The 214418-nt window shown below is 38.7% G+C and overlaps 1 protein-coding gene across 1 annotated transcript; it reads left to right on the plus strand.

Annotated features, from left to right (window-relative positions):
• Positions 1-36707: 36707 nt before the first annotated feature.
• Positions 36708-187150, plus strand: VAV3 (vav guanine nucleotide exchange factor 3; the record flags this gene model as incomplete). Its single annotated transcript, XM_082286879.1, has 27 exons — positions 36708-36911; positions 65153-65269; positions 91234-91292; positions 91990-92055; positions 95744-95852; positions 98493-98585; positions 98681-98749; positions 102020-102123; positions 104087-104186; positions 105510-105605; positions 107251-107319; positions 109763-109849; positions 110296-110381; positions 110752-110884; positions 111181-111290; positions 126325-126426; positions 127619-127719; positions 136093-136115; positions 139039-139084; positions 160998-161134; positions 164825-164890; positions 168540-168574; positions 170271-170387; positions 171058-171145; positions 174541-174670; positions 185238-185389; positions 187109-187150. 27 exons carry the CDS (start codon positions 36708-36710, stop codon positions 187148-187150), a joined length of 2541 nt encoding a protein of 846 aa, XP_082143005.1.
• Positions 187151-214418: the final 27268 nt, after the last annotated feature.

The raw sequence follows: 214418 nt of genomic DNA on the forward strand, positions 1-214418 counted from the left end.
CTGCACGCTGTTTGGTTTTGTGTCAAAATCCATGTAATTGCTGGGAATCAGGAGTAAAAAGATGTGTACCAACATAGCTGCTCCTTCCTTTGTGCCATGTGAGTTGTGTCACTCAGGTGGACACCTATTACACTGCACTGTGCTGGTGGGGTCTGGAAATACATCTAATTATAATTAAATGAGGCAGACATTGAAAACTTTCAGTAACTGTTTGATGTGGAATATTGATCTGATAGCAGTTGCCTGGGGAGGGATTTACAAGAAATACATATAAACAGCATTGCTGTCTTTATTCTTGAAAATTACTGTAACTATGAAGATGAATGGGAGTGAGTTTAAGATGTGCTTTCTTTGGTTGTACTTGCCACATTCCTCCCTCAGGTGCAGAAAGGTAGGTATATTTAAATAGTTACCTCTCTGGGTCTTGACACTGTAGAGACAATATTCAGAGATAAAGACACTATACATCTGATGGAAATTTTACTCAGGGAGAACTGAAATGCCACTAAATAATAGCACCATGAAAATAACACTATTTTTAAATCTTACACTGCTTCCTGTTATGCCAAGCCATTAAATTTTCCGAAGGTATTTCCATTAAAGATCAAAATTGAACTGTTGTGTTGTATAGCAGACAGACATTTTGGTGGGTGGAGAAGTTTGATAACTCTCCCAAAGTCACAAGAGAAGTTGGTGACCACCAGGAATAGAAGTCACACATGCTGACAGACAAGTCTCTGTGAGCCACAAGACCATCCTTCCTCCTGCACACAGAGAAGCACTGGCATGAAAGGGAAGTAATTTCTGTGGGTTTGGAGAGGCCTTTCCGGTGATTCTGGCAGCATCAGCAGAAGGACACACGCTTTTGATGTGAAGGGCTGTCTGCATGGCTCAAATTATTTTGTAATGTTGGCTGCTTTCAAACTGGACTCATTTTATGAGGGTTGTCTAAATATTCCCCATGCAGGTAGAAGGCCAAAGATGAAGCTACCATTTTTGTTGAAGGAGTTAAAGAGTGGGGGGCAAAAAAAAAGGCATATAATACCCATCTGTCCTGAGATGTGAAGCCCTTTGCTCTGTGCTGTAGCAGGCATGTGTGCAAAGGAAGAGCTTGTAAAACTGGTAAGGAGAATTGTTCTTTATTGCCAGCTTTTAAATCTAGCTCTGGCATAAGTAATGGAAAATATGGATAAATTATATTCAGCTACCTGTTTTATTAGCAGTTCTCATATACTCTCATATTTTCAGTGATTAACACCACTCCCCAGTTTTCAGTAGTCAACTGTCAAGCCATTTTGCCTCCCCCGCCTCTTTCTTTTCAGGCTGTAATTCCAGCAGGAACCGACAGTGTGAGTACTAACACTATGTAAAGCAAGACCAGAGAGATAGCAATTAACACTCAGGAGCAGTAGTTGGAGAGTCAGCTGCTCACCAGCCTGGGTCACGCCGTGTGGATGCGGCTGAACTGTTTGTGATGGGAGGGAGCAGGCAAGGAACACAGCCCTTCCTGCCCACACCATGGGATGGGTGCTGCCTTGGGGAGTGGTTATTTGTGGAGAAATATCTTTTCCTTCCTCTGACATTTTGACCCAGAAGAATGGGTTAGAGTGTAGAAGCATCAGGATGGCTTTCGCAGAGCCTGGCCCTGCCTGTATGCTAGGTTTTATCAGTATTAAAAATCGTCTAGTCCATATTTCTGTAATTATTGGAAAGACAACAGTAAAACAGTTTTCTCCAGAAGCCTTTGTTTATCCTCATAAATGTTTTGGGAGATGAAGGAGGTTATTTGCCATCTTGTAGTATATTAAATAAACAGTGTGATTCTGCAGTTACTGTATACTGTCATCTTGAAATGGGGTGGGGATGATAAAAAGAAGTGATGTTTAGTCATCTGACATTTGACAAGTAATATGAATACATTTTTCCATATGCAACAGAAAGCAAAAGGATTTTTAAATCATTATGTAATGTTGATGCAGCAGGAGTGGCCAAAGACCTTAGATAGATTGGAGGTCCCATAGCTTTAGGTGTTGAGCAAACAGTAAATAAGTATTTCTGCCTTAAAAAAGCTTACAAATGCTGATAGCCTTTTTTTAGACAAGACTTTCTGTGAGTGCAGAGGGGGTTCTTGTTCAGTCATGACTTAGAGCAGTCATCTTGAAATTGTGAAGGAAGCACAAGGTAGAGTAAGTGCAAATGAAAATGAAAATTGTAGAAATTGAAAGAGAAAATGCATTTGTGGGATAAGAAGCTGCTGAGCGTGAAAAAGTGCTGAGCCCAACTTGTTTCAGTGGAAATTTATCTTATGTAGCAGCTGGTAAGATCCAGAGATATTTAGGTTCCCAAATGTGTGTCATGCTCTGGTTGGCTGCAACTTCTCATGTGGGAGTCCACCAAGTTTTCCTTGAAATAGGCTGAGCACTAAGGTACATAACTCCCCCCTGAACTCCACTGTGGCTTTATTGCAATGAGAGAAAAGAGACTCTCCTAAGTACTTAAGCCCATATTTTTTTTTGTGTTAAATCCCTGAGTCTTAATTCTGCAGCCTTCTAATAGAGAGTTTTCAACATCTTAAAGAAAAAAATGTAGTCAGTGCCTTACTGCATCCAATTGGGTTGATATTTACATACGTTCCCTTCTGGCAGCTTTCCTTCTGTTAATGTCGCTCTGATTAGCTGTAAAAGATTGAGGAGATATTCTTGAAATAGGTTGTTCCTAAGGGCCACTCTGATGTTTATCCTCTTATAGTGTGGCACAGCTGGGAATGGCAATTTGCTCTTGTAACAGGTTGACCAAGGATCAGCTGCCGTATTAAAAGATTAGTACCCGATAATTTCCAGCGAGCTGTTCTGTAATAAACTCAGCATGTTGATGTGGACTTTCAATGTTTGAATGTCTGTCTTCTTTATGTAACATTTTATTTCAAGTCAAGCAAAAAACCCCCAAAACTCAAAAAAAACCAGCCAGCCAAACAAAACTCCCAAAAAACCAACACTGTCACCACCCGATGCCCCGTATTCTATGAATTTACACTCTGATGTTAAGAAACACTTTGATTTTAAACTTGTAATTTATGTAATGATACATGTGTTTAGACATCTGGACAACAGCTCTGACAAAGCAAGCAAGCCACTCTTAACTTAAATAGGTTGCTATGCTGCCGGCCAGAACAAATGAGAAATATGTGGATTCAGTAAGAAGAAAATCAACCGGTTAATTTGTTTTCAAGGATTATTATCGTTGTTGAATCTTACTTATTAATGACCTCTGTATAAACAAAATTGAATACAGCTGTTGTAACAGTGTTTGTATTTATCTAATGACCTGCTGTAAGCAGCTATCGCTGTAGCATTACATATCCACTTACATCTCATTTTCCAAAGTGCTTAGCTGCTACATGATGAAACAACAAAATAGTATTAAAATTATTAGTATTTAGTTCATTAAGTATAGCAGCACTCTCATTCCTTGTTGCCCTCTTAATTCTTCAGAGTTAGAGATGAGGACTTGTGTGGGTCTTATGCACCATACAACAAACTTTCTGTATAGTAATTGGTAGGCAGGAGCTTTGGCAGTCTTGTGTCTTGAATGCTGATGGATCTTTTTCCACTGCCCTGGATACAAGAGTGCTTTGATGTTAGTTTGGATTTTAGCCATGGTAGATGCTACGACTCTCTATTTCTCCAGATAGAATACGGTGTTCTCTGACCAGTTTTAGTCAGATGTTTAATGTTAATTTTTATATGTAAAATCATCGATGCAAGAAAATGGAAAAATGCCCTTGCCCTCAGAGTGACACTATGTTTCTTTAGCCTGTGAGCAACACAAGTAGGAGTTACAGTGTTTGGCTGTTGGCCTTGGGAGCTGTCATAATGTCAACAAGAGTTATGAGATGCTTGCGTTGACTTCATACTGTGTCCACAGTATCTCTGTGCCCAGGACACTGGAGTGAGTGATTGCAGATCTTCTATGGATGCTGTGGCAGCTTCTTTTGAACTGCAAAACAGCTGTGCCAGATCTGCTCAAAATAATTTAAAGTGTGCTGGATCTGCTCACTTGAGCTGTGTGTGATGAAGCTGAGTGCATACCTTTGTTGCAAAATGTAGACGATGCGTTAGTAATTTAGCAGATTTTGAAGCATGGGATGTTGTGCTCACGAGAGCCAATTTTTTTCATCCTTAAACAGCAGCATCTCTGGTTTACATATGATAAGAGGAGATGCTATTTGTAACAATGTGCATTTGCTCATTTTGGTATGGGTTGTTTGAAAAAATCTGCTCCTGAAGGGTTGTTTTCCTTGTTTACATGGCTGGCTTGTGAGGGCTTTAGTTGCTTGGTTCAGGTTTGCTGCTGCCCCACTTAGCATCTAAAACGTCTTGGCAAGGAGCATGAAGTGTTTTTCCTCTTCTTCCCGGAGGCTCTGCAAAAGCTTCTGCACTGGCTGAGCCTGCCCCTTTGCTGTATGGTTCAAAAAGAAAAAGCAATTTCCCCTGTTGTCAGGCAGCCTGCTAGTAATGTGCCTGCTTGCCTCAAGAAGGATCCCAGCCCCTCTGATGCTCCTTATGTAAGGAAGAGGGGCTCATAATACTGCAAAATAAAATCCAGGAGGGTGCCTTCAGCCTGTGATTGCTTTGGAGGTTGAAAAAGCAGGGAATTTAATGGAAGAAGCTCTGAAGTCAATAAAAGACTGTGTTTTGCCCTTGCTAGTCTTGGCTTGAGATAAAAGTAACCGTGGATGATGTATTTGATTGGTAGGAAGCATATGCAGTGGAAAACACATTAGCATTTCAGATTTATAATATTTTGAGTCCAACACTATATGTCAAACAATAACCAGCAATTTCAGCAGCAAAAGTAAAACCCACGTGAAAATTGATTAAGCAGCAATACGTCCAGAGGGCAAGATATTTTGAGTAAGTAGTTGGCCTTTGTTCTTGCTTAAATGTTTTCAACCTTTCCAGTATTATAAGTGGATTGTAGATATGTTCATAATGTGTATTGGTGTTTGCAGTCAAACAGAAATCTTGAGCTAATGTTAAAACTTAGTAAATAAGATGCAGGAAGAGATATGTCACAGTGGATATATTTTTAACATGCAAAATAGACTTTGTTCACTGTATTTTAGAAGGGAAAAATCCCCACATATTGCTAAGATAAATAGATCAAATTCGGGGTTGAGTTACATAAAACTTAACTTCAAATCAATACTGTTTAGTCACGTTGTAAATAGCTGAAAACAGAGCTTGATCATCAAAAGACTGCTAAAAGGCCGAGCATCCTTGACAGTCACCACTACTTTGAGCCTTACACTGAAATGTGAAATTCAACCTCTCTATTTCCTGCACTGAGATGCAGTTACTGAAGATATTTACTGTATTTAAGTTTTACAATAACTTCATTTACCTAATTGTTAGGTACATTTTGTCACCCTGCTGTACAAGACCTAGTAACTGAATGTCAGGCTTCAAGAACTTTCACTTGGCTCAGCAGAAACTCTTCTCCCAACCTATTTTAGTTGCAGCAGCTGCTTCTCTTCTCACAGAAGTGTTGTTGAGGGGATGGCTTCACAAAGGCATTTCTCCTACCCTCCCCAGGAGGAGAGTACCTGGGAAACTGAGCACAAGGTCGGGATTCCTAAAGGACTTAGCACATTGTAATGCAGAAAGAAATGAGACTTCTCATGCTGGTGTCAAACCTGTAACTGAGAATCACATCATGCCTCTGAGCTTTGTACTCTGGAAGTGAGAGTAGAGAATCACCTCCTTCCTTTCAACTGGGTCGAACAAGTGCAGCAGAGCCTGGCTGTGTTGCTTCCTTAATCATCCATGTGAGAGCTGCTATCTTCAGTCTAAAGGAGTCTGTGGGTATCTTAGGTCATCTTTGCCTCACAATGAATCTTGTGTCTGCCAACAGACATTCACAGTGCCAGGGCTTAAGGTGTTTCTGTAACACTCAAAAATAGTTGTGCAAATTTTTGGAGATAACTGGAATCCTTCTCTCTTCTCAGCTTTTTCAACTTCTGTGTCACCCTGTCTCATAATCTTTCTTTTGCACAATGATGTTGTGAGATAATAGAAGTTTAAAATTTTGTCCAGGACCAGAACATATGTATGAAGACTTACTAAAAAAGAGGTCTGTGGAGTGTTATCTTCTCTCCCTGCTAAAATCATTCTGTGTTTACCCGTCTCTGCTACCACTGAAGTAATCAAAAAAAGAAAGAACCAAAACTATGTTCTCCAGCTCAGGCGGAGAAGTGAAAAAAGAGAAAATGCTGCCTTTTGCACCTGGAACTACAGTATTGAGAATCATACAAGATAATAAGACAGAAATAAATATTGTTATATACTTGAATTGTAAATTGTTTGCAAATATCAGCCAAATGCTTGATTGTAATTGAAATTGAGGAATTCCTGGTCATTTTGTATAAGCAGCAAGTGATTTAGGTCCACAGGTGGAAGCTACTGATGACTCCTAGGAGCTGCACCTGGCTTCCTCAGTGGAGCTATGTGGACAGCTGCTCTTGAGGAAGCATCTTCTGAAGTTATTTTAGTTGCTGTCTCAACTTTCCAGGCTGTGTCTTTACCATCTTTCTTTGCTAGAATTATAATAGTGGCATAAGGCAGAGGTGCACACTGTTCCCAAGCAGCCAGGCCTCACAAAACCTAGGCTGTCCCTTCCTTTGGATCAGGAGATCTGTCTGAATGCAAAACCAGCCTTCTCACTCAGTTGTATCAGAACTGTCTGGATTTCTCACAGAAGTTTGATAGAAATTAATGCCAAGCAAATTAGCTGTGAAATTTTAGTATATAAGGTCTGCATGTTGCACTTGATTCTTGCCTGCCTTAAGCTGTGTGCCACTATTTTCACAGGTGCAGAGCAAGATGTAGGAGTGGAAATTGCCACCAACTCAAACCCATAACACTTTGCATATTGGAAATGACTAATTGAGGTGCAAAGCAACAGCTTTCAGAATGTGGTCTAGAGTTATTAATAGAGGCGGGGTTTTGCTAGGTGAGGAAAGGCAGAGCCGTTTGTTTGTGGTTTTATCTTTATTTTTTCTTTTTTTTTCTTTTTTTTTGTTGTTGTTTTTGGGGTTTTTTTGGGGGGGAGGGGTGGTTTTTGTTGTTTTTTTTTTTTTTTGTGGACCAGTAGAAATAAATTCGCTATATTTTTTTAATCTTTCTCATAACCTTGTTAGTTTTCCACTAGCTAGCATGCATCTCAGTGCTGAATCTTGAGCTCTGCTTTGATACAGCTAATGAAAAAATTGTCACTCCTAGCTGCATCATTAGCCTAATGTTAGTTAATAATACTTAGTATTTTGCACAATCACTTGTATCTTCAAAGCACTTAACAGTTATTAACTAATTAATCCTCACAACATGCCTGTGAGTTGGAAGGTAAATAAATATTAACATTCCTCTTTTAGCAAAGGGGTAACCAAATAGGAAGATTAAGTGATTTGCATGGACTTAGTGGCAGAGCTGGCAAGACAACTCCTGTGCCTTAATGCTTGTGCTTATCCTTCCAGCCACACTGGCTCAGTGTGAATTAAAGCCTTTGCCATTATCCTGTGTAGCCTTTCTGAATATTTTAGTACCGTTTCAGATCTAAAGTTTATGTCTTTGGTTATAACCTATCATACTGAAGGATGGCTGCTGCCCAGGGGTGCAGACCTTCCCATGCCCCATTACACAAGGTGTGGCAATATTAGAAGGGAGGCTACAACTCCCTTGTGCTTCCCCCCAAAAAGCCATGCCAGGCCTGTATTTAGAGTGTTCAGAAGAAAAATACTAAGCTTCTCATCAGGCCTGATTAAAATATATGTAATATCTGGCCATTGCTTTTACAGAACAATATTAATTATTTATATTGCTGTTTCACTCAGTGCTGAATCAAAGCTAGAGCACCTGAAAATGGTAAGTCTTTCTGTGGAGACCATGTTGGCAATCACAGTCTTCAAGAAGCATTTGTGAAACTATGGGAATTCTGTCTGATATGCTTAAATATAGTGAATATTTTAAAATTATGTAAATTATTTTAAGCAGCATAAATTATTTTTAAGCAAGGCCCCACGCTTTCCTCAAACCTTCTGTGTTCTGTGAGATCATATCCTAAGTGTCTCCAGAAGGCTCTGGGTAAGTTTTTGCTTTGACAAAGCCTACAAACAAAAATGTGGTCTAAATACCAGAAAAATGTTTATGTAAGTGAACATAGAGAATGTAATTTTTAATAGATACGTGGGTCAAAGCTCAGCTTCCACCTTGTCAGCCTCCTCTGCTGGAAAAATCACTTCCATGCTTCTACTAGAATGTGGCCACAGTAAGGGGAAATACCTTGGCAATAGCTTTGGCACCAAAGGTGGAGCATGAGCTTGTGCCCTGGGATCCTCTCCAGCAGCTGCAATGGCCTCACATGGCTCAGTTGTAGCCCTTCCTACCCTGAGAATCCTACTCTGCATTCCCTGCACTACAGTTTGGCAGTGGGGAAAGCTCAGCTATGGCAGCTCCCTGGCACACAGGGACACCCTGCTGGGGTAAAGCTGGGCATGGATGCCCTTTGCTGGCAGTCAGCTAACATGTGTACAGTGAATGAGGAAATGTGGCCCTGCCAACCTCCATACCTTTCACTGTGACAGTGTTTGAGCTTTTTTGTCTACTCTTAGACATATCTTGGGGGCTCTTTCACAGCTGAGAGATTTAATACCTTAATGCTGCTGATCTTCTAAACCTGAAGGCTGAGATATTTGTGTCCTCTCTCCCCGCAGCCTCCCTGTTCGTGCTGGTCTGTAGTGGTATGCTGAAATGTTAACAGTTGCCATGATGTAGGAAGACAGCAAGCTGTGGGACAGGGATGTGTCAGGTAGCAGATTCTCATGTCCTCCTGTGTCAGCTTCTCCTGGTCAGCACAACCTGTCTTTATCCAGATTGTTCCTGCTTGGCATTTTGACATCTGTGCAAGGAGTGGGCCAGAACTGAGCTCAGTATTTTGTAGAGCTATCCCCTGTTTCAGGGGAGTTGCTGAATTATCCCTGTTTCATATTTGTTAATTGCCCATTAGATCTGGGTGATCTGCCAGTGAATAGGTTACAGAAACTGGAAGCGTAAGTAACTTTAACTTGAATTTAGCAAGAGCTTTCAGAGACACAAGGTGGAATTAGGATACTTGGAAAATGGTTTAGTGTTTTCTAAATGCTTTGCCCTTGCAGTTGGTGCTAGTGAGGTTGCACCTTGAATCCTGTGTCCAGTTCTGGGCCCTCACTATTTTATTATAAAAACCAACAGAAAAGCTGGGTTTTATGAAATCCCAAACTTAAAACTTATTGAACTTTAACACAAACTTATTTGCTTTAACACAAAATAGCAACTTGGCTATTTTTTCCTGTTTTTCTGATAGCAAGAATACTTCACATTGAATGAGAAAGTTTGTGATCTTTTTTTTGATCCCAGATTTTTTGGTAGTTCAGTCACTAGTCCAAAAACTATGGTTTGTACATGCTAGTGTGAGTCAGGTGCTAGGTTTATTATCATGTGCATCTGGGTGAGATTATTCCTATTTTTTTTTCTCCTAGTGGTTGTGTTGCTGATGGGTTTCTTTTACTCAGAGCAGTAAAATATCTCTTGCCTGTGCCAGTTTGCTTCTATATGGTGGCTGGCATCTCCTTTCCCTGCTTGTTTGTAGGAGCTTGGAGATACCTGCCAAGAGCTGCCTGAGCAGGAGAAGTATGTGGTTCCCTCCTGCTGTTCATGGAAGGACTGGGACATACAGCGTGCCTGTAACAGGGTGTACCCACTATCTTCTCCATGGGGTTTCACTCATGCTCAGAGCTGGTTGTAGTCTGACACTGCTCACAGAACCACTTGGGAAGCTAACAAATCCTAGAAAGGTCATGGGGAAATGGTACCTGTGTTCCTCTGTACAACAGAGAGCTATTTAAGAGGATATTCACCTCTCACTGTTTAGACCATAGTGTGCATTGTAAAACTGTCCTTCAGTTCCCATGACTCCCGCTGGAATCCTGCTAGCCAGTGAAATGGGCTGTGCTGCCAGAGGCAGAAGGACAGGGTGTGGAGAAAACACAACGGCTTTTTTATAAAATGCTCTCCTGATTTCCCATCCACTTAACATCAGAAAAGGCTCTTCTGATTCAAGTACATATTTAATATTCTATACTTAAAAATTCTCCCTGCTCTGTTAAGCCAGTGTCAAATCTCAGTGGAAGCAGCTTTGTGCTGCTTTTTAAGAGTCCACACAGCTGCACTTAAAAATGACTAATTTTTCATGAGAGTAGGTGCTGCCAGCAGGATCCTCAGAAATTGTGGGCTGAACAGTTGCTTTATTTTCAACTCTTGCTGTAACTAATAAATTGGGTTTTGTGGATTTTCAGAGAGCAAAGTGATCCCAGTTACCTTTCTTAGCAAAAAATAAGCCACAATACCTTCCTTTGCCTTATTGAAGTAGGACAAGTATTTGGCAGGGGCAGTTACAGAGCTGTCAGCAGGCTCCAGGTCAGAGCTGGAGCTGTGGACTATAACAACATTGCTTGAGGCAAGTTGAAAAATTTGATTGAAAGGAATTTTCAAATACAGGCTTTTGTTCTGCAGATTTCTAGGTATAAGGAGGGTGGGAAGGAAGTGAGCCTTGTGACAGATGGGATGGCTGTGGTGTTCAGGTACCCCCTCACTTTCTGGGATGAAGACTTTTGTGTTTCTTGTGTGTTTTCAATTTCACATAAAGGTGAAGTCCTCTGTTGGCAGCCTCATCGCCAGTCATGGGTAATACATAATGCTAGCAAATTTAGCAAGTGTGCCATTTTTATTCAGCATGACACAGTGAGTCTTGCAACCTGTTTGCTATAGGCGTTGCAAAACTGTATTTAAAATGGCAGCTGGAAAATGCGGGGTTTCCACATTCTTTTTTACCCTTTTTCTGCTTTGATCTCTGGCTAGCTCGGGAAGGGAGAATGGAAGATGCCCTCAACATGTTGTGTCTTTGTTTCCCAGGTGTTGCACCTGAGCACAGCTAATGCTGCCTTACTGTTTTCCTCACTTGAGCAATGGCTGGGACCATGGTAGTCTTTCCTTCCCTCTGTCCAAACCCAGCTGTTCTCCTTGTGCAGGCACACGCCGCTTAGCCAGTTCTCTTCAGCCACTCATCCAGCTTTCCCCAGTTACTGGTATGTTTTGAACAAACACAGATGAGGGGAAGTATGAGACACCATGTTAAAATGCTTCCTGCACAGTCCCCCAAAGAAAGGTCCTTCTACAAATGCTTGACATACAGATCATATTCGACCTTTGATCATCTGTCATTTTATTGTAAGAAAGCATGCCATCATTTGCCACCGTTTAAAATAGACCCAAAGGAAGTCAGGGCTTAATCTTAACCTCAAACACATTGAGCCCTGTATTTCCTATCCAGCCATACACTGTGCTATCTGGTTTCCTACACCTCAGGCCTGCTAAGTTTAGTTCCTCTCAGCCAGCTGCTAAGAAGGAAGGGAAACTGTGTTCACTGTGGATAAAGCATTTGCTGTTCACAGCTCTTCCAGCCTTATGTACTAAGTGTTAGACAGCAATATAGTTTTGAGATTTCTCAGTGTTTTAAAAAATGTATTTTGAATTCTTTTCTCTCTTAATTTGCTCTGTGGGTTCATACCTTTAAATTTTCGATGCCATGCTTTCTTGGGCTTCTCTAGGAAGAACTTGCATGCTTAGGAATAATCATTTAGCATTTATGACTATCGTGTGGTTAGACCATTGCTAAATTAAACATTGGAGTGTTATGCATTAATTAATATTCTATCAAACCCAGTGCAGTCACTCAGGTCTTTCATCTTAGAAAGTAGATGAATGAGTGGAATATATAATGTCCTATACAGAAATTGAGATTGCCCAACTAGAAATCTTTATTTATCATAGAAAGTAGCTGCATAAGATAGCTGAGGTAAAACTGACCTATTTTTCCTCTAGATCAGTATCATTCCTTGTCTGTTTGCTTCAGGCAAGCAGATTGGAGGAATTGACTAATTTCCTTCTTGGGGGTATTCTCAGGCCCTGCTATGACAGCCACAGACCTGTTTCAGTAGTGTGTCTTCTGAGGACCTTAAATATTTATTAATTTTATCGCTTTCTTTTCCCCCCTAATGTTCAGTAGAATGGTGATAATTTTGACATAACTGTACCTGCTGGGTTATTGGGCCACATCTGGCAGCCACATGCCACAATGCACAGGTAGTTCAGCATCCATGAGCTGGAGCTGGCTTTTTGGGGAGGATTTGGCAAGCCTGTATCCCTGCTGCACAGCGATGTATTTTCCCAGTGGTAGCACACACTTCTGGCAGAATTTTGGGTTTGGATTATTTCCAAAGCAAAACTCTTAGCAACATTGATATCTCTGTGAAACGTTCAGGATTGGGAAAACTCACTCTTTGTCCCTCATGATTCTACTAAACCTTGGTTAAATTCTTTCCTTCTGTCGTGTCACACATCTTCAGCATTTCAAATCATGGAAGGGGAAAATCCTCCTGATGGAAAGGATTTATACACCATTACAAGAGACAGAAGGCACTGAGGGCCTTATTTCAGTGTTTGTATAAAGCTGCTGTTTTGCTTTCCTATGGTTGCACACAGTTTTATCTGAGTTGTTTTAATGTTTCCATAGTCTTATATCCTTCCACCCCTGCTTGGTCATTGCTTTTAAGTGGCAGCACTCATAAATTCAATTCTGAATTTGGTATCAGAATCCACTTCTCTTAACAGCAGGGTGAATAAAAACATCCAGTTGGACCTAAAATACAGTAGACTTAGGTGGAATATTGATATACAACAAAAAAAAAGAAAGGTTAACTTCATCAAATGTAACATAGGGTAGGAAGTGCTACCCTGCATTTTTATTTTAATACATGGATGTATCTTATTTCTGCCCACCACCCATCATGTAATTACATAATTTTAAAATGGCATAATTTGTGAGCTTCAACATTCTCATTTTCAATTAGAGACAGATTGGCCCTGATGTCTGCATAAACTTTTAAAATTAATTATTTAAATGTGTGAAGGAAAAAGCAAACCACAAAGTTAGTACAGAGCATTGTCCTAAAGATAAGGACATAAAATGCACAGAATGGGGATGTAAAGCAAGTGCTTCAGAAAAAATTGTCTGGACTGTGTAATTGAATTTATGTAATCCAGACATGGAGACAGAAGAACCTGTCGGTACTGCTGTATTAGTCTGCTCACAGATGGCTGAAAATATTTTGTGAAAATACTTAGATGCTAATGGCTCCAGAAAACTCCTATAACACATCTTGGACCAGTCAGGACTGGTTAATACCAAATTCAAAGCAGAAGGCCAAAGAAGACTTTTGTGATGAGGAAGCTCCTAATACACTGAAAATAGCCTTGGCAATTTGTTGCCAAACTTACTGTGATACCAAATGAGAGTGGGGATATATTTGTCTATTCTTGCAAGGGTGGGGATTCATAATCTGCCATCTCTCCTTCAGCTGGTGTGTGTATATAGCTCATCTTGCTGGCTTTAACACGAAGTGCAGGAACACTCAGCCTCAGTTAGGATGGCTAAATAGCCCAGATCAAGGAGCTTTAATAAATGCTTGCTCCAGGCCCAGCTCTGTTGGTAGAAGCATCTCTCAGAAGCATCTCAGTGATCCTTCCCAGTTACAGATGATTCAGAGAACTATTTATTATACTTATGTAATTATGAAGGTTTCATGCTGTAGGTTTGAAGTAACAACTTTGGTTTATATTGGTAATCTTAACACTTCACCTGCATTTCCCTTCAGGAACAGACACCTCCATTCTCTGGAAAAAAAGATCAGCAGGAAAACCTAAACTCATCCTTTTGTTTGTCATGTGTTGAACAAATGGTGCTGACACCAGGAAATGTGCAGCACTTGACACGTGCATTCTCTAAGTGCTTGGATGCAGCTAGCAGGCATTGCGTGCCGTCAGCGCTTCGCAGTGCTGACAGCACCCTGGCAGCTCATCGTGGTGGACTGAAAAGAGGATAAACGGCTATATAAAGCATATGATTACATTTTTAAGTGCATAAATATGTACATTAGTGAAGACTCAAAAAAAATTAGCAGCTATCACAGACTAATGTATTATTTAAGCGACTTTTTGGCGTGTAAATATATTTTAAACTATTTTAAGAGTACAGTATTTTTTAAAGATGATAGTTCAGACTTTGAAGGTACCTGTGGTGGGTCAGAGGAGCTGTGCAGGTTGACTGGCAAGTTATTGCCCTTGCAACTGCTATTCCCTTTGTAACAAGAGATGAACATGGTTTGTTCATCTTAACAAACAGAGGGGCAGTTTGGCAAACTGAAGCAGCAAGAGCGTGGAGTTAGGTGATTGCCTGGAGAGGTGGGGTAAGGTGAGAGAGTAAAGGAGAGAAGAGGCTGGTGATTTCACAGCCCTCTAAGGAGACGCACTGATGGCAGACCAAGTCTTGGAGGGAAATACTTGGAATAGTCATGTAAGATTGCAAGCTTAGCCTTATCCAGCTCAAGTGTGGATGCACAGACAGGCTGCACAGACCCTTGGCTGTCAGAACCAGGCTGCATTTGCACAAAATGCTGTGCTGCTCAGGTTCTCCTGTAGTGAAAATACAGGTAGAGGCTGTAAATCCCCAGCACAGTGTCCTGCAGCCACCCGTGAGACAGAGCAACCTGACCAGCTGGTGACCCCAGTGCTCACAAAGCACCAGTCTCAGTCTGAAGGAAGGTGACCATTCAGCAAGCTGGTATAACTACAGCTCTGGCTGGCAGGCTCTGGCTGAGAGGACAGACTTCCAAAATAGAATTTGAGGAAAATCTCTGTGTATAAATCAGTTCCTTCAGGAGCTTTAGGAGAATGCTGAACATGGGGTTTACAGGGACATCAGCTCCGGCCTCTGCTCTTCTGCTTATGGCCCAATTTTCACTCTTCTACCCAGGTCCTTCAGCCATTGCTTAACGGTATGAGGGGAAGAAAATGCCATGTCAAGGTGCCTTAACCATCATCACACTATTTACACCCTCCTTGGAAAATTGCCCTGGTTGTCTAATGCAGATGAAGGCAGGCCACAGCAAGCCAAGGCCTCTGCCCTGTTACCCTCTCTTCCAGTTTTACCTCTTCCTGTGACATTTGTGTTTAGGTTCGGTTGCACCCTGCCTGCAGGTAGGAGTGAGCCAGGGCAGCAGCCAGTTCACTGCCCTGGATGGTGTGAGGATTCACCTCTGAGACTCTGGCATTCAAGGGGGTCCTCACAGAGATCACAAGGAGTGACCCTTAGAGCTGAAAAGAACTTGGTGAAAGATTTTTGAGACCTTCATAGGTAGTGATGCAGAACATATATATGTGTACAGCATCTAGCTATCCATTAGGAGAAAAGCATGAATGGACTTGGAAGCAGGGAAATATTCCTGACATTACACTGCTGAGTTACTGTGCACATTGCATGACATCTGTGTAGAGCCTTGAGTAACGGATGACTAAGTATCATCTGATTCTCTGTTAATAAAAAGGAGGTGAATATGCTTATTTCACTGAGGAAGGAAATGATGAAACTGGGGCAAAATACTTGGAAAGAACTGCATTTCAAAACCCCCTTTTCCTTCCCAGGGCAAAGCAGATGCTGCTAGCAATTTCAGGTGGGGTTGGGAAAAGCCAAAATTATAAGGAAGCAGTCTTGCTTTTAAGTCTTTTTGAATTTGATAGTGAAGGATAGAAATTTCACTGTGTATGTTTCCAGTGTAAAGCTATGGAGTGGGCAGATTTCCTGCCTTTAATAAGAATTGAGTAATTCAGACACATGCCCAGCTGTGCTCTGAATTTGGAAATCAAGCATTGCTTTCAGCAATGACTTTTAAAAAAATTTGATTTTCTTAATATAAATCATCTTCTAAGGTGACCTTGAATGAGGCAAATCAATACAGGACTGCTGAAAGCAGCACTTGCTCTCAGCAGAAATACTGATGCCAGAGTCGAGCAACCCCAGCCAACCCCTGCCCCATGGCAGCCCTGCCACACCTGACCCTGGCCTCTTGTCCAGGCCCTGGGGAGCCCCCAGCCCCCTCACATGCAAGAGTAGGTAATGTGGAGGGTGGCTTGAACTCATGGAGGTCCTTGGGTTGTAGCACAGCAGCAGTCTCTCGGGGAGACACTGCAGATCTTCAGCTTGTTGAGCTGGTCTGTGAGATGGGCTCACTGGGATCCTCTGAGCAGGAATAATGGTCTTCAGTTAGTCTGTAGCATGCCTGGGATCCAAGGTGGTGCAGACTGAGCAGCCTGGCTGTGGCAGTGCAGTGAACATGATGCACAGTCATCACTCACTAAAGGTTTCTATTATTTTAAAGATGTGCAGGGAGAAGTTACTACTCTAATGCTATCACATACATATATGCAGGCTTATCTTCCTTATGCCTTCAAATATTCCTGCACAGGAAATGACAGAAATGCAAAAGAACACAAGAAGCTCTATAGCCTGTGCATCACTGTAGTTTCCATTATTTCCTGGATTTGACTAGCTCAAAAATACTGCAGGAAGTGCTTTTTCTTGTGGTATTTTTGCTTCCTCTCCCAGAAGAGTGGAAGCATTACACAACGACATGTGAAAATGAGAGAGGAATCCATGCTGCCAGTGGGTTGGGTCGTGGGAGCACTGGATTTCTGCTTTCCGTGGCTGTTCCCATCTCAGCAGTGGAGGGCTGAGGTCTGAGGGCTGGTATGGCAGCGCTCGGCTGCTCTGAGCAGCCAGGAATGCCTGGTCCTCTTTGAGGAGGATGGGCTGTGGGCAGGCACAGAGCTGCCATGAGGGCACTGGGATCACTTCTCACTCCTCATTACTCTATGCTTGCAGAGAAGCGGATCAACCTGAGGTGTTTCTTTGCAGCTTTAGGCCAATTTTTATTCTCAGTGAATCTGCCTAACACTCACATACAGCTTAATAAACACCCAGGAGGTTGAGCCAGTTCCTTGTGTGTACTTCATTGTTTTGACACATTTTGAGATCTCGTTTGGAGATGTGAAATGCCTGCAATGTTCCTCCATCCAGGCTGCACCCTGGCCAGTCAGCATTCACTCTGGTGAGCCAGAGCATATGCATTAAATCCTGCATTAAAACTCTGCTGATAACACTGTGCTTATTAAATAATACAAACATTTTTCCTGTTTGCCAACCAGTGGAGATCCCTAGTACACACTGGGGAAGCATGAACTATAAAAGCCTCTATTCTTTTTTAATTAGGCTGTATCTAATTAAAATCATTGCCTGCCATTACTAGCATTTATAAAGTATTTTCCAACCCAGCATTACTCATGGGGCTATATGGAGACAGATTGCACTGCAGTCTATTTGGGATGTGTCTGCCTGTGCTGTGCAATCGTCCTTTATCATCACAGGCAGGCAGTGTTTGTTCAAATTATTATTCGGTGTGTACTGCCAGCCATCCAGGCCTCCACAGTTCTTTTTATAAATTCACTGATTAGCCTATTTTGAATATGAAATACGGATTTGAGATCCAGCTTGGGGCTCTGAACAGACAAATCATTTGAAGGAGGACTGTCCCTAGAAGTTGTTGATGGGGAATTTAACAGCTCAAGATGCCAGGCTAGTTCAGGAGTCAGCTATTGCAAATGATATGGAAACACCAGCAGTCTTTCTATTAACCCTTGTGGGAATGGAAACCATCACATGCGCTCCGAGCAGCCTGCTCAGGCTCGGCCCATGAGGAGTGACTCTTTTGCAGGGAAGCAAAGACCCTGGCAATGGCATGGCATAGGCTGCCACAGGCAATCCCAGTAAAACCAGGGTTAGCCAGCAACACCCACTGGAGTAGAGCCAGGTGTTCCTCTAAAGAGAGAGCAACCGAGAGCCTGCATGGAAGGATGGGAAGAAGCTGCGGCAGGCAGAGGTTTTGCCTACATTTGCCTGAAGAACAAAAGCGTGTCTGAAGAGGGCACGGGGTGTGGTTGAGAATGGATGGGGAGAAATGGACTGGGAGGGAACCGCGCCCAGAGGGAACTGGGCCAGCTGGTTTGTGCAGGGCAGGAGCAGTCTGCAGGCCCAGTGTTGAGGGATGGATGCTGTGTGGGGCAAGGGGACACTTGGGGCTTAGGGAGGTGCAGGGAGCTGCCCACAGAGCTGAGAGTGGCTGCTTCAGGTCAGGCAGTAGTGCTTGAAATGATCATGCTGGTTTGGCAGGATCTTGGATGGACGCATGTGAAGTAATGTGCAACATGTCAAACCCCCAGATTTACAGGCTGAGAGCTGATTCCCAGGTGTGGAGGAGGACTGCGGGTTTGTAGGCTACAGGGTTTAGAGCAGCAGCTCAAAGGTCAGACATCCTCTACTCAGGAGGTGTGTCTGCACTGGAAGGATGCAAGGGGTGAAGCAGAGTAACCCCCTAGAGAACCCACGCTCCTGAGGAGAGGCAGGCAGGAAGCAGTGCTTCTGCTGGGGCATGTGCAGGGCTGCTCCCCTTTCCTGCCCTCCACAGCCCCTGCTTCGTGCCCCCCACCCCACCCTCCAGCTCCCTCAGATTGGGTTCGAATGGTGGTGCAGATGTGAGGGGTGAGAAGCGGGCGAGGAGATGGGAGCAGGGTGCTGAGTGAGAGGACACAATGGCAGTGGCAGCCACTGATGGAGCAAGTGAAAGTAAAAGGTTCAGCTCCACAATCACAGAGTGTATGGGTGAGCTGAAGCTGTTGCTGTGTTAGTGCAAGGTTTACAGTTGTATTTCAGCTCTTTTTCACTTTCTGTGATATGTTTTTCTTCCAAGTGTTATTACAGTGCATGAAACATAGGTGTGATGCTATTATTGTCTTTCCTTTAAGTCAGATCATCCCAAGTAAGACATGACAAGACATGGAATTAGGCTAAAATTAAAATCTTACCATATAAATTTAAGTTTTTAGTGTAGGGTTGCCCATCTGAGATTACACCAGCTTTATTCTGAATGCTATACCTAATACAAAATAAGATGTCATACCTGCTCTGCAAGCTGATAATCTAAAAGGCAGGGCCTTTAAGGAGAAAAGGCAATATTTTTAGCTTTATTTTGTAGGTGAGGAACTGGGACACACAGACTCAAATTACTCCCATGTCATGCAGACTAGGAATTAACACGTGTTTTGAATTTCCAGTTTCATCTTAACCACAAAACCAAATTTTCTCTTTGAGTAGGGATGGTTTGTTCTGCTTTTTAAAACATTTCTTATATGGAGTGCTAAAATAATTTGAAGATCTTGCTGTGCTATGGTTGCTCCCTTGACACTTGGACAACTACTTTTATGTCTGCAGCATTTTCTTCTCCCACTGTGGATCAAAATAGAAATTTTCTTACCTTGTGAAAGAAAATCTTTGCTACGAGTACTTATTTTTTTCACTGTACCTTGAAGAACAGTTGCGTGCATCATCCAGTATGAGCTTTGCACTATTTCTGGTGTTAAAACAACAACAATAAAACCTCCTGGTGCTCTTTCCCACAGATAAACAGTGTGGTAATTAATGAGAATACAGTTATTCCTCAACTGTCACTCAATTGGCTTTTATGGGTCATTCTTTTATTTATCTTTAATTACATGTAGAGAAAGAAGAAGCTGAGGTTGTGCATGGGACAGGGCTGGTTGTTGCCATCTAACAGGGATGAGCTTTGGACTTATGTTTTCCTGCTGTAGAACACAAAAAGAGTCAGTGAGCTAACACCCAGGTTAGGTCCTGGCAAGCTGGTTTTTGCCTCCACACTGCTGGTGGAGCAAGCTGACTGTTTTCTGAGCTGCTGCTGTGCTGAAGCTGCTACTGAGCCATTTAGGTTGGCATGATCATGTTCTGCTGGGAGCCTGATTTACCTTCAAATTTAGGCCTTGCACCTTGAGAATTGAAGGCAGCATCTTGGGTGGATTTTCTTAGGGGCAGCTGTTTTTACCAGCAGAAGGCACTGGGTTAGACTGCCTGGATCCCAGTGCCCTTCAGCAATTTGTTCTTCATGTCTTAATGCAACGGTATTGTTCCAGATGCCTGAACTTCTCACAGGAAAAGCACAGGGAGGAGGATGCTAAAATTAATTTAGGGTGATAACAAGTTTATATTTGTTCTGATCTTTCCCCTGTATGGCTGTAAGAGGCAGGAAATTAAAGGAGACCAACCTTCAGGCTGGGCTGCAGAGGTCACTTGCCTCTTTATATCTCAGAAAACCACACTCCCTCACACCCCAAGCAGCACTAACCCTCCATCGCTCACCTGTTCGGTGTCTGAGTTTGCTTTCCTTCCTGAGCTGAGCATGTGAGTTTGAGAGCTCACACACCAAATCACAGAAGAAGAATGGGAAACCTGCCCGTTTGGTTTCATCTGGTTTCACCGGTTTGCAGCCACACTGAAAAGAATTTTCAGCCTGAAACAGCACTTTATAGCAGAGGAGTTGCTTTTCAGTGCCATTGAACACAAAATGATTGCAGGTCTTTGGAATCACATCTCCTCCAGCTCTGGTCTTCCCTGGCACCACCAGAAAGATGGACCTGCTTTAGATCACCTGGGCTTTGGCCAAAACGATCTGTGTCTGAAAGAAAATACTGCCAGAGCAGTTAAATTTAGCCTTATTAATTATTTCTGGCAGCTCATGCAGCACCAATTAAACAAGGATTTAATTCCCCAATGATTTTAGCAAAATTTTCACTTTCAATCTGTTTTAAGTCCTATATATGCAATCTATTAGAAGATGGTCGCTTCCTGAATAGTTTAAATTCCGGTTATTTCATGAATGAAAAGAAAGGATTTCTTTACTGTCAGAAATCATTAGTATATGTGCTTTTAACTTGTCTTTTTTATTAGCTGTACCATGCTACTTCTTGCTTGGTTGCTTTTGTTTGCCTACTCTCAGACTCTAGAGATGCATTTACCCTAGATTTCTACTTGTCAGACTTAGTGTAAGAAAAAATGTGGGGGGTTTGTGGGGGGTTTTTTGTTTATTTTCTGAAGAGTACAGCCAGACCACAGGCAGGTATTGTTGTGTAACTACTCATTAGAGTGGCACGAGGAGCAGGACAGCAATTTGAATGCCTGTAAGGTAATAGGAGCTTATCCCCAGGCGCAGGGCTGCCCTGGCTGGCCCTGAACCTTTCCAGGAGGTGTGTGGGAAGCAGTGTAGCCATGCAAGCCTGCTCAGCAGCAGATCTGTGTTGTCACCTTGTCCTACTGTGTGCTGCATGGACCCCTGCTGTGTGCCAGCCTCACACCCTGGGTGAGGGCAGGAGCTGCCCCAGCCATATGTCCAGGCACAAGGCTTCTTCTGGGGGTGAAAAATGGGTGAGTGGCATTTCTATGGTGGACTTTTCTATTATAGTCCCTGCTATCCAGGGAGCTGCTGGCTGTGATGCCAGGACATGCAAACATGCTCTGGAGACATCAAACATATGGGGCATTACAGACACCCAACACCTTGGTGATTAAGGAAACTGCTCCTTCCCTGCACTAAGGTTTATATCATAATTGCATTAAGAGTTGTAATATCTTGGTGGGTGTAATTGTAGATAGGATATAAACTTGTGTGTCCTATGAATAGGTAAAGCATGTAGTGTGTGTTGAAAGACAGAAGCAGATGTTTCACATTGCTCAATAAACACTTTCCCAAGCTGTCACATCTTCATCCTCAACATGGGTCCCAAGAGAATCAAAGTATAACGTTTGTAAACACGATCAGGTGCGAGTCAGCAAAAGGAAAGAAGTGCAATATGAAATGATAAATTGCATGTTTATATGCTCATCTATCATAATATAGGGCCTGGGAAGAATTTTAGCTAAAAAATTAATCACAATATCTTAAAAAGGAGCATCATGCCCCCTCTATTTAATGCAGGCTCCTAAGTTACTTCTCTGTGGAAACGATACAAATGTAACACTCATTTCCTTTGTAGTCACACCTGCAGTCCCTTGTTCTTACAGTTTCTGATGGTAACTAACATGAAGTAAGAGCTGGTATCTTCCAGGAAGCTCTTCTTTTAACTTCATCAAGCTTAGTTTAAATATCCAGAAATGCTTGCAATGACAGTAAAAGTAATTATCTCCCTAAATTCCTAGTGTTTGAAGCACTCCTTTATCAAAGCAGCTGATTCTCTGCTGATGTGCATCTTGTGTAGCTGTCTGTGCTTGTGTGGAGGCTGCGTACACCTTTTCTGCTTCGGCAGCATGTCAGGTGTCCAGCAGTACCAGAGGGATGCGCTTTTAGGGTCAGAAAGGGCAGGAATCAAATATCCTGAGAAAATGTAGCCCTTGCTTTGAAACATTAACTAACTTAGGCAAGTTAGAATGGACAAAAAGACCCCACTTGTCTTTTCAAGCAGTTCTTTAAGACTACGTGAGTTCAATATGGAGAAAGAACAGCTTTTAGCTATATGCTCCTTCAGCAATCCCTAGCACTGTAGCCGAAAGTCTCATGTGAAGCTTGTTGATGTTGTCTGCAATATTTGATTGGAAGTTATTACCTGAGTTTGTTATTGTTTTTCCTACTGAATTAATGGGCCTTTAGTGCTGGAGCAAAGTGATCCCCATTTCACACCCAACACTATACTTGGCAGGGCCAAAAATGCCAGAAATGTTCCGAATGAACAAAAGATGAACAAAGGCTGGAAATAGGTTGTCACTCACTCTTCAGGCAGATCATGTGTCAAAGATGCAGCTGGCTGGAGTGCAAAAGGACAAAAGCATCCCTGGCTCCCCTGCAAACTCAGCTGAGGAAAGGTGCTGTCACACACCAGTAAAAGCTGTCTGTGCCCCAACAGATGATGGACAAATCCTTATCTCTGAGCTCATTACCTGGCCTTGAATTTAAATATTTTCAATTTTTCTTTATTTTCTTTTTGTTAGAATAATTATTTTAGTTTTTGACTGTCCAGATGGCATTTTACTTGAATGGCATACACTTGTGTGACACTTCAAAGGCTTCTTCCTCCATTGCCATTTTTGGAGGTTTCTGTGCCTTTTGATTTTTGGGAAGTCCTGGGGTGGTTCTTGCTCTTTAATTTTTAAGTAAGTACCAGGTTGTTGTCATCCATTGTGTTTAGAACTCAAGGTCAATGCTGTTAAAGTGAGATCACTGATCAATGAACACTGATTGCCTTCAAGACAGTGCTCACTTTACTGAGGATCTCATACTAAAAGTGTTCTTAGGCATGAACTATGGTCACTTCAAGGATTCAAATAATCTTTACTTTCTATATTAATTTTGTTTCATAAGTAAAGCTCTTTCCTGTGACAACCCTGTAAAGCCAAAGAAGCCTTGCTGTGAGCTCATGTGATAAAAGCCAGGATTGTTGCAGAATCATACACAAAGTGCAGTGCAGAGGGACCAGGTTAGCTCCCAGTGTAATTCCAGCCTCTGCAGCTTGGTCTGGAGCAAAACTTGGCTTGACCTTGTAACCAGCAGGTTTGTTTATTCCTGGGATGTAGAACCTGGCTGGCCATGCCCATCCCAGGAAGGGTACAAGAGCCTCCAGGCCAGGTATGGCAGACATCCTACCTAGGAAAACCTGATGCTTAGACATGCTGTCTATAAAAGGAGTCTTCTGTGGACTTGCAGCAGCATTATTAGCTGATATTCCTTGTTGGAAAGTTGAAGGCAAATAACCTATAAGAAATAGCTCAGTGTTTCTGCAAGACTGATACAGCTGGTTTACAGCAGCATTCTTCAGAGCCGTCTGTGTCAGATGTCTTTGGTTTGCCTGGCTGTGTCTTGCAAGGGGCTGCAGATTGTCAGCTTTGGGATTTCCCTTGAAAGAATTTGCTGTGATCATAGGGCATCAGGAAACCTCTTTTTTTTCTGTAGAAAGATGAGGGGATTTGGAAAATACTGAATAGCATGATCAAATAATTTACAAGTCTGACTTTGAGTTTGTTTCCTTTCCCTGAGCTATTTATGCAGCACATGTTTGAAGGCAAGCTGTGAGTGTTATACAAAGAAATCTGCTAGCATGCAGTCTCCAAGAGGAGATTTAAGATTTCATTTCAGGCAGGATCTGGATCACAGGAGCTAATAGGAAGAGCTGTTTACACTGCTCTGGTAGCCATAGCAAAAATTTAGTGTGTTTAATGCTTGTATTTCCATACTCCATTTCTGCTGTGGTGAAGGGTATTTGCATGCATGGACTGACTGAATGAAATGCCCACTGATGTGAAACCATGTTTTGTCATTAATTGCAGAAGCTAAGGTGAATGTAAGAGGGAACATGGAAGCTTCATCTCACCCACCAGTGTTTATTGCCATAAACCAGTGATGGGTGTTGTTCTGCTGGTGAGCTCTGGTGAACTGGCTGTTCTCCTGTGGTAGCAATGCCCTCCAGGACTCTGGAGTCTTGCCCCAGAGCTGAGAGGCAGCAGAGAGCAGAGAAAAAGGTCTGATTTCCATCTGCCCACCCTGCATGAACACGAGCGAATTAACTTCTCTTTCTCTAGTTACAAACCTTTAATGTAGCAAGAGCATGAGCTCAGTGCAGTAACCTGGGCTACACATCTGAGTTCAGGTAGTCCAGCCAACTCACCAGAAGTGAACAATTGTGGCTCTTGCCTTCTTTTCTGTTTTTGCACTGTAAATGGTGCTTTCCCTCCAGCTACCACAGCCATCCCTTACTGGTGAGGAAAAGCAGTAATGCCCTGTTTTGAAAAAGCAATAACTTTACAAAACACCCCTTAGTTGTGATCTCAACGTGGTAAAGAAATGCAAGCAGTCTACACCACTCCATCACCATCAACAGTTTCATCTTTTCCCAGAAAATAGGTAGATTCCCTGAGATCCTCAGGGCTGTATGGGGATGCAAGCCCTGGCAGCAGGGGAGAGCCAGAGGTTGAGATTCAAGGTATTACAGAGGCTCTGCTGAACTGGCAGCTCCCTGCTCTGTCTGCAGCATGTGGTTCTGATGGTTTGCCTTCCCTCCCTGCAGACAGAGGTAACTTTTGTGTCTTAAATCTCCAAGTACACATAGAATTTGACAACTGCTTTGAGTTCCTGTTAGTGCTGGGCTTGCACAAACCCTATACTTTGTGACAAATACTGCAGCTAAATGCATTCATTAAGAGAAAGTATGAAGTGGCTGCTTTCCCCTCTGCTCATGGTCTGCTTGGGCTGGGACTGCTGTCAGGCATTGACCTGCTGGCTTCAAATGTCCCTTCATGACCTGCCCTACCACTTTGTCCATATCAGAGTCTTTCAGCTTGTGATGTGCCTTTCTCTCTTGACCACCTCCTTTTCTTCTCATTTTTTATCCCTTTTTTATCTCATCTTCTCTCTTTTTTTTTTTTCCTGTCTTCCTAGGCTCCCAGATCCTCCTTCTGTTATGAAACACATGCAAGAACATAATGGCAATAGCTCATGGTGGTTGGTATGGTAAGAAACTCTAAATACTATGATACTATCCCAGAAATTAGAGCTGGTTGCAGGATCTATTTTTTTAGTTCAGGTATATTTGAGTGAATGGAAATACTTGAAAATAGAATTCTTTCTGAGAAAGTTACCCTTTGTCCTGGTGTAAACCAGCAGAAGGATAAAATTCATTGAAGAGGGAGAACTCAGCATATGGCATGTCTGCATGGCTCAAGTCAATGTCAAGACTTCAACTGCCTTCAGTGGAGTCAGGATTTCTCTAACAAAGGGAGGCTGAACTGCTAGATTAAACTGCCTTGATTACTGTCACTGGAAGCTCTGCTTGATTAGACACAACAGAATTTGTCCTGTGGAAGAGGTTCAGGCGAGTGAGAGAGCACAATGGAAATCAGCCCTGGAAAAAGATCTGATTGTGAGAGGTGACCTGAGCTCATACACTTGAGGCCTTATTAAAGGGAGACTGTTCAGTCACACAGTTACAATGGCTATAGCAGGGAAGGAGTTTTTCATTAATTATTCAACAGAAGGGAGATCTATATTTTGCCTCAAACTGACACTTTTTACCATCTGCTTAAAACATAACTGTCTACTAACAACTATTATCCACATGGGCTTTTTCTCCTTTTTTAGAGTAATCATTATGCTAAACTTCCAGATTGTTTAAGGTATCTGAGGTCCAAGTATGAGCATGCTGTTACAAGTAGCTGATACTTGAAATTGCTATTCCTTTTCATCCGTTTGACTGACAGCTAATTAGTACATTTGTTTTTCTCAGTTGTAATTGTGATCCAGCAGTGGCCTTGATCTTGCAGTTATATCTGAGCTTAACTGCAGTCCTGCAATCCCAACAGGCTCATTTTTAAAGGGCATAGTGACTCAAATTCATGCATACTATAACTATTGAAATTAGCACTTTTCACCAGGAATTAATTTATCTCAGTATCTACAAGTGCCCTGGACACATACAGAGAGTTGTTAGTAGTGGGCCCTGAACACGAAATGAGCAACTAGACTCTAACTGCTTGCTTTGAAGGTGTCATTTAAACGAGATTTTCTGTGTGTCCCCCCCAGGCATCCCACCTCCACTCCTAGGGAAAAAACCCAAACCAAACCCCTCCAAAAAACTACATTTGCTGCTTGGGGTCTTTGAAGGGCACCAGATTTATGCTAAACTCCATGAACGAAGCATCCTGAAAATAGAAATTCAGACGTTTGCTTTCATGGGTACCTGAATTCCAAAACGAATATAAACAAACACTTCTTATATGCCAAGAAATATTTTTAAAGTAGTTAATGGTAAATTAAACAGAAATTTGTGGCTCTTGTATGATGAGTGTTGCAGCAGAGGACTGTAATCTTCTTTGGTCCTGCATTTTTAGAGTGCTGTACAGAAAAGTGCACCCGAAGGGCTAACATGGCTTTGTAGTTGGCTAATCCTTCATGACTCCGAATGCCATGCTACAGTAAGAAACCAAGACAACAAGGCTGTCTTCAGAATAGAATCCTGCACAACTGGAGGCTGACCTCTGCTGAACTCTGTCCCTAGAAGCTTGTGCAGGCTGGCTGGGGACCTGGAACTGGCGGAGCAGGCAGTGAGGAGCCGCGGCCCCGCACGGGCACATGGGCAGGCGGCTGCAGGCTGAGCTGCACAGCTCCCACCCGAGAGTGCTGAAGGACACCTTTTCAAGAAGGGGCGAAAGGCCATGCCAAACATTTCCAGTGTTGCTCTTATCTAGAAGGGGAACTTTCTTAGATCTATACAACTCGATGTTTGCCACACTCTCATTTTGAGAAGAATGGTGGTAGATGGGTCACAGTATTGGAAATAATTAATTAAATTTTAATTGTAAAGCAAAAGGACACTGTAAGCATATCGTTGTGCATATACTTTTGTATCCATTTTGTGTGCTTTAAAAATCCATTTTGTATTCTTTCCTCTTACATAAATGAATTTGTAAATTCTCTCTCATCCTTGCAGATTGGGCTGGAATTCTGAGCTACGGGTTGGGACCTCATTATCAGACATTGCCATGCACGGCAGTGCTTACTTAGCCAGCCAAACAGCAGCTGAATTGCACCTTATCAGCTGTGCTCAAACAGCGCATTTCACCACCCCGGTGGCTGAAACGTGCTTCTTTTCAGATGCCTTTTCAGATTCATGGCAGACTCTGCATATGCACCACCTGCAAACAAGAGCTCCCGAGTGACTGCTGTCCATAGTTCTGCTGTCTCCAGCGGCAGGGAATGAATGTCACAGCTGGTGGAGTTAAAGGCATCCATTATCAGTGTAGTACCAATCATTCTCCATAATTCTGGGTCACTACAAATCCTTGTATTATTGCATTTATAATACATAAAGTGTTTGAGGAAAAAAACCAACCCCCTTTATTTTCATATGAGGATGATGTTGACAAACTAGCAGGGGAGATAAAATTGTAGAAAACATGACAATCACTAAACACTCCAAGACAGCTTTCAGACAAGTTTAACCTATTTTGTATTCACTTAGCCACCCAACAGGAAACTCCATAAACCCACATGAATTCTGTTCGAGGAGGTTTGGTTTAGCATAACTGGGTGGCAGAGCAGTTAAGCTCTCTCTGGCTGAGACACCTGGGAGCCATTAGTTTCCCGGAGACTGAAGACTGGCTTTTGGGAATGGCTGATGATTTGCCTTGCATCACTGCCTCAGGTGTTCTGCATACCTCCGGGGCTTCTTAGTGGCCGGCCCGGTGCTCGGTCCTCCTGCCTGCTCAGCGTTGTTCCTGCTTCAGGGACTACATGCCAGAACAGCTTCTCTGCAGACAGATCTTTGTCTGGCCCTTGCCCACACTTCATCTGACCTTTGGTACCTCTCTGGGAAAAAGAGAAGTGAGTGTGAACAAATCAAACTCTGTAATTCCACCTACGTTCATTTGTACACCCTATTTGTAAACGCAGCGAAGGAGGCAATATAACACAGCTATTTGGGAGCTGAATGGGTAGGAACAACTCTCCCTTGGAGCAAGGGAAAATATCTTTTTTGTGACTGCACCATCAGATTCTGCACCAATTCATGCTGAGAGGGTTTGCTGGGGATGAATTTGTGCTGGTCATACTTGTGTCTTTTTGTTACTGGCATGTTTTTATTCCTTTAAAAAGCGCACTTTGCATCACTTTATCTAATTTGGATCTGAAACCTTTTTGATGTCATATAAGCATTTATTGCCATTAAAATCGTGCCTGGTGTATCGACATTTTCAGGCTGTTTTGTAAAGCGCCTTTTACACAGGGTGGGGGAAATGCTGTAGTGTGGTACACAGGCAGTTTAATTTCACCTCTGATTTCTTTGGTTGAACCTTGTGTACAAGTTGCAATGATTTAAGAAGGTCTGACTACAGGAAACACGGAAGAATAAAAATGAGAGGCAAGTTAAGTGATGTTTGGACACTGAATTTTCTCTGTTTTTCTTTAGCAGACACCTCTGCTATGCCTGTGGGTGGTTAGATCTTTGGCTTACTGGCAAGAAGTCCGTATTACCTTCACAAGCTCTTTAAGGCAAGCTGTGTCTGTTTTCACTGTGCTTTTAATGCAACCTGCATCCTAACAGACAGTATTGCTTCTTTACTGTTGTGTGCCAGAACTAAATTTTTGCTTCTTCAGTGAGCTGTTTTCTGGAAATCCCTCACTTTCTTGAGGGTGATATGGTCCCCACAGAACACAAAACAAGTTCACAGATAGGCCAGAGTTAACTGTAGGACTCTTCACAGGTGGTAATGAACCTCCACTCCTATTTTAGTCCTGGTATAGCTTTTTAAGAAAAATGGAAAGAGGGTGAAATAGTTTAACAGTTTGGGTTTGTGATATGAACCACTGACCTCAGCTAATATAAACCTAAGATGTAAATGCACCTTGCTACTAAAGCAACTTCTGTCTTCTCCACAGCAGTTTTATGATCTTTTAAGGTATAACATACCTGTAAATGAACCCCTGAGAAACATCTCAGTGTGGCTCTTTGTCTTCATTCAGATATTATGAAGTCCACTTTCCACTGCTGCACAAAGAGGGACAGCTAATGAGGGATATACTGCTCATGTGTGCCACTTGGTACTTTCATGGGATGGGTAAATCTGAAGTGCCTTAAATTGGCACACATCTACCACTATTTCCGGTATAGTGAGAGCCATGTAATTAATTTCTAACATTAATCTACCTAGTAGATCTGAATTGAATTTTTTTTTTTCTAAATCATTATTTCACTCCAATTGTTTTATCTCAAGAGCAATATTTCTCAACCAGGACTGGGAAAGTTCTGATATCAGCATAGTGGATGGGAGATGATGTCTTAAGATACAGGATAATTTTTGTCTGTCAGTGTCTTATCTGTTGTTGATTTAGGACACTACTGGTCATATTAACGAGGTCTCTGATTTGGATACACGGCCTTATAACCCAGGTTATTGGTAGCTGTAGATACCACTGACTTCAACTGAAGTGAGGATTCTAGACACTAAAATTCAAGATTTAGTATGAGGTGTGTTTGGGGTTTTTTTCAGAATAAATGTTCTTGGCACCTGGGGGAGCAGGGTCTCACACCATATCTAAAACTGAGCCTGCAGAAATGGAAGTATACAACTTTCAGAGGACATATGAGGATTTTTGTCCCGAGCTTGTGATGGTTTATTTTTCTGAACTGAAGATGAAGGTTCCATGGCCCCTATTACTTTCATTTAGCATGGTTGTCCAAGCTGCTGCAAATTCAATCCCAATGGCCTGAATAAAGAGCCCCCTTATCTCTTAAATCTCTGCTGATTTGCAGTCTAATGTGCTTTTAATGCCCAGCCTCATTAGACAAACAATACCCAGGTACACTCACTTATAAAAGGTTAAAAAAAAGTAGGTAGCAGAATGTTCTGAAATATTTATGTTCTTTATTCTTGAGGTAAGACAAGTACAGGTAACTTCAGAGATGAAGCTTCACTGCCAACTGAATGTTTAGAAATATTTTGCCTGCTGAGTTCTCTAAAAATAAATGTGAATGTTCTGTTGTTAAAAATTATTAATACTTTTGACTCATAAGCATAAAAGGAAACTTTCATTTACAGAACTTAGATTAGTATGTAAATACAGATTTAACATTGTAAATGGAAAACCGGAACAAGTGTCTCAGAGATTCTATGCAACTGCCCTATTTATTTTAGCAGTTAACACAGCATGAGACTAGAGGCTGCTAGTAAATTGTGGCTTTAGGATATGAAAAATTCAATTGCCTACTAGCAGTAATTTTAAAATAAATATTCTATTAGTAATAGAGTTAAAAACATTATTCCAGATGTTGTCTCACTGTTTGAGTAGGTATTTAATGAATGGAGAGAGGGTGAAATAGTTTAACAGTTTGGGTTTGTTTTTCCAAGCTTTAGGTAGAGACTTTCTATTTTAACGTGAAGTTTTTTTCTTGGTTTTCTATATATTCAGACTACATCCAGTGCACAGTGTTTCCCGTAAGTGCCACACTTTCAGCAATTGATCCCTTTTTGCATGCCGGAAAACCTTTCTGGATTCTTGGTACTGTATAGGTTATGAAAAAACATAAAACCCATCTTTTCCTTGCTTTAGGGCTTACTTGTATCAATTTCTAGCTTTTCCTGTCTTGGTTATATGCACTTGAACACCTTGACTTCTGAGAAAAATACCCCTTGTCACCTGAGACCACAAAATTATTTTTGTCAGCATCTCTTTTCCTTCTGTATTGAGGGAAGGGGGAAGTTTTTGCTATCCTGTAATCTGATTTGGGTTTGCCTTGAAATCATCATCAGGCTGTTGAAAACAACCTGTGGCAGATGAGAAATGGAGATAAACTGGGGGAAAGGGATAAAAAAACAGGAGGAAGGTTACTATTTTATTTACTGTTTCAAGTTGCTTGGATTCTTAAGAAGTCAGTCTTTTTGGTATCTTGGTTAAAATACATAAAGTAGTACAAGACAATTTCCTTTCTTTTGCCTGCCCATAAATGTTTTCCTTATCGTAAATGCCATTGCTTCCTGCTGGCAGGAGGTGAGTGGCTGCCTGAGTCTGGCTTCCCTTTTTTGTTCAGCACAAACAGGTGGCACATCAACAGCCTTCTCCTTTTGTATGAATGGTTTCTAGAAAGCTGAAACTTGGCCTTCTGGATATCAAATATCCTATTTTAGGAATTCAACATAGGATTCTGGACAGTAAAATGGGACAAATTTCTGTTAACCTCAATAAAAAGGAGGTTTTTGTCAGGAGAGGTGAGCCCATGCCTTCATCTCTTAAGATGATTATTTGGTAGCTAGTTGTTAGAGATAGGCAGTCTCTTTGACTACTTTAATGTCTTATTTTCACATTGACTAGTCTGGGTGGATTTTCCCTTGCAGCATCGCTGATTTCTCAAATGCTCAGATGCATTTTATGCATTCAGGCAATTTTTTACTGGAAACAGTGTCTTGGTGTTCATTTCATGTGTTAGCATTTAGATTTCCTTTCCATTTATAACTACCTATACATTGATATATCAAGTTATTTCTCTGCATCTTCCAGGTCTTTATTGAAAACTAAACTCAATACTGAGCTCCACACATCCTCCTCCTTTATTTCCTTTGCATAATTTTTGTTTTCAGTGCTTCATTTAGATTTCAGGTCAGTTGTTTATAACTTCTTCCATGCTAATTTGAAACAGTTATTTCAAGTAAAACATAATGCTCTGCTGAAATTCAGGTGGTATTGTAGTAAAAGACAGTAACACAAACAAATTATTAATAAGAATGAAGTAAAAGTAGCGCTGCTTTTTCACTTTCTGCTGCAAAATTCCCAAAGTAATTCTGAAACTGGAGCCTGTAGCTATAGGATACAGCCAGATGCATCTGGGAGATCTTGATCCATGCTGATATTCATGTGCAGCAGCAGCCAGAAATTACTGAAGAATTCTGGTCGGCCATCTTACCCTCATTTATGTGTACTGTGAGATAAGCAGGCTCCTCATGAAATCCTGGACTGTGGCCACCTGTCTGCTAGTCCCATCCAGCCAAGTGGAAAGAGGCTCAAGGGAGGCTTCTGGCCAGGAGTGGTGGCAGTTCAGTGTATATCCAAATGTGAGGAAGATACAAATGGCCAAGACACAAGACTGCATGTTCTTGCTTGCAGACGACGTGTAACTCAGTTTTTTTACTGGTATAATTGAGTGGGTCTAACTGGGACATGAGCCCTGAGCATGAGAGCATGGCTGGCTCAGCCAAGACTTTAGTGGGCCTTTGGTATCCACGAATGGGGGCAGTTCATTGCTTGTGCTTGCACTTCTTTCTGCCTGTAGCATTTAAAACTGCAATCACCAGAAGGCAGAAAAACTTTAAGCACCAGAACTGATGAATCCATTAGTAAAGAAGGGAGGAAGTAGGAAAAAGAAGTGAGGAATGATGCATTTTGGGAAGAGATCTACCGTTTTGTTATCTTTGTTTGGTACCTCGAACAAAGTGGGTTTGTGCCTAGGGCTCATGGCCCTAGGCACTATTTTATCTGCAAGAGTAATTAAAGGAGAGGGCATGTGTGTACATATATTGGTTTATTATTTTTTGTATTTCATTGATTAATTTTCCCCAAGCTGAGCAATGTAAGTGTAGTTCAAATGCAGCAACTGTGGTGACACCAGGAAGTAATTATTTCAGGAAGCTTGTGAATGTGCCCTTATTAAACAAATTCAGGTGGCTTGTTTTTGTTTGTTTTAAGTAAAGCAACAAGAAAAGAATAGGAAAGTTGCCACCTTCATGGGATGCAGTACAGGACACAAGTAAAGAAAAAAATTTATGATTATGTCCCGAGTCAGGAGACAGCTGTCTCCTGCAAGCAGAAAAAAACATGCAAAAGCTGGGTTTTTTGTGTGTCTTTTGGGGAACAATTCTCCTTCAGACTTGCTGTTCTTTTAATAAATATTTCTTTTTTTGTTTTTATTCACTGCTTTGCAGTATTTTGAAAGGGGAATGTATGGCCGAAAGGTTTTCTTTATAGAAAATCCAGAGGAAAAAATGCATCAGCAAATGGCTTATTGATGCATTTAAAAAAAAAAAAAGTATGTATTGTACACTGAACATTGTGAAAATCTCAGCTGGGATCTGTCTGCCAGATCACCCCTGGTGAAGCCCGGGGAGATGGACTGAGGTGACTGTAAGTTGGCCCCTCTTTCAATCCAGATAGATCTATGGAGTACAGGGAGAAGAACAGGATGGAAATAGGACAAACTTCCAGTATATCTTCAGCAATTGGTTCATTTAAAGTACTTCATATTTGAGGTATAGATTTTTTTTCTTTTTTCTCTCTTTTAATTTTTTTCTATTAATAGCACCCCCCCCAAAAAAAAAAAAAAAAAAACAAAAAAAAAACCAACCAAAAAAAACCCAACCAAACAAAAAAACCCATATAGAAGTAGCTTTTGAAGAGAAACGAATTTTAGGATTGGAAGAAAAGTTGAACTCCTTCCAATGAATGACTGAGGACAACGTAGGAGGCTGAAAAAGGTTGTTAAGAGTGCTCTTAAGAGAGGAGGAAAGTGAATGTGCAAATATTTCTGCCTTCTGCTCTAGCAAGACTGTGCTGACCATGAATTTTGGCTTTGAATCCATTTGCCCCTTCCCTTCTCTCAAGCATGTAACTCTTTGCAGAGAACTATTTTTCTGGAATTTGTATGGTTATATGGATTCTTCTCCACTTGGAAGAATGTTGCTCAGTTAATTACATGAAATACAGTAGAGAAACCAGTGTGTTTTCAATGAAATTTGGTTCTAATATTGTACTATAACATCCTATGACTTAGAAGCAACTTAAAACTGCAGTGTAGGTTTTTCAGATATTTAGAATTTCAGCCATCACCTTTAAAGCGCATGTATTGTTTGGATGCAAATTTTAGATTAAGGAATGTTGGACTGCTCGTATTAACCATGTAAAAAAGATTGGATCGGTTTGAGCAACCAGCCTGAAGTGTTTTTCTTGCTATTTATGAATCAGAACAGTGCTCGTTTTTGGTATCTCTGCAAAGGCATCCAAACCGTTTATGTTGCTTTCATAGTGCCGTACCACCAATCCTGGCTGGAGGTAGCTGAAGTGGGGATGAGGATAATGTAGTGAAGATGGTTTTCTGTTTCTTTTATCTATTTTGCTTTTCTACTTTCTGCATTTGCTTCAGTGTTATGGTTGTTGTCAGCCTGAGAGTGGATAGCTTGTGGGCACAACTGAATTATTTTCATACGTGACACAGATAAAAATATATTTCTATGAGAAAGTGTTTATTGTAGTCTTGATCAAACTGCTCTATGTTCTTTATGATGGATGATGATATCCAAATGATCACAGCACAAACTGTTAGTTTCAGTCCCTTTTGATTTAAATTAGGAATTAAATTCTTTCTAATTCTGCCTGGTTGCAGGCAGTCTGATACTGTGATAGCATGTTTGTGTTGCAACCTGCCCTCTCCTCCAGCTGCTCAGGCATAAAACAATCAAATGGTCTGAGGAGGCAGAGGTACCTGTTACCCAGTGTTTGGGCTGAGGTTGTTAAACAGAGAATTCACATTTCCTGAGAAACGGGAGCTGCATGGCTGCGACCACCCAGGTAGGACTGGAACAGGAAGGACCTGCTGGGAAGGAGGCACTACTGAGGCAACTCAACCTAATGTCACACTCTCCCATGTAAAATGATTTTAAAGAGTTAAAGCTCAGCTGCACTGTCACCAGTCCTTTGCAATGAGGATCCCTCTTTTGATTCATGCAAAGCTGCTTGCTTCTAACTGGAGTTTGCATTCAGTTAAAATGTATTTGTGCTCTGACATGTCAGGCCAGGCTATCTGAGCTTCCTCTGCACTGAGCAGACCTGGGAGCCTCTTTGGTTTGCCAGCCCAGATAATGTATGCAACTTTGGGCATCTTTAAGAGTGGAAACAAATGCTGTTCCCAGATGACCTTGAGCAACACTTGTACCTTCTAGTGAGGTAACAAGTCACACCTGTCTCATCCCATCACCTGCTGGGCAGTGGCACAGGTGTTACAGATCACGGAGCTGGATTTTGGGTCATGATTGCCTTTGTCTTTTTGGGCGCATGCAATGCAAAATGGTGAGCTGTCCTGTGGCATGTTCGGCAGCCAGTGGCTGCTCAGGAAAATGCCTGGAATAACAGATATACTGCCTGTTTAAAGAAAGAAAAAAAAAAAAGTGAATCAGCATATTGACCTTACTGAAACATGCAAATCACTTGCTAGGCCACAACTTCTGAAATAAATTCCCATAATGTCTGTATTAATTCTTTTAGAAACTATTAAAAGGATTTGTGCGATTATTCTGAGCTCAGACAGCAGTAAGTGTCAGGCTTTTAACTGAGGAGGTGTGGAAACCAGCAACAGTGGACTATCTTGAATAACTGTGTTAGTGTTTTGTTCTTGGAAGGCTTTTTCACCCTGGACTGTTCGTTTGTTTTTTTTTTTTTCCCCCTCACATAAATGTTAATAGTACTCATAAAGGGTTCACTGGTTAAAAAAACCCCATGTTTTTGTATCCTTTTAAGAGTTGTTTTTTTTTTTTTTTTTTTTTTTTGTAGAAATTAAGTTTCCAGCACTGCTTCAAAAATCAAAAAGAAATAATAGCTTTTGAGTTTTGAAGGATATCGTGGTGTTTGTGTTGTCTGGTTTTGGAGTCTGTCACACTTAGTAACTTAAAATCACTTGTATTTTTTTTTAAGTTGTCTGAATGCTTGCTGGAAGTCATTACAGATTTTTAAACATTATTTAAAATGCAAATAAAATTCAAGTAATTGCAAAGTACTTTAGGAGAAAACAGATGGGAAAACAACACTATGCCATGATGTGTTCTCTATCGTTTCTAGAAGTCGCTCAGAGTATTCTGCTTGAACCTTTTCTGAGCACTCAGCTGTTTGCTTAGTGACAGGACAAAGGACTGACAGTAAGGCAGAAAATGCCATTGCGCTGCTATCTACACCTGCGTCTCAGAGCTGCGCCTTGTGTGCCGCAGGTGCTGTGTTTACGCCATCATCGGGCGAGCAGACGAGACAAGAACCTTCACGGATCGGCCTTGGGAGCTGCCCGGCGAGGGCTGCCAGGGGCTGCCAGCACCCCACGCCCCTGCCTCCAGCGAGGCCGCCGCGGAACGGGCAGGTGCGGGCGCGCCGGGCTGGGCGGGCGCGGGGCGCGGCGAGGGGCGGTGGGAGCCGCCGGACCCGCCTCCCGGGGCGGGCGCGGACGCGGGGCGGGGCGGGACGGGCCGGCCGGGGTACCGGCGGTGGCGGGAGGGCGCAGCAGAGGCCGCCGCGGCCGCAGCATCGCGGCGTGGTGGCGGGGATGGAGCCCTGGAAGCAGTGCGGGCAGTGGCTGATCAGCTGCAAGGTGCTGCCGCCCAACCACCGGGTGACCTGGGACACGGCCCAGGTCTTCGACCTGGCGCAGACGCTGCGCGACGGCGTCCTGCTCTGCCAGCTGCTCAACAACCTCCGCAGCCACTCCATCAACCTCAAGGAGATCAACCTGCGCCCTCAGATGTCCCAGGTGAGGCTGCTCTCCCCAGCCCCTGTCCGCTGCCCGTGTCCGCGCCCTTCGCGCCGCGCGCGGGGTCTCCGCGTGCTTTGCCTTGCGACTTGTGGCGGCGCGGAGCGGCACCCGCGGGGTGCTGCCGCTGCCTCTCTCCAGCCCGGAGCCTCCGCGCCCGCAGGGCGGTGAGCGTGAGTTGGACCTGGGGCAGTCCCTGCCGGCACCTTCCCTGCGCGGTGCGGCCGTCCAGCCCGGGCTCGGCGCGTCCCGTCCTGGGTGCTGGGACAGGGCTCAGCTTCAGCGCCGGGCTGGCGGCTCCGGAAACCTCCGCAACGGGAGGCGGTTCGGGTGAGAGTTCCCCGGGCCCGTCGCGGGGTGGCCGTGGGAAGAAGTTCCCGCAGTGGTCTCAGGGTCAACAATTGAACATCTGTGTGCGTTACTATTTAATGTGAGCAGGCTACAAATCAAACGACCTCTTGCTTCTAGTTTTTCTGGCTACACCTAGGGACGTGGTGGGGAGGGAGGGCGCCGGGCCGATGTGGCCGAGGAGCGGGGAAGGCAGAGCAGGGGCTGTGGGAAGCGGCGGGTGAAGCTCTGGTAGCGCCAGTGAGCTGCTCTTCCCAGTTTTTTGTGACTTACAGAGTTGATTGGAGAAGACTGATTAGTAATGAGAAATCGTATTCTTGGTAGCTGGTTGCTTGTGTAGTACTATTTTAAAAAAATTTTATTCAGACCCTTTTATTTTTGTCTTTTTAAGTTGATATTTGGAATAATTATTTAATACCCAAGTGTAATTCCTAATTCAGCCCTGGTTTAAATGCGGTTTTTAGTTTGGACTAATGCTTTGTTACTGTGACTCATAAAGTTGGTTTCAGATATCGAGATAAGATTATATTAATAATTCAAGAAGAGACTATATATACATGACTTCCTGTCACTGCTTCATGCACACCTATGCCTTGGCAGAGGTGGTGGCAGCCAAGCAGATGTTGTCTGGAAGGAAACTAACTTCTGAGCCTGTCATGTGTTTTAAAACATTGAGAAACAGACGTACTGTAACATTTCAATGTTACGGTTCTCTTTTTGATTTATAATAATATTGCTATTGCTATTCACATTTAGGATGCTGGCAAAAAAGCAGTAGTAGTGAATTACACTACTTTGTCCATGTCTTTGTCGATGTTTGCTTATAAACCCAGTTATTTTATTTCTTATTAATTTTTTCTTTTAGCAGCTGTGTCTTACTACCAAGGCAGCATTTTCTGGAAGCTCAGAGTGCAGAAAGGGAAAATGTAGTTCAGCTAGTCAGACTCAAAGCTCTGAGACTCTTGCACTAGATGTGAATGGCATAAAGGCTATCTCAGTGTACTTGAGAGCTCAAGCGCCTGCTTGAATGGCATATGCAGAGGCAAGACTTCATGTGAGTGATGGAGCTGCACAAAGGGTGGGCTTCTCTGAGTGGAAGAAATCCAGTTCAGTTTTTTCTCTGTACCATTACAACTTGTAAGTTTCAGCTCTTGCTAAACCAGAGCCTTGGTTTATATTTGGTTTTTTTTTTTTTAATGAACTAGAAGGGTGTTGTCATGATATTACACAGTATTTTTGAGATGGCTAACTCATTGCATCATCTTGAATTCTAGATTAATGTTGATTATCTGGACCACTATTACTTGATTTTATTTTTGATGAATTAAAACCGTGGTAGTCTCCCTCTGTCTACTAAAACTAAGTATCAAAATGCTTTGTTGTCTTCTTTGTTAGAGCAGGTTTGGGAATCAAGATTAATACTTATTTAAGTATGTTTGAACTATGGATTATAATTGTAGATCTTGGATTATTTACAACGGTTGTCTCCTTGTTTGCTGTATGCTTGAGGTACCTAAGTCTACAATGCTGCAGACTGCACTCTCCAGTGGTGCATTTCTTTGCCCTACACTGATTTTACTTTTTAAACAAAAGGAACTGTTGCTGGATCAAAATCTATAATGGGTGACTCCACATAGTGTTAAATTTACTGGGAATGTTACCTTTGTGTTCTGTGAGTTCAAGATTCAGTGATCTTAGTGAGGTTCTGTGGGGTTTTTGAGAAGTCTTTGGAGGACACCCTTTCTGCTGGAAATGATCACTCAAGTGAAAATTTCAAAAATTGTTGAAATTGAAATTCTGCCAGTTGCTTGTAGTTTGTGGCTGAGACTGTAAAGAGCTCATAGTAATAACTTACGGAGAGGTCTCAGTGGCGTGAAGATTATTCAGCTGGTGAGATCTGCTTGGAGTTGGGCCCTAAGTTGTGAGTTTTGTCAGAATAGTACTTGTCAGTAAACTAATACTGCATCACAGTAGATTTGCATCATAAAGTTGCTGTGTCATAGGAACTTGGGGTCTTGTAGAAACGCAAGCTAGCTCACCTGTTCCTTGTGGGGTAATGAGTTACAGGCACTGGAGGCAGAGCAGAGTAGGCATTAGGATGAAAATCTTTTTGGCCACTGACTGCAGAGTCTGTCTGAAAATGCTGCTGTGTCTGTACTGACTAGCTGACCTGTTTGAACTTCATATGGCACTTATCCCTCATCTTCTAAAACTGAGCTGCAGCTCCTGTATTCCTTGATCTGATGTTGTTTTCTTCCACTTAGTCTTAGAATGGGTCAGGGGATTCTTACTGCACAAGTTTTGATCAATACAGCGACTGAGAAGGGTGGATAAAAGCTTCATGAATGGGCCTCATTGAAGTCAGACTGATTTTGGCTGTGTCTCTTACTGCAGTTGATGTTTCAGGCCTTTCTCTATGAACCAAGTTTTCATGTCTTGGAGGCTAGTTACAAATGCACCAGCTCCAAAGAACAGGAAAGTGGGAGGCAGTGCCTCTGGCAGACCTGGGAGTAGGTGTCAGTCCTCTGGCGTGTCAAGTCTTTTTCATTTTGTTACATATTTATTTTTTCAGAATAAATGTGACAGATCACACATCAGTGATGCTCATCAGCTCTGCTCAGTAGTCCTTGGTAACCCCTCATAAGCTATATGAAAAGTGCAGAGGGATTGTGACTGATGCTGCAGTGCCAGATGCTGCTTTTTGGTGGAGTCTGATTCAAACAGGAGCACTGTTGATTTGCTGGGGCAGGAGTAGAAACTGAGATTGATGATGCTCAGCATTGCAACACAAGTGTGCTTGACCAAATGGCAATGGGGGTGTGTTCTCTTTTATGGGCTGGCTAGCACAGGGAACCACATGCCTTTGTTCCATCACCAGCCATGCACCTTGTCACATCTGTTTTCAAGGGTGGACTGTTTTATGCATTTGAGATCTGTGGATTCTGCCCCTTTACCTTTTTGGAGATAATGCCTGTGCAAGAGAAATGTCTCAGTGGCTTTAGGCTGCATAACATTGGGGTTCGAACCTTTTTGAATGCTGTCTGTTTTCATCTGCATTACTGTATGCTTATGAACATACGTATATTTGGTTAGTGGAAGTTGTCCTATGAAGAGCAGAAGCTGATTCAGTCAGTTACACTTTACAGACAGTGAACCTCAGATGTTAAAGTATAAACCTTGCATATATAAAGGCTAAGCAGCACTGAGCCTTCCTCTTCCGGATTGCCAGCTCAGTGCTGCCTGGCTCCTGTCTGAGAAGCTGGTGTGTCTTGGTGTGAGGTTCCCTGTGAAAAATTACACATGGGCTTTGTATGAGATTAGAAATTCAGGTTCAGGGACATGCATGTCCAGGGTTTTTTTTTCCCACTCTTAACAGAACAGAAAAATGTCAGCTCTATTAAGAGCTCTTGTGTCAACGCTTAAACTTTGTTGTTTGAACTCCCACGAGCTAACAACTTGAGTTAGTTCAACCTGTGTGCGTGCCATCAGAAAAGGAAATGTAAGAGGTGGATCAAGTAATACCTTTTGGCCTTTAACTGTAGGGGAGCCTGTCTGATTCAGTTAGTGTTTTGAAAGTGGTCTTATTGCAGGCACCAAACACTTAAACACTATAGCTGCTCGGAATGGAGCTAGAAGAGGGAATGCACTAAATGAATAAGGGAGGTGTGACTGGTGTGCTGGTGTGTTGCAGGGTTTCCCCTGAAGTGGAGCATCAGTCTCTGGTGACAGTGGGAGCATGGAGCACTGAAGCTCAGTGTCTGTCTTTAGAGCTGTTCACTGTAATCATTGACTCACCTCACATGCTGCCTCTTGGCTAATGTAGGCTGGTAAAAGTAATAAAAATAGAAGTGATCCATAACAAAAAGTACTAATCTTAATGTTTAATCATAATCAGACAAGAACTTAAGTAATTTCTCACCAGAAATGTAAAACCTAAACCAATGGATTATGATGGATTTGCAGAAGATGTCGTCTGTTTAATGCTTATCTTTTATCTTTAGTACTTAGCAAACTAGTTTTGAAATGGTTTTTGCAAGGCATTTAGTTAACTTGTGAGAGATTGCTAAACAGGAAAACAGCACTTAATGCAATACTGGCATGGGAGTTTACCTAAAGGGGATGTTGACACAGATTAAATATTAAAAATAACTATTTCCTATTATTCTAATAAAAATAAACAAAATACTCCTCACTTAGTATTAAAAGTTCAAGTATTTTCTAATTTTAGGGAGTTTTTTTGGTGTGACCATGTTGTCCAAAGGAAGTTGGTTATCTTTGTCATCCATGTAATATTTTGGTGTGGTGACAGAGCGTTTTATACAGGAGTTTATTTTTCTTGGTTACAGTGGTAGCAGGTAGTCTCAGGATGTGTTTGTGCTGAGTGAGACATACCTCTCTGTTTCCTCTGATCCTGCCTTTGGTGTGAGGCTTCCCCATTCCCCCTAGGTGACAACCCTGATTTCCTGTCCTGAGTGTGCATCCCCCTCTGTAAGCTCCTCACAGCTGGATATGCTGTGTTTTCTTGTTAGGTTAGGTGCTAGGAAGTACCACAAAGATACATTTAGATTAATACAGTTTTTCTGAAACTGTAGAACTTCTTGTGCTTGAACAAGAGTGTAGAAACTGGTTCAGTTTTTGTCAGTGTAGAAACAAGAGATGTCTTTAACTGCCCCCTATTCTTCTTGAATTCTTTGAATCTTACTGCATATTCACATGCATTTAAAAGAATTCAGTTTTCAAATGTTTTCAGTCTCTTTGCTTACTTGCTGGTACTTTGGTCCACTTAGCATCTTTACCACATTTAACTTTATTTCCATGATTCATTTAAATGAAAACTATATTTGCCATAAGATATATTATCCAGAAAAAGCATATTTATCTATATGTATGTTGTGTGTACATATGCATATCTTATATGTGTTGAACTTGATAAAATGTTTTGAACAAATATTTGTTCAAAGCAAAACCTTAATATGACCTCTGTTTTGTGCTAAGAACAGACTGATGAAAAAGTAGTGACCTGGTTTTTCTAGGTAATTCTTCCTACCTTAAGAAGATAAAGAAAATAGCTCTTGAAAACTGATGTAATGATTTTGACTCACATGGATTCTTTTGCATTGCAGGGGGAAGGAAAAACTGCAGTTGTAGTCTAGGGTAAAGCTTGCTTTACACGTTATGTTTATTATACAGTTATTAAATGCAGCATATGTATCTTGCCAAGAGGTGTCTCAAATGTTCCCTTCTGCACAGAATTTTGGTGTGCTGGCAGCTATGTAATGCATTTACAGAAAAAATATTTGTGCTGGTTTCTCACAGAGGCTGTAGCATGTGCCAGAAGTGGATAATATAAATTAATGTCTGTGTATGGCATGCTGCTGTGTCATGTGGGAAAAGCCAAGTTTTTTTTGAGCCTTGTCTGACAAAGGTGGGAGACCTGTGACAGTGGCAAGTTGAAGGACTGCTTATGAAAAGAAACAAATCAAATAGGTTAAAGGAGATATATATATATATATATATATATATATATATAAAAGAAGTAGGAGGAAATAATCAAGGGAAACAAAATTAACTAGAGAGAATGGTCAGAAGAAGTTGGGAAGCTGGTTTTAAAAGGATATCAGTAAGCAGGACACTTAAGAATTTTGGTATTTATTGCAAGATAAGTACAGAAACTCAATTTTGGATATGCTGTGTTATTCTTTAATGATAATGGATAGTGGCTTTATCATTGCTAGCATGCCAGTCTGTTATAATGTGCTGCCTTACGGCTGTGAGTTGCAGGAGGTTATTTGCCAGGCTGCAGCACTGCACATCAGGCTGGGTTAGCAGAAAACATCAGTACAGTTTGTGCGTTGGATAGATAGAGGATCTTGGATTTCTCACATGCATCCCTTTCCGCTCTCCTTTGAAGGTCAAAAGAGTTGATGAAGTCATAGTTGTAAAGAAATAGAGAGTAAGGAGAGAAAGGGCTGCAAGGGGAGAGAGAGGCAAGGCAGCTGCCAGGGGTGAGAGGCAGACCCCGCAGGGAGTGTGGTGGTGCATCCATCTTGGCCACGCCAGGAGGGCCCTGGCATAGCTGAGCCTGGGTTTCACTGGTGTGGGTGTTGGGGAGGAGGGTTAACTGGGAGCAGCAGCTAGCAGGCTGCTGAGAGCCATGGGCAGGAAGGACTTTAGAGAACAGTTTGATATTGGTGAAATAGAGGAGACCCTTCTGCTGAAGTCGTGTTGGCTCCCTGACCAGCAGCTGACCCAGAGGGGAATAGGACAAGTGCCTGTGGCTGCAAAGGAAAGCCGCTGGGGTGTGCTCCCCTCTCTGTGCTGCTACATGCCGGGAGAGAGGGCAGCTTCTGTCCAGACCCGAGTGTGTCACTGCCTGGAGCAGGCAGGGAAGTCCTGGCTTGTGCACTGCATTGTGTGGGCATCTGAGTACAGAGGAATATGTATTGTTTTATTAGATCACTGACAGTTTTATCTTCTTTAAGTTTTACTTGATATAGAGGTGTCAGTTTTTGAACTTGTTCCCCCAATACTAAAATTGTACCTGTAGTTCTTTGCAGACCAAACTGAACAAAATCCTCCATCAAAATCCTTTGATTTTTTCTTCTCCTTTCTGTTGCTGTGAAACAGCATTGCAGTACTTCCATCTTATTCCATAATACTTCATAGGAATGTTTTGTACTACCTTACATTGTATTATTTCAGTATTTCAGAAGTTCTATTTCACTGAGAAATACTAACTGATGTGCAGTTTATTAAATGGCTATTAATTTCTTCCCCCGCACTTTTTAATGTACTTGGCATAATCTGAAGCTACCTTTTCTTTCCTCTTATTTTGCTTTGACAAGTCATGTTTAAGACTTGAGGCATTGTGAAATACCAGTTGTTTGCTAAGACTTACGATGTGTAGAATGCAATCTGAACTGACATCTGTATAGTAAGGCTTTGAATTTTTGTACTTAAGAGAAAGATATTCTGTCAAAGCTCAATGAATGCTATTGGCTTCAGCTCACCACACTGTCAAGTGAGAATGTATCTTTTGGAAAAATATTGGTCGATGACCCTTTCTGTCATCCTATACTAAATGTCAATAGTGAATGCCTTGGTAACATGAAACACTGAAGGACTATTAGTAGGATATTTGTTTCTTTGTTTATTCAGAACATGAAACATTAGACACAAATTGCATACTATAGAGGTATTGCAGCAATTTGTACAAAAGCCACTCATGTACTATTTAAAATCCTTTTGCAGACCTATGGTTGAGTTGTCTTATATTACAATCCAAAATATTTTTGACCTTTACTTTCATTCAGATTTTTATTTTATAATTGGTCAATAAGTATTCAGTTAATCTGTCAGTACTTATTTTTTTGCTCATTCTATCTGTGAAACTTAATTTGAATCATATAGAGACTATAGTATGATTGCCTTGCAGAAGCAAAAAAAAAAAAAAAATTGCTATAATCAAATATTTTCTGAAAAAAAAACCCCAACCAAAAACACCCAACAAACCAAGGCATTTTTAAAAGCATATTTTTAACTGGTAAAGCTTAGCAGAACAAGATGATCTGTATTTCCAAAACCCTTCAATATGCCCTTTAATCCTTGGCACCATCAAATTTACCCAATTGTTTCTGAGTTATATAATGGTGTGTACTGTATAATCTATACTTAGGGTATTCTGTACCATTGCTTGTTCCTTCATTCACACTGTTTCTACATGGAAAGAAGCCTGACAGTCAACTAAAATGGAGTGATTAGAACTTGGCCCTTAAAAATGTTAATTGTCACAGCAGTTGCACTTCACTGTTGTGTAGGAAATTTGATGCATTAAGAAAGGAATGTGTTATTTTGCTTGCACACACTCTAAGATACTGTAAAAATTACAGCATCATCATAGATTGTGTAATTCCTTGTGTTCTGCTTGCATGTTAGCAGTCAAGATTTAAGTTATACTTATGTGTTCCAGTGATTGACTTCAAATTCCCATCAACTACTGCCTCATGTGGCAGTGATGCCTGATATCAGCTGATAAAAGGCCACGATGGCCATGGTATTTTTTCCTCTGAATTGCTCAGGATCTCTGAATAAGTATGTCTGATTCCAGCACAAAGAAGGTTAAAGGTTGATGGAGGACCACGCCTTCTCTGCACTAATATCCCTTCAGATTTTAGGTGTCTCTGGGTGGAAGTATGGTGATGACATAGTGCTACCATGTGAATTGTAACTTGAAGTGAACACTCATTAATCCTACTTATCTCTATAGGATTTAGATCGAGCTTTGAATTTCTTTTATCTGGAAAATAAGTAGAGTGTAGGAAACACCAGTGAGAATGTTCAAACTGTTGCTATTGCCTGAAGCATCTTTCACTCTCAAAACAGAAAGATTGAGACTCCCTTATTAAGTGCCCTTGCAGGCTCCTGCCTTTGGTCTTATGGTCAGTTGATGTGTGGTTGGTTGAAAAGGGATTTCTGCTAAGGTTTTAAAACCTAACTTACATTGAGGCAGCTGTTTTGAAAACCTCTTCGTGCTACCTTGTGGCTCAAGTTTTGCATTTCACAGTAGTACCAATTTTGCTAAATTGTGTGAAGTTGTGTGTGGAAATACTAAGGTTTCACTTTCTCTTAATGGTTTACCCTCCATGTATGTGCACAAAGCAGTGCAGGGTATCGGGTTGTATCACATACTTTTCTGAATTGTCAAGTGCTTATTTTTAAATATTGTTGAAAATTCCTGCTGAACTTTGATTTCCCACTTTCCTTTTCTCTCTTTTTTTCCCCCTTTCTTTTGTGTGTGTATCTCACTTAGCTTTTTGGATGCTTGATGTGAAGTAATAATTTTTCGGCCATACCCCAGAGGGCTTGTTTGGGACGTGTATGTATCCTCTTAGCGATGTTTGGTTTGACTGAATTCTTAGAGAGTTTTTAAAAGTGCAGAATATGTTAAAATCTTAAGTGGCCTTTAACAGGTGTGTAATATCCTGAGGTTTAATGGGAGTCTTAAGAGTTAACTTGAGCCATTTTGTTTTGAGTTCTGCCTGTCCTGATCTTTTTCTCCATCACAAAGAGGGTAGTGCACATTTCCCCACCACTGTGTCTTGATGTTAATCACTACAGGTAGTAATGAGAGTTATTCAGAGTCTGTGTTCATTCAGTTTGCAGTTGTGGTTGGCAGCACTGAATATGGTGATGCGTCTTCTCTGTGGATTGTGCTGAGGCCGCTGGTTTCACTGCAAGTATGCCGAACAGATGGCCCTCTTTTAAAAGCTGAGGTTTAACTCCCCAATTGTTCTCAGTGATGCCTTCAAGCAGTGTTGTTGTTTAGAAGTACTGTGCCTCAGTAAGTGCTGGTAGCTACACTTACATTGTGCTGCTGCAGGTTTTATGAAGCTTTATGGAAGTGACTCCTGTAATCCTGTTGGAATGCCTCTATAGAAGTATCATAGCCCTATAGTTTTCCTTTCTGCTGAAGACCCTGGTAAAATGATTAGCTGAGATGAAAGGCTTTGCTGCCTGGGACATTTGCCTGTTAACGAAGACGGTGATGGGAGAGTGTGGATATAGGAATAGCTGAGCCATGCTGGCTACAGGGTGAGCTGCACTTCATGAGAAGCTCCTGAGCAGCACACTGGAGCATATTTCAAATTTGTGTGTCTCCCCAGCTATAATTGCTCAGATTCGCAGACCTCTGGGGAATCTGCTTAATTTAAACTATCTGCTTTCTCTTTTCTGAGCATGTAGGTTTTTGTTGCTTGGAAGCCCCATTGTGCATCACATTATTTCAAGAGCACAAGCTCTAGCAATATTAATGTAATGTGAATTATTCTCTAGTGTTAAAAATAGCTCCTATGAAGTAAAAGAAATAGATAATTTTAAAAAAAGAAATTACAAGTTATTTGCCATGACCAATAAGAGAAACATAAGAAAAGAGCTAATAAAAAAAGTCCTCAAACAAGAGGGGGAATGTATTATGTAACACTGTCTCTTAGCACACCTCACTAGGAAGAGGCCTGAGGAGTGGATCCTTCCATCAGTAGTATTACAGTGATTGTAATGTGTTCATGTGACCTCTGCTTGGCAGCGAAGAAAGCCTGAGATGTTCTTTTTTGGGGCAAAATTGCTGTCTTGGTGGGGTTTCTCTGTGTAGGTCCTCTAAAGGTAGTTGTCATATTAATTAAGGACTTGTTCTTTCTGGCTCAGAACTTGTGTCCATTTCCATGTGATGGAATGGCTTTTTAAGTCTTAAAAACGTTTGTTCGAATTTGTGGCCCAAAATGCGTTTTACTAAATGTTTAGGTTTGGAAATAACTCCTAAGTGATGGATCTTTTAATTCCAGTGAGGAATGAGTGATTTCATCTAATGTTGTGTCTAATCTAAAATCTGTGGTGAAGCAGTTCAGCAGGAAAATTAGCCCTCAAAAGGTTTTGCAGGAATGCCATTCTTGGAAGATGTTCTTAAAACTATTTGGAAAAGAAATGGGGTAGTATTCAGCTTTTCCTGTTTTGTGCTGAAGAGTATTAGAGTTTGACCTCAAAATCAGTGTTTCAATAAAGTAATGTTAAAGTTTAATGAACTTAAAATACCTTTCATCTTGTTTTGAAAGAGCAGCAGAATTTAAAATGTTAGGGTTTCTGTAGAATATTTTATTTTCCTGACAGGTTTGGTAGTGACAAGCTTTTTTCAATCTTCTCTGTTTCTCACATTTTTCTACCTTGACTCACCTAGGTGAGTCTTGATCTCACCTATCAGAAACCCAGACTGCTCTGTGATTAATAAGAAGTACTGCTGTGACAGGTTTGGTTGGGTTTTTTTTTATTATTATAATTTCACCTCCCTTGTTTATAATTCTCACTCGTTTTGACTCATCTGTTCTGCAGTTTGGTTGTACTTGTGCTCTCTCAAACTGGTCTGTATTAATTTCGCCTTCTACATTTGCCTTCCCCTCCCACTTGTATTTTCTTCTCCTGCCAGTGCATCTGTTTCCTCTTTCCCTTCTTTCCTGATGCTCTTTCTTCCTTTCAACTGTTTCCACTGCCCTGTTGTCTTCACTGTTCCTGTTGGCTTCATCCCTCTGCAGATTGTCTGAAATCTGTTTCCTACATGGATAAGAGCACGTCTCCTCCGGAAGCTGCATGGATGTGTTGGGCATGAAGGCTCTGGTGGAAGTTATGCTTTTAGGACCAGTGAAAATAGGATTCAAAGGACCGGACAGTGCTTGACCAGCAATCTCATGCTGGGCTGTTTTAAACTGCTTTTCAATGACTACTTCTAGTAAATGAGTCATTATTTCAAAAATTTCTGCCACCTCCCTGTTGCAGTCAGAGGTTTGCAACATATGTGAGGGTGTCCCCAAAACTGTTTTGATGCTTTGCTCCAGGTGATAAAGCAGATCACTCTGGTGGAGTGATGAGGATAAAACCTAGTGCTGGCAGCCTGCAGGGTGAATCAGACTGGAAACTTGCTCTTTTCAAAGGCAGCGTTACTTGATTCCTGCCCTTGCCACCAGCCTTTGGATGTTTGTGCCACCATGCCAGTGCTTAAGCAATATTATTCTGTGGTTGTGTCCTGACGGAGCAGGTGGGGATGATGGGAATGGTACTTATTTTTAACTACTTCCCAGATTGATTTTCAATGTTGCTTGCAAGGCAGAAATAGCCAGTCCTGCTAGCCAGTACGTTCATCCTGCTTCTCCTTCATGTTGGACATCAGGCTCAGTGGTTTCTGTATCTTTTTTCCAGTGAATTCCACTCCCTTATCAAAGGCTGATAGACATGATAATTTTATTTCTGCTCCCTAGACTGGAGGTGAGAAGACCATTAACACTCCAAGTGAAACAGCCACTACACTGAGTATCTGTATTGTGAGATACAAGCGTTCTCTACACAGTGATGTCCCTGATGGCTTACCTTGATAGCAAATAGTTTGTTTCTTCAGGTTTCTGCAGTTTTGCTTGCTTGCTCTCTGTGGATGGACATAGTGTTCATAGCCCTGGTATAATTCATAGAAGTTGCAGGCACAGAAGGGGGTGATGCCCAGCTGGTTATTCCATGGAAGTGGATGTGCTGTCAGCAAAAGCTCAGGAAGGTCAAGGCATCAGTGGCCAGTGACTGTTCTGTAAATTTGCACCTTTTGTCTTGGTTTGTTCACATTATTTCTCTGCTTGAGGCTGAAGCCGTTCAATATTACCATTTGTGAGTTATTTTTTTAAAGGTTCTCATGGAACTAAATGAAAATTTTTTCATGCAGTTTCTCAGTTTAATGGAGAACATGCATCTGAAGAATAATTATTGTGAAGCTCATCCCTTTATGCTTGCTGATGTTATGGTTTCATGTTCTTTGAAGTACTAGAGTAGCTTTGCAGTATTTGTTTCATGCTGAGATACTGATGAGAGCTTAATCCAGGTCAGTGATTTTTTTACTTTAGTATTGGATCTTAATCCAGGTCAATGATTTTTTTACTTTAGTATTGGATCTTAATCTGGGTCAGTGATTTTTTTTTTTACTTTGATATTGGATCTTTCATAACTTGTGAATAATTTGCCACAGATACCCTTTCAGAACTGAAATACGCTGCTGTGAGGAAGTGGCTTTTGCTTAGTTTTCTATCATGCTTTCCTCATGAAAGTTCTCATTGTAAAGTCTAGCCTGCTCTTTTATGCTTCCTTTAACTTTATTCACTGTTTATAATTGTGAGAATGATTTTTAACTAGGGAAATTCCTTTTAAAATTTGTTCTACTCTAATTTAGTCATATTCTTTTCCAACCTTTACAATTTCTCAGTATTTACTTACCAATTATTAGTGTCCCAAGTGGAAAATAAACTAGAGATCTTGAGTGGCTACAGATTTCACTGAAAGGACACATGATGGCTGAACAATTTGTGTGTGGTGGGTTTTTTCTCCCCCTCAACTGGCTTTGAAATGGGTATGCTTTTTTTTTTTTTAAAAAAAATAAAAACTTCTAAGTTTTCACAACAGTAGTCATTGACAAAAAGAAGTGATTTCCATATTGTCTGTTAGGAGGTCCTTGGATTTCCTACACATGTTCTTCAGTGTCCTCTATTGCATACAAGAAATGACCACATTTAGCAGAGAGTAACTTGACTTATTTTGACAAATACGAAAATGGGGCAATTTACTTTTTGCTAGTTCTCTGCAACTGTCAAAAAAATTAATCAGAAATACCCTTGAGTGGCAAGGCATACTGATACTGAAAAGGGAATGTCATTTGAACCAATTTATTGCTCCCTCTGCCATCCTTAAATCACTGTGAATTACAGAGAGCAGATTTGTACAAACTTCAGGTTGTGGTGTTTATTGATGGCAGGGTGTACACCTAACAGGCTTTAGCAGACGTCTGGATACCTTGTGTCTCCTCCAGTGCCACTGCTGCCCCTTTCTGCCCTGAGGAGACTCCTGAAGCAGGTGGGAAGACTTGAGCAGAGAGGCTGTGGGAGAGTTTCCGGGAATTTGTATGGAGGTGTTTGTGTCCTGATGCGGTGGCCTCTTGCTGGTAGCAGATTGACAAAAATCGACAGATTTTGGTAGAACCGTGAGTCATGTTCAGAGGATCAGTTCAGTCAGTTGTATGTGGCACAGCTGTTTTCAGCTGCGGAACAATGAGTCACAAACTTGTGAGTTTCCAGTCCTTGCTAAAGAAAATACCCACCATAGCTGCTCTTGTGGTTTCGTTTAGAAATAAATGAGCAGTGCAAGAATTAAATAATTAGACTGACTAGGTCAAGTACTTACTGTATACTGATTTCTGTTTTTTTTTTTTTAAGAACATGTATTGACAAATGGCATGTTATTGTCACAAATAGAAAAATGCTTGTTTCTGAAAAAAGTGAATAGGATCTGAATACAAATACTTCCTGAATCATATAGTCAGAAAATCAGTTAGAAGGGTCTATTCTAATTGTTTTGCCTAATTACTCTCCTGCCCTTGTTTCACATAACCTCACTTATTCTGATCTATTAAAAGGCTGTTGCTGAATATTTTTTCTGTCTAGTTGTTCACACTAAATTATCATCTTTCAACAAATCAAACAAGTTTATCTTCTGCTACTGGACTCCATGCTGCTATTCTGCTTATCTGACTTAAAGGCAAGAATCAGCCTTGCAGTATTGTTGTGTCCATTTTTCTGAAAACCACTATTGTTACTTTTGCAATGCTGAGAACCATCTCCATAGAGAGGCAGAGGAAGATCTGTCATTGTTATAAATTCCCAGTTTCAAATTGCATATATATTGATTTTGTTATTCTGTCTAATCTTGTCTCAATAAGATATTATGCCTTTTAGAAGATAGTAACTAGTCCAGGATCATACTGTGTTTTATTTGGATTTCATTTTATTTAGATGAATAGTCTGTAGAACAAAACAATACTAAACAAAACTAGAAATAAAACTAGGTTTTCTAGACAAAATTTAGGCTTCCTAGACATTCTTACAGCTTAGCTCCAATGTTTGCATTCAATATGTTATTTAAAAAAAACCACTTAAGGAACCATTTGTGTTGAAGTGGTGTTCTGTGAGGCAATTCATAAGCTGATGCTTGTTCAGAGGCCTGAAGTATGTTACAGCAGCTGCTTGTATTGCTTTTGTATGTGTTCTTTTGTATAATAGATTTAAAAAAATATTTGCCTACATCTCGTAGGCAGATGCTTTCATGGTCCCTATGTTAGGTTGTATGTTTTCCTTTATGTATGCATCAGTGCCAAAACCAGTTATGGGTTACTGCTAATGATGAAATTTCTAGCCATGACAAGAATGACTGTTGATTTTTATGTAGATTTGTGTAAATAGCCAGTATCTTGCTGTCATTTTGGTGTGCCTTTTTAAACTTAATGTTGTTGATGATACTACTTGTAAGATGTCAGGGATGTATTTATACAACCAGCTTAAATTGTGTTGTGCTATCACACACAGCTGCTAAAGTACGAAATATTAAGTTGTTCTACATGCATGACCACCTTAGATTTTAATAAGATTAATTTTATGACTAAAACAGGATCCAGCTCTCTTCACTAAGTTCAGAAGACCAGCAGAGCACTGATTGAGGGCTTCCCAAGTTAATGGTTCTCAGATCTCCTTGGTAGACTAGTTTTTCTGGCACTGTTGTGTATGTTTCTTGTAAATTTAAGAGATCTGAAAATACGAGCATGGAACTAATAGCAATCATTTACACAGCCCTTCTTTCAGGGATGAGGAATATCTTTTTACAGGTGTTTTTAAAGTGCTTCAGTAAACTTGCTTTTCGTGAGGTCACCAATATATGTGCAGTGTTGTTCTGAAGTTATTCAGCTGTGAGTCAGTAGCATAAAGACTGGGATGAGTTCTTCACTCTAAAATGATCCTTAACACAGTTCATCATCTATGAACACTTGGAATAATGTGCCAAAACTCGAAGCACATTGTACTTTAATAATTAGAATTATTATTTTCGTGCAGTATTCTGTAGTTCTTTTCCCAAGGTGATTCTGTAGCGAGAGAGTGGAAATGTCTGGTGGCAAGATACTTGTACTTGACAAGGCATTGGTGGTGGCAGAGTGCTCCGGGTGGTTATGGAAGTGGGGCTCTCGTGTGTGTGACGTCTCCTTCTGCCCCGTGCTCTGAACAGCTGCTCTTGGGCTCCATCAGCTCCCCATGACTTTTGTAGTCTATATTGCAGGAGCTGCCAGGATACAATAACAGTAAAGCTTCTGCTAGTAAGGCTGGTTGGTTGCTTTTTGCACTGCTGAAGGGCTTAGTTATTGTGGCATCTGAGGCTTGAGGCTCAGTGGAGACGTTAAGCTTGCTCTGCATCTTGGGCTTCGTGCTGCTCTCTTGCTGAAAAGGCAGCTTTCCTGTGTGGTCTTTTATGGTCTGCCATGTACTTTACCTGCTGAAGACTGAGGAACAGATCTTTTAACAATTATGTTGGGTTCTTTACTGAACCTGCCTTCATGTTTTTTCTAATGAGCCGTTTGAAAAAACCATCTATGTTACAGTTACTTAAGAGCAGTTTTCTCAATTGGATTGTAGAAAAATATGATATTAGTATCTCAAGACTCAGCACACAGTATGGTGCAGTAATGCATACTTCTCACTGGTGCTCACATACTCCATTTAAAACCCTGATTGTACTGCATCAAATTGCTCAGCAGACTAAGAGTCCAGATAATGCTAAATTATACTCTGCTGCTCAGGTTTCAGAGTATTTGTTTATTCACAATTTGATTATTTTAGGCTATCAATAAATACTCATGTTCTAGGATTTTAATTTTTTTTCTTTTCATATTTTCATAAATCTCCTTCATTCTCATGAGACCATGCTCATGATTGTGTTTTACTTTGCGAGATGCCAAATTGACAGCCTTTGAAATGGAGTTTTGGACCATTTCTTGATCTACCTCAACTATTATTGTGAGACAAAGTATCAGTATGATTTAGCTGTCGCATGAAATGGGCCATGTATAAGAGGTGACAGTTGAATTTCTCTGAGCATCCACATACTTGCCTCTGCTGAGATGATCACAGCTGTTAATTCATACTAGTGGAAGTAAGTATTTATGCAATTTTGACACATCTCCCTCACTAATTTGTGTTGCCTTCAATGATGTGTTTCATTGTGGCAGACAGCTTGGAGTGAATGCAGCCTTTTAGACTGCAAGTGCCTACGATGGTGTACAACTGGAATGCTTTATGTCAGCTTAACCTTTCTTTCACTGTCAGCCTTCTTAAGGAAGGAGACCTACTGCAGCTTCACAAAGATTCATCTGATTTTTAAGTTGGTGGCGTAAATTAAGGGTCTAAAACTTACCAATTCTTGCATTATACAGATACTTCCCTTGAATCCCTTAATTAGGAAAGTTACATGTTCTGAAGAAATGAAGTGCAGTTTACCTAACACTGGCTGGATTTCAGAGTGACACAGTGGAAAACAGTTGTGGGTAAAAAGATGTTAGTCTGTACATTTTTAGATTTGTATTTTAACTGCCTTTTCTCTCAGAATTTTTGGAAGTTGAGAACTCTTAATGTTTTTGTGTCTTATTTATCACAGGAATTGCAGCTGTGGATCAAACCACAGTTTCATCTACTTCACTATCTCATCATCGACATCCAGACCAGATTCTTCAGAACAGTAATCTGTTCTCATAGATAGCTGTGGAGGATGTAGCAGCCAGGGGATTTTGCAAAATGCATGTGCAGAAGCTTGTTTTGTGCCGCAAGCATTCATTATGCTGTTACGCATTATGGCTCATTATGCCATTGCAGTCTGCTGCATAAGCCACAGTACTCCAGTATTCTGTAGTTGTGGTCTCCTGTTTTAAAAAGGATGTAATAAAATGAGAAAAGTTCAGAGAAGGGCAGTGGAGGTTTCTGATGGTATTAAACAAACAATAGAAAAAGAAGAATTTGTCAGCTTTTCACAAGAGGCAATACAGGGGAAGACTAAGAGGCCTGAGAAAAGAGAAAATTACGTGCTGTCCTTTCCAGTGTAGAAACAGAGGGGGTGTCCAATGGAAATGCAACTTTTGAGATGCCAACTGTATGGTACTCAGTGCAGGAAGGATGACATTTGGTGGCAGGTGCATATGTTGAAGCTCCAGAGAAGAAGCCTTTACACAAGGTGTAAAAATGCAGTTGGTACACTATACAACTGAATTTTTGCCTCCAATCCTGCAGATTTACTTTTGGAGTTTGTTTTTCATTCATGGCTATTCCCACTGGTTTGTGATTTGGGCTTTTGGACTTACTTGTTCTACTTATTTGACTTGCAATCCTTGAGAAGTATTCTCTGAATATATTGGGAGCCCCTGTCCTTGCCACGGAGAGCATGGTCTAATAAACTGCAAACCTGAAGTGACACACCAGCAAAAATAGAACAGTGGATTTTTAAAATAGGTAACTAGAGGACAGTCAGATTCATACTGGGCAATTTGTAGAGAGATGTAATTGCATCCTTAAAGTCTTGCTAGGAATTTATTCCATGACCATAAGAGTTTGGAAAAGAATACATATATGCAATTCCAGAAAACATTAAAAGTATTTAATGAATCATGCCTGTTAACACTAATGACTGTTAATAAGAATATTGTTCCTTTCTCTTGGAAATCAAAGACCTAGTACATGATCTGTATCTGCTGGTAAGAAATGGAAAAGCATAGTAGTTATTTGGGTTAGGCTCACCTTTAACAGGAATTGACAACCCTGTGTAGGTCATTAGCCCCCCCCCCTCCCCTCCCCAGTTGTGTTGAATTTCCATGCAGGTTTCAGTGCTGACAGCTTTCAAAACTTTTTAAGTGTTTACAAAAGAACAAGTTAGTATATGCTGACTTAAAAATGCTCTTGAACCCACATTGTAGGTGTTTGTTAAGGGATTACATAGTCGAGGTCCAGGTCTGGCTTGTAGGGCCTGTGTTCGGGACACTACAGCCACAAGTTATTCACAAAGGAGATCCAGTTCAGATGGTGAATTCAGTGGTGCTTACTTTTAGGTGTAGGGTAGAAATAAGTGAAAGGGAGGGTGTTTCTGTAATGGAGGTGAAGTCAGGTGTGGATCCCTCAGGTGAATTCTGTGCCTTTAGCCTATGAGGCAGCCCTTTGTTACACCTTCACAGGGCTCCTTACACCCCCAAATTAATTTCCCTTGCACAGGTGTAGGGAAAGTAAGATCTTCTCATGTTATTGCACTAATGTTAGAGACTTGGTAAAAACCAAGCAGAGTCATGAATAAAAGATATCAAGATACAATGGAAGCAGCTTTTTAGTGTGCCAAGCTAACAATATAGAACAGATGTGCTGGGTGTTCTTTTGCACAGATGTGAAGATCTGTGCATTATACTGCTGCTGTAAGGTTTTTCATGGTTTCAGTGTGGATGTAATTTTTGTTTTCTGACTGTAAAAGCGTTGAGAGCTAATTTGTTTGAGGCTTTCCATTCCTTTTGATGTTTAAATATATCAGTTAATCTGGAGGCTTTAGGGTTCCCCCCTGCCCTGCAATAAGTTTAAATACTTTAGGTAGGTCTAGGTTTTGAGGTTTCTGACAACTGCTAATATTTCATCAACTAAGTTGAAATATACGTGACTAGAAAGCTTGTGTTGGGAGCAATGACAATACATCCAAGTAGGAAATCACTGTCCTTCACATTTTGCCATTTGCAGAAGCAGTTTTCCATGTCACAATTGTAAATACACCTTATGGCAGGCACAGTGACTACTGTCTTACTTTAAATGGCAGTTTCATAAACAGTTTAGCCTGGAGCATTTTAACACCAGAATTTTAACACATCATTTTCTTGTGTTTGACTTTTATTTCATGTCTCACACAGTGTAATCATTAGTGAGTCAAGTATTTTATTATTGCAGTGCTCTTTGCCCTTGGATCTCTCTCTCTTTTAGTCTATTTTGATTTTCTTTTTTCAACTTCTGTTTTAGTGTGTCTGTCCCTTTCATGTTCCTTTTCCTGGGGTCCTCTTTTCATTTCCTTGTTGCTGTCTTCCTCCTATTCATGTTCTTCTTAGGACTATTTTCCATGTTCCCTTTGTCTTCCTTCTTTTTGCATTAGCTTGTGAAACACCGAGATCTTTAGAGCAAGACATTTTAGAGATGCAGCCTTGGGATATAAGACAGATAGGGCTAGTTATTTGAAAAGGTAGCTAAGCACAGGAACTCCCTAGCTAATCTCTTTGTGCTTTGCATGCTTAAGACTGTGTTCCAGTTGCTGTTACTGCAGGTACTGCAGAATAAATTAAGTTTTGCTAGTGGGGAACAATGGGCTACTCTAAAAACTGCCCTTTGCAACAGGGTGCTGTCCTGAGTTCTCCCACCCCTTGGGGGTAGCAGTCTCTTGCCAATTACGCTTAGGGAATTCCTGTAGTCAGGGCTTAATGGTCTAAGTATTCCCATGTATTGCCAGTTTCATGGCTTGTGGGAGCACTTGACTTCAGGGACCCAGAGAATTTCAATGCTTCTTTGCCCTCACTTGCTCAACCAGTGCTGTAATGCCAAGGAGAGAGTCAGTAATGCATAGCAAATCCTGAACTTTTTTCCCTGCCCTCTATTCACTCCATATCACTGTTAATAGAAGTGGAGCATCCTTTGTGCTTCCTCAGCTTTTTTTTTTTTTTCAAGTTTCAATTTCCATTTTCTTTCTCTGAAGCACAGAGAAGAGCAAATGTACATAAACAAAGCTTCATACTCAAGCCAAAATGCAATAGACACAATTGAATAGTAGTCAGTTAGGAATTTTAAGAGCTTTCCTATGAATATTTAATTACTACATTAACTGAGCAAATAAAGAACATGCTATTAATATTCATACAGTGTTAGCAGTGGTTCAGAGGAATTTAATATGTTTTATAGTTCATACAGCATCTTTTGTTGTGTAGGCCTTCAAAGACTGCCCACATCTAGAAAGGTAATAACACTACAGGTCTCTCTAGCTGTTCCTTAGTCCTATGAATTAAGGAGTGTCTGCTGTTCTTTGCACAGCACATTTCCTAGTAAAATTCTTCAGTTATGTAATGGCACCAGCACCTTAAGCAACTGTACAAAGAGCTCAGTGTGGTGTCCCCTCCATGTTTATTAGTTTACCTGCTTTGTGGCTTTTTGAGAGCAAAGTTTAGGAGGTATTTACCATTTGCCTGGTTTGCTTCTGCTTAGAGCTTTAGAAATACTGATCTTCTGAATGACTGAGGTGCTTTGCAGAACAAGAGGGCAAATGCAGAACGTAGAACTGAATTCCTTTGATGTGAGTGACGCGTTCTTCCTGTGTGCATTAGTTTCTTTTTTAAAATGTAATTTGCAAGTTAATAGATTTTTATCTAAGAGTGAGAAAAAGAATAATGCTTATTTGCCTGGTAGCTTCCATTTGCCTATTGAAAATAGGAGCATTCATCCTCTTGTGTTGACTTAGTCTTGAAAATTCCTTATGGCCCTTTTACCTTCACTTAGTAAGACTCTGGCTTTAAAGATTTTTCCAAGAAAAGCTGCACACACATGAACAAGAAAAATGTTACAAATGCCGTTCCTGAGTCTGATATTACTTTTTTCTCTCTTGCTGGCTTATGAACAGACATTAATAGATATTGAATTAAGACTTCATCAGTGGGTCCATTCTTCATTCACTTACAAATCCTTACAGCTATTTTTTAGTGCATATAGTGATAATTACTCCTTTTGGCAGAGCAGAACTAATCTAATGTACTTTGGCTGCTGAAATCTGTGAAGGAGCCAGGAATGATTTCTGTGTTGGATTGTTAACCCTGACTGTATAATTCTGTCAGTACCACAATGGGGCTTTGATTATCTAGTAATCTGGTGTTAATTAACATACAGAGAGTAAAAAAAAAAAAAAAAAAAAAAAAAAAAAAAAAAAAAAAAATTAAAAATATTGTGACATCTAATAGAAGTATAATGTGCTCCTATTTTGGTAACCTTCCTTTTGGGACTGTTCTGTCAAAGATGGGATGTGTTGGGGAACTGTCCAGCCTAGCTTATGGAAAGGAGGTTATGATATATGAGCAGCTGTATCTCTAAGTACCTAATTTTCTCCCTGTATTGGATGTGGCTGAAAGAATTTTAAGGAAGCTGGAAGTTTCCTATGTGCGCACACTGTGTAGGAGCTGATGAAACCCATGGGTCTGTATCTCTAGTTGCTGTTGCTCTTTTATGTGTGTAGGTTCAAGGTGCAATTTTGGTCTTGCTGGTGTGTACCTATGCTGTGGTCACAGGATCTTGACTCGGTGACTAGAGGTCATGGAGCTGTTTGCTCACAGTAGCCAGTTCTGGAATCTCTCTCAAATTTGGACTCAGCAGGATTTCAATAGCATTGGTATGAAATTTATGCTGTTCCTATTAACACAGTTGTTGCAACAAATGCCGAAACAAGTGAGAAGCCAAAATCTGCAACCCTCAGGGCATTAATCAACTTTGTGAAGGAAATTTTGAGGAGACAAGTTCTTCTGTTTTGGTGCTTTCTTTCACTGAAATCACTTGCGCTTACCAGGCTTGGTGACAGAATGTATAAAAGCAATTCTTCCAGTTAAATCCATTATGAAAATTTTCATATTTCTCCTCTTGTTAACAAGTGTAAGTGCAGTATTTTCAATTTTTCATACATTCCCAGGAACAGAGTGGAAATAAAAATGAGAGATTTGCAGCTAATCTGTTCTCGTCAGCATTCCAGGAACAGATAGGAAAGGTCAGGAGCTCGTGTTTTGCAGTAAGCACTGGGGGTATAGAAAGAGCATATAAGTGTTATGGCAATGATTGCCTCTTCTAGTCTTCTGACTTCTATTCTTGTATAATTCTGCTTTTCTAAGACCACAAATAACCAGTAGAAAAATCTCACATATTCACGAACCTGTATGCGCTTCCTTGTATGTAACAGCAGTATTTCACAAATTAAAAAAACTAAGCTTTTGTACCTTCTGAGATGTGTGAAGTGAAGCCAGATTTGCTCCTCTCATTGCTTCTTTTATATACTTGTTTTGAAAGTCTGGCCTTTCCTCAACTTTTTTTGCCATAACATGCTTGCTGTAATGTAAAACAAGGCTTGCATATAAGGCTCTTTAAAGACAAGGCAAAGGCAAATAGCTGCAGCTGTGTCGTTTATAAAGTGGTGCCATTTAGAGGAGGAATAGGAGGGGAAAATTTCAGGACTTTCCATGATCGACATGTCTTATTTTTTCCACAGGAGATAAAGTGGATTTAGTGGGCAGTGGGCTAAGTAGAATCCTTTTTCTAGGTTTTTACTCTTTTATCGTAGCTTCTGCATGATGGTGGGTAGGAGCAACCAGCCTCAGTCCTCATGCAGTTATTGGCAGCCTCCTGAAGTCTGTGTGGGGCTGGGAACACAAAAGGCAAAAAAGCCAGCGAAGTGCAGTGATGAAGGGATGGGTATTCCCCATTGAGTGTCCGGGATCCAGTTTGGTTTTAATACCCCTTACAGCCTAGCATCTGTTTAGACTGTCTTAGATAACTCAAGCTTCAGTGTGTTCCTAGTTTGTCTGAATGCAGTATGGATGTCTGACCCAGGCACAAGGGAACTGCCAGCTTCTCAGACTTGTAACTAAATATCTGTGCTTGTGACTCAGTCATCATAATAAAAAGGAGGTGGAAGTTGAAATAAATACAAATAGTTTTTTTCCCCCCTTCCCACTATTGGTAATTAAAATGATAAAAAAAGTGAATTAGAACTCTCTTTCCTGAGTACTTGTCATTTCTTGGCCTTTCAGTTTTCACTTGCCTGACTGGTGTTGCTATGTTGGAATTTCATTAAATGTCTTGTGGCACAATTTGATCTTCAGAGCTCTTTGTGTTGGTTTCTGAGCGCCTGTAGAAGTGCTTTTAGTACAAAGGATACATCTAGGTACTGAATATTATGGTCTGTACCAAACAGACCTTTATTCCATTGAAGTACCTCAGTGCCAAAATACCTTTTTTGAGAAATATATCTTAGATTATGTGAATAGAGGTTTTATGATTTTTTTTTCTTTTTTCTTTTGCATTTCATCTTTCACTTCATTAAAGGTCTGGTTAGAGAAATCCTTCTTCCCTGTGGGCAGCTTCAGCTCTGCCTGTGCTTTTAGTACCTAATTAGTCGTGTCTATTCAGTACCCTTTGTGAAATATTTCTATGCATTTCTGTCAGTGCACATAACCATGTTGTGTGTGGAAAAAGCCTCAAATGAATGTTTTTGTGTGAAGTGGCAAATATTGTGGTAGAAAACAGCATACTATTTCTGTGGAACCTGGTATAATTTGATTTGCCCACTGTCCTGTGTTTAAAGTTCAGACAAATACAGGCCCAATTATATGAACCACACCTGCTTTTTTAAAGGTGGTTGACATACTTTGTTTTCAAAGTTGCTTGTCATTTCAATAAATGTTGTGATAGTGCCTCTTGCAAAATTAAATTCAGTGCAGAATGGACCCGAGGCCACTAGAATTCTAATCTATTCCACAAAACCACAGTGGTTTATCACAGGAGTTTTACCATTTCAGCAGCTCTGACAATGGCTACATTATGGGTTTGTAGCAGTGTGACTTCTTACGCTGTGAAACATTAGGATGCTTTAGAAATGTCTTCATAATCTATAGGTGTTAAGATTGAAAACTGTTTTCAGACTCCTGAGCCCCAGTCACAGAATCACAGAACGGGGATGGGTTGTGATTTCTGTCCATCTGTCTCTGGATGTAAACTCCTCTCATGGCATGAGCAGATGAGCGAGCGAAGTTGTATTTTTCACTAGTGTTAACTTTTTTAGGCTCATGGCTTATACGACCTACAGCAATATTTTACTGATCTGTGTACTGAGAATTCTGGATTGCTGTCTCCTGATATAATAATGTAGTTAAAAAAGGAGTGACAAAGTGCATCATTAACTATTCCAAGGGAATGTTTTAAAGTTATGTTATTTTTTTTTATGAAGAGAAACCAGTTCTTGTGCTGAAAGACAGTGTTTCCTGTGGAAGAGAGACTTTGAGTAAGGTTTAGCCCTCCTTGCATCCTCTGAAAACTGAGTACCCAACTGCTCTAATGATCTCTCTTGTGGTGTCCTGAACTATAATGTTTTCTTTTTCAAAAGAAACACAATAATGCAGTAGGTTTCCAAATATCCTGAGGACCGTACTTACTAATGAGAGACTGCAGACTGTTGGTGCCTTTTTCTTACTGCCAGTGAGGAGGGTTGTCTTTTTTAGAACTTCCTAGATTTTACCAGTATGCTCTTTTTTAATTTGGAGGCTTCTCTTACTAATTTGTACTTCTTCATACAGTAACCGCAGCGATAAAAATCTTTGTTTTCAATGAGGGAAACTGTTTCTTTAGAAGACTGCACTATAAAATTTTGGAGATAATTCTGAAACTTTTCTGGGTTATATAATCAACTTTTCTGAAACATGAGCAGCATGTAACAAGGGTTTTAAAATTTTTTTTCTCATACACTGTACTACAAAATGAATTCATTTAAATATGAACATACTTTTAGTTTTAGTAATTTCACAGCTTTATTCTTGTAGCTGCTGTGGTTAGCCTAACAGTTAGCAGTAAGAATTTCATTTTCATTTTCCAACAGAAAACGGATGGATACTGAATCATTATATGGCCAACTAAAACTCACTAAGCAGTCTTTGAACTCGCAGGGGGTTTGACTGTAATGTCAGGATACCTATTCTGCTGAAGGCACTGCCTGGCACACACTCAGTGATGATGTGGTCCCATCTCAATTGCAGGTGGATTTGACAAATGCTTACCATGTGGTTTCTAGAGCCTACAAGACATGTCATGTGTTAAATGGTTATTTTATATTAGATTATAATTGGGTCAAACCTGTTTAACATAATGATACATGTTAAATTAATGAAGTGGTATTAAAAAAAAGGGGGGGGGGCAGGGGAAGACAGGGGGATTAGATTCTTCTTTGGTCTGTTAGAATATTCCGAAGAATTTAATTTACTACTTAGAGTGCAGGTGCTTCAACATTTCCTTTAAAACACGTGGGCTTGTAATTTCTTGTAATATGCTTTCTAATCTGCTCAGATATATTTCATAGTAATGATAATTTAAACAAAATGCTGATGCCAGAAAACTGCCTCCAAATTTAAAGAAATTTGAAGTAACCAATAAATCTTGTTGGAAAAATGCTGCCATCTTTATCTTTGTTTGTAGGAGACGTCTGTTAAGAATAGTTGGAGAGATTTTGCAGAAGGGAGAGGACATCTTGTTTGTGAATAACTGCTGATCCATTAAATGGTTCTTTTAGCTATATTAGGAAGCTAAATGCAACTTGCTAAAATGCTCTTTAGCAAATCTAGGTCAGATTTTAGGCTCATGACAGCTCCTGTCTCTTCCTTAACTTCTTGCTCTCTTTAGAGGTAAACAATTTAATGCAGCTGTAAGCTTTCTTTGCACTGTCAGACTTCAGCACTAATATAAACTCAAAACTTAGGTTTCATAAAGGAAGCTGAATTTTCCAGTGAGAATCACATCCGTCAGTGGTTTTGAGAATTTTGATGTAAGAAAATAGATGGGTATTCAAGTTGAATCAGTATTGTGCACTGGACAAACCTAGTGGCCATTGATAGCTTTTAAGAAAAATAATAAAAAATCTGGTGAAAAATATAGCAGAAAACAATAGCTTTGTATGTGCTATCTTTTTAGAGCTTCTTTTAAAGACCAGCTCATTTTCTGATTCTTTCTGCCAACGTGATGGAGGAAGAAGCACATATGTAGAACATCCATTGGCCTTCTAACCTTGCAATTTTGACTTCAAACTTATAATCTTTGCAAAACTAGATAAGCTTGCAACATTGACCGAGCAAGCTAGACTAATTCTTAAAATCCCACTAGGCATAAAAGCAGTCTGGCATAAATGCAGTGTTGTCCTCGAGCAGCTCAGTGCATGGCTGAGGGATGAGTGCCCCATGTGAGCTGGGAGGCACGTGCTGAAGAGGCTCTTTGGAAAGGGGGAAAAGGGTGAAGGCTGCAGGTCCACCTGGTACAGCTGTGAATCCTTACTATTGATGAGGCTGTGGTCAGTCACAGGTGCTTTCCTGGGAGCTTTGGGTTGTGCAGGGATGGCTTTTGTGATGCTTTTTGATGAGTTTGTTGGCTGTCCTGATGTCCACAACCATCTACTGGAGCTGTCTGCTCTTGTAGTATCTCTCGTTGAATCAGTGCTTTCATATGTGTGCCCTTGCTGTAAATCTGGTCTATCAGGTGCTCTGCTTTTTCTGTGCCTCACTGGTTAGAGCTGTGTAAGACATGAAGTAGGGCTGTCTGTTGAATTGATATGGCTGTGACACCCAATATCAAAAATACTGCTTTGATGAAAACAGGAAGTTGTAACATGTAGCAATTCTATAATCCATCCAAATATGAGTGATCCTCATGAATCCACGAAAACATAGAGAACTCTGTTGTAATATTAAGTTGCTGTGTCAGTACTTTTAAACATGCATATTCAAAGCATGGTGCGGGGTCCTTTGAAATACTGCTGCTTATAAATATTGTATTTTCTTTTGAACTGTGGCTCAAAAGACTACAATAGCATCTTTATGAAGCTGATGCCATCACAAGGTGCTAGTACCTAACGGTGCTAATCATCATCAAGAATGCATATTGCCCTTTTTAGCTACCCCTCTGAAGTTACCAATGCTCTTGATAGTTACTGCCTTTTGGCCTGATAAGGTCTGGCAAACAAAATAATCCACAGGAAAATGCATTAAAAGCCTTTTAAGGAGATAATTGTGGCAGAGGCTTTATTCTTTTTCAGACTCAGATGATCACTGATGCATGTGGATAACTTAAAAGGAAATGGCCTTTGATTTAGTACAGAAATCAAGGTGGTCTGAGGATCTTAAATCTCTGCTAGGTAAATTTAAATGACTTCACTGCAAGCTTCATCTGCTCCTGTACACCAGATGGAGAATATGTATTCGTAAAGTCTTTAGTGTGTGAAAACAGTGCACATGCATTCATTAAACATTCAAACTAGAATCTAGCAGTGAAATGCTTGATTTATGTATGGATAATAACTTCCACATATTAATAATACCATTTTATTAAGGTAACTTATCTGTTTTGTTCTGTGCTACCTGTAGGGAGCTGAAAAGTAAGTGTGTATTTAGACTATTACGTATCTAGTAACATATTGTCATGTCTGTTTATGTAAAAAGAGAGACAATAGTTTCTGTTCACAAAGTGTCTACTCAGAATTTGGTTAATGCTTTTGAGTCTGAAGAGAGCTTTTATGGCTGAATTAGGACCAGTGGAGGATCACAGCATTGTGGAAGTGCTGATTTACAAATGTATTGGTGAATTATATGGTGTTTGTGACCAAGTGAGCACATATATTGCTAATTTACTCACTTGACACTTAGCATTTCTGTCTTCTTCCCCTAGTTTCTCTGCTTGAAGAATATAAGGACTTTTCTTTCGGCATGTTGTGAAATATTTGGAATGAAGAAAAGTGAACTTTTTGAAGCATTTGATTTGTTTGATGTGAGAGATTTTGGAAAGGTAAGGATCCTCTTGATTATATCTCAAGTAATACCTGTGTTCTGCTGCTTGAGTATAGAAGACTTTTCTGGTAGCTGTGGTATAGAAGTTGTGACTAATGGATGAGCATTCATTTTGAAAAGGTAGTGGGGAAGAATTAAGAGAGCAGAAAAATTAGGTTTGTATTGGAGGGGCTAATAAAGGGCAGAGAAAAATACTTGGCAGGAAAATTCTAAGCATGTGAAAAGCCAAGATAAATGGTTTGAAAGATGCTGAGTTAAAGGTAAATGAAATGGAAGAAGATAACAAACTCTGGGGGAGTGCTGTCAGGTGAAATCACTTTGGCGTAAGTTGTGTAGGTTCGGAAACCCTGGGCCTGTACGTTGTGAGACCATGTGGCACAGAACATGTTTCTTCATTCTCAGGTGCTTGAAATTCAGCCAGATAATTTGCCCTTGTAAAACTTGTTTTTGACAGTTAGTTGTTTTTTTCCTAACCTGCTGTAAAGCTCAGACACAGCTATAATTGGTTAATTTGACTATTCTAATTTGCACAGTATATTTACAGTATGTTTTGGAAGTCTATAACTACTTATTTTACATATAAAGCTTTTTCCAGTCTGTTGTTCAGCCTCCTACATATGTTTGATCTGTCATTGCCAACCTGTGTTTAGTTCAACTTCAGTTTCTGCTTTTGAGTCATAGTATCGTTACCCTAATTTCACAGGAAAATGTCTAAAAATTACCTAAGTAGCACTAAAAATAGTTATTTATTCAAATTTAGTATATCTTAAGCATTATTGGCTTTTTTAGAGATCATAATTTTACTATCTGATTTTTATGCACTGCTCTTTTTATAAGTAGGTGTAGTGGTAAAGATGACGTAAGAGTGCAAGAATGAATCTGGGCTGCAGTACGATTGTTTGAAATGGCTCAGTGATAATCATTAAGATTATTTTTCTCAATCTTTTGTCTGGTTTTAAGTCTTTTGAGCATTAAATTAGATAACCTGGTAATCACACTTGTTCTTCAGTTTTGTTGAACATCTTGTCCTCATAAATCATATTTAAGACAAAGGTTTTGTTAAAATGTGGTCCTTTTATACATGTTTGGCTCATTAAAAATGAGATTTGTTTTTGTCTTGATTGTGCAAGTAGTGGAGGAATTTAAAATTGTTGGGTTTTATTTCTTTGTGTGCACTAACAATGTCTTATTTAAGGTATTTAAGTCAGATATCTCAGTGCTTGATTCAAATCTTTGATTACTTTGCCTAATGCATAGAAATTTTTTCGTATTGTGTGCTCTAATTACTTGCAGAAAGTTTCTTATTTTCTGCCACGTCAACATGTCCTGTTTTTAACACAATCTAGTTTTGAAGAAAGATTTTGTAGTGCAAATTATTATTCCCACATAATTGAATACCCAGTAAACAAGTTCTGAATTAATGGTGAATTTAACCCAAAAATGTGTTTCTGGTACTCTTGATATGCAATTTTAACAGAATTTATTTTGGAATATTATTTTATGTAAGTAGAAAAACTGGTTAAAAGAAATACTGTATTCCATCCACAATACTTAGTATTTAATTTCTCTTTCCAAAGTCAATTTGGATGTGGAGATGTGGATTTTTTTCCGGTTTGCTGCCACAATATAGCACAAATAGACTAATTATCCCCTGGCACTGATTTTTCAGTTTTAGTGCATACAAGTAATGACTTCTCTAGTCTAGGTCACCTTTCTTGGAAAGCTATGAGGTGAAAATGCAGTGACAAATTTGAGAGGTGCTGCTGTGCGTGGGAGCAGCTGCTCGTGCTGAGGTGGAGATGCTGAATTGAACAAGGCTGTGCAGTCCTTGCAATAACTGTGTTGGGCAGCTTCTAGGTGCTTGATGGCTCTGCTGTTCAGCTGTTTCCATTGGGTGCTTGTGTGGAAACTTGCCATGCACGAGTGGAGCTTGGAATAGACTGTATTCAGAAGGGCTGGGCTATGTTTTATAGACTGTGCAAATGAGCACATAGTGAGCTTCTGAAAGGGGCTGTGAACTTCAGGCCATCTATGGAGGTGGAGGGAAAAATGGCAACTGTATTAAAATTAATAAAATTGCAAGTAAAGAAAAGGTATGCTAAGTTACTTGTGTGCCTTTAAGTGTGTAGTTTGTACAGTTAGCAGAAAATATCTCAAAGTGGCATGAGATTTCAATTGCCTATCTGATAATGTACTTACTACTTTGGAAATTCTGATTGTTAGTAACAGTGGTGAGAATAGGAAAATGTATCTTCTTCAAGTTGTTCTTTGCTTTTCAACTTTCCCCTTCATTATATTTTCCTGTGAATAACAACTGCAATACAGCTATGCATCTCCAGCTTCGTTGAACAGAAGTTGTATGTATTCAAAAGGCCAAAAAAATAGTGCTACAGATTTTTCCTGCTACTGCAACCAAGTCATCCTGCCATTTCTAAAGGAATTCTTTGAACTGCTCTCTCTAAATGTGTACAAAATATGAATGATCTTAAAATGGTCACAGGTGCAAACAAAGAGGAGTATGATTTAAAAGCACTGTTTTGCAAACCGTTGCTCAAATAGGTGATGTGATGAGTCTGTTCATTACCTACAACCTTTTACGCATTTGAATGTACTGGAAGCTGTCTTCAGATGTCAGAAGCTGGCGAGTCTTTATTAGTGGTGAGAGATAAATAAAGTGTTGCTGAGGTGGCTCCATAAAACTTATCTGTTACTTTTAAATGTTTCAGTTTAAGTTATAAGAAATTACTACTGAATTTGTCACTTTAAGATGGAATGTTTTGTTTAGTATGACAGAGTTCAGTGACTATTTAAACATTCTAGTGGAGGGAATAGGAGAAATGTGTCAGCTGTAAATGAACAATATGCCTTCAAGGAAGTAAGGTTGAAGGGGAAAAATAAGGTGAGAGAGCTGGTGAGGGCAACTGCATTTTTTTAAAATATTCTGATATTTTTCAACTCTTCAAAGAAAATGGCAGACAAACCCAGAGCATTGTGGAAGTAGCAGCTGTATCCTGCCAATATAGTCATAAGAATTTTAAGAGCCTCGTGAAATACTGGTTAAAAAATGTTTGTTGTAATGGTGAAACTTGCACTAAATAATTAGGGGTAAATGAGCTGTTTCCAGATGCTTTGACAGAACGTATGAAAATTTGACTTGAACTTTGTGCTCCACTTTGCAGAGACTTTGATCTCTCAGTGATTAGAGAAAAAGAAGGGTGTATGTGGAGTGGATGGGAATCAGAGGTGAAGCTGAAATAACAACATGTAAATAGCTAAAGAATAGGTTAAAAAATTGAAACAGGTAATCTCATGAGTTTGTTTAATGTGTACATTCTGTATGAATATTGATATTAGCTGTTACAAGATAAGTCTTCTTCTGTTCCAAATAAAACAGCACAGAGTTTCTTATTTTTAGACTGACTGTGGTTGAAAAAATGAGGGGCTACATTACACAGGAATAGGAAGGTTCTTTATATCTTGCTTTTTAAAACTGTATATAGCTTGATTTTCTTGGAGTTCTATGGTATGCATCCATTCCCACTCATTCACCTTTCTATCAGTAAATTTCATTGTTGCTGAATTAAGTTCCTGACAGAGCATGAAATGCTCTCCCACGCACTGGAGGTGCCAGACAATGTTTTCATTATGAATTCCATGCTGGAGAGTCATTTTTCACTACCGCAGGGTTGTCAGGTTCTTCCTTTCTACCTGTGTGCCAGAATAAGCAAATACTGTTGGTACTTGTTCTTTCAGCTCTGAGCCCTGTGCACTCCAACAGCAGACTTTGCTGCTTGGTGCGCCACAACAAATTGTTGCTATCCCTATTCTCTGAAGGAAGCTTGTAGCTAATGTGTTGCAGAAATGGGAATCTGAGGATGAGTTCTGGTGTCTGTTGGTGTCAATAGATGCCTCAGAGAGCTGTGTTTGGGGTCCTGTGAGGGCAAAATGGTCTCCAGATAGCGTCAGAAAAGCCCTATGTGTGCTCTGCTTTTAAATTTTCTAAAGAACATGTAACTGAGCATGGAGTGTTTTTGTGATATATAACTGATCTAATAGGAACATAGCAATAGACACCCCCCCCCCCCCGCCCCCTGTAGGGATCCTACATTAGATGTCTCGAAATAATGTACAATATTCAATTGTGATTTTAAAAAGACAAGGAGATCAAATATCAAGTAGCACCAATGAAGTAAGTACCTAATTGTTTAAAAGCATATAACATAATGTCTGGTGTAGCTTACTCTCTGGTGGCACTTAAAAGGCTGGTTTATGTAAAAGCAAGCAACTGATGTGAAAATACTGAGTTGCATATACTTGAGTCACATAGTTTGTGGTCATTGTAGTCACTGCCTTACTACAAATGAAATTTGGGTAATGATGCAGGAGAAAGTCATGTTGACGTTGAAAATCCTGGTGTGTTAGTATTCCCTCAGGTTTAATGGATTCCAGGAAGATTGGACAGATGTGCATGAGATACACACACCAAAATCAACACAAGAAGAAGTAACAGTTATGAAAAATTATATACCCTTCTAGGAAAAGAGAGGAGGAAAAGTGTCTAAAAAATCTTCAATAAAACTGAAACAGTTGAGATTATCTGCAGTTGTTTCATGTTTTATTAGCTGAATTTAATCACTGGGATAATAGAGCAAAATATGATCACTTTGCACTCATAAAGTCATATCAAAACTACAGAGCATGGGGGAACATGCCAAAACATTATAGTGTATTTCTGTAAAGATATTAAAATGAAGAAAGATTGAACTGATAAAAACAAGCCTATCATTAAAAGTAGAGCTATGTATCTTCATTGTCTAAGCTCTTTTAGTTGTAAAATAAACTTAAAAAAAGAGCTTAAATGTTTGGTCAAGAATCTAGCTGTACAATTGTTTTTGGGAGTAGCATTTCAGTAGGATGGACTGGTTTGGGATGAATGACACTTGAACTTCCCCTCTTGTGTATGTGGAAGAGTGAAGAAACAGAAGATATGGACAGGTTTCAGTTTTCTTCTCCATGGAGATGCTTTGGACAAAATGAGTAAGAAAATACTAGCCTGTTGCAAAACTGCTGAAATGCTTGGCATGTGGGGACCTTGTTTGTTTGTTATCACTGCTGTTTGTATAGAGTTATATAAAAGTCAAACACAGTAGCCTCCCTAAAAGCATCCCTTAAATAGTAAAAAAATCACTTCAGCTCCAAAGGACATAAATCACAGTTTTGGGCAAAGCATTGAGGTGGGTGAAGAAGTGGGGTGAGTAGGTATAGCTTATGAACCACCTTTTTTGGAAGTCTCTGAAAACTTGCAGGAATGGTTTGCCATGATGTGACCAGGGAAACCATCACCAATGCTAGACAAATTTAGTGTCTTTAATTGTAACACTGTGTTGCAGTGGTCATTGCCAAGTAGTCTACAAATTTCTGGGAATATAACTTCAGTAAACCTAAAACCATTAGCAAGAGCTTATAGCCTTCTGCATGAGCATATGGCCTGAATATTTCAGGATTATGGTCTTGAATGTTTTAGTGAGAGAATACTAGTGAGAGTATGCCTCACTGGTCTTTCAAAATGGATTTTTATGAATTTCTTTCAGGTCTGTTATAACTTTTCAAGTTATAAAGTTTGCTTCCAATTGGTGAAAAGGGTAACAATAATGTTTGGGTTTGACCACGTAACAAAGTGTTGAACACGCCTGTCATAGGTTAGCAAGCATAGTCCCGGAAGGGACGTCCTTGCTAAGGGGTGCTTACAGTTTCCTCTGGGAACTGATAGAACCTATCAGCTGGCCAGTTTGAATATGGACAATTCTCTGAGCCACTTAAAGTTGTGACCACCTCTGTGATCCACATTTAAGAATAGGCAAACTCCCCCTCCAAGCTCTCTCTCGTTTCCGGTGCTGGCACAGGTGGCTGCAGGCCCCGTGTGGGGGCCAGCGGGCCCGGCCAGGCCCTGCTTGGGCCAGGCTGGGCCAGGCCACGGCCATCCTGGAGCCATGGACCTGTTCCAGCCGTGGAACCCCCCCCACTGCCTTGCCGTGGGCAGCCGGAGCGGCTCGGCTCTCCCCCCCCTCCACTTCGATAAGAAAAATTCAACATTCCAGCTGCAAAGCTGCAAGGCCGAGGTGAGATTAACCCTTTTACTGCTGTGAAGAGCTGAAACCTGAGGGAAGAGAGAGAGGAGATGCTTAAAGCTGAAATTCTGTTGTGAAGCTATGATATATCAGAGTATCCTGTTGTAATTTCATGAAGATATGGGGGGTGGAGTGTTCAACTCGTAGGCAAAAGCACCTGTGCTGAGATAGGCAGATGCTGACGCAGCTGTAATTTCATGAGAAGTTTGGACAGGGAGAGATGGAAGCGATGAGGACTTTTGCTCCAAATGGGAAAGGAGAAAACCTCAGTCCCTAGAGATGAACCAGATGAGGACTTTTGCTCCAAACGAGAAAGGAGAAAACCTCAGTTCCTAGAGATGCTCCCAGAGATAGTCTTAACGATGAAGATGATGAAGACCCTTTGCTCCCAGGGAAGGAGAAGGGCCTCTGTTTTTGTTTCTGAACGGCTCAGCCTTAAAATTGTACCCCAAGAAACTTCAAGAGCGGACCCTCGAAAGCAGTTGCGGGAAAAGCTGCAAGTCGGGGGGAAAGGACTCGCACGCAGGCAGAGACTCCTCTTCCTAAATGGACTGAACAATATTTGGAAGTGGGCGGCTGTCTCGTTGTGATAATGTTTTCATAGCATGAGCAAGAAGAGACTTCTCTTTCTAAATGGACTAAACAAGGTTATTATGGAAGTGGTAAACAGACTGAACATCTTAAGGGTTGTTTTTTCACATTGTCAGTGGGAGAAGGGAGGAAGGTGGGGGGAGGAGGAGAGTTCTGAAGGTGGTATAATTTTTTTTCCCTCTTTTAGGTCTGTTAATAAACTTCTTTATATTCTTTCAAGTTTGGTGCCTGCTTTGCATTTCTCCTAATTCGTATCTCACAGCAGATAAACAGTAATGAGTATTTTGGACCAAACCACTACACTAAATTGGTGTTTCCGCCCGGTTACAAACCGAACCCGTGACAACGCCACAAATGTTTGATCATTAATGAAAAATGATTATCCAAGGGAGTGCTTGGGATATTTTTGTTCTTCTATAATGTGGTTCTGTTCAGTTTTTCTGCAAATGTTATCAGTTAGAAAGCCAAGGTTAACAAGAAACTGTTAATATGAGAAAATAAAGCTGAGTTTCTGTACTTGTTTCTTTGTTCTTAAGATGATCTTGTCCAAATGTTATCTGTATCTGATTGACCTATCTTGGGGACACTAAAATCATAACATTGATTTCTGGTAGTGTGCATTTCCTTTCGAGGTGAAAGAAGTTTTTGAGGAAGAGGGGAGTTGAAGCATGTATAGTTCTAACTAGGTTTAGGACTTAGTCTTCTCACACATTTGTTTATACAAATGTTTTTAAACCTTATTAATTCCCTGCAGTGCTTGTAATACAAGCATTTCAGTAACCAAAAGGTGGGGAAACTGACGTCTAAACCCCGACTTCCTGAATTTGCAAATATTGGTCTAAATAATAATAATATAAACTACAAATAAAACCAAAAAGTAATAAATGAGTGACTTGCAGAAGAAGTTCATATCCACTTTGAAGAGGTTTGTGTATTTTTTTCTGTGACAGTGAAATTGTTCACCGCCAGAGAATTGTAGGAAACATTTTTTTGTCTGTCTTGAAATAAGAAGGTCATGTTCAAGATACAGTAGGATGCTTATTCAAAAGTAGTAGTAAAGTGGGCACCCAATTTAAATGTGAAATTATTTTCTGCAGGACCTAAATAAAAGGCGTTCAGTTTCTTATTGGTTTATCCTTGAAGGGTCTTGATTACATCAAGCTTAGCTTAATTACTATGGTGTACTGGTAAACTGTTCTTTCCTAGTGTTCTGTGTGGTTCCTCTGTGCCTGGCTTTTTGTCTGAGCAAGAGGCTGACCCAAACAGCACTATGAATTACCTAGAATACGGTTTTGCACTCTTACCTGCTTTTCTTGTTGTTTCCTGCAGTTCACTTTGAACCTTAGCTGACTGTATCTTGATAAAAATCAAAGATAAGGCGGCAAAGAAGCGAAAACAAATGAAAATGGTATTAAGAACCGAACAACTTGAAATATTTATCAGTCCCCATGTTGCTTGCCAAATGTCTTTTGTTGTGTCCATTAATGATGACAACAGCAGTTCAATTGGCTTGATATATTGTTATGCATAGTTATAAAAGAATAAATTGTATTACTTTCATTGCTCCATTCTAGTAGGAAAAAGTTAGAGAATTACTAAGTACACTTGCTAAGTTTGGTTTTTGCTTCCTTTTTTTTTTCCCCTGGGAATGATGTGAAGTTCTGAAAGACGCCTCCTAACCCTCCCCTCTCCCCTCGACCTTTCCCCCCATCTCTTCTATATAATGAGTTTAAAACGTGATTGAAGGGTGTCTGTGCTAAACCTCCACCAGAGTGATTGCGCTACTCTTGAACTCTACTTCAGAGGCACAAATTGCCAGCTAGGGAGATGTGGTTTCAACCATCACCTAGGCAGTGTTTCGATTTCCTCTGAGGAGTTAGGCTTGTGTGAGCTTTCTCCAAGAGGAGCTGCTAATGATGTGCTGGGCCACACCTGGGAGCTGTTCCTATGCTGGGAGAAAGCCAGGCAGGCCATGATTTTTCTTCTCAGTTTGTAGAGATCCCCCTCTTCCTGCAGGCAAGGGGAAGACTGCCTTCAGCTCTGTATGGCTGGGAGTTCTATGGAAAGCAGGAATGTACGTGAGTGAAAAGTTCAGTAGCTGCTGCTTGTTTCTTTGTAAGTATCAAAAGCTCAGGGTTTGTTTAACCTGAAGAATGCTGTGGTAGTTAGGTTTATTGTAGATTAATTCACTGCTTTTTCTGTCCAATTTCAGTAGAAAGCGAAAGCTGCAGTGAATGGTTTGCAGCAGGAAACACTCTTTGAGTATTTAAGAAAAAGGAAATAAATAGTATGAATTAATGAGAAATGTTTGCAAACTGTGTTAGAGGTGGTGACAAGGATAGAGAAGGGTCTGCTAATCAAGAATTATGTTTTCTGGTTCTTAATTCTGACACAACCGTGTTATGAGTAAGTGTCAGCTGCACATGCCTTTGGAAAGCATGCATACTTGAATAGATGGGTAATGGAAAAATATGTCAGAAGAGTGTATTCCAATGTATTTATCTACAAATCTGAAAAGCTTGTGTTTTATTCGATTAGATCACAAAGATTATGTTGCTCGAAAAATTAATGCATCTTTCTGTGCAAACACTGAGCATATTTGGGGACATGGCTTTTTCTTCTCATCAAAACATGTTATAGCAGAAATGTGGGATTTTAGGTTTTCAGTCTTAAATGTTAACTTTGCATGGAATGAGATTTATTTGGAAAAGTTCTATTGAACAGGTTGTTTGTATTTTCATGGCTTTCTTCATGAGATTTTGAAGGGGAAACATTTCTAGTTGAACACTGAGGATTTAATTTTCAAACCAGCCATTCAATAACTAAATCATTCAGTGTAAAGTTTTATGATGAATATATTAGCTGATAAACTTGGCAATGTGTTTAGAAACAGTTGTAAATAATGACAACCGCTAAGTAGAAAGTATTACAGAAGAAATGAAAGTATTGGCAAATAAAATTATTAGCAAAAGTGAAATTAAATGGCAGACTTCAGGTACTGCTAACATCTACAAGCAAATAAGACCTGAAGTTTCACCCAGTTAGAGTTTAAAACTGTGAATAGGCCAGCATGGGTCTCTATACCAGCCTGTGAAGAGCCTTAGGGAATAGTTGTACTGTATGATGCAGTAATGCAGCACGATGCTGAAAGGGCTGGCAAAAGGATATTGTTTTCTGGAGTGTACTATTCTGAGCATATTTTCATACGTGAATTTTAACCATAACATGATAAATTGCCAAATTAGAACTACATACAGGTTCGAGTAGGTTGCATTTAGGTCTTCAACTGGATCCCTTTTTGTTCTATGAACATGTAAGGAGCACTTCACAGAATTACTTAGAAAAACCAACAGAGGGCTAGTTCACGTAAGTATAATTCATTCCCCAAGTCAACTTTTAAGTTGCTGGAAGGTTTAAGGTGTTTCTAAAGCAGAACTAATTTGAGCAAAAATCCATCAGTGACATTGTGGAAGCACATGATGTGTTTCTTGCAGTGGCTAATTGATACTAGCTGCGTAATTCAGTGTACTATGTAATCCGTTTTTTAACCAAAATATGTAGATTACTTGAGGGAGGGTTTAGTGCTTGTGCCATTGAAGGAGAGTAGAGCAAAAAATTGAATGTAGGTCACGGGTGGGTTGAGGAGTTTTACAGTAATTCCCATTCAGCCTTCACTGTTGCCCAAAACTCACAGCACAGTTTAAAGAGATGCTATTGATTGCATAGTGACTCAGTAGGGCATAGTGTAGCTTTTTCCTCCCCCAGTGCTAGATAAAAATAGAATGATCTTCCTGAGTGGTATGAGGCATAGCCCCAGCTGTGTGCCCTCTGACTGCTGTACCTGAATATACCTTGGCAATTGCGTCTGGGCTCGGGGAGATAACTAGGAGGTGACAGCAGCTTTGGAGAATAAAACATGGCATGAGGAAAGGACACAATGCTAAGCTTGTGGCAGCCCTGTCCAAACAGTTGACTTAACTTGTCTAAATATTATCACTATCAATGTCCTGATAAGAGGTTGTAGTTGCCTTGCAGTGGAATGATCCTATGCGATGTATTCATGCCTGTAAAAGCAGCGGAACAAGGAGTAAGACCTAATTTTTTAATATCTTTTTTTTACCTTCAGATTTTCTTTCAAATGCTTTCTCACTTAGATAATAAATAATAAATTAATAACTGTTTGAAACAAGTGGCTAGCCAAGAATAGCTGTGCACATTTTTAAGATTATTTACTTGGCTGTTGCAATTTCTTATGATTTTATCATATCTTTTGGTCACCACCAGTTTGTTTGAAAAGTACTATATATATATACACATACACACACACATAAACATGGCAGCTTCTTGTAGCACTTATTTGCTCTACTAAATATTGTTGAGTGATACAGTTCTGGGCTTATTTTGAGACTGAGTTTTAGTGTTTTGATTTGGGGAGGACCTCCCTTAGAGTTTTTCATCTAACCGAAAGGAAAGCTGAGACCAGCTGAATGCCTTAAGTAGTGGCTGGACACAGTCTGTGATCTGTGAGAAACAATCTGGGTGTTGGTAAACAAGCTTCATTAGGAATATTGAAGTTCAATTAACTCAGTGAAGTTAATGAAAGTTCTTAAACCGCCTGATTAGAAATGTCATACCATTTCCAAAGTGGTGAGGTCTACATTTTTGTATATGCTAACTTGGAGGCTGGATATAGGCTAGATATAAGATGGTTTTTCTCAGTTGCATATTTTGTGGCCAAAAAATGTTTGTTAAAGGCATGATCATGTCTTATTAGAAAACAAACAGGTTTTTCCTGGCTAAATTAGTACAAAGTTTCTTTAAATTAGGATAAATATTTTTATTTATATTAATATTACTAACACATTTTAGCATGTTTTGTCATGGAAAAAGTGGATTCTAGACCAGACATCTGATACAAAATTCTCAATACTCTCTCTTTCTATGGACATTTCCTTATAAAATGAAGCAAATTGGAGTATGAATTCATCTATTTTTCAGACCATAGGAAGTAGAGTAGTTTTCCTATATCTAGCAAGCATCTAGCCAAAATTTAGTGAAAGAAATTGAATACTAGGAACTTAAGCATAACATATATTTTGATTTTTAAACTTTTACAAACTAATACACGTTTACATTTTGTTTTTTTTGGATGAAGATTTGCCACCCACAACTGGGTGGCATGAATTTGGAATCTGGAGGAGTCACAACCAAACTGATTTTAAATCTTGCCTTTGTGTATATTATTAATTAGATTAACCATGCTGATGCTGGATAGAGTTAAATGGGAGTGCATGAGAATATTTCTGTTCAAATTGTGGGGCTTTTAGGTAATTCCTTACGTCTGGTTGTCCTGTGGAAGTGACTAATCCACCTGTGTCTTGAACAGTCTGCTAAATACTAGGAAAATGTGCCACTTCCAGACTTCAGGTTAACAAAGCAATAACCACAGCAAGTAGCAGAGTGCTCTGACCACGGGCTCTGGGCAGCAGAACTGCTGCTTTCCTTCCCCCATGCTTGCCTCTTGATGCTGCCCTGTGTTCACCCTTGCCTTACACACAAAGAATGTAATCTATCTGATCATTCCTACTTAGCCTTTCATCACTTAATGTTTAAACTAATTTTCTGTGGTTAGTTACTATTTACTCTTCATCACTGCCTTGTCTCCTTTGCCGCCTGTGTTCTTTGCCTTTCTCACCACTCTGCCCTGCAGTCTGGTGTACATCCCCATCCCTACAGTGCTTCTTGGGCCTTTTCCATTTATGCATTTCAGGTTTGTTTCTGGAGTTTTCTTTTGTCTTTTGGTTTTTGCTAGAAGACTGGTCCTACTATTCCTGTGCTTATTTAAATCATCTTCAGATTTTTCTGTGTGGCAGATAAGTACTCCCTACTCATCAGAGGAGAACTGTGGCTCTATTGAAATTCCTTCAGTTCTCTAGAATCTGAATATGAGGGTCTCTTCCTTAATTTTTCTCCTCTGAAGAAAAAATAATCTAGTTTCAATTGCTTCCTCTTGCATCTTATTCAGAGCATAGTTTTGTATGTTTAATAGTGCAATGAGAACAGTCTTTGATGTTGTCTTGTACCACCAAAACTCAGAAAAGGAAAAAAGAAGTCTTAGCACTGATATTCTGGTAAAGTTTTATTTCCTTTGTCTAAGCCGGAAAAAAAAACCCCACTACTCTAGAGATGAAGTTGTGAGAAGGAACTTAGAATTTTGTCACAAATTGTTCAATAAAATTATTTTAGGATCTACAAGGTATATGATACTGTCATTTATTTGGAAACTGTCAAAAGGAGGTTTTAACTAAGCTGTATATTTTATTTAGAATAATATTTTCTTGATGAAAGTTGATATTAAGCAGTAGTCAGTTTGTAATGCAATAGACAAGTGTTTAGGCAAGATTATTCATGAAACTGTCTATACTTAATGTATTTCTCTGTAATGTATATTGATCAATACATGCATATATGAACTGCTGTGATGTCTCAAGAAATCTGGACCTGTACCAGATTTATTTTTCCTGAATTTCTCAGAGTTCATTTATCAAATTCCAAGATGAAGTTAACTGATTCCTCATTTAAAACTGACCTAAAGAACATTGAATCTGAGAGGAGGGTTTAGCTTTCTATTTCTTACCAAATCAGTACTCATAAATGACTAAAAACTACTCGGGGTGTTTGAATCGAGAACAAGGCTTGTGTCATAGAAAAAAACAAGGCAGTAAAAAATACTTGAGCAATAGCACTTTTTAGAAGCCTGGACTATGAACTCCAGAAGCTGATCAAGATCTTTGCAGAGAAAATGCTACATAGAAAACAGCAAGAGTCTTGTGCCAATGCACAGCTCTGGGCTGACCTGAAAAATACCATGCAAGGCAGGGAAGTGCAGTGTGCTCTGTCATGTTTGTGCTTTTATAGGGCATTTCTGCTTATGTGTGTTTGCAGAAGCAGAGACTCAGGGTAGTGCTGGCAGTCTGAGCTGTCTGAGGCATAAAAAGGTCTAAAAGACAGGTTCTTCATTGCCTACTGCTGATGTAGATGGAGTATGTGCAAGTAAACCAACAGGCAGTGTTGTCAGGATGTTTCTGGTTATGACTAAATGAAAAGATGTGTCTCATTTAGGAGAGTGAGTATGAGTTAGTGAGCATAGACTTTTTTCCTCCTTAGATACATTTTTCTGGAGTCATGAAAGATGCCTTATTGCATTACTCTATTGAGAATGAAAACCTGAAAAGCTGAGTTATTTTCCAAGTGATTGCCCAGGAATGGAAAATGAAGGTGAATACAGGTGCTGGTTTCATAAGCATTTGAAAGTATTTTTTTTGCCAAGTAAAAATAATGTAGGCTCATGTACAAATTGAGCTGTTTTCTATGCTAATTAATGAGATGATTTGGAAAAAAAATAATCAGTCCTCTAATACAATGAAAAATATGAAGCCAGTCATCTAAATTTACTAACATTAACTCTTGTTCTGCTCTTTGTGTGCATGTTGGAAACAGTTTGCTCAGGCAGTGAAATGGGTCCCTTTGGTAGGTATGGTACCAGAGTAACGACTTGCTTCCTTGCTTGTTTGCAAGTATAGAACTCCAGCTATGAAGGGGAATTCAGTTATAAATTTGTTTGATAGTGTAAGGTAAAATGTTAAAAGCAAAGTCAGCATTCTCAAGCATGTGTTGTGACTTTGTACCACTGTTTCAAAGCTGTTTGGCTGGTAGGAAAGAATCCATCTGACAGGGTGCCTCAGACCTTATGATGGCTTTGAATTGATCCATGTTAGTTCACTGGCAGTCTAAAGTCTTAAGGAAAAATGTTCCCTTTCTGTGAAGCTTCATAGACACAGGATCCCTGAACTAGAAAGGCAGAGAATCCTGTCAGAAGCCATTTTCCTTGCCCGCTCTGTTGGATCTTAATGAGTTGTAGTAGTTGTTCTGAAGATGGAGACCATGTGGTGCATGTTCTGAGTGTCACAGACAGTGGGAAATGTAAGTACATTAGTAATCAAAAATCCACTGAAGTGTAAGTAATCAAAAATCCACCGAAAACTTAAACTTGTACTGCAGTAGCCTGGCCTGTTTGTTATATATGCAACACTTAATTTTGACCAACAACTAGAGCTTAATCTTAATATAAATTTATATTATAATTTGTTGTATGCAGGTCTTAAGGGCTTTTCTCCATAGGCTAAAGTGTAAAAGTATTGGATAAGAGTGGTTTTAATGGCTGTATTATCCTTGAACAGCAGTGATTAAAAGTTTCCAAAAGCTGTACCTAAATCTAGACTGTGCCATATCCTGATCTTATCCACATACCTCATAAAATCTCTGCTGTGTGCTCTGCGTGCTGGAGGTACCTCAGCTACAGCAACAAGCTAACAGCGTTAATGCAGCTAATGAAGTTTATATGTTGATGTTTTTGTTCATTTTTGTGGAAAATATGGATAATCTCCTTTTTTTTTTTCCTAAAACAAATTACCATGGAGGGAACTGTTACTTTCTTTGTTCTCATTTCATGTTTCATTTGCTTTACAGGTTTGATTTCAGTTTTCTTACCTTATTTTCTACTTATTGAGGGGATGTTTTTGTAATCTCAAACCCCTTCAGAAACTGTCTACATTAATTCTTTTGAATGAGATTTTTCTCCTTCCTCAAGTGTCTCATTCTCCTTCTTTCAACTTTCTCACATCTTTCTCCTGTTGACATCTCTTGTATTTCCCAAAACTTCTGTCTCAGCAAATCCTCTGACTTTGCTCTTGTCTGAAGATGACATTTCATGCATCTGCCTCAGTTAAGCTGGTTTTGATGCTGTTTCATTGCTACTATTTTTGGTATGAGTGCAGCAAGGGAGTTACTGTGCTGTTGGAAATACCTGTAAGCAGTAAAATTAGTGTGTGCCAAGTAAAAAGGGAGGAGCACAATTTTAAGGAACATTACAGGTAGTGTGGGATAAAACAGTGTGTACTGCTGAATAGCTTTTAAAAAATTTCAGCATTGAGGCTGTTTCACTCAATTTAGTGTTCATCAGCTTGTATATATTTTGATCTTTGACATTTGATGTAAAAAAATGAAGAAGGTAGAGGTGTAACTCAGATTGCTGCTGGATATGAATTGCAACTTTCAGTTTGAAATCTCCCCCTGTGACATCTGACCCATAAAATTTTAACACTCTAGCACAAATACTGCCTTTCATTGAGACCATAATATCTATGACAAAGTGCTAGGAGAATACTGGTATCAGATAAACTTTATCTTTCATGTTGTGTGTTTGATAAAACCACTTACGCTGCCATGGTTAATTGCAATATATTTTTTCCCAGTTTATCTCCCCAAAATGACTTCGTGCATTGACTACAAAAGATGTGGGAGCCTGTTTTTCACAAAGCATGGCCTTTTCATGTGTGTTTTCTAGGTGCATCTGCTTGCCTGCAGTTGCTCTTGCATTTGCTCACAGTAGGCTGCTGCTGAGATTGACTGGAGCAGGACTAAATGCTTGGGGTATTGGGTTTGGTTTGAACTCACTGTATTGCACTGAAATGCACAACTAAATTCATGTCAAGAGTGTCATTCAACTCATATGTACTACTGGTGTTTTTATCATAAACAGTGAGGACTGAAGTTGGCCTTCGATGAAGTTTTGTGATTTGTTACCAATTCGGGATGTGTTTAGTCCTGTGCCCTTTCACAAATGTTTTTAAGCACAATTCCACAACAAATATTTGGAAATGCCTATAAACCCTGTAGAGTAAAAGTGAGGTACAGTCCTGTGTGCTCTAAGAGGCAATATTAATGTCAGAAATTACTGCCTCTACTATGGCAGAGCTGGGAAGTATGCAGTGGACTGCACCTGCCCTTCAGAATAACATTTTAAGAAATCTGTCCCTTCCCTCTCTCTCTGCGTATCAGTTCTCAAATGTAGTTTGTGACATGACCAGAGACTTGGGTTAGAACAGTGAGTGAAGAGCATAAAAGAGAGGACAAAAATTTCTGAAGTCAGTAGAGATGGTGAAATTCCAAGAGACATCTTAATAGTAAATACAACTATATGGTTAGTGATAAGTATTTCTGGTTTACTCTTATCACAGTATCTACATCTAAAATAGACAGTATGATCCCCATCACAGACTTTAAGAACTCTTAATGTTCTTTTCAACCTCCAGACAAGTGAAAGCTACAGAACAACATTTAAAAAAACATTTTAAATAACGAGAGGAATCAATCCACTTTCCCTTTAGTTCTGCAATTCTGCAGTGGCATTTTGGAAGTGTAGCACATAGATAATACAACCTGCAAGCTGCTGCATGTTCAAGGTAGTAAGACCATAATTAAGCAGTAGAAAATAAAAATAGCAAGTTAGTTTGTCTCGTTCATTTTGTAATTCAATATAAGGATCCCGCTCAAGGAGAACTGGGTACAAACATGATGGGAATGTATTTTTCTTCACATTTTCTTTCACTACTGTAAGTGTAGTTAGAATTTTTTTTTTTTAACCTGAATGAACAGATGATTAGGGAGAAAACCAAACCACTGCTCTCTTACCAAGTTTCTATAATAGAAGCTGATAATGCCACTTCCGTTGCAGAATGTCTTCTCAAGTTTAGATTTTTTTTTAATCCTGTGTCAAAGCTGATGATTTTTAAAATGAGTGGAAGACAGTGAAATGTCAGAGTTATTATGCCATCCTTTTTACTGTGTATCTTTTTGTAGTGTTCGAGGCAAGTGCTTTTCTGTTGGACTGATCTAATCCCTTGTCTCTTCTGGTAGAGTAGAGAGATCTAAGAGTGCGAGGCCTGAAAGATTGCTGTGGGCTTTTGTGAGCCACTGTGAGTGAGTTGGATGGCAATTGCAGCAAAGAGAGCAGCTCACTTCCCTTTGCACTGTAGGAGGGAAATTTTTTTTTCTTGCAGAGAATAAGGGGATATACAAGGTGTATTTATTCATAAAAAATATTCCTATTTTCATTGATTGTGTACTGGAGTAAATTAATTTCATGGTTCAGGAGTGATTTGGTGCCACTAAGCAAAATCACACGCTAGTTAAATTTGTATAGTCAATGGTTAAAGTAAACTCAGAAAAGGGAGAAGTGTGGCAGTGACTGGTTCACCCAAGACAGGAAGAAAAACTCTTCCTCTGCTTTTAGCAGAAGAGAGGAAGAAAACTCCATTGCACAGCCTCCTCTGAGTGTTTTTCTTGCTAGGATCAAAATTGACAAAAATCTGTTTAAATATTAAAGTGAAATAACACAGTGGGAGTGAGGAAACCACACGTCACTTAAACTGCAGGATGCATACCTAAAACAGTATTGGAGGTGCAATCAATAATGAATATGAAAGCACTAATTTCCTTCTAAAATATTTGTGTGCCAATTTTAGACATCCAAGGTCAAGAACACCCAAAATGTATCTACATAGTGTACAAACTGGTGGTTGCAGTTTAGAGAATTTTCTTGTTCTTTTCAAAACATGTAAAAATAGTCTTTTGAAGTCTGTGAAAGGGCAGGAGCAAAAGAAATGTAACTTTGGAAAACACAGAGCATTGATTTATGTTCATTCCTATTTAAAAACCCCACACGTTCAGTCTGAACACCTTTGGTAATCTCTCTGGTCATTAGGGATTTTAAAAGGAATGCTTACATTTAGGTAAAAGAAAAAGATTGTATTAAAATACCCTGTTTAAAATGCAGGAAAAAGCTATTTCTTTCATGATTGATTACTGTTATGACCCCTATAAAATATGGTAAAAAAAATGGTATCATCAATAAGAGTGTTCCAAAAGCAGTGAAAACAAGCACTTGATCAAAGCTGAATGCAGCTCGAAGATGCTGTTTCTAAGTATAGGTTATCCTTGTAATCTTTATTCTGAAGGGGACTGGAATGACTTAATAGCAGATAGGTTTTGCAGTACTGTCCTAGGAATATCCTTTTGTATTCTTTTGCCCTCCGTGCAAAACCGGAAATGTAGTGAATGCACCAGAAAAGGCAAACTTCTATTCCACACTTAGAAGAACTGTATGCTCTGAGGCAGCCTGCACTCGTGCTATTAGTTGCAGTGCTCATAACACAGCAATGCTTGAAGTAAGGTTGCCATTCTTTAAGCAAGATCTTAAAAAGAAAGAAAAAAACCCAACCGAAAAAACAGCCCTGAACATAACTCCCCAGAAGGCATGGTGAGGGTTGGAAGGCATTCAAAGAATCAAAACCACGAGCTGCAGACAGGAAGCAGCTGCTAGAACTCCGTCCCTCCATGCTTGTGTTAGGGTGTCTTTCGGCCTTGAGGACAAAATGAACCAAGAAATGAGCAGGACTGTGCTGCTTGTGCAGTTGGAACTTTCTTGTTTCCTTGTAAGAACAGAGCCATCTAGGGAACCGTTCATGCTTTTGGACTAGCAACTGTAGCCTTGTCAGAGATGTAAAATTTGAAAAATGGCGTTTTAAGCACATTTTTTAAAGTGTACGTACATTTGTATCCATTGTTGGATATTGATTAGTCAAGACTTGCTCATTGTAGTCCAAATAACATGGTATATTGAGTTTTGCAGATTCCCAGAGAGCGTTTGGTTTTGTTTCTCCTTCTTTAATGTTTAGGATTCATGTGTGCAGTTCTGTCAGCTAGTCCCACTGTTCTAGTTCCAGAGTTTGCATTGTCAGAGTTATCACTTCTGATAAAAGGAGTAAAATGTTGCAAATGTTCAGTCTGCAAAAAGAGGAGGAGGTATTTGGTTAGTGAGGCATCCAACCTGCTGTAGATGCTTCACATCTGTAATGTAAACATATGACGTTTAGTGTTGCTTGATGTAAGTTAGAGATGTGAAAAGAAAACAACAGAACTCTTCTTTTGGGTATTTCTAACTTAATGTCAGGTGTTCCATTTTTATTACAAGGGGTAAATATTCTTGGCCTCAACCTGTCCTTTTGGACATCAGGTCATCTGTCCTCATATCTTTCTGAGGGGCTTGGAAAAATTATGTTCTACAAGCTCTGCCTGCCTTCCTGGTGCCTAACTGCCCATCTCACCTCTCCTTTTTACAAGGCTTTGGAGAAAAAGTTGCATCTTCTGTAGCTGTTGATTCCCCAGGGCTTTTGAAGTCCCCGTGGTTTGCATCTCTGTATTTAGCTTATCTGTGAACAGAGCGGCAACACCCAGGAGTTTTTTTGTCTTGGCTATTTTTTTTTGTCTATTTATTTATTTATTTATTTATTTATTTATTTACTCTGGAGAAACTTTCCTGCCCTTTCATTGTGGAGACACTAGAGAAAATGCATGTGGGATGAGACTTTCCTAGGGCAATGCATGTAGGGTATGAAGGTCTGCAATGCCCAGAGCCAGCCAGGCTTCCCCCTGCAGCACAACAGCCCCTCTGAGCTCCTCTCTCGCAGATGGAGCTGAGGCTCAGTGCTCAGCGGAAATGCGCATGACTGCCAAAAGCAGCTTTTATAGCAGTTGTACCCTTGCTGCCTCTGCATGAAAGCATTTGGCACCTGGTTTCAAACCTTTTTTTCACCGTTTCTGGCAGGCTTCTGTCAGTCACAAAGACTTGGCTCGGGGCTGTGAATTTCTCTGCCATGGTTCCCTGGGACAGTCAGTCTGTTTTCCTTACTGCCACTATTCCAGTGCTAAGCCTTGATGGGAAAGAGGGATGAAGTAGTCTTCAGATGTGTTTCCTTAGGATGGAGTTCAGTGGAAATGGAAAAGTGGACATGGACAACAAGAGAGCCAGAATCAGGATGGCTGAAGGTGATGTCAGTGAGAAAACAGGCAGCATCCCGCAGCTGGTGATTACTCCAGTGGAAAGTAAATTTGTGGCTTTCCTTTGGATTGCACCTGTCAGTGCTCTACACCTGAAGCCTGGATTTCATTATCTGAATGAGGTGAAAATCGGGATACAGCTATATGTGAAGCTGTGTGTAATGAAACGCAGACAATTGCATTTCTACCTGCTGGAGGTCTGTCCTGTTCCTAAGGAGGTGTTGGTGCAGGTGCCAAGGCTGTAAATTTTCTTTCATATCTTTGTGTCTGTATGGCTTTGACACTTCAGTGCATGCCACAACAGTATTTTAATACAGGCATATTTGCATAGCTGACATTTGAAACTTGGTTTTTGTTTTTAAGGGCCTGTTACAGGTGCCAGTATGTGAAACAAAGGTTTACTTTTAGGTCATGTTTTTTCTTCTCTCTCTCTCTGTTTCCCCTCCTGCCCTTCCCTTCTTTCCTTTAATTTTAACGAGTTTTCATTCATTTTCCCTTTTCGGAAAGTCTTCATCCTTTCTCCTTCCCTAGAGGCTTGTGGTTTGATTAAAACTAACCTGAACCAACACAGACTACTAACATGGTACTTGAATAAGGCAGATGGAGAGAAAATGTTCAATTTAACTTACGAACACGCTTTACTTGGACTAATATGCTCATTGGATCAGCAGGTGTGTGATCACCCTGGAGTTGTCTGGCTACATGTCTTTTCTTTTTTTCTTTCTTTTTTCTTTTTCATTTTTTAACCAAGTAAAATGGAAATATAGCAGTTCCTAGAGTTCTTTTGGTTCAAAGGTTAGTGATGGATTAGTGTACGGTATTAATACATGTTAATCAATGTATGTTTCAACCGCCCCCCATCCCTTTCTGTGCCAAATGAAGTACTGATCTAAGGTTGTCCAGAGCCTGGTAAACTCTACAGTAGCAAATGATAAACCTTCTTTCTTAATATAAGTCATTTGAGAATATATTTATGTATAGCAATTTCATCTTATCTCTGGGTGACAGACACAATGATGTTTCTCTTTCACCTGCTCCTCACCAGTCTGATGTATGAGTAAAAACAGCTTCATGAAACTCACTCAGCTTGTGGGCATGACTAGCAGTTCTGGCTTTAAAGTGTCCTGGATATGTGGCGCTTAAAATTGGCCTCATAAGAGCCTCACCCCATGATGCAGAAAATGTATGACTTTGTGTTCTCTAGGAACATTGGATTTCTCTATGCATTGGCTTTTTGTTTTTCATGATCTGCCCAGAGCTGACTTTTACTGTGTCTTAGGAAAACACATCCTGATTTAAGTGCCTGCATGGAAGCAACTGCTTTGATGATCTAACCACAAGTGAGTCTTTCTAGGTTTTATTGGCATAAGCTAAGAAACTGTTGCCATCAACACTTGTTGATCACTTAGTATTTTCAGCTTAGGTAAACATCAGAAATACAAATATGGTCGTAGTCCTTACAGCAGCCGTCAGTAGCACGGAATTGCTTGTTTGGGGAGACAGTGAGTTGCAAAATGATTTACTTCTGTTTCTTTTAGAAGTGGAAAAGCACTTTAAAAATGTACTCAATCTGTTATTTAACTGCATGATTTGCAAGTTCTTTTTTAAAGAAAGATTAAAAAGAGACACCACCAAAATACTTTAGAAAGGGACATTTTAAACTCAGACACACTGCTGCTATGGAAAGAAGTAAAATAGTCCCTCTTGTGTACTGCTGCTGTAAGCAGGCACGGGAATATCTGATGTGATTAACTGAAGAGTATGGCTGCAGGAAATTACAAAATAATGTTTTGGCAAGCCATATTAAAGTTCTTACATAAACTGGAGAGTCCGATGTACAACTGTAAGTCAAGTGAAGCCACAATAAATACCAAGCCAAAAAAATGCTGTTAGAGTTATTAATGAAGTAAAGAGTTAATGTACAGTGTGAGACTATTGTTCTTGCCAACAGTGCCTGAAACATGAATGAGTAGCAGAGCCACTAACCAGGGTGTAGGCTGAGGTGTGCTTCCTCCTCCAGGGCTGTAGATCTGAATTTTGTGTCATATTTTGCATAAACTGGCTATGTATTGAAAAACAAACTTGGATATTCACGTCTTCTTGAAGGGAGTGTGACTTTGATGTGACTTCTAAAGACCTGCTTAACCTCTGATGGTGTTAGGCAGTGCAAAGGAGCTGTGCTCGGTGGGCGCAGTGAGGCTTCCTTTTATGCCTGGAAGCCTCTTGCTAATATCTCCCAGTGTCAGGTTCCCTGCAGGAGAATCATGTAGTTACTGAGTTTTTCAGTGTGAAAGAATGTAGTTATTGTGGGATGTTTTGGGGTATAAATATTTTTTTTGTGTGTGTGTCATAGCTGGCCAGAATGTCAATTAGGAATCTTTATTCAGTACCTGTTTTTTGCTGACGGTTCTAGTAGTAGTGTGTGTGTGCAAAGCTCTGCAGCCCTTGGTACATTTGTTGGGTGCAGAGCAGCACCAGGCATGGAATCCTTGTTGTTCTGCACTTTGGACAAGCAAGGAGTGCTATTTTTGCACTTAAACTAAGATCCAGTTAAGCCTCATTCAAACAGGGACATTTGTCAGAATCCTTGCTTTGGAAGAGAACTGGGCAGTCATTTAGGGTTAAACACATAAAAGGGTTTAAAGCTCTGCTGAAAGGAAGAGAGCAAAGCAAAAAAAAAGGCACATGAAAAGTGCAAAATTGAATGTTAGGGACTTTAATGTGTATGGTACATTGTAATTTTTGGAGTTCAGACTTGCACTGTATTAGAGGTCCCCTTGCATCAACTGTAAAGGACTTCAAACTTGTGCTGTTCTGAAAAACTCCTGAGTCTTTCTTTGTCAGTTATTGAAAATCGGACATTTTGCTGCGTTTGATTTTGTTTTGATGAATGACTATTGAAATTCTGTTTCAGGCAACTCAGCCCATAACTACATAACTGCAATTATCCCCATGAACTTTGAAATTTGGGAACTCTTAGTTGTTCCTTCAGTGTCTCAGAACCAAAGAACTGAAATTTCATCTGGGAGGAGAATCTTGCTTTGCCCCACTTTTTGTTGGAGCAAATACGTTTGCATGTATATGATTTGAAAAAGTGTGTTGACCAGAAGTGGTAATTTCATGTACACTTACTGGTGTAAGTATTCCTGATAGTTTATTGGAATTCTTTAGGGAAGCCACAACTGCAAGAAAAATACTCCTTGGTAGACATGGTTCTGTTTCTTGACAGCGCTGTTTTAAGCTGTGGTTTAATAGCAGTGGTTCAGTGGGTAAGCATTATCTTTTATTCTGTGGAAGTTGTATCTGTGTTTTAATCTTAACTAGAGACTGGAGTGCTTAATGGTCTCTGTTCTAAGAGCAGGGAAGATTCTTGTAGTCTTCTGTTGTCTCTAGTCATACAGTTCCTTTCTCTGTCCTTTTCTCTGTGTGCATTTTCTTGTAAATGATTCTCTGGCTTCCTCAGTGTGTGTGGTGTCATCGTGTGTCTCTGTGCCTGCCCCCTCCAAGTTTTCACATCAGTTCCTGAAAAAGTGGTTCTGTTCCTCTTACTTGTAAATCTTGCTTTTGTTTGTGTTCACAATGATAGCTCTGAAATATAATTTAGCAGTACACTTTGGGAATAACATTTGCTAGTTGCCTACCTAAAATTCACAATTTTATTTGTACAGCCTTTTTCCTTTTTTTTTTTTTTTTTTTCGGTTATCTTGAAGCAACTGTAATTAGCTGTGAAGAGTAAGCCATGTGTCTACTGGGTTTGATTATGCTAGATAAGTGAGAATCCCTCTAAGGAAAAGGGTCTGTGTGGGTGGAATAGTTTGCAAAAGATTTTCGTGTGCTGGGAAATACCGTGTTGAAACAAGTAAGGGATATTCAGTTCACCAGACTTGCCCCTCTTTGTTTTGAGAACCCTTAAACCTCCTGTAATTTTGCCAATCAGTGCCACCCATGTGTCAGGACAGATCATTTTGCCATTGAATCCCACAGCATCTTGTCTTGTGTGGCTCAGCGGTCCTTGCAGTTCTGCACTGGGATTCTTGCAGGTGTGCAGAGGCAGGTTCTGGTCTGCTACGGAAACCAGAACTCCCCTGCAACAGTAAGACTTGTTAAAGGAGTCTTTTTCCCTTTTGACCTTTTGATTAATGTGAAATAGTTTTTAATCATTTTGTCATCTATTCAATCAACTTTTATCCACAATTTCTAAAGCTTATTCTAGACCATATTGCATTTCTTCTGTTCATAGGGGAAGTATGTGCCCCACCTTTGATTATGTTAATGGCATATTTATTAGTTTTTATTATTCTTTGTCTTTGCTGTAAGGCAAAACGAAATTTTTTTGTGGCATTTATTTTCACAGCAGCTTAAATGAACTCCAGATATTCCTTTCACAGGATTAATCTAATGTTAATTCTTGATTTTGCTCATCTGCCTATGAAATATGATTCACTGTGGAGGCTTTGTAACTTCAGTTTAAGCTCTGTAGTTTGTGAGATTTCTCTGTGGTTTTTACTTTGTCATTCTGTGCAAACATGTAATTTTCCTTCCTTTGAGAGATGCACTTTTAACTCTCTTTCATGGTCAGGGTAGTCTTGTAATTAGAACTTCAAAAATAAACAACTGAAATGGTAGAGATTATTCCCAAATGCCTGTGAAATGTAGAAAAGTAGAATTGTTGTACTGAATTTTGATACTGCTGATAAAAGCCTTATTTGGAGATTTCTCTTCAGCTTAATTTGGATTTTGATTTGAAAAGATACAGGCTGAAACTTCTGAGGAGTTCAGGGGAAACCTGGTCATTGGAAGTGTGGAAGTTCAGGCAGGGTATAATTTTGGGTCATCTTCTCTCTCTAGCAAATAAGACTTGCATATCTGAGTATAAGAGTAAGTATTTATGACGGAGAGGACATGCTAGGCAGAATCAAAGCAGGTCTTGTGTTAATTCAATTGCCAACAAAACAACTCCGTGTATGTGACCGTGTATGTGTTCTACCCTTACTGATGCTCTCCCTCGCTATCTGTGTAACCTCCGCGGTTACAGGAGTATTCTCTTAGAATGAGATCTTCCAGACTGCTGCCGTATTCCAAAAATGAAGAAGAGTTCAGGGCTTCGTTGTGCAGCTTCGGTTGTGGGGCCGATGAGAGCTGGCTCAGCTTTGGCCCCCGAGGTTGCTGAGCTTTGGCCCCCGGATCGCTCCCAGCCAGTTCCCCCCGGGGCTTCTGCTGCCTTGGCCTTTGGCTCCCTCTGCTGCCCACCGTGCGGCAAAGCTCAAAACCGTTCTTCCTGCAGCTACAATAAGAAACCCAACTGTTCGAGCAGTCTGTAGGATCAAATTTGGTTACAAGTGCATCCAGGTCCAATTGCAAATTGTGTTTGGCACAGCCAGATTTTCTCTGTTTATATAATTTGATCTGAAGTGGTACTGCTGATAATGAAACAATCAAGAACAAAATGTTTTATTGCTTCTGTTCTACAACTTATCATAGTTTCTATTTCCTTCTTCTGCAGGTGATAGAAACACTTTCAAAGCTTTCCCGTACTCCTATTGCATTAGGCACAGGAATAAGGTATGTTACTGCTATAGGGAATGGTGGGAGTAGGGCCTCTTGGTGTGATGCTCCTTGGAAAAGTTGTTACAGGCAGGATAGGTGGTGTCCCCCACTAAGAACTTCTCTAGCTATAAGCCACTTTGCCCAGTGGGCAGCTAACCAAGGCTCTGGGCCTCTGAGGAGTTACAAAAGCTGTCTACTGAAGGGCCTGAGCTGTGTGTCCTGCTCATGGTGAAACAGGAGGTGAACAGAGGAGCAGTATTGCAGAACTTGTGTGATAATCGTGACACATGAATCATAAATCAAGCTGATGCAGTGCTGATTTATGTAAAGACAAATGGGGTTTCTCCTCTTCCTTGCTTCTAGAAAATCAGCAAAATTGGCCAAGTTTGTGAGATTCTTGTTTTCAAAAAGAAACCAAAAAACCCTGAACCAGACCTGAAAGTTTTGACCTTTTTTTTTCCAGTTCAAAAATGACAATGATGTATGTTAGTGGTGATTTATAACAACTGCATGCAGTAGGGTTTGTATTATATTGGGTGTCAATCCACGTAACGAAGTGTAAATACGCATATACTGTTCATCAGAAAAAGGGGGGAATGTATAAACACATTCATATACAATAATCTGGGTGAAAATTTTGGAAATCAAAAAGAAGCCCACTATATGACTGGGCTACTGCTATCTGTAATTAATGTTATTTTTCATTCTGTAGGCCCTTCCCTACAGAAGAAAGTGTTGATGATGAAGATATCTACAAAGGTCTTCCTGATTTAATAGAGTATGTTGTTAATATATTAATTAAAGATTTTGTCTTTCAGTTGCATGCTATTGTTTGTATTGTGTTGTGGAACATATAGTTTTAATGAGAATGGGATATTTATTTCATTTGTAAATATTTTGTTAGTCATTATGCTGACCAGGAAGAATTAATTATGAAAACTTTTTTGAATTATTGTGATACATTTGTGTATATAAAGCAGCATGTTTCATAGAGGCTGCTGGTAGCAAAGTAAATAAAAAATGCATTTCTAAGTTACCTGTCTGTACTATAAGAAAGCTTTCAGAAGATTGCAAGATCACTTGTAAGGGACTCAAAGAAATTGTCTTGAACTTGGAAAGAAAATGCATGTTTGGATCTTAATTCAAGTGGATCATTTCCCTAAGGTCAGTGAAATTCTTCATATGAGTGCATTTACCTCTTCTGGGTAAGTGTTTGCAGGATTGTCAGGATACTCTTATATCCTATGGCTAGGATCTCTCAAGATCCGTGAGGAATCATGTTGGACAAGGGCTAGATCGGAGCTCACTGTTCCAAGGCTCAAAGTTCACCAGCACTCATTGCATGTCATGTGCTGCAATGTGGGAAACAAGCTGCTGTTCACACCAGGGATTTTTTTTTCTTCAGTGCCTGTAAAGAAGGGAAACCTTACCATGATTGGCATTGCTCAATTTATCACTTTCCCTGCAAAGCTTGTCCTCATCTCTGCAGCCAACTGTCTCATAGATAATTGTTTCACTCTGTGTAGCCAAGCGTGCAGAAGGTGGGAGTTGCAGTCTCCTCTGAGACCCAAGTGGGCAAGAGGTGGTGTCCTTATCTCTTAGATGGGGTGGCATTATAACAGTTTAAAAATAATAATTCCACCACTTCTTAAATGGGTATATAAATTCAGCACTGGGAGACAGTCTTTCATTAAAAAAAAAAAGCTAACAAAGCATACCAAAGAAATTGATTTGTAACTCTTCTTGTGCAACTAATTATGAATATTATTAACTGAAATTTAATAGTTGCATGCTGTCTCAATTGTGGAGAAAGCAATTCAAGAATAAGAAACAAATGTGCCATTGAATGATGCAAATGGCCCACATTTTTTAGTTTCCATCAATTATTAGTAAGCTTGCTTGAAATTAATTTAATTGTCCCTGAGTTTAAATGGTGTCTAAAGAATTCAAAATTAATTTAAGTCTTTTTGTCAGAAAGAGCTATAGTAGTTAAATGTTTCTATCCTTACTCTTGCCTTTCTGCTAGCTTTTTTTTCCCTGGAGCAGAGGTGATAGAATGGAGTGTGTCTGCTGCATCTGACATCTGCCAGTGTTTAATGTGAAGTGCTTGCACACCATCACTGCTAGTGGAAATAGAGATGTTGGACTAACCTGTTGTTTTTTACTCTGAAGGATTTCAGTGTTGTCTTCAGCAGGAAAAATCTCAAAATTGTCAGGATATCTGATCCAGTTTCTATATTATTATTGTGACACAACTGCTTTCAACATCTTTTAGAGTTCTTTTGTAGACATACGCTAAGAAATATGAGTGAAAGATATGGGCTTGATATAGCGCTAGCACAAAGTCAGTAACACTCTAGCAGGGCTGATTGTAATGAAATTGAATTAGCCGAGGGTAGAGTTGAGCATTGACTTTCAGCTTTATTTCGGCAGTTTGGGCAACTGGAGGATATCGCTTGTGCATACTCAGTTTCGTTGGACTGTCTGTTTTTCAGTTTGATTTCTTTCTTCATTTTTGTGTAGCTGAAGGTTGCATGAGATGATCCAAATCCTGGTTTATGGTGTGGAGGTACAGTACCTCAGTGCTGACTCTGCAGTCTTTGATGTATTTTACCCCAGTCCTTTCTTCAGGCAGTGTAGTGGTCTGGTCCAAAATACTCATTACTGTTTACCTTCTGTGAGAGAAGAATTAGGAGAAACGCAAAGCAGGCACCAAACTTGAAAGAATATAAGGAAGTTTATTAACAGACCTAAAAGAAGAAAAAAAAAATCATACCACACCTTCAGAACTCTTCTCCTCCCACCACCTTTCTCCCTTCTCCCACTGACAATGTAAAAAGACAACCCTTGAGATGTTCAGTCTGTTTACCACTTCCATAATAACCTTGTTCAGTCCATTTAGGAAGAGGAGTCTCTCTTGCCCATGCTATGAAAACATTATCACAACGAGCCAGCCGCCCAGGTTGGTTCTCTGCTCGCATGTGAGTCCCTTCCCATGACTTGCAGCTTTTCCCACAACTGCTTTTGAGAGTCCACTCTTGAAGTTTTTTGGGGTACAATTTTAAGGTTGAGCCATTCAGAAACAAAAGTTCTCTTCACACATCTCTGGGAGCATTTCATCTCTAAGAACAGAAGCCCTCTTCCTTCCCTGGGAGCAAAGGGTCTTCCTCATCTTCATCTTTAGGACTATCTCTGGGAGCATCTCTAGGAACTGAGGTTTTCTCCTTTCCCGTTTGGAGCAAAAGTCCTCATCTGGTCCATCTCTAGGGACTGAGGTTTTCTCCTTTCCCATTTGGAGCAAAAGTCCTCATCGCTCCCTGTTCAAATTTCTCATGAAATTACAGCTGCTTCAGCATCTGCCTATCTCAGTGCAGGTGCTTTTGCTCTCAAGTACAAGTTAAACGCTCCACCCCCCATGCCTTCATGAAATTACAGCGGGTACTCTGATACATCATAGCTTCACAACAGAATTTCAGCTTTAAGCATCTCCTCTTTCTCTTCCCTCATGTTTTCAGCTCTCCACAGCACTAAAAGGGTTAATCTCACCTAGGCCTTGCAGCTGGAATTTTGCTTATCACTGTCAATCACATGACCTCTGCCGGACATCGGTGCAGCTTCAGCTGAATCTTGGCCGCCCTGGAGAGGGGGAGCCGAGCTGCTCCGGCTGCCCACAGCAGGGCTGGGGGGGGTTCCATGGGTGGAACAGGGCCCATCGGCTCCAGGATGGCCTGGCCTGGCCTGGCCTGAGCAGGGCCTGGGCCGGGCCCACTGGCCCCCACACGGGGCCCGCAGCCACCTGTGCCAGCGCCGGAAACGAGACAGAGCTGGGGGGAGTTTGTCTATTCTTAAGTGTGGATCACAGAGGCGGTCACAGTTTTAAGTGGCTCAAAGAATTGTCCATGTTCAAACTGGCCAGCTGATAGGTTCTGTCAGGTCACAGAGGAAGCTGTAAGCAGCCCTTTGCAAGAACATCACTTCCAGGACTATGCTTGCTAATCCATGACAGGCAGGCAGAACTGTAATAGTGTCTCACATCCCAGTGTAGTGGGATGCCAGGCAATGAGGAGAGGCAGCTCCTCTTCACTGGATGTGGTGAGAAAAGGGTCAAAGAGGCAGCTCCTCTTCACTGGATGTGGTGGGAAAAGAGTCAAAGAGAAGAGGGCAACTGAATTGTAATCTTGTGACAAAACTGTCCTGATGTATTGGTTTTGCTGTCTGGTTTAGTTTCCATGTGGTTCTAAATTAATGTAGTCTTCAGTATTGTGTTGATTTTGTACAAATTTATTTTAAGTTAATTGAGAAAAGAAAATTAATGGACTTAATTTCCCTTAATGAGTTATTTTCATTAGATATTCTATTAATTAATCTGTTTGTTTACTGTAGAAACTTTTCCCGTGAGTAGTCCCTTGTTGAGCTGATGGTACTTTGTGCTGCATAGCTCTTTTTTTCTTGTCTTGTCTTTTCAGTGAAACTGGTGTTGAGGAAGATGAGGAATTGTATGATTGTGTCTATGGAGAAGATGAAGGTGGGGAAGTTTATGAAGACCTAATGAAAGATGAAGCAGCACAGCAACCTGTATGTTTTCCAATTTCTAGCTGCTTTGGAACAATAGCAGTTAACTTTTTGGAAGTTGAAATGATGCCTTTATAGATAGTTTCAGTGACGCTCCTGCTTACTTGCATCTGGAGTTGTTGCATCAGAGCATTATCTCCTGTGTAAGACTTTGCAGGCTGTTTGGGTAAAGGGGAAAACATTAACTATAGTAAGTAAAAAAAAAGTAATTTTTAAATGAATTGCATAATTATTTTGTTGGATAGTTTTGACTAATAAAATTTACCAGCTATTTTAAGAGCAGTTACTGACATTTTCAAGTGTCCTACCTCCAAAATTGTTACAATATTGGGGAATTATTGTGTTTAATATTGTTTCAGCTGTTGTTTGGACAACTAGCCTAACAAGGACAACTGAGAATTGTTTCAAATTTTTAATTTCTTGCTTATTCAACCATGTAGTTTTTGTTGATCATTTGGTTGTCATTATGTTGCAAAGTAAACTGTTCCACTAAGTTTTCTCTAGGAGTAGCTGAACTTCAAAGGCAGCTTTTCTTACCTGTGCTGGTATCACACATTATTTCTTATTCCTTCTTTCCTTTTGTTTATTGCACTCAAATGATAGATTTTTTTGGTACACATAGCAAAATTGATATGTTAATTGCTGCTGAAAGTGTCTGTGTTAGTGATTTCTTTGGGTTAGGTGACCACAAAATTGAAGTAAAAGGTTTTAAGTGGAATCCCAGGATTTTTTTGCATTGCTCATATGAGTGTTGAACAACAAACCCCCAAATTTTGCAAATGTATGTGAACTATTGAGTACAGCAACTTCTGTATTGGGGCAAATACTGCAAACATTTTGAACAGTATTGAGCTAAAGATAAAAAATAGCTGAATGTCTAAATAATGTCAAATTCTAATACTTTATAGAGGATAATAAATTACAGTCAACTGTTACAATGTCTTCTTACTCCTACAAAAGAATTTGGGAATAAATGATACATTTGAGATGAGGGTGACCATCAGATGATGATGCTCACAAGGTACAGTTCTTCTGATAAGGCTGTGTTTTTGCAAAGTGGTTACTTGTGTCTGCATCTGATAAAGACGGAACCTCAATGTTCATTGTGGGAAAATGAAGAACTGCACAAATTGGGTTTTCAAGAGTAATTTCTGAAATTGCTGCACCTGGTAGATGAGTGAGAAGTCATGCTCCGCTTGCAGGAGCTGGTTGTGGAGTCATATGGAGACAGAGAGAAGGGTAAAGGAGATCAGCCAGAACAGTGACCAAGCTTTATGTACCTGTGTGTTTGCAGCTTGGTGTCTTGTTGAGATGGTAGGAATACATTTCCCACTCTAAGGTAGCCAAGCTGTCTAGGAGCTGTATGTGGCTCATGGACAGGGTAAGTGTGGCTTCCTCTTTGCTGTGCTGTGCTTAGCAGGTGTGTCCAGTAGCCTGGCAGCAGAGAGGGAGTGGAAGGAGTCTAACTCTTGAACATACTAGGAGCTAAATATTCAAATTTTAATCTAGAAATTTTGCTCTTCCTAGAGGAGAAAAGTCTTTTGTTCAAAAGCTGAAAGTGTTTTTTCTGAATGGAAAGAACTGTAGTGCTAAATTTCTACTCCTGACTCTCCCTGTATTTGAATAACATCTAGTCATCAGGTCTGTGTGCAGCACAGGGATTCTCTGCACTGGATGAAAATAGGTAAGATAAACCAGGGATATGCTGAAGGATGTTGCAAACTGATAAATAGGCTTCAGAAAGGACGTGATAGTCCTGTTGCTTATAAGATACTGCTTATTGTGTTGTTGGAGAAAACATTTTGGATCAGTTACTGCTTCTAACTGCAAGAGCCTATCCAGTTACTGGTGTCAAACCTCCACGCTGACCTCTGTACCTCCAGATTTTCTGTGCCTTGCTTGACATGAATGGTTCCATATCATCTTCCAGTTATTTACTCTTTTATTTGAAATCAGATTTTATTGAAGCTGTAATGCTGTAAATCCTATCTTGGGTACGAGTGCTTGTAAACTATTTTTATGGAGTCCTGTAATTACTGATAATTACTTCCATGTCCTGTGAGTGGTGGTTTACATGGAAAAATCCCAGGGTCTTGTTGGAGACACACACATACATATACAAGAGCTGAACTTTGAGGTCGCTGCACTTCCTGATCTGAGGACATATTCCTATTGGATCTGAAGAGAAAGCTCCCCTTGAGAAATAAAAATGGAAAACTGTAAATAAGTACAAGGATTAGACTGAATCCAATATTTATGGCAATGTAAAGTTGCTTACATGATTTAGCCCCATTAAGTTTAGTGGAATTATTAACTGCCGAGTGTTTTAAATAGGATTTCTCAGTCTGGATGTAAATTAAATGTGACCTTGTATTTCATCTTCCAAAGTACCTGCTGATACTTCAGTGTTTTATGTCTAAACATTAACTTTTCATAATATTACTTTGATTTTGATTTTACTAAAGTCATCAGCTAATTGAACATTAAAATACTGTTGGTTATTGCTGTCATCTTTGGAGGCTGCAGTACTCAGAGAATGTCAGGAAGCAGTTATCCTAATTGCGTAATTCTAAACAAATAAAACCATTTGTTTTCCATTAGGTGCCTGTTAATGACTTAAACTTGACTCCATTGTAATTGCAGAAATGTCCTGAAAATGACATAAAAAGCTGTTGTCTTGCTGAAATAAAGCAAACTGAAGAGAAGTACACTGAAACGCTGGAATCAATTGAGAAAGTAAGATGCTGCTTTCAGACTTGTAACATGCATTTTTATAGCAGTCTAGAAGATTGACTATTGTAATTCTATGTATATATATTTTTTTCTTGCAGTTTTTCATGGTGCCATTAAAAAGGTTTCTGTCAGCGTCAGAGTTTGATACTGTTTTCATCAATATTCCTGTGAGTAATTGCATATTTAATGAAGAGTTATGAGGTTCATAGTTGATTGTGATATATTTGTTACCGCACAAAATGATTATTTGAAATACAATGTACAGTCTGTTTATGTGGATATTTGTTGATTAAAAAGGATGTGCACTACCAATTTTTTTTTTCTGCTTGAGGGAATAAGGTAGATAAATAGTATTAGTGTGTGAGAGAGTGAATTGCTATAAACTGGAGTATTTTTGATCCTTAAAAGCTAATAATTTCTAGAAGTGAATCTTTGAATAAATGCTCATATTTTAATGATGGTACAAAGTTGCGACTGTTAGGTTACCTATCACTGTATACTGTCTATTTATAGCTGCTTTGCAAATCCTTGTAAGTGCCTTGGCTCTTACATCATTGACACACTTGAAAGTTATCATAACTCACAATCTTGCATTCGGAATCTGGCGCTGGAAAGGATAAGGAAATCCTCTGTGAACTATCTAGGAAACCTTGTATTGAAAACAATAATGGTCTCTGTGATCACTACTTTGTGCCATTTATTTTTGGCTTAATCAAAACAGTATGACAATTTACATATATTTTTAGTTGATAAGTGTTCAGCATGTCTTTACTCTGTTTGACTGTAAAGGAAGAGATCAGAAATGGTCTGAAGCCTCTCTCAACACAGACAAATAAAAGCAATGTTCTTTTATGAGGCCTTTGTAAGGCAAGGGTCCCCAGAGTGTGGCCCATGGGCCACATCAAGCTATTATTGCTTGTAAAATATCACCTCTGTTTTGGCCATCTCTGGCATGTCCAACAGGTTCTTAGGTTGTAGGAGGAGGTGTTGGGGATTTTATTTTATTCTATGAGAACCTGGCCTGTCTGTAAAAATGTTTTGGTTGCTGTTCCAGCATGATCCTGATAGAAGGTAAGTTATGACAGTTATTATACTGATGGTACCTGACCCCTTGCCATATTTGTTCCTCAGTAAAGTTATCACTCTGCCTCTTAATTGCTGTCATGTCCTTCACTTCGAATATTAGTCCAAAACACTGTCACAGATATCAGTAACTAACTTGTCTTCTTGAATTACATCAGCTGCCTGTAGAGATCCCTTTGCTTTTGAACTTACATTTTAAATTTATATTGTCTTACATTAGTATTTCTTACTCATTGCAAATAAAGCCATGATGTGTCCTACCTAAGCTACTGTACACCTCTTTCCTAAGGCTCTGTGTGCCCAGGCGTATTGACATGTTTTTTGAAAGACCTAGTTCCAGTCAGTGGAAACACTGCACAAGGGTACAAAAAGGGCTTGAATGCTGTAAGCACAAACAGGAAGGTCAGCCCACTCACTACTCCTTAAAGGTGTGTAAGGGGATCGTGTAAGAGTAAAAAGAACAGAACCTGTTTATTTTAAACTAGGGAGACACACAGTAAATGGTTACGTTTGGGTTGTTTTATTTTTCTTATTGTTGTCAGCATTCAGTATTCTGCTGTTAGAAGATGCTGCTTGTTTCCAACTTCAGGAGCAGTTCATAGGCATCCAATAACCTTAAAAGAAATACAGGACTTGGCTTAGCCAAAAATATTTGCAAACGCTTTGTCTGCTCAGACCTTGTCTGTGTGGCAGTTCCTCAGCAGGAAGGCTGGAAGGCAGTGGAAGCTTGTTTTAAACTAAAAATAGCTGTTACAAAGAGTTCTGCAGCAGAGTGAGATGTGAAGAGCAAGTGCTGTGTTCTCAGAGCAGGATGGATTTTCCTCTGTGAAGGGGTTTTGGTGAAGGATTGTTTCCTTTGGGTGATGTTACAGTCCTTAAATAGACTCTAAAAGATGCTTGCTGGATCAACTGCTGATATCAAAATACTTTATTTTGTAGAAAAAACCTCCAAACCAGTTACCCCAAATTACTCACCAGTCTAAAGAGAGTGCCTTTCACTGGCACTCATATTTCTGAGTTTTGTTCTTTAAAGTGAATGTATGGTTCTATATTTGTGTATGGCTCTATATTTGTGTCTGTATACATCTGTCTATATTACATATATATATGCCTTTGTATGTACATCTGTCTATGTGTGCATCCCTATATAGATGCACTTATATGTGCACCTGTGCATGCTTTTGAATTATATATATGGACATACAGAGAGAAAGAGAGATGAACCTATGTGTAACACATACTGACGTGTTGGAAAATTCATTAACTTCAAATGATGATAACATCAGTTTAGTTTAAAACCTGACTTTGAATTAGAGATAGAAACCCAAAAAGACCCATTGTCCCCTTAGCATTAAGCTGTTTTTCAGGGATATTGCTTAGTTGAGTCCCTATGTGCTCCTTAGAAAATGTGCTCCTGTTCCCACTACATTAATTAGGAAGAATTTCTGTAATAGTGTCTGTCTACTGCAACTGAAAATTCTGAGGATAAGGCCATACAGTTGCTAGCGACTGAATTGGATCTGTTTCAAGATTCTGCACCCTCATCAGTGATGTGGTTGACCCTGTATATACTGTTAGTGTGAAGTGAAATGTTTTAACTTAGTTCTCAACTCAATATTGAATATTATTTTTGTAGTATATAATTTCTTGCATTAAATCATCTTCTATGGCTTGCTCTTTTAAACAGTTCTCTCTTTTTCATTCCAGTGGTCTGTGTACTACTTAGTTATCCAGATTTCAAAACTTCTCAACCTGTTTTGACTTAATTTATTGTGAATTCTCTGACAGTGTCCATACAGTGTTAAGGCTGATGCAATGTCTTGTAGTTTAGGTATAATAGTGTATAAGCAAAGGAGAGTTGCAACAACAATCAAAGAGCAAATCTTTCTGCAATATTCTTTTCTTTCTCTCAGACATTAGTTATGTGCTGTATTGGGAAACTCATTATGATTGCAGTTAATTTAGCATTAGGACATCACTAATTGACCAATGTAATGTACAAAACTAATTTTTCACAGCTCAGGGACATGAATCATTACTTCATCTTGTCACTAAAGCATTTACTTGACTTGCTTAATTTTAAAATTATCATTATAAATTGAAGGTGAATTAACAGTGCACATTCTAAGCTAGAATAAATTAGTCTCTAATAGGTAGTTCTTGGAGTTTAGTTTTTCTTGTTGCACTATACAGAAAATGTGCCAAACCTTGAAATTAGATTCTATTCTCAAATAATCTGTTTTTCAATGTATTGAAATTAATGGGTCTAACATGAAATAATTTATTTTTATATTCAAAGCTTTAAGCCATTCTGTTTTTATAAAGCTTTTCCCCTCCCCATTACTGTTTTTAAGGATTTGGTGAAAATTCACAGGAATCTTACACAGGACATCAATGATTCCATTGTTAACAAAAATGGTCAGAACCTGTATCAAATTTTTATTAACTACAAGGAAAGGTAAGATTTAAACACTCTTACTAATTGTGCTAATATGTGCTCAATTTGGTATTTTACTGTATTTTTGTTTGATGAATATTACTGAAACAGGATTAAATTCAATGTAAGTATACTTATTAAGCTAGTTTTGGTGTTTTGAGCCTGAAAGTCAAAATGCAACCTATTGTTTTATGACCCCTCCCTCTTAGCCCAGTTTTGGCAATATCATTACTTAGACAGGTAACATATATCTTTTTAAGGAAACTTAAATATCTTATTATACACAGCATTTTTTTTCATGCACACAATCCCAGATATTTTATAGTATGTACTAGTATTGTTTAACAGATTAAAAAAAGGGTATTTATTAGGGATATTTCAGATTAAAGAAGACAAAGAAGTCATAAATGGAAAGACAAGAAAGCAGATGTAGAAGAGAGAAGAGACTACGGTCTTGCTTTACCCTGAGTCAAAGGTGGGACTTTAAAGGCCCTTTGCCTTCAAGCTCTGAAAATCAGCCAAGCTGATAACAGGATAGCTGTGGCAACATGCCATACCCTGTGGGCTAATTGCCAGTTTTTTTACCAACCTTTTCATATTGTTCCTTCTGCCAGCACTGAACAGCTGTTGGACTATATAGATTAATTTATATACCTATGGTACTTGGCTGAAAAACACTTATTCTGTTGGCTACATTGCTGACCTGTCTTAAAGTAACCCTTGGGTTTTTGGTTAAAAATTAGGTCCTTCTGGGAGCAGAGTGGGAAGGACGTAGGGGAGCTAATTGGATTTGCTTCAGGGTGATGTGTGAAGGAGGATTATTGCAGTAATAATTGGTGTGTGAGAAACTGGACAGCAGCATCCAAAGAATGGTAGATGGGACAATTTTCCAAGGGAGGAGGGTGTCCCAGGCTGCCCATAAACTGTCCTGCTTTCAGAGACCCTCTGTCTCAGCTTCTAGTTTGGAGCAGGACATAATTATTTCCCAGGCTGTTAAACTTTCTGCTGCTGTAGGAGGGAATCAGGGGACAAGGAGTTGTTCTGGAAAATGCTTATCTTTCAAAAGTTGTTCTGAAATGTGTGCCAGAAGAGGAACAAAGGGCACTGAGAAGAAATACCAAGTTTATATTATTAAAAAAAGGGAACAGAGGTTGATGCAGTGTCTGAACCATACAGTGATTACAAGTAATCAGAAATGATACATTTTAAATCAGTGTCATCACCTTATTATGAAAAAAAGATTTAAATAAAAGGGTAAAGGTTAAGTGACAGTAGAAGAAATTTAAGAGACCTCAATGGAAGGATTGTAGGAACCCACCAGAAAGGGTTTGAAGCATATGGAAGAAATCACCTCAAGAAACTGATGAAAAGGTGAAAGAAGAGAGCACTCTTGGCACTGGAACTAGCAGAAAGAAGCACTCCACACAGAAGCAAGAAACTCCTGTCATAAAACCAGGCTCCTTCAGAAAGCATTGCTTCACTTGACATCTATTGAAAATTTCTTGAGATTTTATATGCTGTTATTTTGATCTGAGAGCTCACACCTGATAGAAACTGTTGGCAGATCAGTGTGGATAACCTACAAGTTCTTTAAAGGATGGCTGTAATTAATCCTAGTAAGCCTGTGCTCCAGATTTTATTCATTACAGCCTTGGAAGTCTACATTGCTGTAAACACTACAGACTGTTCTGTTCAACAGAAATTTTGCTTCTTTTTAATGAATCCTGTATTGATCAGAATGTATTTATATATATATGTGACTGTTAAAGGAAATGCATGATTTTAGGCCATTTTGAAAGTAGAGCAAAACTGTTCTCCTGAATAGTCTTCATTCATTCATGCTGCCCATTTGAACACATGGCTAAATTCTATCCTTGCTTATTTAAGCACTGATCCTTTTGAAAGAAGGATTGTGAAAAAATGATCAAGGGTTGTTCTTGAATAAACAAATGTTCCTTTTATCCTTCCTCTTGCTTTGATTTAGGTTGGTTATTTATGGACAGTACTGCAGTCAAGTGGAGATAGCGATATCGTGCTTAGACAATATCTCTAAGACAAAAGAAGACGTTAAATTGAAGTTAGAGGTATCAGTATTTTTTAACATAAATATATATGTACACACACTATACCATGTGTTTCTCTGAGTATGTCCTGCTTTCACTGAAGTCAAAACCTTTATGATGACAAAACTAGCTGGGCTGATAAGTGAATGTGTTTCTCTTCATTCTTTTGGAACCTCTGATCAAATGAAAATGTGCTCCATATACAAAAGCGCACAGCCTGGTCCTGAAGTGAAGGGAGTTTTGCCACTGACATTAGCAGAGTTAGGGTTTTCTTTCAGGAAGTGACCATCAGTGATACCCTTCCATTTATCAGGATATCTCAGCTAGAACACAGAATTGCAGAACCACAGAGGTTGGGAGCGACCTGTAGGCTGAACAAGCCCTTGTCCCATAGCCTCAGGGTTGTCTGCCATGACCCCTGGGTCCTTTCTGCAGAGCTGCTCCCTACCTGCTCAGCCCTCAGGGTTAGCATGTCCCTGGCTAGTGCCTACCAGGTGAAGGACTTTGCTTTTGCCTTGTTGCCTTTGTGTGAGGTTTGTGCTGGACATGCCCTGATAGGTGTCAGCTGCACCTCTGAGCTGTGCTGTCTGCAGACCTGCTGTGAGTGTCCTGTGTCTTTTGCTGCAGATCAGTGCCAATGGCATTAAAGCGCAGGAGGCCTTGGACAAAGCCCTGAAGAGCTCTGTTTGCAGCTGTCCCTCAGGTAGTGCAGGAAACATTAGTCACTGCACTTTTTGAGCCTCATAATCCAGTCAGTTTTTTATAGACCTGGAGCATAACATCCCAACCTGGATATTACAAGATGAAGCCTTGGAAAAGTCAAGGTAGACTCTCCCCACCCATTCAAAGATCTAGCCATTTCATCGTGGAAAGCAGTCAAGTAGGTCAAGCATTGATTTACCATGGTAAATCCATGCTGGATATTCCCCATATTTCTTCTTCATGTGTCCAGATACTGCTTCCAAGAGGTCTTGCTCCACAATTTTTGCAGTGAAGTGCTGAAGTGAGACTGACTGGCCTGTAGTTTCCATGATTACCTTTTGCCTTTTTTTTTTTTTCCTTCCCCATAGGTATATACATAGTTATTTTTTTTACCTGTATGGGATGCCTAATTTCTGTTCCCTTTGTTCTACTCTCTCATGCATGTTGAAACATCTAAGAACAAGTGACTAGATGCAGGCTTTGTTTAGTATTGCCGTATCAACTGTTTTTCCTCACTTTGTTGATATTATTTATCATAAGGTTAATATAGTTGCTTATATGTCACTGAATTTTCATATATATCACTTAAATAATTTTATTTTCTAACTCTATTGTCTTACGTTTTCTTCTGCTTTGAACTAGGAATGTTCCAAGAGGGCCAATAATGGGAAGTTTACATTGCGGGATCTCTTAGTGGTTCCAATGCAGAGAGTGCTGAAGTATCACCTACTGCTCCAGGTATCTTACTTTTGAAATTTAAGGGGGCTGAGAGAAAAATGTGAGTGTTTATCATCAGTGGGTTGTAAAAATGAAAGCTAAATGTCCTTATCAAAGGAAGGTGATTGACACTTACCTAGATAGGTTATGAAATAAAATTCAGTCAAGTGCAGGGTTTCTCTCAGAGATCATTTCTTAGAGCTGAAGCATATCTGGGGGAAATCGAATAAAACATGATTGTTTCCTCAGTATCTGGACCTTTCATTGTTGGTGTGTTTAAGATGGTTGGTAGTACCAAACCATAATCATGGTACTTGGAAATGTGAACCATTACCCCCCAAAAGAGGCAGCTGGGCAATCCATACAGCATACATTTAAGGTACTTCTTTGCTGTCATAAATTGCAATTAAGCCATATTTATTTTGAGATGCTGCTTGTTATAACCCACAAAGCATTAGCTTTTGCAGTTAGTCCTGTAATAAGGGTGGAGAGTCTTATAAATTTAATTTGATAGCTGTGCCGGGAGACTCATTAGTTCAGCTGCAAAGAAATGTGTTACTATATTAGACTGTCAGCCCTGCTGATGCTTGTAAAATGTCATTTTAAAAAGATCTACTACTTATATATGGAGTATAATTTTGAGTCTGCAGAACAACATACATTTTGTAATATTAAATTTTTGAAATACTTCCATAAATGAGTCATCAATATGTTGATCAATGCAAAATTGGAAAAAGCAAAACGAATGGTATGACTTCTTTTAAAAATCCCATGGGATCTGACTCATGATTTTATAATCAACATGTATATTCTGGGAAGATGATATACAATGTCACTATGCTCTGTGTAACACTGTCTATATGTTGTACAAGAAAAATATTTTACAGACTTGGAAAGAAAATAATGAGTAAATTATTAGAATTGTAATGCAAATGTAAGTATTAATTATAATTATAAATAATAATAATTATTAATTGTAATATGAGTATAAAAATACTATTTAATTTCTTACGATTTTACTAAGTTATGTGAGTGGAAATGTATTATTGCCTCAAATTATAAAGAAGAAATGACCTGTTTCCCCAAGAGGTTACACTTCCGCTTCATAAAGCCTAAGAAACCTGTATTTTCCACATGGGAAGTGACTAAAAGAATTCTTTGAACGTGTAAATTTGTATGTTTTCTGAGTCAGCTTCCTCTTAGGTATAATGAGACAGTGACTTTTAAGCTGTGCATGCTTCAGCTGAGGTTTTACTGCCAGCATGGATCCCTGTCTGTGGACAAGTGCATGCTTTGGAAGAGGATGAAATACCATGTAGCTATGTGTAAATGAACTTGTGTTGTTTACCTGGGCTTCCAGCATGCACATACAGTAATGATCTGATTTGCCAAGTTTTAAGCACTAGACAGACTAAATTCACTTCTCGTGATGGTTCATTAGCAACTAAAGTCAGTGTTTAGACTGTACAGCAATCATTCCTAAACACTTGCCAATTAACTGCAATAGGCCCCACTCACTGACAGGCTGCTCACTGTGGGGATGAAAATGCCTATTCTTGGATTGTATTTTCTGCTTTATTTTTTGGGGGGTGGGGATGAGCAATGATGATTTCAATTTAAAAAGTGACAGACATTGGGTGGAAAGTTTCAACTGCTTTGTCCACAGGAGCTGGTAAAGCACACTGCTGATCCCATGGAGAAGGCAAATCTAAAACTGGCACTTGATGCAATGAAGGTGAGTGTTTATGGCAGTGAAGGATTTATGTCTGCTGGCAGTTAGAATGGTAGCTCAGAACTGTATTTCCTGGAGGAGATCATGTTCTTCACATTTCAAACATGTTTTCACAGGTTCCTGTGAGCTTTCTATGTCATGGCAAGTATAAAGATGAGGGTTTTGTTCAAGTCTGGGAAACAAGTTCAGTAGTTTTCTGAAGCAGAGGGTTTGTGAAATGGAACTTCCCCATTTCGGGTTACTTTTGCATTTGCTGAAAAACAGGTGTTTCAATCATGTTAGTCTTGCTTCTGAAATTTAGAAATATTTCTACTACTGTAAGCCAATTTGAATCAAGGTCAGTAATTTCCCAGTGTGATGGACAGCTATCTTTCTTTACAAGACCTTTTTCTGTCATCCTAATATGATCTCTGTGGCTTTACCTTTGAAAGCAGTAGCATCTTTCTGGAGGTAGGGTACCTGTCACTATACAATCACCTGCAAGTGGTACAAACAAATACTTCATAGGCTAGCTTTATAGAATAGCTGTGCTGCCTTGTGCATAAGGTAATATGTGTTCCTCTGCACAGCTTCAGAAACAAAGCACAGGTCTGCTTCACTTGGCTTCAAGATGGTGGCATTCATGTGTTGGAATTGCGAAGTTTTTTCTAGTCTTTGTGGGGAAAGGAGCCAGTGTGACATAAATTATATCTCCCGTTGTAATCTGTATGTTCCACAGTAGATGCTGAAGTCAGACTAAGTTAGTTTTGGGTCACACAGCTGTCTCCTATTTTGTGACTGCCTTGAATGCCTGGAATACAAACCAGCTCACAAATGAGATTTTTAGTTCCCTATTTTGTTATCCATTTTTGTGCAGTGAGTGTAGAGGGATGGACACCATGATAATTTCCCTCGGAGAGGTGCCTGAAAAGAGGTGGCACAGTGTTTCATCCATCTAGTAGCAAGCCATGCATCCTGGTTGCTGCTAACTGGCTAGGAAAATAACTCTGTTTTATATTTACTCCTGCTTTTTCATTCCCATTTGCTGGCTTTCTTCATAGTTGGTGTCTGTTGGACTGAAAAATCAAAGAAATCTCTTGCCAGAGTGGCTGTGGCAGATACATGCTGGCTGGCAGGATGTAACCAAACAAAATATCACAAAACCTCACCCCCACCCTCTCCAAACCCACAAACCCCCTGAGGTATGAGCGTCTTTCCTTTAGGTTGCAGCATTGTTCCCATTCTGATTTACTGTAGTCCCTGCCACTGTAGTAGAAATAACAGTGTAGCATTGGTGTTTTGCTCATAAAAACCCTGGTGTCTCTGCTCAAAAAGAAAATGTCTTTGGAAAAACTGCTAGCAAAGTGGTACTGCCCCCCAGGAAAGACAGTTCTTGGTAGAGTTATGCTGTTGGATTTCCTTTAGCAGCAAGAAAGGACATTATTTCATTTCTAAGCTAAGTCTTTAGGACTGATGTGAGTGTATCCTGCACAGATCCATTTGGGAAACTAGCATAATGACTGCAGCTATTCACAGATTCTGATTAAAAACATCTTAGGAAGAAGATGTATTTTCCTCCCACCCTCTGAATTTGTGACTGTGTTGAAGGGATACTGTAAAAGCAAGTTAGGAAGATGAGAATGCCTTTTCCAACTGCTGCTCTCAGCATCCCTGACCTTACCAATTACCTTTTCTGCTCACTCCTCATCTCTAGCCATAAACAGAGAAACCCCAGCAAATTGTCACTATTACTCAAGCATGTTCAGAGCATTTTAAAGCCTTCAGTGAAATGTGTACAGTACATGTTCTGGTAAAGGGCACAATAATGATCTCTGTGACTTCAGGTAGTATATCCCTTTTAAAATCTGCTGTGTAATGGCTTCTCTCTGCTGTGTGACAGTAAGAGCAAAATCCCACTACTGGGGCCACAGCTTTTTCTCTTCTGATAAGCACCCAGGTTTATGATTCGTTTACATTCTGCTTTTGAGTTGCCTTATAGATGTTTTCTACTATAGTCTCTATTTTTTTCCTATTTACCTCAGATATGGGATGTTGACTGCTTTTTCAGTAGTGTGCTGCATAAATTATATTTCCATCTTTAATCTTGAAAATAAGACACTAAAGAAATTCAGAAAAAATCAGCTCTTTTTTTAGCATTTATTACTTGTTTCCCTCTTTCTTGATACTAAATTCATGTTCCAATAGATACCATGAAGAGTGTTGTAAGTATTATTGAAGATATGCAGATACTTTTTTCCTTCTTTATTTAGGCATACGTATTGGTAATTCTTGAATGATAAAGAGAATTTCAAGAGAAATTACTAAATATGTAGTTAAGTCAAAGATAAAATTAGAAATAAACTTGTCAAAATAATGTATTAAAGCAGTAAAATAATGTATTAAAAATGTATTTTTGCTATTAAAAAGGTTTTTTTTTTTTTCTCCCTTTTGCTTGTTGGTACTCTAGGACTTGGCTCAATATGTAAATGAAGTAAAGAGAGATAATGAAACTCTTCGTGAAATTAGACAGTTTCAACTATCAATAGAGAATTTGGTATGTAATGTTTTTAATTTACATACAATTTTTAAATCACTTGTGATCAAAAATATTGATAGATGTATTTTTTCCTCATTTCATATGAGTTTATAGTATTCTTGGTAATATTTAAGTATAAGTATGCTTGATTTAGAATGACATGGGTATTAGAGTGCATAAATTTCTGCTTTTCTGGCTGTCAGTAGTTAAATATATTTGCATAGTTAAAGGTTGTACAGTGACTCTCAGGTGTTCTTGTAATGGGACATCCTTTCCCGTTTGAAGACAAAAATAGAATGGACTGGTTCTTTATAGTATGTAGTTTAGATGGTAGTGAGGAAAAGATGTTTGCTGGTCTGAAAAGTCGTTTTTTGGGGTAAAATAAGTGAGTGGTCTAACATTGGAATGTGTTGTTATGTTCATACTTTTGCTGTATGGAATCATACATTCTGCTTCTGTTTCAGAACCATTCCCTCTTACAGTATGGGAGACCTCAAGGTGATGGGGAAATAAGGATAACAACGTTGGACAAGCGTGCAAGGCAAGACAGGTGATGGCATACCTTGTGGTGTTTGCTATTGAAAACCTGTTAAGTAACTCTTTGTAGATTTGAAGCCAGCCCATTGCTTCTTGGGGGCTTTCCATTCCAGTGGGCATTCACTGGGCCTACCATTTACCAAGTGAATGTGCAAAGTTATGAATGGAAAATTAGTTATTACATTATTATTTAAGATCACTGAGTCCCTTACAAGGAGTCGGTCTTAATCAAAAATACTTTCAGTGTTGGTTGTTTTATTAGCCAGTAGTTTAGCTCTTTGTCTTCAAAATTTAAGTGCTGCTGGCAAAAGTGTGTAAAATAAGACTTTTTGGTGTTGGCTTTCTGGAGTGTTTTTAACCATCTCTGTATTGTATTTTCATAGGCATATCTTCTTGTTTGATCTAGCTGTCATTGTTTGCAAACGGAGGGGGGATAATTACGAAATGAAGGAAATAATAGATCTTCAGAAATACAAAATTACAAATAATCCCACTACTGATAAAGAAAATAAGAAGGTAAATATATGTTGCTAATTCACATAAAATGCTTATTTTTACAAGAATTTGAAGCATTTTGCAGGAGTTTAAAATGTAAATACAATTTCTTAGTGAATATTTAGAAGTTTCAACTTTATTTTGATACAATTAAAATGTTTGAGTAAGTCATTCTAAGGGAACACAATAATGTGTCTTGCTGTTCCCAAAATTAATGAATTAAAGAATATACAAATGCTTTGTTATTTTTAGGGTTTTTTTCCCCCCTTTCCTTTCTTCATAACTATGACCTTTGTATTATCAATCTTCTTATGCAGTGGTCTTACGGCTTCTACCTCATTCATAACCAAGGTGAAAATGGTTTAGAAGTTTATTGCAAAACTAAAGACTTGAAGAAAAAATGGCTTGAACAATTTCAGATGGCTCTGTAAGTATATTTTTATTAGGGTAGAATCGCATTCATCACTCACGTAAGGATTTTGCTTAAATTATGATGAACTTTTGCCATGTTTTGATACAGTCTAGTTATCTATTTTATTTGACATTCTGAGAAAAAACTGATTGACATCTTCATCAACAGTATTTCCCTGAAATTCGTCTTGGAAAAGGAAGAGGGCACTCTAGGCTATGTAGTACTTTCCAACTTTGCTGCTAAAACTGTTTTAGTAATGATGTCTTAAGCAACCACGGGGAAACATTAATTATTTTAACAATAAATGTCTATCATAATAGTGACATTTTTCCCATCCCATTTTAATTTTGACTAATTGAAGTATGTTTTTGAAAGGTGATGCTTGTGGTTTGAGGGGGGATCCTGGCATCTTTTCTAGTGGCTTTTATCTAAAATATTAGTTAGTACCTGAATCAAGTTGCGTGGTATTTAGTTTCAAAGGGCTGCATTCCTTTATATGTTTTAAAGTAAAATGAGGTTGCTTTAGACTTCTTGAAAAGTAAGTTGTTGAGTTGCAGCACTGCAGATTACATTATTGTTACGCAGCATGAAATTTATTTCCATTTCTGATTCTTGTCAGAAAGACAAACATGACTATTGACACCTTGGGTATTGTGATTAAATTTAAAACATTCACAAGGGAATTGGATGACAGGGTGATGCTCGTTTTATGGAAAGAAAAATAGGGGGAGTGGGAGGCTCCCAGTGTGGTCCTAAATGTGTGTGGATTCAGGAAAAAAGGCCATTGTGAGCTGATTTGAGTGAAACTTCCCCATAAACTATGCATATTTTTTAAAAACCTCAGTGTGGTGAGTGTTCATGATTTAAAAGGAAACATAAGGAAGGAGACCCTGGGCTGGACAGATATAATCGAGCCTCTTTACTATGTTTCCCATCTTGCTGAAGGTAAAAATGACATGTTTTGGCAAAAATTTCTGCCTGGCGTAATTGGGGTGGAAAGAGGTGTCTATCGGCATGTGTGCCTTTTTCTGTCCCTCTGCTCTCCGTGCTGTACTTTGTATAATACCACAATTATATTTACTTAACACACGTATGAGAGGTGAGGAACTCAGCACTGCAAATCTTCATCACTCTTCAGGAGTCATGGCCCAGTGCCCCAAGAAACCAAACCAAGCAAACCAGGAGTCAGGCAAGGAGCTAAGGAGAGTGGGGAGAGCACTTTGAGTTTTTTCCCAATTCTTCTCAGGCATTTTTATGGTTGTGTGCAGGACTGTTCTCCCCTGCCCCTCCTTGTGTTGCTGCATGAGTGCAGCTCTGCCCCTCATGCAGTGCTAGGCACCAAGCCAGCACTGCTCAGCTGCTGGGAGTGTGCCTCTGAACAGGGGTTGGTGCTGCTGCTTGCCTGTAAGAGTAAGCAGCACCACAGTGGTTGACGAGTCCATGTGTCACTGTTTCCTCTCTGGCAGACGGACTTGGTCTTTGAAAATGGGTGGTGGTGTCTTGCATGGATGTTTGTCCTTCTTCTAAAGCCACACCTCTAGTTTAACCTCCTTCCGTCTGGTTAAGGCACCGGGGCTGGAGCAGTAGGATCAGGGCTGAGGTGCACCATGATGCAGTGGCATTATTACCACTCCATTACATGAGTTTGACTTCATTGCATGTTTCCCTCAGCATCTGTCTCAAAACATACCTTGGTGCATGTAGCAATAATTGTATTCTAGTGCATGTTGAGACACAAGAGTTTGTATTTGGGAATAAACTAAGCCAAGCATGTTGAATGGTGGTTGGTTGGTTTGATTTGTTTTCAGGGTTCTCATTGTCTACTGTGTAGATTAACTCTTCTGCTCTGAAAAGTAGCCATGGTTGAAATTATGCTCTTATTCATCACATACAATTATAAGTGCTGCTTCTATGGACAAAATTATTCTCATTACTTAAAAATTTTACAAGACTGCAAAACCAGCACAGTTGAAGGGATGAATAATACTGGGTTTTGATTATCAGAAGTGATGTTGTTTACTGAGTTCCAGACAGAAATTTCAATTCCTTTGGGATAGCAGTGTGTTGAAGTTAGGTTTGTGCAAATGTTAATCTAAGAACGTAATAAGAGAACAAACTAGGATCTCTCTTGTTATTTTTAAAGTAAGAATTAACCTTGTTGCCACTAGAACTGTCTTAGAGGCATAATTATTTTAGCTAGACTGTAATTTCTATTTTTTTGCGGGGGGGAACTTCAATGCTTATACTGGCATATTAAACAGTGATAGTTTGTTTGCTGAAAAAGCACCTACTGTTGAGATGCTGGTGTTGTTGAGGTGAAAATTTGTCTCCAGGTATGGGAAGCTTATGTTACTGATGAAGTATGAAATAGACTTGATTTAGGTGCAGAGGGCAGGAATACATTAGGCATACATGGTATGGAAAATCCCTAAAGTAAGGATAGATGAAACCCCAGTGCAATTTCCAGAGTGTTGCTTTTCAGCTAGTAAGTTTCTGTTAGAAAGCAAATTTCACAAATCCGTGAAAATATTCTACCTCTTAGCCAGATCTCTTACTGTAGTGTGTGGTGAGTTTTATTCTGAGGGAGGTTGGAAATGCTGGGTTACTGGTCATAGGAAACAGAGTAAATTGTTTGTATTACAGCTTTGTTCCTACAGTGTGTATTTGCTGTTTTCCTGACACTGTTGCTTTATTTAGAGAATATATAATACCAAACACTACGATTTCTATTTCTCCTAAGAATTTCATTGGTGTTCTTGAAGTCTCTTCATACAGCCCATCCTCGTACAACAATGATACTGTACAGGTCTGGCTGCACCACTGAGTTTGATGCTGTTCACCTATACACAGAATAGCCACAGCTGAAGCTGCTCATTTACCCATACCATCCCCCACCCCCCCCCCCACCCCCCCCAAAAAAAAAAAAAAAAAAAAAAAAAAAAAAAAAAAAAAGTTTACTGTGTACAACCCAAAATTGTTGGTTCTTTTGGACTACTGGATTTTCTAGATCACAATAAAATGAAGCAGCACACTGGGGCAGCATAGTTAGTATTGCAGTCAAGCTCTTAAAGTCTAAGCTTTGGTTGGTGGGTTTGATAAGTTTTTGATAAGTTTTTGTGAAGTTGTCTGGCAGAGGCCACTGGAGGATGTTTTAAGAGGAGCCCTCATGGTAAGCGCCTGAGTTCTGTCTTGATGTGCCTCTTCTCACTGGTGAGTGGAAGTTCTGCATGCACAGGGGGAGTGTAACCTGCTTATTGCCTTGGAAGAGATGTGATGCTTAACTGTGACAGTGGCCAATTTGAACAGCTGCTGTTTTGTTCTTGGAGCTCTGTTCATAGCAGTGGATGAGCCTTTAGCTGCAAGGGTAAATAAGCATCTTTTCAAAGATAGTGCTGCAAAGACTTTTCTGTACTAGACATGGAATGTTTAAATTTGGTCTAGCGTTTCAAATAGCATTGATTTAAATGCAAAGTCTTTCCATATCCAAGATAATATTGATAGAAGTGTACAGCCAAATTACTGTTTCCATTCAGCCAAATTAGAGACATCATGTATTGAATGAAAGTTTGTCAGCAATGTGATAAAGTGCATGGTTTATTTGCCATTACTAGGCCATTTAAAACCTCAAAAACTTACTGTGTGAGACAAAATCTTTTTTAATTTCTAGTAGCACATCCTGTCTAATTTCTTCCTCTATTAAAAACACCAGAAGAACCAGAGCAGATATGTAATGTCTCATACCTACAGATTACATAAAATATTCTATACTTTCATGTTATTCAGCTTATGCTCAAAGGTAGGAGTGTTGATTAGTATTTTTTTCCCTAGAAAGCTCTTCTACACATGCTTTTTGGTTTTAAAAATGCTTATTTTTAAAAATAGTTGACTAATATTTGTGTCAATGAATTTATGCTAACCATTCTTTGTAGAAAGAAAAAAATGCCTTGAAAGTTGAAGTGTCCCTCCTCTGTTGTATGCATATGTACATATTCAATGTATGTACCACAGTTATATTACTCCTTAGCTAATTACAAGGCTTAATTTCTTATTACAGAACAATTGCTTTTCTCATCATTGTAGGAAAGAATTTAATTCTTCAATTTTCTCATGAGATGACAGAATAAATACTGAAAGAAAATCTGTTGGTTGTTGCTACGTCTGTCTCATGCTGACACTTAATATTCCATCCACTAAATACTTCTTTGTGTGTAGTTTGTTTCTTGATCACAGTAGAGCATGAAGCAGGTGTGTGTTCTCATTGTCACAACAGCAGAGATCTTTCCCATGAAAGGCTGCAGATTATAGTTTCCCACTGAGAATATTTGAACCCATTAGTGTAATATGACATGCAATGTCTTGTGCTGGTTTGTGCTGAATTTATTTTGTCATCATGTTGTCCAGTTTCTAATTTAATTAAGCCTTTCTCAGCTGGGCTTTGTAATCCACTCTAAAAATGATGGTCAGCAAACTTGAGTATAGAAATGTCTTACACATAATGCAATTTAAAGAAGAATTTAGGTTGGAAGAGGTGTGTGGAGATTTTCAACTTCAGTCTTCTGCAGGGCTTAGGTTGCTTATGGCTGTGTCAGCTTGAGTTTAGTCCTGCTGGATTTCAAGACACACAGAACCAAAATGGTAAAGTCTCTTGCAACAGCGTTGTAACACACCTTTTAATTAGGCCTTATGCAACTACTGCCTTTCACAAACTGAGAAATTTATGAAAACATCTTGCAGGCAGAGGAACAGTTAAAATTTCACCTTCTGAAGTACTATGATTGTAGTTTCTGCCTAGATGCTGTAGCTGAAATAGCAATATTAATGTCATGTCTAATTAGTAATGCCTGAAAAATCAGTGGGAAACAGGTTCATTATAGTGATTAGGGTATGGAGTTAATGAATCTGATTTTTCTTTTACATACCTAAATAAAAGACTTCAGACATGAAAGCTGTACAGCCCTCAAAAAGTAGTGGTTTTAGTTTTAATTACATTGTACTTTGTTTTGGGTCACTAGAGAGTTTGTGCAACAGCTCAGGTGGAGTCTAACATGTTCTTGAAAAATTGCTGCTTCAGTTCGACGTAATTCACGTCTTGCAACTCAAGGGACACAGAACATATCATCTGATAGTAAGGAAATAACCCTGAGATTCATTGATTATCAAACCTGGTAGGTGTGTGCACAACAATTTAGATTAGGGAAACTGCATAAATTGTAACTAGAGCTCATTAATTTTCTAAATTTTTAAGAAAACTAGTACAAGACACAAGGTAGGTGAAAAGTGTTCTCTTACCTATTATCCTTTCGCATTTTCAAATTCACTTTGCACTCTGTGACTAATGACATTGGTCAGATTCTGCTCAAATAGATCTGTTCCCTCAGATAGTGCATTAATAATGCATGTGCATTAAGCTTTCTTCTGGGAGAATATTTGAGCTCTGACATATTGAACACTGACATATTAAATTAAAGCTTTCTTATCAGAGCACCTTAAAAGCCTTAGATGTCTGCTGCATTTTTCAAATAACCTGCAGAGGTGTTTCACTTGTACCAACCTCACATAGGTTACCAAAGCAATAAACAAACATGTCTGCCTGGGGTTTTTTCATCAGTATAAATATTGCAATGCTGCAAAAATGAATGCCAACTTCGTGTCTGTTAAAGAAGAATGGTTGCCTGTTCTTTGCTGTGATTCCAGTTGGTTTTGATCAAATGTTTTTCAGGGTTATAAGCAATCATTCACAACATATTTATAGTTATAAAATTTCTTTAGATTATTCCAGACACAACAAGAACAGTGTGAAGATGCTATGTATGATTAAGAGCACAGTGTAAGGACAGTGTAAAATGTGAAAGCAAACCAGAATTTATGAAAAGAGTGGGTAAACACCTGAAGATGATAAATATACTTTAATATTATGTCTTCCAGTTCACAAACATCAAAGATATCCCAATCTTTATGTTTTTACAACTTACCTTACAATGTGTGAGGTATATTACTATGAAAGTTAGTGCTTCTTAAAATTCAGTGAAATAAATTTTGTAGTGACTCCATCATAAAAATAAAGTACCACCATCTTAATATTGGCTTTTTTCGTGGAGGGAGTTATCTTCAGTGTTAAAACATGGAATGCTGTGTTATGTGTTTGTCTTGATACTCTGGTTATATGAATAGATGTCCTAGCTTCTCCTTGCAAACCAATGCTACCTTTTTTTCTTAGATACAGGTATTTCTCGAGTAATTTACAAGTGAATGGCTGTATAAATCCTGTATTTTCACAGTTTTTGACTCCAAAACATAGTCTTGTCTTCAGTTAAGTGTAAAATAGATTCAGTTAAGTGTTAAATGTATATTATAAAGTATTTAAAGCTTATCAATACAAGCAACTTGGTAAATTTGGATTTGGAAGACTTAGAACTTTCACAAATACGACTCAGCCAGTGAATATTAAAGTACATAAAGTATTGATGCTTTTGATTTACAAATACTGATGTGTGACAGAGCTTTGTTCCTATCAGGTAGTGATCAAAAATTTTATACAGGAATAGATTAGCTCAAAGCAGTTCATCTCCCATCCGTTTTGGGAAAGGAAACTGATAAAGAAAAAGGAAAGCCATTATCTTGTTTGAAACAATGCAGTATGTTTCCAAAAAGTTAACAAGGTACTTTCCTTGATCTCAAAAAAGCCACTCATCATATGATCAAATAAGCAAATTTCCTAGCAAATTCTTACAAGTTGCGCGTTCTTGATCAAAATCACAATTTACTTGTGATATGGTTAATTTAATTTTATAACATGTCTTCTTGATGAAGACTCTTTGATGTGATAAACCAGAATGCTTGAGTATTAGCATACAGAGAATTGATTGATTGATTACTTCAGTAAATAGCATTTTCGAAGATGATTGTGAAATATAACAGCCTAGCTGGAACAGAGAAAATGAATTAGCTGTAAGTAATCAGCATTGCTCCTGAGAAGAGAAGGTAAAAAAGAACCTGAAAATCTTCCTTTGTGAAATGACATTGCTCACCTCTAGTGAGACTCTCTTAGGAATGCCTTTTTTTTTTTTTCTGGTAAATAATAAAATCCTTGTAAAGATTCAAAAAGGAATACTTATTTGTATTTTACTTATTTGTAAATTACTTGTGTCTTTCTCTCTGCTCTCTTACTTTTTTATTGCACAAATGCCTTTCTATTAGATGACTGTGTGTTGTGTGATCAGTTGAAATGGTGATAGTGCACAGAGCTGAACTACTTTGAGTGGAAAGTAAGCATAGTGCAAATGTAAGACTGGTTGTTTGTAGGTAGTGGGATCCTAAGGGTACGTCTGCTGCATGTCACAGCAGGGAGTGAGGGTGAACACGTCTTGAGACCAACTTTGAAATCCTTCATATGAGGCTTGGCTGAGAGCTTTTAGTCGTGTTTGACAGTAACATCCATGGCTTCCTGTTGTGGGGTTGGTGTTTTTTTGTTTTTTTTTTTTTTTTTTTAAACTGTCTAGGTAGCATTTGAATATGTGACAATAGCTATATTTTAGTGCTAAAAAAATTTTCCACAATTCTCTGAGATGCTTAGTATCAATTGTCATGGCTAAATTTTAAGGTGTGTAAAATTTTGGAAGGAGGTCACTTTGGCACAAACCAGGAATTTTTTAGGATGTGTTCATAAATAATTTCTGTTAGCAACTAATATCTTAGAAATACTTATGTTAGATCTGGATTTACCAATGCATTTTCTGCAGTGATGCCAATTATTTATACAATAAGTAAATCTGGAATGAAAATTTTCAGTATCCAGAGGTATTAACCTGTGCCGTTTTCTTTATAAACTATACTGCATGAGCACAGCATCAGATGTCATGTAACATACACTTGAAAATGATCTTCAGCAGTTTGTGCTCAGGGCATCCATAATTCTGAACAGTTCTGTAGGGAGAATTTCAAATTATTGCAAGCATAACATGGAGTGCAGAATAATAGCAGCTCTGAAATGCAAAGGTCTAACTTGAGGTTGAAAGTTGAGGAGAGTCAAGGTACAGAGTTTTACCTGAGCTCCCTGTAGTATTTCTTCTTTTAATACTTAAAACAATTGCAATTCACTGGAGACTCTTTATCTGATGCTTCACGCATCCACTTATTTGTTACGTCTCTGGGCTCACAGGTGGGCATACGTGCGTTAACTATTCTCAAAAGCCGAGTTTTAATCAAGTGAAATGGCTATTCAGTTTCAAATATAATGTACTTTCAAAATGACAGACATTTTTTCAAGCATGTACATATAACTGAACTCCGCATAATTTCTTGTGACATGATTACATTTCTTGAAGAGACTGAGGTGGGAAAATGATTTTCTAGACCTGACCTAAATAGCATTTCTATGAAAAGAAGTCATACCCAGAAATAAGACGTATCATTAGAACTTCCTAGCATGTTTCTCCCTTTTGGGGAGAACTGTCAACCCCAAAGAAAGGGCAGCTGTCTCACTGTACTGTTACGCAGAACCTGTGACTGCTTGACAGCCTGTTTCCAACCCAAGAAATTGCTGCTGTTTCATGTTACTCAGAAAACTATTGTGGAATTGCTGCTGGAGGAAGAGAAGGTTGCTCTTGTCTCAGAGATGCCAGTGCTGCTGAGCTATGGCAGACTGGAGGAACATCTCTGGGCCTAAATGATTCCTGAGAGGTTTATCCATCAGTCCTCTAAGAATGACTTACTTGATTCAGTCAATGTTTACAAGGCCTTTGCTTTCTCTGTGTTTAATAGCAGTGATCTACCCCACAGTACCTGGCTCAGCACTTGCTCTTGCTGATACTATCTTGTTTTGCAGCCAATTCACTTTTGAAAGGAACTTTCTTGATCCGTTTGCAAAGGGTTACTTTTGCATTTCTCTTTGTGTGAAATGTTCTTTCTTTCTTTTCCTATACATGCTGTGATTAAGTATGGATGTGCTTCTAGTCTGCATATCTCCCAGGAATATCAAACTTCTGAAGAGGTTTTTTTTCCCTTCCTGTGATACATTTTCCCTTCCAGTTTAAGAAAAAAAAAAAGTTTAAAAATACTTGAAGTTTGGGAAAGAGAGGTTGAGTTTTTAATTAAGTACTCCAGAGTAGTAATTTTTCAACATTAATTGAATTGTTTGTAGTGGGTTTAAGCAACACCTTTTCAGTGGCCTAGACCCAGGGAGGGGGGAAATCTGGAGAGGTCTTAATTGCTGAAGTCAAGCTGGTATTGAAAAGCTGCCAGGGAGGCAATTAAAAGAAGTGGCCCTCAAAATACAGCGAGAAAGAGAGAACTGGTCACTAGTGCAGGACAGCACTGGACCTTGCAGGTTGTTTAAACTACAGTTTCTAATTAGTAGCATTAAATGCAATGGTAAATAGATTTATAATAAAAGAATTTTTCCTTGTGCTGTGTCTCCTCCCTTTAACTCCTTGCTGGAGGTGAAGCCGTAAGATGGTCACTTTGCAGTGCTCTCTGCTGTTAAATAGCTTCTTGCTTGTTTTGTGCTATGAGATTGACATTTCTAACCAGGAGCCAAAGACTGCACGTTTTATTTGCTTCTACTCTTGCATTTTCATAATGCCACTTTTTCTCTTTTGTATACTCTTCAGTAAAGGCCATGTGGTTTGCATTTTACTAATTTCCTATTTAATATTTAAACTTGGTGTGAGGATTTAATTAATCTAACAAATGTAATATTTCATTTTATCCCTTGATTATATTTCTGTTAGATTTGTTGGCAGCCAGTAAGCTTTCAGTAATATGTCCATGCAAGACAAACTTGAGACAATAGTTCTTGGTCTCCAAGGCTAATACTGAAATATCTGAAGTGCTAAACATCCAAGGAGAGATGTACTCAGTATTGAAAAATCTATAAACCAAGATTTTTTTCATTTTTTATATATTTAGAAATATGTCCTTTCTGGAAATGAAGATTTAATGGCATTAATGGGATTTTAATATATTTATTTTCCACCTGGGAAAATAGGAGGAAGGAGCTACATAATAAGCTATCTCTCAGCCTTTTATTTATTCTCTTGGGATACATCTATAGTAATTACATATTTAGTAGAAAAGATGGGAGTTTTTTGGCTGCATGTTTAGTAGTATTCCTGGTGCATTTTATTTTGTACACCCTACCTGTGTAGAGATAGATTAACTGACAGTAAAAGAAAGTATATGTGTGCCTACCCCCCTGAAGATGATGTAATTTATTTGTTTATTCCAGCCTGTTGTGAAAGGTACTCTGTATAGCTTTTCTTGTAGGAAACAAGCATGAATGTAGGAATGCTGATAAACCCCTAAATTGTTGCTATAAGGGAGCCGAATGCCTGTGGTATTCTACTGCTCTTCAGATGCATTCTGATTCAAATGTTTTCTCATCAGAATATGGCTTTGATTAAGTAAGGAAATTATAGTAACACATCTTATCTTAAGTTGTTTGATACTAATGACACACACTTCATTGCATATGCACCTTGGCAACACTTCAGATCAAAGATAATCAAAGTTCAGGTTTGTAAAACGGGTTCTAGAATTTACACAGTTGGATATGTCAAGATTGCCAAGGTTCATTGCTTTTTTTTTTGACTTAAGTGTTAGTCTTTTGATTGTGACATGTTTGTTTTGAGGGTTAAGCATGAGTTTTAAGTCTCTGATGTGTTATCCCAGCCTCTAGTGTGAGAAAATTGTAGTTTAAATGGTTTCATTTTTTTCATACACACAATTATTTTTGGTATTTTGAGGTAAGATAGTCAAAAGAATTTATTCCTTATTCTGTAGGCATAGGAATAAGCACCTAGACGTCTGGTCTGACAAGACAATTTTTGGCTATCTGTATCATTACTCTGTGGTCAGCTGTGCCATTAATCTAAGCATAGATGATTACTAGAATGGGTTTTGTCTGCAGAGGCTTGTGGGGGATGGTTGATAACATGACACTTCCTGACACTGTTTATAAAGGTGCTGCATTATGTGGGTGGGATGAGATTGGCCTATGACCAATTTACTCTTCTGAAGAGAACGAGTTAGTAGAGAGAAGTGTCACTGTAAACGTGGAGAGAATATTTTTAGAAGGAGAATATTTCACATGCACAAGGAGTGCTCCAAAGTCTTATGATATGAAAGACAATTGAAAGACACCTGGTAGCTACACTGAACTTGCAAAACTTTAAAGACAAAGGGACTATTGAGAGATGGAGGATGGACTGAAGACGATGGTCATTCTGTCCCTGGAACGGTGGCTCCCATAGCTCGTGCAGAGACAAGAATCACGTGTCCAAGCGGCAGAGACTTGCGAGATACGCATCTGCAGGTCTCTGGGGTGGTGGTGTAGCAGTGAATTGGTCCCTGTGGGACTAATATTCTGTAAGTAAATTGGACCAAGAAAGCTTTGTGCTGAAGGCTCAGGGGCAGCCCAAGGCCACTGCAGTAGCAACTGGAGTAAATCTGGTTGTGGGGTTCCAGCACTATGCAGGAGGGGGCACTTGTAGTTGTCCCTTATAAAATCTCTGGTGCTGAATTGAGGAGAGAATTGGAAAAATTGTCCTAATAACAGATTCACATTGACATTTTATCTCTGCTAGAGTGGAGAAGTTAAAAGTGCCTGGGGAAAAAGTAGAAGAGACAAAGGGAAACTACTTTTCCTTCCCTACATTGCTGTTGCTTGTAAAAATAAGAGAGCTTTACAATAAAATGAGGAACGTGTTCTCTGTCACTATTTACTTCCGATTAAGTATTTCTGGTGTATGAGTGACTTCCTGCTCTGGCCACCCATCAAGATTGTTTGACAGCAGAAATAGAACATTGGTTTCTTTTCCTGCCTGGGGCACCTCATAATAATAGTAGTTGTGGTAGGAAGGACTGAGGAGTCTGCAGGAGGGCTTGGCTGTCCCACTGTGATGGCAAAGGAACCCAGTTTAAGACTCAAATTTTATTAATTGCTTCAAAACATTTGAATTTTGCTAAGAATCATGTCTGGGTTTCTTTTTTTTGTCTCCAACAAGAAATCCTTCTTCTAAAGAGGAAAATAGTATGATTCTCAAAATTAATATTAACATAAATATTCACGTTTTTTTCTGTCTTGCCTAAAGGTTGGGAAGTAGATTTGAAAAGGATGAAATGTTCTCTATACTGTGTTGTGAGAGCTCTGCTCTGTGTTCTGAGGGTGTCAGTGTAAGGCTTCCATGCTGTAGCTAAAAGAGCTTCTTTATGGTTGGACATGGCTATAAAAACTTGTATGCTATGTCATGACTATTTCACATTAGCAGCTTTATTTGCTGTATTTAAAAACTTAAAGCATAGTGTGTGATACTGAGTTTGAAGAGTTTTGTGGAAAAAATTTCCTATGGTCCTTGTAGTATTTGGACTTAGTCACAGATGAGTTGTGCTTAATCTCTAATTGGAAACTTTGAAGTATCAGTCAGGTTTGGTTATTTTTGTGTTATTTTTGATTTTGGAAAAGAAATATATTGAAAACTAAAATACCAGACCCCTAGATCAAGTAAGTTTCAGACTTTACATTAAAAGGCTTACTGCTCCATACATGCTGCTATAGTGCATCGTCTCAGACTTGTCTGATGTGATGGGACTACAGAACTGGATTTGCCATAATGCATAATGCTACTGGTCAGGTAGCAGAATGTGCAAGTGTTTTCCTGTCCACAGTTAGCATTGCACTCTATGTTCTCCTACAAAGCTTTCCTTATTCCACCTCTACATTTGCAGTAGACAGTACACATTGATTTTATTTTTCTGGGTTTTGTTGGATCACTAAATATCTTCCTATGTTGTTCTTCACTTTACAGCACTCTGTCTCCAGAGTAAGCATACAGTTTCTTACTTTGTGCTGTTCTTTTCAAATACTGCTTTTAATATAAAGAAGAATGAATACACTGTATCATCTTTGTTCTGTTAATAGGAGGTATATTTTGAGTAGTTCATGCATTTCAATCTTTGTGGAAGATAGCCTGAGAGAAGAATGAAGGAGAGTTTTACAAATGCAAGGAAGTTGCGTAGTTACATGCATGTGTTAAACTACTCTCTGTATGAGGTTGTAATTTTTTTTCTTTTGACCCACTTATGGTTATTATTTTTGAAGATTGATCCTTTTCTAATTAAATGAATGGAATTTTTTCTATGGCTTGTTCTTGAAAAATGGTCAGGTTGTTAGGTTTAATTTGATATGCTTTCAATCTCGTGAGTCTTGCACTTTTGGATTATACTTTGAACATAGTTCTGCAAGATGTCCTGGTCTGAACCAAATGGTCGATAAAAATGAGCTTTTGTTGGGAGTTAAGTCCTATAACTTGTTCTAGGGGTTTTTCAGGATTGCCTGGAGTACAGCCGAAGAAGTTTTGGCAACCCTCTGGCAGACACGTTATGAAATACAGGCTGTACCAAGTTAAGAGCCCAAAAATAATAATTATTTTTGTCCTGGTTTAAAAATTTCTTTACTTTTTTGAGATTAATTTTATCCTGTTACTGTACCTTCCTGCTGTGGATGGGTAGTATGCACACCTCTTTCAGTTAACAGGAATTTGGTATTGACATCTTGCATGTTCGTGAAGAAATTAAAATAAGAAATAAGGAGATACTAAAACCAGTACTGATTGTAAGGTTATTCTCAGGCATAAAAACAAAATTCCTTTTGCTTTTTGAGTACGGTTTCATTTTCAGCATGTTCATTTTCAGCAGGTGGATTTGAAGATTGACCTTTCTAACACTGCATATTTAAACAGATTCTTTGAATGGTTTTTTTGTAAGCCTTCTGTCCAAGAGGGATTGATGCTTGCGTGGTTATCTATGTTTCATTGCAGTTTGTGGCTGGTCTGTGTTTTAGTCTAGAAGTTAACTTGTAAGTTTCATTCTTATGTATTATAAATATCTCCAACTTTAATGGAAGAATATGTAATTTTCTATGTCGGAAAAGCTTCTGGTTTTTCCTTTGAGTACTGTAGATTCTTGCATTCCTTCCCTCAGGATTTTTTTTCCTATTTTAATTCCTATGCATCATGCCTTGCTATGTTTTTTGCTAAAAAAATACCAGAACTTTATGGAGTCTTAAACATTCTAATATAAATAATAGTAAAAAATACATTAACCCTTACTATATATTTATTTTTCTTGTCTGATACAGTCTAGATTAATATTAAATTATGTACCTAGCATTTCATCACTACTGATTTTGACAGTGTTAAGCTAGTTTGGGGATCTTATTGAATTTAAAAAAAAAGAAACCCACTGAAAATGCCTGTTCTCCCATTCAGTCTTGGAAATGGGACAGATGACAGAAAAAAATCAAATAGATTACTTAATAAAATTAAAATAAATCTGAAAACAGTCACTGGTGCAACAAATGATGAGTGGGTCATATTTAAATTATACACCCCCTTTTAAAAGTGATCAGTAGGGAGGGTAAACAAAACACATGTACGGTAATGGACCAGTGCTTTGTGCATAAATCTGATCCTTGGAAATAAGTCTGCTAATTGTGTTGGTATCTTGGCACTGTGAATAGTGATCTTTCATTTTGTTAAATTAACTGTGTGCAGCTACAGCTGTGGGCAGTGTGCAACACATTTAAACAAGACTAACCAAACCCTGGCGAATGTTTTCTAATTGTTTTGAAAGCACTCAGGTTATCCAGTATATTGCTGCAGAGTTATGACCTAACTGTCCTAAATTATTGCTAATGTTTTCAAATATGGTGCTTCTCAGGCCGTGAGCTGCTTTTCCTAGTGCATTCACATAATAAAATATTATTGAGAATGATCCTGGTTACTCAAACAAGAATAAAACCCAGTTTTTTAGTTTTCTACTTATTGTGACAGCTAAGGTAGTTATAGGGTATATTTAAGAACTAGGTCTGCATAATATCATAATTCAGATTTCATCTCAAGGTGTGTGTTAAAGTCCATACTTCTGATTCTTGTCCGTGAAAAACATTAAAGTGTAAATAAAACCATCTGTTTGTGGATTAAGATTTCCTGCTGTGAATGTTGCCTTGTGTTCTACATTTCATTTAATGCATATTTTCAAATTTTGTTTTTAGGTCAAACATCCGGCCAGACTATGCAGATACAAGCTTTCATGAGTTCAAAATGCATACGTTCAGTCGGGTGACATCTTGCAAAGTCTGTCAGATGCTTCTGAGGTATTGTAAAGGTTCTTTTGGGTGGTGGTCTCTCCCTTTCCCGCCCCTGCAAGAAGTTGTGGATGCTCCATCCCTGGAAGTGTTCAAGGCCAGGCTGGATGGGGCTTTGAGCATCCCACTCTAGTGAAGGGTGTCCTTGTCCATGGGAGAGGGTTTGGACAATCTTTACGATCCCTTCCAACCCAAACCATTCTGTGATTGTACGTTGTGTATTGTTGATATTCTGAAAAATGAGGGCACAGCATTTTAGCAAGGGCATTTGAGTGTGGGTAGTGCCTTTTTTAGGCACAGGCATGGAATAAATTAACTTCAGGTATGTTCCTCCCTGTCGTAGATTTTTTTTTTTTTTCTTTAGCAGTGCTTTTCCTGAATAGTCAGACTGACCTGGAGTTTCAGAGAATTTTTCTTCCTTCTAGGTTTTTTTTCCCCCTTAATGCAATAAGGTCTAAGTGACTATGAAAAATGGTGTAACCTTCTAAACTTAAAGTCAAGAGGGCTAATTCCTGACTTTGGAGCAGTGTAGTTGAGTTACTGTGTCTGCTGCAAACTGCTGTTGCTGAGGAGCAGCTGTAGTGCATTCAGGACACAGCCCCCAGGGTGCTATGTTGTTCTCCATGGGCCTCCAGCTGGGTATTCCCAAGTGCCACCTTGTGTAGAGACAGTCAGAGGAATTAGCAGCTCTGAAGATTAACTGAGGTGTCCATGATACATGGTTTTTTTTTTAAATGAACAAATTTAAAGTCAAGAATATTTGCAATATAGCCTATTAAACTACTTAATGCTTAAACATACGTTCAAACTTTCAACTCTCTTGAACTGAATCCTATTCTTCGTGGTGCCTAGGCGAATTCCCACTGAGATGAAGTGCAGTGTAGATCTATAGTAGGATAGATGCATAATGGTATCATTTTAAGTGAACTGTTCCAAAGGAGCTTTGGATTACATTTGAAATGGAGGTTTTTATTCTACTAGTAGTCTGAAAGAACTGTCTGGTTGTGATTTTTAATTGGCTAGTAGTGACAGAAAGTAGATGAGCTGCTTGTTTGTCAGATGTCACTTTTTCTCAAGCCTTTAAGGACTATGATTATGCAGAACAACAAATGACTTCTAATACCTTCTGCCATGTCTCTTATGTCCTTTATGTGTGGAATTTGTCACCTCTTATGTACCACTACCTAATTTTATTTTACAGGGGAACATTTTATCAAGGCTATTTATGTTCTAAGTGTGGAGCTGGAGCACACAAAGAATGTTTAGGAAGACTAGACAATTGTGGCAGGGCTAATTTAGGTGGTAAGTAATTTTTATTGTTCGAATACCATTTTTAATTAGAACATAAAACTTGCTAGATATAATTAAGGTTTAGTTTACCTCTAATTTGTGTTTATTGTAACATGCATACTTGTGAAACTACCATTTATAAGCACAATTAGAATTGCATTTAAGATTCATAGGGATTTTTATTGCTACTAAATTGAAATGTTCCAAAGCAGGAGAGAACTGTTACAGGTCAAACCCAATTTCTTCGTCAATGTCCTATACAACAAGGAATTGCTGTAGTTGCAACTGTGGATTGCTCATATGTAACACCTACAGTACAGTGCATCATCTATCATCCTTGTGTTTCTCCCTTTATGTCTGTGTCAATTTTCATATTTTTTCCTCTCAGTTCCTACAGCTGTTTGTATTGCCTCAGCTTCCTCTTTCATCTCTTTGGTTTCCATGGTTTCTGTCCACTCACAATATTCACAAAAAGGTGATTGATGGCTCTCTACTTCCCACACCTAAGAACTATTTTTTTTCTTCTTTTAATCAATTGCTCTGTGAATTTCTTCCCTGGCCATTGTCACTTTGCACTTCCCCTGTTGTTCTGCTCTTTGGGACCTTAAGGAATCTTTTGATTTCAACTACTGTTTGGCCACCCACAAATAACTCCAAAAATTTGACGTCTTCCCGTTCTGCTCAGTATTATACCTGTAAATCTCTTTCTGACATCTTCTGGATCTCCCACTGCTAATGCTCAGTGTTAGCCCCCATCACTGGCCACCCTTCCCTTCACTGTACCTACTCTGTTGGTGACAGTGTGTTTGTTACACTATTGCCACAGTCATATAATCCTAGTGCCATTTTTGACTCTTCCCTCTGTCCAGCTTCTCAACTGTTCTTTTTTCTAGAGATGATTTTGAATTGCTGTTGTGTTTAAAAGAGAAAAGCCACTGGGAACACATGGTGATTTATGGAAACTGGAGTTTTATATGTTGGGGAAGTTTCCAGTTATATATCATTCTCACTTCTTTAAAATCTGTGCATTCCTTTTCAGAATTATTTCATAATAATTTGTGAAGTTTCTCATGTCTCACATACTTCACATAAACTACTGCAGCCTCTTCCCCTCAGTTATTTTCTTTTTGACATTAGTATGTACAATCTTTATAAAATACTGTTACAGAGATGCTCTCTTGCGCTTTTGAATTACATGATGGCTTCATGTGCTGCTCTTTACTGAGCTGCTGTTTCCAGATACTGACTCTAGCTGTCCTTTCAACATTGTATAAGCTTGTTTCCGTCTTTGTCCCTGTTTGCATTACTTCTGATTTCTACTTGGCTTTTGGCTCTCTGTGCTAATTACCTGTGCCATTCTTTCATGAAATCAACAGGATGGCAGGTACTGACTTTTGCTGTAGTCAGTAAACTTTTTTTTCTCAGCTCCTTTTCTGTATTGGAGATCTTCCATGCTATCCTCCAAATCTGAACTCTTTACAAATAATCTTTTGTAGATCTGAAAACCATACAAGCAATCACAGTATTTGTGACTGAAATACTTTTCAGAACACAGGCTTTTCACAGAACCTCCTGCAGATACTCTAAGGAAAGTAAATATTTAAAATTATCTTAAAAATGGAATGTTTTAAAGCAATTACATTTAAATTAATAGAGTGGAAAAACTAACACATATTGCTCTTCACAAGAGAGATGTCTTCTGTGGTATAAACCACCCCTACTACTACTTTTTTGCTTTGTCCTGCTCCTTTTCTTTTAATCATTTCTGTAGTTTTTATTTTAATTGGATAGCTGGCACCCCAGGAGGCAGGAGCTTATCTTTCTGTTCCTCTGTAAATATCTGTGGACACATATGGTGCAACATGCATCAGTAAGAATGACCATAAATGCCTAGATAACAAAAGGTCTGATTTCTTGCAATTTTCCTGCATACTTAAGCAATGCTGTACACTTGCTAGAAAAAACAAAATAACAGCAGCGACAAATCACATTCCTCCTTCTTTGTAAGTGGAATAAATTATAATTTTAAAAATTCAAAGAAGCAGAATGGTATTTTGGATTTTACTTCAAATCATCTTCCTAATGTTTTTAGAATTATACTGTACTGAAACTGCAAGCAACTGGATTGCTAAGATCCTTTTTTGCGTTACGTTTTGGTTACCTCCAGGTGTTCAGCACTCTGCCCTCTCTTCAGAGTTTGCTTTCACTTCTCAGTCTGTTTTTCCTTCTATGCAAAGACTCCCCGATTGCTGTAGCTCTCATACAAGACAGGAGAGCTGTGTATCTTCTACCTGCTCTTGAGGCAGAAGGACAGGAGGTGCTAAGCTGTCTTTCCTTACAGTCTGCTCTGAGATCATAGCTGCAAAAACCAACTCTAAACTGCAGCTCTTGCCATACTTTGCCTTGCTTTACCAAACACTGAGGATGGAAAGGACTAGGGGTTTTGTTTACTTAGCTGAAAATGTGTCATCCATCCACCTGACAAAGGGACTTTGGCCAGTGATAAGAAGGGAAATCCTCAGGGTTTTCTCTACTGTTTTCCACTTCTACTTTTTATTTGCCTTTTTAAAGAAAAAAGTGTTGATTGAGCAGTGCTGGCCATTCATAATGTGCACAGACCAAGAAAAAGTTTAAGGAGGAGTTTTATCAGTACCTGTTTCCCTATATGGGCCAGAAAGGGATGAGACAACTCAGACTCTCTGAAATATTTGTTAGTGCAACCTGAGTATGAATTATTTTCTGGAGCTGTCCTTTAAATATTCCAGAGCTATGTTGAGAAATGAGGTCTCCCATAAGTTACCTGCCATGCCTGCTAAGCTGTGAAATGTTATTAAAGGCATGCAGACATAAAGATATAATGTAAAATTCAACATTTCACTGCACTTGGTGTAAGAAGTACACTCTATATGCACAGAATTCTAACATGGTTTTAATTTTGAATATTTTTCTTTTGAAATATTTAGAGAAATTAATTTATGATAATTGTAATATTTTTTTAGCAGTGTCATCTGCTGCTCCTGTGGGAAATGAGCAAAGGTTTGTGTGGCAGCAAAATGCCTGGAACACTTATTGTATTGCTCTGCCTGGTGGGTTTTGTTTTGTTGGTTTGTTTTTTTTTTCTTCCCATGTTTTTTCCCATGTTACAGCCTTGTTCACAGGGTATAATGTATATGAAACTGAGCCATCCTTTTGGGAAACTGGACATTATTAATATTCCCCAGTCGTGTGGTATTAGTTATGGCCACAGACACGGAAGATCTGTCTATATATGTGTAGATAGATGTGTTTTCTCTTAATCTGTCATTCTGCCAGTGCCATTCCAGATGCTTCACAGCAAAGTGCGAATCCTTTATGTGGTAGACAATGTCCAGGAATGATGCTTTTTGCTTCATCCTGTTAAATTTTCTCTCTATCTTTTTTGGTATTTTAAGAGTTTTTACATCTTGTTTATGCTTTTGCATGGCTTCCCTATTTTGAAATCTCTAACTGCATTTTAGAGTGTTAGAACAGTGAGTGCTCTGTGAACATGTGACTTCGAGCTTTTGTGGGAAGTCTTGACTGACTGCTTCTCTATGATAAATTATTTTGACCTCTTAATGGTATATTCTCTAAACAGAATAGTTTCAATTTTTTAATCTTTTTATAAATGTAATTTTTTCTATGTTTCAAATAATTTTCATTTCCTATTCTGTAGACCTCTTTTACTTCTAGAGGCCTATTTGAAAAAAAGGTGATCAAGAGTTCAAAGTACTGCAGTGGGAATATGCCATTAGGTTTCTCAAAAGCATTTGAATTTTCCTCAGCATTTTCTGGTTTTGTAAAGTTTAAGATTCTGTTTTCTTTATAGATTGTGAGCAGATGTTTCTGCTAGCCTTTCTGAAATGATGCTTAGAACTTTCCTGAGTGGATTAAATCTTTTTAAATTTCATTCCAAGTCGCACTTTGTGAAAGTTCAAAAGACAGACATCCAAAGACAGATGAAACCTTTTGAATGACAAAATTATTGTCAGATTTAGATGATACACTTATGAGAGAAACATTGACAAAATCTGAAGATAAATTTTTGTGTTCTCATGCTATGCCTTATACACAAACATATGCCAGTTCCTCAGATGTTTTGCTTCAAAGGCGGCCAGTTCAGCAGATTGTAGAAATTTTAGTGACAAAAGATGCAGAGTTAATCAGTTGAATTAATAAACAGAACAAAATGTTTGCATTTAGCCCTTGGGTTTTCTTGGTTGCTGTTCCTGCCCTTGCTGCTGTAAATCAGCAGTACTGGTTGAAGTCTTCTGTGCTAGTGTCTGTCATTATTGATTTAATAGGTTTTCTTCCCCCTTAAATGCTGTTCTATACATCCCCAAGTAGTTCTCTACATTTTCATATATTTTACTTCTCTGCCCTATCACTTAATCTTTCTGTGATTTGGAATCCTTGCTCATGTTTTGATTAACTCCTTTGAGTCTGATTGCACAGTCTTAAACACAAGACTGTATAAAATCCTAAACACAATTATTAGAAAATAGATGCACTTACTTCTGTGACAAGCCATTTGTAAGGACATATGTGGTGTTCTTTCCTCTGGCGGCTAAGAGGGCATCTCCTCTCCCTTGTTACATCTTCTGGCTTCTCAGCTGCATTCCTATGTCGTACTTCTTGGCACAGAGCAATTTCACTCATCTGGTGATGCTCTCCCACTAGCTGGAAGTGTTTGTCTGGGAATGCCTTAGAGTGGGGCCTTGGCTAAGCAAGCATGAGTAAGACACACCTTTAGCAGCCAAAGGGAGAAGCTGCATCCCTTATTATTCCTACGTTTATCGTACAGACTGCTCTGTGTCCCTTGCAATTTCTTCAGAGGCCTTATAGGATTGATGAAACAGTATCACTCTGTCCAGAACATACTGAAGAACTCCAGTCTGTTTCGTAGTCTAAACTAGCAGAATTAACAATTCACTTTTATTTCCAGACTGGAATTTTTCCAAGTCCATCAAATTAAGTTGAATTAAATATTCTCAGGCAAATGCTTGCTTGTTCTACTGACTGTTGAGTATTTCAATTAGAGAAACCTCCAATAATGATTCTAGAATCTGAAAGTGTTTTGAATATTTTAAGTATACTGCCAAACCGTCAGAATTTTCTTCTTTATATTGCTTTTCCCAAGGAATATTAAAGGCGTGTCTCATCAGGTCATTAATAGATTAGAAAAACATTAGCTGGTCATTTTTATAGTAAATCTTAGTTAATTTATGCATGATTTCTTTCTCATTTGGATAATTCCATTTGAAAAGGTACTATATTTCTTTAGATGGAAAAGAAGTTTCTTCAGCTGTGAGATGAACTTAAAAGAAAATGTTGCCATATGAATGGGATAAGTTTAGAATTGCTTTCATACAGTAATGTGCATGCCCAATAATACAGTTCATGCTGTCCATGTCCTAATTGCTTGCTACAGCACATTAGAGATTATTCATGAAAAGCCTGTGGTCTTGACATCTAAAAAGAAACCAGCAGCTTTCACTATTTACGTTTTTGCTGACTTAATCAATAGTTGTGAAGTTGCTGGCTCTCCTCCAAAGCTCTCGTGTCAACTGAATTGACAAGTAAATGCTCAAAGCCTGCAAAGTTCATCGGAGTTGTACCTCTTTTTAAGAAACTGTAACAGAGGTTGAGCTATATTGTTTAACTAATGATTCTTGCTCAACCTGAACAAAAGCCAGTTACGGTGCTTGGTATTTTTTAGGGTCCTGCATTGTGGTACATCTGGGTTGCATTTCTAATTTTGTTCTGATTGAGCAATGACTGGCTAAATGACTGGAAAGGAGCATGTAGTCCCACAGGTCCTTTCAAGGAACTTAGTTTATAGTTCCTGCATTTTAAATATTTTCAGTTTTGTTTTAAAATAGAAAGGTGAGTAGCTTATTACATATACTTTTTATTTACTCTCCATTTACTTAGCATGTAAATCCAGCTGCTGTGTTGCATCCCTGAAGAGCAGCTTATTCCCATTTTCTGAGCTGTGTTCCCTCACTTACTGAGGCCAGCTGCTGCTACTTTGCATCTGTAGTAAAATATAATTATCATAATGTGACCCAATGGTAATGTGGCCTCAGCGAATGAACAAAAAACCCCCCAAAACTGTGCTGAACTATGGCATTAATTAAGTGGCTGTCAGAACTGAGGACTCACTTGATGATTGCATTGGCACACTGGTGATGAGCAGGACCTTGAATTAAAGTTGTCATGTGTAAAATATCTACTGGTGGATATCCTCAGACATTACTTTTTTTTCCCCCTAAAAATAGAAATGAGGGTTTTCTTGGTCTTGTACTTGTGTGGTGTTTGGAAAACAGGTATTTCATGAGGAAATGATACAAATATTTCAATACAGAATGTTCTGAAATACAGAATATTTAAACTGTAACGAAGTAACAGTTTAAATAAGACAAGTCTTATTTTTTGAATAGGCTTTTATGTGGAAATACAGATACTGGCTATTTTTTCCATTCCCAAAGTGTTAATAGTGAAGCCACAAATGGCATTGTGGTTCATCAGTGTTGGTTTTCTGTTTGATCCCTCACCTCCCTTTTAATAAAATCTGTTTTACATGAATGATCAGGAATATTAATTATCTTCCTTTGTAGTGATTTCTTGATTCCAGTTATTCAGTTATTGAAAATTAATCATTGAATTTCCTAATTATTATAAAAAGCTTTGGGATGCTCTGATCACTAGATGGAACTCATTCATCTGGTTGGATTTGGGATATTTTTTAGAGGTAAAAATAATATTCAGCAGCAACGTTCAAAAATCAGATTCATTAATTTCCACTGGAGGATAGGACAACATTTCCATTTCAACTTTTCAATAAATGATCTGCTGAAATAAATATAAGTCTTTAGAATACAGAGTCTGGATATATATGTCTGGATACGTGTTGGCCTCCTTTGCAACCTATATGATTTCCCTTCATTTGAAGTCATTCATAATGCTGAGATCAAACATTCAAAAAAGGAGATTTTATTCAGATTTTGGCAAAAATTCTGAAAGGTATATGAAATTGTGAAATACCAAAATTATACTTTTGATTTTCAGCAGCACTTTGGCAACTAATTCCCTCAGGCCGCTTAGAAAACATCAACAGACTACCTGCATCTCTTCCTTTGGATGAGCTTATTTTTCTTCTCTTGGCTCACTGCACAAATGCAAACTAATCCTTCTGGAAAGGTTATACTCACAGAAGTGATTCCGTGGCTGGCGAGATGAGGTGTGCTGGCGTGGGGACTGAGGGCGTACGTGAGGGGAGCTGTGCCAGCGCCGCAGGGGCTGTGCCCGCCCGGCCCAGCGCGCGCAGCTGCGGGCTCGGCCTCGGCACGCCTTAGCGGCTTTGCAGAAAGCGCTGCGGAGCCAGGGATTTTGTTTTCCCACACTGCACTGATTCATGGAACCTTTCTTAGCAGAACAAAAGGGACTTGCAGTTAGTTTATTATTTGTTTGACCGTGGATATGCCTTCCTGTTTAGGAGATACTACTGTAAAAGTTTTCAAATGTCCTGAAGTACACAGAGACCAGGCATGTGCAGCTTGTGCTGTGCCTCAGCAGCGTGTGTAGTGCAAGAGAGCACACAAGGGCAAATACAGCTCTGTGTGCTTTGATAAGACACTGACCCAAAATCTAGAGTGCACCCAAATACCTGCTATCAGATTAAATATTTCAAAGGACATGTGAAAAAGATATCTTCTTTTGTGCCTTTTGTGATGGGTGGTGGTGTGTGTGTGTGATGAAGTGTTACTGGCTTTATGCAGTCTTTCTGGTCTCTCAGAGAAATTTTTTTCCTAATTTTTAAGTAGTACCATAAAATTCATAGTAAAGGTAAATAAACCAGCAGTGGCTTCAGTCTCTGGTGTACTAATGCAATGCTGAATTGAACATGAAATATAGAACACTTTAAAGCTATACATTTTATCTTGATAGACTGTCACACTGTGAATAGACAGAGACAAGAAAAGGTGTGAACTCAACTTGCAAGGAACTGTAGCTTTGAGTTCCAAACGAGCTAGTATTTATCAAACATTTTTTGCAATGTTCTCAGGGTTTGTCAGGTGTGGTGTCCCAGCCTGCCGTGCTGCTGCTGGTGCGTGCAGGTGCCCTGCAGCTGGAGCCAGCCCCAGCCATGGGCGCAGCCTGGCGGGGCCAATGAGCACCGGGAGTGCAGCAGGGTTTGCACAACAGCACCCGGCGCACCCCGGGCTCTGGGACGGCTGCACGGATCAGGTGGCAAAAGGAGGCAGCAAGGTTTTCTGTAACACCACTCAGCACAGGCTGAGATTGCTCTATAAAAAGTGTACTCTTTGCAGTCAACAATAATGCCAATTTTTACTTATGTTTCAGAACATGGAAACGTGAAACATGAGGTAAGGATTAATTTTCTTTTGCATATGATGTTTGTTTTGTTGGTGACATAAGAGCTCCTTATTACTTTTTGCACATGCTGATGGAGAAGGTATGTTTTTCTTCTGGGTTTGCAAACATTTATTTAGAGTGCTGTAGAAGTTATCTAAGCAACCAGCTATTCGTGATTAAATATGAATGTCTTCTGCTCAAAATGTGAGTTAAACTTGCTGCAATATGACAGTACTCAGAGCACTGGAAGAGGTGGAGATGTTTCTTTTAAGACACAGGTAAGAAAACATACATTGCTTCACTGCTGATGATTAGATCCTTACTGTTCCTAGACAAAATCTGGCTGCAGAGTTAAAAGTAGTTTTTTTTTTTCTCTGTCATGCCAGAGAACTGTGGGGTGATGAAGGATTGGCAGGGCAGTGTTTGCCTCTTCATGTGAAAAGACAATAGTTGCAAAGGTATCCTGTGGTATGGAGTTTGTGTAATCTGGAGAGAATGTTAGAGTGGGACCTGAACAGAGGAGCTGCTGTGATGCACATAGTATAACTTTCTGTGAGCCCAAGAAGGCTGCAAGCAACCCTGGGTTATTTTCCAGCCAGCTCCTGGGCCCTCTCCACTGTTGTACAGGAGGGCACGGCAGATAGGTTTTGTCTGCTCCTTCTGACAAAAGAGAGGCAGCACTTCAGACCTAGAGCATAATAGTTTCTGGCACCTATTTTAGATCAGAAGTTTATGGTAATTGCTTAAATGACATCAGTTATAAACAGCATGTGTTGCTGCTCTCCATAAGCATGGCTGTGTTTGACCCTGTTGCTAATATGGGTAATGGGAGAGTGTTATTGCTGACAAGGCTGGTGCAGGGGTAGTTGTGTGCAGGGCTGACCATGTCTGTGCTCTCTGATGTTTGAGCTGTTTGGGTGTCACTGTAAGCCCAGAGGGCAGTGGGACTGGATGAGGGCAGCCCTGCACCCTCTGGTGAGCTCCTGGGATGTGGGCCCCAGGTGGGCTCCAGCTCATGGGGACCCGCAGGGGAATCGTGTGGTGATGGGGGACCTCTGGCAGAGGAGAGGGGTGTACTGCCTGTGCCCAGACCCTGCCTGCTCTCCTCGCTGCATTCTCAGCTGTGCCTCTGGCCAGGTGCTGCCCAGCCTTTTGTGTCTCTGCCTTGACAGATGCACCAAGTAAGGGCACTCTAAACTGTGGGAATCACAGCATGGTCCATTTGCCTGATGCCTTTCCAGTCCTGCAGCTGGCAGGCATGGCTGGAGAGCTGTGAATAGATTGTCCCCTGGGCTTGGTGGACGAGAGTGCCAGGCTTCCTAAAGCTTACTGTGGTGAACGTACTATGTCTGGATGAAAAACTAGGTATACTGTTTTTCCTTGTTAGCAAAATAAGGGTCTCCTTTCTATTGCCTGTTGAGTTGATCCAAGACATCAGGTTTACATTCATTTTTACCAAGACTCCTGTTTTAAGTGCCTGCTTTAATTCTCTCTGTGCAGAGAAAACTTGAGCACGGATGAGGAGCTGTCATTTTGGAAAACATGGATTTAGGTTTCATACCAGTAAAGTAAAGAATCTACTGGTAATGCAATATGTTAAAGGATATTGAGCATGTTTTCATATAGTTCAAGAACTGTTTCTTTAAACCCGTTTTCCAGCCAATCCTTTGGTGTATATGACTTTGAGTTGTCACAGCCTCTCTGTTGTTTTTATTTCAATTAAGCATTTCTCTGTCTCCCTTTGTACTTTTCTGAGTCCTGCCCCTTTCCCTCTCTTGTGCAAATCTGTGGTTGCTCACCAGTCTGCATCAATCCGTATTAGCGACATGGCTTCCATCTATAAAAACCAATATAGGATCTAATTGAGCATTTTGCTTTTATCCAGTACTATTATCTTCCTTGTGGCAGCAGCTTTAAATTTTTATTCTATCTACTACAGATAAGGCAAAACTTGTATCCTTTCTTTAATTAGACTTGTGGGGTACAGAGAGAATATGTCCAAGGACTCAAGAGTTTGAAAGCTGTTTTCAAACCAAGCTTTTGATTTTGCTTCCTTGCTACAGGGCTTGGTAATGTGGTTATGCCTCAGGTTACTGCTTTCTGGCTTGACTTGGTGTGTGTCCTGCATCACCTTATATCAACGGCGAGTAAATCAGGGCAACCTAATTGTTCCCTTTGTTATGCAACATGCTTTTCTCTGCTTGCTTTGATTAAAAAATAAATAACTGCATGAAGTGTCATGCAAGTTACCAGATAAAACAAGTTTGCAAAAGCAGATGAGTAGTTCACAGATATGCATTATTTCACATTGAAATTTCCAGGGATCCATAGTAAGTGTCTTAGTGTATAAAATATAGAAAAGAAATTGAAATAGTCTGAGTCTTGTCAGAGTTTCTGATTTCACTCAACTCTGGTTCCTCCAATTTTAGAGAGATAGACAAGTTACTAAATATATTTAAGTACTTGCCCAGAAAATAAGAAAATTAAGCATTCCATAGGGAATCAGTATAAAGTAGAAGTAGTGAAAGTTTCTACCTTATCAAAGCAATGCAAGTGGCTTTTACTTTTGTGTTGGTGGATGTTATCTGGGGCAGATAATGCCAGACTGCATGTTTTTCCTGTATCCTATCCATAAATGATTAAAAAATACGTTTGTACTTAGTATCAAAAAATGTATGAAAAAGCCTCCTATGGACTGAGACTCTTTCAGCCCAGTCTCAGAAAAAATGGGATATATGAAAAAAAGTCAGCATTACTAAGAATATTTTTCAAAGTGTGATCTTTCTACAAGATAAAGATAATTGTGTTGGTGGTTGGGGGAAATACTTTAAGAAAACCAGCTTTGCCTAGTAGATTGTGGGAATGAAAGGACTGCAATGTGCCTCCATGAAAACATGTTTATTCATATCTCTGATTCTCATTTTTGCTCTGCAGAAGCGAACAAATGGAATTAGAAGAAGCTCTAGACATGTGGACACAGGTTTGTGTCATGGCTTTTTAATACTTAAACATTAAATAAAAAGAGTGATAAAGCTGTAACTTGCTTTGTTAAGTTGCACTGTGAATGGTATTGTCATACGCACAATGCTGAGAACTTGATTGCTGAAGTCATTGAAGGACTTAAGTGATTGCTGTGTGATTTCAAAGATAAGGTCAGCTGGTTGAACTCCTAATTTTTTTTTTCCTTGTTTTTTCTTTAAGCAGGGCTCAGGTTCTATTTGAACAACAAAATGCCTCTGGGCTTTCACTTAATATGACCCACCCTACTGTACTCTGTAGTTTTAAAAGAAGTAACTGAAGGGATAAGCAGACAGTTGCTTACAAAGCTCGGGTTCTAATTCTTCAAGTTGTGGGTATTCTCAGCTCTTAACTGTAGTGGTGCTCAGTGCTTAACTGTATGAATTGCTTTTCTGAAAGGCATAAACCAGTTGCAGTTTTATATTGAATTTCAAAGTGATTTTATTTTTCCTGTTAGTTTATAGTACATACTTTTGTGGAATCATGGCAGCAGCAGCCCTTAAGAAAATTAAATGCTTAGTTATGTGTTGTGTACTCAAGTGGGTGAATATTTCCTCTGGAGACCCATTATGTGTCTGAATAAAATATTCAATGTTTTTCAGTGTAACTGTGATATTTTTAGTGTCATTTTTTACAGTAATTACATTTCTGTCCTTTATGTTTCTTGTATAGTTTAATTACAGGAGATTTGTTATGCAGATATTATTTGGAATAAAAGTAAGCTGTGGATTATTAAATATTTCTAGATGTGGACATCTGAGAATAGTTGGAGTTAAACATTAAACAGGATGGCAATTCTGTATACCACATTACAGCCTGGCAGAGCTAAGCACTTTTTAAAAAGTAGGAATGCTGGTTGTGCCAGTAGCATTGCAGCTGCCTTGGCTTGGAAAGTCTAAATGTTGTAACTGGCTGAAGCAGACCACACCTTTCTTACTCACGTACCTTTGACATGTTTTGGAACACGTATCGTCACTTTGCTCCCTCTAGCAAAATAAACCTGCTTCATGATTCCAGAAAGTGTTCAGTGTGTCGTGACGACTGCAGTGATAAAAGACAAAAATAAGCACCCTGTAACTCTGAAAATGAATACATTCAGAGGGGAAAACATCAAGGGTAGGAATTAAATAATGCAGAAGAGGATGATTTCTTCCAAGTGTTTGCTAACAAGACTGAGTTCTTCCCATTCATTGGTACGAGTTGCAGTGAAGAGTAATTGTGTGCTTGCAGAATAGTCCTTGTAGGTTCAGTACCTTTAAACACAGCTGTCTCATATAGTGTCATAGAAGGTCAAGTAATTTAGCTTCGAGAACCTTTTGAGTATACTGGTGATTTTACTTGCTGTTGAAGTCTGACAGGAGTATTTGCGGGGTCTTTTCTATGCAAGGGTACTTTAAAAGTAGTTTTTATTGTAGACTAAGTACCATTGAAATCATCAAAAGTAGTTGAATAAGTAGGTGTTTAAAACCTGTGTGTAGCCAATGCCTAAAATACAGTTCTGCTCACGCTCCCACCATGTCCATTTACCGACACAGAAGAGTTCTTTGAGTTGGTGGGATAATCTCTTGTTACAGAGTGACGTTCTTCATCCTCATTTTTGAAAACCAATAGAAATGCAGAATGTGTGCATAAACCTTTAGGTCCCTTTATCAGAGACATTGCTGCAGAAGACTTTGTACAGAATTGCTTCTGACATTTTAAAGGTTTTAAATAAATAATAATGAGAAATATATTGCATACTAATGTACTCTCTATGTATGCTGTCAGTTTTCAAGTGAATTGAGCTTCTTGTTTTGCATTTTGTCAGGATAGGCATTCTGTGTCCTCCTCTAACTTGGTGGGTATAACTTTTAAAGACATGAATGTCTTTGGTAAACTCTTGGCATCTGTTTTGCATAATTTAAGTATTAGTGTTCATCACATTGCACATTGCCTTGAGAGACAGATGTTATCCAGAGGGCAGCGCTTGTGAGAGATCAGTTATGTCAGGCATACATTACTGCATTGATCCTCAGAGCTTTTCAAGTGCACTGGCATGGAAAGTTCTGAAGAGTCTGAGCACCAGGATGCTCTTTTTGCTGAGGGAGGTAGCCAAAAGATTGACTGCCCAGACTGCTTTGTCTGGGCAGTCATATGCCAGTGATGCATGTGATGGTGCTGAAGCATGGGTGCTACGTTAGGAAGCAGACATTTGCTGTGAATCCATAACCAGCACCTGCAGTGACTAAACATTGATGGAGTTTGATATCACCAGTAAAAACAAATATTTTGGGTTGCAGCTTGTCGAGATTGTTCTGTTATGTCTGTCTTTGGCTATTTTAATAAAGAATAATGAATAGCATGGTCAAGTTAATGCGCTGTGCTTCTCTTTTTATGCTTAGAGTCAAATTTAACTTTTGCTGACGCAGCTTAGCCCAGAATGAAAAATCATTTAAATTTGATGAGAAGTAGTGCAAGTGAAGGATGGTCTAAACAAAACAGTGGAAGGATACTGGATTAAAATATCTTGTTTTCTGCTGGTAAAGCTCATTGATGAAGGAACTTATCTAGCTGAAGTACCCTAAAAGGAATAAGTTGGTTTATGGCTTTTTCTTTCTTTTTTCTTTGAAGTTGGGTTAAAAGTTTTGACAGTGACAGTTTTCTCCTCGAGATTTGCTTTGTTTTGAATAAGAAAGAAGGGTAGAAGGAAAAATGATTAATAGATAGTGAGGCAGCAAAATCCCTATGAAATGAAAGCAGTCATGAGAAAAACGTTTGCAAAAAGAAATGTGTGCAGAAACTGTACAAATGAAGAAAGAACTGGAAATCATAAAAAATATGGCTTCGTCTTTATGCTGTGCACTAGGCCTTCAGCCTGCAGTCCATTTGCAGAGAGCCTTCTGAATTGCTTCATCTACTGAGTTTTAGTGGGACAGGTTTTAAATAACCTTTATTTGAATTAAGCAGGAGATAATAAAAGCCACTGACAGAATGAACCGGTGAATACACCTGCAGCAATAAATCCAGGGAAAATTTGGTCTACAGCTTGCATGTGACTGTAGAACAACATGATTCTGTTTAAATACATTTAAAAACTGATAAGACTGGTGTCAGTTTTTGCATAGAATGGGCATGTGAAGTGATAATTATAGGATGTTTTATTCTTGTGTAGGGAATATGTTTAAGCATGGGATTTACACAATTGGCCTAAATGACAAATTATGTGTATTCATAAATACAAATTTTTATTGTGTGAATCCTGAAAAGGATGATGCAGACTGACCAATGTTTTTAATGGAAATAATTTTGTATTTTAATATGAGTAAAAATTACTGTCTTTCTCAGCTATTGAAATAGTACAGTGTATATTTGCTGTCTTTTTTTTACAGTATAAAGAGTCTAAATGTGATAGATTCACAGCTTAGTGTTTTTGAAACTGGTTTTACCCTAAACACTTCTGCTAATATAAACATCAGAATTTTAATCTCTAGAAGTGTGAAAGTGTATTTTGTATCAGAAGGATAAACTTGGTAAAAATAGAACACTAGAAGCCTTATAGTCAAGATTCATTGTAGATTAAACTCAAAATCTGCTCTGTGAAAGATCGCTACTGAGCATCTTAAATAGCTGCTGACTTCTTAAATAGCTGATTTCTTGACAAGCAAGGATTAAAGATTAGAAAACCTCAGTTCTGAACCGAGGGCCAGAACCAATATGTCTTTTCCCTTCACAGAAAATAAAATATTGTCTGGCTTTTTAGGGATGGAGGGACACAATACTAGTAAGTAACGTATACAGTGCAGTAGCTTGGGCTATGTATTTTTCAGCTCAAAACTTCAAATTTCAAATAATAATTTTAAAAAGAGGTATTTGTATTTCTGCCTGGTGTCTGGTCAAAACTTGCTTTATGAATCCTCTAATACTGGTTTTACACAAATTATAAAAAAAGCCCCAGGATCTGAAGAGAGTCACTGGGTTTATGGCCTGAAGTATATGCATTAAACAAACAACAACAACAGTGTAGGGAGAAGTACAATACTGGAGATATGTTTATTTCATTAGCTATAGGGGGAAATAAGTTACTTTTGTGCTTCATATTTTGTTAAAATTGGGGTTTGGAATCTTTTAACTAGGTTGTGTCATTGTTATATGTGTATGTGATTACTAAGCAGTGGAACAATATTCAGGTGTTTGTGTAGTGTAGTGTTTGCATCTTGTCTTTAGAGTAAAAATTAAGTGATAGTGTCATATTGGCAGTTTAAATTTTCTTTTCAGTTAAGAATGAAGCATGCTAGACTGTGAGATAGTTCAACAGATTTTGACACAGTGTGCTCTATAATACACAAGTCTAACTCTGATTTCCATTTTAGTGCCACTCCAACTGTATGCCCAGCCAAAAGCAAAATCTGGCTCAAACTCAAATGCTGGGATATCCTAACCAGCAGATAATTCTTTGCCAAGTTGTTCTAGATAGAAGTACTCTTTAACTGAGAGTTTGAAGCGTTGTCACTCATTTTCTTGTTTTATTGAGCTATACAGGCATGTCCTCAGTAGTCCTGATTGACTGTTGTCTTTCTCATTCAGCCCAGTATAGAGAATACCCAGTTCCATGGATGAGAAAAGATAACCTTCTGCAGCATGAAGCCCAGTGCTGAAAACAGGCATTCAGGAATTTATTTCTCCACTTCAACAGTGGCAGCAGCTACCGGGGATTCTAGCTGCCCAGTGCTAACTGGCTGTCAGTATCAGTGTTGAGAACAAGAATTTATCTTGGTTTTAAGCCACAGAAAAAGGTGTACCAAAAAAAAAGCATTAAACAAGCCCCCAATATTTAATGAGGAGTTGACTGATGTCATTGATAGTATCTCCTTATTAGGATTGTCTTTATCAAGATGGATTAGACCAAGTAGCATCTTTTTGCTTTGGTAAAGGAATTCCTGTGTATAGAATCAAGAAATACATTGATAGGTGTTTTTCTGATACATTTAATACTGTTATTTAATTATATTTCCTGTAAATAAAGTGTAGGAATAAATAGCAATCCCTCAAGTACTAGAATATGTGCATGACATTATTTTCAGTTTTAGATACTGTTAACCTGGAACATAACAGTGTGTTTTAATGGCTGGCCATTAAAGTGTGTACGTGGAGAAGCAACTGACTGTAAATTAAATTGAGGAAAGCCAGAAGGAATACTGGGGCAAAGAGAAATGTTTCATAAAACTTCCTCTAGTGAAGAAATAGTTATTTGATGAAGTTTGAGATCTTTTATAATGTTTGTGGAGCACTAGATTTGCTAAGGAGCTTAAGACTTCTCTGCATGGTAATGTTTTGAGCAAACTACAGAACTGAAAATGAGCTTTGATTTTATATGTATGTGACGCATGTTTAACTTTTGGCTGGGTTTTATTCAGCTAGGAATACCTCTTCCTTTTCTACACATCATCTAGACACTTTGCTCAAGGTACCTGTAATGTACCCAGTACATGTCTCTTGGAATCATGGTGGAGCAGAGGAGTTTCAGGTCAGAATGGGTTTAACAGGGCAGCTGGGAGCACACTCTGCAAAGAGAACACTCCCTGGCAGGATAGTTGTGATGCTGCTTACTGACATGGTGTGTAATCCTGAAGATTTTGAAGTCCTTCAAAGCACTTGGATTGCAGCTCTAACCTGACCATCTCTTGGTGTTGATAGACATGTTTGAACATGTTTTACATCAGGTGGTTGGGATGGGGTTGGCGCTTGAGACCTGAGTCCGTGAATTTCTTTGTGGTCCCACGTCATGGGACAACTTCTCTCAGCTGGGCCTCAGCAGCAGTGAATTTACAGATGCACTGAACTGTGTGACCTACTTTGTGAAATCAAATTAATTTATCTCACATATTTATTAAAAATACATACTACATTCAAGATCTTTGCCTCCCCCCCCCCCCCTTAAGTGCTTCACAAAATAATGAGTTCATCTTGGTTGTGTTACAAGAAAAGACATGTCTAATGTTTTGCACCAAGAAGTTTTCCACTAATGCGTTTCTGGAAGGCGAAGCAGGGTTTTGTCTTCCAATGAAGCATTTCAAATGCAGTTTAATGATTTTTATTTGGGTTGTTTTATTTTAAATTAAAACTATTTTTACATTCCTGTTGGGGAGAGGTATTTGAAAAGTGCCTGTCCCCTTGGCATCTCAGCAGTAAGCTAACATTCAGAGAAGAACATAGCCTTTAGCCTTTTCTTTTAATTAAACATCAGAAGACCCAGATGCCAAAGGGTGAAATGTATTTATTTTGTCAAACTCTTTCATCCTTGTCTGGTTGGATTGCAAGATTAATTTGTAGTTGAGTAATTTAAACTCTTGTCTTATTGGATATATTTTTTGGGACTGTCTCTATATCTTAAGCAATTAACATTTTATTTTTTCTTAGAGAAGTGATGATGTTCAATACATGCTTAGCCATATGTTGACATAATTTTTAAGCTGAGGTGGGTTAAAAATCCTTCAGTGTCTTTCTCTTTTTCTGCATAAAAGCACTCACCCTCAACTGTTTAAGCATCATTGTTTGGAGATAACTGCAAGGAAGTTGTCAGCCAGAGAAAGGATAAGGTAAGGTAGAAGTAGGCAAAATGGGCATACAAGTATGATCAATAAAACAAAAAAATTCACTGTTTTGTGTTTTAAACACACACACAAGTAGTACAGCACTATTAAAAAAAAAAAAAAAAGAGGCATGTGCCAGCAGCTATATGGCCAGAAGTTGCCTTTACTTACCATGGCAAGTGGAAGGAATTGCTTGGTATTTTGCTGAAGTTTATTGGGACTTAAAAGTCTGTTACTCATCTTTAGGAGGAATATTGCATTTACCCATCTATTTTCATATCTGATTTTAATCTTCAGGGTATTTTAATTCTCAGAAGGCAAAACAAAGATAATAAGGCAATGAATGATTAAAAATAGTCAAAAGTAACTGAATTTTAACAGTACTCAAAAGCATATGGTTTCTTTTTTTGTGGCTCACTCATTTAACTAAACCAGTATTTGATCACTACTTCAAAGTAATTCTCACACAAAGAATTTGGGAAACATTGTAAAATTGAAAGCAGCCATCCCATGGGAGAAAAAAGACTGCTGAAAATTCACACAAGAGAAGCTCCCAGAGCTGCCTCTGCCTTTTGCCTGAGGAAGGTTTTAAAGCTTGATAGAAGAGGCCAGAGGCAAGAGCCTGAGAAACTGATGCTGCTTTTGGAGAGTTTTTAATCTGCTCACCACTTTGAGATTCCCAGAGAAGAGAAAAATGAGGCTGAGTTGGGCTGCAAGCCAAGCTAGCCTGGGATCCCTCCAAGAGTAGCCAATTAAATGGATGCTGAAGGATAGAATTTGGGGTAAGGTGGTGTGGTACTTCCTGCTGTACCTTGTGGTTTCATTTCTTAGCTCTTAATTTTCCATCCACGTATTTTCATTATCACTTTTTAAACCAGTCTAAAATCCTCACAACATCCTTTAACTGTCACTCTCATGATTAGTTGTGTGAATAAAGCACATCTTTTTGTTTGCTTTTAACCTGCTACCTATTACTTTGACACCTATATTTTTTTGGCTCAAGAAAATGAATAATAAATAAGGAAATAATGAGTACTTTTTCTCTGGTCGCTGTTACGCCACTCATGGGTTGTCTCTGTCATATCCCCTTGGGTCATGTTTCCTCTAGCTTGAAGAGCTGTTATCTCCTTAATCCTTCTGATACAGAAGCTCTTCTGTATGTCTGATCATCCTTTTTGCTTGTTTGCATGCTTCTAGGTCCAAGAGTAGTCAGTCTTTCTAGTTTTGTGTCTGCTAGAAGAAATTTCTTAGTGTTGGTATAGAGCAGAATTAGATATAATATTAAAGGACTGATTGTAAAAAATACTTAGCAATTCCTCTGAGATCTGTTGTCTCTGTGGGGACAGCTGTTTCACACTTCATCACTGTGTATAATTATTAATCCATTTGTTGCTTTAAGTCTTTCATGAAGGTATGACCAAATGGCCACCAAAGATCCTTCCAGCCAGAGTTACTCTCTGATTTTGTATCCTATTGTTCATGAAATCTTCCTTCAGTCCTTTGCAAGTAGTGTTCTTATTAAAGAAATGCTTTTGCATCTTCTACAAGACTTAATCCACTCTTACTCCCATTTTAATTATACTTATTAATTTTTGGAACAAGGGAGGGCCAAACACGGATTCCTTTGGTTGACCCTTTTGTACATCCCCTTCTATTTGAAAAAAATACTGTTGTTCCAACCTTTTATTTCCTGTCCTTTTGTTGTTTGTTTATTGGGGGCAGGGGGAAACTTTTCCTCTTATATCATGTAAGCTGGAAGACAGCCTTGTTGTGAGTCCTGTTAAAATTATTTTGCTAATCCACATTAGTATACAATCTTGCTTCTTCATTGTTTGCTTTAAAGAGCTCTAAACAATGTCCCTGACTTGTTCTTAGAAAGTATTTGTAGTCTTTATACTGTTTATCCATATACTTTTAAATTCTGTTTCTGTAGGCTATACCAGTCTGCCTTGTACAGCTGTCTGATATTTGTGTTGAGATGTCTACTTATTACAACTTCACATATAACTACCTATTTCTATGGTACTGAGTTGTTTTAAGAAATATCTTGCAGATCATAATTAACAGCTCAGCGATGTAATGTTTGAATTTTTGGTACTTAGTATTTTCAAGTAGTGACATTATAAAACCTGATCCGGTGGATTTTTCAGTAGAATTAATTTATTCAGTTGTCACCCTTCGCTGTGGTTTATCCAGGAGCAAAGGTAAAGTACTTTTCTGAGGCATTAAGTGAAAGAAGTTGGAGTTCAGCCCTCTTTGCTGTTCTTGCTGACCTGCAAATAAATAGAAGACATGTTCAGTCTTGCACTTCTCATAACTTGTGTTTCTTAAGCTTTAGTGTGCAACAGGGAATTAAAAAGTAACTTCATTATCTGATACCTTGAGAAGGTGCCTCAGTCCGTTAACCTTAGAGGTTATTCTTTAACCAGCCTGTTTGGAATAGGGAATGTGGGAGAGGGGAGAGCGTGAGGCACTATCTTTTATTTCAGACAATAAAGCATGATGTTTACTCTTCTTGGCCTTTTTCCTTAATTGGATTTGACAGCAACAAATAGCATGAAATATGATACCACAAAAGCTGCATGTATGGATCACAGCTTTCCTTCCAGAGCAACGTCACACTCCTGGCAGTAGCAGTCTTCTTGTGACTGGCAGGGATCATTTTAGTACACTGGAATTCACTTAATGCTGGTATATCTTCTACAACGTTTAAAAAAAAAAAAAAATCTTCTTTACAGAAGACCATACAGGTTGCCTTATAATTTTCACCTTCCCCTTGTTTGCTTTATCATGGGAACAAGAAAGGCTGAATAGGAAAAGAGTATGAGGCTTAATGATGGGGACTTAAAGCTCTGACTGCTCCTGTGCATTGTGTGCTGGTTTTGTTATTTGTTTCTTGTGGTATTGATTTAAACCCTGAAATTGTATGTTGCTCTGCACAAGGCTTAGGCACCTGAGAAACACTGAATGATCAACCAGGCTCAAAGAGCTGATGCTGGGATTTAAGTGTCTAAGGTGTGTTCTTTGTCAGGGCAGTATTGCGGGAGAAAGTCTGGGTGTTCTGCTGGTGTCAGTTTGATCTCTGGATGATTCTTTGATGTAACTACAGGCTGTTGCCACAAGGTGTGGTGCTTTTTCCCACTAAGGTGTTCCCTTACTGCCTTTCTTTTGAATCTATGGATCACCTGGTCACAGGCTAAGTAACTTCAGTGAGATAATGGCAAACTGGTCACAGGAGGCAGCGGTGGCAGCCGCAGTGAGGAGATAAGTGAGATAAGTCATCCAGACTTAAATGGGATATCAACTCATATACTTTATTGCTTTCAGGTGTGGTTTCTGTCTTAACAAATCTCACACTTTGCTGGAGTATATAATCCACATTCAGACTGGAAACAGAAAGTAGAAGGAGAATCTTCACTATTGTGCAGATGAATATATGAGAGTTTCCTTGACAGGGAGGGAAAGAAGCAAAAATATGTAAGATGGAGAATGATTATTATGGCAGCATTGACATCTTGACGGGGGCTAAACTTGATTCCCATCTTTATTGCATATGATAATTTACCAATAGTGTCTTGATTTTGCAACAGCGGTCAAGAGATGGATCATTTTATTGTATGTTTTCATTTTTGCCTTTAAAGGAAGACCCTTTTACGGCTTATTATTTATTCATCATGTAAGCAGTCTTCAAGTTAAGGACTTACTTATATGTAGAGATAGAAAATTAATCTACTTAAATTTGTAAACTATTTTGAAAATTTTTACTAAAAATTGAAAATACTTTCCTTTGATAAAAAGGGAGTATGCAGAAACAGTATATCAGAATAGTATATAATTTTTCATATGCTAGTTGTGCTAGAAAAGAAAGGCTAACATAAATGAAGACAGTAAAAAACTTATGTAAGATATATATTTTTACACTCACTGGATATTTACATTGTAGTCTCAATGCCTTTGGGTATATCAGCTGATTGAGGCTAGGGATACTACAAATTCATGGGAAAGCTGGAGGTATCACAAAATATGATGTATTTTTTATTTTCTGGAATTTATTTTCATAGATTGCCAATACTTCACATATGCAAAATGTGCAACATAAAAACAATATATAAATAGTATATACTATTTAGGGATAAACAATTTTAACTGCATTGTGGTGTTAACAGTGAAATACGTATTCATCCTTTTTGACTATTATAGCACAAATACTTTGTAATGAAAACAAGTTCTGTTCTCTTTCCTTGAAGAAAATAATTTATTTGCTGCAGTCTATAGAGACCAGAAATAAGTAGGCATATTTTTTGGGAACAGGTTTGTTTTAGCCAAAACAACAATGTCTTTTCATTGCTTTAATATAATGTCGTAATTCTTGGCAACATTTATCTACTGATGCTTGCATGCAAAGATCTGTAAGGCCTGAAATTTTTTTGCATGTGTGCTAAGAACTATCAGTTAAGAAGTAAAAGAGGTTTCTGCTGTAGTCAGGGTAGGTGCCACAAAGAAGAAAAATTGCTTGAAGAGTAAGATCATAAGAGTGTTTAACTTGAAAAGCTGAAGGATTATGTTAGCATTATGAAGAGGGTGCGTGCAGGCGAAATGATTTGTCATGTGCTGGGACCTGACTGCTTTGCCAGGCCTCAGCCACTTCCCTTTCGCACTATGTAATAATTTAAAATGCTTCTCATGCCAGAGAATTTCATTCTTGTAAGTAACAGAAATGGAAACTGAGGCCTTTTGTCTTAGAGGCAGATGCTATTAGTCAATACTGAACACCAAAGAAATTGCATGAAATATAATTGAATTTTTATTTTTGCAATTCTTGATGAATAAAATGTCAGCACATTTTCAGCAACCTGTGTTTTTAAATTTGATACCTGTGAAAGATTCTAGGTGGCATAGGTATGTATTTGCATGGCTTATATGTTGCTTTTAAACTTACTCCATCTGTGAGTTCTCTACACTAGAAAAAATGTCTAGGTCCTTTACAAGATTCATGACATTTTGCAGTATTAAATTCCATTTCCAAAGTGGAATTTCCTGTTTCCAAGCCTTTTTTCTCTTACTGCTTGCTGCAGAATTATCCCTGGGCATGAGGAAGTTAGTATTTAAAGTACAGCTCAAAATAATTACTTCTGTGGAATAATGGACTTCTGTATTGCAAGATTCGTCCCATTTTTTCAGAGGCTTTTGCTGCACATAATCTACTGTCTGGACATACCTTCATAGCTCATCTGTAGTATCTGCCCAGTGCAAGTTGTTGGCTCCTCAGGGCAGGTACATGTTTGAACAAATATGTGAATTAGAATGCCATGCCTGTCTATGGCATCACATTAAAAGATGTGATAATTAACACTGGTTAATCTTCATACCATGGGCTTTTATAAAAAGCAGCACCACATGTACCACACTTTTTAATTCATATGCCAAAACTCCATTTTGCTTAATATAAAAAAAAAAAAAGCTTCTTACATTTGAGGCAACGTGATTTTTAAAGTTTATATCCCTAATTCTCCTCTTGGACTACATTGAAATGATGAAATTTCATTATTTTTTCAAAAAAAATGAAAACTGTGTTTTTGAACCTGATTATTCCTTGTTTATTCCCATGAAACATTTAGCACTCAGCCATTTCTAATGCTTGTTCGAAGTGCTGAGACTTTTCAATCCAGGCAATTCCAAAATTCCTTACTCTTATAAGGATAGCTGTCTGTGTCACTCCAAGTAAGGAGTACTTGCCTTAATAAACATTTGAAGTTAAAACTCTACAAGAGCTTATCCTTAACACTTGTTTGGAGGAAAACCTGCTGTGAAAGGCAAACTTTGTCTGTCAGTGAAAGAAAAATAGTTTTCACTCTTAATTAATCACAAAAGGTATGTGGCAATGACGATTAGGAGGTCAGTGACTTTGTTAGCTCTCTGATTTCTTTCAGTGTAGTCATGGAGAGAGTCCTCCTCTTTTGAGAAATTACCCGAGTTTGAGTATAAAAACTAAGACATGATTTTGGAATTGCGCAAGAAATTTCTGTGATTTTAGACATACTTTCTTGCATTTGCAATCTGCAGTTATCAATCTAGGGCATGTTCAGGTTTTCTGAATTAATGTGGATCTACAAAGACAAATGTATGTATTATAGGGGAGGACTGAGTGTTTGAAAGATGCCTAAGATGCTTGTGGAAAAGTTTGTTGTGCAAATGGGATTCGGTTGGCATTTGTAGTTTCTTTCAGCAGTGTACTTGACTAATTTTTGTATTTCTTTTCTGTTGCAGCATTTTGTCACCTGACTTCCCAAAATCTTTGCATTTTCTTTTCCTTCTGTTTTGAGACACAAAAATTAATTTAAACCTCAGGAGTGAATCTGTGAGAGTTATGAGCAGAACCACCAGTTAAGGTCATGAGAGACGAATGGTCATGGGTTGTTTAAATAAGAATAGGGTCATTCCTTTCCCAAAAGGCAGCCCTTGTGACTTTCTCTTCTGAAGTTTAAAAACATGGCTCTTCAGAAGCATTTTTGTAGTGCCAGTTTTTTTTTCTGGCACAGAGGTGAGTTTCCAGGCTCCTTAAAATTTGAGTGTCACAAGGTGCCAAATGCCCCTGCTTAAGGGTGAAGTAAGAAAATGCCTTCTGTTGGAGTTAATTTTTTAAATAAAAAAAAAAAAATTCTGAAACTTAGTTTGGATTTTGGATTTTCTTTGCTAAATTTCTTATTTCTGGTCAAAATAGGTGCTTTATTTATAGGAGCACTAAGCTGACCTTGCCTTGGAAGACCTGAAAACTTAAAGCTCCTAACTGAGAGGGGACTGTTCACCTCAGTGAATGTCCATGTTCCCATGCTGTTAATTTTATTAATGCTGCTCACATTGTCACTAATCATAGTTATCATCAAAAAATCTTTGCTGACAAAAGCATTTGGGTGAAGTCGCATACTGATGTTCAGAGCAGGGGAAGATGCCCATTTGTCTGCACATTGGTCTTTAAGCAGCAAAACTGCTGTAATATAAAAACAAATGTGTAGAAATATATTAGAACTCATACAGTTTCAAAAATGCAACCTTGTAAATTGAATTACATTGCTAGACTTGTTTGTTTTCCTTGTAATGAACTCCTGCTATGATCTGCAATGTAGTTCCAAGTTTTGTCTGGATATTAACTGGAAAATGGAGATACAGTCACGTATCTGGGGGCTTTTTGCTAATGATCAGATTTACAAAACCCGGGGAAGCACAAGGACTTCCTGAGCTGTGGGGTTTTGCTGTTTCTCATAACAAGTTGTTGATCAGACTGTTAGCAGACAGATTTTTTCCTCCCACACATCTTCATTTTGGTTGATGGTTGACCATTTTTGCAGAGGTCTCTGCCAAGAATACAGTTTATATATGCAGCATTAAGGAGAAACAGTAGAAAAATTGAATCTTTGAAAAACTATAGATTTGACAGTAAAAGACTGAGGGAACCCCAAATCCTGTTCCAGTAAGGTTTTTGAGAAGGAAATGGTTGTTGGAAGAGAGGACAGTGACAGAAAGCAGGGCTAGGACTGTGGAAAAAAAAGATTTTTTTTTCCCCTAGTTGTATACGTTCTGGAGGATGACAGTCTTTAAGTTCCCCATTTTGATGGAAGAGAAATATGATTGTTTATCAGATGTGTTTTGGAGTGCATTACATATTTGTCATCGGAATTTTGAGACAGTGAAGATTATTTTGTACCTCCCTGCATCCTTTCCCCCATATTGCCCCACTGCTTGTGAGCTCTCTGTTTGTGGAGGAAAGGACTGCTTTACTTCTCTAAGAAAAAAATGTAACAGTTACGGCTCACGGTAGCTGATAAACGTTTTAATAATCAGCCTTGTGTAGTTCTTTGACTTCAAAGTTGAGTCAAGTGGCAAACTCCAGAGTTGTGGTTAATCATACGACAGATAGTGAGACTGAATTGAACAGTACTCAAAGGCAAAGCAGTTAAAGAGAAGACAAGTGGAATATTCCTGAGTCTCAGGCACTGTCAGTGTTTCAGCCATCTTACCTTTAAACCAAAAGGGAGAAGGTGTAGTTAGGAAGCAGCTAACAGCTCTTTACTGTGAGGGTAGGGAGGCACTGGTACAGGTTGCTTAGAGAAGCTGTGGATGCCCCATCCCTGGAAGTGTTCAAGGCTGGGTTGGATGGGGCTTTGAGCAACGTGGTACAATGAAAAGTGCCTCTGTACGTGGCAGGAACGTTGAAATGAGATAATCATTAAAGCTCCTTCCAACTCAGCCCATTCTATGATTTTATGAATGTAAGGCTTAAAAGCAATACCTAAAATTAGAACTTCTAATTAGAATGACATACAAAAATAATGACTTGAGAGTAATTATTTAAATCATTGACACTCTGAAGGGTGCACTTAATAGACTGTGCTGGCATCTTCCACTTAAGTGAGTTCTGTAATTTGTGTTATAAGTACTTGGCCTAAAAGTTAAAAACCCCACCGCAACCTAGTCTCTTTTGAGGTGTTAAAAGAACGCCTCAGAAACTGAATGTAAGTGGGTTTTTTTAAGTGATTAGTAGTGTTGCTTTTCTCATGTTTTCTCACCAGCTGAGAAAACCTTCTAGACAAGTTTTGCCTTGGCAGTAACTGTACAAAGCCATTGACTTCCACTGGTTTTGGAGATAGATGACACTGATGAGGAATTGGGAAGCTGCTTTCCTGATAAATGCAAGAGAGAAGAGCCAAGTTTGCTGTTAATTTTGCAACAAAAGGATTGTGAACAGGGATTTTGAACAATTAAGGTAGCAGAGCTGATTGGAAGACCGTACAGAGACTGCCAACAGATTTTGTTTTCCTATAGCCCATGCTCAGATTAGAGCTTTTCTTTAACTAGCTTTTAATATTAGTGTTGGACCTAGATGATGGTGCCAAAAAACGTGTCAAAGCTGGTGATTTTGTGTCATGGATGCTCAGATTGTGGGTATAACAGTTCCACCTGTTCTTCATGCTGCTGTCCTTATCAACCCATCTGCTTTGCTCTTTTTGTCCTAACTCCTTGTTACTTTATTATTTGCAGTTGTGCTTCTTGATCTGAAACCTTCACAGTCTAATTTTACTTACCATGGTGTAAATACTAATTTTTTATTTCAATATGAGTTTCCCTTTGCCTGTGTCTCTAGTTTCTGCTGTTAAAATTATCCATGACAGTGTGGGCCACTGTTCAGACATTTAATCCCATGAGACACTGCCGTGAGTTATGTAGCCCTCAGTTCCTGGTTGGAGGGTGAAGATGTATGGAGGTGTACCTGCTCAGAGATTTTGCATGGAATATTCCTCCCGGTCTTTGCTGTGGAAGGCTTATCAATCACTAAATTTCAGCTTGTTTCTCAGTAGAACTGCATTCCCTATTTTTGTAGCTGCAAAGATATAAACCAGAAAGGGTTAAAGTAAGTGCAGAGGTTCCAAATAGACACCCAAAATGCTCTTTTGGTGAAAGAAAGGACAATTAGTGAGCCTTTATGTCATTTCCTATACAAAAGGCAATGTTATTTTCTTGAGATTATGGAAACATCAGGATTTGGCCTTGTCAGATAGTCTAAAATTCTGTTTCAGATTCAAAGCCTCATGAAGTCAGGAGGCTTTATTCCATTGCATTACTGGGTTTTATTTTTTTGATCAGGTTATAAATATTTGGTGACTATGCTATATTTTTCCTAGAGAAAAAGAAAGGGATCTTATTAACTAGGAAGGGATGTTTAATCCAGACAAAGTTGTTTCACATCTTTGTGCTAACAGTATAAAGTATATCCACAAATTTGCCTTTGAACCCTGCTCTCCTATATGCTGTGTTGTTGTTTCGTGTGTTAGAATGATCCCTGCCCAAAACGTAAACCACGTTTTGTGTTGCTTGGAAAGAACAGATGCTGGAATCAATTTTGACAGATAGAGGTCATAATAGGGCATGCATTATGCATGTTGTTAGCAAAAAATAACATTTTTGAATCTCTGCATGAAACTCTGAGGGTCATTCAGTGTTGTTTAGAAATGCAGAGCTCATGTAAAGAATACAAGTATATAAGGAATACATTTTTTGTTTGTTTCATATACAATGGGTATTCTAACTTATTATGTACTATGCTAATTCTAAATTGTAACCTCCTTCCTTGACTCATAATTATGAGATGAAATACTCAAATGAATGGTATGGTTTATGAAAGGTTTTATTTTTCTGTAATGTAACTTAATTGGCACTTTACAAATCTTGACTCTATCATGCTTTCTGTTTTTCTAATGAGATACAATTTAGATCATCAATTTATGTTAGCTCTGTGACCCAGGCCCAGGCTGTGAAGACTTTTCTAGGAATCTGGTGTTTTTTCCTTGTCTTCAAGTGAAGTAAATTTTAGCTATTTATTGGTGTCATAACTGGGTAAGTTTGGTTTTTTGATTTCAGTGTTGGAAATAACCAGGCTCTTTTGTGTCTTTAAATTAGAAAGTTTCCTGATAAAAAACTTTGTCATTTGGAAATCTGATTCAATGGAAGCCAGTGGGATTTTTAACATTAATGATAATGCATGCATGAAACCCTGACCTTGTCCTTTGTGTTGGAATTTTACCTTCTTTTTGACATGTTAACGAGTAACATTGTGTGCCAGATGTGTTTCTGCAAGTTTTCTGCATATTGTCAAATGCTATCAGTACTGCAGCTATGTACATTGCAATGGCAGTGTCTCTAAATGCTTAACATATTTCACATTTCAGTTGTTAATGCATAGAGATTCTACACTGTTTCTGTCACAAATAATCCATAATTGTACTCTAAAGCATTTCATGTTTCTGTAACATACCACTGTTTCTTGTCTGCATTATTGAATTACAGAAAGTCCTCAGGATTCTTAATGAATATATTTGTTAGGAATCCATGTGCCAATTGAAAATGAAATGTCAAGATAGGAAAGGAAAGTGTTCTAGATCTTGCCTGTCTGAACTTCTGGAAAGCAGCTGGTATGCTGCCTCAGAGGAATTGGTCTCTTATGAGAGGAAGCTAAAAGAACTTGGCTTGTTTAGCCTAGCAAAATGAAGGTTAACAGGGGTATGATTGCTCTCTTTAACTGTAGTATGAAAATAAATGCAGACAAGGAAAAGAACTATGCAGGCTGCTGTTTCTAGATGGATGTAAGCTGGCCATGAACTAATTTACTCTGAAAAGTAGAAGATGCTTGTTGTGGTTTAACCCCAGCCAGGAACAAAACACTAAGGTGAGAAAACTCGTGGGTTGAGATAGACAGTTTAACAGCTAAAGCAAAAGCTGCACACACAAGTAGAGCAAAAAATGGAATTCATTCACCAGTTTCCTGGGCCAGTCAGGTGTTCAGCTATCCCAAGGAAAGCAAGACTCCATTGTTTATAATGGTGACTAGGGGAGACAAGTGCCATCACTCCAAACTCCTTCCTCCTCCTTCACCCCACTTTATGTCCTGAGCATGATGTCATTTGGAATGGCTTATCCCTTTGTCAGTTGGGGCTAGCTGTCCCAGCCATGCCCCTCCAGCTTCTTGTGCACCCCCAGCCTCTTGGCAGGGTGGTACAAGAAGCAGAAAAGGCCTTGACATTGTGCAAGCAAACCCTATTTTCAGCACAAATTCAAACCATAGGTAGCCTCATACTTCCTTCTGTGAAGAAAACTACCCCAGCCAAAGCCAGCACAATTCCAAATGCTTAGAAAATAGAATTCTAAAATGAACAGTAGGAGCAAACAGATTTGTTTTAGGATAAGCTTGCTAAAAAACTCAGAAATAGTTCCAGATGGTTGGTGCGTTAACGATGGATAGGTCTTGATCCATCACACCCCAGTGTCCTTTGTATCTGTTAGGAGGTGAAGGGTGACCAGTTTCTGTCCAATTAAATGTACACCAGCTCAATGTTAATCTGCTAAACTCTTTCTGAGCGACTATAATCAAATCTGTAACTGCATGGTGAAAATGGAAGTTGAGCATTCTGTTTGGAACTTTTTGACTCTTTACCTCAATATATTAACTGTTCTGTACCCCATTTATTTTTTCCATACTAAATGGTGATACAGGGGAAGTTCTACGAGAAGAACATTTACCCGTGAAAATTTAGCTATTCCAAATAATATGTACTTGTTTTTGATTGATTGATTCAAAGATTTCATTTAGTCTTTTGTTCCTGGAAAAACTGTTTAAAAAAAAAAGTTTAAAACCATATGACAGGGATAGGTCCTTTTGATATTTTCATAGAACTAGTAAAACATATTAGTTGTGCATTCACTACTTTTATATCTTTGATACAGGCTGTGTATGCATCAGTGGTATTATTGATACTGAAATGAATATGGCCCTCAGTGACTCAGACACTCCCGTTGTTAGAGAGTGAATTTACCTTCAGTTGTTTTACTTTGAGGTATAAAGTACATTTCAGAATCTGAGTCAAATCTAACGTGTGCTAAAATAATTAGCACCAAAATATCATTTTCCTTGTTTATGCATGCATTTTTGATCCATGGCCTTGAAGCTGGCGCACAGTATCATTCCTTAAACATCTGAGTGAAAGTAGTACAGAACAGCCTTGCAGTGTCATTGGTTACTGTATATTGTTCTAATATACTGGAATCCTAGCCATGTATCTCTGTTATTCCCGGTGCTGGTTTATGTGAGTCTGGTGATAGTGCACATACATTGTGCTAGGCAGTGTGTATTTGTAGCAATGACAACGCTGAGCACAAAAGAACTCTATTAAGTAGGCCAAAGACAATAATTGGATAGAATAGGTAGTAAAATAGGATTTGTTGGTCACCATAGTAGAGACCAGCTGTAGCAAGCAAATCAGCAGTTTCTGTAGGCATTACAACAAACAAGTTTTAAGAAGGGATCTGAAGCAAGATAATAAACTCCATTAAGGCCGTAACCCAAAAGCCTATTTAAATGATAGGATTATTTCTAGTGATGTCAAGAGGTAGGTGTTAGATCAAATCTTCCAATATTGTATCAAGGTAACTTTGTAATCAAAATTACTGTAGGATTTTGCAGAATCAAGCATACTGAATTATACACAAGTATTCTAGACATGATGTGTTTTAACAGGATTAATCCTGTGTTACCTTTTGAACAATTCTGCTAGTTGACACAGCACAATTTTTCCTTTTTTCCATAGTTCTCTTGACCCGGTTTTCAGAGATGCCAATAATCATAATTACCAGTGGAATAGAAATAAAAAGTGCTCTTATTCATGTTTATGACTACTAATTTAAGCACTATAGTATCTTAAAAAACCACCAGGATTTTCATTGAGAAGTACATGATTATTTCTTGAGCATATTCTGATGAGATCAATCCAAGGGTGGGGTTTTAAGTAAATTATATCTGCACACTAAAAATGTGATAAACTGAATCACCCAATACAAGGTTTTATAATGTGAATAATTTTTTGTGCATTTGACTTCCAAGTATGTCTCTAAGATGAGTACATGCTTACAGTTTGTTCATCACATATGCCGAACTAGAATTCGTATTCTGATGGGGGGTTTCCTTGCATTAGGACAAAGTTGTCAGCTTTCACTAGACACTTGTATGCAGCATTATTTCTATTTGCTGTGCAGTGCATGGAGCATTTGTTGATGCTGAATCAGTATTTGAAAGCAGGAAAGCCTTCAAGGTGAGAAGCAAAGTAATGTCTAGTATTTGCCTGAGTGGAATAATGGCTTACTAATAATTAGGTGCTCATTTTAAGTATGCCAGATAACTTGCAGAAACAGTACAAGTTAAGGTGTCATTTGTGTTGAGTAATGTAACAGCTGGTATTACTTTGCTTAATGTTTCATCAGCACTTCGGATTAGCACTCATTCTTTAATACAGAGAGTAGTAATTATTGAAGGTGATCTTTCATGTTTCATACAATTTAGAGAAGATAATGGATATTTGTGTTTATTGCCACCTAAATTACAGTAGTAATCTTGCAACAGAAATAAGTCTTTTGTTGGCCTGCTGATCCTTTGTTGTTAGAATGAAGTTAATCATGACCATCCAGCAAGAAACATGTTAAATATGGCAGCCCAGCGACCTTGACTTTGTAGCCTTTCACTCCTACCAATACTTATTAATACACATTCTTACAAAACTCTTAACCAAATTTTTTCTGGTTAAGATTTTAAATTTATATGCTCACTTAATGATAATGATTTTGAAAATCCCATGTTTAGTTAAACCCAGGAAAATTATTATATAATTTTTTTTTAAAGATAGAGGGAGAGTAATTAAAAATAGATCTGTTGTGATGAAATGCTTTCCTTGGCAGTAAGTAGAGTGCAAAAATCCTTTTCTAAAAGCCTCTAAATCTTTAATATATTGGTTATGGAGTGGGTGGTGCTTCACTTGATTTCAGGTATTCTTATAATATCAGAGCATACTCTTGGAGTGCAATACACTAGCTGTCCATAATGCTTAAAATGTTGGGGTTTTTTTAAAGAATGCCATTAAAGTTTTAAGAACATGGTGTTACAGTATCCACAGTTTTATCTTCTGACTGAAATCCCTGGCCCCCCTATTTGATACATGTCTGTGAAGGGCTCTTGAACTGTAGTTGTAAACAGTGCTTTAGTTCTTTGTGCAAGCAGATGGACTAATCTTTGGGAAAAAAAATACTTTGTGTCTCAGGAAGTGGGTTTGTCCCTTAAAAAAAATCCCCAACAGAGCTTAGGTGTGTAGATGCAGTCAGTATTGATGTGGGAGGACTAGTGTGCATCTAGAGTTCTTGTCTTGAAAATGAAGCCTTCAGTTGATCCAGGCTTTGCTACATGTACCCAGAAGTACTGTCATAACCCAAAAATTAAAAAAAAAAAGGTATTGTAAGGAACCTGAAAGAATTGTGATCCTGACTCTCGTGGCCGTGTTCATGCCAGCCGTAGGTTTTCAGTTATACTGTTCTAAAGCAGGTGAGATTATCCATATTGGTGTCTTTAATACTAATTCATTGCAGTCTTTGCCTTGAACTATAAAGATAGCCTTAATATTTGAACCCTATGCAGAGCCAGGGATGCATATGTGTACAGGGAAGAGTCTCCATAGGCATGAAATCAACTTTACCCCAAGAAGAGAGGAGGATAGAGATATTTTTCAAAAGTAATTATTTTCTATTTGGTTGTGCCTGGTATAGTACTGAGTACTAGTGCCTTAGTCATGTACCTACTAAGACAGAGTGTTTCTTTGCTTGATTGCTCTTGTGGTTTTCAGGTTCTATAGATTGTCATTAAGTAAAAATAGATTCTGGCTTATGGGTTTTTTCTGTTTGTTTGTGTTTTTAATTTTTTTTAGTGTTTGTTTTTTTCAGGTTTACCAAAAATGCAAGTAATTCGGAACTACAATGGAATACCACAGCCAGCAGCACAGGATGGCCCACCATTGCATATCCAGATTGGGGACACTATTGAACTCATTAGAGGAGATGCACATAGCTTATTTTGGCAGGTACTATATCATTTAGCAAATGGCTATATTCTGTTTGTCCAGATATCAACTACTTATTGATATATTGCACTTGTAATGTTTTTATTTTTGAAGAACAACCAAATTCTGTGGTTTATCCAAATAAATGTCTAGTACAACTGTTTTTGCTTTTAAATTGCCAGTAGTTGCTATATGGGGTAAAGCTTCATTCTGGCAGCCTTAAAGTCCCAGTGAATAAATCTGCAAGAACAGGACGTTGGTGGCAATCCTAGTGAAATTACAAGAGTTAAGGAGAGTGTTTGATGCAAAAAGCAAAGTTTTGTGAATTTTCAGTCTCTGGTTTTGTAACACAGCAGAAGTAAGAGCTATGTTGACAAAACCCAGTTAGTGAATATTAGATTTATAGGGGAGAGAAGTAGTTCTGCAAAACAGAACCACACCTAAACTATGTGATGCTGGCTTAAGTCAGTTAAGGATAACGGTTTTTTTTTATATACATGGGAAAAGTATATTCTATTGATGGCAAAGATATGCTGTCACATGATTCACATCACTACTTTCATTACTAAAATTTCTTCTTAATTGAGAACTATAAACTTTGAAAATGCTGACTTGCATTCACTGTAACAACAAATGCATTGAAGTGTGTGTCTCATTTTTCTTGATTGCTTTATTAATTGTTTGTATTGTTGGATACATGGAAATAGAGCTAAATAGAACTTCTGGTAGATTAACAGAATGACAACTGGAAAATATCTGTCTTCTTGAATTGTTGTTCCTGTGTTTGTCTTCATGATTTTCTTTTTTTCTTTAAAGCTATAGTAAGCTAATGAATATAATATAAAAACTGCCTGGTCTTTTTCATAAGTTAGGTCATACATTTTCTTGTTTGTTTTGCCTTTTGTTTTTCTGGCTACAGTTAGGATTGAATCTTCTCCAAACTTTTCACCACTGGATCAGTGAACTCTTCCTATGTCACTGCATCATCTTGAACATTTAATTGGGGGGCGTAATAAACAATAGAATTCGTTTATCTATTGGAAAAATATGTAAATAGGTGTAACCCAACCATCTCACCCTGTCCCAAAAAACCCTTCAAACCCAAAAAACAAACCAACTCCCCTCCAAAACCCCCCAGCCTGTTACTTAGCAGACCATGGGTATTTTGCATTGCTAAAAATAAATATTTTCAAATGTTAGTTGACAGAGCTTGTCCTGTGTAGTTTTGTATGTGAGACTTGGTTCTGCAAGGTCTAGAGTTCTGGAGAAGCATTTGAACCTGCTCTTGACTTAGGACTGGCTAGAAGGTAATCATCTGACTAATATAATTAGTACAAACCAAAATTATTGTCACCATGTGGGAGTGATTCTATTCCATGTTCATACGCATCTGTCAACTCAATCTACTGGAAATTGTCTTAGAGGTTATTTGTGATTATCATGCTAAAGAATTTAGCTAGAATCTCATTGTGTTTAACTAGCAGAAACCAGATAGTGTGTGAGGCTTTTCCCTAGAAGCCTTAGTAATAGATTTGATTCCTAATGGAAATTGTCATCTCCATTAGCATCATTTAGGATTTTTTTCTTTTCTCTCTTGTCACAGACTGCTTAATACAGATTTTTCTGAGTCTTTTAATGACATCTGCATTTCAAAATGTATATTAAGAAAAAGCCTGCAAAATGCAATTTATATTAAAATCTGTAATTACTCAGGAGGCCTTTTAGAATAATTTACAGTTGACTCACAAGACTAATATTACAGTGGACTTTTAAGTTGACCATTGCTCAGTTTAGAAATTCAAGTGATTGTAATAGATAAGTATGTATGGTTTAGGTAAATTTTTTTCATTCTTTATGGCACATCAAATAAACAACACAAGTTACTAAGCAGTGCTTGAGCTGTAGCTGAAGTACAGTCAAACATGTTTTGATAGACATTAATATGCTTTGTTCAGTGGTTGACTGTGGTACCACTTGCTATTCAGGTATGATTAGTATTGAAAGTATTATCACTTAGATGGCAGACTGTCAGCTCTGCTTAAACATTAAGTCTATACTTGAGAGGGATTCACCTTTCAGGAGTAAACAGACTATATGGATACAAAGGGTGACCTGTATTCAAGCAGATGGTGTGAAAGGAGGCAAGGAAGCTTTGCTGAACACAGGTTCAAATCTGTAAGATTGTCACTTCCTTGCACATAATTCTTTTTAAAATATCATTGGTATAAAACACATTTAGCTTAAATACTGCCTACCTGCATTTCCTTCTCCTCTACCTCCTCTTCAATCCTCTGTATTTTTGGTAAAGATGGCAGCTACTGTCTGTGATAAATTGCATAAGGATCTCCCATGGAAAATGATGCACTCATTTATTGTACTTAGGAAAGCACCAATCAAAGAATGCTTTTATTTTTTTCACAAACATTTGTTACTTTTTTACATTCAGCTCCACTCTGTTGAATTTTCTGAGATCTGTTTTCTGTGGTGGTATTATGGTAGAATTACACATTTAATGTTACAGAAACAAAATGAACTAAAACCCTGAAGAAATTTCATGTGTGTTTATGAAGATTTTTCCCTTTTTAATTTTTTTTATGTTGCAGGTATGCCATCAAAAATAAAAAAGAAATATATTTTGCAAGATTTTAATGCTTGTAAAGTACTTACGCTTAATCTTATTGCCAAATGCTAGAGTATGTTATGTTAACAGTCATTACATATATATTACATTTAATGAAGGTTAAGCTTTTATGTGCTTTTAAAAAAATCAGTAAAATTAAAACATTTGTTTGCCAAAATACACATTTTGATGCCTTCATTTAATGAATCTGTGTTCAGAAATTTTCACTATGTGCTCTGTTCTACTCTGAAACGTATGGTCACTGCCAAATAGTACTGGGAATAAAAAGATGTTTTTAAGGTGTTCTTCAGGAGAGCTTGGTTGCTGTTGAACTGTGTGTGAGCTGCTGATGCATGGATCTGTGATGATCAGGTCACTTTCGGTGCTTAGAAGCCTGGAGTAAATTGGTGGTCCTGCCACTTCAGGGAGGCAGCAGTTGTGTTGCAGAAAAGGCTCAGTTTAGGCCCTGCTGGATGCAGTTCTGCCCTGGTCTCCCAGTTGTGTGGTGGTATCTGCAGTATTGTCAGTATATCATGGAGAGTAATCTTTAATTCTGTTAGTATTCTCCTGCCCAATCAATATCCATTGATTTGCATCACTTATGGAAATGCTTAACTTAGTGTCTGAATTGGCTGTTGGATCACTAGCTCTGAATTCAAACTGGAGTTTGATCTCTTGGGTGCTGCAGCCACCGCTGCATGGTGGTGTAGTCGTTCTGGGGATCTGCAGTGTTCCAGGTGAGAGCTTTCTGTAGAATGCCAGTTGAGGAGGAAGTAACTTGAAAGGAGATACTAACATTAATGAAGATATCACACTGGCAGACATTGACAGAACTGGGAATCACATCCCAGTCTCTGAGCTCCCTTCTTGCCTCTCATCTCTCAGAGCTTTCAGATCTATCAGTTATAATTATTACTTAATTATATTAAAACCCCAACAAGACAACAACAAAACCCACAGAACTGTTGAGCAACACTTTATTGGAACAGCATTTTCTTTTAAAGATTCTTGGATATACTTATTGTCCTAAATGCCTGTGCATGTGTTACTATTTAATGTTAATCCAAATTATGTCTCAAAAATTTTTTTAGGGGAGAAACCTTACAACAGGAGAGCTTGGATTCTTCCCAAGTGATGCAGTAAAACCTAGCCCATGTGTAAGTACAATTGTTTAGTTCTGTTTGTCACCTTACAGGAAAACTACCTAGTTCATTAGTTCATCATGATTAATCTTACCTTACAAAAATAATATTGTTTCTAGTGCCTTTGTGCTTTCATGGTAGGTTCAGTATTGCTTAAAGTAGAGTGTTCTAATACTTCTGGTTATGGGATGTAAGTAGGACATGTCAAGAAAGCTAGTTTGATAAGCAGGTGTAACTTATGGAAGTATTAACAAATTGATCTGTCTGAAGAGTTTCCAGAGTGTAGATCAAATACATTTTATGTGAAAGTGCACTTTCTTCCTTCCCCAGCAGGAAGGTGAGAATGCTGTGGCTCTAATCTATTCCTCAGTCACTTTGGGTTAGAGAGAGGGATTACAGCCTAAGTAGTGAATTTAAAAATTGTAAAACTAATATAAAACTTTGAATTCTGAGTGCTTGGTAAATTTTCTTCTTTCTTTAGGTTCTTACCTCTCCTTATTGCACACAAGAATCTTCTCAATCTAGAAAAGTTCAGGAAAGTAATAAGAAAAATAGTTTTATAATACATACTCAGGAGTTTAATGTATAGATGTGATGATGCATTTATATACTATACACTTGTTTCTTCTCTGCCCTCTGTAACACTGTGCATCAGATTACTGGCATCCTTTGTTAAAGGTTAATTGATAAAAACCCATAAACCCAATAATGAATCCTATTCCTTACTTTGCTTTAAGGCAGTTTTCACTTACTTTAACCTGATTTGCAACAGTTTGACTTACTAATAGAATTACTTTAGTTACAGCAATCAAAGTATGCCACTTAAATGGCTTTTTTAAGTAGGTGGAATCAGCTCTTAGTAGCTGCATTTTGATGTGCCTTTGGGGCTTATATTGTGCCTTAGTTTCCAGAACAAGTATACACGTGATCCTAAAGAGTGTAAGTACAGTAGAATACCATAAGACATCTTTACCCTATATTTCCAGAATTTTTGTTTGAAGTGGAATGCACAGAATATTTGTAGGTACAAGTTGTGTTAGATTGGGTGAGAGAGCAAATCTGAAATAAAGATGAAATTGTTGTGTGAATTTAGCTTTCATCTCTCCACCCTTCGCTTATTGTTAAATTTGTGAAGCTCCCACCCCTTGCTTATTGTTCAAGTGGTGGATTTCCCATTCCATGGTGTGATTATCAGTGACCCCATCAGCCATTGTGTAGTGTCATTGCCAGCAACTGTAGCAGCACTTTTAGGAATCACTAATACACTTTAAAAGCACAGGCAGTGAAATATCTGAAGTTAGGAAGAATGCTGCTGGGGCATTGTAAAGGTCTTTTTCTAATGGTAAAGCTTTCTGCTAAATTTAAAATACACTATTTAGAGGAGTATTGAAAAATAACACAGTTTTACAGAAGGAATAAATACTATTCATGAAATGTTACCAACTGGTGTCATGATCAGAACAAAAAGATAAATGGATGCTTCACCACTTTTAACTTGGAAGGATGAAATATAAACATTTTATTATGATAAACGATGCAGTTAAAGATACTGAAACATCAATCGGGTTTTAAACATGCTATAACTTTTACTGTTATTATTAAGTCTAACAGTCTTTACAACCATCTGATGTAAAAATGCCCAGAAACAGCATAAAATCCATATATCAGAAGACTTTAGGAATGAATATTGAATGAAAAACTGCTGTGCTCCAGAATATCTATATTCCAGGCTTTTCACAGATGTACCTATAAACAATTTTTTCCCTTTAAAATAAGTAGGATATGTCAGCAGACATTTTATGCACTGTATGAATAATATCTGTTTCTTCCTATCTTTCCTCCATTTTTCTAATTTCTTTAGAGGCATTGGATACAGAGCATACAAGTCAAGAGCTTCTGGAATAACATTTGATTTTACTCTCTTTCATGATAATGAACAACAATTGTTACATAAATATTTGTCCATTCAAAATTTGCAAATGTGACTACTCATATATCATTTAACTACTCCGGAGGATGGGCTTAAACCATCTTTGAATTTTTATATCCTTTCTAATTCCAAGTATTAGCACTACTTGACAAATTTGGAATATTTAAGAATATCTTGCAATATGTAAAAACTTGGTAATTTTTGAAATTGTGGCCTTGAAATGTGTCATTTGGTTGATCCACTTAAACATTTCTCTTGGGAATTATTTGTCAGCATATTCATAATCTGTTAACTTTTTCCCAAGTGTCCCCATCAGAAGCAGAGCTGCCTGAGTAATGACACCATCAGTATGTGTAGGGATGAGAAAAGCCAGTACTGCTGCCAGGGGTGAATACCTGGCTCTCTTAGGTCCCCTGCCCTCTTGAGGGGTTCACACGCTGCCAGCACTACAGATGCTGCTGTGAAAAGAGCCCTTTGCCTACACTGTTTGGGAATAATTTCCTTTTTTTCTCTGAAGAACTGGACTAAATGCCTGTTTAATACCTGGGTAGATTTACTGCCGCACAAGCCTAACACGTGAGCCTGGTTTTTTCACAGAGAACTTTATTGTGTTCCACACTGAAGTTTATTTCAAGGTCAAGTCTAGAAACTTGGTAGAGATCTTGGTTGATACCCGAGGTCAAGCTAGTGGAAGTTGTAATTGATTGCAATTTCAATCAATTTAAGTTTATAAGCCTTTATAATAATGTTTTCCTGACTTGATTTGTTTTTGGAAGTCTCTGTTGAAGACATTTCATATATCATAAATAAAAAATTGGGAGAAGAATGTTACTGTAATTTCTTCCCTATTACAGTCCAGAAAATAGAACATTCTTTGGTTTTACTTGAAGGAAAAAAAAAAACAAAGCACATTTGCTTACCTAAGAATATGTGACCTTAAGTTATAAGTGTGTGAGATGTATGTTAAGCTTTCACCAAAATCCATTTTTCAGCACTGTGCATTTTCACATGTTGTTTTAGGAGAGTAGGGTAATCCTGAGTTATCATACACTAATGGGAGATGATCAAGATGAAATGCTGATTTTCATAGGAATTGCTGTGCATCTTGTGCATGAATAAACATTATCTATGCATATGTTTATGTACATATAGCATCCATTTTGCAAGCTGATTGCAGTTTGCTTAATTTTTAAAAGTTTATTTCTGAATCAAATGACATGCTTACCAAGATACAGTACAACAGTTACCCAAGTCAAATACAAAGGAATGAATGATGTCATAGGATACAAGCTGTGGAATATCCTCAGGTCTCTCAGAAGATTATAGACCATATTTCCCAGTAGACAGTCTAAGGCCACACAATCCTGAATACATGAAATGAATTTTATACATTACTGTAAATTGGTTGCATATTTTAATGGTACTTTCCTACAATGCAGAGCATTGAGCTATTTTGTGTATGAAATTCGAATACAGGCACTGTCAGAAAGGCTTTCAACAGTTCTGTGAACTAAAAATAGCCAAGACAAACTGTCACAGAAGAAAAGAGCTTAAAATACTCTGTACTACTTTCAGAATGTGGAATATTTGTCCTTTATTATAACTTTCTTTAAAGAAAATAGGCTTGTAGACAAATTAGATATTGGATATTGACAGTTAAATCAATGCTATCTAATTTCTGGTTTTTAGAAAAAAAATCTTAATCCTCATTCTCTGTATCTTGTGGTATCCTAGGTTCCTAAACCAGTAGACTACTCTTCACAACTGTGGTAAGTCCCTGTCTTATCTTACAAGAATCTCTGAAAGAAGCAGTCAGAGAAAGCAACTGTGTTTACTACAATATAAATTATATTGGTTTAACCTTTCTAGGCCTCAGAAGAAGACATTGTGTAATGGTTGGGGAAAGCAGTACCATGCCTAAAAGCATTTCTGATATAATAAAGTACTTAATGATTTTGACATTTTGTTTACAAGTCTGTGGCTCTACAGCCTTAGTCCCAGAGGTCTGAAATAGAATAATAAGAGATGACTATAATATGAAGCATGGAAGTATATCTTACATGTTGAGTGAATAAAGGAAGGAATAATGTTAAATACATCTTGTATCATGAGCAATTCCTTAAAAAACCTCCACCAACATTGAAGCTGTAGAGATACAAGTGGCACCTGTGGTTATGGTTTAGGGGTGTTTATGGTGGTGCAAGGTTGATAGTTGGACTAGATGAATCTTGAAAGTCTCTTCCAACCTTGATGACTCTGTGAAAAGATGGTGTATCAAAACTGCAGCCACTGCTGCTCTGGGGTTTATGAAGTGTGTGGACTCTTTCCCACAACTCTGAGAAGACATGGTGATTCTGGGAGAGCAGAGTAAGGATCACTTGTGCTCTTTCGCTGGTTTTATGCTTTGTCATTTAGATATGAGTTCTGATTTCCTCTTAACTTGCCAAAGTGAAATCAGGATCACATCTAAACAAATACTGATTTTTCATAACGAGCCAAGTAGAATGTTTAGTATTTAAAAGTGGTATTTGGAATTAATTTCTAACATTTTCTCTATTTATCATTTTGTTCGAAGAAAGCATATTACTGCCATCAGTCTTTATCTTCTATGGATTTTTAATAAAGAACTATTTTTTTCCTTAAAGCTCCTTTCTAATTGGTAGTGATGTATTAGTGTGAAATTTTAGTAGTGGTCTGTGGTGGTGACTACCTTTAGACTACTTTGTAAAATGGTAAGATAAGCATAATTTCCCTGGAAGCTAAGTCACTTTCCCCAATTAACAATTTAACCTCTAGTTTGGCAAATACATGTCTGCTGACAGCCTCTCACGATGTCCTACACAAACCAGCAAGGCAGAGCAAGGGCACAAATCTGCTTATGCAGTCAGGCTGCAGAATCAGTGATTTATTTGTCTTAGCTTTCAACACTTAGCATCAGCTTTTTCAAATTTGGATGGTTTTGGCTGATTTATTTTTTTTTCCCTCTGGATGTTGGGTTTACCCATTGCACTTTAGCCTTTAGAGGTTATGCATAATTATGAAACCAATTAAAATACTGTCTTTGTGTGAGTACCAAATATTCATATAGGTCTTTTGTTGACCTGATGTACCTCTGATGGCTGATTCTCCATTTTGTTAAGAAAAATCTCCAGGGAGGTTCAAAGCTTCTGGACCACTCTTGTATTGTTTCACTTGCAACAAATGATGCAGATAAACCAGTTGGTTTTAGGAACTTTTCAAGCCAGTAGTCATTTAGCTAATGCTCAGGCTCGAGCACTTTCCTTAGCAGATATTGTATTCAACATGTATATAAATACTTTTCTAAGTAAGAATTCCACAACCCCCAGCAGTGGAATTTTTTCATGTTTTATTCTTCATTCAGAAATCTGGAAGTATTGCATGTTTAATAGACCTTTGGAGCTTTGAAAAAAAAATCATAGGCAATTTTAATTTTCCCTGTTACAGGTTTGCAGGAGCAATGGAACGATTGCAAGCAGAAAGTGAACTAATTAACAGAGTAAATAGCACTTACCTGGTGCGGCACAGGACCAAGGAATCAGGAGAATATGCAATTAGTATTAAGTAAGTGGAAGTGGAATAAGAACTTCTCAAGAAAGTTTGTTCTCATTTTTGTCTAGATAGCATTTGGAATAAATATGGAAAATAAACTGCTGTTTCCATTATATAATTATATGCAGCTTCTAAGAGAGTCAATATAGCAAAATTGAAGTTGCTGTCAAAAATACCCAGGATTTATAGAAGGAAAGAAGCAATGGTATTATAATGCTGATGTAGCAAAAGGGGCTACAAAAATAATGGTTTAATATGTTGGAGAAGAGTAAGCATTGTTTGCAGTGCAGTGTGATCTGTTTCATTGACTTTGGTGAGAACTCACTGAAGCCCTTTGCATCTCAGACAATTCAGTAAAATGTGAGTTTATACATTTTGTGGGTGCAAATTATTGTTTGCTTTCATGTTATTTATCAACATGAATATAAAAGCAAGAAGTACATGGGAATTCCCAATTAGAATGAGCAGTTAGCTGTGACTTTCTTCTGATTACAGATTACTTCTGTAGCTGTACTTTAATAAATATATTTGGTTGATTAGATGTCAACTTTGTTTTGGCACAGATATACATTTTGTCTTAAGAATTTATGTGTGTGGTGTTCTAGGGGTATGCCCTCAGGTAATTATTGATTGTGTCTGATTAAAAACACATTTATATTCATAAGTTATTCATTGCCCACAGGTACAATAACGAAGTGAAACACATCAAGATTTTAACAAGAGATGGCTTTTTCCACATTGCAGAAAATAGAAAATTTAAAAATTTAATGGTAAGCATTGATTAGCTTTTTAACAATGTGAGATTTTCTTTGTAGCTGTTTCTGTTAGAGAGAGCTACTTTGGTTCGGGAAATTCCAGAAGGCTATGAGAGTGAGAGATTGGAATTGTGTCCATACCTGCTAATAAGATAATTTTTTATATTTATGGTTTTAGCTCTAAGTGATAATTTTATGTGCTTAAAACTACATATTTATTGTTAGGACTGTACTGTGTCCCTTGTAGTGAAGTGGAAGAGAGGAGGAATTTGAATCCCATGTACCAGCCCACTGTGGAGTTAGACTGAATCTGAAAAGGAGAATTTGAGGTCTTTGAAAATCTTGATTTTTAGGAATCAGTTGGATTAAAATTTATCCATCAGCCTTCCTGCATGAATACTCAAGTACATGAAAATGCTAAATAAAAATGAAGGATAATGCAAACCAAGAGTAGGGAGAAGCTTTAAAACCAGGAAGCCTTAGAAATTATTTTAATTTAACCACTGATACTCTGTAAAATAAGAGCATCTAGAAGCGGGGAAAGATTAAATGGTAAGTGCTCATTAGAGCAGGAGGAACATAAATTTCCTGATGAAGAATGCACCAAGCTGTTCCTGCACTCTTACCTTCATTTCACACTTACAAGCCAGTGAATAGTTCAGTGTTAGGGCTGGGGACCCTGAGATCTTATCATTGTGTAGCAATAGAAATAAACTCAAATGCATGAAGGAGGTGGCTGCTTAGTCTGTGAGCGCTACAAATGATTCACTGGAAACTGATCTTGACAAAACATGGCAGCTGGAGTCCCTTGCTACCATGTATCTTATGGCAGTGATGCAGTTTAATGCACTGGCGCAGGTTCCAAAGTAGAGCAGAAATATAAATAAAGGAAAAAATTGGATGAAAAATGAGCAAAAAGGATATGTATTGCATCACAGAATTGAGAGGATGGAAGATATTTCTAGTGTAAGGACCTCACTGCTACCAACTTAGCCTTGCTAACATTCAAGTAGGAAAGAATTATTTATCACACAGATTTAGGGTGTAATGAAGTCTGCTCTTGGAAGTTAAATACAAAAGTGGTAGTGTGGTGTTTGTATGTGCTGTGGAACAACTGCTTTGTTCTGAGTAGATAGATGCAAGAGAAAAAGTAACAGTGTCTGAAAGAAGAGAGGAACAAAAGTAGTCTGAGTAGAAGTGGGAGCAGAAGCGAGTCAAAGGCAGCATCCGTGGAAATGTTAAGTAGTGATCTGCAGTGATACAGTGTTTTGTTTTGCTTTGAAGGTAAAAAAAGTAGAAGAGTTCTTGTATGTACTTTTCTTAGTACATTTGAAAAACTTTCGCAAGAGTAATTAAAATGTGCTGAGTGTGTAAAGCAGGGTGCAGTGAAAGGTCAGTTCTGCTGCTGCTGTGAGTCAGGGTACTCTGACAGACTCCTGAGGAGCCCCATCCGTGCTGGCACGGACTGCTTACCTTACTCATCTGTTCGTAAGCTTGCTACTGTGATTTGTGCAATTCATGTTTCAGAAGCCACTTGTCAGGCAACTGTTTTCATGGAAGAATGGTTTTAAAACCTAAGCTTTAAAATAACTGAATCTGTAACATGAAGTGATTTTTTTCTTTTTCCTCACTTTGGAACCATTTTACTTATTTTGCCAATAAGTAACATCTGTCCATTTGGAATGCCAATTACCTTTACCAAACAACCTAATTCTTACTGACTTACACTGCGCAGAAAAATAACAAAGGTTTCATACTAATTAGTTTTCCATTTATCCAGAAATCCTACTTTGAATGCTGCTTACTTACAAATCATGCACAGTGTAGCCTTGGTAATTTGAATTTCTGGATATTCAGTGATGATATGGGAGTAAACTTTAGTTGCTGACATTGTAGCTTGTATGCTGTGCTGATATGAAACAGTAAAGCCCAGAGAGTTCTTAGTCTCCTGGCCTTTCTGCTTACTTGGAGTGCTTGTGATTATAAACTGGTATAAGCAGATGCAGATTTTACTTAGCATTGGCCTCTGCCTTAGAAGGCATTTCAGAATATTCAGAAGTGTGGACAGTGAAGTGCTCCAGAGTTCAGAAAATAATCTCCAGACTGTTACCAAGAATTTGGGGTTTGTGCACTAGATACAGGGCTAAATAATTTGAGAGTTATTTTTGTTTGTCTGGGGTTAAGGTATGACTGATGTAGGCTGTTACAGGTTAAAAGTTTTGGTGGCTTTTTGTGGTGCTGTTTTTTTTGTTTGTTTTGGTTTGTTTGTTGTTGTTTTGTCTTCCCCCACCCCCCCCTCATCCCATCCCAAGGAAATGATAAAACACAGTATGATTTCCTAATTTTGACCTAAGCTTGGCTTGGTCAACTCTGATTTTGGAAATCTAAATATAAGTAAGTGGAATGGAGTGAAGGGTTTACAGGAAATACATTGCTTTGTACTTGCGTTTCTGAAGAGGGAAATCCCACATTTGAATGGATCAATTGAAGTACATTTGCTTTGAATTGTCTGGTCACTTCTGATCTTATTCTGGCTCTGTGTACAAACTATGTGATACTGACATTTCTAGGGCTAATTCAAATGTAACAGACAATGGCAGGGGTTGAAGATTGCAAAGGAATAGCATGAGCTGTCAGCATTTTGACAGGTGTTGCCTTCTTTAGAGTAGGAACTCAAGTAACTTGTCTTCTTGGGTACATAAATGATTTCAGCTATTCTTTTATATTTATAGATATGAATTTTTGCATCTATATGTAAAATATTCCTGAGTGTAGCTATGAATGTTCATCTAGATGTGCACACACACACAAAAGATGAAATTTTTGGATTGGGTACAAGTAGAAAGTGAAATGCTGGATTTTTCAGTCAGTGTGCACTGTCCCCCCAAGCCTGCCCTGCCTTGGAAGTTTTACATGATCTGAGTATCTGCACATTAAGTTGCTGTTGACTTGCACACTTACGTGCAAGCCATGTGCTTTATTTCAGATCTGTGTGCTTTAAAAATACATTTGTAGATAAATGTCAATTATCTTCGCAGAAGAAATTTGAGAAAACAGAGACATTTACTGCTGCATCCTTAGCAAACAGCCGACCTTGCATTCTGCCTGACTCCAGAAAAGCAAATACATCCTCAGCCTGGCTTAAAGGAGCAGGAAATGTTGACTCTGACAAAAAGATTTTACTTAGCTGATTTTTCTTGTGTCTTTTGTTTGGTTTAATTTTTTTTGGGGTGGCAATGTAAAAGCTGTCAATTTTTAGGGTACTTTATATTTTAAAAAATAAGCATGTTCTATTGGATGGATTGTAAAATAAAGTTACTTGCATAATAAGACTCTCATTTACTGTACACCAGAATGTTGAACAGTATGTGATTTCAATTTCCAATGAAAGTATTTTTCCTTTCTGAAAGGAACTTGTAGAATACTACAAGCACCACTCTCTCAAAGAAGGTTTTCGAAGTTTGGATACTACTCTTCAATTTCCATACAAGGAATCTGAAAACTCAGCGGGACAGAGGAGTAACAGAACAGGTGGCAATGGTGAGGATCATAAATTTTTGTGTATTACTTTCTGTTTTACATATATATTAAAAGGACAAGGTACTTTGAACGTCTTCATCTTCTGACATATAACCAATTACTATGGCAGTGCTTTTAGCTAGGATTTTTTGAAGCTAAGCAGATTCAGATCTGCCAGGAGATTTATAAACACGTCTAGCAAGCTTGTCTTGCTGCCAAACTTAAAATCTCCCCGATATTCAAAAAATCTATTAGACATGCTGGTGAGAGATTAAACTGCATCTTGCCTAGTTTCTTAAGAGATGTGCATATGTGCAGCTACAAGTGTTAATATCGGTGACAATTTCTAATCCTTAAAAGGGGATTTAAATAAATCAGTCTTGTAGCATAGCCCTATGAAGTAGCATCTCAGTAATACGAAATAATTGTGTCAAAAAAAAAAAAGATTTACTATATCATAATTATTTTTATGCATGTTTTTTAACATTGAATGTTTTTTAGAGCCCACTTACTAAGCTTCTGAAAGTTAATGAACTACTGTGCAATGTAAATAGCAGTTAGAAAGTTTTGAAGTTTAGAAATAAACTGAGAAGGCTTACAGTGCATGTGCCATCCTTTATTTACGCTATTACAATTTAAGTGGAAGGCAGCATGACTTTCAGGAGATGGACAGGTACAATGTTAATGATAAAACCTCTACCACATGGCTGGCCTCTGGGAAGTCTATAATGTTTCTGTCAAAGAGCAAATATTAGGTTTGCTGTTCTGCAGACAATGGCTGCATCTTGGTACTGTAACAGATAATAAGAGGAAAATAAAAATTAATGGGGATTTTAACAATATGAAGACTGCTGTGAAAGCCCAGAAAGTCCAGTCTAGGCTTTGTGATGCTCATGGTGACTTTCTTACTTTCATTTGCTGTGTTTGTTGTTTACTTGATTGCCTCTGTTCCATAACATCTCTGTAACTTTGGAGGCTTTCTTCCTTCCCTAATTAAAGTGAATATAATTTAGGACAAATGATTGTAAGAAATCTGTGTGTCTCTGGGCATTTCATTTACTGTCTCTACCTCCCAATTCATCTTCCTTCTATTTCTGTTCTCCTTCACTGCTTCCCAGGACTTCTGTCTGTTGTCTCCTCTCTATGCTGTACATGTCCATTCCTGGTGAATTTATCTGCCCTGTCCTTTCCTCTCCCTTTGGCTTGTGGTCTCCCCGTGCTTCTCTCTTCCTCTTGCCATCTCTTGCACTTTCCTCATCCCACTCCTCCACACAGCATTGGGGCTTTAATTGGTGAGAGGACATGTCCTGCTTGATTTACTTTGCATTTGTTTGAGTTATTATTGACTGTGAGCAGAACCAGATTGTTTTCTTTTTTTAAATTTGGCCAGTTAGAATGTATCTATACTGTCCACCAACTTCTTAGTCTGCAAGAGCTCAATCATTTCCTGCTTTACAGGATACAAGATTTATAGTACATCCTCATTAACTTGAGTCATCATATAAAAGAAAACATCATCTTTTACAATATCTTTTAGGCAGTATGGAGGAGAGCAAATGACTGTGGAGGCTCTCATTTTGGTCAAGGAGGTGTGGAAGTGCATCTGCTACAGTAACTATCAGACCTTTAATGGTACAAACTATGCTGGTGGAAACTGGGCTTTGTCTTAGACCAAACTGATCTGAAAAACCTTCCAATTCTCAAACTCCTCATGTAAAATCTAATAGATTTCCATAATTCTGCTGCTTTATCTAGATTGGCTCTGAATGACACTTCCTTTAATGGATCGGACAGTAAAGTGTGTTCCCATGAGTGTGGTGATTTATTTGTTGTTGTTTTCTTGTTTGTTGAACCAAAATGTCCATGATTGACAGTCCATCTGTGGGTCACTCTGCTTGGTTTTTAACCTGTCTTGTTCATTTTTACCAAATTGATACAAGAAAAGCCTAGAAAAATCTAGGCTGTGTGAACCCTGCTGGGCTGAATTTAGGAAGAATTTGGGAAACTTGAGGGTGTGGTTTAGTTTAGTAGAGGAAGCAAGTCATGTGGGGCAGCATCGGACATGGAGTTTACTTCACAACCCTCAGTGAGGACCACACAGTTGATTTTTTTTTTTTTTTTTCCTCTTCCTACATAAAGCAAGTGCAAGAAAAACAGTTGTTGAAAGGAAGCCGGACAAAGTAGCTGAAGAGGTAGAGGGGCACTTTTCCATCTTCTTTTCAGTTTTGCAACTGCTCAGCATGGGGCTGAAGCTAGTGAATGCAATGGGCTTTGACAGTGTGAAGCTGATTCGAAGAAGGATTTGGGTTTAACACAGTACTTTTCTCTATGCTATTCACATATCTGGATTTTTTAATGAAGCCATCTTTTGAAAAGACATCAACTTTTTTTTCATAACAGCTGATCTTTAGGGTATATAGCTGACAGAGTAAGTGGGAAAGGTATTTCCAAAAAATATTAGTTGAACCACTGCAGACTTTGACAGAGTTCTATAATTTTCTGCTGCCAAGTTCTTTCAGCTGCTGTGAAATTAAATGGCAATACCGAATTGACTTTACTTCCCAGAAAAGAATGAGAAAGGAGTATGTTAATTTTTTTGTATTTGTTATGTTTTCATTTTCCCATATGGGAAAAGAAAAACAACTGGCATTTCGTTTAACTTGTAATTCTAATATGAGTCATAGTAAGTCACCTTGTAACTTGTTAAATTTTCAGGGAATTTGACTCTTGCTTCAGCATCCACTTGATTTTTAGAATATTTTTTAGAATAAAAATCTCTATTTTAGTGGTATAGTTATTTTGCCTTTCCAATTTTTGGCTTCACACTTGGATTAGAAATTTTATTTTCAGTCTCCTGGCCTTGCAGAAGTCACCCATGTTGTTCTGGTATTCATTGTACACTTTTAATGTGGTTGTAAAAGCTGTCAGACATTTACTTTTGTCAATACAGAAATTCAAGTTAATTGGGAAGGATTTTTGGGAAATGGTATGTATTCTTCTTAATTTTTCAGTCTTAGGCTTTTCTAGACACACACACACACACACTATGATCAAATTTTGTTTTGCTACAGAGAAAAATATAATTCTTACATTAGATTACAGGAATGATCAGCCAGTAAATGAAATAAAGGCAAAAAGGGAGAAAAAGTGGACATTACTCTCTGGAATAGAATAATGGCACTGTATTCTTATTTGCTGATGCAGAGCACAATCATACTGAGAAATTTGAATCTTTATGAAATCTAGATTTTAAAGTAACCTAATTCATGAAGCCAAGTACTCCTTGAGTGATGTTTTACTTTTGTCTGTTAACTGGGAGTAGGTATATTAACTAGTTAGGACATCTTACTGCTTAATGCATTAACTGTGTAAAGGTATCTGTTAGTAAAGTAAAACAAAGCAAGTATCATCCCAACCCTTAAGGAATCAAAAGAATTCAGCCTTTCTGTTTAAAAGCCAACACCAACCCCCTATCATCAAAACAGACCAGTTATCTGTAGAAATCTAGTAGGATTTCCTTGCCCACATAGGTTTACTTGTCCAGAATTTGACACATAAAACCAAACTTCCAACTGTATCAGAGAGAAAAATTAGCATAAAAATCTGCTCAGTTAAGGACCAGCCACCCACCATATAGCACCTAACCTGGCTGTGTTCCTGTGTGCTGCTGTTCCACGCTGCCATAGTGCTTCTGTACAAATAAAGGCGAGTATTTGCATCTAAGAATGCTCTTAAGTCAAGTGGCCCTTTTGGTTTGTGTAGCACAATTCCCCTCAGAGCTGTCACTTGGGGTTACTGTCTCCAGTATAAAGGGGCCCCTCAGGTAACCTCATGCATCCCATAGTACATTTAGTGTTAGAGGTCGAGAAAGGATCATCATTGTGAAGGATCAGAAGGGAGTTTCCAGAGTGCAAGAGGCCCTGGAGTGTGGTTTTTTGTCCTAAGAAACACTAACCTAAACTGCTGTTGGTTTGTGTTGTGGGACTTCTGTGGTTTGTTTTTTTTTTATTTAAATCCATAGTTTGAATGTTAAAATACAGTATCAGTCCTGTTTATTTTATTTATGCTTGTAGTTTCCTTGTCACAAATGTATCTATTGTCATCCGGGTAAGATGCACAAAACTGTATCTTTACCTCCACCATGAATTCTTGCATAAAATCGTTCTAGTCACCATTCCTGCAAATAGCCATTTTGAAGCAAAATTACTATGTTTCATGTGTAACCACAAGAATAAATTCAGAGAAGTAGCTATAAGTGATAAATATAACCCTGCTATTTTTTGAAGGAAAACTCTTGTTCAGTAATTACATATATTATTAGCTATAATTTAGAAGCTACATTATAATTTATCCAGTTGAGATGAATGTACCTTTCCAATTCATGGCTGGGAGCAAAGATCCCAACTTTATTAGACATGCACACTATATATCCTTATTGCCTCTTCAAAGGAGATCAATAAACTGTAGCTTCACTTGAAGCCATTCTAGTTCACTTCATCTAAATTTTGCATTTAAAAGTACATTGCCCCTATTTTGGTGACAATAGAGCAAGTACACCTGTGGCTTTCACCCAAGGAAGGTGCTATAGGGACTTAGGATGATGTGTTGGTTCTGCCTAGGCCAAACTTAGGCATTGTTTGCTTGCTTGAGGGGTTTTTTGCAAGTCGGGGAAACTGCAAATGTGAGCAGTACTGTTTGGGCCTTAGAGGATGTAGTTTAGCTGTGGAATTCCTATTGATGTTAATGATTAACAGGGCAAAATGCATACTTTTTTCCATGCCATAATATGTGACTCCAGTTCAACTTAGACTATTTCCTAATTAAGGGCATGTGACTAGTCTTGCTGGGCTCAAGAGGATTTATGTATGCATGAGTTCTTGCTTTTGTAATGGTAAGAAGTGGGGCACACAAAGAATTAAAAAAACTTCTGTTAAATCCGAAAATATTTGCAAGAGTCTGCAGTTAAGATTTGCTTCTCTGAAACCCTAAATGGGTGACTTCTTCCTACTTTACTCTTTGAAAAATGCAACTGTTAAAAATTAAATCAGAGATCCAAATTTTCTGGTTATTACAGTCAATTTCCTTGCAGACATCCTTAGTAGGGAACCTTAGTTTCCTTATTATCAATGAATTATATAGTTAAAAAACTATTATTTAAATCTTATGCCAATATTTCAATGTTGTTTTGCTTTTCTCTTTTTCTCTTTTTTTTTCCTCTAAGCCCCTTCTTTGTTCTGTGGGTTTTCTTTTGTAACTCCTCCAGACTACAGCTTTGTTCCCCCTTCTTCCACTCCTTTCTGGTCAGGTACTGCTTTTACTGCTTTTATATTTCTTCTACATTTGCTTCTGTTGTTTCTGTGTGGAGCAAGTGAGGGAAGGGACGAATCATTAGATTCAGGTACTTCAGCTCTTCTCTGACTCCAAAAACAGTTATTACATGTTATTCTTGGAGTGTAACAAAAATCAAACTCTTAAACTTTTGAATTGTTACTGCTTATTGCAATAAGCAGTTTGAATAGGGGTTGCAAAGCTCAATAGTTGCAGCAGATTCCATCAGTGACCACTTGACTGTTAATTTGCCATGCAGTTGACATCTATGAGCTATACATTTTTAATGTATTTGTTCAAATGCACAAACATGGAAATCTCACTGCTTGTTGGTAAATAATATATTCGTCCCATCCCTGCAGCAAACCATACTGCAGTAGCATCTTAGAATATAGTAGGGTTTTTTGTAGAGAATGCTTTCTTTAAATTCTGCATTAACATTGTTAATTAATTTTGCCCATCTGTTTTCTAAATATTGTTTTCTTTATTTCCATTTAACCATCTCTGGCTTTAATAGATGCAGTAATTTCAAACTAAGAGACTGCATAAAAATGCTAAAAATATTACCATTGGCAGCCTCAATTAGTGCATCAGTATGGGTATGACTTGCTCTGATCTGTAAGATCTGGTCTTCAAAGAGGTGAACTGCACCACTGGACAACTGAAGAAGAATTTTGCCAGTAGAAAGGTGAATGCCTTTGAGGAGTACATGGAAGGAGCTGCTGATGTGGAGAACGCAGCATTTGCTCACGTTACACTGGCCTACCTTTGTGTACGGGGGTGGAGGACACTGCCTGGGTTGTGCACATCAGGATTGGGGCTGGCTTTTGCACTAGGGAAGGGAGGTGTCCATCATGCACAAATGCAGATGTAGTCATCAAGATCTCAGTGGGCAGTATGTTTTACACCTGCCCCACAGAAGCTGTTCAAATTATTTAGTGCTCTGAGAAGGATTCTTGAGGCTTTCCGTAGTTTATTGAGGGGGAAAAGGACGTAGATGGCAGCTCAGTAGTAGAATGGTTACAGTGCTTACTTGTGCTGAGAGCATCTCTGACGACCCCTCTCTTGATTCACCCCAGGGATTTCAATCTCCATCTATTAGACTGCACTTGGATGTTTTGCCCCTCAGTTGTTTCTTCCATTTCTATGCCCTTTCCATACAGAATTTTTGGGGCAGATACTTTTGCTTTTCAGTAGTCACAACAACGACTGAGAATCCGAGCTTGAAGGTGTTCTTCCAGTTTACATTTGCTTTTATAGAGGGACACAGCTGTAGAAAAGATGAGTAGAAAGCCATTTTGGTGTAGCTGTTTGCCCTGTGGTCATGATGCTCGCCAGACTCTCTGAAGCACTCACCTGATTTGAAACAACATGGAGGAGTTAAGTTGTAAGCCTTTGTTCAAGGTAAACCCTGTGAGCTTTTGTCCTTTTGGGCAAGGATAGGAGATGACATCTTGCATTCAACTGCCCAGCTGAGTCTAAATTCTGTTCTTACTGAAACTGTTATCTGTTCCATGAGGACAAAATTATGCAGTGGCCTAAAGTGATAGAACAGCAATCAACACTCAGTTACTTTAAGCCTACTACACATTCCCACATATTCCCATATGTGGTTTCAACAAATTATAATTACATTCCTTTTTTCCACATGAAAAACTGCTGTATCAGAAAATTCAGTAATAACTATAATAATAGGTACAGATTCAATGTCTTGCATATCACAATATGCCAGGTTAAGTATTTTGTTACAAAATATTAAAGGAAATTATTGATCTGCACTTCTTAGTTAAGCTTATCTACCTGTTATATTCTGATTGCTAAGCTATGTTGCTTCATATGTTTGTAGTTAAACCTTTTTAACAATAGCCAAATAATTTGCCTACATTAAAAGAACAAATATGTATTTCATGATATTACAAGTGTTTTTTTCAAAAGTATCTTTGGAGCTGGCTTAGTTCTGCTGATATGGAAGTTGGTAACACAGGAGAACAAACTACTGAGCACTGCTGAAGGTGCTGCCTGTGCCTGGATAGCAGAACTGAGGTTTGGTGAAACAGTACATGTACAAATAAATGTACACGGCTTCAAGAAGCATGGAAACTAATACACAGGAGCAACCCTCAGGGCATATGGCTGCAGATTTATGAGGAGGCCAGAGCACAAGGAGAGAGAAACAGCTACTCACAGCTTTAATAATAGTACATTGACCTTCATGGAATACAAGCATGTGAGCTAGGCCAGCCTGCTGTGATCTCTGTTGTTTGCACCTAGATGCTTCATCAGCCTCAAACTAGTATTAAAATTCATTTGCAGCACATCTATTTCACTGTTAATGTCCAGCATACTCCAGTGTAAATCAAAGCTGATTATAGTTCCCAGTAGTCATCATTTTCTGTTTGCAGAAGGAAAAGCCAGATTAAGTAAAAGCATCTTTTTCTCATTCACACATGTACTTTTTATTTACCCCCTTTGGATTTCTCACTCTGTTTCCAGTTAGTTCTCTGAGTATCTCCCTCCTAATACACAAGGCTTATTTATTACTGCTTTCTCAACAGCTTATTTTCTTTTTTATCACTTTCTCTTCTCCCCCCTCTTTAATTTCTCATTCACATTCATTCACCTGTTGGGCCCTCAGTTTCCATCAATCTCTGCTGTTAATCCCATTGTCTCCCTGCATTTTTCCTGTAGCTATCCTCCTCCTGCCCTTCACTCAGCATTCCTTCTCTCTCCCATCTGTACAGAGGTCCTTTCCATGTGTTGTCTTCCCTCAAGTTTTACTTATCCTGGGACAGGGCTGATAGTCTCTACTCAAGTTGTTTTTGTGACTGTATCAGCAGAGAGATATGGTTAATATTTTTTTCCAAAATTAGCACTGTCATTTTCCTGTATTCCATCACTCATCTGACTTCCTTTTATGTATTTCCTATTGTGAACTTCACTTTTATTTGACAGTATGGATCTTGGGTTCTAAATTAATCTAAATTCTGCTGCTTTCTGCCTCAAGACTTCTGAAGATATATGGTTTTGATTTCTCTTATTTTTCTCCTTTTCCTCTCTCCTTTGTGACTTGAAAAAGAGTTAGAAGTCCTCCTTTCCCCCAGGTGTGCTCCTCTTTCTTCTCTAATTTTCCTTGCTATTTTCCTTCTTTATTATTCCTCTATGCATTTCTTCCCTTCTTAGTTATTTTCTTCCCCATTTTCCAAAATGTGTTCGTCTTTGCTTCCTGTAATCTTTTTCCTTGCCCCTTTATCTTTTTTCTAGAATCTGAAATTATACCCTGCTCCTGATCCCCAGAATCACTCTTCCATCCTGCAATGCTTCTCCAAATCTGCCAGTGATATTGCTGCACACCTGGGAATGGTTACTGACCCTACAATCGATAACTACCCTTTTTTTTTTTCTTTCTCCAAAACAATTGCTGCCCATGATGTGCTCTTTCCCTGTAAAATTGATTACTGCAATGCTGAAAAGGTATAGGACATTACATTCATGTCAGGATCTAAACAAGTAGCATCTATATCTGACTTGCTAAGGGGGTAAAAAAAGCATGTTTGAACTTTAATGTGCTTAATATATCACCTAAATTTTTGCAACATCGATATAAGCAATGAATTTAGAGGTTGATTCTCTGTTATATGGCATCCTTTACATAATTTATCAAGTGTCTGATAAGCGTACTCCACATAAGCAGTCAGGAATGTTGGACTAAACTTTAATGACGTGATAGAAAATAGGGCATAATCTGTTGTCAAAACTGTTTTCTAGGCATTCAGTTTTTATGATGTATCTAATAATATTTTAAACATACTGTTCCTTGTTATTTTAAATTAAATTGTGTGTATTTTCTCTTTAAGATCTTCTGACCCAGTGGGGTCAGAAGAAAACTTAGATGCAAGCAGAGCTGAACTGTTTAGGTTTCCCAGCTCATTTGCCATATTTTGGGTTTCTGATTTAAATTAAAGGCAACTAGCTATGAGTTCTTAGTATTACATTGTTGAGAGCATTGCTAAACTAGAATCTTAATGGCATTTCCTAATGAAGATTGGGCATTTCTAAGAAATTTGGAAGGGTTCTGAGGAGAGAGATGATTCTAGGTACATTATACCAAGTCATCCATCATGATCATATGAATTCTTCTGAAATCTTTTCAGTAGAAAGCTTACCTGTGCTCATGAACTCCTTTTACAGTAATTTACATGGGAAAAAGTTGCATTCATGGAAAAAAAAAAGCTAAAAAATGCCTTGACCAAATAATCTTACTACAAAATGCCATAGAGTAGTAGATATTCTTTCTGAAGTGCTCAAGTCAAAGGTCTTGTATCTGCTAGACCATGCCCACTCTCCTTTCATTGTCCTCACATTGGAATCTTTGAGGGTTTCTTTTGAATGTTTAGACATTGTACATCAGCACTGGACACATAATTTCCTATAAAACTGTTTGGAAAGAGGGGTTGGTTTTTGAAGTGAGGCTTTTTGCACCTTTGCTTTTTAAAAATTCTTAACAGCTTTTTTTTGTTTAAAACGTCTGGGCTGGGCTTTACATTGGCAAAATTCTTCTATATTGATGTACCTTAAAAGTATTAATCACGGAACCTTAATTTTGTAGAACAAATTCATTGGTGATTTACAGAAAAAAACTCCTGAAAAGAATAGATTTACATCAGTCAATATTAATGCAGATTGCGGCAAATGATCCGTGGACATTTCCTGTAGAAAGTCTGTGCCTTTTTGCTCATGCTGATGTTAGCTTCCAGTTTTAAGTGCATTAATATTTAACTTGGGAGTTGTTTTTTGAAAGAACAGCACCTTACTCTGTTTGTTTTGCTTCATTAGAGGTCTAAAGTTAAATCAACTGTAAATGCTAATAATTCTTTTGGAAAGAAATTAGTGACCTGTAAAATATGTTGATGCATATAACTGGCAGCAAGTTTTATTATGAAGCACAAGTATAAAATAATTGCAAATGTATTTAGCAATCTCAGGGTGGGGAATATTTTATTTATGGCTCATCTAGTTTGATTTTTTTTCTAAAAATAAAGAGGACTACTCAAAAAACCACAAAAAATCCCTTCAACTTTTACACCGTTCACCTGTATTTAAATCTTCTTGATCTCTGTAGTGCAGATGTTTTGCATAAAATGAATTCCAGTGTATGTTGCTGTGGAATCCTTGTTTTATATTTTACAGTATTTCTATTTACAGTAGTTTGGTAGCCCTCATTTAACCAACCTTAACATCACCACCATCTGCTTCCTTTCAGTGCTAAGCCCGAAGGTGATAGGCATTGCCATAGCCAGGTATGACTTCTGTGCACGAGACATGCGAGAACTGTCCTTGTTGAAAGGGGACGTTGTCAAAATTTATACCAAGATGAGTGCCAATGGCTGGTGGAGAGGTGAAGTAAATGGAAGGGTAAGGCTATTTTTTTTTTTCTTTTCCTGTGTCTCATTTCTGCCTTCACTAACAGTGATTTTTTCACATAATGGAACATGTTCTCATATTTGTTACATAGGAGCCAGGCAGAACTCTAGCGAGGTAGCTTTCCCAGCATCTAAATTATTAGTTATTTAATGTGACCTACCAGGCTGAATATTTGGGCAAGCATATATGTTTGCAAAATAACCAGGATTAATAGCACTGCTACAGTTGACCTTTCTTGAACTGTTTTGCAGACAGATATTTGGGGTCAGGTTCCTGGTGCTGTGGAACTCTGTTTAGCACTTTACCACAGAAAGATTTTCCACATCTTTCTGCCAGACTACAATGCAATGGAATCAAACACCCTTTTTATAGGAGGCTGCTTCTTTGATGTCTACAAATGTGGCCCATATGAAGTGACATATTTAGCAGGGATTTTTATGAACTCACTTAACACTCTGCTCTGAGACTTGGAAGTGAACTTTCAGTTTTGACCTATAAAGGGTTTACTGTTTCAATCTTAGTTTACTGCCTTTTAATGCAGATTAGTCAGAAACATTTGAGGCTGCTGTTTCCATGTCTAAAGTGGTGAGATGCAGAGTCAAGGAATGTGAGGCTGAAGAATGTAGATTTGTCTGGAAGCTGGAAATGATAGTTGCAAGTCCAGTTGAAGTGCATGTCCAGACTTACTGCTTTATGTGGAGAACCTTTTTTATTGTGTACATGAGCTTGGTTATGTTAAAGTTATATGGTTAAAGCTTATTAAATAGTAGTCAATTAGACCAGAAGAAAATAGGGAAGCAGAAGAAATAGCCATTATGCTGTATACATTTTACACGTGAAGAGAGCTGAACAATTCATTGTAATGCAGCTGCCCACATTCTAAAGGATGCCCTGTTACATGCTAGCATTCCTTGGTGACTTTCATAGCCTGGACTTGACATTATAGACTCAACCTCTGGAGATATTTTGGCAAGATAGTCTAAAACAAAATTTCTGCAGTTACCCCTTCTAGTCATGCTCTAGGTTTGTTCTTGAGTTCTTTCATGAATGTTAAATTGACTTTAGTTATAAAGAAGTCCGAAAAAAACGAAAGCAAATACATAAAGTAAGAAATACAAGACATTGTATCACTGTATATCTTACATAATACTTATTTGGCACATCATTAATTTCAGAATGTAGGTAATTTTATAACTTCTGAAGTGTAGGACACTAGACTCTGCTGTCTAGTTCTGTCATATGTAGCACCTGTTTTGGTGGCAGTGGAATTCGACTCCATGTAAAGCAATCAGACCAGTCACTGTTTTCTTTACAAGAGGATTCCCTGGACCCTGACTGGAGCCTGTTAAAAGTTCAACTCCTCATTCAAAAAATAGCAGCATCCTGCCTGTAGTAAAACTACTTCCACTCCTGGCATTTTTCTGAATTTTTAGACTTCCAGTCTGTGCAAATGTGTTTTAGATTTTTGGAGGAGGAAGTGACATAGAAGGTGTTCGTCTCCAAATTGTCATATCTGCAAGTTATTATCTTCTTAAGGGTCATTATTATGTTATGTTATGAAGTTATTATCTTCAGGTCAGCCAAGTTTATCTTTGTAATCTTATTAATATATTTACTGAACAGACCCATCCTTGTTGTGCCTAGTGCAGCCATTAAAAAAAACCCCTGTGCATCTCATGTATTATTTTGTTCTGCTTTTCCCCTTTTTAGGTGGGCTGGTTTCCATCAACTTATGTTGAAGAGGACGAATGAATTAAAAACTATCCTCTGCTGACCAGCAGTTTCAGGGATTGTAAAAATTTATATCTTCAATGTGTTACTGGTCTTGTTAAGTATTTAAACAGCAACATTTTTGTCTGTCTGAACCTTCGAGTCTTAGTGTTGGGATTTATACAGAAGTTTGGGCTGACAGATATTACCTTACCCAGAGCTGTGCAAGAAACAAGCTGCCAGTTTGCTATCAGGGGGGATCAGTACCAAGTCCAACCCTCACCTTCCCAGAAGATCTCTGGAAAACAAAATTCTTTGTTCCTTTTCATTTCACCCTGTACTACACCATGAGTACTAGCAATGGCTCAATATTTAATGTTTTCTCTTCTAGCTAACATCTGTGGTGGTACAAGGACATGAAGGCTTATTATTCCTTATCACTGCATGCAGCAAACAGATTTCAATCATTCCAGTGGGCATAAAGTAGGGTTGTTTTGAGACATCAAACTACTTCACATATCAACTTACAAACCATTTTACACCCTTAAAAACATTCTGAAGGAAATAACATAGTAAATATGAGTAGTATTCATGCATATATAATTACTTAATTGGCTACTTTGAGGTCCTGCCCAAATCTTCTGACAATCTGTTTAAAGACATTCTAAAAAGGTGTAGTGATGTGTATTGTTTTAAAAAACATCCACAGAGTGAAATTGTGTGATCCTTTTATTGTCATCTCAAGCCTTTTTATGTGAGTTTTTTTCATTTAAGCAGCTGACAATAAAAGTGCAACTGGAGGATAGTCATGACAAGATGAGTTGAAAGTTTTCAGCAATGACATTAGATAAATACTGCAGACCTATTCTGTAGGAGAAAATACTAATGCAAGATGATGTCATTTCTCAAGAACAAAAGTGTTTATCTTTACCTCTTGATTGATTCAGATGAACTTTGATGCTTTCAACTCAAAACTGTGTTTTCCTAGTTAGACAGTTTCTGTCACCTTTTGTGAATGCAAATAGAACTTACAAACTTCTTTCTGCCCTTTCTGTTCCTGTTTCCTGGGATGTTAATGGCAGTTCAGTGAGGGAGTTGTCTTGTTGCAGTGTTCTGAACATCCCCAAGGAAAAATGTGTCTAGGTTAGCCAGGCTGAAAGATCAGGCCTTGTAAAATGGTGTCCACTGCTTGGTGAGGCAGTGTTTTAATGCAATTATAGAGGGGCAGAAATGTAGTTATAAGCTAAAATAAATGTGGCTGATGTCTTCAGATGTGCAGTATTGAATATTTAAGTAATGTCAAGCCTAGCTTGAAAGAAAATCAAGCTCTTAAATGAAGTTAATTCATCCTGTCCCACAATCCTCTCTGTTGCTTTTGCCTGTCCTGTTTTTCTGTTGGCGTCTTGCCATTAGTGTGCACGGACACTGCACAATTTAACACTGCAGTGTTTTCCTAGGCTACAGGCAACATAATCTCCACTACTTGTCCACAGTGCAGAATCTACTAGTACATATTTGGGTTTCTCTTTGGCTGTCCCCAGGATTCTTTGCTTCTTTCTGGCCTTTCCTGGCCATCAAGAAGAATCAAGCACAACACAGAGAATTCACAAAGATCCCCTTCATCTCAGCAACTGTCTTACCCATCTGCTACACCTGGCATAGAGTGTGTGACCAGGGGAAAGAGAGGAGCTTCTCATTAGAAACTTGAGAGATTCAGCCTTGCAGATGAAATTCTGCCAATGCTCTAACTTCTCAAGGATTTACCTCAAAATTATGTAAACTGTGATTGTGTTGAGTACATTACTTGATGGAATAATTGAGAGCATTTGTAAATATGTAGATGATGCATAAAAATTTTGTAAATGATGTGTACAGCAGTGTAGAGTATACAGTCTTTGATCATGTTTTGCCATGCTGTTTGATTGTCTATTGTGAGCTTAATCCTATATTCCTTAAGTAGACAAAGATGATTCTTTTCCAGTTTTGCCTGCTTAAGGAGTAGAGGAATAGGCTCTAGGTCTTTGAAGTGTTTAGTGCTTTACTGTCATATAGTTCTGAGAAGAGGCAGTTAAATTCAGTATGAGTTGAAAAATGTCTCAGTCATTTTTAACAGCTTAGGTTTAGAATCATTTTGAGTATTCTCTCCATCCTAAAAATGTTGTAAAGCTTTTAAGCAATTCCTGAGTCCACTACTCATCCTTTGTGAAGAATGAAAGCCATAGGTAAACTTCACTTTTGTGGCATAAATCTACATATCATTGTCTGTTTTTAATGCCCTGTATTGATTGAGTTAATGCTGCATCTTAAACTATATTTTGAGTACCAAAGACTTCCTAAATATTCTGGAGTGTCTCTTTCATGTGCTGCTTTTGCCTGTATGGAGTTATTTTTGTCATGCAATAATGGAGTCACAGTACTTTAATTTGTACTATTTTGTAAATATGTTAAATATAATAAACTGGTTAATTTTTTTGTTTAATGGTATGTGTCAAGATGCGTGATTTGCTACTGTGAAGGTTGTGCTTAATTTGTCTCACCACCTTCTCATTGTGAGAAGTTGATAATATTCTGTTTTGGTTTCCAGGATTTATATAATCCTTATTTAGCTGTAAAACTGAGCTGTCAGTGTAAGTGACATAGTATAGCTTACCTTGAGAACTTTTTATTGTCAGGATAATTTTCCTTGTGCAGCATCCAGGAAGATGGTGAGGTTTGTTTTGTTTAGTGATTTTAGTTTTTTTTTTTTTTTTTTTAATTTATTATTATATTTTTAGCTATAGAGAATCAGTCATATACTATTGATTTTTGTCTGTCAAAGATGATACTTGTAATTTTTTTTTAATGAAAAGAAGTTGTGCCTAAGAAGTTTTATGTGTAGTCTTTCACAACAACATCTTTCCTCTTCCACTTTTCTTTTTTCTCCCTGTTGTATGTGAATTAACATATAAATTCAGGCTGAACTGAGCTCAAGTCTGAAAATACAGTCTCTGTCTGATTTCATGGGCTACTTGATAACCTTTTTGTGATGTAGCCCATTCATGTATTTTTTACAATGTAACATTCATTATTAATGTGTTTATAAAAATATTTCTGGACAGGTGAATTAATTCAGCAAGGTCAGTAATGATTCAGTTGCAATGTTGTTTTTGTGTCCCTTTCATTTTTCAGTAACAGAGATTTTCTTGCAGAACTGCCCATCTAACAGATAATTATTAAACCTAATGAGGCATTTACACATCTCTGCAGATGTAAGGCATAATTTTCCTGTCACCCGTGAACATATCACATAACTAAGACTCACACCTAATGTGGGATGCAAAAATGTGTCCCAATTAAATGCTCTTGTTAACAGTATCACACTCAGTCACAGACATTCTCCTTCCCCTTGTATGTGAGAAGAGCTGTGTCCTCTGATGGGTGAGAAATTGAGAAAGCACTGTAATTAGGGCATAAGAATCACCTCTGGCTGTGTTCTCAATATTTTTTTTTTCCCCTGTTGTAAGGCTTGGAAGCTTGAAAATCTCAGCTTGAAAAAATCTTATCTTGACAATGAAAATTATGCCAACCAGGATTCCTTTCCCCTTTGCCTCACAGGCAAGCTTGAGATGCTCTGTGAAGAAGAAGAAAAGGACAATTCTCAAGGTTTTAGCCATTTATAAAGGTGAGACAGAGGTACGTCTAGAAAATGTGGTGCTTGTTTATACAAAATACCAAGCCTCAGACCCAGGTTTTGTTCTATTGACTTTGATATTCAGTTCAAAAAAATTTGTTTCAGTTAATTCTTGTCTCTTTGCTGGAAACTGGGCTGCCGAGAGCCTTACATTACTATTTTTTCTGAAATTCAAGTTATTCTCTTCAGAGCACTGCTTATTTCATTTGAGTGACAGAGGAAGCACTCCCTCTGCTCCATTTTACTGCTGAGAATGACATTATATGACAGAGTATTTCTTTGGTTAGTTTGGGTCATCTACTACTTTCTGTCCTCCAAACTTCTGTTCACTGGGGGTCCTGGCACAGAGTAAGAAACAGAGAAAGCCTTGATCACCAAGAGCTAAACCCTCAGTGTGTTGTCAGCGCTGTTTTTGTTGCAGATGTAAAACAGGGGGCTGTAAGAGCTCAGATGATGGCAGTCAGCACCATCTGGGGCACACCCAGTACAGGCATAAAGGGAACTGCCAGGCAGGGATGCTCTGTGCGTGCTTTTGTGTGTGTAACGCACGGTCCTGTCCCAAGCTACTACACGAAGCAGGAGCCAAGCTGTGAAATGTGCCATGGAATTTCTGCTCTTTCCTCCGTGTCCACTCAATGGAGGGGTAGTTTTGAGTTTAAGCTTCCTAAAGCTGTGAGATGAGATGTTAATCATAGCCACTTTCTCACGAAATGCTGAAATGTATGATGCATCTATAATTAGTGAAAAGAAATATAGAAAGGATTAAGCTTCAGAAATTGACTGCAGAAGGGTGATTTATTGCATTATCTTAGCAACTTCCTTTTGAAGAACAAAGAGCCGTTTGTTTTTATAGCAAATGAAATTTGGGTTTCTAATTTAGTTTTATAATTCCTGATCTGCTGTAGTGTGTTCTGCCCATTCATTATGAGGATCTCTGCTGCTTACATGACTGTGAAGTTAGATTTTATTTAATAAGCCTCCTGGAATATTTGAGTTATTGGTGATTTTTTTTCTGGGTTACAATTTCCTACCTGATAAATCTGCTTTTTGGAAAATATGTGAGTTCATTTTAAAATGTAATCTGACCATAAGTAAATTTACAGATACAAAAAATGGCAGGTTCAGAGGTGGCTGTTTACCAAGGGGCACCGGGCTGGTTTGCTTCTTTCGGAACTGAGTTTTTTTGTATTGGCAGTGTAATATGTGGCTTTGGGAAGAACAGAAATAGAGGAGACCAGAAAACAGGAAGTAAAAAGTTGATACCACATCATATGTGTTAGAAACAACCTGGTATGTGGTAACTTCTCTAAATGATTGCCCAAAGTATTATATGTCTATATGATAGCATTGGATTGGAAACAAACTCTCTTATGTCACTGTGTGGGAAAACATTTGCTAATGTGGTCCTAATCAAGGTCTCCTGCACTTGGTCCTGGTCTTACCAGATAACTCTCTAAATCTGCTTTCAATTAGTTGTCTTTTTTCCCAAAGCAGTTAAAAGGTCTCCTCAAGGACACACAGTATTATTTCTAGATTTATAATTCTTATTCGTGCATAAGGCTAATGGAAATACATATAATTGAAGAAACCTTTTCTCTGGTAGTTTTACTATTAGTGTCCCTGGTAGCCTGTAGCTATTAATAATATGGAATGTGCCAGGAGAACCCCACCATACTTAGTTACCTGGGTATGTACAAAGATCTTTCCTACCTCTTCTCCCTTCCCCATTATAAAGTTCAGCTGAGGTGTGGTACAAGTCCCACAAGTATTTACACCACTCGTGTGGGGAGAAGAAAAATACAGGCAGATCATAAGAGCAGTCATGCCTGGTTTTTGTTTTTGTAGTATTAATTTTTATTGTTTGGGAAAGGGCAGGATGGGACTTTTATTAGCTTTTGTATCAGCTGCTCTGTTCTCAAGAACAATTGCAAGTAGAGGATGCAATAGCAGTTTGACACTTGATTTTAAAAAGAGATTTATGGTTTTTACAGTTGTGTATTAATGTAAACATGTGCATGGGATCAGGCAATGATCCCCATTCCCAGGGAATCAGATGATTGATGGTTAAGAGGCCAGTTGATCTCCAGATCAGTATGGTAGGATGTGGAAAATCAAACTGTAGAAATCTAAACAAAGGGAGCATACCTTTTTTGTAAATTCTTCTGAATACAGGAATGCAGGTTTAGTCTTCCTGTCACCAGTCATCCTGTCACCTGTATGTATGTGTGTGTGTATATATATATATATATATACACATACATACAGGTATACAGAAGATTGCTACAGAAAGTATTTGATCACATTTTTTTCTTTTATATGCTACACTGAAGAGCCACATAGCTTTAGAAAACACAAACTTCCAAAAGCAATGGTTCCCAGCTTGCACATTCTTTCCTTTCAAGTCACTGATGGTCTCAGTGTGTCTCTGGGGAGTTAAGATACCATGTTCAGGGATGTCCTTTTCAAATCTACATTTCCCCACAAAAAATTCTTGATGAATAATACTTTTTGGGTTTGTCTAGAATATATTTAAAATACTTTGAGGTGGTATTATCATGCAAGCATGGGCTGTGAGTGGGCTGGAGGATTGGATCAGCCAGGTCCTGATATACTGGTAGTTTAGGATATCCATGAAGTTTTATTTACAGGTGGAAAGAATTGTCTGTACCAGTTAAGACTGGGCAACCCACGGCTAAGCGGCAGTACTGATGAAAAAAGTAGAAGTGAACCATGGACAGAACAAAAGTTGACAGGATTTTACTGTGAAGAAGGTAAATACTGTCTTTTTGCCTAGTAATGGAAACATCATCTATAAAATGGGAATTAATAATTTAGTTAATTTCTGGTAAGGTACCACTTCAGTGCTTTGTCCAGCTTTGGCCACTAAATGCTGTATAGGATACAGTTTCTCATTGAAAATATTCCTGAAGAGACTAACAAATTTGAGGAAATTGGAATTATTTGAATAGAATTAGAGAACAGGCTAAGGGGAGTGTGGCAATAGCATCTAAATAACTGAAAGGTTTTACATTAACTTAAGAGACTAAACTCTTAGTTCAGTCCTAGTCAGTTCAGTTAATTAGCTCAGTTCCTAGTCAGTGTAAATAGTAACAAAAGCCAAGCTTGAACTTGAAGAAAGGAGATTCAGTTTTTAGGAGAGTTTTCTGAATAACAAGCTACATAGACACAAAATTGTCTGGGTAAGTTGTGGTACCTCCAGCACTGGAGGTGTTTCAGATGTGGTTAGCTAAATGTCTGTCAGGGATAGTTTATATGGACTTAGAGATGCCTGAGATACACATCACGTGTTCTTTTGGAGCTCCTACTGTACTACCTTTCTGTAACTACCTTGCAGCTGTGCAATGCTTCAGTCAGCTGCTGGTGTTTACCAAAATCTCATGGAAATGTATACCAATGTGTAGAGGAAAAGGTAAATGAGAGGTAATAAGGTGAACATCCATAGCAAGCAGGGTGCTAAATATGCAGAGTTTGAATGTTTATGAATTAAAACAGTTTCTTCAGGAGATGCAATTGGGTCATATTTACCTCATAGTGTAAAAATGTTGTAAAACCACAGTGTTTAAGACTTGCTTCATAGTGGGAGGCATGAGCTAAAGAGCATTATTGCAGTTCACAGGTTTATTTTTGATAGAACATACTGTTGCTGCAACATATGTAGGTTTGTCAAAATCAAAACTTTTAAAAATATGTTTTGATTTCAGGGAAAGTTAACAAGAAAGGCAGCTCAGGTACCATGTCTTTCTACTTAGTTCTGAGCTGATAGAAAATGGCAGATATGAGAAAGAAATTACTTTGCTTTAAGCATTCTTTGTCAAATCATCAGAGACTACATTTTTATAAAACAAACCCAGTTCACTTAGCTCTTCAGAATTTGCAAAAGTACTGTAATATTAAAATTTGTCTATAAAACAGAGTGGCAAACACGCCATCAGCTTGACTGTACTCTTTTTTGAAGTCAAATGGTTGAATACTAGTGCTAAGATTAATTCTAGTTGGTGTCTGAAAGCATCCTTTCCTTGTTTGACCTTTTCTAGATAAATAACAGTGTTAGCTCTTGGCATGGCATCCTTTTTCTCTGTTCTAAATGTGTATAAGGAGATGCAATGACTTGTCTTACATGCAGCTGAATTTAGTCTCGGTTTTCAGATTGTCATGAGTATTTTGTAGTTAACAGTGAAATAAATCAACAAGCTGTAGTCTAAATGAAGTGCATCTAATAAAACCTAGCTATTTTGTCTTTCTGGCTCTTCATAATGAATGCACTGTGAAGAGAAGTTTTATTTGAATGTCACTGCATGAGCAGTTCTAATTACTAATAGAATTCATCAAACAATCTAGTAGTGTAGTGACATTAAGTAATAATTAATAGACTGTGTGATATGTGGGTGCATGAAGTGACAATGATTAACATGTGGCCTAACAGGATGTGCTTGGAAAACAAGTGGCATATGATACGACACTTTGTTCTTCCCTGTGTCATTGGAGTTTGGCCTGTCTCCACTCACAAAATGAACCTGCATTCAAAATCCAGAACCTGTTGATATGGCTGGCGTTTGGAGCATGTACATATTTTGGTGCACTTCAGCTTGAGTATGACATGGCTGCTTATTTTAGAGCTGATATTAATGGGTTCTTGTGTGGCTCCATCTTGCCTTCGAAGAGTTGGCAAAATTTCAGGATTTGCTCTACTGATACATTAATATTTTAATAAATTGCAAAACCTGTGTTATCTAGACACTGAAGTTACAACTATATCTGTATATATATGTATGTATGTATGTGACATAGGGCATTCAACTGTGCACACAGAGTATTCTGTAGCCACTGTTGAGAATCTTGCTGCTTCTAAGAGAAGAAATTGGTGGGAAAAATAACGTATTTCATTGGTACAGTCAGTATACTTACAAAAGAACATACAGACTTTTCCATTTTCCAGATGAACAATCAGTTTGCTTTCCAGAGATTGCTGTTTCTGGCAAATCCTTTGTCTTCTCATTTGTGACTTTCTTCTCTCCCTGTGTAGTGTTTCCCTGGTTCCTTATGCTCTTTTGTATCCTTTGTTCCTCCCCCTCTTGTCTAATGACATGAACTAAAGAACACTTCAGTCAATTCCTCATCCCTGTTCTAGGAAGCACTACCAAGAGGCCTTTTGCCAGCATGTGTTAAGTTTTCAAAAGGAGTACCTTGCCTTGGGCAGTGGTTCATTATTATATTTAGCAGTGCAAGAAACATGTAACTTTTTTTTCCTCCCATATAGTCAGCGTGAAAAATGCTTTGTAGAGCATTAACTTCAACTTGTTGAAGTATGCATAATAGAGCAGCTTTCAGAACGCTTCCCAGCACAGTAACAAGCATGGGGCATATCTATAGAGAAAAGAAGTAGTAGTAAAGTCAGTGGCAAAGCACACACTTAAGTATAATCAGTGTTTGCTCCGGGTTTTTGAAAGTGAGCATTTCTAGTATATATTGTACTTTTCACTTCTTTGTGAAGTGAACATTAATACTAATGTTCTATATTGCATGCTTGGATGAGAACAGAACCTCAAATAGAATCACTGTGTCACCTACTCATTGGTGGCTTTTTCTTAAGGGTTTATAGGATACTCTGAGTGTGGCTTCTTGTGAGGCTGGGAGGAAATTTGTTGCAAGAGAGAACCGAGCACTCATTTTTACAACATTCTGTTCAGTAATGGAACTTTACGGAGTTTTTACATTATTTCAGAATATTGTGTACAGTTCTTCTGCTTAAATGATACATTGTGGTCATGCAAAAGAATATGTTGTTATATGAGGAGGAAAATTGTAAACTCAATACCCTTTAAATGTATGTGGCTATTTTCAAAATCAGCGTTCACTATTACACTTCCTGGAGTGTAGTGGAGTCATGTTATATTTTCTTTTAAGCTTCTGAAATGAAAAAAATGTGTGAAGCAGAGATTATGGATTATTTAGAATATAGCCAACAACCTCAGAAAAAGCTCAATCTTGACTTGAATTGATAAGCTCTGTTGTAACCATGGATCTTTCATTCTCAAGAAGACATAGACTGGTGCAAACTGAAGCCATATGATTCAGTTAGGGTATGTACTCTTGAGAATTATTCAGCTGCATGAGTTTTACCAGTGATGGTGCCTGAGGCCATGTCTTAGAGTTCAGTCATAGTTCTCTGGTGATCATACAAAATAACTGTCCAGAAAATTATACTCTAGCTAAATCTCAAGCAAACTGATCTTCAGTGCATAGAGAGGAACATGTCAGCATCCCTGTATCACATGCGTGAAAGCTGAGGATAAAGACATAACCCCAGAGCTGCACAGACTGCAGCCTCATGTACTGCAGTGGAAGGTTGTTGGGGTCCCTCCCCTGCCATGGAGCCCTGGGAGAGGGGCCCTGGGGGGGAGACACGGGGTCTCCCTGCCCCTGCTCAGCCTTGTTCCCATTGGTTGGTTTGTGTTCCCTGATAACGCCAAGGACCCTGGGGTCCCGTGATTGCAGAGTTCCTGAGCTGAGCCCCGGCCATGCGGCTGGAGAAATAAACACCTCTGAAACATCTACCACGAATCTGTCCATATATACTTCGGTTTCCACGGGACTCCTGGTTTGAAATATACTTTGTTGCAGTAATCCCTGCTGCAACAAACTGGTGGAGGAATGCGGGCAAGATACCGATCCCTGAGGACAATTCGTGAGTAAAAAACCACTCTAGACCTCTCTCTTCTCATCTTGGTTTGGATAGTCTCTCTGGACTATGGAAGAATCATGGGAAATGGGGCTCTCTGAGCCACAGAGAAAAATGTATCTAGAAGTAAAAGGAATCCTTGAACAACAAAACAAAAAAGTAATGCAACCGGGAGATCTAGAACACTTTTTCATCTGGCTTTTCAAAAGGTTCCCCTGTATTTCTCGAGACTTACTTTTTAATATCGAACCTCCTGTATCTTGTGAGGGGTGTTTCTGGGATGAGATCTGGGATAAAGTATGGGATCAAAGAGAAGCTTGCCGTGCATACCTTATAATCAGGGAAGCTCTTGAGGAGCATTTGTATGGTCCCATTACCCCTAAAGCAGAGGATCCTACTTCTCCTGCGGCCGAGGCCGCGCGGCTGCCATCCTGGGAGCACATGACTGCAGCCGTGCCGGTGGAGGTGCCTGTGCTGGATGTGCCCGGCCCCCTCGGGAGCGCGTCCCTTATGGCGGACCCCATCCCTGTCTCGGGGTCCCCGGCCACGCGGCCGCGAGTGAGGGAGCGATGCCGCAGGCGCCGCGGGTGCCGTGGGCCACGAGCAGCCAGGAACCGGCATCGGCGTGGCAGCCCGCTCTGAGCACACGGCTCGGAGAGCCCTGCGGAGGGAGAAGCGGCGGTTTCCACAGTGACACGAGAAGCCGCGCAGCGCCGAGCCGGAACGGGGCCGCTCTCAAAGCAGCGTGGAGTTTGCGGAGTGGAACCACTCACAGGGCACGGGGCCAGCGGCGATGGCAACGCGGGGCCGCGCAGAGCCCAGACACGCGCCGGAGCAGCCACAGCATGGGGGCCCGGCCGAGACGTCGGAGTTGGCGAGGCAGCGGCCACGCGGGACCAGCAGCCACGACGAACACGCAAGCATGTGATAGGAGGAGTTGTAGCCACGAAAGTTACAGGAACTGTGAAATGGTACAATGTCAAAAACAACTATGGATTTATAACACGAGATGATACAGGGGAAGATTTATTCATCCATAGAAGTGCCATTAAAAGAAATAACCCTAAAAATTACCTGCAAAGTGTAGGAGATGGGGAAGTTGTACAATTTGATATAGTGCAAGGAAAGAAGGGTTTACAAGCAGCAAACGTTACTGGGCCTGGGGGTATTCCAGTCAAAGGCAGCCGTTATGCACAGAATTATAAACAATATCCATCCCAGCAATTTCCCTACCCACAGCCTACTTCCCCCTTTTACCCTATATCCAATATGAACCCCTTCCTAAGTTTGCCCTATCCCCAGTTTATTCCTAATCCGTTTTTTACCCCATGGCTTCCCTATACAATTCCATTTCCCTACAATTCCTCTCCGGTACCGAGGGGGGGGATGAAAAGGGGAAGGAAGAAATTAAACCCTCTCCTGCCTCAGTTTCCCCACAGAGCATGCCCGGAGAGTTCTGTCTCCCTTCTGTCAGCCCTAAGATGTTCCACAGAATCTGATTGGACATTTAAAGACTCAGGAGAGTGTCTTGTTTTGTCTTGAAACTGTTCTTGTTATGTTTATCCAGTTGTTTTCATTCTCCTTTTATTAAAATAAAACGGGTGAGATGTTGGGGTCCCTTCTCCCCTGCCATGTAGCCCTGGGAGAGGGGCCCTGGGGAGGAGACACGGGGTCTCCCTGCCCCTGGTCAGCCTCGTTCCCATTGGTTGGTTTGGGTTCCCTGATAACGCCAAGGACCCTCGGGTCCTGTGACTGCGGGGTTCCTGAGCTGAGCCCCGGCCATGCGGCTGGAGAAATAAACATCTCTAAACATCTACCACGAATCTGTCCATATATACTTCGGTTTCCACGGGACTCCTGGTTTGAAATATACTTGTTGCAGTAATCCCCGCTGCAACAGAAGGTAAGCATTCTTAACTCTGAGCCTAAAACCTACAGTAATCCTACAGTGCCAGAAGTAAAGCAGACCGAAATTCAAGGTATTTTACCCAGTTCTTGATGTTTATCAAAGGAAATGTTCTGAGAACAACTTTTTGTATGGTATATTTTTGTGTATTTTTTACAAAACTCTCTAGGCTGAAGAACCTGCTGAAAAAAAGTCTGAGATGCATTAATGGGGACTGCTTCCTCCCTGTTTGTTCTTACTTGCTTTGGGTTTGTGATTCCAACAGTAAATGCAGATGAAATGCAAGTATTTTCACATTTGTTGGATCTAGTTGAAATTTACCCAAAGGGCAAGGGAGACCTGTTACTTGAAAAGATGCTACTTTGTTTCTCTGTTCTTAAATTATTGAGACTGGCAAACAAACCACATTCTTATTAAACACGTTAGTATAACTAATTAAAACAAGCAACCCTCCATCTACTTATTCTCATAATATAAGAGATGGCCAACATGTGTCCTATGTGTAACAAAGTCAGAAGGTTTCAATTAAGCTTACACCTCAGTCCAAACATATTAAAATGATAAACCTGCAGTTATCATTACTAGAGAGCTATTAGGCCTGTTTGTAGAAATGTAATGCACTAACTAGGTGAACAGAAGGTAGAAACTGGACTACTGCAGTCTATAGGTGCCCAGGCAATTTGCTGGCTTGAGCAGAGCCAGGGAGACATGATACTGCTGTTAGGGTAGTGTCAGACAAGGCCACGTCCACTTTTAAAGACATTGTAAATATTGCTGGGAAGTTGGAATTTATGGGTATTGCAGACATGGTCAACAAGGATTCTGAGATGTTCTGTTTAAATCCCATAGAGAAAATGTTGTCAACGCTCCAGAGTAATGGTTGCGACAAAGATTCCACTTCCACGGACTGTTTCTTTGCTCCCTAGTAAATGGCTAAGGACATTAGTGGGGAAAACTTTTTACCAGTGAGTTCTGCTCCCTGGAGTGCCTTGAACGAGTGTGTGTTTACTGGTTAGTAGTTAGGTAAATGTTTTCATGTTTCTTAGAATTCTTAATGTACCTAAGAATTTTTAGTAGGTATATAGAAAGGGTAGCGTTACAAAAAGTTGCCTGAATGCTAAGTGATGATGTTTATCAAATTTCTTTTATTTTTCTCTTATTTCCGTTTCCCTAATCTTCCTCTTAAGAGCTGTTGAAAAGCTTGTCATTTGTGGTGTTATTTATATTGTCAGACTTGTACAGTTTCTTACCTGACAAAGAACGTGGCTTAGTGCTTGCTGTGTGCTCTGTGAGCTGCTGCAGTGTTTAGCTTGCTTCCTCTGAGGCATGTTGTGTTACACTAGCATCCCTGCCTGTTAACAGACAGTGTTCACAGTAACTATGAATCCCTTGTAAACAGACAGTACTTTTCTCTGCTATTACATACAAATCAATAGTCTTTTTGCAGCTGAGCAGATCATGTAATTTCTAATATAACCAAACAAGCAGCAGCAGGAAGATATTATTGCGTAAAAACAGGTGCTAGAACAAAACAAATGGTTTTATTGATTCTCCTAAGTTTATTAAATTTTCAAAAAAAGTTTCTACCCCATCACTTTCTTTGGCCTTGTGAATTGTTGGTACAGCATAGGCATAGTTTCCTTATTAGTTTCTGGCACTTTAAGAACAAAACCCATCAGACTTAAGGATATATTCTGCAGTGTTTATACATGGGAAGAATAGATACTTGTAGTGAAGTGATTACTATCCCAAAGGCTTTTTCCTCTTTTAAAGTCTCAGTCTGCATAATAGTGTTGGAAATGGATTAATTTAGAGATGTTGAGAATTCTGCTGCTGAAGAAAAGCGTTGTATTTGTGAGGGGTGGGGGTGAAGGCTGTGTGTATGCAAGAAAAACGATCTCTGTGACTACAAGTGATGAAGCACTGGGTTGGAATGCTGGAGTATTTTGGAGGTTGGGTAGGATACAAAGGGACATTTTAAATTAATTTTTAGGAAAACACGTTTCCAACTCTAGCAGAACAGGTAACAGTTGATCAGTATGGTGATACATAAGTCAGTGGGTTTTGATGAGCTTCTCTGATGACACTGCCATCATCCATTTGCTCCGCAGTTGGCACAAGGCTCTTCTCACTTGTTTGGCAATGATTAGTGGCTGGTGTAGGAAGAACAGTCCCAAAGTCTGGATTACCTAATACTGCAGATAGGCAGGGAAAGTCCACTCATGATTTGGATCCATTTTTCCTCAAGGGGAGACAAGGACTACAACTGGTGCATTTGAATGTAGGAAATCAGACACTACTCTCTTACACGTGTGCTGGAAGAGGTTTAATTCCATTACCTTGTTATGCTTAGTGCAGACCTATAGAGACAGGATTCAGGAGAAGCTTTTGGTCAGTATTCTAATCATAGCTGGGGTGGAAAAACTGCTACCTGGAGATTGCTGCTAGGACTAGGGAGAGGATAGATCAGTTCAGGGGGCACTCTGCAGGGTACAGCCTAACATTGTACTGGAAGGAAAGAGACATTTTAAAAGAATGACATATAATTCTATCATGCAATGTCCCTGTAGGAAATACAAGTCAAGTGCACCAATAAATGAGAGAGGAAAATGCCATGGAAGGCAGTAAATCAAAATGTAATTGATTGGAATATTTAGAGAGCTTAATTTCAATTACTGAAAGTGAGATAGTGGCATACTGCAGAAGTCTGAGGTTTGGAGGGAGAGACTTGCAGCACTTACTGTTCAGCCCTCTTCCTTACTTCCCAGAAGGGGCATGCTGGGGGAGCCCAGCAGCTGACCCTGAGGGACATGGCCTTTTGCTCATTTTGGAACAGTGTGTATATCTTCAGTGTTTTCAATAGTTTGACAGTTTAAAACTGAAGAATTAGGCCATTAAGCACTAGATTTGGCAGGAATGGAAGCAATTTAGGGCACGGCTGTTCTCTGGTTAGAAATGAAGCTCTTAGTCACTGAGTCTCAATGCTGTAACTACCATTTCCATTTGCTTTTGTGGCTTGTACTGTACTGAATCCTTATTAGAACTAAGACAATGCCAGTCAAGCTACTGATAATTCCAGTGAAGTTATACACTTCTGTCATCTCTCCTACCTTTTTCACTAATAATTTCGTGTTTGATTTCAGTTATATTGTAACATTTTCAATTGAAATGGCAATTATTCGTTGTCAGAACCCAGCCATTACTCTTGTCAAAAAGACATATGATGCATTAGCTTAAGGGCAATTGGTAATAACTACAGAGGTGACATTCAGTTACATAGGATAGGCAGGTTCTACATATATCTTCCTCAAGTGGTCGGGGTTTGCATGCCCTGCAGTTTGCACTGTTTGGGAGTGCTGCCCAACTAATCATGCAAAACCAAACCAAATTTCAGTTTGGCTTTGAGACCATTTTGCTGTAATTAACATCTGCTCTCTCCTGGTTTCATTGAAGTCTTTTTATGTTTGTGTTTTATAACTCACTGAAATGAGCGTGATGAAGGGAGTGGAAAGGGAAGCACTTTGTTGCCATGTAGTCTCCCTAAGCATTTGTGATGACAAAACTTTCTGATTACTGGGAGACAGGGACCAAATGATATTTTCTTGCACCATTTCAGCTCGTGCAAGATACTCTTTGCTTTTCTAGATCCTGCTATCCTTCCTGCTCAGGTCATGCTTGCTTTCACTTGTTATCTCTCAAGAGCAATTTGGAACATGATAAAACATCCTTTGTTTTATTTCATTGCCACTGGACTCGTGGGCCAGATTTTAGATGCGTTCAGGAATTCCATGTAATTTCTGCATCTTTGGAGCTTTAAAAACCCAGTTCTGCTAATGCAGCTGAAAGAGGCTCTTGTGTTTTCTCTCTTATAACAAGAAGAGTGGGAGTTAGTCAGCAGTGCATGAGGAAGAGGAAGCAGCTACTGGGATTGTATGATGCAGATGGACTTTATTTTCCTATGAAGAAAAATATTCTCACCGCAAAGATTTTTTATTTAATACTGGAGTACGCAGGGTTCCTCACATCTTAAGATCTGTCAATTTTTTGACACAGTTTGACCTGATCTGTTTCTTTGGATAAAACTGTGGCTACGTTGAAGTCAATGGCAGAACTCGAAAGCTCAGGAGAACAAGATTTCACACGCTAAATATGGATGCTTGTGTTTGTTAATTCTGCTCTCAGTGATTAGTATACAAGCATTGTTAGCCATGTAATTTGCCTCTAATTCTGTGCTGTTTTACCCTTCTTTGCCTCATTTAACCAGTAGAAGGCAAACAATGAATGATTTTACTTTTTGGGTCCTTTTCATTTTCTGCCGGGTCTTACACAAGATTTTTCTATTGGAATACCAGTCACCACAGGAGAGTGATAAACATTGTGACATTTCAAATCCAATTAACAATATGATAATTTACATCTAATTACCTGAGTTAGTTGTACCCATAACTTCCCTTTAAGGCTTCAGGAGGGTCATGATACCTACCACCCTTGTTCTGAAGAGATCCTTGGCTTATCAGCTTGTGCCTTTCTGAGGGAGAGGGTTGGGTTTGCTAATCTTTTGTACATATCTTGGTGCTGCTTGCAGGAGGTGTGTCCCAGGCCTTTCTGACTACTTTATCAATGTGTCTTATTTTTATGTACCTTCCTACTTGTTGGTAGTACCTACCCAGGCCTTTGGCAGTCTGTTGTCAGCACTCACCCAGCCTCACTGTGTGGGTCTAGTGCAGCACCATATCTTGTCTCATTACAGGGAGTTCAGCTGTAGGAACAGACCATCCCCCCTCCTTCTGAAATCACATAATTACTGACCAGTTCCTGCAATCACTTCCCTTCCAAAAGCTGTGCTCCTTATTTATGCTTTTAGTTATTTAAGGTAATCTAGCTAACGTGGCATCTATACATTTAAAATGTCCCTTTTGGAGAGTGGCAACTTTCAGCTGATAACCAGTGCCTTTTATTCATCCTCAACGCTGTTTTCCACGTGATCATCCGCATGGAAATACTGGTCCTCAGATGCATACTCTGAGAATCCAGTGGCAAAAAATCCCCAAAGACAGCACTGTGGGTATACAGGATGATATAAGGGTATAACAGCTTCCCAGCTGTTACTGCAATGCTTCCACCAGCATATTTCCACCTCAGATCACCTTTAATTTGCATCAAAAAAGCATAAATCCTTAATGAAAAACTTTCATGTGTGTCTTCTGCAACAAGACACAGAAGTTGTGAAGACAAACTGGCTGCAGAATTTGTACAGATACTGAGTTCCTAGAAATGCAAACATATATAATTGCCTTCTTAATAAGGTAGGAAGGAGTAGTAAATGTTTCTTTTTTTGCATGTTACAGGAAGCTTCTCACTCACAACCAGAGCAATTAGAACAAAACCCAGAGCTCAAAGGCTGTGGCCATTTCTTTGTCAGTATTAAGTAAGAACATATTTTTTGTTCCCAAATGAACAGAAGCTGTAATTTATTGTAATATGCCCATTTGAGAGCTGGAGGGCTGGCTTTCCAGCCACTTCTTGCCCTGGGGGAATTTTCCTGAACCTATGAATGTTGTTATCATCTGGGAACATTCATGTCCACCTTTGAGGTTTATTCAATCAGTGGTACATTAATGAGATGCAACTTTGTACTTCCCATTTATTGAAATCCATGGTCATTAAAGCTTAATTAACAAACAAGCAATAGTTCTTACCTGTTGTGGTGGTTCTTAAAATTGTTTGCCACTGGAATCTGTTTCACAAAGAATGACAACCCAGAGCTAGCCAGTGAACAGCTGCATAGCCTTACAGCAAGAAAATGTAATGGAAATCATAGACTGGAAGAGATGAAAGTGCAGGTTTGTAACAGAGTAGGAAAAAAAAATTCCAGCAATGTTGTCCAGCTCTCTCTGAAGATAATGAGTGCAATGATGCCTTAACTTCAATGGAAACAGAAGCAGACCCCTAGAGAAGAGTGGTGGGATTTATAGTGTAAACCCCCTGCTAATAACTCTGTTAAATAGCTTTGGTGTTGACTACAGAAGTAGCAGCTGCACACACTCTTGGCTGGAGAAAGAGAGTTGGGGAGATGTGAATATATGTGGGAACATCTGGTGTGGAAACTAATCAAACTGCAGAAATTTTCTCCGTGTTATTGCTTGATTGTTGTTCTCTATGCCAGAAAAGGAGAACAGGAGGTGAGTGTCATACGTCTTCAGACAATGCAGAAAACCCTCCGAAAAGGAAGAATCTTTTTCTTCCCCTGAGTTTCAAGTTGTTTTTCTGGAAAATGAATCAATAGCACAACTGTTTTAGGAAAAGAAAAAAACAGTTACTCTTCATAGCATGGGTGTTTCCCCTCTCTTCCCTGCTAGGCATGTAGCCATGCTATGCCTATGTATGTAGGCAAACCCACTCTTTGTTTCCTCATTTCTCTTCCTGTCTGAGAAGACATTAGTTTTCCTCCAGTAGCCCGCTGCACTCATATTTTGCTCTTGCAGCAGGAGTGGTTTCATTCCTGTGGCAAAAATTGAACTAATACTTAGTAGTAGTATCTAAAGAATAACTGCAGATATTCCAGAAATCCTTATTTCAGATTAGATAGGCTTATAGTTTTGAGCAAAATATCATCTGCTGTAGTCCAGTTAACCAAAGCTCTGCATTATTTGTAACTGTGGCTTACCTTCACAATTCTGTGCCAGTTTGTCTTATCAGAACACCATGCTGACACCACATTACATCTAATCAAATGAAATAATTGCCTTGCATTGCTAAAAAGCTGGTTTGTATTTGCTTAAATTATACAGGCATTAGTCTGCTCCTGTGTGTGGGGATGGTATTTGAGTGTTTGCTTTAGCAGTGTTATGTCCCTCACAGCCACGAGATGTCAGGCTGAGGAGCAGTGTTGGGCTTACAGTGCTCTGTGTGTCTATCTCTGTGTGTGTGAATGAAAATTATGATGAAGGTAACGATGAAATCTTGCATTTTTAAAGGCTGCTAAAGAAGCCAGACAATCAGTTCTTTCTAAAGCCCAAAGACTTTGCTTAGATTTACTTAAAACTCTCATCCCTTCCTGTTTTGTTCTAAGACATGATTAGGAGTAAAGTGCACAGTGCCGGTTCTGTCACTGGATGCAAGGACTTGGAGTTCAGCCTTTTGTCCTTTGAGTCAATGGCCCCACTGTCTTCAGCTGGGAGTGGAGCAATGTGAATAATGAGTCTACAAATGCAACCAACATGTGATGTTAAGAAGGTTTTATAAATACTACCTCCACTTGCTCAGCACCGTTGAAAGAAGTTTATAAAGTTCTAAGGTGTATCAGAAGCAAGATGTTTTTCTAGATTGTGCAGGGGAGGAGGAGAAATTGTTGTTTGTTTGGGGGTTAGTTCTTTTGAGTTTTGGAAGACCTGCTCCTTCGTAAGCATTAAGCAAGCAAGACTCACTAACCACAACCTGACCTGCTCCCAGGAGTAGTGGTGTGCGGCAAAAAATTTAGGGGCTAAACTAAAAAAACTTCTACTTTGATGAATTACTTAAATAATACACCTACAGTTGACTCTGTCTTTAAAGATTGCCTTTGTTCTGCTTGTCTGAAGTCTATGCATTCCATTTTTCCCAGGTTTTGTTGTTTTGCTGCTTTGACTTGAGCCTCTGCAGAGACTTGCCTTTCTGTATGTGAAAAATTCCTAGCCCAGTGTGACAATATTCAAGGATATGTCAGTTAAAAGTAACTGAGGATATGTGTTATGTCTTGAAATGTGTCACAGAGTTTGAAGGCATCTATGTGGTAAAGAAGCTTGCACTTTTAGATAGATAATACAGAAGGAAGGTGGGAAAACTACAGGTAGACACACTGAAATCTTGCCATGTTGGTAAAATACAGAGCCTGGACGGAATAGGAGCTTCAAAGAAATGGAAGATGATAGTTCCCATGTAGTGCAGACTCAAACTGATGACTCATTACAACTTTTAGTGTAATTTATGAAACAGTTGTAGGTTTTTGAGTCCTTTTGTAAATGAATATGTTCACCAAATCCTCATCAAATGAAGGTTTACATATGTTAATAACTGGTGAAGTGAGAGGGACTTTGAGGCTATTTGCTTCTCAGGCACTTGGTAATTTTGATTTATACTATTCCTTCTTAATTTAGTGTTAGTCATGAAGCAGCCTGGGGGACACCGTCACCTCCAACAGAGATTGTTTGGTGTTTGCTCACAGTGTGTGTGTGTTTGGGTACTGGTTTCCTAATAATACAGCAGCCAGTTCCTATGCTGGCAAAGATACAGAGAATATGAATGAATTTGAGACCCTTGATTTGAATCATTTTATCTCAAGTCCATTTAGTTCACTTAGTCGTGGAGTCATGACAAATTAGGCTGGAAAGGAGAAGGTTTCATATATCAGCCTAACAACCTGAAATGTCATTATTTTCCTTGTGTTCTCCTGAACCCTTGCTGATTTTGTACTGCTGCATGTGTCTATCTCTATTCCTTGTTCTCAGTGGATGCCAAAGACATCCTAGGAAGCCTTTTACCAAATTTTAAGTGTTTCTGCAAGAAAAATGATGTGGTTTTAACAGCATGTGCAGGTATTTGTAGAAAAGCAAATGTGTTTCCCTCTTGGCTGTTTAGTTGTCTGTAATAATAATGTCATAAATAAATAATGTTTCCGTGAGGGAGAAGAGGAGATGTTTATCAGATAGAATACATGCCAGTTAGGATAACTCTGAACAAAATGTTAACACGGATTAAACAGGAAAACATGCTGCTGGCAAACAAATTGGTGAAAACAGCTTCAGCTAGGGAGTTCCTTTCTCTCTTGGATAGAAATGGTGCCTGCCATACAGACCAGCATCTTAAATTAAGATATTTGTCACCAGAACTGCTGGGTCTGTGGAAACATTCAAATGAGAATAAATTTAAGTGCTGAAATAGAATAATGCACAATAAATAGTAAATGGAACTGACAAATGCTGCAGATTATAGTAGGATAAGAGAGATAATGCCTAAGGGATTACTTTTTCTTTTCCTGAAATTATTTTTCAATCTAATTTAAAACCTGATTCTGTTTTGTTGAAATCAAGGTGAGGTTTTCCTTTGCATTTAATGGATTCTGGAACAAGTTGTTAACGAATGCAAACTGGTCAGTCCTTGGAGAATGAAATGTCATTGTTCACAGAATAGATGCACCATTTACACTGAAGTTCTGGGTTTTCTCAGAATGTTTTGTAAGTCTGTTTCCTCCTTCTCTGAGGCCTCGTTTTGAGATATGCAAGGTTAGCTAATCTTCATTTCACTTGCCCTTGGCTTCCTTTGCTAAGATTGACAGCTGGGGAAAAAAAACACTGATAGCTTTTGTTATCAGCATGCACATCTCCATTAGCAGCTGTACTAAGGCTGTTGACTAATTGCCACACAAGAATTACCACTCATAACTGAAGTCTCCTGAAATAATGACAAAGCCATGTCTGTCTCTTTGGTTTTTGTGTTTTGGTTTTTAAAGTTGTAGAGGGCTGGATGACCAAGAGCATACAGCTCACAAGTCACACTGCCTCAGAGCAATCCTACCTCATCTTAGCCATTGTAAGCCATTTGAGGAAAATGACGTTGGCATTATAGATTAGGAAGAAAAAAATACAGTAAGGAGGACTTTGATGTTATTAAAGTACATGCTTCAAGTTCAGCACGTGCTTACACTTCATTTTTTAATAGGGTTACCATCCTGAACTGACTTCCAGTTCAGTCTTTGACATGTGTTACAGGAATTTTACATTTTCAGTTTGTCTCCCTTCTTTTGGAGACATTTTTTTGCTTAAGAGTTGGGACATTTTTAATATCAGTATATGGCCTAGTAATATGAAATAGGAAAGCATGTAAAAATTCCTACTACAGAATCAAATGGATTACTCTATGATTATCTGGTTATTTATTTATGTACTTTGTCAGCCCATTGAGCTTGGTTCAAAACACAGGAAAAATCAGGTATTTAATACAATTAATGCTTATTGGCTAAATAATATACATTTGAAGAACAGGAAGAGAGAAAAGAGTGGCAAGGCAATGTTTGAAAGCAGCAGAAGAAAATATAGACACATTGGAGATAGCTGAATTACAAAGAAAGTACATTCCATCAGTTGTTCTCTATTGGCTTGAGGGTAATCTCTGCCATATTACAACATACTGATTTATGGACTAATTAGTTGTACAAAACAAAAATATTTAGAGAAAATATTTCTCTCAAGCAGTCAGGAAACCAACTAAACAATAGGAAAATGGATTTTGTGTATTAAAAAATTAAATTCAATATATATTTATGAGCCTATTCAAAATGTAGAGTCTTTCTGCTACCAGATTTCCAGTAAGCAAGAAATATCTATGTATCAAAATCTAATTGGGTCAAGATCTAGACATTTTTAGAAGAAATTAAATGCCTAAGCTATAGGTATTTCAAGCTATAAAAGATATTATATGTATTTATCAAGTCATAATATTATCATTATGTGAGCTCTAATATACCCAGTTAAATAAAAATCAGGTGGGGGGGAGGAAAGAAAGCCTGTAACAATCTCTTTATTTTGGAAGAGAATTGTAGTGCTCTACTGTTTTTCTGTATGCATGTCTTTTAATTTATCAGACTGTTAAAATGCTTCCAATTACTTTGACTCATATACATCCCTTCACAAAACAGTAATTGTGGTTTCCTTCTAGCCTTGAACTGAAGTGCCAAAGAGAAAAAACTGAACCAGCAAAATCACATGTGTGAGTTAAATCACAACATTGAAACTCCAGTGTTTTGGGAGGTGTAATGTAAAATAGACTTGGATGGGATAATCTGAAGTGAGTGGGTGGCAAATACATGCAGATGGGAGACTATTTAACTTCAGATTTGTGTAATTTGGATGGAGTAGGGAACTGTAGGTCTCAGTACTTATTGCAGTGGACGAGGTGTCAGAATTAATCTCTTGTTCTGTAACTGAATTTGTAAGTCTCTCAGCATCTTCAGGCTTCAGTCCCTATGAATAAAATGGAAATAACATGCTTCCCTGCTTTGCAGTAGTGTCATGAGGCTAACCTCAGTACAGTCTGGGAGATATTCTGATGTTAGATATTGTCAGTAAACGAGAAAGCTGTCAAAAATTGTTCAGCACTCAATCTACATAGTTTAGTCATCGTTCCTTACATCCTACTCAATGAGCGAATTGTAAAAGTCGTTGTGCCGCTACCAGATCTGGGAAGGCAAAAGAGCACTGCCAAGACTAATTCATAGGTACCAATCCACCTACTTAGTGCCCGTGGGAGATCTGCAGAGCAAAGGAAGAAATATAATTTATGAGGGCATAGAAAAAACTCTGACATGAGCGAAGAAAGCAAGCTAGAGTATGGCAAAAGAAAGCAGTATAATAAATATAACTACCAGGGTGTTCTACATGCCAGTTCTCCCATCCTTCCAAGCAACAGTAATTAGAGGTAAGAGCTGTTAACAAGACATGCGTTTGAATGAGTCAGTGCAGCCATCCAGGGCCTTTCAGCCCCTTGTTGTGCGTAGTGACTGCAGATGTCAAGAGAAGGTCTGGAGGGAAAATATTCGCTTCTGAACACATTTAATTTTCTATGTCCTCAAAAGAATTACTTCTAGAGATGTCAGAGGTGTGTGGCAAAGAGCAAATGTAACTGCTGGCATTACACAGATCCTGGCAAGGGGATTCTTCCTGCCCTGAGCTTATTCTGCTGTGGCCTGATGCTGCTGCCTGTTCAAGCTTCCCTTCCACCTCCCCAAGACAAGCCAGGACTTGCCTCTGCCGCGTGCTCCTGAACTCCTTTGTTCCAAGCTGGGCAAAACCAAATGTAACTCAGACTCTTCAGCAGTGTCTGATTGGCCGCTCACCCCGGGTCCGCCCCCAGTCCTCCTCTTACCCCTTCTCCCAATAAAAGAAGGACCCAAGAGGGGGCCTGCCCTCTTTGGCTTGCATCTCTTCTGCGAACATCTTGTCTCTGTTTCTGTTTGAAAGCTTCTAATTGCAGGAATTGGCAACTGAAGACTATGTTTCTCCCTCTTGCTTCCACTGGTGGTATCAGTTTTGCAGCTACTATTGCTGATTTTAGAGCTACTGAAATGCTGGATTGCCCATGCTACCTCTCTAGGCTGCCCGAGGCTTTCTAAGGCATTGAACTACGAGCCTAGCCGGTAAAAAGCTGTGAGTATCTCCACAGCCTGAGCCAGGCCTGTGATGTGTTGAAAAGCGTCTGCTTCATGAACATCTGGACTAGAGGGCCAGATCCATGCTACGTGCACAGCTGGAGCAAAGACAAAGCAGAGGTGGTGCTGATGGGCCTGGGCTCTTCCAGCAGGTAAGTGAGCAGCGTATCACCTGGACAGAAGGTGAAATCCTCAAGTGAAGACTGTGTGAGGCTCAAGTCCTGCAATTTCCAAATCAGAGATTACAATGCTAATTTCTGTGCCTACAGATTTATGAGAATGTATGTAGTACCTAAAATTGCTTTTCCTCTGAGATTCTAGCATATTTTTAGTGTGGGCACAGTTTATGTTCTCTTTCTTTTCCTTCTTTTGGTGTTGGGTTTTCCCCTAATATTGTAAGTCTTGATAAAAGTGGACTTTTTCCCTTTTTGCTTTGGATTCCAATATCTTTCATATATACTTCTGTTTGGATTGAGGTAAAATTTGTGTCTGATTGGTAGTGAGAACTTCTTTAGTTCTACTTCATCTTGATCTTGCTGGCCTGCATCTTCATTAACCTGTTTCTGCAGTGTGGGCTCCAGCCTCCATTTCCATGTTTAACTTTTTAAGTTTCTACACCGTGAAGCTGAAGACTTTGTTTTAATATTTGAATTTCATTTCTGGTGAATGCTTTTTAGTTCTATGAGATGAGCAAATCTCAACTTATATTCTCATTATGTTTTAGCTTACTGGGTTTCGGCATACGTAGCTTTGGGCATGTATTTAGCAGGTCTGTTTTGCAAGAAGAATGTAATAGACTTATTATGCATAAGGTCAGTAAAACCAGCAACAAGTAAACAATAAAATAAGTTATTTTAGTACTTGTCTAAATTTATTAGTGCATTTTTGTAAATACATTGAATTCTCCTGCAATTAAGATGACTAGTATTAAGTTTTAGGAAATAATTTATGAGATATCACAATAGTTAAAAACATGATTTCTATAATTAATTTATCAACCACTCTATGTTGTTTATTATCATTAAAACACCGGTACAGAAATACTATCTTCTTTATGACCTTGGTGTTCATAACCCTTAATGAAGTTAAGAAAGAATGAAGTTACATAAAAATAGTTACCGGTTCAGGCAAGGAGTAATTTCACACCATTTGGCATACATCTGTTTTGTCTTGCTTGTTACTTGTGAGAACAAATTTGGTTTGATCCTCATTATAAAATGAGGAGGTGTGAAGTTGTATTTTCTAATTAGTAATATAGGTTATGCATAAAAATATTGTATTATGTGTATACTAATGCTATACATAGTGGTTGTTGTAACCAAATCTACCAAGAAGTTTTCAGTACTCTTGTAGTGTAACACTTCATTCATATTCAATGTGCTGTGAAGCTTGAGCATGGTGAAATTTGTTCCTTGACTTTGCCAGCTGCTTTTTGGGTTGTTTCAGGCAACTTCATTTACCTCTCTGAATCAGTTTCTTCATCTCTGTTAAAAGATACCTGAAATATCTGAATATTTATAGACTATAAGGAATAAAAGTCTAACCCTATTGTATCTTCTCTGAGGGTTTTTGAAGCATCTCAACTGTGATAAATAGAAGTGCTTTTACTTTGAGTGTCATTAGAATCTTGTAAGAATGACTTAGCCTTATATTTTATTTAGTTAGAGCAAGCAGATTCATCTTTTCATGCAATGTGTTTGCAGAATCTAGTCAAAGGGACCCAAACCTTTGAAGGAGATTTTTTGGCACTGTCAATTGCAAACAACTAATATAGGCAGCACCCATCAATTTTGCATCTACAATTATTTGCAAGTGCAAAGTGAACCATGTTCCCAGTAAATGTACAAGGCTTGAAATGCTTCCATTTATCTGTTCAGGTAACACTGAATACAGTCACTGAGAGATGTGAAACCATCAGCTAGATCAAGGCTTCTTAGAACAGGGGAACTTAGAATATGCCTTACAGAAATTGTCAGAGTAAGGGCCTGAATGATCTACATCTCATCAGGTGTTTTTGGTAGTTTTGTGGAGGAATGGTGTTGCACTTCTGAATGCAGAGAATGTGTTAATCTCAAAACAGCTGATGTCCTAACCAGAAAAATTTATTTAAAAAAATCTGTTCATTCAGTGGAGCTGAATCAGAATCAGAGATTTTTTTTTCTTTTTTTGTTCATTCATGAGAAGTGATGTTCATATATATAAATGTTAGAATTTACTTATTTGTTCTTGGATGTCACAAATACCTGCACAGAGTACTCAGGTGAAAATGACACTATATGAGAAATGGAAAATACTCATCCCAAACCAGACTCATTTTCTCAAAACAGACAAGCATAGCCTCAGAAGCTACCTCTGACCCTCTTTTCCCAGAAAACATTGCTATTCCTTCAGTTTCTCAACAACAGTGTGCTTCTAGTACAAGAAGTGTATTTCCAGTGACATCAGTAGACTTGAGCAGCAACTCCATTGGGCAGCACTGTGTACTTAGGAGGTGTCTTAGCAACTGGAACTGGAACAAGCACATCTGTAAACACAGATGCCAAGGCTTTGATGGGGGAGTGATGCCTGGCATGTCTCAATGTGAGATGTGCCCCTGCTGCCAGGGCCAACACTCTGCTGTGGTGCTTTCTCTTACCAGGCTGGCACTTTGATTCTCTGTCTGCTGTGGGACTCCCATTCACTGCATTCCATGGTGTGATCTTTATCCCAGTCCTCCTCAGAGATGAGCACTGGATAGCAATGTATGCAGAAAGTCAAGCCTGAAGCCTTTACAATCTGTTTAGGTCTCGATTGCATAAATTAGTCTTTGTACTATTTGAGGCTGTGGATTATCTCAAGCAGTATTTCATTGTC

This window comes from Coloeus monedula (genome assembly GCF_965178545.1).
Source record: "Coloeus monedula genome assembly, chromosome: 9".
In the NCBI taxonomy this organism is placed as follows: Eukaryota; Metazoa; Chordata; class Aves; order Passeriformes; family Corvidae; genus Coloeus; species Coloeus monedula.